General features: G+C 38.4%; 5 protein-coding genes, 1 non-coding gene and 1 pseudogene across 9 annotated transcripts; 2 read left to right on the forward strand and 5 right to left on the reverse strand.

Annotated features, from left to right (window-relative positions):
* Positions 1–6,857: 6,857 nt before the first annotated feature.
* On the reverse strand, positions 6,858–42,984 carry LOC148152835 (neurexin-3a-beta-like; annotated as a pseudogene).
* Positions 42,985–44,028: 1,044 nt separating this feature from the next.
* LOC106932067 (neurexin-3a-like) lies at positions 44,029–131,036 on the reverse strand. The gene is made up of 16 exons (XM_088002848.1): positions 130,540–131,036; positions 116,531–117,615; positions 106,951–106,971; positions 72,926–73,227; positions 72,663–72,707; positions 71,249–71,410; positions 59,448–59,741; positions 59,155–59,302; positions 57,841–58,224; positions 52,354–52,557; positions 50,836–50,862; positions 47,730–47,849; positions 47,385–47,505; positions 46,174–46,434; positions 45,809–45,999; positions 44,029–45,413 (listed from the first exon to the last, which is right to left on the reverse strand). The coding sequence occupies exons 2-16, from the start codon at positions 117,213–117,215 to the stop codon at positions 45,058–45,060; spliced, it is 3,321 nt and encodes a 1,106-aa protein (XP_087858974.1). The 5' UTR covers positions 117,216–117,615; positions 130,540–131,036; the 3' UTR covers positions 44,029–45,057.
* A 13,932-nt stretch (positions 131,037–144,968) lies between these two features.
* On the reverse strand, positions 144,969–184,840 carry adck1 (aarF domain containing kinase 1). 3 transcript variants are annotated; one of them, XM_015010642.2, is made up of 11 exons: positions 184,771–184,840; positions 183,660–183,798; positions 182,642–182,725; positions 166,026–166,229; positions 159,328–159,486; positions 158,107–158,265; positions 156,886–157,002; positions 155,710–155,859; positions 154,173–154,370; positions 146,943–147,136; positions 144,969–146,509 (listed from the first exon to the last, which is right to left on the reverse strand). In XM_015010642.2, the coding sequence occupies exons 2-11, from the start codon at positions 183,789–183,791 to the stop codon at positions 146,350–146,352; spliced, it is 1,557 nt and encodes a 518-aa protein (XP_014866128.1). In that variant the 5' UTR covers positions 183,792–183,798; positions 184,771–184,840; the 3' UTR covers positions 144,969–146,349. The 3 variants fall into 3 exon arrangements, with proteins under 3 accessions (XP_014866128.1, XP_014866113.1, XP_014866120.1); XM_015010627.2 differs by lacking the exon at positions 184,771–184,840 and adding an exon at positions 184,416–184,760; XM_015010634.2 differs by lacking the exon at positions 184,771–184,840 and adding an exon at positions 184,399–184,760.
* Positions 184,841–186,177: 1,337 nt separating this feature from the next.
* slirp (SRA stem-loop interacting RNA binding protein) lies at positions 186,178–187,944 on the reverse strand. Its single transcript, XM_015010677.2, has 4 exons — positions 187,829–187,944; positions 186,885–186,943; positions 186,612–186,719; positions 186,178–186,503 (listed from the first exon to the last, which is right to left on the reverse strand). Exons 1-4 carry the CDS (start codon positions 187,893–187,895, stop codon positions 186,435–186,437), a joined length of 303 nt encoding a protein of 100 aa, XP_014866163.1. The 5' UTR covers positions 187,896–187,944; the 3' UTR covers positions 186,178–186,434.
* A 23-nt stretch (positions 187,945–187,967) lies between these two features.
* alkbh1 (alkB homolog 1, histone H2A dioxygenase) lies at positions 187,968–191,187 on the forward strand. 2 transcript variants are annotated; one of them, XM_015010655.2, is made up of 6 exons: positions 187,968–188,111; positions 188,321–188,429; positions 188,560–188,722; positions 189,624–189,714; positions 190,010–190,203; positions 190,287–191,187. In XM_015010655.2, the coding sequence occupies exons 1-6, from the start codon at positions 187,968–187,970 to the stop codon at positions 190,726–190,728; spliced, it is 1,143 nt and encodes a 380-aa protein (XP_014866141.2). In that variant the 3' UTR covers positions 190,729–191,187. The 2 variants fall into 2 exon arrangements, with proteins under 2 accessions (XP_014866141.2, XP_014866151.2); XM_015010665.2 differs by having other exon boundaries at positions 188,050–188,182.
* An 18,796-nt stretch (positions 191,188–209,983) lies between these two features.
* Positions 209,984–218,279, forward strand: osr1 (odd-skipped related transcription factor 1). Its single transcript, XM_015010690.2, has 3 exons — positions 209,984–210,875; positions 216,256–216,963; positions 217,600–218,279. The coding sequence occupies exons 2-3, from the start codon at positions 216,284–216,286 to the stop codon at positions 217,730–217,732; spliced, it is 813 nt and encodes a 270-aa protein (XP_014866176.2). The 5' UTR covers positions 209,984–210,875; positions 216,256–216,283; the 3' UTR covers positions 217,733–218,279.
* Positions 218,280–276,452: 58,173 nt separating this feature from the next.
* Positions 276,453–276,525, reverse strand: trnae-uuc (transfer RNA glutamic acid (anticodon UUC)). Its single transcript has one exon. It is a non-coding gene; the product is annotated as a tRNA-Glu (tRNA).
* Between the last annotated feature and the right edge of the window lie 11,833 nt (positions 276,526–288,358).

Here is a 288,358-nt window from a genome sequence, read left to right on the forward strand (position 1 = left end):
GCGGTTGCTGAGCCTGAACTTTGTGACTGGTTGAAAACAAGCTGGCCTGGATGCCATCGTTCCTTGTTGCTTCATTTCTTCCAGCAAAGACATAGAATACTCCTCTGTTTCATGACACTGTGCGATGATCCAATCCAGATGCCGTCGATGCCCAGAGACGTGGACCCTGCTTCTATTTCCTCATAAAAAGTTTTACAATGAAATGACAAGTTTGGTTTGCATTATTATTTGTTTGTGCAGTCAACTGTGCAGCAGTCTAGGACCGTTTTACAATGAAATTATCTAAATGAAACTGACTTTCAGCTACCAACTGTCTGTTTGTTGACAAGCTTTACAAGAGTGGACAGATTGACCAGTGGACCACATTCTGAAGAGAGCGACAGTATGTGCAAAGGATCAATTGAATAGATTAACAAAGTATTCCAAAATAATTCTCTTGTCCATTCTAGTTCTAATAGCTGTTGACAAAAGTCGGTGCCATCAAAGGAGTCAGAGTGTTTTTGCAAACAAATATATATTGTATATTAGTCATATATTAATTCACAGTTTATGCAAATCCTGTCAGTGTGTTATTTAGAATATCTTGCAACATGTAATGCAAGAATGGATGGATATGTGTAAATGAATTTAGCAAGACACAACATGACAATCTACAGCCAATAAATATTTAAGTAAGTTTAAAAATCACTCACTGATTTATTTTTTTCCTGTTTTGCCATTTCTTCTTCTTTGCAAATGATAGCAACATGACTTTTCATAAAGTATTTAACTTCCTAAGAGGGTTTAGGGGCTAGCTTCAAAATTTATTTTCTGGTGGACCCCGGTTTGTTGTTCAGCTGAACCTTTGTTCTGATTTATTGACCAGTTAGTCTAAGACAAACAAAATAGATGAAGGACAATAAAATGTGGATGTGTATACATTTGGAAAGGCACCCTTCCTGTTCCATAATACTCCAAGCTTCTAATTTTCCATTATCTCGCCCTTCTGCTCCCCAAAGCTGTCATCCGATATTTGTGACAACGAATCCAGGTCACTACAGCCTTCCCTGGACAGTGTTTGAAAAAGAATCTTTTGTTGCAGATTCTGGGCAATCACACCCAGTGTTTAAAAGGAAACCGGCTGTCTCCTTACCCCTGAGAAGCACACAGAGTCCAGCCAGACTCCAAGTAATGTTGGAAGAGTGACAACGAAAAGAACCATTGCAAGAAAGGACACAAATTAGCAACACAATGTCAGCGGAGGTTGGAAAACATGTAAAACAGATTTCATCCATTACGGTTTTATATAAATATCTGCGCTTTTCTACTTAATAATTTAAATATTCACAATAATGTTTGGATAGATTCAAGCTGTGGGATATAAAACATGTTCATTACATTTAATACTCAAAATTATTCTCAAATATTCAGATTAGATTTCATCAGATCAGCTATGCCTGTTTTGAGCTCATTAAGGGATGTGGCGTTTTCGGGCCATGTCATTATTATGTAAATGAGCTGCTGCTGGAGACACCTCCTAACTCGGTGATTACACTCGCACCTCAGACACGTGAAAATGGCTACCAACAGATGCACAGTGACACAGCCATACAACCTTGACCCAGAAGCAGAAGAAGTGGAGCCTCCTGAACAACCATCAAGCCAATCACTAAAGGATTAACGACTGGTAAAAATAAGATAACATTTTATATCACTACTTGATGCCTTTGACAAAACATACCTTATATCAATACCTAAATATCCACAATGTTACATTATGACACTGATGAATGTTATGTTGATCAATTACAATACACACAGACGTCGTTCTTTTCACTATGTATTTCTTGTCTTACACTTAATTAATCCTTTTATTTTTATTGTCATTCTTATAAATAACAATGAAAATAAACTTTAAAAACTCTCCCTCATGAAATAATCCTGCATGTCCAAAGTATCATCTACCATTTTAATCAGTTTTCTGCAGAGCAAAGATATAGTTGTTTGCAAAAAGAGCACATCTTTTAAATTGCATTTCGTTTCCTGTAACCTGAAAAAGTCCGTTCTACAAGAGGTTTGTCAAAGAAACATGCACCCAGCTTAAAAAAAACAGAAAATGAAAAAAAAATGTTATTCACGTCATGCTGTACTCTAAAATAAATCCAATAATATAGCATAAACGTGTACTTTGAGGCCCTGCTAATATGCTTCATTTTCTACATTTTGTTTTGCTTCCTAATTCATCTTTAATTATTAGCTATTAATATTACTTTTCTAACTGCACACATTCTAATTAATCAGTTTCACTCAATGTTGAAGTGAAGCTATTAAAAAGATAATTTATCGAAAACGTGTCATTTGTAAAAGTAGTGTACAGGTTTTTTATTGAAAGCAAAGAACCAGATGACAATGAATATTTTGTCTCATCCCTTCACGTTGGAGTTTTAGGGAGGTTTAGCAAGCGACTACGTTGTTCTAATAACATCTTACTGTTTGCTTTCAACACATTCATTTTCACATTTTTCATTTCCATTTTGTACAGTGACTACCTGTATGTAAATATCTCTACATTTGATCACATGTGAACTTCAGATGTGTTTCTACAAAGGATGTCAAAATATTTTACTTTGTTTCGCCATAAACAGTGGGAGGAAAGCTGATAACTTAAGAAGCACTTGTAAAAGCTCACATTTTTCCTCTGGTATTTTTGGTGAAGAAGCTCATCTTTTTGCCTGAATCATTAATCACTATTTGGAAATCAGTGGGCCAGTCGCTGGAAACTGATCAGAAATGGGATACAGAACAACTGTCTGCCTTTCATGTTAACAAGAAACCTCCACGGCAATGAAAACAGCAAATCTTCTACAAAAACATGTCTGGATATAATAACAATAACAAAAGCTGATTACAGGACATTCATCTCCCCACTGCAAAAACAATGGACCCAACAGTTTATAAAAAGTAGGACACAGATGCAAACAATCAAAGTCACCACACGCAAATATGCAGAACATTAACATGATTTCTGCTTACTGTTCTCAGCTGAAGCTCTTAGCATGGTTTTGTCCAGTAACATCCTTTTATCTTCATCATTCTGTTTATGAGGTCTAAACTCAATTCGAGTTTAGACCTCTTAAACCTGTCTTGTGACCTCTTAAATTTGTAGCCCTGGAACTTAACATTCTTTAAAGAGCCTTTCTGAGAACAATCTGCTGTCTGAGTTTTAAAATTGTAATAGAGCTAGTTTATGCCAATGACAAAGCCTGCGTTTTACTTTCCTCTTTAGACATGTGTGGCATAGACACGTCCTTACTGAACTACTTAGAAATTACCAGTGCTTGACAAAACAAAGAAGAATTTCAGAAAATATTACTTTTAAGCTCTGTTGGGAGAAGCAGAATAAATTTAAATTGGTTTTATTTGCTCTGGAAAGATGAATAGACAAAAACCACAACGGAAAATTATACCATTTTGTTTACAGAGGAAAGTATAACTATCCAAATATAATGCCTTCCAGACGTTTTGATTTATATGGGACTGTGGAAAGTGAATAATGCTATATTACAATAAATATATAGCTTATGAAATAGTTATTTAAATGCATTATTCATTTTTTAAAAACTGGGAATAAATACATAAATAATTTGCTAAATGTTCATGTAATCATAAATGCCTGAAATGTATTGATTTCATTTGAAGAACTTGATATGATTATGTAATGGCTAATTGATTGTTTCATGTTCCTGCGCTGAAGCATATCAAGAATTGATTTAAAGTGTCAACTTCACCAATCAAACTCAGTGGGCAGGATTAGAGTAGTTTCCATAGGGACCGTTACTGTTTCAAACATCAAGTCAGGAGAAGTTCCTCCAGGTTTAACGTGTTGACAAAGTCAGTTTCGTCTTCAGCATCTCATCCATTCATTAAAATTGCCTGTTCCAGTAGATGCTTAATATTCCCTCTAGTTTATCCATTTCTGGATTTGTGTCATTAACTCTGCAAAAAAAGATGTTTGTGTGATTACCTTGAGAAAAATGGTGGTGGGCATATCCACAGCGTTCACCTCCAGACCTGAGCTGAGCATCCAGCCAGATGGCCTAAACGTACCTACTCAAACATTTTTATTTGGATGTTAATGTACCTACAGAAGAACTCATAGATCTTAAACTTTTTGTCATATTACAAGCCCAAATCTATTAGATCTATTTAAGTGATAAATCACCACGCAACAGCAAATAATTGTAAAGTGAAACCTTTTTAAAATCTTTTTTAAAAAGTGTGGTGTGTGTGCATTATGTATTTTTTCACCTGTGTAATTTAATCTCATTATGCATATATGTGTTCTGTGGAGGCCTTATCAACTGCATTGATTAAAATATGAAGCAGTATTAAGCAAATTTGGTTACAAATCAATACACCAAGATGTGAACATGTCATGGACATGATTCAATTCATCATCTGAAATTAAAAACTGCAAACACGCCAAAACACAACACTCCACCTAAACTAACAAACCAAATAGGGAGACCATTAATCAGAAAAGCAGCCAAGTGCCTCATGGCAACATTTTGCAGCAATTCACAGGTCAGATGAGAGAATCTGTCAATTGGAGAACTATTGGTTGTGGACACCACAAATCTCATATCTTATTGAAGAAAGCCATTGTTTAAAAAAAAAAAAAACAGAAAAAACAATCAGAAGTCCCATTTAAGCCACAAATTATGCACGGTGCAACTCAAAAGTGGAACATGCATCTTCTGCAGAAAAGTAACACCAGGAATAAGCCATCCTCACAAGTCTACACGATGATGGCAGCATCACCCAGTGCAGTTGCTTTTCTTTCCAGCAGGGAGAGGGAATAGCAAATCTACACAGCACAAATGGTGTCCATCCACTTTGACTGAGCTCCAGCTATTTTGTTATCAATAATGTGCAAAACCAGTTGAGACATATCCAAAAGACACAAGGCTGTTAGTCTAGCAAAAGGTGGTATTTCAAAAGTATTGACTTTTTAGAGCTTTCTCTGCCAAGAATGTTGAAAACTGAGTCTGTTTACTTTCATGAACAGCTATGCTCTTCTTTGTGTTGGTCTATTACATAAGATTCCAAATGAAGACTTACAAATTGGGACAAAGTTCAAAGGATATTAATACTTTACCTGTAGGATCCCTGTGTAGGAGTCTGATGATGACTTTGACCAGTTCTTCCTCAAGTCTCAATATGTGGCACATACATAACAATGTTAAATGGTATGGCTAATACCCACTAAAATGATGATGTACAACAATGACACGCTTTACTTGTAGGAATGATTTAAACAGACACAACAAACAGCAACAAAGGCATACAAAATCCTGGACTGCATTAATGGTCAGTGGTAAAGGCCAACATTTAAAACATATGAGGCAAAACCCTTTAGGCCACAGACTTTTAAGCTGTTGATCCTAATGTTACTTTCACAAATAGTGTTAAAAAGATTCTAGTGCTAAAGAGGATAATCTTTCAAAAAGCCAATACCTTGCAACATCTGTTGATGTTGCAACAGATGTTGGTAATGTTGGTAACCAACATTAGGGTAATGTTGGTAATTACCCTGGTAATTACCAACATTACCAGTGTTGGTAATGTTTGCCTGCTTGTAAACACCTGCTTTAAATGAATGCATAATTCACAATGCAGACACTTTGAAGGAATTATTTAATCATTTGAAGCAGGCATGAAGCAGGCTATGAACACCTAATACTTGTATAATCTGAATTCATGTGGAATCCTGAAACTGATAAAGGACAGCTGTAAAAAAAAAAGTTGATTATTTTTCCCCTCCAAAGTTGTTGCAAGGATTTCTTGAGCAGTTTGCTGCCTTTTTAGCTAACCAACATTTTATGCATGAGTGGTTCCAGTCCTCAATATCAAGAGTATTCCCAAAACATCTAAAACTTCAGGGATAATATCATGTAAGGACTGGAGAGGTCTTTGGACTTCCTAAGGAAACATAGGACACAAATAAATGAATGTCAAAGCTGTAAACTGAAATCCAACTTGAATGGCAAATCTGTTAAAGAGAGACTTTCATGGAGTTTCTTTAATTTATTCCACAACTTTACCAGTGTCAGAGAGATTTCAGTGATTTGGTATTAACAGCAAATTCTGTCAGTGGTTGGAGGTTCTGGTCCTCTTGTAGATCTTGGTGACCAACTGAGGAAATAGTTGGAGTTGGAGCAGAAAGGTCTAAAACTTGCAAGAAACTGGCTCTTGAAGAACCCACCAAAGGATGGCAGCCAGGGATCCTCAAATCCAGGCCTAGAGGGCCAATGTTCTGCAACTTTTAGATGTGTGCTTGGTTCGACGTGCTTCAGCCACCTTCTCAGTGGAGTCACGTTCTCCAGTGTGCTGCTATTGAGCTGATGATTTGACTCAGGCTTGGTTACACATAGTCGCATCTAAAATCTGCAAGACACCAGCCCTCAAGGCTTGGATTTGAGGATCCCGGGTCTATGGCCTTCTCAAAAACACAAGATAGAAACATGGATGTTATTTCAATGAAGACATAAATTCCAACTGGAATAATAACCTGCAATAAGAAGACTAAGATGGGGATCATTTGATTTATCCCACAAACATCTTGCTGAGGCAGAATAACTACGATTTGTGTTGTTAATAAAATATTTCTAGTATTCCAAATACAATGCCATGTTTCGATTGCTCATGCTTCAAGTGTGGTGGTCACATCATGATTTCTTGTCTTTGCCCTCATTTGGCTTCAGAAACGTAGGGGTGAGACCACAGATGAGGGGGAAATGTTGAAATGATGTTACAATTGGGAAAAGCATTACTACACTAATTGCTCAACTGTATTTACCCATTGATAAGAGAATAACTTCAGAAAAAAATGTTTATTTGTTATCAAATGGATGCAAAAAGAAAAAAAATAAAATAAAATAACAATTGTAACCCAAAATATGATTTCTAAGAAAACAAGTATCCACTTCTTTAATAGCAATGTCAGAAAATGCAAACATAAATGAGTGGTAAAGTTTTTCAAGATGTCAACTAATGACAAAGAAGAAATGATGTCCTCTTCAACAGTGAACCCCCCCCCCCCTTTATAGCTTTTTATTTGAGCTTTACTGTCTTCACCACGAATCGGAGCGTATGCTCTTTCTTTCTCTCTATAAAAAAGTACAAACTAAGCAAAACAGAAATCAATGTACCCCAGGACAAGAACGCCATGGTTGAGAAGAAAGGGCACCTTGTATTTGTTGGACAACTGCAAGTAGTTAAATATTCATGCAACTTTAGAAACATCTCTGTGTAGATTTCTAGGCTAACAATACATTTTTTTTTATTCTTCATGAATATCAATATGATTCTCCACAGTCTGGTTAAAGTCTTTCTCCATGTAAATTAACAGATAGATTTTTGTAATGAAATCTGTTGATAAATCATATCTTCAGTCTGTACAATAGAGGTACTAAAAATTACAACTGTCATGGTATATGTACAATTTACTACCTACAAAGTACAACAGATAGCATGTAATAAAATATGTAAACAAATTTCTCTTTTTTTTTTCTTGTTTTTTTGACACAGTTGACTGTGACAGCAGATAGAATTCACACTTTCAACATCTGGTTTATTTCTGTATACACATTGGTTAACAGTGTAGTAGTACTGCATCTGTGTTCATCCTGACACCTCCATAGAAAAAGAGAATGATAGGCAATGAACCAACACACACTTGTGCAGATAAATAAAACCACCACAGACTGTGCAGCAAGAAGAGATCTGTTTGAGGGGTTTCGAGAAGAGGTGGCGGGGGGAGTCCTGATCCTAGATGAAGAACTGCCTTTGTGTTATCCAAGCTGAACACTCTTTACTGGACTTTTACTGTACTGCACCTTACTGTGGAATCAGGATGGCATGCATTTTACAATCAGGCGCTTCTTACCAAGAGAACCGACAAATTCTTCCCACAAAGAGAGTCACTGTGTCTGTCAGACAATGAGAATAATTGTGGTGAATTAGATGCCAGAGCAAACAGATGGTATGAGGTCTGCCCTTGGCAATTGGCTCACTTGGATTCATATTATACACATAAAATAGTTTTCTTTTCTTACTGTTCTCTTTGAATCTTTTTTTTTCTTTTGCTTTAAGCAAAAATAAGTAAGACACCACACTTATATTATGTATAAACCATAAAAATCTGTAATATTTTGATTACAAGAGTCCTTTGTGTGCCTGACCCCCTCTCGTTAAGCACTACTTGTTGCTTACATGCTGGAAACGTTTAAGATAATGAGCCTTTTGTAATTAACAATTTCACAAAAATTGTTTAATGCCAAGGATCACGTAGCTCTAAAAGTCACTTAGGAGAATGATGCTGTGAAATATTTGTATACCGACAATGTCTCTGACCAGATAGAAGTGTAAGGTTTCTAAAGTTGCTATTTAACCTTGCCATTAAGCCTTTTGCTTAATAGTAAGTGTGCTTTATGTTACAGTACATATCAGTTCAACTATTCAGCACAGTATAGAATTATTCAAGTCCCATGTTATACCATCATTTGTCAAAGCTCCTCACAGGGAAACTGGTAATAAAAGTTCTCTCAGTGCCTTCTCTCTTTGTTCTGTCGTGTTGACCAAAGTCTCAGTCACACATAATACTCCTTATCCTTGTTTTTCTGTCTCTTGTTGCTGCCTTTCAGGCTCTGCTGTTTGTCCTTCATGACAGCACCATTGCTCTGCACAGCCGAGTTGGTTATGTAGTGCCGGCTCTCGTCCACCTGGTAGGAGCCTTCATCCCTGTTCCTGTACTTATACATGGCGTACAGGAGGATAAGGATACACAGCGCTGCGGCCGCCACTATTCCGATGACCATCCCGGTGGTGCTGCTAGATTCACGGACCACCTCCGAGGGCCCCGGGACTCGCCTGACGCCTGGCTCTGTGGGGAGTGCTGTGGGTATATTATGGAACATGACGGAAATTATTAATGGGCCCCTCAGCTTGCTGCTGTCTACCTCACAGGATGTGGCAATAGAAGCAACACTAGGTTGGGGCTGGGGTTTTTAGCTCGCGGTTTTTTGTTTTGCCGGAGAATTGTGGAGGGATGTGTGGAGGCAGAGGTGTTAGTGGTGCGGCTCTGGTTGGCGGTTACTGGTATGGTGGTTGTCCTACTGCATCTGAAGATGGAAGGTTTGTTTGGTATAAAAGTCCTGGGCGCCTGTGCTTTGTAGTCACCTTGAAAGTGTGATGTAGGTCTTAACAAGGAGGAGTTCGAGTGAAAATCTTCATCATCATCAGTGGGGGCAGGTAAGACTTCAACGCTTTCCCAGAGCCATACCCCGATATCACCAAGCCATCATCATCACAATCATCGCTGCCTCGGTCCGACAAGCAAGGTACCCCCGCCTCAGTGGCCTTGGACAAGGACTCTTTGGTGGTCTCAATAATGGTGAGGAGTGGGTGGTGGGTTGAGGGAGTGGGAATGAAGGGTGCACGGGGAGCTACAAAGGGGTGCTCTAATGGATCCTCAATGACTAATTCAGCTCCTGGAAGTGGAAAAAGACTTATTTTAGAACCAAACCCTGTGATTTATGAACCAAACAAAGCCAGCAAAAGCCATATATGAAAACATCTTAAAAGGCTTAAGAGCTAAAATGGGAGCCAGAAGGACAATTTAAACTTTGATTATATTTCAGTTTATTTCAGCCACTAAACCCTGGCATTAATTTTGCTTGTCATGATAAAATTAATCTAAAACATTTTTTTTTTGTTTTTGGTAAAGTTAAGATACCACCTTCATCACCTATTTTAAACACATGACAAAACTTCAGTAGCATTGTTCTATAGGACCAGAATGGCTGCTGTGTTGCCATGTTTTTTCTCGCAAAAATGCACAATAAAAATTTAGATATAAAAGGTTTTTTTAAAGACTGTTTTCTTCATTCTTTCTTCCACTTTATTGGGAAATCCTTGTCCACCAAATGATCCTCTAGTTTGTAGAACCACCTCTCTCACAATGTTGAGGAGAGAGTTTAATCCACTGACAATGTTGCCTGATTGCTGGTACAACAGACTTTAGGTCAGATGGCCACACATTTGACTTTTGGGTAGTAGAGTGGTTTGAGGTCAGCTGAATTGTACAAATTTGCCCAGATTGTTTGACTTCAGAACAAACCCATGCCATTAGGGCTCCACAGGCATCCTTGGCTTTTGCTCTGAGTTCTTTGTGTCAACCTGCTTTGTTTAATTTTCTCCAATCCTGAATTTGCATTTGCAGCTCAAGTCCAGTCCTTGAGAGCTTCCATCCTGCAACTTTCAGACGCATCCTTCCTCCAACACACCTGAATCAAACGAATGGCACATTGCCAGACCCATTCAGAGTTGAATGACTGCTTGTGAGGGAATTCTGCCATTTGATCCAGATCTGTTGAAGTAAGGATGCATCTAATAGTTGCAGGACGGTAGCTCTCGAGGACTGGACTTGAGCACCCCTGATCTAGACTTGCTTCCCATCGCTCTGAAGGACATTAAAAAAAATATTGCAGCTCATCCTGAAAGCACTGCAAATTTGCAAAAGAAAAAGAAAATAATTTCTCTAAAGACAGTGCTGATGTCTTTCCTCTGGCAAAGTATACAGATTCCTGCTTTCATACAAATCCTCTGATAATAATTTAATGTTATGTGTTGCTTTGGTTGTTGCTGCTTTCTTTTTTAAATTCTGTCAAAAGGCAAAAAGCTAAACATCATTTTACACAATAACTGTACATTTCGTATAACTTGTAGGGTTGTTGTTGTTCACATTTACTGAGTGAATGCTCAGCCAGCTCTTTCCCTAGTACTGGTCCTTGAAACGTACTTGCATGCCTTGCATGTTTCAGCTTTTCCTCTGTTTTAGGACACATGGTTTAAATTGACGCGTTAAATTACTAGCCTTCAGCAAATCTTGATATCCAGCTGCTGGGGGACTTCTAACGTGTACCCCCATCCAACACTGCAGGGCCAGGAAGTGATCCAAAGAACTGATTTTAATTATTGTGAAACCAATTGTAGTATTGCTACTCAGTGGCTCCCATTTCATCTTAAGCCTCTTTTTACTGAGAGTAACACACATAAATGTAGCAACACCTTCATAAATAGTTCTCAGATGCAGAGCTGAATCCTTCATTAGTGTTATAGAGTGAGTCTAATTTAGATTTCTAATTTAAAAGTAGCAACTGAGAAAAAAAAAGGTCAGCATTCCTTGTTTGTACATTTGCTCTGCAATTCTATTATCAAATTCCAGTAAACTGATGTTGTTAGTGAGTTATTTGCCCATTTTGCATAACAACCTGGCTAGCATAATTAGCAAGCTCTGTAGGTGGGCCTTGTTGTAACAACAAAAGCATCCTACAGGGTAGAAGAGTAGATAGTAAAAGAGGGTTTTTCACATGACCCACAATTGCATCATGTTGTCTTGAGTGTATTTTGTTGTAGAATTGTTACCAGAAGCAGCTCTGTCACCAGACAACATTTGTTTAGTTTGCATTTAAAAGCATTGCTTTTAAATGTTCACCCCTTATGAAACAGCACTCCGAATGAAAGGCATTCTTTACAATTTTGCTACGGTCTCCTTTTTTTTGTTGTTGTTTTAGAGACAAACAGGATGGGAAAGGGTGGAATCATAACCATTCCTTTAATTTACAAATTACTGCTCAAACACCAGGTAGTTTAATTTACCTTATAAATATAAATGTACCATGTAAACTTTGGAGTTTGGCTTCAAGTAATTTTGATTATTTTTATTGAGTAATGGCAGGAGGAAACAGGAAACAAATTGGTACTGCTCCATCAATGTTCAAACCCTTACCTATTGTCAAGAGAGATAGATAATACTGTAAAGAATGAGCTCCAGAATATACATTTCTAAAATTTGCATTCTGTGTAGGGTAGCCAGTCCAGTTATGCAAAGAGGTTCCTGATCCAGTTTGAGCTCTGGATACTTATCCAAATCCCAAAGAGTCAGCTGAGGTCCTTCATCTGATCAGGATACTGTCTGGACACCTACCAGTGGAAGCACTGGGCTTATCCCAGTGGAAGGAGTCCCCTAGCCAGGCCCTAAACTCACCAGAGGAGCTGTACATCCAATAGACAATTTAATAAAAAACATTTTGCCTTTTGGAATGATTGGTTATAAGGTCGACGGTGTCATTTAAGCCATGCTCAGTTGCTAATAAAAAAAAAAAAAGTATCAGGCAATGTTTTTCCAACTGATTGTTACTCCATTTTGTCGAACATATGTGAAATGTAGCCTTATTGTCCTATTCTTCGCCAACAGAAGTGGGATATTCTGCTGCTGTAGATCATCTGTTTAAAGGCTTTGACATGTTGCATGTTCAAAGATTGTATTTGACATGTTAATAAGTGGCTATTTGAACTACAGATGCCTTTGTGTCATCTTGAAACAGTCTGCTCATTCTCTTATGACACGAACAGGGCTTTTACTTCTTATCGTGGATATTTTCTCATTTTTAGAAAATTTTAATTCCAGATGTGTTTATGGGTGAAAATCCAAGCATGTCAGCAGATTCTGAAATACCCAGACCAAACCGTCTTACACCAACAACAACATCCTTGGGAAAAGGGAACTTTGGGGTTTTTCCTTTTGGCCTGGTACAGCTAAGATCCAGCTTTTGATAAGAGGAAAGAAATGGATAGACAGGCTACTTTCTTTTTATTTCCCCTAAAGAAAATCCAACAGTTTTTGGTATATTCTGGGCAATTTCCAATATTTTTCAGATTTTATAAAAATGCTGAGTGTTGCATAGCACAAAACAATATTTGGGCCATGTGCTGTTATAACTGGAGTGAACATTCAAAGCACCAACTCATTAACATGAAAGTACCCACTGTCACTTGGTATGTCTTTTGGAGTCATTCATGCAAGTTAACACTTCATACAAAACATTGCTTCACACACTTCAACTGCAAACACATCCAATTACAGACATACAACACGTGCGTAAACAAAGGCCTTCTGTAGCTTTTCGAACTTGACTGAAGATTTATCAGCTGTAACATGACCACATATCCAACAAAGATGCAGGCTGCAGGTTTTCAAGGACATATTTATCCAACTGGCGTCATCATCTGATTTTAGTAATTGATAACGGAAAGCTTTTGAAATGTGTCAGTTTACAAACTGCATCTTAAACAAGCATCACGAAAGAGAATCAGAGCATGCACATTGTGTGTCATTCACTTACATCCACAATTTGCCCGCATGATTTTTAGGCAAGAGGAAAAGAATTTACAAAGGAAAAAATGTGTAAAAATGTAGGATAGCCACTTGGTACCGTTAAAGATAATTTTTAACCACTCTAGAATGGGTTCTATCTTAAAACAATGACGGTACAGGGAGGCAACAGCACATACATCCACACCACATAACAGAAAAATAAACACCATATTTCTGCTTTTTATCCTTTGTTTCTCTTTCCTTGTAAATATTTTTTTTTACAAAAAAATCTGCTTTTTTTTTCATAGCAAGAGACTTCAGTGAGCCTAAAATCTATCCATGTTACAATTTTTGCTTAATTTGCTCTTTAGTGTAGAATGGATGGATGACTTTATATTTCAATATTTCTAAAGACAAGGGAGGAGGTGAAGAAGGGGTTGGACCTATGAACATACTACAGAGGAGATGAGGATGATGAGGGTGACAGTGTAAGTCAGTTGCCATGTCCATGTAAAGGCAGTACGAAGCGGTCGGGCGGCATTAGAGGTTTTGGCTGTAAGGAAGGGATGGGGATATACAAACAATGAGCAATATACATGCCCATCTACAGAAAAGAACAGAAGAACTCTAACACTGACATGTCTTACAAACCCTAAACTGCAACTTCTTAGCCATGCAATTCAATTTGTATTGTTCTTACAGTAAAGATACACTCCCTGACAAAAACAGTGACCCACCCTGAGAAATGGTCTGATTTGGATCTAGTTTGATTCACATGTGGACCAGTGATAAGAATGCAAATTACTCGTTTTGCAAGGAGCTAGCACATCTCAAAAAAGGCACTAGAGAGCTTGATTTATGAGATCAGGAGTGGAAGGATTCATTCAACAGTTAGTTAGAAAAGTGAGTTAATTTCACCACACAGAAAAGATAGCATTACTAGCACTTGATGGGATTTTATGGGGTAACAATGCGAATTGCATGAGGATCAAACACAACACATTTATCTGATGCTAAAACCAGAAGCGTTGTCAAGGTTCTGGTCACCCAAGACAGGAGAAAATCACTGTGCTGCACTGCAGACAAAACCAAACTCCATGGCATTTGCATCTGCCAATACTGGCAGTATTTTGCATTCATGTGTTCAAATAAAGACTTTGGTACCTCCTCATCTAGGCTACACAATCATACTAGTGAATGTATAAGCCAGATGACTCATGATACCATGATTATAAAATTCTTGACGTCATAATGAGACTAGGAGTATGAACTAAGTTTAGTTTGTTTAGGTGATGAACTATGAAACTGAATTTACTTCATTTTAACTTTGAAAACTCAGCCTACAAATAGTCCTTAATGAGAGTGACCTGGCTGAACACTGGGTAGACCTATTGGACTTTTAAAAGCCTTAGAGGTAGATTACAGGTTTACCCTCACATCTGTAGTCTGACAAAGCAGAGATCAGTAACCATAAAAAAAAATAAAGAATGAAGGACTTTCATATTTAGTGATGGACTGCAATTATTTTACGCATGTGCCCAGATATAAAGAAACAATAACCAATCCTGCCAATTCTGTCAAGAGAGACACTAGAAATCATGATGGGGGTCACAAAGTTCAAGTTATCCACAGTAGTAATTTGGAGGACATTGATGGGATAAGTCTTGGTGTCCTCTGAAGCAGTGGCATGATGCAGTCACTCACAAAAGACAATTGCTCATATGATATGTGCATTTAACAACCAACGCTGTGGCATGATGGATAGTTGTGAGATTCAATCCTCCAGTCTCTTACAAACCCTCAATGTGACAATTATCAAATGCCATCAAGTGCTAATAATGTTGCTGAAAAGCCTCTAGAAGGCATCTTCTCTATCTGCTGATCTTCATTTAGTGTTTTCATGAGCTGTTGGATATTATTGGTCCCACCACTGATGCCCTTTGATGGTCATCTCCATCCCTATCATGGGCTACATGTGGAACAAATTATGCCTAAATTGAACCATTACTTCAGGGTTAGTACATGGTGCTTGACTGCTTTGGTCAGAGTGTGTATCAAAAGGTTTTGTTTTGTCAAAGTAGGTTGTAAAAAGTCTAAAATCGTTATGTGAGAAGTAGATCAGGAACTGCATCAGATCCTAGTCTGTGTGAGTTTTATTTTATTTTTTTACGTGTTCTCAAATCTCATCCTGAAGTGGGAACACATTTTTATTAAATTTACGCTATTGCATCGGTGTTTATCTGGAAATTAAACACACAAGCTAGTTACTGAAGGAGTTCCAAATCCAAAAAAAGTCAAAATATAGGAAAAAAAAATATTTCACACTTTGATTTAGGTATTCTCTTAGGAAAAAAGAAAAATAAAGAAAACATATATGCCAAAAAACATAATCAGAACCAAAATGCCAGAATATCAAACTGGGTAAAAAATATGACCAGTTTCAAATATTAAATGAAGAAAAATGTTAAGATGAAGGAACAAAGCCATTTAAAATTTTGCACACACTACAACCAGATGCACACAATAAAAAACAGACACGGATGGGAGAGGCACTCGACTGGAGGACGGGCTCCTCTCTCATGTGCTCCCTGTAATGTTAGTCCTTAAACATGAGCCGGCCGTGCAGTCTGGGTGTACATCAGAGGGAGACGGTACTGGCTGAGAATGGGTTACCACTACTGTCATTTGGGTTTGTTTTAGTTGAACTGCAGGATGTTGATGCATGCTTAAAGTAAGTTGCATTTAGGGAAAGTAAAATAAAAGAAACAACACAGCAAACTGGCAGGACTGACCGATGTAAGAACAGGAGACGGACACTGTGTCCCAATCCCATAAAACAAACATGCAGTTAAAGTAACACTGTGTACTGGCACAAAACAATATCCTGATGCAACTTAATGAGATTTCTATTCTTGTTTTTCAATGAGCTGTGAAACAGTGAAAATGTTCTCATTATGCAAACCGATTTGCTGGGAAATAGTTTGTTAAATTTTATTGTTTTCTGTGCAGACAGCAGTATGCAATTGGGACACATGTTCACATGTAATAAGAGAAGTTGAACAAAACACACAAAACATATGTTTTCAATACACTAAATATTAAAATAAAACAGGAAATACTCTTTTTTTTTTTTTAAGTCAGAGGTAAAGCTGATTTCCAAAACATTTTAGATGTAACTCAGGATTTTAATGGACTCCCGCTTACTGAAGCAAATCTGAGTAAACTAATTTGAAATATGAAGAGTACAGAAAACGTTTGCTCACACTGGTGAGACAGTAATTGTACATCCCAGTTTGTAAGGACTCTTTGCCTTTACTTACAGTGCATCTGGAAAGTATTCGCAATGCTTCACTTTTTCCACATTTTGTTGTGTTACAGCCTTAGTTTAAATTCTAATAAGTTCATCTCTTTCCTCAAAATTATGCACACAAATACCCTATTATGGTAATGTGGAAAAAAAAGGCATTAGAGGTTGTTTTCATAATATTCATTAAAGTTTTAAAATCAATAAATCATGTTGACTAAGTATTCACAGCCTATGTCATGAAGCTCTCAGTGGAACAGTGGATCAAGGGTGACCAGTTGAACTGTTCCCACTGATCATCCTTGAGATGTTTCTACAACTTGAATGAAGATTAAAAATGTATTTAAGTTGAACACAGATTCCCTCACTTGGATAAAATTTACACCAAATAAAAAACGAATTATTCAGAGAAGAGGAAAAGGGAAACAGTGGTGTGGGAAACATCTAAGCTATTTACAATGTGTTTTCTTGTGGGTGTTTTTCCACTAACTTTTTGTTTTTATCTCGTGGTACAGGATACATGATTTGAGTGCACAAAATACAACAAGACATTTTTTTGTAATATTTTTGAAATATTACAGGGGGCCATCACATTGATGATTAGAGAGTGGGCTACACTGGGGATTCATCTTTTTCTCAATCAAATATGTTACTTTTGTGGTGCTTGTATCTATTATGTGTTACACATTGTTCTGTTAATTAGGGTTAATGTTAATGTTAATTTGTCTTACTAGACCATTAGGGCTTGGAAATCTATTAGCAATTAAAGCTATGACTATATTTATTTATTTATTTTTTTTTAACCTCCCTTCTTCTTTCAGTGACAGAAAAATATTGGACATCCTGGAGAAGACAGATGAAAAAAGCAGAACCAGTAGAGTAGAGGTGGAATATTTAACACAATTCAAGTTTCATCTGAGCCATGGTTTGGGGCAGTGAACTAATAGACTCTGACCCAATAGCAACCATTCTTTTTGGAGTGTTTTACATTATGTTGTTCCGATGTCGGAATAGATAGAAATAGCTACCGAAAGAAAATGTCAAGGAGACCAGCCTTAAATCTGCTTTCTCTTTCAACATATGTCACTATGCTCTTTAAGTCATGTTTGAAACTGATTTTAATTTCATAAGATGGCACATCTGACCATTATGTATTCATGAGCAAGGGACAAAGTTAGTCATTTGTTCTACTGTTTTCTTCTGCTATTTTTTTAAATGTGTATGTGCCATCATCAGATTTAACCTGACATGCTGGACTTTGTACGACAGTCCAAGCTGCCACATTTAATGATTGAATGGGATGAAAGTTCAAGTAATTATTTGCTGAATAAAAGACTATTCCAGTGAAGAGCAATAGAAACAAGGTGGGAACTAATTTCTGTAAAAACATTATTTTTCTTGTAAAATATTAATGCGAAATAAACTGTAGTTAAAACGGTGTGTTGACTTTCATACCTCAATGTTCCTACATGATATTTATTGATAAATATTTTCCTGTCTTTTAAATGAACTATTGTGACCTAAACATGTTGCCAAATTGTGGGAAACATGACTGATTTTTATTACCTAGTAACAGTTTGCGAGGTGTGTCTTTATCACTTAATAAAGATACATCTTTATCACTATTAATGTTCGACAAAAAATGCGTCAAAGGTCTCAGTTTATTAAACGTGTGAATGTGTAGTTCATAAATAACTGAATGACCCATTTTTGTTGCCATCTTATAAAATTAAGCAGAAAAAAGGACAGAAAGGTTTACAACAGAGAACAGAATCACTTGATGAATTCTCTAAACAAAAACTGGAAGTCCTACTCACAAATAAAAAGCGTGGGATAAAACAGGCGATTTGATGACGCTGCGACTGCAAAAATGGCTCACAAGTTCAACACAAATGCAGATAAAACAACTGAGTTAAAGGGATGAGGTGCCAGGTGTTGTGGGTCACTCAAAAAACATGCACTGAAATAATAGATTCACCCTGAACAGACTGATTTGGTTATGTAAGGACTTCTTAACAAAACATATTTCAATATGATCTTTTGTAATGTTTTTTTTTTTTTTTTTTTTAAACTAGAAACTGGGAGACAAAATAATACGAGACGTGAAAGAAGGAGTCAATGTCTCGCTGTTCAGGGTGGACAGATAAATATTGAATGAAAATGAAAATGTAATTTTATCTTCGGAAGATGAACGGCAAGACACAAAGCCACACGATACACCAAGAGGTGTGAGGAAACGGTTACAACCAACCAAAACACCATGCCACAGATGATGAGGCCAAAAGAATGCATTTTGGCACAGTTCGCGGAAAGACGGGAGTGAAATCTTGGCAACAAATCACCAGGAAATAGCATTGACTTCCCAACTGAAGGAAAAACGAAGTAAAAAAAATAATAATAATAAAAAAAAAAAAAACTAAAGCATGCAGCTTTCAATCACGCTAACATGATGTTAGGGTTAGAATGGTGTGAATTTCTGTGTAAACACATGACTGGATGACTGGGGCCCTGTCTTTGTCTTTCTTCACAAATCCCCATGGATCTCAGGCTTCACAGCACCGTTTGAATCCCCTTTTACACCACAAGATCACAGTCTGTTTGAAAACATTTGGGAATGACCCTTTGACCTTTGGTGAAGTTAACTGACATATCACTTGACTTAAATATATTTTGGCAGTCTATCTGGCAATCTGTTAAACCAAACATTTTTTTTTTTTTTTGGATTTGTCAAATATTTACTTAGCCATATAAATCTAGAAGATCCATTTCATGCCAACTTTAAATGTTTGGTAAAGTTTTAAATTTAGAACTAAACATAAAAGTATGAAACAGTGGTTCAACTACAGATTTTTCTCAAGAATTGTTCACTTATTGCAGAAAGCATGAAACCGTGCATGTGTAAATACAGTTACAAAATTAGTGCTATTCTTTAGGATATTTTTTCTTTTTTTATCTTGAACAATGTGGCTATTTGTCACACCTGAGGACTCTATAAACCATGCAGGTTACATAGTAATTTTATATTAATTTACCTGAAATTTGGGGCATATTGATGCATTTAGTTCATTTTATAAGATGGTACATGATGCAAGAGAAATGATCTTAACAATATTTTTTTCTGATTTTGAAACAGGTCCCACTCTATAGAAACCAAAGTCAGAAAGAGGACTTGCATTTTTTTCACAAATTAAGTAGAAGTTTCAAAAATTCTAAAATGAAATTTTATCTTAAATGCAGAACAATAGTGCAAGTATGACCACTCAGTTAAGCTTTACAAACTTGACTCAGTCTGAACTGGCCTAACAACTTTTTGAAATCTAACTTTTTTCTATTTATTTTTTCTATTTTTTTTTTTTTTTTTTTTAGAATTTAGTTGTCTCTATCCCAGAACTCACAGGCCATATTTATTCCAATATAGGTAACTCTTATCCTAAAACATACATTTCAGGAATACTGTATAATGATATGATTCTAGGAAACTTTTGGGAAAGTCACCTGTGATTCATTGACAGGAAACCGGTATATTCTGAGAAAGAAACCTGTAAGTTCAAGGAAAGTTGCCATAAGTTTGAGGAAGGAAATGTGTAAGGTGTTTAGAAACACACCTGTAAAATGTGCAGCAAACAACCGTTGGGTTTTGAAAAAAACACACCAACCGGCAAGATCTATAAAAATTGTAAATTCCACAAGGTTTCTGAAAAGAAATATTTGCATTTCCTGTACAGGGAATTCAAAATTTCAGGAAAGTGAATTGCAAGTTCTGAGAAAATAACCTGCAAATTCAAGAAAGGTATATTTTAAGTTCCATGAAAATAGGCCATTAGTTGCAGGATAGCTGAAGGGAATGTAAGTTATCAAACAGAAAAATGTATGTAAAAATATTAGTTGTACCATGTACTACAGATGCAAAGTACTGGTAACAAACATAGAGTTGTATGCTTTCTACAAGAAGTGTTAATGTCCACACTTATAACTGTTTCATTGCAAAGACTTTTTTTTTCATAGAGAAATTTTATTTTTATCATTTGGCATTATCACTGAAATAGGTCAAAGCTATACTTTTTAATATCAGGGAGATTCCCATTTTTTTTCAAATTGATTGATTAACTTAAGTTATCAAAATTTTTGAATCTATTTGGATACAAAAAGACAGAATAATGAGTACACCTTAGAGCAAAAGTATGACCCAAAGAAAGAAAAACCTGTACACAGAAATTCAATGATATCTGTTCTCTATCACATTTACCAGTGCAAGCTTCTAAATGTGAAAAATAAACAACAACAAAAAAACAAAAAAAAAACACAAATGAGAACAAAAAAGACTGAAATTAAATCTGGAGACATTTCTCAATTTATCAATGGACATATTTAGAAATACAGTATTTTAAATGAAAATCAGAAGAGCTGTGAACTGCAGGAGCGATGATCTAAAACAGGATGAAACACATTTAGCAGCATCAGTGCAGAGAACATGGTTCACCTCCATACAAATTTGACAGATTTCTGATGTAGATTCCACAAATGTTTTAACTCCTATTGTTCCTCTCAGCTGTCAACATTTGTATGTATTCTGGAAACCATGTTTACCACTTTAAAAGACCCCATGTGCAAGTGTAGCTCGTTATATTAGATCTAATGTCAGCTAGCATCACACTAATTTTCTTTTCCGATTTTTTTTTTTTTTTTTTTTTTTTTTTTTTTAATATTCCAGTTTTACCTGGAACATATTCCTGTTACTACACTGGATGCTTTGCAACTAAAGCTGGTAAGCGCTTAAGTTACACTTTGTATAACCATGGGGAGGTGATGCTTTGAGGATCATATGATCCTCTGCTGCAGATGAGTGTGCACAAAGAAAGCAAGCAAATGCAAACTAACCTAGCCCACCTGGATGGATTGTTTCACACTCCTCCAAGTCTTCGTCATCGCTTGAACACTCTGCAGAGGACACGATTTCCTCTGCCCCATGCTTCTTCATCAGACCATACCACAAAGCGTATCCAGAGTGAGGAGAAAGCACAGAAAAACAACAAACAGGGTGAACAGAGAAGTTTGGAGGTTTACTGACGGCCTCCTTTGTCAATAACAGATTGTAGTCATTAATAAATAACCATCAAATATTTAATAAGCGTTGCTTAACATGGAGATAAACCTATGTAGCAGAAATAATTTTGGCTTGTAGTCCTTATCTGGCATCTTTTATTGGCAAAACAAATACGCGTTTGCCGTTTAAATGTCTTTTCGACATTGTCCCCAGGTCATACAAAGTACATTCACTCCACACAACTGATGGAAAAATATAAACTGTAATGTAGAAAATGTTTTGGATAAAAATAAAAAAATAAAAAATGCTTATGATGTACGACTAATTGGTCTCAAAAATACTAATGCAGAGGAATATAAAATAATGAATTATGTATTTTTACAACTTTGAAAAGCTTTTAATGTTTACTCACTAATTCACAGTGAATGACAGGATAAAAGCTATTCACTGCACAGCACACTAACAGAAATGAAATAAGCCTGGCAAAGGTAAGCTAAGCTATGTCAAACTAATGTAAGCTAAATTAATACCATGTGTTTTTAATCAACATTTGGTTGTTCATCAGATTCTTCATTAAATATGTGTTTAAAACTGATGCTGTTTATTTATTTACTTACTTATTTCCCCCCCCATTTTTAAATAAATCAGTAAAATGTGAGTAGTACAACTGCCTCCATTTCCTGGCTCTTTAGTAATAATCACCTTGTTAGAGTTAAAATTGCTTCGTCAAATATTTGCATCAATAATTTACAGGTCAGAGTTAGAAGGCCTAAGAAAAGAAAAAGTTCCTCTGAAAACTATTATTTATATAACTGTACTAAAAATAAGTGAAAATGCATTCAAGGATACTGTATTTAAAAACTAAGAGACTTTACAAAGCCTTGAGAACTAAGAGACCACTTTGAAAGAAAGTAAAAAAAAAAAAGAAAAGAAAGACATTGACAAAGTTTTGATGACCGTCCCACCTGTACCGTGGAGGATCTGTGTTTCCGTGTGGTTGTTGTCGTGGTCGTGGTGGTCGACTCTAAAACGTTGCTGGATAACTCTGGAGTCATGGTTGTGGTCCTGGCTGAACCTGCCACACTGGATCCATTACCCACCAGCCTCACGCTGCCATTAATCTTGATGTTCACATTGGCTTCAGCTGCCATTTTCAATACTTTCAGGCCGTTGTAATACAGGCCCGCCAGCTGACCCTGAAAAGGTCGGCCTCTGTCGCTACCTCCAACTGTGATTGTTGCTTGAGTGTTGAAAATTGTAAGCTGTCGTCCTAAAAAAATGACATCCACAGGAAGAAACAATCATCAGCAAGAACTTTTCAATAATCATACGTAAGCAATAGTAGTTCAAATTTATAGTTTATGGGATAAAAATATTCTCAACTGCAGTTCAATCAGTTTGATTTTATGCACAGATTAAAAAAACTAAATGTCCAAAAATAGATCCTGTGTTATTGGCCCTTAATGCAGCTAAAATGGATGAACTTGTCACCAAGTCAATGCTATATTCCCCCAGCAAGCCATGTCACTCTTAAACTTTCGTAGAAAATAAAGGCAGGAAAAAAAGACTATGATGAGCAACTCAACAGGCCAGGATCTAAAGGTCGTTAATATATCTCATTTTCTGTATCTGGAAATCAAGCTATAAAATCACGTTAATTATGTTTCTTTCAGTTAGGCGTGTGATAGCCTAGTTGAAGGGTGGTGTACAATTGTTAGCAATACATGTTGTATTGGCTCTAAATATACATTTGCATGTTAGTTTAAAGCTTTCTTGAATTACCTTTTCTCAAAAAATATAACTTTTTTATACATACAAATATATTACGTCAACATATTTTGAAGTAATACACTTCAATATATCACTTACTTACATTCTTATATTAATTATATCTTATTTCAAGGTTATATCTTTCAGATTATAACTTAAATGAACATGTTTGTGTAACTAATACAGCTACAAACAGACCAGCTAAAGTCAACTTTCATTTCTACTAGCATATCACCATGCATTGACTTATGATCAATAACACATCACCATGCATTGACTTATGATCAATAACACATCACCATGCATTGACTTATGATCAATAACACATCATCATGCATTGACTTATGATCAATAACACATCACCATGCATTGACTTATGATCAATAACACATCACCATGCATTGACTTATGATCAATAACACATCATCATGCATTGACTTATGATCAATAACACATCACCATGCATTGACTTATGATCAATAACACATCACCATGCATTGACTTATGATCAATAACACATCACCATGCATTGACTTATGATCAATAACATATCACCATGCATTGACTTATGAAGAATAAAAACATATGTACTTCTTCCTGTCTTTTATTTAAGGCTGATTTATTTTGGTACATAAGAACAATTGGGACTATGTCAAAATCTGCAACAGAATAGCTTTAAAGCATTCTAAAAACACAATGTATGAAGTGCTGAAACAAAGACATGCTTTCAATACCACTATCTTATGCAACTAAACATCAGGACAGTGGAGACACACAGAAAGTCTTTATTTTAAATTACCTTTCTCTTGTAGCCATTCTTCTACCGGTCTGACATATTTGAAAGGAATTTTCTTATTGGCCGTTTGATAGCGTTCAATGTCGCTGTTCCCTTTAAAGTTTAAGAAGACATTTATAAAAACATTTATTGATATCAGCATTGTGAAAAACTCAAGTACATTTTACATCAGATTAAAATAATTTTAGCTGGAAGATTTATTTTAGATCTGACCCTTGTTGCATAAAAAAACCCCCAGTAAAACAGTTCTTATATGTTAGCTAGAGACTATGCTAGTAAATTCTTCGATATCCATGCAGTCTGAGACATTTGTGTGTCCACTAGCTAAATGAAAACCAATGCTCCTGAGAGCTGATCACATTATGAAGAAATGGAATATATTTGACCAAAAGGAATTGTGAACCAGGTTGACGGAAAGGGAAAGAAGATATAAAAAGCAACAAAGACCTTGGATGTCATTACTAAAATTCAAAGTTTCTTTTTTGAACATGACAATACATTGAGCCAAAACTTTAATTGCATTCATTTTTGAGGCTGTGACTCCACTGCCTCATTAGAGCTCTTTAAGCAGTCTGTTATGCAGGTGAGAATTAACTGTTATTGCTGTACCTGTAGGGAAGTGTTCATTGATTGACCAGTTATCCACCTGCAGCGTAGCATTCCCACCATTCCTGGTAAAACGAACCACATGATACTTCAAATCATTCACTGGGGTGCTGCTTTCTTGAACAGTGATGTCCTCAGTCCCAATGTTGAAGGTAACTCCAATCTTCCCTTGTTCCTGAAGTAAGGAAATACTATTGTTATTGTACTGAGATGTTGGGAGTTCTCGTTATTGATGTTCTGTTTGGTTGGGAATTATTACTGAAATTTGAAGAGTCATTACTTCTGCATGGATGATTTACATAGAATTTAGGGGAGTGGATGAATCATGATTTGGGCTTGAATTGAAGGTGATGACAGAGTAAACATTTACTGATAAAAAAATAAATAAATCATGTTTCAGTACTTCAAGAAGTAAAATGTTTCTGAAACATTTTTAACTTGATAATCATTTTTTATTTTTTTTTTTAAATCAGAACTCACTAGAAACCTTAAATTCCATATCTATATTTGGAAACATGATGTCAACAACAAGAAATATGCCAAAGGTATTCTTGTCAAAATTAAGAAAATAAATAAACATATGATCGTTGTTGTAATTTGCATGAAAATGTAGTTAAAATGCCATCTTTCAATGGACAGTTTTAGTAATGGACTGAATTAATATGCCAGATGAGAACACGGAAAGAAAGAATGGATGGATGTTTATGATTACTCACTATATGCAGCATAAGATAGTCCCCCAGACCAGGCGCGCTATCAATTCTGACCAATATGCCATCTTTCAGGGATGTACTGAAGCCAACGGTCAGCCTGTCGGTTCTGGTGCTCGGTCTCTCGTTAGCTGGCCAGTTGAATGTAATGAGGCCTCCCCCTTTGCCAAAGATGTACATGGTTCCAGCTTAGGGGAACAGAAAACAAAAACCATCAGCAATAACAAGTAGTAAACTTTCCAGTATAAGTAAAACCATATCACATCACTAAATATTTGATTTAAACACACCACTTATTTTGCCAAAAAAAATTTAAACTGAAATCAAATATGTCAGCTTGAGTAGGTCTTGCAGGGGTTCATGGCAACAGGGACCAAGATGCTGTTGTATCAAATGTGCAGACTCTAAACAGAAAATGAGCACATTTTAGATAGATCATTACCTTTTCTTATCCTAACAAAACAACCCAAATGTGTTTTGTCCACTCTTATTTCGATTAAATTATTAAAGAGTGCCCCACTGGAGGAACCTAATTGAATGTGAATGTACGTGGAAGTTTCAATAAACTATTTGGACCAGTTAGGGTTGGAGAACGAGTGCATCTGTATTCAGACAATTGCACTGCGGTTGTCTGTGAGAACACTAATTTTCTGCACCTACTGAGCAAACGAAAACTACGCAATCTGACACATGTGTGAACAAACACAGAGGCTAGCTAATGCTAATGAGCAGACTCAGGCAGAGGAGGCGATTCTTGGCTCTGGCTGATCATGCTTGTCACAAAAGCACTTTGTTGCCCGAGCCAGAATCCCCTCACCCCTTCTCTCCACAAGCTGCTTTTAGTCTGTGCAAATTAGCCACCTGATAATAACGCTGCCATTTTCTCCATGCCTGCTGAAGAATGAGAAAAACTTTTATTCACCCCCTAAAAGAATATGCTAATACAGGGGAGGACACTTCAAGTGTGTTTCCAAATAATCCCTGGCTTGTTTATTCCACTTCTAACCTAAAAGGGAGATGTAGAGATCTGTTTATCTTTATCCGTGGGGAGTCACTGAACAATGAAATATTTACTGGGAGTCGGTTGTTTTAGAGTCATGGTCAGAGTTCATATTTCAAACACAGATCAGATACCAAGCTGAGCAAAAGTAATGAAAGTGGATGCAGTTTCCTGCAAGAACTAATCCATGTGTTTGCACATCAAAGAACACTATAGAGCACATGTGTCAAACTCAAGGCCCGCGGGCCACATGTGGCCCGCCATGTCATTTTATGTGGCCTGCCCCAGCATTTTATAGGCCAATGATTGACTTAAAATAGGTTTTGAGCACGAATTGACTACAAACTACATCTCCCATAATGCATTCCGATTGTTACCAGCCAACATTACGGCTTCTCGCCACTAGAGAGCAGCAGAGTCACCTCAAGCTGCTTATTGATTTTCCCAGCGAATAAAACTGAGACATCGACAAGCTAACATCAAAACGTCCAAGAAAAGAAAAATAGATTTACAAGTAAGACTGTGAATGAAGATGTGTGTGAGTTGGTGTCGCGCTAGACTTTTTTTTGTTATCCTTATCTTGACCAACATAAAAAAACTTTTTTGTATCCTTGAAATTACAATCATATTAACATCGGTTATTTAGTCGCATTTTATGCTTTTTAGTTAATATTCACCGTGAATCCAGATCCCATCACAAATTAAGCAGATGAATGTATCTACATTTTCTCGTAGTGACAAAAAACACTGACTGAGGCCCCAATAACTTTTAATAAATTAAATTAAGCGACTTCACTTAAATTAGCATCACTTCACCTGAACGCACTTCCTCCTGGTTCCCATCTGCAGAAACGTCTGCACTAATTCATCAGTCAGTTGGATCTGTCTGATCCAAACAGATCAACTGAACTCTGTGAGTGTTTTACCCTGTGCGGTCCGGTGTGCGCTTTTACCAGGATTTTATTTTTTTTTTTTTGCGTGGTTTCGCTTATCCCAAACGGACAGATGTTATGTCTGCAGCTCCTCCAGAGAGCCGCTCTCCTGGGTAACGTGAACCCAGAAGGCTCCATTTGTTAAATCCGCTGGATGAGTTACTTCCAGCGGTTTCTTATTCTTTGCAGCGGCGGAGCCACGTCCGCAGTGGTTGAGCAGCGGACTGCGCGTGTTACAGTCTAATTAACTTTTGCATCGTCATTTATTTCCTCAAGATAAACTGCCGATTCCTCAAATGGATTAACACAGTGTTGCATTCTCTTTAGTTTTCTCTGGTCTGTAATGGAGACTTGAATTTAACGCGCCATTTCAACCAAAGGTTTGTAATGCACTTACTAACCATTTTTTATTTGTAAGTATTGATTTTATTTTTTAGCCATTTAGCCAAGACTCTGTAGAACCATTTGTCTCTGCTAATGACATCTTCAATACATTTTTTGATCCCATGCTTAGTTTATGGACTCAACAGACAGAAACATTATACATTTTGAACTGTTGATTTTATTTTTGAACCATTTTTTTAATGGTTCAAAATAAATTTTTTAATTGTAAAGTGTTGATTTTATTTTTGAAATCTTTTTAATTTTGAAGTGTTGATTTTATTTTTGAAACCTTTTTAATTTTGAAATGTTGATTTTATTTTTGAACCCTTATTTATTTTGAAGTGTTGATTTTATGTTTGAAACCATATTTATTGTAAAGTGTTGATTTTATTTTTGAACCCTTATTTATTTTGAAGTGTTGATTTTATGTTTGAAACCATATTTATTGTAAAGTGGTGATTTTATTTTTGAAACCTTATTTATTTTGAAGTGGTGATTTTATTTTTGAAACCTTATTTTTTGTAAAGTGTTGATTTTATTTTTGAAACCTTACTTATTGTGAAGTGGTAGTTTTATTTTTGAACCCTTATTTATTTTGAAGTGTTGATTGTCTGAAAGACCTTACACATGAATTGCCCCATACGGGGTTTGAACCGATGACCTCAGCATTACCAGCACCGTGCTCTAACCTGCTGAGCTAACTCACCTACCTTACAAACTGTTGAGTTTCCATGGATTTAAAAAGAACTTACATGATCTTACCACAATGAAGATTTGATAAAAGTGCTTATATTCTGATGTTTTTCAAAACAACATACATAATATTTTATTTTCCAGAGATTTTGTATTTTGAAGTGTTGATTGTATTTTTGAACCATTTTTAATTTTCAAGTGTTGGTTGTATTTCAGAGATATTTTCATTTTATTTTAATGTGTTAATTTTATTTTTGAACCATTTTTTATTTGTAAGTATTGATTTTATTTTATAGCCATTTAGCCAAGTCTCTGTAGAACCATTTGTCTCTGCTAATGACATCTTCAATACAATTTTTTGATTTCAGGCTTAGTTTATGGACTGTAATGTGAAATTAGGCACAAGTATAAGTCTGGCAGTTTGTTCACCAAGTTACTGTGCTCTCTGAGAGGATCTGTGGTATAAGTATTTGACATTCTTCCATACCCATTGTTGACATTAGTCTCTAACAAAATTTGGATCATCTACCAGGAACAGTGCAAAGAGCATGAGTTTCTGTAGTGTAGTGGTTATCAGGTTGGCTTCACATGCAAAAGGTCTCTGGTTTGAAACCAGACAGAAACAGATTTTGCATGTTATATACATCACAGGTGTTTACTAAAGGTCAACAAGGTTTCTGTGGTGGTCTGTACTCTGAATCCAGGCATCTGAGTGCAAGCCTCAGTTAAAATTTCAATGCGTTGCATCTCACATCATCAACTTTGGAACCTCAAACTGAAACAAAGCAGAGAAGTTCAGTTTCTGTAGTGTAGTGGTTATCACGTTGGCTTTACATGCAAAAGGTCTCTGGTTCAAAACCAGACAAAAACAGATTTTGCATGTTCTATACATCACAGGTGTTTACTAAAGGTCAACAAGGGTTCTGTGGTGTCATGGTCTGTACTCTGAATCCAGGCATCTGAGTGCAAGCCTCAGTTAAAATTTCCATGCGTTGCATCTCACATCATCAACTTTGGAACCTCAAACTGAAACAAAACAGAGAAGTTCAGTTTCTGTATTGTAGTGGTTATCACATTGGCTTTACACGCAAAAGGTCTCTGGTTCAAAAACAGATTTTGCATGTTCTATACATCACAGGTGTTTACTAAAGGTCAACAAGGGTTCTGTGGTGTCATGGTCTGTACTCTGAATCCAGGCATCTGAGTGCAAGCCTCAGTTAAAATTTTCATGCGTTGCATCTCACATCATCAACTTTGGAACCTCAAACTGAAACAAAGCAGAGAAGTTCAGTTTCTGTAGTGTAGTGGTTATCACGTTGGCTTTACACGCAAACGGTCTCTGGTTTGAAACCAGACAGAAACGGTTTTTGTAGGTTATGCATCTCTTGGGGTGCAGTGAAACAACAAGAGCCTTCCTCTTTTGTGATGGTTCATTTGCCAATCGACTTCAATGTAGGCTTCTTTGAAATCGAAGCTACTTTACTTCAATTACCAATTGACAGTTCTTTGGTGTAATGCACATGTGTCAAACTCAAGGCCTGCGGGCCACATGTGGCCCCCAGCATTTTATAGGCCAATGATTGACTTAAAATAGGTTTTGAGTACAAATTGACTACAAACTACATCTCCCATAATGCATTCCGATTGTTACCAGCCAACATTACGGCTTCTCGCCACTAGAGAGCAGCAGAGTCACCTCAAGCTGCTTATTGATTTTCCCAGCGAATAAAACTGAACAAAAAACGTCCAAGAAAAGAAAAATAGACTTATAAGTAAGACTGTGAATGAAGATGCGTGTGAGTTGGTGTCAGGGCGGCAGGTCACGCTAGACTTTTTTTGTTATCCGTTATCCTTATCTTGACCAACAACATAAAAAAAAAAAAAAAAAAAAAATGGGCATGTACTATTTTTATCCGTGAAATTACAATCAAATTCAACACGCTGTCAGCTCCCGGTCAGAAAGACGCATTTAGTTCAGAGTCCATGAGATGATATTCAGAAAGGATTTTTTTAATTAATTGATTTCAGCTGCCTCTGAGACTAAATCTGTTTTTATTATTTGTTTGCTTACCTTTAAACACTGATTTAAATATTGTAATTTTTAAACTGAGCAGTAATTTTACATCCATGGAAACTCAAATGTAATATTTAAAACTTCAATACATAAAATCAATTATTTAACAATATGAGGTGTTTATTGTATTTTTAACATGGCATTTTCATACATTTATGCTAGAGGTGCCCAAGTCTAGTTTTTCAGAGCTACCATCTGCAACTTTAGATGGATTACTTCTCTAACACACCTTGACCACTGACTCATTATAAGCCTCTACAGAACTGAATGAGGGAAGTCAACCTTTTGTCTGGGGTGTGTTTTAGCAGGGATGCACTCCTGATTTGTACCGTCAATGTGGCCCGTTGAGGGGGGCCACATTCACAATATGCTGAAGTGGCCCTCGGTGAAATTGAGTTTGACACCCCTGTCCTAGGGCCTAGGGCCTGCAGAAAAAAATGTTATCAGGAAGGAAACGCGTCATAAATTAACTTTGGCACACAGGCCTTGTCTCAAATAAACAGGAGGAGACATTCAAGTCATCTCCCACAGAGAAACACTAAAACCTAATGACAAACACACTAACAACACATAATACCACCAATAATCGCAATTTAATTAGTGGAATACCATTTAGTTAAAATTAACATGACTTGAAGTAGTCTAATTTGTAGTTTTATAGTAACAACTACATGCAGTCCAAGAGGATGCAGAAGTTCTGAACCACTTTGCGTACCAGGCTTCTTGTCAATGTAAAATTACTGCACTGATCTGTATTTGTAGGAATTTGCCCAGGAGGGAATAAAATAGGTTTAAGACAGGTTGGGTTTTGGTTGAACTCTGATAAAAGACTAGAGGCTTTGCTCCAACCAGGAATTAGGAGTAACATCACATTTCAAACTGGCATTAGAAGAGCTTGTTTTAATTGACCTTTGGTCTCCCTTGTCTAGATAGAGAAGCACCATAGCCCTGAAATTAAACAGGCCTCAGGAGGTAATAAAATTGCCCAAACTGTGTAATTTGAAACTAGGTCTATCTATACAAGGAGAACAACACGCCTTAATCACATAAATGCATAAATTAAAACAAAATAAAAGCCCTTTTGAGTAAAAGTATTGGCCCCAGAGGAACAAATCAGATTGTTTTTGCAAAAACGCATGAGCACTCTCCAAAGACGAGTCTTTGCCTTTTTTCCTGCCTCAGCATTTTTTCCTTATTTGTCTCAGGTAAATGAAGGTCTGTCTTCATGTGTATGAAGTCTCTGTGTTGTTGATGTGATTTTATACTTTTAAATGTTGGAATAAACTCTGAAAATGCATGATGTGGAGCTCCGATTGTTAACTCTGTGTGGCTTTTGTTCCCACGCGTGGGATCATTGAATCCGGGAGCACAAGAGAATATAACGAGCCAGAAGTTAAAGATACTGTTCTCTTACACAATCTATTTAATCCTTGAATCATCTATGCCCTTTTGGCCACCTACCTCTTAGTCCTACCTAAACAAAAATGGCTGCCTCATGAGTGAAACTCTAATATGCTTGGGATAAATATCTAGGGCTACATGTCTTCTGCTTTGGCTGGGCCCTTCTTGGAAGAGGATATGCAGTACTGATTGTCTAAAAGTATGACACTGCATTCAGGGCCATTATGTAATTCTGTAATGAGTAAGTGAGTGGCTGGTGCAGAAAAATGAGAAAGAGACTACTCACTTGTATTAGCATTGAATAAGTTAGTGACTAGCATTCTAAGGCTTGCCACCCACTGGATTGCCTATGTCCTCTGCTGTCCATTCCTCTGTATAGACTACCATTAGCAACATCAGATCAAGCATTAACATATCTACACAGTACTATATTTTACAGAGCTGAAGTTGGCTTCGGGAAAACGCTAAAGCTGTTTTTCCACCTAGTTTTTCACTATCCTTGAGCAACTTCAATCTATCCTTGTTCACAAACTTCAATATGTAGACTCTTCAAACCTGGACTAGATTATCCAACAGTAACCATTGAATATTTGAAACCCAGTACATGTCTAATAAAGCAAATAACCATCATAGTTATGGTAGCTGTTAGCCTTTCTGTCAGTCTACCTGTGCTAATGGACATCAGAGGAAGTAGTCACAGTTACTGTTTGCCATAAAATTCTGGTGTTTTCAAAAAAAAAATAAAACTAAATATTTGCTTGCACCATAATACAACTATGGCGCTATATGTATTAGTATTGTTAATGTGGTTGTGTGAAGGATGGGTTTAAAAAACACTTCCTAAAGCAGTCAATAGAACCTGTCTCAGTCAGCTTTAACTATTTCAAAGTTAAAATATTGGAGAACTTCATACATAGATTTATCATAGATGGCTTTGGCTTTTTAGCAAAACAAACTACAAGCTTTACAAAGTTTTAGACAGGCTAGTTTCAAGTGTTTCCTGATGCACACTGCTGTAAGGATGTTCCACAAAGGAAAAAAAACATTATAATTAATCAAGATCTACTTTAATTAAATAAAACAATTGAAAACAGATAAGACTGAAAGCTCATCAGCTCCCCCTACTGTAAGTCTATAAAACATGAGGAGAGGAATGCAGAATACAAGTCTTAGAGTTATAACCTAAAACATCCTTGAACAACTCTTCTTAATTTAGCAAAACCAACACTGACAAAAGTCTGCCTTGCAGCATCCCACCAGCTTGCAAGAAACAAGTTAAACAATGCAGCTATTGAGCATCTTTGTTTTTCAAAACCAAGCAATAAACCCCAAACAGACCTACCATTTTTCTACATTATTGGACCCTAGATGGATGAGAAGTTGCAAGAGTAGCATCTTGCAAGCTTTACAGATCTTGAAGTTTTACCACTTACCATGAGCAGCCTTCAGATTTGCTGGAAAGCCGTAAATGGATACAGCCTGAGAGGAGCGATGCCTCCCCACATACAGTTGTTGATCGAATGGGTCTGCTGCCACTCGATGTCTGTGGTTGTGGGATGAGCTCTGCTTTGCAGATGCAGCACTACATCCCAAAATGAGCCACCAAATCCAAGCACTGTGGCAGAGGACAGTCAGTCCAGGAAATTGACATGAACTCCTTTTCTTAAGACCCCGTGGTGGTAGAGCACCAATGGGACACATGATGATGAATATTTAAAAAGTCACACTGTGTCCCAGAATACTGCAATAAAATAATCTCATGTTGAAGCAAATAAAACTGATTAGGAGTCGATGAGCTACCAGTAATTCCAACAGTCCTGACTTTTCATGTCAGAGTTAATTAAACTTGGTCAACTAAAAGAACAGAAACATCCACCTGAGAAGAGTATATGCTGCTCTGAAACACACAATGAATGGCCCATAAAAAGTCAGGATGGATCAACACTTCATGCATCCTCCTCTGTTTGAAAGCTGTGGTTTCGCTGGTGCTCCTGACTGGATGCTCCAAAAGTGCTGCACTATTCTCACATCATCTCTCCATTCACTCCTTGAAAAACACCTTGAGGAATCCTTAGAAAGTAGGTCACAAAGTGGGCAACCCATTCGTAAACCTGAGTTCTGTAAATCCACTGGACTTTTTACTTTATCGTGTTCCTCTCGTTTCTTCCTCTTTTTAATTCCAAAGGGGTTCAAATATCTCCTAAAGCACCTTATCTCAGTGACAGTAAAACTCCTTTTCTGTTTGTCGTCCAAATCCATGTAGAGCCTTCATTTGATGTATGCGCTCAGTCTGGACACTCTGGCTGTTTAACGAAGGGAACAGAAATGAACTGGATCCCATAGCTGCCACAGGATGAAAGAGAGGGAGTGTGGAGTGCAGAGGAGAGAAGAGGAGGAGGGGTTGGACGACTGCTGAGGAGGTGCTGAGAGAAATGACAGAGGTAAAAGAAAGGTAAAAGAGCGACTTCAAGGATGAAGGAATGTGGAGACAAATCCAGGATGCAAGGATGAGAACTCGGGACAAAACAACAAAGGCAAAGTTTGTTTACTCAAAGGCAGAATTTGAAAAAAGGACGGATATGATTATCCTCAAAGAGCAAACTAGGAGGTGAAAAGAAAATTATTTTTTTCTTGTCTCTTATGGATGCATTTCAAATAATGGACTCTAAGGAATAAAATCTTTTTTTCTTAGTTGAATGGTTAAAAGAATTTCTTGCTTCTTTTGCAACATTTATAGCAATTTGTCAGGATGAGAATAAAATAAAATCCTGATTTGTTATTACCCAAAATTGCCCATCTGCAGTTGGACTTTTGAAAGCCTGGGGCAGCATTACATAAAGAGACACAAAGGACAACCAACCATGTCTGTACACACACTCGCTTAGTAATCTAAGCAGGGCAGGTTTTGAGTGACCAATCAACCTAAAAGTCATTAATTTGGACTGTGGAAGGACACATTCACAAGAACATGGAAACTCCACGCAAAAACACTTTACACCAGGATCTGAACGCATTAAGTCAACAGTGCTAACAACTGTGCCAATGTGCCACCCAAACTCTATACCAGTAACTTCAGGAATACAGCCCACGTTTAATCAATTAGATACCAAGACAAACTGCTTTACTGCTGCTGTAAAGCATTTTAACATGTCTTCACATAATGATGCTATCTTACCAGAAGTTTTACACACAATGAAGCCTACAGCAAAACTCCTAGGAATAAACGTTAAGTACACAAAACATAAAAAGTAGTTATTTGTAAAATTTTGCTTTGACAGACTGCTCAATACAAACTAAGAATATATCGACAAAATAACATTTTTAATTGAAAAACCCTTTTTGCTGCGATATTATTAAATGAATAGACATGTGCTAAACAATAAATGTATTTATTGGTTTTAATACTGCACTGTACACAAAACACATATAAAGTAGTTATTTGGAAGAACAGACCACTCAATGCAAATTAAGCTGTCATAGACATTTTTTATTCCCTGCAGAAAAACGAAATGAATGCAGATAGTATAAATTAATTTGTGTAGTCTCGTTGTTTACTACTGTCTTTAAGATATACCTCGATTACAATTTCTGTTTCAGCCTTAATTTTAAGACAGAAACAACAAACTTCTTCATAAGTGCATTTCTGTTTTAAATAAAGGAATATTCCCAAATCTAACATGTTTTTCCAGCTCGCAATAGTAGGAAAGCAATGAGATACAGATACAGTAAGATTATGCAGGTGCTGTTCTAACTCGCCGTCATGAATTATTTAATTTGTGGACTTCTGAAATGACCTTCATCTAGAGGTATGTTTGTATGATGTCTTCATCCTTGTGACACACCTCAAATTCAAATTTTGAAAGTCAACTTTGATGGCTGCAGCCAGGAAAGGCCTTTCACTGCTTTTCTGCCTGAGGGGATAAACTGGGGAAGCTGAATATCATTTTGGGAACATGAAAGGACCTATCAACCTGCTCTCCCCTCTGCATAACATTACAGACCACATACCTCCATTTGATAACACACTCACTTTAAAGCTTGCTTGTTTTTCTGCATCTGCTGCAGCAATCAAAAATGTTTGTTATGCTGTTGGAAATTGGAAATGTAAGAAAATAATAATAATAAAAATAAAAAATAAAAAACTGGTTCAAGGCCATTGCAGGATATTGCATCACTCCATTTTGCCAAAGTCAGAGTCGTTGATGCCATTTTAACTGAAGTAACTTTAATCTTGGTTTAGTTGCACAGTTTTGTGTATATGGATGTCCTAAGACTGTCTAAAAAAAAAAAAAAGACACGTGTGTGAAGCCTGGAAACTATTTTGTTGTTAAATAAGACATGTTTGAACATTTACTCACTTAATGTCTGGCTTTAGCTCTCAGTGTGTCCTCAGCTGTGCAAAGACATCACTTCCACATTTCTGAAGTCATATGCATTGGACTTTATCTTTAAAATTTTATGACCTGCGGAGACAGATAGGTTGGAGCTGTTTTCACTTTGTGTGCCTGTCTTTGTGCGTCGACCCTCTGGGTTTATGTGCCTATTTCAGAGTCAACATGATAAAATGTGGCTGCAAGACGCAAGTAAAAAAGGTTTTCTTTAGAGTTTGTCAGTCTATCAATTAAAATTATTAATCTAGTTAATCGTAAGGTTTGTTAATCGTAAGGTTTGTTAATCGTAAGGTTTGTTAATCACATTTTAATTTTCAATTGAAAAAAAACTTTTGCTGCTAAATTATTCAATAAATAGACATGGGCTCAACAATAAATATATTTAATGTTTTTAATATAAATAAAACTTTATTTAGGTTACTCAACCATCAGATTAATGTAAGCGACATGAGAGCCATTAAGTTTTGAAGTGTTGGAGGAACCCCTGATCAATCATGTAGCTTCTACTTCTTTAGGAATGTGAATGCTTACATGTCTAAGTTTAACAATGTGAGGAAATTGCTATTTTTTATCTATTCAGTCCATATTTTGTTGTATTCAACAAAAACATCCTACAATATGTTAATATTTTCCTTTTTGAAATTCAGCACATGAAAAATTTTACACTTCATGTTATGGAAAGAGGGTCAACCTTCTTGATACCAGAGAAAACTATCAACTGATCATTTGTCCATCGATAAGATGGATAAATGACAAATGATTGACACACAGTCCAAGCAATTGTTTCCCAACAACCAAGGGTCCAGACCCTGTGTGCAAAGCAAAGCGCAGAACAACTGGCTGGTTTTTGCCAGGCAGCCCATGTTTCCTATACCTCTGAAACACAAGGTAGATGAGCAACAGCGTAAAAGGGTTATGAACATAATATTTGTTAAAATAATTCACCTTTCACCAACTAGTGTGTTTAAGTTTTTTTTTATTTGCAAGATAAATTCTAAAATTATAGGATTTTTTATCACAGCTGTACTTATCTTTTCTGAGGGAATGTTTCAGTTAATTAAACCAGCAAACAAAAGCTCTTTAATTAAATAAAACTTCTTTTATTAAAAGGGTTTTATCTGCATTTCAGAGGAAATCATCAGTCATGCAAGCCTTATCAGTGCGGAGGTTTCCTACTCATTAATCATAATGTTTCAAACTAATCATAACTGTGTGCAATGTGTTTTTTAGGGGGCGAGGGGGGAAATTGCCGTTAGGATTATCTAGGCTCATGTCTTTTGCTGTTGAGACATGCAAAAAATGGATTGTAAAACTGTGAAACTGTGACACTGGGTCCAAATCTGCTAATCCTGTCCACAGTTTCTGCTAAACTTTGTGTGCCAGCGGCATCCTTCCTTTTATCTGGGGGAAATAATTAGAGGACGACCTCTGTTTCAGAAAGCAAGGTAATTCCAAAGCCGGTAAAATCTGTGAGCTGGCTGTTGAAACAAACACAAAAGTTCCATTAAAGGAAAATTAAGAGCAACAAAGACGACGCCTCAGCAGAAATATACAGCAAAGCCTGTCACATTAACATAAAGCATGGCCCTCAGAAATTATTAGCCTCTCTAATCTCCTAAACCCTTAGACGCAGCATTGCACTGTTCAAATGACCTGTCCGCTGTGATGCATGGCCGTTCCCCCCCCGCCCCCCATCAGCTGAAGAACACCAGCTCCACCTCCTCACACAACCACACATTCTTTATTTCCTGCTCTCCTTCTTTTTATTTTACCTCCTGCTCCAGATTTATGTGGGTTGGAACAGCGAAAGGGCAAAGATTAAACAAACAACGGCTGAGGAAGACCACCAAGGTGAAGGACAACATACACATTATCCTCCGCTTATCAGCAGCACATTAACGCAGCTCATTCGGTACCTGCTTCACCCGGAGATAAACCAGGACGAATCAACTTCTCCTTCATCAATCTCACATATCTGTAAAAACAAGTTAATGACATTAGGCCATATCAGCCCAACAACCAGGGGAGGAGGAGCAGCTCTGCAGCTTCGTGGATGCACTTGGTGCTGATGATTAGTCTTGAGGTTGGTAGATCAATGAAGGATCCAGCACACAGCAGAACACATATAAAGGTCAGTGAAGAGGAAAATAGACTCTCTGTCACCCTGCCAATCGCTCTGATAGACTGCCAGTCTGCTCACTTGTGACCAGTTACCCCACCTCATCCCATTCTAACGATTTCCTGCTGCAGTTGAAAATTTGTTCACAGCCTGTAAGAAATTAGCGTTTTACTGCTCAGGGTCATAAGAATAAAAAAAATAACACCCATTTTTGATTGAGAAGGTTTATGCATCAAGGCACTAAGAAAGGTCTGTTTCTCTAAGTGGAAAAAAAAAATCACTTTTAGTAGCAATAACTGTCTTCAGGTATTTTCTGTATGAATATATCAGTCTCTCATCTTTGGAGTCATTTTGATCCACTCTTCTTTCCAACATTGCTTCAGTTCATTGAGGTGTTCAGACAATTGTTTATGCACAGTTCACTTCAGGTCCCATTGCACAGTTTTGATATAACTTTGCTGTGGACTTGACAGAAACTTCATTTTTCTTTTTCACACATTCTGTTGCAGGCTTCCTGCCATGTTTCTGATTATTGTCTTAACGATTAAGCTCCTCGCGTAATCTTCGGACATGGAGATGAGGTGAGGTGGAGTCCGACCACGCTGTAGAATATAGAAAAACCTACAGAATAAAGTGGCTGAAGGCAATTCAGCCACTTCATCCAGGATCATTTTTGCCTCTGCATATAAACACAGATAACACTGAATGGTAAACCGAGTGCGTTTCTTGTTGAGCTAAACTTTTTTTCTTTACCACAACAGACCAGATCAATGTTTACATTATGGCATATAAGGATCATCACACTATCCATCTCTGGTCTGAGGTTGTGCTTTAGGATTTGTTTTGAAATCCCTGTTAGCACAGGGTGGTCTGCCCTTGAGGTAAATATCTGGGATGTTCACAACTTGAACATTGGCTGCTACCATCATAATATTCAGCATCCATTAAGAATTGAAAGTAGTAAATTTGAATGTAAATGGAAAGTTCCTGATAAACTTTAGAAACACTAAGCAGTAATGCATTGGAAAGGAAAGCTTGTTTGATTTTGAGGTAAGTGAGCCACTTCAATTCAGTTTAATCAAGCCACAACAAATCCTGTCCCAAGGAACTGTACAAGACAAACGGGTTCAATTCATATTCATAAAAATGCTCCATCCCTCCAGCCCTTTGACTCTGCTAATACACACAGCCTCCTTTCACTTTCAAAAGACCCACACAAAGACATAAATTATCTCAGTCCAATTCCACAGTCCCTTTATTTTTCCAGCATGTTATTCATCCCCATTTTTTAAGTTTATTGCCTCACTTCACAAGTTCATCTTCTAGCAGTCTCCTCACAGTTATGTGAAAGCTTTGTGATGGATATGCACTCCAGCTCCAACAGCTATCGACACCTTCTGGTCCTTACGATGGAAGGAGTAAAATTCTACCATCAGAGCTCAGAATCATTCCAGCGGATACCAAAGCTTTACTATTAACTAAGGAAGTTATATTTGTGTTGTTCTGCCTTTTTTCCATTACTCCACTGCTGGTCACCTATTTCAAGTGGGTGTTATAGTAAAAAAATAAATAAATAAAGCAGAGTTTTGTGAACGATTACATTTACAGTAGTGCAATACCATCAAACTGGAAAGTGGTATTTAGCTTATTAATTTTCAGTGTATTTTAATGTCTCTGGGAAAATATGGTGTATGAAAGATTTGTTTGCCTATCCTGGGAAATGGTTCCATCACCGCCTAAATAAGCAAAACACAATAGTTCATAATCAAATAATATTTTAAATAACTAAATCTATTTACACAAGTTTAAGTAAAAGACATAAAAACAAATAGGAAACTAAAATGTTTTACACCACCTTTACAGGTAGATAAGAAAAAGATACCTAACTTAAACTTTTAACGTAATTTTTTTATCAAAAAGCTTTCTTCTTACTAGGTCTCTCTCTATAGTTTAAAGAAAGGGTGTCACAATCTAATTGGGAATTGTAATACCTGATGGTAATTTTGCAGAAAGAAAATCTGAAAAGAACACAAATAAGGACAGGAATTAAAAGAACAAACAGTCTTTGGTTCCATCACCTTCTCACACCAGAACCACCTTGATGAAACATAGAGGGGTTGTTGTTCTATTGAACTAAAAAAACAGGTTTCTTTATACACTGCAAATATTTAATTTCATTCTGTTGCTTAGGTGCATGTACTGTCAGGGGATGCAACATCAACAGTGACTGTGACCGTTCACTGAAACGAAAAGAAGGCAAACAAGGAAATTGGAAACACATGAAACGGTAAAGTCAATTTCCAATACCGAGGCTAAGACGATGACAGGCAATGATGCAACCTCATGTCAATGTAGAGTCAGCTGCCTGTTTCGAAGGAATATTGTAGAGGGCCTAAGTGCATTCATGTTTCAGCCTGTGAAGAAAAACAGGTCCCATAAATTGTCTCTGAACACTTAAATGCTGTGTTGGTCCATCTTATAAACTCATTAAGCAAATATTTTCCCAGACACGCAAAGTTCTTGCATTCTTCTATATTTTAAACTCATAGGAACTCCCAAAACCATGAGAGGTATCTAAATGCATGACAGTGGATCTTTTTTAGGGATGTCAATCTTTGACAGAATGAGTTCTGGTAGGAAACACGACTGTCAGGTCTCTGAGTCAGCCTCTCCTCATAGTTCCTCTGACAGAAAACACATTGCAAAAATCACCAAAGGACGGATAAAAGAGCAGCGAGACTCAATCGAAATAACATAAGTTGCGCGAACATCCAAGAGCTGAAACTCAGACTCAAGTGGAAATTGATGAAAAAAAGAGCTTCAAAAAGTGTTTTGTACTATTTTGATTAGAGGAGTCCAGGCGTAGCATACACACCCTGTATGTTCATTCTGGGTTTATTCTCTACATCACTTCAAAGACAAATCATGGATGAAAAACAACCCTGACTTTTTTTTATTTTTAGTGATTTTTGTTTAAAAATAAATTGGATATTGTATAAAATGGAATTGGAAGTCACTTTTAAAAATAATTTAAGCAGAACATTGAAAACTGCTAGGAAAAAAAATAAGGTATTTGTGTAAATTCTAAAAAAAAGAAACGGTTAGCATGCTAAACGATAACATTGTCATTATATGGATATTTAGTTAGCTATGTAGTTTGTTAAAAGCATCCACTAACTTGACCATTTTTTAAAATACAAAGGTTTCTAGCAATTGTCTTACATTGTCTTTAGAAGGAGAAGATTCCCTTAAAGACCCGATGTAAAGACATTCAACATTTTTACCACACAGAAAGAGGACTTTTTTCAGAGTTTAGAGGGTCTAAGTTGTGAGACAACAAAATTAAATGTTCTGTCCTAACTAATCCCATAACTCAAAACAAGGAAAGCAGAAACAGTTCTGGGAAACTGTGAGCAAAAAACATCTGCAAAACTTTCCGTTTTGAAAATGAGTTGGAAAATTGTGGGTATTACTTTGGCATAAGAAGACCAAGGAGAGGAAAGAGAAATATGCAATGAAAACATCTACAAAAGCAAATTCAGATGCTGTGCTGAAACACATAGACCAATTCGACCAGCAGAACAAAACACTCAACAACAAGACACAAAAGAGCTAAGATTGATCGAGACAGCATCATCTATGATCTGCCGAGACAAATGGAAGCCAAGGACTAAATGTATACTACATGATATTCAAACAAGTTGGATTATTGTTATCACAACAAAAATGGCACATGCAGCTTTTCCTTCTTTGAACAGATATTGAGTGGTGTCACAGTCTCTCAGCCTGGTGTTCACCAAGACTCTGAACACTGCTATAAGATTACAACCTCTGATGAAACTCTCATTGAGGCATGTGCAACAGCCCACACCTTGCATGGTCCTCTTTAGACATGTTTTGCTGCTGCAAGAAGTTTACGATTATGCAGATTACTGTAAACGATTAATTTAAATTGGTGTTTTAAATTAGAAAGCCAAACACGGAAAACTAAGTTCTATACCACTGCACTTATTACATATTTACGACCAAAACTTCCTTTATTCCATCTTTGGCATTCCAAACAAACCTTCAGCACTTTCCAGCTTAATTCTTGGCTGCACTTTGTTTTCCATTTTGCTTTTGAGCTTTTATTTACATACTTTTTCAATTTCAGACATGAACAACCAGCATGCATAACAAGCTTGAAGGCAGGTGAATAAATTTCTTTAAATAATGTATATCCACTGATATAATGAAACCCATTTGAGGAGTTTGAAAATTATCTGGTGAGGACAACCTTGAGAGCTGGAGCTGTCGTCTGTAGTTTTGCTAAACGATGTCTTTGAGAAGAAGCTCAATAGGATGAAACTAAATTAATAGGTTGTATAACAAGCAATACTTCATATGTTGTCCAGTAAAATACTTATTGCATCACCAATGTGTTAATACAGAGAGTCGTGTGGTGCAATGCTAGACATGAGAGCACGACAAATGAACTTACGGTCACTGCACTGCGTCCCAGTGTAGGAGGTCATGGAGCAGTCGCAGGTGTAGTTCTCCCACTGTTGGATGCAGATCCCCATGTTGGCACAGGAGTCCTCCTGACAAGTCGTGCTTGGACCTGTGGGAGTCCAACAATAGCCACCAAACACACAGACAGGCCCTGCATTTAACAAGAACCATCAAATAACTAGAAATATCACATATTGAGATATTCTCCTTTGGAAAAGGTTATGTTGTTTCTGTCAAACATGAATGGGCCAAGCAATGAAGCCAAAGGAATCATTTTCTTTGATATGACTATCTGGTCTGTTGCAAACAAAACTGCTTTCATAGTTCATCACGTGCTGTTACTGCTGTGTAATGTGCATATTCAAAATGTTAAATTCATCATTCACTTTTATATTAACCTATGATGAATAAAAAAAAAAAGATGAAGACCTTCAAGATAAAGATCAATCAAAATCTTCTCCACTTCTTCCTGGTCACAACATAATTGCTCTGTAGGCGACACTCCTTTGAGATTAAACTGACTAAAAAAAAAGGAAAAATACAAAGCGTCTATGTCGTCTGTTTAATAATTTAAGAATACAGTTTAATTTTTTTCCCCCAACTTTCAAGACGTTTGGTTTTCAGAAAATGTCCAAAAACCTTTCTAGATGTTTGTCCAAAATTATTTCCAGAAGGATCAGTCAGTTTGAGAAAATGTGTGACGGCTTGATTTCTGTCCGTTAAAGAAGGATTTCTGACCAGACCTTTAAATCTAAGACTGAAAGAAAGAATGATATCTAAAATAAAGGGAATTTGTTGTTTACATTCCCTTTATTTTTGGTGGCTGATGTGAATCAGGGATTCATGTAAGATGTTCAATGGTTACCAGAAGCGCAGCAGCACCATCTAGTGACGGTAATAGAGTAGTGCCGTGGCCTCGAACTATCACTTTCAATCGGGGCTTTGAGAGATGCGAAAGAACATCAAATGAGCTTCATGTGATGGAAGCTTGAAATAATAAATAAATAAATAAATAAATAAATAAAACAAAGTTAAACGGTTAGAATGACAGTGCTGACATAAAGAAAACCAAAGCACACATACAATGATTTATTAAAATGAGATGGACACCCAGCTGTGATCGATGAGATTTTATTTGGAAAAATAAACCAATCAACAATCACTTCGCACAGTTAATACAATACAGTGCATAACATCACACAGATTGATCTTTTACAGCAACAAACACATTCATTGAGCTCTGAGTTTATGTTAAAAAATGTACCTTCGGAGTACATTATGTACAACTGATGGCAGGTGTAAGAAAAAACACAGACTTCCATGCAAACAAGAAGAGATTGTGGAGGATGGCCCAGGACCCTCAGAGGATGACAAAAACAACGAAGCAACAAAGAAAAGCGCCGAAGAATGGAAACATTTTCATCCACAGTGACCTTTGTTAGCCAGTGCAAAATGTTTCCATGTGGAGCGGTATTACACTGAAGGCATGGATAAGGCAGGAAGCAGCACAAAACATTCAAACCTTTGGCAAGTCCTGCTTTTAAAACAACAGGCATAGACTACACTCCTGACACATGTTTCATGGCCCAACCGAAACCTGCACAGCTGAATTCAGAAATTCAGGATTGAAGTATTTCATATTAAGCCTCTAAAGCTGCCCCTTTACTTAATTCACGGTAGAATTTCTCAAAAAAAAAAAAACATTTAGGTGCTATTTAGAGACCAAGAGGTCAGGCATATCTGATGTCATCTGCACATTGGAAAGATATTCTATAATAGGCAGCATATTACAGTCAAATTTACTTTTTCATCAAATGAAAACAATTAACCTGGTTTATAATAGGAGAACTGTGGGTTGATGATCATTTAACATAGCCATAAATTTAATTGACTGTGCAGGATATAAATCTACATGTTTGTTTCATATATTACGATTTAACATTTACATCAATGTAGAGAAAACAAATCTTACAAAAGAATGTTGGATAAAAAAAAAACAAAAAAAAAACAGCACCAGTAAGTAGTTTACGTTTCTGAACTGACAAAACTGCTCTGATGGTGGCTGACGGTACAGTAGATAAACAGCCAATGTGGCTGATAATGTGGTGGTGCACATGAGGAAGTACTGCATGTCTGGTATGAAGCTAGCAATGGGTAAATGAGGCAACAAACACAGTTAGTAGGATGGAGTTGGTCCCGTATGGATGCAGCGCTGAGGAGCTACTGTTTGCATTGAGTAGGAAGAAAGGGCTGCTGGAGCTGAAGTTGGAGTTGGACTTTGTGTTGTAGGAGTCTAAATCAGGCAGAGACCTTAGCGACGGTGTACCTTCACATCCGCGCTCGATCTGGCCGCTGCGGAACAAGGCATCGTTCAGAAGGTCTGGCAGGCGACCGTTGAGGTCCATGGAAGCCAAGCAGCCCTGAAAGCCTTCTCTGGAAGCCACCAGTTTGGGGAGGTTTCCATACATGCCTGGACCCAGGCCTGCGATGAACAGATCACCTGAAGAAGAAACCGTGGAGAAGAAATACTTTTATGTGGTATATACTAACAGGCTCAGATTGCAGAAAAAAAATTTCAATGCCCAAATTATTGCAGTGCAACAGCTATTCCAAATAAGGCAAAGAATGCATGAATGAACCAAAACAGTTGTCAACATCCAATTAATTAATTTAGATCAAATAAAAAAGTATCTGAACATTGTCAATAGACTGATTTCAGACATTATAATTTTAACAAAATGAAAAGAAAAAGGGGGGTTTAGCTTAATGCCTCTACATCCTGTTAATCCTTTTGAGCAAGTTGTTCATATTGCTGAGAGTAAAATGTAAAACGGTTTTCTTAAAAGGTAATTTAAATGAACAATGGACCAAAAATTAGTCACATTCTCAGCTTACCTTTCAGGTCAAGGTTCTTTGCTCCATTGATAGTCTGACTTGTGGCTGTAGCATCTACTTTCAGTGTGTGGGTATTGCTATTGTCTCGGGTGATAGCCACATTGTGCCACTGATTGTCATTTAGCGACCTTTCACTTTTGCCTTTGATGAGGTTGGGCCCATTTCCAAGATCAAAAACATAGTGGATGTATCTGCAATGAGAAATGTCTTTAGTTTCAGAGATCTGGTCAAATTCTTGTAACTTTGCACTTAAAGTTATATTTTTTTGGCTCCAACAAATTAAACAAGACACACACATTTGTTTTAAAGCTCTTCCAGAAAATCTTTGCCACAAACAAAAATAATAGACTATCCTGACTACCTACCCTTTGACCAATTCTACAGCAATAAAATCATTTCCATCCCCAGAGTTGAAGAGGATGAAGCCATCAGGGGAAGTGGTCTTGAACTGGAAGAAGAGGTGCATGGACGTGTAGGCCTGCAGAGTAGCCAGACTCAGGTAGCTGCTTTTTGTCTTGAAGGTAACCGGGTCAGCAATAATGGAGCGAACCCCGAAGCGAGCATTGAGCTCACAGTAATCAATGTCGCCGTTCTTGCACAAGTCAATGTACAGCATGCCGTTAAACCTGTGGAAAGGAAGAGAACATGCAGCTAATATTTCTACATTAAGTATACAGGTTAAAATGTCCTTCAGAATATGAAAAGCTGTGTTCTATTTTTGGCAAGCAACAATAGAACAATGAGGATTATTTTCCCCCAAAGAACCACACTGTCAGACAACAGCACTTTGAAAAGGTGGTAAACATCTCCTAAGGAGTAGATCTAAACATTTCTTGATCAAGAGTTCCCCAGAAACCTTCCCCTGAAGGTTTCTCGTCATTTACTCTTCTTCAGTCTATTACTTGAAAAGGTATTTCATTAGGCTCACATTTGTGTATTAAAGTATTTCTTATTGTTCTTATGGAATATTCCAATCTTAAATGTCATGTTTTATTTGCTAACTCTTTCATTATTTTGTCATGAGTACATATACTGTTCAGAAAGCATCAATAACCTACTTACTCTGGTCATGCAGTGCCAGTGGCTTGGTCAACATCAGATTGACATTACTGGATTCAAAATGTTTATAGATTTAGTCAACTGAGGAAGTAGCTCTTTCCACTACCACCGGTGTGATGGGCTACAAGTTTTTGTCTCCCTGTCTCCGTGATGAGACCAACTGACAGGATGTGGAAGTTGGCATCCTATTTGTAGCTTTAGTGAGGAGCTAATTCACTGCCTTTCAGTCTCTAAATTAGAAAAAAAAAATGAATTGCTATTAGGTATTGTTTTAATTTTTTAGAGGACATGAAAAAGGTTTCTTCAAATGTGTCACCCTTTCATTCTGGGACCCAGCTCCAGAGAGCCCCAGCCCAATTTAAACCTTGGCTGGCAGCTATCCTAAGTGAGACGTCATTACAAGGTCCATGTCCATGTACTGACTTCTGAAGTAGGTAGAATGCAGGATTTAGTCTGAAATGTATTTTTATATTGCCTTCCTCTGCCCATTTAAAGCAGAAATGACTGCAAAATGTACCTCAGGCTCTGGAGGTGACCGATGAAGCTGGATGGGATGGTGGAAACGAACCGGCGTTCTGTCATGATTCCCGTTTCGATGTTGTGGAACTCCAGCCGAGTGTGATCGCCCACCATTTGTCCTGCAGACGGGGAGGGTGCAGGGGATGGGTTGAAAAGAAAGACAAACAAAACGAAAAGAAAAGAGAACTCTGTCTGACACTAACACAAAAGGGCTGATTTAAGGAAAAAAATTACATTAACAGTATTAGAGGAATGCTCCATAGCTAACACACCCCAGCATGGTGATAATACACTGAAAAAAAGCAACACTGAGAACATTTCCAGTTGAAGCAGGATTAAGTACCTTCTGCTACATCATCGTCAACCGTTAGCTTGTAGGTTTTGCCCCGACGCACCACGCGCACTGTATGCCATTCATTATCATTGAGCTTTTGCCCGGCATACAGGGTCTCCGGTCCCTTGCCTGAGAACAATGGTCAGTCACAAAGTTAAGGACAAAGTGAGCCTCAAACCAAACCTTTGTCTTCCCACCAGTCAGTCTGGGCACAAACTTGTCAGGCTATGAAGAGACTTGGAAATGTATCCAAGAATGGATGTAATTTATTTGGGAAACAAAGGTTTGGTTCAATCAGTGAATTACACAATGAAAAAAAAAAAGACAAAATAGTTGACAATGCGTTCATATTATATATTAGATTTATGAAGCAGAGAGGGAAAATGCTTCTACTCATTACAGGCCCACAGAAATCTTCTTCCAACTGCATTTTGAAACTAACTGAAACACTGCTTACAAATGTAAGTTTTGGATAAATGCTTAAAGAGTTTGATATGATATCATAAAAAATGCTTAAAGAATATCCACACAATTATCCGACCTTCAATTGTATTAAAGATCAGATGAAGAAGCAGTTATTTTAACTAAATGATTGTGCTGTATATATCTTGGCAGGTTCAACGTAATCTTTTACCACCGATTCTTTAAGCTTAGCTCTAACTCACAGTACAAATCAAAGTGAAAATCATACTGGTATGATCAAAATTGGAAATATAGCTCAGTTTAACTCTAGAGCTTCCGTAAAGCCTCTAAAGGCTCTTAATGCTGCTGGGTTGACTCTTTTAAAAAGCCGATATAACTTCTATATTTCAGGATTAGTGGCTTCAGATTGGTAGACTGGGGTATTGGTCCCTTTTTAAAGGGGACAAAAGGGTGTACTTTGGATAAAAAATCCAATATTTCAGCCTACACCTGTACATACTACAGGAGAGTTCGAATGACGGTCGAACTTTGGACTCAGACGAAGTAGCCAGGTGTTTGGAGTTTTGTGGAAAGAACTTTGGAAGTATAACATTTCAAATCATTTTCCAGGTTCCATTCAGCCTCTGTACGATCAATGCAAGAGATGTTTTGTCTTTGCTGGTAATATCCCTGACTCACCATCATGTATTAGACTCTGCTGGTGTTACCCTCTATCAACAACTGCTGCTCCTTGTCTTTCCCGAGGGGGTCTTTGACATTATAGGGTGTCTGACCTCTTTCTAAGGCCCATTGAATGCCTGTACAACTCAAGATTAGCCCTTTGTTATCAGTTTTGTTCATTACTTTAATGGACAGAATTTTTTCTGATGTATCTAGGGGGCAGAAGGTGTGCAGCTTGTGAAGAGTCTTTAGATGGTATTACATCTGATAATAGCAGTGATTTGAAGCTGATTTGAGTCACAGAGCAGAAACATCTGTGATGCTGTTGACATGAATGACTGTCAACACCCTCAAGATTGAAGCCATGGTCAATAGCTCCATGCCTGGCTTTGGAAAGCACCGTCAGTCATAGAGGAAGTGGAGAAAGGGAAGGTGCTTTGGGAATCTTTGATGTCCCTGCAGTTAGTCAAAAAAGCTAAAGCGGGAAACCCAAAAGGGCTATGCTAACCAAACCCATACCATGTTCTGCTAACAGAAATTCATCCTTCTTGTGCGTGAAATGCATACACAATCAGGTCGAAGGGTCCAATGGGTTGACACCAAAGATTACAATGTGAAATATTATCCCTCTGGTACTACATTTGCATAGAATAAACATTTCTTTTGCATTGGTAAGTTTAGACTGCGGCCAACTTCCTGGATTGTTTATCGATGGTTTTGTTTAATTCGGCAGAGTTTATGAACAGTGGTCATTGCAGATCCCCGATTTAAAATACAATCGACTCTTTACTCTAACAGCTTATTGTTGTTCTAGTATATTTATATTGTAATTGTTTTGATGTGACCATCAAATCATCTCTAAGAACCCATGATAGTGGAGACACAAAAGGCTCCCTGGTTCTCCAAAATACTTAAAAATGTATAAAATTAAAATATATAACCCCTTAAAAGCAGTCTTATTTATTGGTGTTAAATTATTTTCAGAAAACTTGTGGATATCTTAACAATATAAACTTTTTTTTTAGCTGCGTTTAATGCTCAACCCATCAAGAGTTAACAATTTATTTACTTTTTAAAGACATGTCATATTCAACACGCAATCGGAATTAGGAAAGGTTGGTACAGTTTGTATAGTAACAATGATCGATATTTGAATTAAAAATATTTCATGCTTTGTTTCAGTTTAATTATCTTGGTAATGCACATCCATATGTCGTTTTAAAACAGCAATATCCATAAAAGACTGAGCCCCTTTGTAGCATAAGATCTCCAGCATGGAAAGACTGGGAGGGATTTCCATATTTCTGCTTCTATAATGCATCATTAAACCACTCCAGGAATTTGAGTGAATTTCATGGAGCGAGCGAAGGCTGGAAGTCCTTGACCTCCTATCCATCAGAAGGCACAGCATCAAGAACCAACACACATCAACAGCTGATAGATGGATCAGGAATAAATTACAAGGTCCTCGTGGTATAGTCTGATTTTTGATTTTTGCACTGCTTTTCCTACAGATTTAGTTTCAGGATCACCACTGATCACTTATTTATGTGTTAAGATTAGAAGGAATTTTAAACTTCTGTTTATATGCAGTAAGTTGGATGACATTAAGATGGTAAATTTCCTTCTTTTATAAACCTGGGGATTTAATTAACGTGCCTTTAGTTTGAGCCTTTACATTTATAAGGTTTTCATTCACTATGCCACCATTACTGAGCCTGTAAGGCATAAGTAGCAATCCCAACCTTTGGTCCTCAAATGGTCAGTGTCCTGCAACTCTTCTTTCATGAAGGTTGGTTTTGTTTGGTTATTTGTTTGTAATTATTGAACTAAATAATATCAGAATTAAGACTATAAACCCATCAGATGTCAACCAAAAGGAACATTTTCTAATCTCTTTTTTTTTACTCACAACTGACACAAACTCAACATCCACATAGTAAAGGTTGAAGTAAAGTGGAAGGCAGTGCAGAGCAGATATAAGAAGAAAAGACAACAAGTACAACAAAATGAAACTTGAGTGTTAACTTACTGGAGTTACAGTTTATCCTGATACAGTCTAGATGGGGAAGAATAAATGACAGATGAAATTGCATCCTTCAAGGTTATAGCTGCAGACATCCAAAAACAAGAAGTCCACCCTTCCGGGGACGCACACATGCAGGAGGGTAGCCATTTTATTCCCTTGGATTCTTATCTTTAATTTCATACCAATTGATCAGAAAAAAAACATAGACAGAAGAAGGTAAAGAATTAGTTTTTTTTCATAAAGTTTAAGTTTAGGCTTAACATTTTCGGTTTTATCTTTACTTTAAAATGGCCACTTATGGTACCAGCTACGAGGCTTTTCCAACCCAATGGCAAAGATTAAATGTTTGCTGCATTCTTTTGTTTCCAAGTCACAGATTTTTGTCAAGGAGGAGAAAAGCAGGTTGATTAGCTTTTCACGGAGAGAATAGAGTTAAACGATGCAACACAAAGCCTGTCCAGCTGCTGCCAGCAGCTGTGAGGACATCGTGGGTTGGTCACCACGTGGCTGGTGGGTCATGTGTCGTCAACCGCAACAGAAAAGTGGGAGCAAACAGCCTCGATCCAATCAGCACCAGCACCATACAGAGGCACCGGATCCCCAGTTGTGAAGTCTGGAACGCTACTCGGCTACTATGTTTGGTTCTAAGCTGCACCAGGAGCTCAAACTGGGAAGGTCTACACTTTTAGGAAGAAACTACAGGCTATTATGAGCAGAGAAGGAAATCTAAGGGGCTTAATAACTGATGGGAATAAATGTAATCAGTGAGAACATGATCTAAATGGGATTTATAGATCATCTAACACCTGTTAACACTATCAATCCTAAATGTTCTATAAGGCAGATATATGTATGTAGCATTTACTGTACAAATTAAAATAAGAACCTCAGTGTTTGGAGGTTCATGGGGTCGCAGCCAGCTGCAGGTTTTGCTGGGCTCTGTTCTCGGGCTGTTCGCCTGACGGGCCGCAGGCTTAAGGCCTTTGAAGGGGTGAATACCATCTTTTGACACAGCATGATGGAAGAATGAAGGTGACAGGAGAATGGAAAGAACAAGACACTGAGAAAGCACACAGTTCATTAAAGATACTGCTGTTAGCAAACAAAAGACATGATCTGGAGTTAGTGAGAAATGCAGAAAGAGTTTATTCAATTGTTCTCACTGAGACTCAGAAGCTAGGATATTCTGGGTGTTTGTGCTGCAAATGTCTCAATGGTTCTGTGAAGAAATTCTATTTCTTGTGTCAGAGATTATCTAAATTGTTTTAGCCGTAGAATAACACCTGTGTGCAGAAACTGTTTTTAATACTCATGCAAACAAGAGAGAAAATGTAAACTGTAAGTTTATTTCAAAATATATGGTCACTGGAAGAATTAAAGGGATGATAGAGGAGAGGAAACGCAGTGAATCGGAGACGTTACCCCTGGAAGGTGAAGCGTCTCATGGCGAAGATGGAGATGTGGGGGCAAATGAATGAAGAAAGAGCTGCTGGTGCTGCAGGTGTTTTGGTTATACGATACCTAGGTTGACTGTGAGTTTGACGCGGCTCCCATCCAACTCGAGCCGCAGTGTATCGGCCGAGTCCTGGGAGGTGGTGGCCATGAGGAGGCCGTAGGCCCGCTGCGAACGGAACCGCAGGGAGACATCTTCGGCCTCGGTGTGCATGACAGTTGGCATCACCACCTTCATGTACATGCTTCCATCATAGGAAAGAATGGAGGCCTCTGTGGGAGAGAGACCAGACGGATGATGAACTTGACCTTTCCCTTGCAACAGTGATCAGCATATTCAGTTCTGGAGGATTACTGCTCTGCAACTTTTCAATGCATTCCTGCTCTAACACACTTGACTCAAATAAATGGCTAATTATCAAGCATTTGAAAAACTAGCTGAAATCCCAAGGCGGTAGTTCAGTCTTACGATTCATGTGTCAGGGAGCAATAATGCGTCCACAAATGGCAGGCCACTGGCATTCAAGAACTGGAGTCAGTGACCTCTGACCTACAAGAACAGCTTTTCTTCCAGTCCCTTTAAAATGTTTGTCAGGACCATGGATCTAGTCAAAAGAATCTTATGTTTCATTAAGTAGAATCCTGAGATCTATCGTGTTTTGTTTTTTTCAGAATGTCTGTTGATCACAAAACCCTTTCTACAGAGGGGTACGGTAAGGGGTAGGATTCAAAAGCCTTTGACATTGTCCACAGATCACTATAAATAAGAGTTCCAGCATATTTTTAACGCTAAAACACCTGTCACATAAAATCCAAATAAAATGCCCACAAACACGAGAAAAGGTGAAAAATGTATACAATTTTCAAATCTTTTTTTTTTTTTTTTTTTTTGCAGATTTTGAAACCTTCTAACATAAAGAAAGAAAAAAAAACTTTTATAATCCTCTTTGGTGTTGTCCGATGTGTAGTATCTACACAAAAGATAGGCTGATATACAGTACATTTATCTAAATTAACATATTAAAATTGTATTCATCGTTTCCTGGATTTAACAAATGTGCCTTGAAAGCTCTAGTTTTTCCAGGTGCTGTTTGTCCCCAGCCGGACAGCATGGCTGGTTTCCTTTTGGGGCCTTCTGTTGAAATGAATCAGACGTGATTATTGTTCCTGTCACAATAATTTAATATGATAAATGATCTAACAATGTGCTGAAGCATTAGGTGTCCTCTAAATGTCCTTTTGTTCCCTTTTACTGCATGATCAGTTGGGTGTAGGGGTGTCAAAAGGCCACTTGGGGGAGACAAAGTCCATCTCCCGGCTTGCCATAATATATTGCCATATCCTAAATTTAAACGTTAAAAATCAAGCTTGAAATAATCATTTAAGCTGTACAAAGTGTTTTGCACAAAAATTCGGCTCCTATCAAGTTTGAATTAAAGACTCGACATGTTCTTTGTCAACATGTTTTTCTGCAGATAGGGTAGAGGAAGGCAGCTGAGACTGAGAAGGTGTCGCATTACTATTTAAGCCGTCGTTCCAGCTGCGATGTGGCCTGTCAGATTAAGTCTGACATTTCATGTTTACTTGGATGCAGCTGCTTGGGAGACAAGCAGCTGCATCCATACTAGAACAGTACTAGTATGGAGAAAAGAGGGTGTCCACACAATTAATATACTTAAAATGCACTAAGACCTCCATGCACTGAGTCTTAGTATAGGTGTATCAAACATTATTATTATTATTATTTCCATGAATGCGATTTGCATATTATACAGATTTAACAGAATAAAATTAATTCTGTTAATTTTGATGGTTGTCAAGTAATAAAACCTCAAAATTCAATTTCTCACAATTTCAAGAATATTAAACAAGGTCAGTAAAAAAATTTGGCTTGACCCAAATCATGGGAAGACTGCTAACTTGAATGTTACACTCTAGAGGCAGGACAAGAGACAACATGTTACCACTAAGGAACCTCCCAAAGCACTATATCCAAATCTACCAATGGAAAGTTAAATGGAAAGAAAGAGTTTGGTAGAAAAGGTCTCAAGAAGATGAGAGACACCAGACCCAACAGATGAACCAAAGGCTGCTGGGCTTCCTTAACAGCTCAACAGTCCCATAAGATGCTTGCCTCCATGACACACTACAAGTAGTAATTCTTGTAAAGAGGTAGCCTATCAAGTATTAAATACATATACTGTACAGTATAGCTTGATGTAAGTTTCAGGAGGCTAAAATATCTCATGTAAAATCCTTATTTTTATTGATCATATGTAGTCATATTACTAAAGTTTTCTAATGAACTGAGGTGTGGGTTTTAATCAGAAATAAATAATGGTTGTCAAAACTAATGTATTTCAAAAAATGACTCTTCTATATCGCTCTTTCTGAAATGGATTTAGATAATAATGACTCTTGGGCAAAATGGTTTCATTTCTATTGACGTGCAGAAACGAAACCAACAGTTTATCATGACTGAAGTTTTCTTTTTGCAAAAACAAGCATCACCTCATGGCCACAGTGGCTGAAAAGTAACCCTACACCTTTCGGCTCACTTTAAATGCACAGTTCTATATAAATGCAAATGGGTTCATCCATCTCCACAGTTCGCCTGGCTGCTGCAGCTCATCCTCAGCTCTACTTTAACACTTTATTACCAGAAGAGTAAATCAGCTCGACGTGACGGATCTGATTCTGAAGAAGCAGGAAAATATCCGATGCAGGAGGAAATGACATCAGGGTACCCGGTAACATGCAATACCAGCAAAAACTAAATCCTGATAATATGCTCCCTTTAGATAAACCTGGAGTTTCATAAATTATTAATAATGACAGTAGAAAAGTGCAACTAATTTCCTTTGAGAGAAAAAAAAAATATGAGGGTCAAAGTTGATTTAAGATTAATGTAATAATGATGAAAAACACACAGGAGCTGGTTTCACTCATCAAATTATGGAAGCCAAATAATATCTCCTGATAGTGAAATGAATTTTTAAAATCTTTTAGAAAATGTTTCTAATCAGATTGACCCACGATGACCTGTGTCTTCTCTCTTCCAAAGCAATCATGGTAGTCAGTGGTATTAGTATTATTCAGTAGGCTACTGGATGGGGAAAATCAGGGGGGTCGGGGGGAAACTTAATTAGGAGATATGATCAGAAAGTGGTTACAAGGAAATGTGACCAATTTGAAAGGTTAGGGATGTATTGGTTTCCATCTCTGATCAATCTTTAATAAACTGTCTCGGCACAAGAAGGAAATTAATCAGGCGTACAGGACAGTTTTCTCTGATTAACAGACTGAAGTGCAGCATGAAAATGGACATGTGGTGCTCGTACACAACATCCCCATGGCATGACGGTGCCTCCACTTTGCTTCACTGTCAGAATAGTGATAAGCGACTAGCAGTGCCTGGTTTCCTTCAAACAAGACGCCTGGCATTCACACCAAAGAGTTTCAATCTTTGTCTCATCAGACCAGAGAATTTTGTTTCTCATGGTTAGATGCCTTTTTGCCTCTCTTCCACTCCCTACGTACCTTAAGTGGAATCAGCTGTAAGATAATTAATTATGATGGAGGCATCACAGAACATAAAAATGAAACAGTTCAAACATAGGATGCAACATGCACTTTGTACAGCTTCTGTTTTGAAATATAAAATCGCTCAACAAGCTCCTTAAGTTATCACCTTAGTAGTACTCATTCAGCCGTGCTGCATGGTGGAGCAGAGTCTCAGCAAAAATGATTGATGTGCCACGAAGGCAAAGATGTAATGACAGAAAAGTGGAGGGCATTACGCAAAAAAAAAAAAAAGTAATATGATGGAAAAAGACACGATGGCGATGCAAAGTTATCTTTCAAGAAGAAGATAACCTTTCGTTAAGAGGAATGCTACAAGAAGGAAGCTGAACTGAAAACACGACTAACAACATAAAGTGTCGCGCTCACTTCTAATTGTAGACTGAGCTGACAGCAGACAGCTATATCACAGCTAGTGTCCACTTCTTGGACATGGAGTGGCAAGTAAAGTCTCCGGTCGTCCTCATAGAATGTGTTTCTGTCTCAACACAACTCTGTTCATGAGGGATTAATTGGTTCAGATATTTTGTTCTCTTTGTCATTTTTTTTTCTATTCAGCAACTTAATAGGTTATTGTTTCATTTTTTCTGGATATGTCTCAGTTTAATAATGTAAGAGAACCACAGTTTTCTGTTTATTCAGTCATTATTCAATACAACTGAAACAATAAGTTGTTAAATTACAATGATACTATGATAAATTTCACCCTCATGTTATGGAAAAAACCCTTTTGATACAAGCGGAAACTCTGGTTATCAGAAATAAATAAAATATTTGGATTTTCTATTTTTATAAATTTGCTAAACACTCAAAAACTTGTTTTCCACTTTGTCATAATGTTTGTGAGTAGAAGTTTGAGGAAAGAGATTAATTTAATAAGCAACATAAGAAAATGTGAAAAGAGATGCATTCCGGATCCACAACTGTGGCTGTTGTGCACGAAATGGTTTGTTAACTGTGAAAGTTTTTCTCCTAGTAGGTTCCTGGCCTTGGGAAGACCTTCTTTACAACCGTGTGGTGAATTCAGGAGAGACTCAATGCTGAACAGAAAAAAAAATTGTGTGTCAGCTGTAAACGGATTAGGAATTAATTTACATCTCTCTGAAGACAACGTCTGCAGTCAGCTCAGCAGTAAAGCCGGACGGTGGTGAGATTATGAAGAGGCAGAAGGATGAAGGAGAGCAGAACATTTTTACTCAGGTGAGAGTGTGTTGTAATCTACGATTCGCTTGTTTAATACATCAATAAGAAGGCTTTATACAGAGCATAGCAGCAGGATGCACACAGCCTCCAAACATTGAGAGCAAAACATGTCTATTTAGGTGGTGACTTGTTTGGCTTAAGCTTTTAGGTGACTCTCTTTACATAAAGGTAGATGTAAAAATATTTGATTTGAAATGGAAAAAGTAAAAGACAAAAATAAAAAAAAATAAAAAAATGAAGGCAATTTAACAATTAGACTATGATGAGGGACACTAATAGATACTTTGTAAACAGAGAAGTTTCATTTTCTGATTGGAGCTAATAACGTTGTTTCTAGGTTGACTTGAATTGCAGCATAAAAAAACCCTCCAAAAAACAAAAACTGGATTATCGATATCAGCTAAGCTTTTCATCTAATCTGATTTTAATGCTGGATTGCAGTTATCTTTATGTGCATTTGGATATCCTATTTTAGGAAAACCTGTCAGGATTTGTTCCTCAGCTCCTCCTCATTTCAAGTCATGTTTTAGATTCAGTCATATGACGAGTTGCTGTAATCGGGTGAGGGTATTTTTGAACTCGGTGCACGTAATTTCAATGTCACGTGTAAATTTGAATCGCAGACCGTTACTGCGGTTTAAGTAACTAACACCTTCTGCATTTTTGGCCATATTTCTTTGTTGTGTCACCACATTCCCTCTGATTTAAACTATAATTTGCTCTCATTTTCACATCAAGGCACACAAAATGCAAATCCAAACCCCAGTTTACCTCTCTCACAGGTACGTGACCAGTACCCGGTGCCAGTGCAGTCACAGATGAATCGGTTCCAACCCTCTTTGCAGACTCCCCGGTTTTTGCATGGATAGCTCTCGCACTGCTTTCCTTGCTGCTTGTTGCATGAGGGTTTGATACCGGCACCATTTTGTGCCTCTGCGATCTGACGGATGTCCTTGCTGCGACCGTCGATGAAAAGGTCACGGATGCACCCGACGTAGCCGTAGTTGAGCATTGCCGTCCAGAGCTCGGTGGGCAGGATGAGGTTGGAGCGGTCAACTGGAAGGCCTCCCAGATACATGTCTCCCTCCAGGTCCAGAATTTCACTCTCACCACTGGCTGTAAATGGTGTCCGTCTGCTGTTTACAGAGATGGTGCCTGAGGCAGTCAGGGATATGACAGGTTAACAAAAAACAACAGCTGGAGCAACACGTCAGAAAAATGTAGTGCGATGCTCTCCACACGACCATTGGTTTGACATTGTGGGTACAAAATACTTTGAGTGTTCCAAATATTAGTTCATTTGATACATGAACCATTGAATTTCAACTGTTAGTTCTGGGGCTTCAATGGAGGTGTGCAGTGCTTCTTTGGGGCTAAAAGCCAAGGCATTAAGTCTTGGACCTTATGGAGCTAAAAACTCAATTTTAGGCGTTGTGGTGCTTTGGAAGTTTTTGCTGCTAGAAAAAGTCAAGACTTTTGTCTGATAACCTCAACTAGTGGTTAAGATTAGTGAGGCCCTTGTCTTATGAGGACATTTAGAATCTGTAAAGAATATGAAGCTCTGTAGAGGTACACCGAGCTAAGTAGGAAAAAAAGATGACGATTTGAAACGTTACTGGCCATGGCTTTCCTGAAAAAGCTTTCAGTGTGTAGTTGGAGTCCAAGTCACTGACTCAAGTACACATCACTGGTCACTTTTACTTATATTTTCTTTAAATAGTGGATAAAGTCTGACCATTTTAATCTAATATGTTTAAGATTAAGTTTGAACATGTAGATGTGAATGATTTGATGTGAAGGAGCCGGGCTGACCACTACTAGCACAAGTTGACGTACGTCTTACAGGCACTTCCTCAACTATCTGACATTCAGAACAACATGAAGATCTGCAGACAGGTGATTTCTGGGACACACATTATCAATACTAAGAAAGTATGATAGGGGTCACATAGTGGGCCTGGATAAAGCTGGCAAGCATATAATACGTCAAAACTTGACAATTCCCTTTGAGTGCTTAATTATAAAGGCAGTGAGTCTAACTCATCAACATCAATTCACGTTTCTACAAACTGCTACTTTGCTTACCAGAGCGTCCATCTCTCTGAATGTCCACATGGTACCATGCCCCATCGTTCACTTTTGTCTGGGTGGCTTTCACCTTTATCGTCCCTGAGCCCATATCCAATAGTAGGTACAGGCTTCCATCTAGGAGCTCCACAGCAAAGAAATCCACCTGTGCAGGACAACCAGAATACACCAATACGGAATGTTTTTTTGGGTCTTGCAACGTCCTCCATTTGCAGACATGGTGAGAGGAACATTATAGAAATGGGAGTAAAAATGTAATAAAAAATATATTTCAGGGGTCACAAACTAACCTTAGTGTTTTTCTGGCTGCGAGCTGCATCTTTGCGCTCCTGACGCTTTCCGTGAGTGAAGAGGATGAGTCCATTGGGCTCAGTCGTGCGGAAGTCGAAAGAGATCGATCCCATCCTCTTGGTATTCCACTTGGGGAGGCTGATGTACGCCTCTGGAGTCTCAAAGGAGATTGGGTCCAACGTGGCCACATTCTCACATTTGTAGGACACCTCACCTTGGATTTTCATCTTTGGATCCAGAATCCGAGCCATCCTGGACAACTCCAGACGGATGTCATTGTTCTTGTACACCACCTGTGATGAGTAAATTATGGATTTGGGTATTCGTCTCTAAATGCAGCAATGAAGTCACCATCAGCTCAAAAGCATGACATTAAAACAATGCCACTTCAATTTATGTTTTTGCAATTAGACAAAGAATTAAAAAAAATAATAATTATCTGGGTTTTCCAGATGAATACAGTCCTCATCTGTGAAAATGATTTTCTATTCAAGCTCCTGTTAATTAACAGCATGTCTATTCAGACTATATAATGATGGACACATTCTCCATTTGAAAAAATAAATGGCTTAACCTATTATTAAGGATTCTAAATAATGATGAGAGATGTATTTTATCTCAGTGCTCATACATCGTCACAATATTTAACAATTTAAATAAAATAACCAAAGAATAAAATAACCAAAGAATAAAATAACCAAAGATGAAAATTACACAACTAAGACCAATTTAAAAGTCAGGTAATGTAGGAACATGTTTGGCTATTTTTGCTAGTTTATTTCCCCCAAACAAGCAAGCCCTGTGATAAAGCAAAATACTCAATGAGGTAAAGCTCTTCTCATCCCTCCTCACAGTGTGAAGCTAAAGCTTTTGGATGAAGATCTGCAACTTAAAGAGGTTTATGACAAACGACAAAAGATTCCAATGAAAATTATCAGAGCAAAATCTCTTAGGTCTTTCTATCAGCATAAATATTAATACCTAAATCCGTTGGTGTTGGATGTGAGAGTTAAATCCATAAAAGGGACTGACTGGGGATCTCACAACGAACAACTGCGCCTGCTGAGGGATAAAAGATTACTGATTTTTTTTTTTTTAAGACCAACTGAGCAAAAAAAAATTCTTGTGTAAACTCTCACAACTTGAAGAAGCAAATAGCATTACATGGCAAAGTTATTCAGAAAAATCCCGTGGGTTATATCCCTGTTCCACTCCCCAATAAAATGAATGAGTCATAATTTAAAATATGTTAAGCTTAACCCACTAGTGACTATGATTTGCATAGTGTTCTTTTTTTATACTCATGATGAGCATTTGGATCATGTATCTGAGGTTGTGAAAGTGTTTGTGGGTTTTGGAATGACTGTCAATATGTTAATGCTTATAACTTTACAGAAAATATACACAGGATCCAGTTTGCGCTAGATTGTGCCCATATAAGAGTAAATGAACATTGATCTATAAAATGTTTCTCACAAAAAAAATAAATAAGATTTTGTATACTTCTCCGTCCATACACTAGAACATCATCAAAGGATCTGAAGGAATTTCACAAAGCGAGACAAAAGTGGACAGCCACGATCTCCGATCCCTTAGATGGCTCTGCGTCTAAAACCAGCACTGGATCAATCGCTGATCAACAAGGAATTACCTCAGAAAACCGTAGTCAAGATCTACTTACATTCACTTAATGCTGTAGTTATAGTTTTTCACAACAGCTTTCTTAGCACCTGCAATACTAAACAAGAGACAAGAGAAGTTTATCCATTCTGCACAGAGTCTTGTTATTGATCCATTATGAAGGACAGAGAGATCATACATCCGTCTTTTTGCTCCCTCATTTTTTTCCTGCTTTGTCTCTGACAGTTTTATTATGATGATGCATCACCTGGATGAGATTACATTATGATGCATTCAGTTGAATACTTATTTGTCGGTAAAAGATGTAATTGGGGCATGCCATTAGCATTACATAGGGAAGAGCAGTGACTGCCTTGCAAAGCTTTGGAATCAAAACATGCAGCTTGGTATCAAAACATGCGGCTTGATCCCGGCATCCGGGCTATTATTTTTATTTGGGTTCTGTGTAAAAATGGCAAAGTAAAAAGTTAAAAACGAGCTAAATTTCCAACTCCCGAAACGCAGAGTGTAACTGAAACCAACTGCCGCTTTTTAGAGTGAGAAATGGAGTGGAATTTTGACCCCAAAATAATTTTGAAATCGCTCTCATGGGTGCAAAAATTGCTCTATTGGTATGACAGCAAGTCATGACATTGATACGCATGCTTGCTCCCGTAAAATGTTTTCAAAATTTCTCTAGGGCTGACGGTTTTCTGTCAAGGTGCTTCAGAGCGAAATCATGTGACAGGGTAACCTCATGCTCTCAGCCATTCATTTTCAGACTTTTCTGAAAAATTTCAGAGCTCAGGGCACACCATCTTTCTTTCATCACTGCTATCACTGTGATAGAGCTACAGATATGAATCGCGGTACTATCGGAGATGACAAATATCCCTCTCATATGCTTCAAACGGTTTTTGGATCGGCCTTACGGATCCTGAACAGGAAGCAGTTGTTCGGACTGCTTTTTTCTTCAAAACTGACTGGGTGTCTCATAAAGATAGAAATCTTTTTCCACCTTTCTGTCTCACACACGGCAGTTGACAGAGGATTAATCGCTATAACAACAGAATACAGAGAAAGGCAGAGCTGCTGCTTAGGACTACAAAGACGCCATCTTTTGGCGTAACACTTTAATACAGAGGACAGAATAGAATGTCAGAACATGGTGGAACACTCAATTATTACAGAGGAGGGCTGAGCTGGCATTCAGAACTACTTGCTGTTTTGGGCATTATATAGCTGGAAACCACTGTTAGACATTGGATTAGTGTGACCATTTAAAATTAAGCTTACTGAAAATTTCAAAATAAAAGCCTTGACATTTTTCACATCAGGTAATTGTTCTTTTGGGCTTAATGTGACTAGTTTTTAAAAAAAAAACACTGTTACACATTGAATTAGTGTGGTCATTTAAAATGAAGCTTACTGAAAGTTTCAAAATAAAAGCCTGCATATTCCTCTCATTTTAGTGCACCACCTATGGCGGTGCAATAATATTAGCCTTTTTAATGTTTTTTTTTTTTCCTCAGGATTGTGTCATTACATTTTGTAAATTTAATGACACAATTCTAATAAGCAACTTAAAGATAAACTAGTCCCATTTTTTTTATCAGTTTCTCACGGGTTTCTGCAACAAATGACTTACTTGTCAAGCTATTTCGATAACAATGGAATATGGGAATTTTGCAGTTTTGGTTTGTAACAAAGACTTTGTAAAACATGCTTCGAATGGTCCACAGTCCATATTTATGTGGATATCGTTTAACTTTTTGACACAGAAACGGTGAACACAGAAACGGGACTGAAATGCGTCAAAGTTGTTGGTCATTGTTAAGAAGGGAGTGGATAAACAAGAATACTCCACAATGCCGTGCTACTTCTGTCCTGAGACAGGCTGAAAGAAAATCTGGAATTTATTATCATTTATTCAAATCCTTTTTGAAAATTTATGATGTTTACATTCCCTTTCTTTTATTTTTTTTTGTAGATAGTCTAATCATGGTTGATTCGCCTCTGAATAATGTGTTTTGCTCAAGGCTTTAAGGTCTGTGTGCTGCATATCCATGTAGGGATGCACAGAGTCATCCTTAACGTTTATCTGAAACAGAAATTGTTTTCTTATTGATATCACATCATCCTTTGTCCTTTCTCTGCAGTGCATTCTAAGTTTACTGGTGTCAGGAGAATTGATTACCTCTGAACACAGGAAAAAAAATCCTTCTCAAATTAAAATGACTCTGTATATATTTTCTCCTTTAACATGTATATAGTTTAGCTTTGTTTTCCTTTAAAATAAATAATGTCTGTCAACATAATGGCATGTTTAGTTCTCATAACCATGGTGAAAACAGACCGTCAAGTAGAAGCATATTTTTGAAGCTAATTATGAGTTTGTATTTTAACCCAAAAACTTCTCTGTCAGTCAAGTTTTGTTCGTTTTTAACCTTACAAGATAAAACGAAGAAACATAGCAGATCTCAAATGCTGAAAGGCATCAATAAAACTGGAGCTAATTTTTATCTTCTCATCCATGGTGTTTCTGCTCCTTTGTCTAGTAAAGCATTTGGCAAAAAGGAAAACACAGATGATGGTGCAGACTTCCAGTTATTCCTAATTCATCTGTATCCCGAAGCTGCTTCCAAACACATGTGGTTTCTCCATTTGATCGAGTGATGGGGGGAAAAAATGATTGAGAAACAGTCTCTTTCATCCCAGCAGCCTAAATGTTGTCGTGAACAAAGGGAGGCTGGAGTCACGGAGGGGGATGAGTGTGGAAATTGAAATCTGTTCGAGTGGAAAATTGAAGGCCTCTTTTTTTTTCTCTCTCCTCTAATTCTCGGGACAGAGAAACACTCGGAGTCTGTCTTTGGTGGGTTCACAGACATGAACAAGACAAACAGCCTCTGCTCTGTTTGCTTTTCCTGTTTTATTTGAACATCTCAGATACCACAGCTCTGCTGGATGTGAGGATAAATTGAGGGTCTTGGCTCAGAATATTGATAATCCAGCTGCACATTTGACAGTAAATCAGATCATCCCTAAGGGAGCCGAGGGACCGCACAGAAAATAGTCCTCTCCTTTTCTCCCTCTCTTTCTGTGTTCTTTCCTTCCCCTTTGTTTAGTTTTTTTTTTCCCTCCTCTCGCTGCTCCAGTCGATATATTGGATTTTCCAACATTTCATAAAGAGCCAACTCTTTTTCTCCGAGTGAACAGCTTCAGTCTCTTCTCTCCAAAATGGAATAAAAGAAAGTATCAGTGTAGTCATTGGGAAGTGTTGGAGGACGCCGATAAGCGACACCTGCACTCAGACTGTGGAAGCTGAGGCGCAAAAAACAAAAGTCTTTCTAGAAGAGAAAGAGCAATATGAGAAACAAACCATAATTTATAGAAGGACATGGGGAAACATGTTTCTGAAGAACATATTGGCTCCATTTAACCTAATAATTTTCAATGCTATCCTAAGTGAAAAAAGAGTAATATTTTCAGCCTTTTTCCTGTTTATTTTTTTCTGGCAATGACAATCGACTGGCAGCAGCTTAACTTGTTGTCTTGTACATAATGAGTGTTGCTTTTGTCTTTGCATGTTTTACTTATATTTTACTTTACTGTTTTGTGTCAATGTTGTGAAACCTTGCTATTTTCACTCAATTGCACATACAATGAGAATCTTATAATGGTCTGGGAAGAAAAAAAATAAAACATTATTTTATGATTAAAGAACCGAAAATATTCTTGTGACTTCAGGAAAATAACTTTTTCTATTGGGTTATATTTTATTTACCGTAGACTGCTGGGTTAATCATAAAAAATAAAAAAAAAATAAAAAAATGAAGCAAACCTGCCCCAGATCAGCACTAGGGTTAGCTGTTTATCTGCTGTGCTATTGTTTCCACAGATGTAATTATACTTATAAATCATATACACAACTTCCACCCAAAAAAAAAAAAAAATCCACTTCTATCTCCTCAGTCTCAATATTTTTTTTTCAAATCTGAATGTTAACCAAAATATTTGGGGGGGGGGGATGTGTGCACGGCTTTATGGTTTTTATTAGAGCCTGGATGAGTTTATGGGTATTTTTGGCAGGCGAGTGACTACAAAGAAGGTTCACAACTATTCAGTGCTTTCTTATTATAAGACACATTCTAGTCCTGAAACCTTATAAGTTACTTAGCATCCATTTGCAGATTGATTTCTTTAATTTTGTTGAATTTCTTTAGATCACTTTAAGACAGTTTTACATTGTCAAGAAATATCTAGTTCCAGTTAGGTGATTTATTGATTCAATTAATCTAGGAGGTAATCAGGCCAGATTATGGTTCATCAGTTAAGTAAGAGGTTCACAAACTGTGGGGCTGTTATATTTTTACACAGGGTCAAGGTGGTTTGGATAGCTTTATCCTTTAATAATTTAAAGTATTTAAAAAAATTGTTTTTGTTATTCAGTCATGATACCTTTGACATTTTAATGTTTCAAGTATATAAAAAAAAAGCAGAAATATTGATAGCGAGTATATTCTGTGGTGAAAAATGCGCAGTTACTACAAAACTGAAAACTTCATGAGAGATTCCAACATCCACACTCTGCTGGTGTGGATGCAGCACACATCTGTACACTCACAAACAGAACATGTCATAAATCATTACAATTTTTTTTTCCTCCATATGGAAAGGAGGAGGGACAAACGGAGGGTATAGCTGACACTTTGACAAGTCACTTTCAGCTTTCTGCCACCTCCGAACAATATGTACAGAAAGAGCCTTTCAACATGCAGAGGGAGCTTTATCAGCACTTTGCAGATCCGGCGGCAGGTTAACATGAGAATGAAGCTTGAGGAATACCCGCCCTGAGCGAAGAAAGCATGCATGTGCACACAAACATGCATGGAAATTTGAAGACGCGTGTGTGTGTGTGAGCAGCAGAGGTGAGGGAAAATGTTCGACAATGGTCAGATGAAAGAAATCCATCACTGCATTATCTCTCTGACCAGGCGTCTAGGACACACATCATTACACACACACAGTCCCTTATCAGTGTGTGAGAACGAGCACTGTTACACAATATGACTGAGGCTTGAAATTACCTCTCTGGATTGCCGAGCAGCACAGACTCAGGTGTTATCTCCACCTGAGAAATCCTACAAAAGTCACACACTCTCTCAACCTGTGGTCCCACAAAACAGACTAAGGTTTTCCTTACAAATGTAAGAAATATGAAAAAAAACAACAAAAAACATTTTCTTCTAAGAAAAGAAATGTTCTTAGTCTTACTCTCTTTGTGAAGTAGATGTAAGATTTTTCTTGCTTAATGTGCGTTTAGCGCATAAATCTCTGCTTCAGCAGAAATATCTGCATATCCTTGTAATCCTCAAATAGACACACCTGCAGCCAACACCTTGCTGCTGGTGTTGGTCTTGTAGTATCAGTGATCACATGGTTCTGACACGAGACTCTCTGAGGAGTGTTTTGCAACATCAAATCCCTGACAGTGCGGGCTCTTGTCCACAGGGGGGCAGGGTTTGCTTTGCAGAGAATCACAAACTGAGCCAATAGCCCCCTCAGTCAGTCCAGTAAAATGATGGCACCTTTGGAAACTGACTTGTTTAATTTGATAGAGACAAGCTCTGAGTACATGGATGTGCATGGGCTATTCAGGCTGAATCTGTTAAAAAATAAATAAGAAAACCTGACCAGTGATTAAGTTCTGGGGCTAATTTAACTGCTCAAATTTTCATCTAACTATGGTTCTGCAGAATTGCTCTTCCTTTGTGTTTCTCTGAGTGCCTGCCTGAGTTTACACAGACAGGTTCAGATGCAGTTTTACCATCTTTATATAACGTTCACACTTCTACTGAGTAAAAGGTCATAGCATATTATAGGTCAAGCGTTAATGAATAGAGGATGCATACAGCTTCAGGTTTTTGTGCTTTGCGACAAAATTAATTCAATGCAAATTTGCAAACTCAGCTTTCACTGTAGTATGTAATTTTCAGTGTAGATTAGTCATATCATGAGCACAGGTGAACCTGTGAAGGACTCCACCCGAAATAATTATTTAATTCAAAATAGCAGACTGATTGGCAATGGTTGCTTACAAGCATGCAATCATCTTGGGTTTGCATTAAAATGGCCTCATGCATGCACAAAACCACTGCAATAATGTTGCAAATCAAAGTTTTTGTTCTAGATCACAAAGAACTTTAAACCAAAGAGTTCAGTTGAAGTGAAAAAGGAAGCCTCCAGACAGCTCCGGGATCATTTCCTCTGGGGGAAGTCGTTGCTGCCAACACAAAGCTTGTGAAGCACTGGCAGCAGGTAGGTGTGAATGCAGCAAAGAAGTCTCTTCTGCCCAGGAAAAATGTCAAGGACAGACTGAAACTATGGAGGAAGTGCAGGATTGGACAGCAGGAAATTGGCAAAAAGTTTTTTGGTTTTTTTTTACTCATAATTATTTACGACATCTAGAGAAGAAAAAGTGAGTTATATGTGGAGGAATGAGTGAAGCCACCATGTGTGCATCTTTGCCAAGGACTAAGTTTTATCCCAATGAATGCTGAAAATATATATCGGGATAAAAACATCCTTCATGGGGCAACTTCTTCCAACACACTAGGAATGATATGATCATTATTTGTTAAGTTAAAAAAAAAAGACATTGGAGATATTTTTCACAACACAAGCTCTTACCATGACTGTAATGCTAACATCTTAAAAAAAAAAAAAAATCAAACTTAGAGAATCTTAGCAGATCTTTTTTTTTTTGAAAAACAATTTTTACTTGTAGACCACAAAGTCGCCCGTGGATTACAACTAAGCTGAGTTCGTGACACTTTAATTCCAGCTAATATGTTCATTTTGTGACTTTTTTAATCAGCAAGGGATAGGTTCATTAACTGTAGTTGCCCCAGGTGTAATTTAGTGGAGTAAAAAAAAAAAAAAAAAAACATTTTTCCAAAGACCCCTCAGCATAGAAACGATGAATAAATGACGGCGAAATAATAATAAATCAATGTGAAGGAGGAAGAGTCATAGACAACAGCCATCATTTGTCTCTTTTCTGCTTGTACTCCCTATCCGGACCGTGAACTCCTCCTTTGTGTTTCTTTGTTGGCGACAGTATGCGCTCCACAGCCAGAGGCCTCCATACGAGTGGCTGATGGAGGTGTAATGACAACCACAATTACAGCAATTATGTGTTATTGTAGGCCATTATGTATTTTGTAGGCTCGGAGATGTAGGCTTTTTTTGTAATTGCTGGTTATGAAAGGCATAATAATCACGGGCCGGCCAGCCGAAGGAGCTACCAAGGGCAACCAGCACCTGGTGCCATGGTAACAAAACATTTATCTGTAATGCTGCACAGTGGATGGCGAGGACAAGAGCACTGGCAGCAGGGAAATTAGCCCTAATGGTGGAGAGAGGAGAACGAGGAGGTGCCGGATTGCAGACTGGGGGGAACTGGTGGATGCTGCAGATGTGTAGGTGGCTGGGTGGGGCTCCTGACTGGGAGGTGGGTGCTCAGAATAACCCATCTGTATTGGGGGGTGACCAAAAAACTGACCAAACCAGTATGGATAAATCTATAATAATTTAAGCAAGATTTATTTGCTAACCATTTTAAAGTTTTTAAAGTTGAAAAAAATGTTTATTTTTATCCAAAATTTTGTTTTCTGTTGGAGTAAAACCAGACAACTAGGCGCAAATATGCTCTAACTGATAATGTTTTAATAACTCAAACAGTTTCCCAAAACTCTAGATGCCTCCAGATGGTTTGATGGTTGGCATCAACCACACTGATTCAACAGGAAAAGTTTGTGATCACCACATATCTCTAAGTAAAGTTCCTTAGAAATGACTGAAATGCAACTTAAAGTTAAGGAAAGCCACAATATAATCCCTATATCTGATGCAACATTGAGTTGTTGCGATTGCACATCAGGTAACTTCCTGTTCAGGAAGAAAAATGTGGAATGGATATCACACTGTGACTGGAGCAACAATATGGCTCCACTACTTTTGCAGACTTGAGCTCTGTATCTAACAAAAACTGTTCAGAAATGATGTCTTATCCAATGCACATAAAGGAATAAAGTACAGATAGTAAATTTAAGCTTAGTGCAGTGAAGCTTATAGATGAGTTCTAGGTTGTTAAAAGTTTGTGGCCGGACTCGTTAAATGCAGTGAGTGTGTGCCAGAGGGATAGAAATTAGTTGAACTTGCGTAAAAAGATTAACTGTATGCATCTTAAAAGTCTGAAAAATGTAAATAAGAAACCTTAAAATAGCAGCTCATTTTCCAGAAGATTACGCCACAACATTGTGCACCCGTTTACTCTGCTTCATTGTATGTTAATGAATTTTGCTTGTGTGCACATCAAAGGAAAAACAACAAGAAAAAAAACATACTTGCCTCTTTTTCATACTGTGACACCACCTTTCATATTTGACTCTGTGGTTCATGAATCAGTGAATGCATGGCTGTGCACATCTCTAATTATATGTGCATGTGAGCGTGTGTGTGTGCGTGTGTGTGTGTGTGCGTGCACATGCATGACAGGAGTGGGAGTGGGTGGTGCAGAGAACTGAAAAAAGGCCCAGCGTGCCATAGAGCAGGAAGTAGGCCAGAGGGGGATTAAATGGCTGCTGCGCCACTTCCTCCATCGCCCTGCAGCCATATGATGCTGTACACTCAGTGTGTGCGTGTGTGCGTGTGTGTGTGTGTGTGCGTGTGTGTGCGTGTGTGTGTGTGTGTGAGATGGAGAAAGCCAAGCCCCTGCAGTCACAGTGCACTCCACTGGCTCTACTTAAGTGCAAAGATATGACATCATAAGCTTCAGGGAGAAATATATTTGTCCACACGTGGGTGCGCGTTTGTGTGTGTTGACTCTCTGAGCCAAGTTTCACGTCTTGGGTATTGGTATCAGGATGCAATAACCTTTAAAAGCCGCTTTTACAGTCTGCTGCTCAGTTGGGGTAGCACTTGGATTTAGTAGTATAAAACAAAAAATAACTGGAAAAAAAATCAGTTATGTCAATGCTTGCATACATATAATCAATTTAATCTCAAGTATATTATACATAAGGGGAACCTCTCCCTGAACTTGAAGGTTCAGTTATCGTCCCTGAACAAAATTCTCACTAACAAAACCAAATATCAGAAACACAGTAGCAGTGGGTTTAAAGCACAGCCTGTGAATCCTGACTCACTTTGTGCATTGCATACTTTACAGTGCCGTCAGGAACTCTGGGTAAAATTTTAAACCAAAATGCAACATTTATAAATAAAAGCTAAAACATAACATTCACTTAAATCTCAGTGAAAAGTTGTAGAATGTCTTTTCAAATTGACAAGACCAACTTCTTATCTTCCAGTAAGCGACACTGCGACTCACTGGATTGACAAAAAACTCAGAACAGTGGAATCCAAGGAACCCTGTGAAGCTGTGATATGGAAAAAGATGCATTTAAATAAATTGTACGATTCTGAACATCTGCAGATTCCAAGATCATCAGTTTGAAAATCTGAACAGAAGTTGCTTTTTTGCAGATGTTTTAAACAGATTTGCTGAGGCCTGAATGACGTCACCTTGAGATGAAAAGATTTTGCTTAGAAACTTCAAGAAATTTCCCTGGAAGCCACACATTGTCTCCCAGTGAGGCCAGTTTAGCAATATCAGCACCTGCTACTTGGATTGTCTGAAGATATTTCTTCAGAAGACAAAATTTAAAACCAATAAATTCAAACTTGTGTACCTTATACTTATTCCTTGTAAACTGCTGCTGTTGAATGACATATAATCTTTCCTTAGAGGCCATAAAACTGTTTACGAGTCACTAAATGAAGGATGTGTGGAAGCTGAAGAGTGGGAGTGGCACACTATGTATGTTATTTATCCATGTCTATTTTCTAATCAACTTTCACCTCTTTCAAATTTAACAACTCTTCAGTTTTGATTTGCACAATTTCTATCCATCTGCATTTTCACCTATTCCAAATTAGCATAAAGAAAAAGAAGAAAAACTCAAAGTCATGGATAGAACTGTGTCTCTATGGATCTAATAAAATGCATTTCCACGTCTGTGCAGTCAGGATTTGTAATGAAAGCTTACAAACTTCTTATGGCCTGTTTTGAAATTCAGCAGCAACACATTTTATCTCTGCGAGAATGCTACATTACCTCCTTGAGACAGCCCATGAAGTTGTTGCTAACTGGAGATCCCGGCAGGTCGGCTGTGCTGGGGCTCCCACCCACGTAGAAGAAGTCATCTGAGCCCAGCATGGTGTAGTCCTCCTGGGTATAACCCGTGGTGGTCAAAATCCCATCCACAGATATCGTCACCTGACAACCGCGTGGGCACAAAAAGAACATTTTAATATTCTACGTTTCAGATTGTAGATGCAGCTTGTTGAAGAAAATAATTAAAATGAACAACTGGCTGAATTCATTGGATTAATTTTAACTGCTGTACATTAACAAGAAAACCCAACTTAAATGGTTTGCATTGCAGAAAGTCAGAAGCAAACATGCAGGACAAAGAAGAACTGCAGCAAGAAAAATGACCACTTTATGAAAGAGAACTGCACTGCTAAACAACTGTGACCAATACAATTATAAAACATGGTATCATGATGCCTAATTTAACATTTAAACAACTTTTTTTATAGGAAGAGAAAAATCTAATATAACTAACTAGGTATTACTGATGCATTTAGTTACATTGTAATAAAAGAAAGGTTTATGAGTTTGAAACTGTGACATAATCAATAAAATACACAGCAGTTAATTTTTTTAATAGCTTTTCTGACTGGTCAGTGGGCTCTAATCTGTGTAGATCTCTCACATTTTTGCTACAGCTTTCAATACAAATCATCATCCTTTAAAATCTACATGTATTTGATTGTTTTAAATTTCTATGAAGTTTCCGAACTTATTTTTAATATTACTGGACTTAAATCTGTCCATGTACTCTAACTTTATTTCTGTTTACTGATTCAATACTAAATAAATGTTGGTAAGTTGAAAATTCAGACCTACTTTGTTAAATAATGTTCATATCACTGCCTTGCCAGTAAATTCATAACTAAAATCCATTCTCATGTTGCCAATAACTTTTAAACTGGTTAATCCACATGAGTAAAGTAGTGGAGTCAGATCCACAGAAAAATCTGTAAATTCTGAACTGCGAATAGGCAGGGGTCCATTGTAATCGGGCAATTGGGCTATCAGACAGTTACTGGAGCACCTAATGGGTGAGCTCCTCATGGGTCCAAAGTACTCCCAAATTAACTACTGTTACTGAGAATTTATTACAGGTAAAATGTTTTAGTTTGGTTAGATTCAGTTGCCTCCTGCAGTGTGTTTTGCCTTGTGCTAATCAGTATAACGATGCATGAGTCGGCCTGATTTCCACATACGTAGAGTTTGATATTGAAGTGAAACAATCGGAAAAGAAGACTCAAGAGAGTGAGGAAAAACTTCAGAGCCCAGCAGTTAGTCATTCAATTCTCAGCAAACCTTGCCAGAAATCACACAGGGGGAAGAAAAGAGAGATTGCAAACTAAGGGATGACAATGAGTTAAATGATATCTACCATACAGTGGAGTTTGTTTACCAAGTCGGGTCCAGTACCTGTAGGCTTGGCAAAAAGGTGGGTTGGGTAAGATGTGAATTTAATAAAAATTACAAATAAAAAAAAACAAGTGAAATGAATCTGAACATCTGTGCACACAAACACAAGGCAGGTTAGGGGGAGAGGCATGACATGAACAGAACTGTCATGATGGATGCAACCAGAACAAACAGGTTTCTAATCTAACTGCAGGTGAAGTAATCTTCCCCAACACTGGGCCTTACCTGTCGCAGGTTCCGGGTCACTTTCACATCATGCCATGAGTTGTCATTGAATTTCCCGTTGACCGGTTCAACGATGGCTTCAAACGCTCCGGAGCCCAAGTTGATGACCAGGGAGACTGCACCGTCCTTCAGAGCCAGGTTGACGTAGTCGGCTGACTTCCCCGTGTGCAGGATGAGGCCGTTGCGCTGCCACGTCTTGAAGGACAGCGTGATCTCGTCGCTGCTGCTCTGGATCGGGTTCTGGGAGAGGTCATAACAGAAGTACTCCGAGCCACGGAAGGTGGCAACGTTTTCTTCCCTTGCTGTGGTGGGAAGAAAATGAATCAGGGTTAGAAAGATGAGAAAGACAACATTAAGCTGTGGGATCATAAGGATTCGACAGCTTGTAAAAATATTTAGCAGGAATGTGACATATCTGTGTTTCACATTACTCCACACACGCTCTTCTTTTTTAAGTTCTTGTTCCTTTTTTAAAGTAATTAGAAAGAAAACCAGCAGAAGCCATACATTACTGCTGCAGAGGTCAGGAATCAAACCCTGTCAAAAACAAATAGCCTCCACATGACGGGTAGTAGCTCTACTGCTGTACAACACCCTGCATACATAAAAGCTCAATGCTGGCCAGATCACCCTCTTCAATATATTTGCCATGTCCATTACTACGCTTATGGTAAACTGGAAATGGTGGTTGTCATGGCTTTCTTCCAAGAAGGGTGTATTTGTTGGTGTTAGGCTAAGCTTGCAAGGAACTGTGTGCTTTATCTGAATCTAAAAGCTGTTTTGTTTTGAAACTGACAGTGCTGTAGATATAGATCAGGGAGAAGATGCAATAATCCTGTGCTAATCTTTGTAAATTTGGTCTAAAATAAGTATCACGATAAGACACCTTCAAAAATCCTCAGCACGTGACAGAAAAGAACGCTGAGAGCTACCACGTACCAACATCAAACAATAATCTTTCCAGTGAAATTGCCTGTCAGAGAGACACTGTGACGCAGTGGTCATGTTTGTGATCACACAGAGGGAAGCCGGAGACTCTGGATGTATTTATGACCTTGATCGAAGGGTAAGGGAACACACAGAAGAAGAAAGGAGTAGGGAAAAGAGGAGAGCGCAACAGCGAGCTGAGGTCTAACACAGAAAAATGGTCCACTCAGGAGTTGTTATCTGGAACATCATCTTCAATTAACTTGCTGTCTCTTCTGCAAAAATACTGGACTTTGTGTCCAGACAAAATCCAATACAAAGATACACGGATCTGTTTCTGCTGTGGAACTTTAGAAATGAAGCTACTCCCCTCTTGTTTCATGTCCAGTTTTATTTTCACACACTGACCATACCCAAATCAAGTAAAGTAATTAGAAGTTACACAAACCAACATCTGGATGCCATCATTCAGATGTTATTCAAAGGCCCAATGGCATCACTAGAACAACATTGTTGTTCCAACTATATTCTAAGTTCAATGGTTCCGGTTTAATGAACAGCATGTTTTCTCAAAAGTGTCTGAAACATGAAAATAAATAAATCTACATCCCTACAAAGCAATGTTAAATAAACCTATCCAACTATTTGTTGCAAATGAAGACTGCAGTCACTATGCAACTGCCTTAGAGACTTTAATCATTTATAATTATTAAAAAAATCTAACTATGATCTCCTCCAAATAATCCCCACCTTCATTGGATGAAGTAGTAGAGGACTGTTCACATCCTGCCAATGTCTCCTGGCCAACCAACGGCCTCAAAGTAGGGGTCAGTGGGAGTGGTTCACTGACCTTAAAGAATATCAGATGACAAAACCAAACTAACTGCCCAGACTAAACCACAAGGCCACCCTCCTGAACCAAGGAGAGGGACGTGAGCGCAGCTCGCCAGTAGCTGTGTTTCCATTATAATGTAAACAAAATAAATACATAAAAAATTCTGCAATTGCAAAGTTTCCACTGAATAAGAAATGCAATTAAAATCACTTGTGAATAACACAGACAAGTCATTAAAAACCTCACCCTCCTACGGCCTCCTGTCACTTTTTTCATCTTTTCCGCCAGTAGTAACATCCAGTTCTTGATAATATGACTGATGTGATGCAAAAAAGAAATGTGTTTCCACTGCAGTTTTGCAAAATACACTAATTTTACAGCCAAAAACGTAGCTCACTGGCAGGAGACCGTGTTGTGGATGAATAGATGGATTATACAATTTCAAAATACATCCTACTGGTCAGCATTGCTTCCCTTCAGAAAAAAAAAATCAAAGGAGTCCAAATGAGTCCACAGATGACTGTTTGCATTTACTTTCATTTAACATAAATAACAAGAACTTAAACACCATATTTCCTTACAGATGGGCACAGAATCAACTCTTCTCAAAAACACATTGAAAACTTTTCTCCTGTTTCATCACTCAAGCTCCAAGCAAGGATTTTTTGTTCACTGACTTTTAATTTAGCACTGAATCTGTAGCTACATTCTGCAAAATAACTAAATCCTGAATTAACCAAACATTTAAAAGCATTCGAGACATATGTAAATTGGGTTCAACCACTTCATTCTTCCCTGTGAGTGCTCAACAGCTTTCATCCAACTGGATTGGTTCAAAGACCGGGTCAGCAGGGGACTGAAATGTTAAAAGTGGTACTTTTCTCTTAGCAACCATGGTTCTTCCTTAACAATACCTGAGTTTTTTCAGTTGTTACAACTCTCAAGGTTTGGTTGATTAATATCACCAGAGAAATGTTATGTAAATTAAAATTAAATGTAAAACAATCTGAAAGACTTTTGGCCACTGAGCAAATGTCCAGTTGTCTTTCTCCTTGGCCTACATAAGATAATATTCTATTTTTTTTATACTTGTACTTGTGTAAAATGCAAAGTCCACACAAGAAAACCACAAGACAAACTCACTGCTGTGAGGCAACAGTACTATTACCGCCACACATTTTAGGGTTATTGAACAGACTGTAATTTTTATGCAAAGAATCAAGGCAGAAAAAAAAAACAAAGATTTTCAATGATCGCTGTAAGGAAGAAAGGGGGAAAAAAAAAGAATGTTAAACTTCCTCTGGTGCTAAATGCTTAACACAGTGGTGATATTATCTGGGTATGGACGCCCATTGTTAAGAATGAGTGAAGTTTGTCACATTTCTCTGGTATTCATTCCACTTTGCTAACATCAAATTTCTCTAAAACATTCACCGAAGCTACAATCGCTGTATTTAAGATACATCTGTTTTAATACAAGACCAGACTGTAAGAAAAATCACAGACTGGGATTAAACAACTCAAAACTTCTCGTCTTCACAAAATCCTCATAAAGTCATATGAGTAACACTGAATATCAACATAAAACTAAAGTAATGCAAAGAAAATAGGGAAAGACGATAAATACAGTGCTTTTTTTCTTAAAGTATGAGTCGTCTTCTTCTTATCTGCTGTTTTTTAAGCAGGCAAAGTCAAATTGCATCTGGTCTCCAACATAGCTCCCCCAAGGTGAGAAAGCATCCCTGTTTCTGTCTCCATCTATAGCCCACTGTGAAGAAAAATGCAGCTCAGACTGTGTGCAAGAGGAACTACGCCAGTGCATCCATAAGCAAGTTTTCCCGCAGGGACATGATAAGACTATGGTCCTTCTTTCTAAAAAATAAAAAAAATAAAAACATTAGATATAGAAAAATGAACCATAAATCTACTATGCATTCATATTCTATATTCCCTCTTTTATGGCTGTGGTGATTCAGTGAAATAAAAAAAAAAAATATACGAGATTAAACTTGTCCAGAGAGGAAGCCATAGTGCTTGAAAGATGGTATATTAATGAAGTGAGAATGAATCTGAGGTCTTTATGGCTGAAATGAGAGTGAGGTGAGGAGATTGTTATCACCCCATAATAGTTTTAATGGCATCCGTAAGCTGTTCTATTTGGAGCCTTCTTTTGATGGATGAGCTGGAATGAGTCCTGTGAGGGGTCATCCATAAAAACGTCAGAAGGAGAGATGGCAGAAGAAAAAAAAGCTATAGACACAGTAAATATTCCTAATATCCAAAGACTGTTAGCCACTCCCGGTGGCAAAGAATTTGTTTTGTTTTTTTTGCCAAATTTTTAGCATTTTATTATTGAACGAATTACTACAGAGATAAATATTTTGTGGTAACTTTAACCTACTGTTGAGTGGATGATGACGAATGACCTGAAAGCATTTATTAATGAGTAATATGGATTGTTTTGCATGAATTTTTAATGTTTTGACAGGCCTCAGTGGCACCAGGGTAATAGGTTTAGTATGAACATAAACTAGCAATAAATAAGTCATTGGCTTTTAAATAATACATTGACATTTTGATTTATGAAGTGTGGACCTTTTACTGATTCCTGCATGGCCCACCACGATAAATCATGAACTGTCTGGGATATTGGTGTCACTACGTTCAACTATGGCCAGAAAGAATAAAGATTTTGTGAAATATTTTACATTAGTTTTAACATTTCTCCCAAAGGGAACACTTACATGGGTCAGGCCTCTATCTGATAATATTACTTAAGAAAGATTCTAACCTCTCTTTACTGCTCCATCTGGGCTTTCTCCCATTAACGTTGATTCCTCCGTTGAATTTCAACCGGACCAATCAATCAGTGAACAGAAGGCAAGCTTATGAATATATTCTGCACTGCTTTATAAATAACTTCCAGTAGTTTTAGCAAGGACAGCGGAGGAGTGAACGAAACCATTATGCAAGATTGTAATCTCATATAATAGATTATACGCGGACTGAGCATGGCCAACTCTGTCCGTGCTGGCCTTGCTTTCAATTATTGACTTGACATTTACAGCCTTCTTGTTCGACTTGGCACTTCTCCCTTTCTTCTTGTTTACAGCACATGCAATTTCCGGTAAACTTCATAGCGTCGAACTCATTCACTTGCTCATACATTACATGTGTTACAGCCAAATGGTAAAGTTTAAAACTTCAAAAGTGTCCATACCTCCAGCAAACAACTGTTTCTCAAACGCCAAGGGTCCAGACCCTCTGTACAAATTGAAGAGTAGAACAATGGCTGGTTCTAAAAAAAAAAAAATTCCCTTCTCACCCTCCGCGGGTGGTCTCTTTCATCCTCTGAGCTCGGGTCCTCTACCAGAGGCCTGGGAGCTTGAGGGTTCTGCGCAGTATCTTGGCTGTGCCTAGAACTGCACATTTCTGGACTGAGATGTCTGATGTTGTTCCTGGGATCTGTTTGAGCCACTGCTCCAGTTTGGGGGTGACTGCCCCGAGGGCCCCGATGACCACAGGCACCACTGTGGTCTTCACCTTCCAGGCCTTCTCCAGTTCCTCTCTGAGGCCCTGGTATTTCTCCAGTTTCTCATGCTCCTTTTTCCTGATGTTGTGGTCACTTGGTATTGCTACATCCACCACAACGGCTTTCCTCTGTTCTTTATCCACCACCACAATGTCCGGTTGGTTCGCCATTACCATCTTGTCTGTCTGAATCTGGAAGTCCCACAGGATCTTAGCTCGGTCATTCTCCACCACCTTTGGGGGTGTTCCCCATTTTGACCTAGGGGCTTCCAGTCCATATTCGGCACAGATGTTCCTGTACACTATGCCCACCACTTGGTTATGTCGTTCCATGTATGCTTTCCCTGCCAGCATCTTGCACCCTGCTGTTATGTGCTGGACTGTCTCAGAGGCCTCCTTGCACAACCTACACCTTGGGTCTTGTCTGGTGTGGTAGACAAGACCCAAGGTCTTGTCTACCACAATTGTATACAATTGTATACCACCTATATATATATATATATATATATATATATATATATATATATATATATATATATATATATATGATACAAGTATTATCCCAGTTATACTAGTTTTACGCTTGATGAATAAGCCAGAAACAAATCACATAGAAAAATTCAAAAAGAATCAATTTAGAGCTCTGAAGACATTGTCACATTTTGCTTCAGCTTTGCCAGTCAAGTTACAATTGAACAAAATTGAACAATGAAATCAAATAATTTAAATAATACCTGGTTGTCACAACATCAGTTCTGTACCTGGACCAGTGTAAGTAGAACCTTTAAATTGGTCACAAGTAACCATAAGGAACATGTCATGGTCTAATGGTTCATATCAGAATAAGAAATTGCGAACATCTGACGTGATAAACACAACTCTAGACCACATCACATCCTTTAAACTCCAAATCACATTGTTTGAATCAAGAAAACTCCATTTACTGACACTCATCCATCTCCATTTCTGTTCATTAGGTGTTGTTCCTGCCCCACTTTGGAGACTATTTTCTCCCGGAATGCAGCCCCATCAGTCTTTTACTTAGCTAATGATGTTTTTCTATGGTCCTTGCATCTCTCTTAATCTGTTGGCTCAGCCTTCACAGGATAAAGTTCCTAGCCTCTGCCTGAATGCTTAAGACATATGATTGTCTTAATCAGGCCTCCAAATAGTGAAGTAAGGGTTACAATTAAAATTAGACGTTTTATAAATTTCAGAAACTACAAGCTTTTTAAATAATTTCCTGAATTTTCCTCATTTTTTTATTCACTTTAGTGAAAAAACAAAAAACAAAAAAACTTTTTCTATAATAACTCAAATACTTGAAAAATACTTGACCAGCTATTGTCAGACCAGGAAAAATCAAAGTGGTTTATTTTTGTTGTCTGCGAGTCACTTAGGAGGATGTGAGCCATTTCCGTTATGAACGTTATTGGGGCTTTTCTCAGCGGAGTTTCTTTTACACGTCCAAATTACAACAGAACAATTAAACACAACTTTAAAAAAATAAAATAAAATGTTATACCCATTTGTTCTTTCTTTATAAACATGGCAAAATTAAGAAAGTGTCTTCAACAATAAAATAAGACTGAAAATATTATAGTAACAAGTTAATCGTTAATAATGTATTTTTGGAACCTCAAACCCTTTTGGTCCTTGTCATTAATGGCAGTTTTAGAAACTTTATGTCTCAGATATCATAGCTGGTAAACATGCTTTTTTAAAGAAAATAGAATGCTGCACACACTCTTGCAGCCTTAAGCATGATACCCGCTTTCATCTATATTTACAGATGAACAGAAATTAAAGGTGCATATTGATTTAAGAGCCATGAAAAAAAAATAAATAAATTTTTGTTTTGTTTTGTAGAACATTTTCCAGACATGAATAAAGAATTAGGCTTTTTAAATTACAGGATCAACTATGATGTTAGAAAGCAGAAATTTCATAATGACATCCTGTTTCAGCCCAGTGATCATCTGAAGAAGCAGCTGACATTGCTGCTGTAAGGACACGTTAACCTGCAGAGAAGTACTGTTCATAAAAAAAAAGAAAAAAAAACAAAAAAAACAGACAGGCAGTGATGAAAACACACGTGACGAGTGGAGCGTAGAAGGAGCAGCAGATTGAGAGAAGCATTATCTCGGTTTGCACTGAATACGAATGTGATTGCCGGGCTCTTCCTTCCTCTCGGGGCAGAAACTGTAAATTAGAGTTGAGGGAGACTCCGTACAGCAACTGCATACCAAACGGAGCTGTGACACTAAAACTTCAAAGAAGAGGATTCATGCAAGGCCTCAACATAATAAGTGGACATGAGTCTAAAGGCACAAAATGGCTGACTTGTTCCAGCAGCTCTGGAGATACTGTTTCCACTTGTGAGAAGGGTTCAACCAGATAAACATGGAGCTTTGTGTAATATGTAAAGAACAGCAGGCCGAGTGCATTGTGTTACACCTAATTGTTCATCTGTGAAGGAAACGCCTGATTTCAGCAAAATCTGAGTTGTAGAGGAAACTTCCTCGTTTCAATAACTGTTTGTAATGTTCAATCGATGCTTACATCTTTCCTACCTTACAATGTTTTCATTCCTTCTCCCGACACTTAAAATCCGTTCTGGAATTGAAAATTCATGTCCATGAGTAGCTTTAGGTGTTTTTGAGTCCTACTCGTTTACACTCATCAAAATCTGAGTGAAAACAAATTCAAATTTAAAGCGCTTCTTAATAACAGAGCAAGGATTCCTACTCTTCCCCAATCCCTGCTGACAGTGAATAGAGATATATGTAAACCATGATGTTTGCATTAATAGCCAAGATGAGAATCTTAACTACCTGAAGCCAAATCTACTCACCAACATTATGTATTTACATGATGAATATAGTCTCCAACAGAATGAGCTGAGCTACTGGAGTTCTCTAGTCCCGTTTTTAAAATTGCATTTAGCAACAAAATTTAAAGCAAATATTTGTTCCAGGTTACATTATCTATAAAATAATAGAATGGCAAAATGCAACACATAATAGAGCTACTGAGGGTTGTAGTAGTGCTGCAGGATCTATGTGACTGTAAAACACCTAAATTTTAGCAAGAATACCAAAGGCTACACTAATTTTATCTGGCAGTAAGCCAACTCCTCTCACCGACAAAATTAGTTCAGCACCCTGAAGGTTTTAGCAGAAGCAATGGTTTCAAAAAGAGGAAGATGTTGTCCATCAGGCAGTTACCAGAGCTATTCTTAGAGCCCAGCAAAAATAAATAAAAATAAAAATCAGCTCTTTGGTTCAGGTGAGTTGGAGCACAGAGTAATCTAGAATATGCACCTGTGGTCCTGAAAAACTGGAATTGTTCAACTCTGCATTAGATCACACTATGTTAATGTGCAACACCATGACTGGCTTATAGCGTACACATGAGACCAGCATGCCCAGTCCTCCTATAAACTTTCAATGACTGCTGGTGTGAACAAGTCCCCACTGAACAGATATTACGTATACTCAAAAACCTCAAAGACTCGCTTTAAATATCTCACCAAGACCTAATTATCTATGTTTGGTCATTCAGTGCAAAGTCAACCACAGAAATGTTTTATGGCTTGTTCTAATTCAGCTACAGGCAGGTCAAATGTCCTGAGGAGAAAATAATCTCCCTGCTTAAAAAGTCTCGGCTTCAACCTAAACAAACTTACCACTTAGGATGTAATGAGAACATGCGATTTCCTCTGGCGACTTACGTTGAAAGCTACAATAATAATCCCCAAATAAGATTGCAAAGACTTCAAATTTGATCCTCTGTTATAAATATGTTTGAGGCTCTTAATTTGAGATTACACAGTAAGTAGTTCTCTAGTTAACCAGTTGAATGACATGGATGGCTAACAAAGAGTCCAGGATGAAATGGTAACAACATTTGGTTCTAAGCACATTGAAGAAGCCTTAGTCACGGTTAAATCATGTGCGGTTGAATTTGGCAGCTTGTCATCAAAATAACATGGTGGCAGAGTGACGAGTGGATACAGATAATTTGTAAACACTATTCATACGGCAACTGGAAAGTATTGTAGTGCTGGCTAACAATGCGGTCTAAGCTACCCTAAAGGTCAACTGAGTAGTTTTCAATCCAAAGTACTTTGATAAAGCATACCAGAATAATCTGTGGGATTCTCAATAATCCCACTTTAGAATTAAACTATAACCCACTTTATTTAAATAAAACAGTCTTAGATGTATTGTGTCAGAGAGACAGTGCAATAAAAATAATTACAAGTCACAGGAGTCAAAGAATGATTATCAAAATGAAAGATTTAAAACACAAAAACTTGATGATACACATGAAATACCATAACCAACCTTTAAAATATGTGATTTAAGAATGGTTTTGAAAATTCGGAGAGAATCCATTTCTAATGTGATGCAAGAGAAAGTTCCATAGGAGAGGGGCCACTTGATGGCATTCAGATAAGCACATGGTACAGTGAGGTACAGAACATGGGAGAGTGAAGATATGCAGAAGATCCAACAAACATGGAGATTTTAGATTATGAAGACTTTTAAAAGTAAGAAAAAAAATATTAAGCAATAGAAAGAGAAGTGGTAATGTCTCACTAATATCTAATATCTTGTCATGTTCTTGGCAACCCAGCATGATGAATTGTCTTGTCTCATACATTGACGATACTGTCACATCTACACTCACCATCTATAGATCTGATTGGTGGGTGTATAAGAACACCCACTGCATCTAAGCTAACGGTTGCTGTGCCCATTGTTTATCACGTGGTACTTCAGCAAACTCTGAGAAATGTGGAAATAGCCAGTTTTCAAGGCCCACCTTTTGGCCTTGTTTTACTATTTCCTTCTTTTTTCCTTTGTCTTTTTGTCAATTAAGCAAATTACGATTACATTTCAAAGCAGCTGGTGATATAATTTTAGAAACAAATAAGTCTCAGTCAGAAAAAAAAATGCTTCTAATAAAACAAATCCCCGCTATCATAATTATACTCTTGAGTAAACGTTGAGCCATACTGTACCTAATTTAGATGTGCTTTGTGAAATAAAAAAAATAAAAAACCCAGCTGTCTTTATTATTAACTGCTGTAATCAACCTAAATGGTCGCAACATGTGGAAGACATAAATACTAAGCAGGATGTGGAGAATAAAAGAGATGAAAGCAGCTGTAACAAGAGTAATCCTCCTCCCTGAACAGTGCAAAGACTGATCGGATGGCTGAGGGAAGAGCAACTCAGAAGGGGAGGGAAGACGGTGAAAGGGTGGCGATAACCATCAGTAATTTCAGCATGCTGGTGGATTTCCATTTGTTCCATTGCTTGACCAATGGTGCATTGGGATGTCTGCTGTGTGATGCTAAAACACATAGGAGCGGCAGAAGGCGGGGGAATGGAAGCACTCAGGCAAACAGCCCACAGTGGGAAAATGATGAGATGCTGCCATTTTGACTGCATTCGGACAATCGGGTCTGCAAACAAAACCATGAGTACATGAAGGCAATTAAAGTCTGATGTTATGACAAGGGATTGAGGAGGCCTCCAGCCTTAACAATAATCCACTATGCACCACCATAAAACCCATTCAAAACACAGCCAACAAATTTTGCTTTTGCAGCCATCGATGAACACCAATTTCAGATATTTTACCAGTGTGAAACCTGCGGGAAGGTCACTCTAGCAGGAATCCCACAAGGAATGAAAGCAGAGGAAAGCTCACATGGAAGGAAAGGCAGAAGGAAGCCAATAAGGAATGAAACAAGGAAGAAGACAATAAAAAAGAAGCAAAGAAAGGTAAGTAGAAAAGTCACCAGGAAAGAAGAAAGACCATGGAGGAGAATGAACACAATGAAGTATGCAAGGAAGCAACAACAGACAGAAATGGATAGATGGTTGGAAGAAAGTATCCTTTGGATGATGGGACAACAAATTCAATCTGAAATGTAAATACAAAGTCCTTCGTATGTTGGATAGACAGACTGTTCCTTAAAATTGATGTTTTCACCTTTATGGAAATTCTGTCAATTGTTAACGATAAATGATGCGGTTGTTTTTAAGCACATGTAAAGAGCAAATGTGGATCAGGAAAGGTTAAAAATGTGAAGTGTGTACATTAGGAACTCTTATGTATATCTGCAGGCCTTCACAGGTGCTCGTCTTCCCACATATATACAAAGTACGAAAGGCACACACACACACACACACACACACACACACCCCCACACACACACACACACACACACACACACACATGCGCATGCAATTCTCTGAACCATGACAGAGGTTGGCTTCATCCCTGCAGGCTTTTCATTTACTGCCCGACATAATGCCACATCCCTAAACACACACACACACACGCACTCATTGGCTATTATTTGGGCTGTCAGAGCTTGTGTTGAAAGCTAATGAAGGGCCACCGTTGCCATTTCTCAGTTGGCGGTCTCCATGGTTACAAGGAATTGGTGGGGGCTGAAGGGCCACGGAAGTCTTACAAAAAGAGAATGAAGTTGAATAAATGAGGAGGGAAGGTTGCGGAATGAAAAATTATTTGTGTTGTCCTTTGATCATAAAAACATTCTTTTGAAATCATTAAACAGAGGCTGTTTATAACCTGTGTGAAAAGCTAAGCTGGTGTTTGATGGTGTTTTTCTTTACAGCCATTTGATATTTATCCTGGGAGCCAACATAGTAAATATGGGAATCATTAGGCAAGTAGCAAACATTCAGTTAACCACAGAAGGAAACAATGCGACTATATATCGATTAATGGCATAACATTGTCAGTAGTATTTCAGTTAAATAAAAAATTTGCTCCATATTTCAAATGTTCTGTTTCTAAAATACTTTGCAATATTTGGAAGGAATCATCATTTTTGTCTTGGAGGAATTATGATTTAAAAAGCAACTAAAACTCAAATCAATTACTTTTTGCAAATACACTTTCTAAGCTTGTTCTTGAGGATTTTATGCCTATGCCTATGTTTTTGTTATTGTTGTTGTTTTGTTTTTTTACCAATTTTGACACTTTTGTGTAGATTTGTTAAATTCTACAATACCTGGCCTAAGTGCTGGCATGCTTAGGTTGAACTGTGGCTACAGCAGTCAAATTGTCATTTCCGTTACAACAGTACAGCTTGGTTGATGTCTACATCACACAGCTCTGCATTCGGGTATAAAACCACCTCACTTAAACACCTCACCCTTTGGTCAGCAGTCTGAATAACAAGTGTGGCAAGCGTCCACTTCTCAGCTTTGCACACGTGGGATTCGTCTGCAGAGCTTAGGAAGAACTAGAAGCAGCTCATGGCATCATGGCAAGTCAGAATTATTAAAATCTAAGCTATGAAGAATACAATCCTAGGCCTCCTCAAGAGTCATTAAACACCTGCCCACTCTGCAAGGGCAACAATTTGGTCCACTGTAAACCCTTGTGTAGAATTCCAAAGAGACAATTGAATGTTATCCTGTTATAGATGGAGCACACTCTCTGTGCCCATTTCTTAAAGATTAAGGTTACCATCCATCCCAGTCTACCAATCCACAGGTGTTTCCCCTTTATGAACCCCAGAGATTGGACCTCAGAGGAAAAGATGTCTTACCTACTAGAGTTATTTACACATATCAACTGCACTGAGAATCTGACACTTTTGGCATTAGCCTGCAGTTGGCTCTTTGTTGAATTAAGTTGTTAAATTAAGGAGAGATTATTTATGCTTATTTTACACTACTTGCTTTGCTTTTACTTTGATTAAACGTATTGTAATAAAAGAAAATGCCAAGCTATAGTAACAATGATTTAATAAAGGGAAACATTCAAAGAGGTCGAATGCTTCTTATAGGCATTGCAAATACTTGTTGAATTGAAAGAACATAAAAAGAGATCAATTACGCCATGACTGTTTTGCTTTCAAAGTCTTTATCTTTCCCCCACTTTTTATATTTCAGTTATGAATTTGTAACTCAACTCTTTGCCCTTTTTGCTGTGATGTTTTTCTTTTCTGTCCTGCTCTCCTCCACACCGAAGCCATTTAAACCAGAACTCCTCTTCAAGCTCCTCTGCCAGTCACCATTTCTCTCTGATTTGTAATCATGCTCCTCTGATGGACAGTTTGTCCTTTAACTCAAAAACATAATTGCATTTTGAGGGGGGACAGATGACACGGGGGACGCATTAATCACGGCACTAAAGTGATTTCTGAAGGACAGCTGTAGGGTGGTGCTTCCACACAGTGTGTCCAGACCAGAGTGGACGTCTTCCGCGATGAGATGTGGCAGGCCTAATGCTGCGTGCACGTCGCGGCCTAATGAGGAGACGCTGCAGAGGAGAAGATGAGACGCCTGTCAGAGTCTGTCGAGGTAAAGCTGGTGATGGATGAATACGACTTTTTAACAAAGCAATATGTTATAATTAGGATTATTGAAATTTAACTGAATTACTGCAGGTAAGTGATTACAAATGAGAAAATGACACAGTAAATCAAACATGTTGAAAGTTTCTCAAATACCATTACGTCACGCCCACATCCACTCTGCGGTCGATTGTCTCACTTTAACTGGCTCTTTGCTTTTGTTTCAAGTGGACGCGCGTTGGTTTTCTATAAAACTTGTATTCTACTTTTTGTTTTCCATGCTGCCCTGATTTTATTAAGTAGTAATGTTCTGCCTTTTTGTGGGGAATTTTATTCATAATCATCTCAGAATATGACACCCGAGTGATTGTAGATTGTACCATTCCTTGTTGTCCAGATGATAATAAGGTTTATGTACCCCTTAAATAGAAGGATGAATTTGCTGAAAAAGCAATGAATTGAGCAGGAGTCTGAAACTCCACTTCTTGAGTGACGATGTCCCATAACGTTTTGATGCATTCCTAGCCAACGTACCTGGCTAAAATATCTGACTACCGTATTTTCGGCACTATAAGGCGCACCTAAAAACCTTCAATTTCTTCAAAAGCCGACAGTTCGCCTTATAATCTGGTCGGCCTTATATATGGACCAATATTGAGCCACAACAGGTCTAGCAACTACGGTAAGCAGCCGCCGAGTTCATTTTCGTCCGTAGAAGAAGAAGCGCGCGGTGCATGCTGGGATAGTTGTCAGAACGCTGGTTTGTTAATAAAGTTTGACTGACCTACCGACCTTCCGACCGTCTAGAATCAGGTCGTCTGCAGGTCATTTAGCATCACGTTCTCCACGAACATGCTGTGCGCAAATGGAGAAGGGTGACCATCGTCCGCCCACGTCCCGGCCCAGTCGCGGAAGGCTCTCTTCGCCGACCGCAGTCGGACTGTTTTGTTGATATTCACTTTAGTGCAGCTACATCTAGTGGATGCATAACGTAACACCAGCCTCTACTGTTGCGTCTATTCTATGTGCCGTATGATCCGGTGCGCCTTATAGTGCAGAAAATACGGTACGTACTTTGCAGACATTTTCCTTACACAGGGCAAACTTATTTGATTCAGGACTTTTGAGGTGCATTTCAACATCATAGGGCACCAGCTGGAAAGGACTAATATTTGATCTTGAGCAACTGAACGTTGGAGTTTTCAATATTAATAAACATGAGACAGACCATGAAAACAGCTTTCTGGCAAAATCCAAAAGGCCTGGTGAGGTGAAGACTGAATTAACATTTGAAATACTAGGAAACAGTTTAATTAGCAGACTAACTCCTTCAATTTGTGGCCTTCATCACAAAACACACTTTGGGTTTATATTAAGGAAGTATAATAGAAAACATTTTAAAAATAAACCAATCAGACATTCACACACTAAAAGGCTGGCTAACTGTGATTCAGAATGGGAAATTGGTCTAAATCAAATATTTGAATTTACTTTAAAACAGTAATCTTATTGGTAAACTAAATTACTTAGTAATTGGTCAGTCAATCTTGTATATTCAGCTTGTTCCAGTATACTTTTACTCCCATTGTATCATTACTGCACTTAAGGTCAACTTTTCAAATTTTGCAGGATACTCTGGAATCCATTCAAGTGCCTGACCTGTGAGGTTTGAATTGAATAAAGGAAAAATCTTATGGATATCAATAGTTTTTTGGGGGTATGGAAGTCTATTGTCATCTTGGACTCAGTTTAAAAGTACACTTTGTATGAGAAGTCAGTGCTCTTTAACAGGAGTTGGACTGAGTACCAACAACCAAGGCTTAAGTATGTTTTTTTTTTTAGAAAAAAAAATCATGACAAATTTGTCCTTAGGATTACCGAGGGAGAAAATGCTGACTTTAAAATAGAAAGGCATTGGAGGGTGGGAACAGTCACTTCCTGAACCAGGTGACATGCAGAGACGTAAAGAGGCGCAAATTGCAGTTTAAATTGAGCTACAGGACATCTGGAATTATGAACTGAAGTCTACTTAACTTCAACCTGAAGGGAAAAAAAGGTAAGTTGGTATATTAAGTAGAGACTTGCAGCTTCAACTGTAAGATTTGGCTCTCATAAACTTGATGGGAATTCACTTTAAAAATCATAAGCACAAGCTAAAAATCTACTTTACATAACATATTTTCTTTTAAATTGGTCCACTTTACCAGGCCTTGTGTCAGTGTTCGGCTGACAAGAGACTGAAGATTTGACAAAAACATTAAGTGATTTTGGTCAGCAGGAGAGCGATAATGTTCCTCGACACACACAGACAGCTTTGAGAGGCCTTCCCCAGGCTAAGTAGCTTTAACCTCCTTTCTCTCATGGGGCCCAGACAAAAGCCCCCAAGGAGGGCTAATAATCACACAATGATCGACCCCTCCTCTCCCTAGTGAGGCTCCAGATTCAGTCCGTCTGTCAATGGCACACACTCACAGAAACTCAAAAAAACAAACATCCCCTACCATTTTCAATCTATCCACTCGATCTCTTAGATTTGATTTGACACCGCTTTTTTTTTTTTTTTTTTTTTTACATTTTATTTGATTGTCTTAGCTTACAATCATGTTTAAACAACCTGATGTGAAGGGTAATTATTCCATGAGAGCCAACAACCATATCACGCTTACAGTCGCAAAACAAACATAACTTTTCTAATCCTCAAATTAAACCATGTTCAAAATTCATAAGTCTGCACACTGACCTATAGACTTGAGCAAAAATATTTATCTCTCATCATGATACCATTAGCACTGCCCTTCACATCGAACCATTTCTGGAATTACTCTGTCAGCTTTCATCAGACTTACCAGCTCACATCCACTGAATAAAATCCAACATTCTTCATACTGAAGGAGTGTGAAGTGTAAGGGTTTACTTGAATTCTCTGCAGTCTGCTTATAATATAACTATATAACTGTATAATTATAATTCAGAAGTTACATTATCAGAAAGAGAAGCATGAAATACAGTTTAACTTAACTTGATAGGGTTTGCCAGAAAGGTGTGGAAAATAAAAACACAAAAATGGTTAATATTGATAAGTGTTTAGGATCCAAAAAGTGATTAAAAGTATTTAGCATTTGACTCTTGTCGTTTTGCTTGGGGTTTAAATTAGTTTTTGAGTTTCATTTTTTTTTTTTAAACCTGTCTTGATTTTGCTCCTTAATTTCATGGGTTACTGTTCTTCTACTGGTTTCCAAGTTCACATATAAGCCTCAAGTCAGTGGTGTCCAAAGTTTTGCACTAATCTGGGAAAAAAAAACAAAAAACATCATTACTTTTTTTTTCTATTTGGTTTCTAGATCCAAGGCATGTACAGGATACTTTGCGCTCCCACCATTACCAATGCATATATATATAATTAATAGGGCAATTTGTGATAGTCTATATGTTTTTGTTTTGTTTTTATCTTCCTCAGCTACATGAAAAATGGTCACTCTTTCTCTATCTATCACTGAACTTGTAAACCAAATATTTTACTGTCCAAGTGCCTATGCTGGTGGACCAATTTCAAATTTTAGCATACTCTTTGGGAGTCACACTAAAAAAGAATGAATGAAAGGGTAAACCTCTTTTATTCTGTCTTTTCATTGGTTTATTTTTCTGACTGCCTTCACCATAATGACTCGTAGTGTGACTAAAAAAGGCACTGATATCTCCCTCTGGTTTTTGCAGTGATTAAACTTGATTGTGTTAATTAAAGCTCGACTTTCTGAGCTTGGTTTGTACATTTTTTTCATTCTTAAAATGTATTTTAAGCTACCATATTGGATTTTAAATTAATGAACAGTTATGTCTAAATGGTTTAATTATTTGTTAAATCGGGGATTTTGAAGCAAATTTCAGTGATCCACTTCAAAAATAAATCCCACAAAAAACGGTAGTGATTTTCTGACAGATTTTCTATGAAGGACCAGTCATACCATACACTCCCAAATATGTAGAGCAGCTCTTATTTTAAACAACAAGACACTCAGAAATATAGTGCAGTCAATAAAATCAGCCACAGATTTGCACGTTATAGGGTGTTTATCACATTTATTGTGCACGTGTGTGTGTGAGGAGACTGTGTGGGTGAAACTCATACTACACATGTGGTGGAGCGTGTAAAAAACAATAGATGATGGATGAAAGTCATTGTGTGCATTGTCCTTTACTCTGTGTGTGTGTGTTTGGACTGGGGCTGAACAGCCGGGGGTTGAGGCGGTATTAAAGTGGGAGTTACTGGTGTGGAACAGACCACATGCTCCGTCTTGATTGGCTCATTTTCACCCAACAGTGTAATTTTTCCTTCCTATCCCTTATTTTCCTCTTGGAACAATCACGCACTCCTTTCCTCTAATGTTCAGTGAGGATGTGGTTCAAATAGAGTTTTAAAGTTACACAATATTCAGAAAACCTCCCGTAAGTCAAAACAACGATTCATCTTAATTTTTTTTTTTCTCCTACACCATTAAGTTCCCAGTGAGATCCACACTGCCACCCACTGGCTTCATTATGACCACCTATGTGGTCTGTCTGGTTTGCACTTGGCTCATCTCCACCTTTGTTTTAAACACCTGCCACAACAGCGCATGTGTCTGTTCGGTGTTACTCCAGTTTTAGCTCCTTAAGTCACAGAATAAAAACAACAGACCGATAATGAACAATTGTGCTAAAATGAGAACGAGGGGATAAAAGAATGCGATGCGAGGGGGGCCCGGGGAGCGGGAGGTGAGGGGAAGAGCTGGGGGGAGGTGAGGAGACGCTGCAGGATCTGGAGGCAGAGAGATAACAGCTCCCCCTCTCTCTGAGTCGTCATGTGAGCGTCGTGTCGCAGCGAGCATCTGGCTGATAAAGATAGTAGGGACCACTGCAGTAATCTGCTCGGCACACAGCAAACGCAAACACACACACACAGAAATCCGTGAAAGACACACTTTATCAATTTACAGGTTTATTCAGGTGAGGTGGTCATCTGAACCTATAAACTCAGTAAACCAACAACCAGATGGTATTAAAGAAAATAAGCTGTCCAGCTCTGTGTACAGGGACATAAAGCAAACCTTTGGTCTTTACAGGGAAACTGATGCCCACTTATGTTAACTAGACATGTGTGAGTTAACCAAAGGCCTTATTTTGACTAGAATGAAACTATTGTTTCTAATGGGGTTATATGAGCATCCCCTACCTATCTGAGTTTATCATTCTTTTGAGGGAAAAGTGAAAGACGTTTCAAACAAGCCACCAATCTTTCTGAAGCTGAGGTCCTAACAAGTCCACCTCAAAGCCCATAAATGAGAAAAAAGGAACTCAATTAGCTCCATTGAATGTTAGGACAATCAGAAAACGAATTTTCAGAAGGGTTAAATGAGAATGATTTGCATCTCATGAACCGCAAGACTTCTTGAACAATAATGACTGATAAGATCAGATTAGAACGGCACATACACATACACGTCAAACACGACTTGCCAATTACCCTGCACGATGGTGGAAGACTTATGGCTTGCTTTGCAGCCACAGCGGACATTTTGTATGCAATATTTTTGACTCAGTGACTGCAAAGTATTCTAAAGTCAAACGTGAAACAATCTGTCAGACATCTGAAGCTTTGTCCAGACTGGGGTAAAAACAAAATGATCTCACAAACACCAGCAAAATCCACAACAAATATGCTAAAAAAAAGAAAGAAAGGAAAGAAAGTAGGGACCCAGTCATAGTGCAGACCTCAATCTAATAGATTGGAACCTAAAGACAACTGAACAGAAAGAAATGTCTCCATTACATCAATGAGCTGAAGTAGTGATGGGTAGGGGTGGAAAGAGAGTGAACCAAAGTCCAGATAGAGAGAACTGGGACTAATCAGAGTGATTGCTGGTGAAGGTGGGTTCACCTGGAGCCGGATCATGAGATGGATGTTTGACATTTCTCTGTATTACATCCCAATCTGTAAAAAAAACCCGCTAAGATTTAAATATGGGAATCATTCTTTACCACATCTGAGTAAAGGCAATGATAAGATTCAGTTCCCCATTGTTGCATTTACCAATGACACCACAAGGAAAGATAACATCTAAATAGAGTTTCATTTGGTTCCCAATAGGGAAAAAGAGAGGTAATTAAATCTGACTTGGATCAATTGAATTCTTTAAAATTCACTCCACCGCAAACAGGAAGATGCATGAATAGGAGGGGCTGTGGGTGTTGGTGAAGGATGACGAGGTGAGCACTGAGGCAATTGAACTAATTTACCACATTTTTCTGCATGCATCACTCAACCTTTGCATCCCAAGCTAGCCTGCACCATGTCACCGTTTGTGCATTTAAACGCGCTTGCCTGAACCACAAGTTCATAGAAAGTGAAGACGGTGCTGCAGGACAATGACATGCAGATAATGTCTGGAGAGTGTCGACGCCTGTCATCGTTCTCTGACCGCCAGCTACAGACGATGCCTCTGATGCATGGCGCAGAGGTCTCAGTGGGGACAGAATAATGAGGGGACGATAAAGTGGGGCTATGCTGTGATGACAGTTTACACTGATATGACCAGAAAATGTTCACTCTTGAAAAGAAAAAACGAGGTAGAGGAGTTTGTCTGAATTGTTCCGATTTCAGATAAACAGCCTTGGAAGAAGAGTAGTAGTAATATTATAAACTCAGATAACTACACAGTAGAAGAACTGGGGATCAACCTCATTAATTCTGGTACAAACAGGTACAAACTCTTAACCAGTTTTGTTGGAAAATATGATTTACATTGTATCGCATGGCATAAAGGAGAGATCACATGTGTACATTTTACAACTGCCACAGTATAAGTGTGTAGTAGTTCTATAAATAACTTACTGATATACTATACTGACATATTGCCAATTTACAAGGAAAATATACAAGTAACAGCTTCCTCTCTCAGGCCATTTGTTGTCAAACCATATATAGCTCCATGTTGAAATATACATAAGCTATGTGTTTTATTCTGCTGACATAATAGATATATGTAATTGAACATATATGCACCCCTCATAAAGCTTGTATATATCTGATACACTTTAAATTATTTCATGAAGCAGCTTTTTTTTTTTTTTTGGTAATTTCTGCTTCTTTTTTCACATTTTTCACATACATTGTCTTCAATAAGTCTAGTTGATGCTTGATCACTAATCAAACATTGTAAAAGACTCAGATTAGCAAAAGCTAGACCGAAAAATTATACTCTAGAGATTCTTTAAAGCATAATTTGAAATTTATCCATTATGAGAAAGACATCAAAAAGCGTTTCTGATGTCTTTTTGGGAATTAGGAAGAGCATTACATAATGATGATGGTTTAATATACAATTCATATTATTATTATTATTATTATTATTATTATTATTATTATTACCACCTTATTATTACCTCATTTTTCTTTAATCTTTATTTCAATTGTGGAGATAGACACAAAGTTGAAGATATGATTCACATCTCTAGGAAAGAACCTTTATACCTTTATCTCTTCAGAAAGCAGATGTTTTAAAAATAAAAGTAAATTGTTAAAACTTTACTCGTTAGAAAAACAAAATATATTTAGTTTTATTTTAAACTACGATTACTGTTACACCTGTAATAATGTCAAATGTGAGGACACAAAAAATCTGAGCTTTACATTTACACGTATCCATCTGCTCATTTTTCCTGCCCTCGGTTTGACTGGCATTTTCTTCCTCTGTCTGCATTCTGACATTTTCTTTTAATTTATGACACACAGATCTAAAATTCAGATTATATTTTCTGTATACTTTTTTTAGTTTTCATTTGACTTGAACCGGTTTGCTCATTAAAATATATCTAATTGCTGATCAGTTCAAATAAACCACTATTGTCTAGACCCACTTAATTATGCGTGGCCCCCAGGACAGGTGCCTATCTCCCACAGTCACTGCGAACAGATTAGCCACTATGAATAAAGAATTGATGTGCATATAACTGAATGTTATAATTTTGAGATTCTGATTTATTCAGATTTGTTATTCCTTAAACTACAGACAAAATAATATTTCTGATATGTATTGCAAAAAATGTATTTTCTGGGGACATCAGTGAATGTAAATCTGTAGAGTTTGCATCACAGACACTGATGCCTTTTCCCACAACCTGCAGAGAACCACCAGTGGAGGTTTAGTTTGTTTTTTGCACAGTAAAACCTGCAGATATGAGTCAGTAAAAGGACGCCTTCAGCTTGATGTGGTGCCAGCAGGGAGATGCATGTGTGAAGCTTTGGAAAATGTCCCAGGCTTGGCTGGTTCCAGTTCTCATGTTCACGCTGTATTACCTCACCAAGCGTGACCTACTCCCACGGTAGAGCCGAGGCCAAAATGACACAGATTTCCACCATCCACACACATAGCAAAGAGCAAGGAGACGGCACACAAGGAGGGCAGAGGGCGCCCATGTGTGTATCGGTGTGAAAAAAAAACAAAAAAAACACGTGAAGCAAATTTCTCAATGCAGACCTGGAGTAATGGACAGCATAGTTTCCTGAGGTAAACACTATAGAGCAGAAACTGAGTGAAGAGTTTCAAGGAATGAGTTCAAGTACATTGTGTTGTTACTGAGAGATCGGAGCATGAGATGGGTAGATGAATTAGAGATTTGTCTACACTGTTGCAATAAAAACATATTGAAGCACTCTAACAAGTATAATCAAGACTGAAAGAATAAGATTCCAAATAAAAGTGATTGAAATTAGCTTCCTCTGTTGGATAACTGAGCTACACCTTGAAAACAAGGTGAGTAGAGTGTTCATTTTACAGGGAATGCAATGGATCCCTGTCTTTTTGTGGCTCAGTATAATTATAATAATACTTCACGTATTTGCACATTTTTTTGTCATGTAGCTGAAGTTATTTGTGCATAACTTTAGAAGCGGAAATAACTAGCCGCTATGCTACTTGGCAGGCTATTGGCTGGCATTCGCAAAGCAACCAACTCGTGAGTTGCATTTATTTTCCATGATGCTGATTGTCTGTACTTACCAGAGCAGAAATAAAAAAAAAGACTGTCAATGTTAGCTTCTGTAGTAGAGCTAAGATGATTTTCACTGGGGATAATAATTACATGACATTTGATGGTTGAAGTATGAAAATAGCCCGTAAGGGGTCATACGAGGTCTCAAGTACTCACGGATTTTAACTATGCAAGGAGAGTTTACCAGAAATTGTGAACGGTAAAGTGTAAGATGTACGTGTTGTTACGGTAAAGATATTCTGTGACAAAAGACTAAAAAGACCAAGACTTTTTTGCATTATTTTTGTTATATTTGGACTTTTGACAGCCATCTTGTGAATTTACCATTGAAAGGTTTGAATAAATCACTGAAAATGCTGTCTATTTTAGAGGGGAATTTGCATAACTTTGCAACAAACTGTGATCTGAAGCGACTTTGTGTTAGCCTCTGGAAAAATAAGCCTTCACAGCTTTTGTGGCATCAAAGCCAGCTGATGAGCATTCAGCATGAAACATAATGGACTTCTCTTATCTGGATATAAATGTTAAAAGCTTAGTGGGCCCTCACACAGCCCTCAGGTATATCTTATTTTCTCATAACAGCACAAATGTTTTGCATTCGACTCTCTCTGTGGGACTTTGCATTAATTTTAAAGGCTGAGGGGAATGTTTATTAGACTGAATTATGCTGACGGGAATTACATAAAATGGATCTGAGAGGGAGATCAATCAGTGATAGGCATTTACCTCTTCTGCGTGGATGTGGTGTTTATATCCGCTTAGCTTTCCTCAGCATCTGATAGCACCGACGCTTTAATTTGCTGAGCCGGAACGTTCAGGTCACCTTCAGCGCTGAAACACTGGAGTTTTTCTTCATCTGAGATAATTCCTCTCTGGGGTCGAATGCTTCTGATAGCAGGCAGTCAGAGCTACATGGCAACAATAGATCATTTCTCTCCTCAAAATGTCCACCATTTCTCTGTCACAACTTTAGGACTGCGGCAGTTATGGTCGGCTAAAGGCAATCGAACGATCACCGCAGCTCATTGAGAGCTCAGCCATGTGGAACAAAGCAAAAGCTGAAGAAGATAAGGCAGGCCCATTCTGACTGTCAAACACAGAGCAAAGAAGAAAATGTATGCAAAGCTAACTTTTGGTGCCATGCCATCGACTCAAACTGCACTGCACAGGAGCCACAGAGCAAGCGGAAAAAAAAAAAAAATTCCCTTTTCACACCAGGCTCATTCAGTGATTTCTATTCAAGGAAATGTAGCTGCAGCGATAATCACACAAAGTTCAAATTAGCGTTCTACAAATGACTGTTACATCATTCTTCACCGCTTTTTCATCAAGCCACCCAAAAAGATTAAAAAAGCAACCATAAAATCCTCAAAAAGATCTTCAGCTTCACATTCATAACAGGTATTTTATGTGACTACATAAAAATGTAAGAACCATTAGGCAGAATCCAAAAGTGTCTTGACAATCTGAAAGACTTAATCCATTAGAAAAACATGAATATATAAATAAAATAAGCAATCAGAGGACAAAGGCAGCCCACTTTACAGCGATATAAAAGTGCATCTGTGACAGATGCTGCAGGTTGTTAGCATACATTGCTAAAAGGTGGTTTGAATGAGTTTGGTTTAAAGAAAAAAGTTTGAGACCAGTAAAGCTGTCTCCTGTGAAGCTCGTCTAACATCCCGTCTATTTATTTACGCCTCATTCAGAGGTCTAATTCAGGTTGGCATCATTAACAGTGATGATATCTGGGGAATAACCAGGATTTGTGTGCATCTCTGTCAAAGTAGGAGTGCTCTGGAGCATGCAGGTGTGTGTTAATATAATGCCAATAAGGAAATACACCTGCAAGCACCTTTGAGAAGGAACAGTTGCCAAAACTCAACTGGCAAATGATAGAATATAAATCTATATTTCATGTCCTTTAATCTATAAAGACATAATTCTCAAATGGAAAACATGTTCGCTGCAAATTTTGTAAAGAAAAATCACAAAGTATCTGTTCAGAGAAATATCAAAATACTAAAACTCATCAGAATAAACTGGTCTCAGGCTGCAGGTTAAATGTTCATCGTGGCAACACTAAATACATGTCTGGCTTGGAATAGTTGAAGGACAAAGCCTCTTCTATATGAAAAGCACAATTTAAGATTGCAAAGTTGCATCAATGTAAAGCAAAAGATAGAAGCTTCATCTGCTGGTCCATCATTGACCAGTTGGATAAGGATTCATTGTAGTTCATTCCAACATGTTCTTTAAAATTAAAACCACATTCCAGTCTTTGTCTTTACACAGATATACAGATAAAAACATGCTATGGCATGTTTCATCAACCATACTGGTAATTCACCATGACTATAAAGTTCAAACATCATGTCATACATTCCACAGTTACAGGTTTTAAGGTCATGAGGTCATGAGTTGCAAAATGAATTTCCATTTCCAAAGTCAAAATCAAAATATCAAAACATAAGCATCTTTCAAGTATGAATGCAGGTCAAAAAATGCAGACCAAGGTTGGCCACAAGTGGTTATATAACAAACATAAAACATGGGCTTCTCCTGAGTCTCCTGCTCAAAAATGTGTTCATGTGGTGAAGACTTACAAGGCGATTTGTAAAGTGAGAAAAAGGAAATCAGGAGAAACATTGTTCAAATGGTAATTCTTTTAAAACCCAAACAGATCAGCACCCTAACACTGAACATGGACGCCTAATTCGGTTATAAAACGAGGGCGCAAAGTGAGTTTGGGGGGATTAACTGACACAAACCATGAAAAAATATGACAAAAAATAAAAAAATATATATAATTTTGCTCCACCACTCTTAAAATAGAGGGAGAAGTTAATCAACTTTCTCACTTGCTCAGGTTCCAGGGATTCATTGGTTAAAGTATCCCACTCACACAAAAATTGTTGGTGTACAGTAATGTGCTTCATCACAATGCTCCTGTAAAAACCTCTTCATTGTCATGGTGTAAAATACTAAATAAAGTTGTATATTACCTAAAATATATTACAAAAAAATGAAGGACGGTTTTTTTTTTTTTTCTCAAAGTGGACCAAAGAAGGTAAATCAGAGTAAAAAGCAGGAATGAAACATGGCCGAAGGAAAACAGTAAAACAAGTCAAGTGAATACAAGAGATATATCAAACATGAAAATAAAAATGAGAAGCAGAATGTTGACTTGGAAAAGATGAATGATGCGGTCTAAATGAAATGTCATTCCCAGTAATGGGAAAAAAGAACCCATGCCAGAAAGCAGGTCACTAAAATAGCAAAAGATGTATTTAAGCAGTGTTGCCTGAAGCACAGTCGTTTGACAGAACTGTTAGCATTAACTTTCAGGAATCAAAATAAATGGAAGCAGGGCAGAAGGGGCGGAAAGGGAGAAAAAGAAAAATGCTTTGGGTTTGTGTGTAGCCCGGCCGGGATCGGCACAGTAAAATAGATGCATTCATGCAATCAGGAAAGCAGACACCTTTCCAAACACTCGAGCGTATTTTTCTTTTGTTTCGCATTTGTGACTTCATTAAATTATATAGCAGCCATAAGCAGTTTGTGAGATCTCAGCTTTATTATTTAGTGCAACAAAACTCGGAGCAGTTTGTCGTCTTCAGTCGCCACATCAGTAAATTCAGCACCACGGATCAGACGGAGCCTTTGAAACACACATAATGTACACACAGCCCCTGGCACAAATCAATAGGAGGAGGATGAAATGCACTTCCATTTAATTAAGATAACCAGCACACTCCCTCATAATCTCTCCTCCTCTTCCTCCTCCTCCATCTTTCTCTCCCTCCTATGCTGCTGCCCGTGTCAATCCCCTCAGGGGGGGCGAGCTATGTTGTCGCTCGGAATCTGGATTTAATCGTTTTTCAGATCACCGCCATGTTTTTTTTTTTTTTTTTTTTCCCTTAAGATTGCTACCAACGCCCCACCCCCCGCCTGAAACGTCGTCTAGGGAGCGCTCTGCTGCTGAAATATGTTTGCTCCAGGGCAATTTGACTGTTGGGGTTGACATCTTTGACCAAATAGGTTACAATCACAACCTTGTGGGCCAGCAGAGCAACGCTGCAGAGCACTGGAGTGTTTGCAATAACCAGCAACTGGAAAAGGCTAAGGCACAAAGAAGAGAAAAGCAAGAGCAGTGCTATGACCAGAAAGGAGTTCCACTAAACCAAGATTTTAAATCCTGTTGTTTCTGTAACATTTAACCATAAACACTCTGATATTGAATGAGGATTATTTGTGAACAACAAATATGCCTCCAGACTCCAGACGCCACCTCACTGCTGTTCTTATTTGGGATGTACCACAAAGGGCATACACAACAACTTTACAAAAATAGACGTGGAGAAACAGAACGCGCCTTCGCCAGACTGGATCTGTGTTTTTATTTCAGTGGCAGAAACTATTTGTGTGGACAGCAACAGTGGCAAAAGGTGTTTTTCAAGTCTGGGACCATGGTGGCTTTGTTTCAAGCAAAGGAGTACAACATGCCATATACACTTGAAATTTAGACACGTTGAAATATTTCAGCATACACAAATCCATTTCTTGTCTATCCCCAAAAAACAGCAATGACATTATTCTGGGGCAATGAATCAGTCTTTAATTGATTCATTGCGAATAAAAATGGGCCTGTGGAGAGCTCACATTTTGTTCCGTCACTCACCCAGGTCCACCTGGGCAACTCTGCAATCATATGCAGCTCAAACTGGGTGTAATCACCACATACCAAAACAGAACTCAAATAAAAAACGTTCAGAGTGTAGCAGGTTGTGACTTCCAAACGGCTGGAGGATTGCTGCATCGATCGGCTGCTGCATGAAGTCCGAGAGGCATTTCAACACTTTACAACAGAATGTGCTTATGCTGTTGTTAATCTCACGAGGAGTCAGGAGCATTTGTAACATGGGGAGACACATTGGTTAGGGCAGGAGCGACTAAAGCACTTCTCACAAGGCTATCTCTATTTCTCAAAAAAAAAAAAATCATCTACTTTGAGAATTAGAAAATTCCACATCCGTTTGACTTCTTTCCAGCGCAGATGCTGACGCACGACTGCAATTTAATCATTTATAATGCAGTTGAAGTAACTTTCAGTTAAATATTGTGACGACAGTGGTTAGTTTAGACTGAATTAGTGTTGCACAAAAAAAAAAAAAAATGAAAAAGAGGTTGCATGTGATCACAAACGGACTTTCAATAATCCACAACCTTCCAATTGCAAGGCAACCACTGAGCCACAGTTGCCAGATTAATCAAAAGCACTCCACCTGTATCCAAGTTTGGTCTATGTTCAATCATGCAGAGTGGAATCTGTCCGAGGTGAAGTCTAAAAGCATAATTTGACATTATGCACTGATACTATTGAGTTGTCAGTCCTGCCATGTTGACGTCTGAGTGTGTTTGAGACAATTCCCAGCACTCATCATCTCCCAATTGTCAGCCTCCTCAAGGTTACCACGAACACACCCCTCTAAGGTGCAATCAAGCCTGATTAGCTGATTAGCATACTACTTGATGATCTTTTGCTGCACACTCATACCTGCTCACTTTGCACACATGTAGACACAACACCCACACATGCTACAAATATGAGGGCAAATGTTGATACATTAATTAGATGACTTATTACACAGAATTGAGAAGATTTTGTTTCATTGAAAGATCAGCCTAATTTTTAAGACGTTTCAGTGGGTAGGTGTTGAGGTTAGCAGGTTTAGGGTTAGAATATAAGAGAACGATCCAAAGAAAGAATTGGGAGTGGTGGGGCCTGAGAACTGCAGCTGGATTCTTCTACATGTTATTTAAACTTCGGTGCACACCAGCCCCACTCTGACTATACGCTGTCACCATATTCCACTTAAAACCCCAGTAAACAACCACTGAAAAACATCAAAGACCCTACAGAACCATCAACAGAGATTTTTTTTTATAAAATTGTGTGTGAGAACACTCTCTAAAGTAACTAACACTCTCTAAAGTGATGTACTGCAAGACATACAGTACATCACCATTTTCTTCCTAAAAATATTTTTCATATAATCTATAAAAATCTAACCTAGGATCTTAATGTTTCCCCAATGATCAATGGTATTTAACATTTCTACTTATTGCTGATCAGATCAAAACACAATTTTGCTATATTTTATTTAATTTTTGTGTCACGGGAAATTGAGCGGCTTCAAGACTCAATATGTCGGTTTTCAAGGTAGTAGTTGTTGTAGTACTATTGAGTGTTTTTGTTTTTTTTTTTCTATTCTGTTGTCATAGCATAGTGTTCTCCATTTTGTCTGAGTCTGTTGTTTTTGTTCTCACTGCTGTTTCTTGGCAAACCGGCTGTGCCAGCAAACACTCTGCGCGCAGTGTGGTGCCACGGAGCAGCTCGCCAAGACGGGTCAAAGTCACATGACCATGTGTGACTGTCTTTCAGTTTCTAGAGGTCTTCCATATTTTATTCAAACATTTCCATAAATATGACTTCTTCCATACAGACATCCACTGTTATTTGGCACAAACAGCAGAATACTTGGTGACAAAATAAAGGAGTTAGAATTTGTAGAAAAATTTACTTTATATTTGGAAATTATTCCAACCATTCAGAGGTCGGATCTTAAACCACTGTCCAGTTGCAGATTTTAGTATGCCGCCTCGGTTCTGTCCAGTAAACCTGTCCACCTTCCCCCTCTTCAACATCGGTGCTGGGTGATCCCAGTCTGGCTCATTTATCAACACTCAGTCAAGCGAATAGATCCCAACTGTCCAAGTGTTCTTGAACCCCAGTCAGCCACCCAGTCATGATCTCCTTAATAAATGGGTTCACTGAATTCTGCTACTGGGAGATAACTGTCTTAATCGCTGTTTTAAACACATGATCCTTTTTACTTTAATAGTTTGTCATCATTCCATGTTTCTCAGATCCTTCTTCAGGCAAAGGACCAGATTTAGTTGAGCCTTATTCACGCATTTTCACGGTGAGTGTCACGGTGCCCCTCCAGGATCAATTTCTGAAAACCTGTTAAGTTTCTTTGTTAGTTTTTGGGTATTCTCAGCTATCAAATGACAGAAATGCATTATTAATCTGTAGATCAACACTAACTGCAACAAAGCAAATCACCTTGGACTCTTTTAGTTGGAAGATAAATCTTTTTATTTTATTTTAGAGGTGATGTAAAGCACTGAATTCACAATTTTACTATGGTTATGATGCTTTTTCAAGCTGTCCCTAGTTTGATGATGAACATGCTGTACACATTTCAAGAAAAATTGCAAAGATCTAGCTACTAAATCATCTGCACATCACTGTGTTTCTGCTTGATTCCCGTGAACACTCATGCAGATGGTGTGCTTAAACCAGAGGGAGGCGATAAGACGGCGAGACTCAACTGAGAACGGAGCTAATCAAACTGAGAAGAGACAAAACTGTAACTGATTAAAGAAACTGCTGCAGGTGAAAGAGAGGCAAAGAAAGGATGAGCTAGTTAAGGCGGGAATGAGGAGGGAAAATAGAGAAGATGCAGCAGGGGATGAGAGACACTGCCAGATAAGGGGAAATGAACATTTCAAAAAACAAAAAAAGAATCAAAGAGAAATCTAAAAGTTAATATAGAGAACTTAGTTTGAGCTCATAACAGTAAATTATGACCCTTCTGAAGCAGAGGCTGTTTCTTATCTCATTTTTCCTCTGCCACTAGTACGATGGCATGCAAACAGAGCTACAATGGAGCCTCCCGTGTGCCGAACAGGCGACAACACGGATCCTGCATGTGTGCAATACCTAATAATGGCAGCCATCTCGCTGAGGGATTAGACACAGCAACAAAGACATATAAGAGCCGAGGTGAGGGAGGGGAGTGGAAATCTCTGGGAGCAGAAATCGTCAGAAGAGAGCACCGGGCTTAAGTACGGGGGAAGCCATTTTGGGTGCACAACTAATCACGCCAACAGGAAAGAGGTCTAAATGTGTTACAAACACAAGCCACCAGCCTTTGTCCTTTCTGAAACAAAGTCTGCATTTTCCACGTTATCCAGTACAATGATTTTCATGTAAAAAAGACAAAGGATTGCATCTTTAATATCACTAGATAAGGCATGGAAACATGATGACAAGCCAATCATCTAACAACAATTCTTCAAGCCATTATCCAATTTGGATTCAGTTCTATCTTAAAATTCCAGTTTTCATCATCAGACATTCAGATGTTTTCACAAATTGAGCATTTTTTTTTATTTATTTTTTTATAAATTTTCAAAGAATGTCTGGACATCAATTAGGATTTACAAAAAAATAAAATCAAATAGTTGCAGACTTGGATAGCTTGCCATTTCTACAGAGCTAGCTTCATTTTTACCTAATTAACCCAAACAAAGATTTTCTCTTAATAGTTATGGAAGTCTTTAACATCCTTGATTCAAAGGGTTAAACTCTAAAGTTAAAACCAACTAATCTTTACCGTGAAGCATTGCTGCCAGCTTTTTCCTACTCACCCTCCTGTGCATTAATATAACAGTTTGTATGTATTTGAACAATTCCAAGTAATCACACAAAAGCATCACTGCAGATCACTATGTATTTACTGAAGTGAGATGTGAATAAAAACAGGTTTATCTGCGGACTGAGACGGGGGGCAATTCCATTTCTAAGCCTCCAAGCCTTAAAAGCATACTATGATGGGAATCAACATCCAGCCTAAACCCTTCAAATATTTCCTGGAAAATTACTAATTAACTACTAACTTCTCTCTTTTGTAGTTTTTATCATTGCTGTTTACATGATGTCATAAAAACATAGAAATGCATGTCCAGTCATAGAAATGCCTCAAGTAAGCAGGATATTCTCAGACAAGTTTCTGACAGAAATAAACCGTGAGCATCTCACAAATCCTGCAGAACACAGCTGCTGAGTGGACACTTTGGTTTGCAGAAAGCAAAGCTGGAGAGGGTTTTTTTCTGAAAACTGATCTGCTGTGCGGCCTTCCTGCACACACTTAAAGCCTTTTAACAAATCATGAAACACACTCAAACACACACAGAACACACAAAAGCAAGTCTCTTTTCTCCCCCTTTCATTTGCTGCTGGCTTAATTACTCACTTAATACAAGCACCCTCAGTGAGAAAGCATTACAGAACACAGACAAGTAAACACATTAAAACATCTAACACGTTCCACTCAAACACTCACAGAGCAATCGCCGCTTTTCATACTGGTGGAAAAGGAAAGATTTTGAAAAGCCTGTACCTTTGCTTTTAGCTAGAAGAGCAGCAGCAGCAGCAACAGCAGGAGGAGGAACAGAGAGTCCACAGCCGAGACGGGCCAGGCAGGGAGGAAGAAGAGGACGGAGTGTAAGTTCATGAGGGTTAATCAGTGAACAGAGCATATCTCAAACATTTAAAACATGCAAACGCAGCAGGCAATAAGGAATCCTGGAACAGGCTATTACAGCTTGAATGAAAGCATTTGAAAATAACGTTCTGTTCAACTTGGACAGCACAGAATCAACACATGCAGGCACTCTGTTCTGCAATTACATTTAAATGACATTTACCCTCCATCTTTTGTCAACTTAAAAAAAAAATAACTAAAAGACAAAAAAAAAACAATAAAAAATTTTCTATTTTGTATTATTACAACCTGGAATTAAAATGGCAGTTCAGTGGGGGTTTCTAAATGTCCCTCATTGATATAATGAAACTAACACTTTTTGGGATCTTCCATTTAGTCAGCAGCCGTCTGAGCCTAGACCCAAGGCTTTCTTTGCTACTTTGGAACTTGGCCCATGTAGGCAGACCTCAACCTCTCTGTTTAGCTTGGTCAAAGTGTAAGAGACCAGGGGCCCAACAAAGCATTCACAGCTGTAGAGCAAACGGATCTATTGGTTTATTGAAAGCTGACCAGACCATGAGGAGCACTGAGCTAAATTAAAGGTGACCTAGTCTGGAACCTATCACTTATTTCTAATGTGGAAAAAAAGTGAGCATTTTTACAGATTTTTCAAATGCATCTTGCTGCAGGGAGAACTTTCCCCACTCGTTGGATGCCTACAACTTACAAATGAAGTCATGTTCTGCCTGAAAGATCTCAGATTTGTCTACAAGTGACTCACCTTCTGCACTTGTTGTCTCTCCGTACAGAAGCATGCACTTCCATAGATAGCACTCACCTCACCAAAACATGCAGCTTCACACCAGAATCAAACACAAAGAATATTTTGTAGAGAAGAAGTAAAGAAGGTGTACCTTGTTCTGCCATCATGTGTGCGAGGCCTTGAGAGGAAGAGAAAAGGAGATGAAAGAGAGACAGAGAACACTCTGATTCAATACTCTGCGGTATTGGGACGAAACATGCTTTCAGAAGGGAAAGCATGACATCCGAACACAATCACTTTCCAAAGCTTCCTGTGTCTGAGCAGGAGGCTTCCTGGGAAAAATTCACACTTTTAAAGAATACTTCAACTGGGAAAGCGGAACCAGAACTGACCTGGTAAAGCAACCGGTACCTCACATAACTGTAGGATTTTAGTTTTGGGAGCAAAAACAAGTTTTGAACATTGTTATTGTCTTTGAGATAGAAACTAACTAAAATATCATCACAGCTACAGCTGTTTCTAAAATATAGATGAAGATTGTTATCTATACCTGTATTTGTTTGTCTTCAGGGTAAAAGGTACATTTCTTAGTTTGAAACTACAGTGACAGTGGCGAAGCCTTCTAGAGTCATTAGTACCATTCTGTCTTTTGTTCTTGTTTCTTTAGATTTGTTGTAGCTTTATATTGTTTTAAACCATGGAAAATAATGTCTCAAATCATAAAACGTCACAGATTAACATGGCATTCAAGATCATGGTGATGGGATGGAAACTTTTGATTGCAACTGCACACACTAAACATAATTTTGGGTTCAAAAACTACAGAATAAAGAAGCAGCAGCATTTTCCCACAGTAATAATGTGGTACCACTGAGCAACAGAACTGGGACTGGTCTTCAATTTATTTATTTTTTTTATTCTCCAGGAAAAGTTTTGGAACATTTTTAGAAAATAATTTTACAAAAAGCTTTAAAACGTAAGGGATTTAAAATAAAATTATGTCTATTTTGGGCCAGAAGTTGCTGTTTGATGATGTACCTTTTAATGACAAAAACATTTAAAAACTTGATTTTTTTGAAATTCCAAAGGAATGAACTGACTTCTCATAAAAACTAAATGCCCCTGCAGTCACATGTCCCCTTTTAAGACTGTGATGTAGCTGTGAACCCTTAAGCCAAATATTGTTGTTTAAATATTTGCAACTGCACAATGTATTCTTTCTGACTGGTCGTTTCAGGTCCCATTTCAACTCACCTGGTATGGTCTTCCTGACCCCTGCAATGAAAGGAGACGGAGAGAAGAAGCAAAGAAACCAGCATTAGAAACACACTTTGCACTTGCATGATGAATGTCATGCAACTTTTAAAACACTTTACAGTCAATGCAAATGGTTGGCAGTTTGCACAATCATTTGCATCTGCTACACAGCCCAGCTTCTCAACAGTAAGGAGAGAAAGAAGCAACTTTTGATTTATGACATTTGGATAGAAGAAAAAGAAAATGACCCACTGCTGCCAGATTACTCAACTAAAGAAATTATGCATTCAGTATGAAGGAAATGTTCCCAGCAACAAGTTTGATAAAAAGCCATGCACAGTTCAGATGCTGTTGAATTTTCTGTTTTTGAACCCACAACTTAACATTCGATATCAGCATTAAACTTTTCATATCAAACATTGAGCTTTGGATGCATGTTTCATTGTTATTTAAGCCCAAAGATAGCTTTAAATTACACTATGTGGACAATTTTCATCACAAATTTGAGTTTTACTTGGGCTACAGAGGAGTTTCTATTTTATTGAGCTCCTGAGAGGCAACGTAGCTGCAGAATAAAATGAACAGTAATCGACTTGAGATGCATTAAATGTTCGGAGCATGGACTAATTGGGCATGTTATGGTGTTAATATGTGAACACAAGCAGATGGTGGTTGATTTGGTATGCATTAGATATTAATTCAGTTTCAACTGAGCAGCTCCAACATGGAAGAGGTCCAGTTACTTTGGAGAAAAGACATGTGTGATCGGAAACCGACTAATTTTGTGATTTTTATTTCAATTTTATAAACATCTCTCTGTTTGGGATTTACATGTATTGAACACCACACACAAATGTTACAGAAATAGCCAAGATAATGAACAGAATAATATTGGGATTGCTTTTTGGACATTTTCTCTTTGTTCAAGTGGAAAAACTTGACAACATTTCAGCTCATCTCACATTTTACCTCTTTGTACGGAATGATCTCCAGGCTTGCAATGCTTTGAGTTTCAGGTAAAAACAAAAGGTCCTGATTTACATCAAGACAACATTTACTGACCACACTATCAAGCTTTACTGAGTGATGCTTATCTTTAAAATCAAAATTAAAATTATGGACCTGTGGACACTTCCCAAATTTTCAGAGGACAATCTGAGAAAATTGCACAAAACTTCATTCTGGCTTGAGGTCCTTGCTGAGACTGATGAAAGAACTCGCTGCTGTTACTCTAAGCTGCCAAATGAAGGAGAGACAACAGAATGGCGGTCAACTAAACAGTCACAAATCACGAGTGTGTGTTAGAGAGGATGCACAAGAGATTAAAAGTTTGGAAAATGGTACATATAAAATAAAATGTAAGCTTTTAACACTTGCTCTTATTATCTCATGATTTTTCTGGCAATCCGAGATTTAAATTTATGAAATGCAAATCTTGCCATTTTCTCTATAACAGGGTCTTTCGCTACGACCCAGCACTTGGGCGGATTGTGTCTCTGTGATGAACAGCTGGATTCAGTCCCCTCTCTTTGCTGCTCTGTCATTTTCTTCTCCATCTTGACCTACTTCCTCCGACAATTTCCTCCCCCTTGCATTGTGCCGCTTTGTAGCATCAGATTTTGGTGAGACAGCAAGTGAGATAAAGCTAGTGAAGCCATAAATATTTAATGAAGGTAAAAGCCCAGAGAGCAGTCAAATAATCGCAGGTATTTCTAACTCGTGCCTCCAGCTGCACACTGAGAAATGCCTCCTGATTAATTTCACGCAGATCATCTCACCGTGTCTTAGACAAACTTATTTATTCATCAGTGGACATATAATCCAAGTGAATGTGCTTGATTCTCTTTTACCTCTACACCCAAAAGGTGAGGTGAGGATATCTGGGGATTAGAGCTCAGAGTGGATTACCTAAAGGATGATTCATGATGGAATTCAGAAACTGGGAAAGCGTAATTATTCAAGAGGTATTTCACCACTGTCGGATTATTAACAATGACATCTGCAGATAAATATACCAATTACTGTGAATGCTCATCACCGTCCCGAGGCTTCAGGATCTCTGATTTCACCAGCAGCCATGTTTCATGTTGATATGAACATATGGACAGCTGGAGGAACAGCAAGGAAGGCCTGCTGAAGCCATCTGGTGTCAATGGGTGTGAAACTGGACAGTTTCAGAGGACAGTTGAGACGGTGAACACTGTAAGTGTTTCACCTTCAGCTTAAACAACTCAGCAATCTGATAGCAGTAATTGTGTTTAACTGGCCACAGAAACATTGCTGATCAGAGTGGCGTACGGTCAATTAACGGTGATTTAAAGAAGACATACTGTGAACACCACTCTTTATCAGGGGGTTTGTTAAAGACAATCAGTGACCCAACAGCGTTGTGAATATCAAGGAAGAGAGCAGACGGTTCATGGAGAAAGTTCTGGAGAAGTAAGTTTGAAGCATCTTTGTATGATGAAACAATAATGCCAGTTTTGACTATATCAGACAACTCTGTTCAATCCATCACTTGAAAAGAGTATGGCACAGCTTCAAACCATGTGTGGCTTTGGTAATAATTAGATATAAAAGGGACGTCTCCCTGTCAAATTTGGAAAATATTTGTTTGGACCCCCCACATTTACACTACTTCACCTAGTGTAGCTCATGTTGTTTTGCAAAACAATTAATTCAACAAACCGCAAACTCTCCAGGTTTTCCTGGTCACCTACAACAACCCACCAAAACAAATAGCTACTCCGAGCATAAACTACAAAGGTAATCGCTAACGGCTGCTAAAAACAGGAAAAGATAATGGCAGTCGTATTGATATCTCATATTGTCTGGCTTGTGTCATGAGGTGACAGAATATTCTGTTTAGCTACACTTGTTGTTCAGTTGGAGTAACTGCAAAATATATAATTGAACTGCAGACGTGTGCAAAGCGTCTTTGCTGGAGAGAAGTTGATTATTTTTCAAAATAAAATTCTCCACAAACTACTGTTAAACCTTAAGAGACCAGTCAAGTCACAATGAGCCACACAGGAGAAACAGAGAAGTTGCATGCAAATTTAGACATTAACCACCCCTGCTTTAGTTAATGTGCCAGACTAGCACACATGGGATGTGTCAATGCCAACCAGTTGGTTTCTGGTTCAATCCCCACTCCATCCATTTCTGCCCGCAAGACACTTCATGCGCTTTGCCTGCTGGTGGTGGTCAGAGGGCACCGTGGTCCCGGTCCATGGCAGCCTCACCTCGGCCGGACTGTCCCTGGGCAACTACGTCAACAGTCCAGTAGCTTGCCACCATTAGCATGTGAATGTGTTCACAAATGGGTGAATGACTGAATATAGCTAGAAGAGCTTTGAGGCCCTCTGAATATGAGAAAGCGCTAAACGGCTCCAGGTCATTTACCATTTTAAAAATGTTATTGAGGAGAATTTGTTGAAATTGAAATTTGAACAGCAGCTCATGCCTGGAAAAACACATGTGAAACACAGAGAGGAATTACTAAGGTAAACACGCAATTAAGACTAATGGTAGTTATAGAAACTAAATATTTTTCAACTTTATATTTTGGTCTCAATCTTTCAACCAACAGTCTAAAGTAGAAATTTAGTAGTGACAAAATTCTGCTTAAAATTAGACCTTTAAAGCAGATTAATCTGATGGGCCATTTCCTTGTTACCATCACACTAGTTAAATATGTCTTACCTAAACTTTACATAGTTATTTCAAACAGTAATATTCTTATAAACACTCATGCTCCACCTCGATGCAGAGGTCTTTTGAAGTGACATGACTTACACTGCCCACCATGTTTGTGCTGACTTACATCATCTGTTGTATAAAAATGAGTCAGTACTCCCATCATCACATCAGACAGACCTCCAGTCTTCTAAATCTGCCCAGGTCATCCATGATCGGTCTGGTGTGACACCAGGGCTTCATTTGTTGTGGTCTACTGCTTCTCATCATCCCGCAGCGCTTTCTGCTAACCCTGCCAACTCTGGCCTGTGTACAGTATTCATTTTCTATGACTTTGATTTCCCTAAACTCAACATTTTACTACCTATGCCTTATAGTACACAAGAAATATATATTTTTAATGTAAGACCATCCATTAGCAAGTTAAAAGTATCTGAACTAAAAGAGGTAGTCTTCTACTCAAGTCAACCCCAATCATCAGATTTGATCTTAAAAGTATTGTGTCATACGGTGAAGGCTTAATGATGCAGGTTCTGGTATTGCTCAAAAGTGATAATAATGAACTTTTATTATTAATTCATATTTTTTATCACAGTTTTGTTCAAATAAATACTATACATAGGCTCTGTCTTGTTTATTTTGGCAGAAAACTCTTGCCTTAATATGTTCACTTTAGTTTGTGAAACGTTTACTGAATTTTTTTTTAGTTCAGCATAGCTTTCTTGCTATTTTCAGATAGATCATACTCAATAAATTATGCTGTTGTCCTTGTATCTATGTCAGACCTATTTTGATTTTAAACAATCACTCACTGGAGGACCGGTATAGAAAATGGCAGAATAATCTAACACTCGTAAATTTGGATATACTTTTCAACAGCTACAAAGATGGACAGGAAACATCTCTGCATATCTTCATTATTGAAACTGCTGCAAGTTTTCCACTTTTCAAAACATTCATAACAAGTTTATATGGAGACCTTAAACAATGACAGTTTACTCAAAGAGTAGTCCATTCTTTAAATTCTTAGTTTTTTTAATGGGCCTACCGACTACTTTCTGTATATGTGTGTACAAACACAGGGATAAAAAAGACAAATATTCAATAAAGGGCATATAACATTTTGTAAAACATAAAATCTTAAAAGTGTGAATAGACTGCTACTATACTGGTATACCAAGGAGGGATTATCTCGAGAGTATTTTGTCTCATCTTTAATCCTCTTTATGAGTAGTAATACATTGCAATGACTATTTTGGTCGAAAAAAGTTGAGAGCAGAGATTGATTACATGGAGAAAAGTGAGACCTGCACAATGAATGCATCTTTCTGTAATATTCTATTCTGGTGACAGATGTGATGAGCAATGGGAGGGTTGATGCTTGTGGGCATCAGAGTAACAATGCTGGTCAGAAAAGGGTAAAACATTACGTCTACATTTCGTCGAAATGAGAGCGGCCAGAATGTTAGCATTTTGCATAGTGTATCAGTTTGTTACATCTCCAAACTACTCCTCTCATCTATATTCACTTCCTCCTTTTTCAGTAAATGAAATACCCACTATAAATCCCCACTTTATAGGCTAATTCGAGTGGGAGTCTTTGCCATCTTCCATCGTTGCCCTGAGTGGAATTTGTGTTATGAATGGATGCCAGCTGCAAGGTCATCACACTTTTGTGGTGTTCTCAGCTGCTTTGTACTTGCTTGGGCATGGAAATGAGTAAAACCATCACAAACTACAAGCTGGAATGCAGTCAAAAAGGAAAGGCGGTAACAAAATAGAAATTTTTTCATTTAAGTTGCTGGAACCTTTAAATCTCTTGACTAATGCTCTGTGAAGTGCCTAAGTAAATGAACTCTTCCTGAAGTAAGTCAGTAACAGCAGCATGACTAGTTATAAAAGAGCACTTCCACACTGCCTACTGTATCACAGGTTGTCACCAACACAGCGCTGTGACCATTTCCCCTGCTTTAAAAGTATCAATTTGGATGTCACAATCAAAATTGTTATCTGGGATACCTCCAAACATCCTGAGGTATCCAAATAGAGAAATGGTGGTAGACAACATTCCCCGATTTGTTACTTCTTTGCAAAAAAGTTGAACTAAGGCCTGAACATTCAGCCAGCTCTCTGAAATCGTACGTAGCAGGACTGATGTCTTCAACATTTCAGAGACTGATTTGCTGCTTTGCCACATGCTATAACAAACTTTTACTCGAAACTACCTGAAAAAAAATCCCTCATTCCTAACCGTGCATCCACATAATCTTCAGCCTCTGGGCATTTCTCATGTCTCAAGTAGGAATATGTATTTTTAACATTTGTAAAACTGTGTTTTTCTGACAATCAGTTATCCCACATTACCCCTACAACAGGCACCCCACCAATCTATCTCAGTCAGCCTCATTAAAGCTGTTATTTATCCCTTAACAATCACTAATCTAAATTCTCTCAGGGCTGCTGAGGTTCCCTGCTTCCTGTCACCTATCACCACCTCGCAGGAGGCAGCCAGACGACGGAACGAGGGAGAGCCAGACATAAATCTGGAGCAGGAACAGGTTCCAACATGGAGACTGTAAATCAAGGTAGGGAAAAGCAGGCCATTATTGTACGAGGGTCAATGGTGCAGCCACTCTGAAGTGGTGCTGAGTCATGCATCATGTTCCAAGGCATGGAAAGAAGGTAGTTGTTTAGAGGGACAAACTACTGAGAGAAAAGATGTGGAGCAATAGACGTAGGAGGGAAGATCCTACAGCCAAAGATGTGCGGAGTACTCTATTCTGTAGGGAAAAAGAAAGTAAAAGGCAATCCTAGGTGAAAATGGAAGTGCCATGTAGCTAAAGGGAAATAACCAAATCAAAATCTTATTTTTTATTCAATTAAATTTTCATTAACAACATTTGTTCAGCTCTGGAAACCAACAGCTGAATATTCATGTTTTCCAGAAGCACCTGAAGATTTTAATCACACTTCTTGCATTTGCATGCAGTGCCCTCCCACTGCATTTCAGAGTCAAGGAACCCTTTTACTCCGCCAACATGAGCCGTCATACTACGCTTATCAAATGTCAGGTGAAACCAGACGCTGTTCCACACGAGGCTATGAAGGTTATGCCTTTAAATGTTCAGATTCATATAATAAACAGGCTGTTTTGTCGTGTCCTTGTTCTTTTGTTGTTTTCTGGAGTTCTGAGACTTCCAGTCATTAGTCAAAGAAAAATGTACATTGTCAAACAATTATTAAGGTGTATTTTTAAAAGTAAAATAAGAAAATATAAGAAGATGTAAATTATTTGAAAAAAAAATAGTCCATCTTTCAGGATATTTGAGAAAAACAAGACAATCAAAATGCTGTATTTTCAATATTAATATATGAAACCATCAATTGTGGCAGCTTGCTGTTCTGGAGCATAGAGTAAGTTAACTCAGCCATCCTTAATGATGGTTTAATTTCATAATTCTATAATTTAAAGATTCCTATAAATGCAGAACAACACAACAGCATCCAGTAACTAATTTGACCTTACAGTAATGACACCCCGGTGTCTATGCACAAACTCCATGAACTCAAACTCAGACTCCATAGGCGATGTTGCCACGTTAAATGTTAGAGTTCATTACAGAACAATTAAGTAATGAATGGGTATGTTTTGTTTTTTTTGGCAGTTTATAAGAGAAAGCCTATAATCTCTAAAAAGCATGTGGCAGCACAGCTTGCAACGTTGCATCTAAATGAAGCACAAGGCTTCTGGAATAATGCCCTTTGAACATATACCAAATACGTCTGGCCTTAAAGCACAGCAACATGTATGGAGAAAACCAAACAGCACAAATGCCTCATACCAACCGTCATAAAAAGTAATGGAGAGCTCATGACTTGGGGGTGTTTGCAACCACAGGAGCCGAGAAGGGAAGTCAAAGAGCAAAGATCAAACTCCTCTATAGACCAAAGTATTCCAAAGTCAAATCAGGTGAGATCTGTCCAGCCAGTCAAGCTTGGCTCAAATTAAGCCATCAAACAATCATCCAAAACAGATTGGCTGGAATAGATATCACAATGTTGCCATGGCCTTGACAAAGTACAGATCTAAACATGATGGAAATGTTGTGATGAGACCTTCACAAAGCCATCAGATGAGAAGTAAGATGGAGCAAAGGGTGCATTTTAATTTCTCACAAATATTTACATTTTTGCCTCACACATGTGAGTATGTGTGTTTTTGTGGGCATGTGGTTCAGTTGAGATCAATTTTAAAGCTAGGGAGGCAAGATATTTTTTTTCTGAGATTTTGATACACTAGAATCAAAAAATGGGTGTGATTTCTTTTGCTTGAGGCTTCTGTCAACTTAGTGTTGATGAATGTAAAAATATGCCTCTCCTTATGTTACACACATCAAAATACATCAAATTAAGAATATCTGACAAACACTTTTCCCCACAGGGTCAGTAAATTGCTACATATTTAATCAGTTGACAAATGTAACAGGAAAAACATAAATAAGATGGATTAAAAAAATATAATAATTTTTGAATTCCAGATTTGCTAGCAATATGTCTAGATGCTGAGGATTTGGAAACCACCCAAATTAGTTTAAATTTATTATTAGGAGAAAGACTTCTCAATGAGAAACAAGGAATTCAAACAAATCACATCTGATCTGAACTAATTATGGAAAAACTTTCCCATCTAAGTACTATTGATTATCTTATAAGGCTTTAGATTATTGCGTCTCCTCAGCAGCTGGAAGCCACTGATTTGGAAACTTGAAGAATGTGTATTGATTGTGAATAATTAAGTCCATGGATAGAGTTTTATTTTTACAGCGGATTAAGAAAAGGTGCCTGAATCTGTTTAATGTGGTGCCTGATTGCAATTTTACTGAATATTCTCAGCACCCGACTCATCCAGCGACAGGAAGTTTCAAAGTAAGGCAGATGAAAGTCTCTGGTATTTGGCCAGCGGGGAGGGGAAATGAGTAAAAGGCTTTGCTTTTAATAGAAATCAATTTTAGCTTGCCAGCTGCAGTGCAGAGCAAGTGAAACACGCAGAAATCTCTGCACAAAGGGATGTGATATAAAAACACCTGCCATCTCGTGATTGGGTGAAGAAAAACGGCTCAGGAGGTTTCATTCTCTCCAGAGGCGCCCTTATCACTGCCTGCAGGACCGATGCCATTAACCTGGGCCTCCCTGGCTAACTGTGCTTTGATTAGCTTTCTGATTTTACAGCACAGCTGATACAATGATACTGGGAGGAAGAGCAGAAACAGGCTACACAGAGAAAAAAAAAAACCCTAGTGATTGAAAAAAATTGAAACTTTAAAGACTTGTATGCCAACAAGCCTACACACTTGAAGGAGGAAATTTTATATAAAGCTATAATTAAAATAGGTCTCTTTGGTTCTTCAGAACAGAAAGCAACATATTGTCATTTTTTATCTTAATTTTTTAACCTTGGGGTGTCCCCACTCACCAGAACGGTGTAAATTCATTACTAACGAGAACTGCAGACCCAATGCCACTTTCATAATTTTACTGTTTTACCAGTTTTCTATTGGTTTATCCTTACAACACCATTTAAATCCATTGAGTTCTGGTGCAAAGGTTTTGAGAAAAAAGGCCTCTGTTACAGTATTCCAAGAAACACTGACAAACCTGAGGGTAAAATCAATAACTTACAATAAAAGTTAGATGTTTTATTAACAAAAAAAATGTTTTCTACTTATTTGTAGCTTATTATGTTTACTAAAATCAGTTTTAAGGTCTGATTAATTAATTTAATTAATTAGCAAAAATGAATCGAAGGGGAGTGTTTCACCATTGGAGCTATGAGATGATACAGCAAAAAAAGAGAGAAAAAACTGCAGTCTTCTCTTACCTTCATTGCAGAAGCGGCCCTTGTATTTCGTCTGGGAGCAGTCGCAGACCGGTTCTCCGTCTATCACCATGCACGTTCCACCGTTCTCACAAGGGTTGACAGTGCACCAACCCTCTGACTCCAGGGGCACCTTAAGGCTTCCCAGGAACAGGGGCTGTGAGCTGCCAAACTTGAGGTCTGTAATTGTTCCCCTGAAGGGTTGCATGGTTCGCACCGTCGGCAGTGTAAGTGCACCGTTGCGGATATCCTGAGGTACTCCACCCAGGAACAGGTCGCTGACTATTTTCATGAACTGACGCTGAGGTTTCACCTCGTCGGCTTTGGCCTGGCCGTCCAGCACCAGTACCGTGCGCAGGTTATACCTGCTCAGCGTGGCGGCGTGCCAGCTGCTGTCGTCCACCCGCCTGTCGGAAACAACCGTGGTCTCAGCGCAGTCAATGCTGAAGCGCAGCTGCAGTCGACCCTCCACCACCCCCAGCTGCAGAAAGTCACAGTATCCTCCATCATCAAAGTACAGCAGCAGTGACTCTGAGGCCTCTGTCTTGAACTGAAAGCTGAGGTCACCGCGGGTGCTGGCGTCCCAGCGGAGGTAGCGTGCCCACTGGCCTGGAGTACCTAAAAATTCCAATCCCAAACAGGAGCTGAGGAATAACTGCAGTCTGATAGAAAAGCCTACAAGATCCATAGCTGCAAAGAGTTAATCCAAGAAAATGTCCAACAGGGAGTCAAAGGGATGGAAATCTTCTAGCTGAATTTCTGGAATCCACTTTTATCCACAATATGTATTGAGATATATTCATATAGATATTTCTTATAAAAAAATATGCTTTTAAAGGGAACAAGGGGATAGGAGGATAACAGTCGTTGGCGTTAACAGTCTTAAGAGTAAGAAATTGTCCAGACGCTGCAAGGCAGTGATCATGCAGAAGAATCCTTTTCTGATTTTTATGCTTTTTTAATCTTCAGAGCATTATTTCTGGTGTAAGGTCTGATCCAATATTCTTCTCCGATTCTCATGGAAAGTGGAATTTCCTCCATGTTTTTAGATGTGAAGTGGAGGTATGAGTGGATCCACGGTTTCATCACTGTTAGGAGAAAAAAAGACCAATGGAAGATCAGCAAAGCATCATCAACATTTCATTTAATTAATATTTTTCAACATTTATCCTGAAGAAATCTCCCTAAGGCTTCTATTTATAAAGATTTCTGCATGGCCTCTTACTGAAACAAGTCAGTCAACTCAAATAGTTGAAAGTCTTATTTCATCTCTTTTCTTTTAACACACGAGCAATTTCTTCCCACAATCTTCCCAATCTCGGAAAGTCTTTCAGAATCTCTAAGACCAAGATTTAAATCCATCGTCCAATATCAAAGATTGCAGGAGGCAGCAGGTCCAGGAGGGAAATCCAGATATTGCATAGCACAGTTAGTGACACTTCTTCAGCTTCAGTTGGGAAATCCAGAGGTGTTCCCAGACCAGAAGGGATATGTATAAATAGTCACTACACCGGTTTCTAGGTTAGTGAAAGAAAGATTTGGTTCAGCTCTTTCTTCACTACGATAGTGTCCAGTCCCATGTCTTAACACCATCCTACTATAACTTGAGAACAAGATATCAAATTCAACTCCAGCTCAACTCCTCCAATTGATTGTGACAGTGACACAAAAGGTGCAATTCTGCATTTCTCATTGAGAACAACGATAAAAAAACCCACAAAAATAGTTACACCTGCATTTCTCTGAAAATACCTATATGCAGTCATATAAGAAATTCAAACTAAAGAGACCTCTTCAGTTCCACCTTTGCAAGAATTGTTGAGAACTGAAATACACACAATTGAATACAATATGAACAAAATTGAAACTGCAACTATTTAAAAAACAAAAGAGTCTATCAAAATACCAGCTTAGTCAGGTAATCCCCAATGTTTCATGACTTCTTTCAACTGAATGGTGCGCCTACTGTAAAGTGTTGCTGTGGTATGGAGCTCCAAATTTTCTCCTCAACAAATTACATTAATCTTTACGAGCTTTTAACTTGTTTTGAACCCATCAGGCATTTATTTCATGACCAAACAGATTACTACTGTTAAACCTCTGTTTCCATGTCAAGTTGAAGTCAGCACTCATTTAAAAACCACCAACTACATTTTGCATAAAGAAGTAGAGCAGAGGAGCAGGGGAAAAGCTTTTAAACCTGCTCCAACAAACATAAAAAGGGACTATGGTGCTTTACTCATCTAGTGAAAAATGTTGATTTGATGTCATCACTCGTGCCTCTGAAAGAGCCGCATTCTTCCTCCTCCAGAGGTTGTTTGGAGTTATCGGTCATCTGCTGGGTAAATTAGTCTCATTATTCTCGTGGCACAGAATGATTATGACTCAGCCAGGCATACTGCCTTTATCTGATGACCAGACTGCAGAGAAAGCTTTCTGCTGAATCCAGCTGAATAATAGGATTTGCAGGAAAAACACAACTGCATTCTGAAGCCGAATGGTATAAATGCTGCTTTGCGTGTTTCAGTATAAGTGCTAAAGATGATTAAGGTAAAACAATTTTAAGATAAATTTATTCTAATTTTCTGAAATATTACAATTTCTTTTTATTTTTGTAAAACCAAACTCATGCAAATCATAGTACGGATGCTCTAATCAGGTTTTTTGCTCCCGATAATACCGATCATCCATGAGGCCGATCTCTGCCGATCACCGATCACTCCCGTCGGCTGTTCATTTTTCGCATTAAGTAGCTATATGTTATCTGGCAAAACTGAAAAATTATCTGGCAATAAATGCATCTAATTTTACACATAATAGACATATTTTAATTCACATCTAAAATCTTTTTTTCTTGTTTTTTATTTTTTTTAAGCTACATGCTGCAGCTATACGCAGCTGTTCGGTGTCAGAGTTCACCGTTTGGTGGAGGTTGAGCGGCGCTACGTCTGTGAAATATTGCTATCAGTAGCGCGTAGTGGCGGTCCAAGAGCGAGAGCAGAACCAGAGTATTACTTGAATTATTTTTCGGATTATCGGTTCAGCTTTCTGACCGGGATGCTAAACCGGGTGAGTGTTGGTAGTTGTGCGCTACTTTACCTACTACCTGGCCGCTCCTGATGTCCTTTTGTTCCTGCATTGAGCCTCGATTTAACCAAACTCCGTCAAGTGCTTGTCTTGATGTGTTGATGCATTTTGTAGTGCTTCTCCCCCCCGAGGTAATTTTCCGCCGCAAAACCTAAACGTCCCCATTCACGCTCAGAGCGTTATAGTTCCACACGACAGTGTTTGTTGCAGCGCGCTTGCGCAGTGTGAAGGAAAGAGGAGATGAGCTGCACACGCAGGCTGCGAAGTGAATTAAATATGATCGATTTTGGTGATGGACAACAAGAGACAGTGATCGGCGACCACCGATTTCACTTTTTCACGGAAATCGGCCGATTATGATTGGTGGCCGATCGACCGGCACATCTAATTATAAGCTAATGTTTTACATTTTTATATTGGCCTAAAGATACCGATGAGGTAGAAGCCATCTTGGTTGTTCGACATTTCAGACAAAAATCATTGAATTACTAAGATTACAGTTTTGTTTTTTGTTTTTTTGTTTGTTTTTTTTTTTTTTTGTTTTTTCTTAAAAATATTGCAATGAGACAAAGAAAAAAGATGTATGTTTGGAAAATGTTGGCATATGTGATACAATCATCTTCTGCATCTATAATACAGATTTGGGTTGTTCCATGTAAGATGTTATGTTTTATAACCTACGTGCACAGTGTATGTAGGATTTCTAAAATTCAATTGATGTGTCCTCTCTGTACAGCCAGTAATATTTTCATAGAAGCCAGGCTTTTCGTCCGACAATATTTTTATTTGGTTGTCTCAGGATAAAAGTTACCCTTTTATCCCAAAAGATAGTCAAGATTTTGCAAGAAAAGAATAATGCTGTCTAGGGAAAAATGCTTTATTTTGAGCTCAACAGATGGCTAATATTTTAAATATCCATTTTGTTTTCCATTCAGCTTTATCTAAATATTGCAAGATGACAACACATATATTCTCATAATGAGTTAATATTCTTGTTATTCAGGGAAAACAGCACCCACAATTGTCCATATCAGGAAAGCTGTCCATATCTAAGCTGATCTAAACTTTATTTTTCTCTAGGTTTTGCATCTCCTAAAATAAGTTAACATGTTGCTTTTTAATCGACTCAACCAATTAAAAAAAGCTGATGAAGCCTACTTTTATATCAAACCACTCAGGAGTCTGTTAGATGAACAGGGAAAGCCATGCCGGTCCAGAAAAAACTGAAGTGCTAAAAACTGAGAAGAAACTGCAGATTAAGCTGATGCTGATAATAACCCACTAACCGGGTTAGTCCTGACTCTTCACAGGATCTTATTTATAGGGAAGAAAACACACGAGGGACGATCAGCTGACATTCTGTCTCAGAAACCTGCTCAGCAGAGGAGACAGCTCGGTTTCCTGTTTCAGCATTTCAGAGCTGAGACTTTAAGATATGACAAAAGAGTCACAGTGGAGAATGGGGTGTCGCAAAACCTAATGATGAAGTTTGGTATCCGAGCACAGTGTGCTACAGATGTATGCTTTCTTCAAACTTGAATGTTAGTGGTTATATTTCAAGCAAAAGGATTGGAGAAAGAAAAATGACACATATTTTGCTTCTGACCCATCAAATGACATGATCAATAAAACTCCATCCTGCTTGGTTATTTTTTATAAAATGTCTGTCAAGACAGACCAGAGACAGACACAAATGAGCCTAAATGTGAACTACTGTGATCTGACCTCCATATGTGATCATGAGATATGGATCATGACGGATGGAGATCCTGGATACAAGCAGCTGAAAGAGCTTCCTCAGTAGGGCGGCCATGCTCTGCCTAAAATATAAAGTAAGAAGCTTGGAGTGGAGCTGCTACTAATTCATGTTGTGGTTCAAGCATCTGAAGCGATTCCTCCATGAAATCTATATTTGGAGCTTATTCGGTCACATCCCAGCAGGAGGAGACCTTGTGGCAGACCAAGAACTCTCTGGATGGACTTCTAACCTGAGGAAACACAGCAAGTCTGCTGCTTGAGAGCTGCTGTTCTGCCACGACACATCTGATGGAAATTTAGCAGGCTCATTCAGAATCAGTTGAAACTACAAGCTATTTCAACAATCTGATTCAGACTCGGTGGAGCATAAATAGATCTAAAGTATGACCCTTGAGAAGGGGAAAAGTCCAAACCAGCTCCAGGATGGCCCTGAATGTGTTGGTTTCCCTCCTGAACGGGTTCCGACCAGAATATGGTCTCAGACAAATAGACTTTCTTAAGACTGATTACTGCACATTGATGGTTTGAAAGCAGCACAGACACTTTCTGATATGATAGAAATGTTTAACTTTACAAGCGGGAAGCTAGAAATAAAATGAGTCCAACGTGGGAACAAAACTAGGATGCTGCAGCTGGGAACAATACAGAGCGTTAGATAACAACTGAGAGTACTGACTGCACAAGGGTTCTTGAGTTCTGGATGCAGGAAATCATAAGAGAAACAGACCAATCTGCAGACCTATTTTATAATATCCAAGGAGCTCTGCATATGGCTCAGCAGAACCAGAAGGGCCTCAAACAACTGCAGCAATTAGTCTTCTCCAAATCAGCCAGCTCTGAGGAATAATGCTCCCTTGCTGTTTTTCCATCTTTAGGTTGTAGCGGGTTAAAAAGCTTTTCACCGTGCAGTTCTGCTGATCAGAGAGTCATTACTGTCATTTACCTGAGAAACACCGTGTGCAGGTGAGAAGTTACTACTGGTCACTGAGCACAGCAGTGCAAGGCTGCTTTCTTTCTAATTTGTCTTTGTAACAACCTGTACTGCTCAGACAGCAGACGGCTGTAAAGGCCATGTTACACAGGTTCAAGTTGGTGAACAAGGTTTCACTCCAACACAGATAAGGCTGAGAGTTTCTCAGTTTAATCCACAGAGCACATTGCTGAAACAGAGCAACCCAAAACTGTCAGCAGGCGGTCAGAGACGTTCCATTTTTGTCTCTATGCATTAATAGGGGAAACACGCTTATCACCAGCAGTCAGTGGGCAAGAGCTTGAGTAAAACCTGGACAGGTTGCTATGGAAACATACTAGAACAAACAACAATGTGCACACACACATACTCATACCTAATGATAGTTTAGAATGATCAGTCATATTTTTGGCATGTGGGAGGAACCCAGAGACTTAAGACCCAGAATTCAAACCCAGGACATTGTTGGTGCAGCCTAGACATGGATTGTGGCTTTTTATTCAATAATAAATAAATAAAAACATTTCTGACTCTTACGTCTGTAGATATTTATCAATTTGTTGTTTAATTTATGACTTATTCAGGTTTATTCGTTTCAGGCACAAGACAGTTCAGCTGAGGGCTACAGGATTTCAAACTCTAACCTAAAAACCACATTTTAATATCTTCTAATATTACCTACCACCTTAAATCAGGAATAATATATGGATTTCATTGGTTTTCAACTGAAAAATAAAATGTCCAAGATTGTTGTTAAAACTGTCTTTACATAACCAACAACTGCCTGGTGTTGAACTTTTTTTATTATTATTTTAGTGTGCATTTAACACTTAAGCTTTATAGTAAAGTTTTAAAACAGTGAAAAGTTTAATCTTTGAGAGTTAAAACTAATCCAGACAGCTGTGATGGTAAAACCTGTCAGGCACACTCTCACCTCGTCAAGTTTTAGTGCCACTGCATTCGGACGATATTTGGGTGTTGGAGCAAAAGGTGAATCCAACACCTGAGGACGTTTAGGTCTCATCAGATTGTGTTCATTAACTACAGAGGACGGGGGTCAGGTTCACCACAGGGATGTGTTTCGTTTCTGGGACAGTTTTCAGTTTCCAGCTAAAAACTTTTTTAAGTTGCCTTTTTCAACTACATTTTATTGCCCATTGTTTTAATGCTTTTCTGGATTATCTAATATTTTGACAAAAATGTAAAGAATAGAGAGCTTTCTTTGTATCTTTTATGTCTGAAACTGTGCCCTCTTGCTGAACTACTGCTGCATTTCAAAAGTCCTAATGTGCTTTGTTAAATGTTCCTTTTAGATTTTAACCAAACTGAAATTTGTAGGTGTGCTTTTGTTACTGGAACATTAATCAAACACTCAGAGGGATTTTCTCTTCTCCCAATTAGTACAGTTCTACGATTTCGTTTATGCAGAGGATCTGGACCCTCGGCTATTAAGAAACGATTGCTTCCTGGAGGTGTGGACTCCGCTCATGATAGGAATTCCTTTGAACAATTTAATTTGATACAGAATCAAATTTTAGCTTAATCAAAAAACTCAGATGTAAAAAAAATTGCTGAGGCTCAAAACATTTGGAAGTTGCAGATTATTTCTGAAAAGGGCAAGCAGGGAGGGAAAATGAAAATACAAAATCCCAGTGAAAATGGTGCAGAAACACTTTTTTCTTAATTTGCAATCAAGTTTTTCCAGGCCAATACTGATTTCTGGTTTCCTTTGGGTTCTGATCTTCCATTTCTCATTTTGAGATATGCAGTTGTTAATTTTTTTATTTTATTTGTTTTTCACATTTCTTTGCCCCCTGATAGTTAATTATCTAATTTTATTAAACTCAAAGGAGTGCATTAATGGACATAGCTGATAGAAATGGTGGATTTAATTTCAAATCTTTAAAACCAAAAGAAATCAGTTCACTTTTCAAGCTTTATTTTCAAAAGGGAAGCTTTCTTAAAATGTATCTATAGAGATTTTCAGTCAGATTTGAAAAAAAAAGATTATTACCCACTTATTTTCGTATCATCCAATATTGTTTAATCCTAAATGACAATCAAATGCGACTATTTTGATGGTTTTGTATCCTAAATTAAGATCAGCTTTGTTTAATATAAAGCCATACCAACTGTGAGATTGTAATTGTTCTTTTCTTATTGTCTTTTGTAGTTCAAAATACAAACATTTGCAAGACCCAACTGTCTGTTGCAGCAGATCACCCCGCCGCCCCGCAGACACACACACACACACTCTACTTGTGCACATGCAGTGTAAACTCATGTTTACCAAAGCAGACATCATTTTCAGATGGTCTCATTGTGTCCTGTTGCAGTCCGGCGAGCGTCAGGGGTTAAAAGGCTAAACGGCATGGATCATTGTTCTCTCTGAAAGGCTTCTTTTGACGAGGCCCGCAGGGACGAGTCCACATCCACTCAGTGACAAAAGGCTGCAGCACTCTGGATCCTATTAACAGCCTGACGGGTGTGTGTGCATGCGTGTGTGTGTGTGTGTGTACATATTTGTGCGCGAGTGTGTCTGTGTGTGTGTGAATGCAAATAAAAGCACCGGCAGGCCTCTTGTGCTTTAATAGGAGCCACTTGGTGGTATTTTACGGCCGCGATCAAACACTGCAGCGGTGACAAAATGTCCTCCACAGTGATAAGATCTCGGAGAGAACACGCAGCAGTTTGTCATCTCACACTGACGAGGCGTGAGGAGCTCAAATCTCACTGCCGTGGAGTCGATTTTCTGCACCATCATCTGGGCAGGACATGAGGAGGGGGAGGACAAGGAGAAGGAGGAGGAGAGACAAAACAGAAAGGGAGGGATGCTCCACCTCATCCACTCCCACTCTTCCTCACACCTCAGACACACACCTTCGGCATCCAGCCTCCATTTTAGGCTCACAGCTGTCTGTTTGTTCTCGAGGAGGTGGCCTGCATTTTTACCATCCTCCACAGTGATGCACTGGATCATTTAGTCCAATAGAAAGCCTACATATTGATCCTCTACGTGAGAAGATGGAACGAAATCTGACATAAGCCTTTGAATTTTTTCTGTAGAAAAAAAAAATGCATCAAATGTAAAAGATGACATCTGCAAAATGTTGCTTTTTCTTGGTGTGTGAGATTTCTAACTGTTTATCCCCAAACAAATCATGAAAACTAATAAAGAACCTGAACGTATGAAAATCTTTAAGGACACATCTTAGGAATTGCATTGGGTAAGTGATGGGAGCTGTGGAAGGGAGTGGGCTTGGTCTGACTGTACACTTCAGAGTGCATATTTAGACATTAGAGGTTCTCATACATTACTCACACTTACAGCCACCCACCTCACCCCATACACTCCCAAACTTACAAGTTTTGAGCCTCAAACTGCAGCCAATAATCTATTTAGAAGAAGAATGTTGGATCTGAGTAAACACAAATTAATGCATCTTGTCAGCAAAGTTTCTGAATTAAGATTAAAGTCAATCTCACCAGAAGTTAATATAATGTTAATGTGCCTAACTAACATAGGGGTCAAGAGGGTTGGAACAATCTTCTCAGAGTGAGGAGGAGTGAGGTGTATTTCCAAGCAGAACATCTAACAAGAACACAACAAAATGCAAGATATTATAGCAAATATCTGCTTATGTTTATACCCAGTCGTTTGCATTTTTGGATTGTTTTCATTTGATTTAAATCGGAGCTCTTATCCCACTTTTCTTAACAAATTTGAACTTGTGTAAAGTCAGATAACTGTTTTAATTCAATTTCTATACTTTTATGTTCAAGCATTATAGTGGTTTATTAGAAATAAAAATGGACACAAAACAACAAAAGAAAACTTTACAAAATGTTGTAGAGATTGGAGTTATTGGTTTGTGTTCATGTCAAATCAGATTTTTCTTTTCTCTTGTTCAAGGAATAAATGGAAAAACTCCACTATTTTTAGTCATTCAACCAATCAGGCAATAACATTTGTTTTGATGATTGGCGTTTAGTGAACACTAGATCATAGTTAGCAGCACATGCTTTCATGGATCATTTTGAATTTAATTCATTTGCTGTTGGACACAAAATTGCTATACTGCTTTCAAAGAACCTGCAGTAGATTTTATTTTATTTTTTTTATCTTGCATGTGTCATAGTCCTCCAGGGCAAAAATGCTCAAAATAAAATAATAAAAAAAAAATCTAAAAAATCTCTACAACTAATTCCACATTCTTGCAACAAAAAAAAAAAAAAGACTGTTGAGATGCCTGCTTATTGAATAACTTTCTCATAAGTTTAGTGAAAGATATATAATTTCACATTTATTTTTGTATGGTTTTAGAACTTTTTTAAATATTCTTTTCATTGGGTTTGATATCTGCTAAAATATCTCTTCCATTAGTAAAACATTTCAGTGCATAAACTAAACCCAAAGCAGAGAGTTCAATCCACTTTCTAGTTTAATACAAATCAAATAATGGTAAAGGCCATATGGTTCAATTCATATATTTTGGGATAACATTGTTGCTCCTTTATTTTCTGTTGTCCTTCAAACTACTAGATTTTGCTCTTTTATTGTGTTTTTTGTTGTGTTAGAAAAAATATCTGAACCAGTCAAAATTGGACTTGGCAGATGTGATTTAAAACAGAAATCGATATGACCAGTGCATCTCTAAGAATTATTGCACTTATCTTCAAAACAAAATGTTAATAGATAAGATTCACTTTCATTTTTATCTTTATCTTCCAAAATCTGTTTTTTAAAACGTATTTCTTTTTGTTATTTGGTTTTGTATTACTATGTCTGTGTTAATGTCTTTAAATAAGGGGGAAAGGCTTTCAGCTGAATCTAAAGGAACTTATCTCCTGGCTGGAGCAAGAACATGTCATTGCACACATATATTTTTTGTTTGTTTGTTTTTCATTCGCCTCTTTGTTACATAATGTGTAATTATTATGTGTGTTATGTTTTAGTGTTTTTTTTTCTTTTTTCTTCACAGCTCTCATTTTAACCAGGACATGATTGTATTTGATCATTTTATATTTGAACAGGTTTATTCTAATTAAATATTGATTGTTTTTTTTCAGCTTAGCAGAATGATTGTATCACATTCACTTTTGTTTTTAAGAAGCGTCTGTCAAATGGGGGGTTTACAACGCTGGGGGTCTGTTTTGGTGGAAGTTTATATCTAGAGGACTATAATGGTTACATTCCCCTAAAAAATATAATTTGGTAAATGTCCAGTAAATTGCTGGGATGGATATGATTTGATAGAATAATTACATAAGAATTAAAAAAAGCTCAGTTTACTGAACTCCCCACCCCCGCCACGTCCCTCCCAAAAATAAAATATCAGTCTGGTCGCAAAATTAAATACTGATTAAATACATCCAACAAAATTGCAAATTATATAAGTTGTGTTTTAATGCGTCGTTTATGTAGATTCCTGTAATGGTGGGTGAAAAATAAAATCAGCTGTTCGTTTAAAGAAAGAACAAAACTAAAACGGTCCTAATTACAGACATGCAAACGTGGAGGGGGAGGGAGTGCGTGGATGTGTGTAAGTGTGCGCGCGTGTGTACGATTGCGATGCAGCGTGGGCACCGTGCTGTTCCCCAGCTCCTCAGCAGGCAGGACACACCTTCTCCGGGCTGCAGCACCCTTCATGGCATTACATCATCACAGACACCTCGAACCCACGCGCACGAGCCTGCGTTTACAACATCTGCACGTGCACGGTCTACATGGATAATTGTCCCCACCACAACAATGACCGAACTCTTCTACAAACGACTGTGGGCGCGCAAAAACAATTTTGCACACGCACCAGTTAGATCCACGCACACGTTTCTGCTCAGCAACCTCCCACCAGCTACAGCAGCTACAGCGGTTTATGCAACATCACATGGACTTTCTCACAAATTCAGTTATTGCAAATAATTAAAATAATAATAATAACAAAAATGTATATAGCGTAAATGGAGAAGAACAGGTTCTGTTTAATTTTATTAAGATAAATCCAGAGTGGGGAACATTTAATGCACCGCAGGGCCGCGCACTTTCCCACACTCAAATCTGAGACACGGGGAGAAAGAAAAGAGCATTCTCCAAAAATCCTGCGTAGTATCAGTCTGTCCCCGCCCAGAGGAATTAGTGTTACCTTGAGAGCCCTTGGCTTTTTGCGGTTGATTTGTTTGAGCCGTTAATCAGCTGTCAAGCATGGGAAATACAATCTGAAAAGCCTAAATTATCAAAAATAAAGGGGGGGGGGGGAACGCCCGTCCTGCTACTCCACCTGACCTTAATTCTAAGACAAGCAGAGTTAAAATGGAGAAGCAGAAATCTTTTCGTACTAATTTATTTGATAAAAATCTTATATCTTTAAATCGGAATTTTGTGTTTTATGTTATTTTTTTCATTTTTATGAAGAAATACGATCATTTCAAAATTGATTCATGTAAGCCTGTGTATGTAAAAACGTTCCTGTCTCCATCAGGAGAAGGAACATCTTCAGGCCTTTAGGAAAATAAACAAATAAATAAATACATTCTGGCACACGGGTCACGCCCATTCTGTAGGCGGTTTGGAAAGAGGGAAGAAAAAACATCCCTATTAGGAATTCCCTCTGCATACATCCATCTATGCATACATAAATGCAAAGGAATAATGTTTTAATCTTATTAACTCTCTGCAGCTATGAAGGAGAGAAAAAGAAAATCCGCCTTTTTTTTTTTTTTTTTTTTTTGGTAAATCTGAACGTGAAAACGTCCGGCCTGGAGATGATTTTAGGGATGCAGACAGAAGATTCAGGCCTGTTTTTTTTTTGTTTTTGTTTTTTTGTTATTATTATTGCTATTATTATTATTATTATTATTATTATTCCTTGTTTCCTTCGTAGGGCGCATTGAATGCAGGGCCTCGCATTTAACTGCAATAAAAAAAAAAAAAAATAATAATAATAATAATAATAATAATAAAAAACGCCAAACATTCTCCCTACAAATGGGACATCTCGCCCCATCCGTCGCAGTGGAGGTGACACAGATGAAAGCTGCAGGACTTGAGCTAAAACGTTAATTCAAGATGAATAGAAGTAAAACGGGAAGCTGTCAGCTTAAGAAGGTGCAGCATGAAATGCGTTTCAGGGAAAAGCATTTCAGCGAACCCCTTCTGCAGATGCTGGGGAGCCCAAATTATCCCGATTCATCAGAATATTTCACAATTTCCCTCCTTTAAAAATGATGTCCCTGATTTTGCGTCGGGTAGCGAAAAGGATTGCTCCAATTTTGTTCGACAATTCTGAATCTGAGAGGAGCAAATTTGGGATGTTTTTACATTCAGGTTAGTCGTAAAACATCAGGTGTCTAAATTATACCTTCAAATTGTGATTATTTGTGTTAATTTGATCTGCTGAATGTGAAAAAGAAAACGTCAGCTGCGTGTTTTCTCTCTCTCTCTCCCTCTCTCTTTTTTTATCCCCCCAATAGGAGGGCGATGTAGGAATGCAACGGTCACTGCTGTCCATCTCCGCGCAAACGCAAGGTCATGCACCAAAAAAGAAAAGCTGCTCGAATTACAAGAAAATGTGCATCAATATTTAAAGAGCCCACGGGGAGCGTGCGTGACATTTCAACACGCGACTGCAGCCGAGAACAATGCGTGAAAACAATGCGTGCATGGAAACTGGACACTTAGCGCGCATATGATTTATAATTCATCAGCCTAAAACAGGGTGAAGGAAATCCTCCTTTTATCTTTTCAGTTTTTACTCCAGTCTGGCTCCAAACCTATGTTTACAACCACAGGGCCCATTTTAAGGCTTGCAGTGTTTGAGGTATGTTAATGATCAAAACAATAAAATTGATATTTTATATCGTGACCATACGGGCAGCGCAGAGGTCTGTAATTCTACTCTTGCCTGTCAAAGTGACATTAGTGGCCAACATGGCAGAAATTTTCGGTTTGAACCCCCAAAATGTCGCGATTCCTTCAAGGAGACCCACAGACATCCGCCGAGTCCGTGCGCAAAAAGCGGAAAAAAGGGAAGAAAGAAAAAAAAAACTCTTGTAAAAGTCCTGTGATACCTGTCCACCAGGAGCTGAAACTCGAGCCTTCCCTGCCTCCTCTCCCCTCCTGCTTCTGCTCCTCTAACTCTCATTCTGAAGGTGGACACTAACATGAACAGGTTGAACTTACACAGACGGCGTTACTGACCTCAGATCAGCAGACCAAAAGTATCCACCTGCTAAAATCCAGCTGCCAGTGTACACGGACCCACTTTCCCTCCCTTTTTTTTTTTCTTTTTTTTTTTTGCTTTTACAAAAATATCCAGGATCCAGTTAGAAGCAGCGCCGTCTCCGGGCTGCCTTTATCGCTCCTCGCAGGTGCGTCCAACACGGTGCATCATGCGCACAACAGCCGCTGTTTGCTCTGTGCCACTCGCGGCGGCTGCGGGCAAGAGGCGCGCACACGCTGACACGCACGCGCGCGCCAAACAGGGTCCGCCCTCCACTCAGCGCCAGCGCGCGCCCTTTAAAGGCACATGGAGAGTGCGCACAGACACGACGGCGCGTCTTGGATGCTGTGTATTCATTTAGTTTCAGTTTGTTTTGGGGGAAAAAATGCTGCTGGAGAAAACCTGCAGTGCACAATGTTCGAATGGGAACATGTGGAAGAATTTAATATGGAGAATGTAAGAAGAATAAATTAATGTAATAACATGGAGCCAGTGGAGGAAAAATTCCTATACTATACAAAGCAATACCCTCAATTAGTTACCCTAACTTGTTTCTATAGTTTACTTCAATTTAATATAAGTTATGAAATTCCAACCTAATTTCGTGAGTTGTTGGCATTGCAGTTTATGGTTATAAACCAGTTCCATGAAATGTAAATTTAAGTGTGTCAACATAACTCAACAATTTGAGTTTTAAAATGGTCTGCATGAGTTGACATGTGTTTTTTTAAAATTATTATTATTATTTTAATTTATTCTTTTTTATAGTTAATATTTAAAGAGCCCACAGGGGCTCTTTAATGTGACATAACCTCAGTGCCTTCAAAAGTATTCATATTACTTGAGCTTTTCCACATTTTTCACCTCACAACTACAAACCTCACTTTACTTTATGTAACCCATCACAAAGTAATGGAACAGATGTGGATATAATTTTTATTAGATTGTTTTCCAAGCATAAATCCCAGATTTACAGTGTATTTAGTATCTTGAATTTAATTTATTCTCAGTCTAAATCCAGCTGTTCTGTGAAGGCCTCACATGTTTGTTAGAAAACAATGAACACACAGCATCATGGAAACAAAGGAACACACTGGCTAAATCTGGGCTAGCATTAGGTTACGAATGCGTGAGAATGGGGAAAAAAGAACTGTTTCTAATTAGTTACCAATTCCATTCAGAATTCTGACACTACATAAATTCCTGATTCAGATGTTTTTTGTTTTTTTTTTGTGTTTTTTTTTAACACCATTCTTCTTTGAGTTAGATTCTTTTTATTAAGCAGAGTTCAGATTGAATTCCTAACTCTGGACAGATTCCTTACGCTGAACCGATTTCCATATTTTTAAAGATTCCAGATTCAAGAGAGATTATCATCTCTGAACAGATTTCTGACCAAAGAAAACTGAAGAAAACTAAATTTCTAAATATTTCTTAAAATGTTCTCGATTCCAAACAGATTCATGGCTCTGAACTAAGTCCTGATTCTGTCTCTTTTTGTGAACGTATTTTTAAATCAAAACTCATTACCCTTCATTTTAATTCTAACTTATCAATCATTAAGACATTTAAAAGAGGCTAAACTAAACATAAATGGGATTTGTGCCAAATTATAGAAGACAAGTTTGCAAAAAAGCAATTCTACTTAGATCTATAAAAAATATATCAACAGGATGATTAATAGAGGTGACCATGAGAAGATCTTTAATAAAAAAATAAAATAGATTCTCTCCTGCCAATTTATGCAGGCATAAGTGTTGTTCTACAAGATGGGGATATTGTCATAAATTCAGTTAACAGAACAATAACCCACATTTTGTCACACCAACAAAGACAGGCCATGAAAAAAAATAAAGGAGAAAAAGGAAGACAAAGAAATAACATCATGTCAAATGAATCAGCGTCCTTCACATAAACTGTACCTCGCAGAGGCCAAAGAACAGTCCAGGCACGAGCACATCATCACATAACCTTCCCCCAGTCAGCAATCCAGGATCACCAACAAACAACACCCACAGGCAAACCACTTAAAGATCCAAAACACTAAAACAACACAGGAACCGTCTGCGAGAATCAGACTGAAAAGCGACAAGAGAACTCCCTCTTAAAATGATCTGATAATCTACACCCATCACAGGACAGGAATCCCACAAAAGGAGAAGGAAAAAATTGCCCCTACTAACAAAGCCCCAACTTGAAATGCTAGCAGTAACACCCAACCCACACACACCATGCATGCAGCACCATTCCATGCAAGAAACCCGTACTGCACCTTACGGCATGCAGCAGCACAACATGTCCTAATGTCTTCACCTGAGATTTGAGGAGAGTCAAGGAGGCACATCAGGTTTGTACCCGCAAAACCCCGGAGGCTACTAAGAAGTAAATTTCAGCAGCATTATCCCCAGAAATTTCCCACAACACTGCACAATGGTCCTTACTAGAGACACCACAAGCCCCGTAAAACTGCATGGCAACCTCGCCACTGGAAATAATGACAAACAGAACATCAAAACAAAGACAAGAACAGCACCTGCTTCAATGGACCAACTCTTAAGCCTCCCAAAAAGCCAAAATAAGTAGGACTGGGTCATTAAAGACATAAACCAAATTTGATTTGGGGCCTCTCTTCTTGTTTAGAACATAACCATCGATTGGTTATGATTTGCTGAGATATATTTGTGGACTAATTAAGCTCAAACACAAATAACACATTAAACTTGCTGCATCAGATTGTAATTACATGAACACAATCATCAGAAAAAATGAAAATTATTCCATGCAATTTTGAAAAGGAAACTTGCAATTCTCTGAAGATTTGCAACAAATATTAAACAAATCTAAGTTACTTACTGTATCGATGATGAAACTATCAAATAAATTTTTGTAGCAGTCTCATTCCCCATAAACAAATACAAAAACATTTGCTCTATGGTCTGTGTTAGGATTCAAACATTTATGAGATGCCTCTGGTAGTTCGGAGGAGTTTAGTTTGCTTACGCTTTGCTGCTTTGCCCGGATGACACAGGTGGCCAAAAACAGAAACTAACCTACTCAAAGTAATTCAATTCATTCCCAATGGTATCATCTAAATACATCAGTTTGCTTCCCCAGATGGAGCCACATCCACCTGACCCCACAGGGACGACAAGGTAATGAGCAATCAAACAACCACAGGGTGAGAACCGAAGCCCGTCACCCGGCTGCAGCCGGCGGTGAGGAAAACATGCCCCACACACACCTGGAGCTTTTTATTTACTTTAATCTCTTATAAACGCCCCTCATCATTCATTTAATTCCATCTATTATGAACAAAAACTCCTTCCTATGAGGTACATTTGATTCATTATGCAGTTCTCTAGAAGAACTTAGTCATATTTTATAAATAAAGCCACAGACACAACAGATGATGCTGAACTGTCTTGTAGCTTCCCTTCACTCTTGCATGTTCCTAAACCTTTCCACCCTTCTCCTCTTTCACTTAACACATGTCAAAAGCGCACCTGTCATTAGGAGGGATCAAGTTACTTTGACACCTGCATAATACAAGCAGCTCAGCTTCAAAACAGAGTTGTATCCCACCCTGTGAGGACACCGAGATATCCTGCAGTTCTAGCAACATATCACAAAAATCAGGCTCCGTATAATGAGGTTAGAGGGATCTCAGTCAATGCACAGCTACTTAAGGTATTGCTTTAACTCCATCTTTTTCACCATAGCAGCGTCTGATTTGCTACTGCAAAATGCACCCATTCAATTCACCAGGTGAATAGATGTTGGGCATCTCGGATAACAATTCTGAGCAGCACTGCCAGACAGGACATGTTACAAAAAATAAGAAAATAAAGAAGTGAGAATGATAGTTAGTTCCAAGTCCATACAGATGAGAAACCAAGAAACCAAACAAAACTTCAGCAGGAACTTCAGACTTAATCAGGATGCTGTTTTTAAAATTAGTGATGCCGATTCTATTAATCCATCAGTACAGAATGAAAATATAAATGCAGTGATTCAATCAACAATATGTATTTTTTCTTTTTTTTAAGTTTTGCCTCAATTGTAATTCACAAAAGAACAGGAAATGTGTCCGCTAGTGCTTAATGGCTAATTTAAATATGGTCATTGCATTTTGTATTCATTTATGATTGTTAAAAAAAAAGAGAGATTAAGTGAAAACTCTGACAACATCCATAGCTGAAATCTTTCTCAGAATCTTTTTTCAACTTTTATTAAATGTAGTTGTCACTCAGTCACATTAAATAAAGTAAAAAAAAAAAAAAAAAAAAAAAAAAAGGTTACAATATCCATAATGGGGAGGACAAGAGAGCACAACGAATCAGAAATATTAATATTAATGTAATATGTTGGATAAAATCTGAGATATTATTCTGAGCAGCCCATCGTGTGCACACATGATTAAAAAATCCTTTCAACTCCACAGTGCTGCCATGGAAACCTGTTAATGAACGATGTTTATTACAGCTGCAGAATGATGTTCTCTCTATGCCTCTGCAGTCACCGAACCGTCCAATAAGTGATGTTAGTGTCATTAAGATTTTACTGGTTACACAAACAGCTGGAGAAAGGCACCAGCACCCCTCCTGACCCCAATGGAATAAGGGTGCAAGAAAATGGACTGATGGACGGACGGACGGATGGTTACGCAAACCACTTTGCATACTTTTACCAGCAGTTTCAGGATATACTATGTGGATTGTAGTATTGTTTTAAAAGTTTAGAAGCACAAACGTATTCATCATTTTCTTGAAACTTTATTCTTTCATGTTGTTTTTCACTTCAGGACTCTTTTTTTTTTTTGTTACAACTTCCATCCTGCAAATCTTTGCACTTTCTAACAAAAGACAGTGATATTGAACACTTGGCGTCTGTAGAGTTTGAGGGTCTTCCCTGAACCTCTTTTTACATTTCAGCGCCTAAAGACTTTCAAATTAAACCATGCCTTCCTTTGAACTTCATCTTTTGCTGTTCTGACAGTTTTCTGGTGTCCCTTGTCTGTTTCTGCAACATTAGGCCTATTTTACATTCCAGAAAACTGCTGGCTGTCAGCTAGGTGGAGGCATGTAGCACAGCCTCTTAAATAAGTTAATCTTTATGTTTTCTGAAGTTCTAAGCCTCAGCAGGTCCATTAATAAGCTTGGACCTGCTGAGGTCCAAACATCATATCCAGAGAGGTGGAAAAGTTAGTTTTCGGACCAAAGTAAAAAATTTCTCTTCAGTATCATTGAAGCTGACCGATGAAAGGTCAGCTCAGGTCAGTCAGGTCAGTCTGCAGGTAAGCATGTTTATCTGCAGACTTTCCCCTTCAATACAAATCAAGTAAGACCGTTTCTAAAGATCTACAAACCCCTTTAACTTTAGATTTCAAACACACTTTCATAGAATGGTGTAAAGTTAGATTTTAAATCTTTTAAGACTCACTTCCCCTAGACATTTGTTTCAGCTTCTTGTGTCACACCTGTTCACTTTTCAACTTCATTAAAGTAAATGATTTGATTATTTAGCAGTGACACTCATATGCAGGAATCACTGAGATGAGAGAGAGGATGAAGTTTAACAGTTAATTGAAAACACAGATTGAAAATGTACAGACAATGGGTTCCAGGGTCTCCGTCAGCACACTAAACAGAAACGTAAAGGATTTTGACATCTAGACTATGGTAGGCATATTGTAGATGAGGTTTGAGATAGCTTCAGGTTGCAATTATACTCTTTCTTCAGTGTGACAGGGCAGAGCATCAGCCCCACTGCTACAGATGAAACCCTGATCCTGAACCCAATGATTGTCATTGTTTTTAAAGGAAATGCTTTCTAATAGTCTTTAACTGTTAGCTGCACTGTGTTATGGTCCTCCTGGTACCTTTATAGAGCAGGGAAGATGAAGTGAAGGTGGTTTATGGTGTGTAAAAATTGACTTTTTGTTTCCTTCCTCCTCTATGACTTCAGCAGCAAAGCTCTGAACCTTCAGTCAGTCATGTTGAAGTTTGCATTTCAAAGCAAAACATTTGACCAAATAATGCTTCCACACAAAGCTAAAAAGTAAGCAAAGAGCTGTGAAAGAATGTCGTCTCCAGATTTCCAAGTTGGGATAAATCTGCATATCTGTAAAAGTTTTTTTTTTTTTTTTTTTTTTTTAATTATGATTTTTTTATTTCATTTTAGAAATGAATTTAAAAAATTGAAATCTCTCTATAATGCAGATTTATCGCATACTATTTGCTTTATATGTTTCGGCCTTGTTCCCAGTCAACCATATGAATGTTCATTACAGAGCTCTACAAAAACTTCAAGTGTCAGTTAACATGACTATCAATATGGACATAATGACTTAAAATGTTTATTCAAACAGGAGAGTAAGCATTGAAATGGGTCCAAACTCCAACACAGTCTTTTTTCCAAACCAATCTAAATTCCTAATCTAATCCAAGCTCAGAGCTTCAAGTGATGCAGAGCTTCTTGACGTGATGTACGATGACCCTGGAGCAATGAATCATGGGTAGAAATCATTCTGCAGGAGTGTAAACATCATTGAGTTTCATGACATTAAAACATCACAAGATAGAGGCGGATACATTAAGGGTGGGACAAGCGCCGATAACTCCTGCCAGGAACAATGTGCGTGATGTGGGAATCATTTTTATTCTGAAGCATTATCATAACCTGTAGTGATCCCCTCTTCCAAGGCAGACCGTCAGCTATCCCTCAAAGCCGTTTTTCTTGTCATCTTCAGAGAAACGATGAAACTTGGATGTTGTATAATTTCTGCAGAAAAATGTATCAATAATTCTGAATGAAACAACCCCTGAAGGCTAAGGGTATGTGTTCAATTAGAGAAGAAAAAAAAATCAAAAGAGACAAAATGATGGGAATGCTGTTTGCTACATCCAACACAATGTAGAATAATGTTTTTGTCTGAGTCCTGTAAAAGGCCTGACAGGCTGTGCTGTGTTTTACATAACTCATGAATAAAAATAAGCCACCAGCAAAACTCGCGGAGTGATTGATGGGATTGAGTCCTCCGTCTAAAAGCTGCCATTCTGTGAAAGTTTCAAATTCATTCAATCTATTGCAGTGAAATGTCTTCATACGGACGATCAGTGCTCCCATGATGCGTCCGCAGCCACAAACTGAGCCGTGACACGGAGCGGGAGCTCCGAGGCGATCTTTGGGAGGATGATGGTGTCTTTGTCGTCTCTCTGAGAGACATATATTTTACGTCAGGGAATGGAGCTGTGAGCGACAGAGATGGGGATGAAGATAAGGTGAAATAAACAGAGAGAAAGTGAGTCCTCCGGGCTTTTACTGCCCTCTAACAGCATATATCCTGAGGGCGCAGGGACAGGGAGTGGTTGCCACTAAAAAGCTATTGATCACATCACTGTGTTATCTCCTCCACTTCAGAGTGCATAAGTCACGTCTTCCCGCAGGGTGGGTACGTGTGTTACGATGAGTCTCTGCTGTCTGCGTGAGCGGTGGCTGGAACATATATTGACAGGAGCAGCTTGACATGCCAATGACCTGCAGTGTCAGTTTATTGAACTGCTCCATAATGCAGAGTGATTACACGGGAGTGTTAATTCACTCCAATACAAACAGTCCACCTTAAGACAACGACACTAGAATGACCTCAGAAGCAGAGCCCCCGCAGGGATTTTGCTTTAGTTTTACTACTGACAATCTATTGGTATGTTGGGGAGATGAAGAGGCTCCCCAAGTGGGGGTTTCTTTGCAACAGCACCTGCACCATTCAGGGTCCACGGTAATTGAATAAGGAGAGGCCAAGCCGGAAGGTTAAAACTTTGAATTTACCCATTGATCTACGTCTTATTTCTCTGTGAGAGTCAAAGCCTCAGAGTGTATGAATTTAAATCAATAAGTTGTGAGAACAAGAGGGTAAAATAAGCTCCTTCTACAAAATGTCAACGCTCAACCTTACCAGTCTCAGAGGTCTTGCTGAGTATTACCAAAGGTAGAAGGATCGATGTTCTGGGGTGTTCTTTCGGTAATCAAAAGCAACACTCTGGGTCAAAACAGTTTATAAATTAAAAGAAGGACATAAAACAACAAGAAAGAAAAACATCCTTCTATGAAAGAGTGGATACCAGTGATGACCTTGTAAACTAAATGGCATATTAATAAAAATGTTAACTTTGTAGGAATTTTCAGGCTAAAAATAACATTCAATCTTTGGCCAATAAGATCTCATTGGCTTTCTTCTCTTATCTTTAAACGAAATAGACTGTTTATTATATTTCGGTAAAAACGGTTTTAAAATGTTGAGTGATGATGTATATACTTACAAACAGTGCTACTCAAAGAAAATAGTCAAAATCAAGCTAACCTAGTAGACCTGAAACCAGCCAGATATATGTAACATATTTTAGTATTGACTGTCTCATTGTCAGCAGAGATGGACTTTAAGAGGAGGAGAAAAGAACAGAGAACAAAGAGTTTCACATTCAGAGGTGGATCGTTTTTTTTTTTTCTTTGTTGTATCTCTCCATCAGGCTCTGTAACAAAGACTGGCGTCTCACAGTATTGATTAAAATGTGTCGGTTGTTTGGGGAAGGTATAGAGAATGCATCTTAGAGGTCACAGGAATGAACACCTTCATGACCAAACAAGGTTTTTTAAAGAGGTGCATTTTGGTTTAGTTTTTATTAAATAAATACTGAGATTGTGACAAATACGTGTTCACGATGGAGTCGCTAAGGCAGTGGCCCCGACAGAAACACTGCCTCTATAGTTCTTCTTGGAGTTAATTAGTTAATGATATGGTTTCACTTTTAATTTAAGTCATCTGCCACCTCAAGTAATGGCTGTCTGATATGATTTATTCTTTGATTGTTGTTGCTTCTACTTTGTATTTTCCACACTCTTTGAGATCCCAGCTGTCCTTCGTCCTTTTTTTACTCTTGTTTCTTTGCTGTTTTGTCTGGCATGATTCTGTGTTTAATGATAATTGTAGCTCCTCTGCTGTTGTTTGTCTTTATTTTTTGAAGGTTGAATCTTAGTTTTCATTCTTTTTCTTTTCCCTGATAGTTTTTTTTTTTTACTTTTCAGTTCTTTCCACTTTGCTTGTTCACCACAAGTTCCTTGATATCCAGTTTTCTTGCCCTTTAGTTAGGCAGGAAGACCATCATTCCTTCAGTTAACCTGCTTTGCTTATAGGTTACAACCGATTGGAGTATTTATATAAAACTGTAAAACTCCCAGGAGCTGATGGATCCCACAGTACCTAACTACAAATGGTCCTTGTAGTTACCTGAATGAAAAATGTATGTATATAATTTTATGCTAAATGTAACTTTAAGGAAAAGAGTTGACATTCAAAAAATTGTCCAGAAGCAATGGCGCCTCCTAGAGTCGCAATTATACAGAGGTTGCAGAATTAAAAGCCTATCAATGATGGGCTTTTAATCCACCATATGTAAATATGGTTAATTTCCAGGTTCTCTTTCTAAGAGATTCCATCTGTTATTTTAAAAATGAAAAGCAAATCTAATCAGCTTTTCAAGTTTTCAAGTTTTCTGCCTTCTGCCTTGAATTTGAATTGCCTTGTTGCTGAAAATAAAATTACATTACCTTACCTTGACTATATTTTAATGTAATGTGGATTTTAATCAAATAATCTAGTTAGTTCAGGGATGTGTATAAACAGGTAAAGAAAATCTATTTATATCCAATCTTTTAGCTCTGGGTGGACGTTGCCATTTATTTTTCAAACCCATGCTGACTATTGGTTTATTTATTTAGTCTGCTACACAGTGCTTAGTAAAGGTTCAACTTTGGTTTTCAGTTATTTTTAATATCCAGAAACACACTTTCTGAGTGGCAAAAGTCACACCAACAGTATATTAAACTTTTATCCGCAGGACTTCAGCCAAATTTAAACGTTCGTAGACAAACGAACGTGACAGAGAGTTACCATGCCAGCTGCTGGCCTGAGGATGACTGTTTTCATATCTGCTGGAGCGTCCAGCAGGCTGCTTCAGATGAAGCCTGCTGGCAATCTGAGAGTGGCCCACATGGTAATAAGCACATGCTTACCCACACACAAACAGGCTGACACACACTTCAGTCGCTACAGTTTGTGAGCTTGTGTGTTCGCCAACTGTCAGCTGTGAAATTAGATCAGCCACCCTCTACAGATGTGACGGCTAACAGGAAATGCAGTGAGGCACTGAGACAGAAGCTCCGTCACACTGGGATAAAATGTGTAGGAATCCCTATTTGTTACCCAACTGATTTTTGGACTGCAATTTTCATAAGTTTTGTTCATAATACCAACAATGAGTGCAAGAGGGACGTTAGTTCAGGGAACTTTTCAGCGAATGCTGTACTGGTATGTCATGGTAAGAAGAAGAAAGTTTTGGGCAATTGATGAAAGAATAAACTCAATACTACAAGTTGAAATGAGATTCTGCAAGGAGGCAAGACTCATTCTTTAGGATACGAGGCAATGAGATGAGAGTAGTCTGATTTTCTGCTTTAAAATGAGCAAGTTCAGGTGGTTTGGATGTCTGAAGGGCAAACCCAGCATTTACTGGAGAGATTTTATCTCGTCACTAGCTTTAGAAAGATGAGCTGGAGGAGGTAGCTGGGGACCTCTACTGAAGCTACTTACTCTATGACTGGATCAAAGATGACAGTCTAAGATGGATGGATGACTTTAAATGTTTAAATTTCTAACTTTTGGTGTGTTTAGCCCTCGATCAGTGCTGACAAAGATATCTCTGCAGATCATATTTACATGATTATTCCTTTTTGAGCTCAAAATTCAGACAAAAGTATAAAGGTGAAGCCTTCAGGATTAAGTTTGGATCATTACTTTTTGAGTAATTTTGAGTCATTACTGGATTCAAAATTAGTGTGAGACTAAAAAAGCAATTAATTTAAAGTAGATGTATCTTTGTGTAGACGATTGTCTCATACTATTGGTTTCCATGAGACATGTTTGTGAGGAGAATGGGACAAAAAGCGCCTCTAGACTTCTCAATGCTGGAATGAGCTGAAATGATTTTCTGGAATCAATCCAAACAGCTTTCCTGAGAGGTAGAAATAGTCATAATGATTAATTGTACTGTAAATCTGAAATCAAACTGAATCGCATCCATCATGTTGGAGGTGGAGAGCAGCAAAAGGCATATTGGATTTTTAATCAGAAGAAAATGTCAACCTCAGTCTAAATAAGAAGACATTACGACAGCAGGCCCGAGTGAGTGAAATCACTGTCAGGAGAATAAAAAGGCAGGACAGAAGGAGGGATGTATTGGAGAATTGAAACACTTACTGTTTACTTACCTCAACGGCCACTGTGTGGTGAACAGCGTGGGCCAATTCCCAGTGACACCTCATTTATTACGCCGAACACCCTGGAACAGAGGTACAATGACACTGCTGCCACCCACACTGCACAGAAGGGCAGCAGCATGTTTCTTCAACTCAAATGACAAAACCAGATTCACCTAACCTAACTCGGGACTAGGATTAGGGCTTAAACATTGTTTTGTACGGTAGCCTTTGGCTCAGTGGACTTCAGCTTATGACAACACTGTTTCCAGAAAAAGCTGATGAAAAGAAAATGCTGCAAGCAGATGCGGGAAGATGATGGGGAATTTGATGTCATCGTCCACTTGACATTGATTGAAATGTTGACTTGTTGATTTTAATTTCAGTCTTTAGCACAAGATTTGCTTTGTTGTATTTCCTAGTTGGGTTTCATTCCAGAGATGATGTCCTCTAAAAAGATGTGGCTGATTGATGTAGGCTGTGTCCTTTGTCTACTCTGAATACAAGAAGTGAGCCACTATGAAATTGGATGGTTCAGATGTATCTGAAGTTATAATTGTATATTTTGTATTTGACTGTTCGGTACAATTTCTCAGTAAACCACAGGAATAATAATAATAAAAAAATAAAAAAAAATAGTGTGGAAATGGATGTCGGACTGGTGGCAAGACTGCTGCTTCTTTGGACAAGTCTTTGTGGATAGTGAATTTAGTAAACAATATTTTGGTGGCATTGGAACTCTTTGTACCTTTTGTTGCGAGGATCCAGCATTTTTTGCTTCTTTTTATTCAGCTCTGTTCTCATAAAACTGTCTCAAAAGATGTTTGTTGGTATAAGCTCATGTTTGTGCAACTTGCACATTAAGTGAGCCAACCCTACATGCCAGTAGTGTTTTTGTGTACAATACTGTATTGAGTTAAAAAAAAAAAAAAAAGAACATCCACAGAATTTGTCACCATCACAATTTTAAATGCGTATCTGATCATTTTGTGACCTTCTGTACCACTCCAGGTCTGTTCCATAGAGGGAGGAAAGAGAGAACTGCCCTTATTAACAGTGGCAGGCCTGGGTGGCTCTGGGTGATAAAGATGGATGATCCAACTCTCCAACACACACACACACACACAGAGCGATACATCTACTGCAGCTATACCACTCCGGCAAACAGTGGAAGCTAATGAAGAGGAAAATGTGTGGTTTTTGTGTGCATATTACCTCCTTTATGAATTCAATAGTAGCAGCAGAAAAGCTGTTCCTGATATGGAGGCCATAAGAACAGTCCCCAAGCTAATTTTAATTCCTGAAACTTCAAAAAATAAGCACATCCAGCATGCTGTTATAGCAACATTTACACTGGATTAGATGTCCAAAGTGCAACAGAGAAATTATTTTCCCCTTTTGGACATTTTTTTGCAATTACGCATTTTTGCTGATGAACTGCAGAGAGAAGCAAATTATCAGCCGACTTGGTGAGTGTGTCTCTGAGATTGGCTGCTGGAGGGATTATGGAAATGGAAATGAGAAGTTGATATTCTGAGTCCAGGCTGAATCTCGGGACAAAATGAAAGCTGTTCATTTTTGTCCAGACATTTGGTGTTTGCAGCATTGGGTTGTCCCCGAGGTCCTTTTGTTGTAGGCACGCTACCCTCACTGTGAGCTGATAAACTCTGCTTATTCCTTTCATTTCTAAGCTTTTTATCACCATTTAGATTAAATAAATCCAGTTTGACTTCAGCCTTAAAAATAACATCCACTTGAGAAAACCTCTTACCTGCTGCACAGAAGAATGTTACAGCCATTCTGAGTATTGTGACATGCCTGCTGACATTAGCTTTCAACTCGAAACCCTGCTGTGCTTAAGTATTTTCCTCACAGCGTGGTTGTACTCTTAATCTGGATTTTCTGAGGTAATTACGGCCTTCCAGCGGTGGATAAATGTACGACCTTAGATATTCGTCAGGACAACAGTACAGTCGGTGTTCTGGAGCTGCTGTGACTTTTCCAATAACTTTCCACTGTGACTGATGTCAGCAATATGAAGAAAAAAAAACATTTTTTTTGTGTCTCAGATACTCAAAGATTATATGAGGAATGGTTTGAAAAATCCCATAAATCCCTGCATTTTTTATCAGACATTCAAGGTGTACTCTTTGCATTCTGTCAGAAACTTGAAGTCACTAGTCTGAACTGGAACAATCTGCGTCAGCGGGTGAGGGCATTACTCTCATCTGTCATAGGGAAGAAGGAGCCAAGCTGAAAGATGAAGGTCTCGATATACTATCTCCCAAACCTCACCTACGGCCATGATTGGGGTGGGAAATTATATAATTTTGCTACTTTGAAAAACAAATTGTGATAATAAATAGTCAGGGTGGTAGCAAACAAGCTAACTGAAGTTTGCAAACCCCCACAAAACTGAAAGTATAAGAGAGATTATTACTTTAACTAAACTCTCTCCCCCCCTACTGTACCTTGAAATGAGTACAAGCTGCATTTGCATCTCAAAGTATGATTCAGTGTTTGCTGTTTTCTAGTAAAGTTGTTCTACCGAATACAAGAGTTGTGGTAAAATTTCAATTTTGATGATTAGCAAGTTTACTTTTAAAGTTGTACTTCTCTTTGTGAGGCTCTGAATGCATGTAGGGAGAGACTAACATTAAACAAAAAAAAGGCGATTAGTTTGTAAATACATAGTTCATCTATAGTCATGATGTATAGATAATGACTGGAAAAGCGAGATCCGGCGTACAGTGAGATGGAATGAGTTTCCTATGTGAGGTGGCCAGACTGTACTTTAGATATAAGGTCAGGATCTCTGTTATCTGGGGAATGGTTGGGATAGAGTCATTGCTGAGGTGGTTCATCAGATCAGGACAATTTGCAGGTTTCCAAAACCCCTCCTACTTGGTAGAAACTGTTACAGACTCAAAACTGTCTTTATATCCAATCTAGCCCGGGAACACCTTGACCCAACTCTGAATTGATGGATGAACAGATCTGAGATGGCACTACATCAAGACTATTGAGTGAAAAAGAACCAAACCAGGTTTTTATCCTCGAGAAGAAAGCAGAAATAAGTCACACTGTACGTGGTCACTGTTGATTTATGCTTCATTTTAATTAATCTTCTCCCTAAAGATGCAGGGTCAACCATTTAGGCTCAAACAACTGAACTTAGATCCGCCATCAGATGACATAGATAAAATAAAAGAGAATAAAAATGTTAAAACTAAATGAAATGAAATAAACTATCACATTTTTAAAGTTCATTTGGCAAATGAAATTATTAAGAAACACCACAAAACTCTTGACCTTCACCAGTAGAGATTATTTTTATTTTACCTCTCTGAAAATAACTAGTGGTTTTCTCCCTCAGCTGCGATGTGGAACAACAGGTTAGTTTATTCTTCTGAAAGCACCATAAAATAATATTAAAGGATGTGTATTATGGTTCTGATAGCAAATACAGAGTGAATTCAAATGGAAAATCAACATTTTTCACATGTTTTTGTTGTAGTTGTGGCACACAAGCACTTTGCTCACAAAACGTTTGATTTCTTCTTTTTTCCTTTGTGATGAGGTGATTCCAGTAAGTTTAATACAAATAACACAAACTGGGATATTAATGTTTTCCATATGTTTGAAAAACATTGAATTGGAGCTTTAAATTTTTTTTTTTTTTTTTTTTTTCCCAGATTCCCAAAAGCAATCTTCACAAGGTCCAACAAAAAGTCAGAGAAACGTTCTGGAAATAAAAAGGCAACAATCTGTAGACGTTCAGAGCTGTCCCAGTCATTCCCACATTGACAGACTGAAAATCATCCGAGGTGACGTTGAGTCCGGGGAGAAATGCAAACTCTTGGTGCAAGGATGAAGGAATACGATGTGACCAAAAAAACAGCAGTAAACATAATCTGTCGGTCTGAAGAAGCCAGGTGGAAAACTGAGATGCGACGGATGTTTTGAGGTATTCTGTTGAGAAGCAGGAATGGAGCACGCAAGCAGGGAACCTCGGAGTGAAACCGCACAGATTCAAGATAAAACTACAAACATCAGGTCAGCAGCTGCTCATGTCCCACACCTCGGTGGGATTTGAAGATGGGACTGATGATTCTCTTTTTCCAACATTTTGATGGTGTTTCAGCTGCCTGTCTGCCATTCAGGTTAAGACAATTTTCTGTTTTCATTCGGTCAGTCGTAGATTAAGTAACCTGACGAGCAATGACTTACAACTACATTATTTTCGATAATGTGACACCTCATATGATAGTTTAAATAAATAAAATTAAACTAGTTTTCACCTTACCACATGAGAATCGTACATTTTTTCCAAGGTTGCGGTGTGATAAAAGTAAAAAGCACGGTTATGTTTCAGTACGAAAAGTTATGCATCAAACATGCTTTGTCGGACATATCAGCCAGAATGTTTCAGTGTCTCTACCCGAAGATGACAACGATGTCTCCATTTCAGATTTGCCTCAGTGCAGAAACGCCAGCAAAGCAGAGAGCCAGCGGGTCATCATAGATCCTTTGACCCACAGCAGAAGTTCATACACTGAGAGTTTCCACAGACTCAAAGACTCAGCCAGCGTAATCTGCAGACGCCGTCTCCTGGACTGAGTCTTGCTCCTCTTGTGCCTGTTAGAGCAACAGAGGAAGAGGAGGTGAAGAGTCACATTTAAGGGTTTACTTACATCTAACTAAAGGAATCAGATGGGGAAGCAGTGAATGGAAAAAAAAAAAAAAGGCGATCCTTATTGCTTGAACAGACTTACACACTCAGGTTTATATTAACAACTCCAGGATGGAAAGACATAATGAGTCTTTCTACAGTGAAATTTCCAGTGTGTAAAACAACTAGGACATTTCTTAATCTTTATATGAATATTTACCACTTAGAAGTAGCACAAACAACTCTGACTGGTCTGACTGTCTGGGCTTGGTTTGCAACCAGAAGAACTAAGTACCATGCATTACCACAAGTCTACCACAAGCTTCTTTGTTTGATAACTTTGCATGTCAAAGTGATCTAATTTTTTCAGGTTTAAAACAACAGAATCAAGGAGCTCACCTGGCAACAGCACGTACGCAACAGCGGGACATGTTGATGAAGGATGATGACGAGGCTCTGGTTTGTAACGTGGTCTCGATGCCCCTCAGCAGGTCGTTGGTCTTCAGCAGTAACAGCATCTGTCGGGGAACTCGGTTCAGCAGGTCGCTGATCTGAGGCAGGTAGAGAGCGGCGTTGGTCCGAATTTCAACGTCCTGCAGAAAGACGAAGAACACGGATCACCTCTTGGTGAGCCTATCGGTTAAAACCCAACAGCTGTGCACCAAACCGTGGACTGACCTGAGATGCAGCCACAAAACTGGAGATATGGGGTATTTTTTTTTTCACACTTTAGTTCTAAAAGTAGCATTTGTTGGTCCATTTATTAACAGACAATGAGCGCATCATATCAAGCGTTCAGTGAGATGAAGGAAACAAGGTTTTCACACGACTGCAACTACAGACTTCCACAAAAAAATCCAACCTGGAGGATAAGGGTAAGGAAACAAGAACAAAAGAGCAGAGGACGTATAAAAGATGCAGGAAGAAAGAAAGCAGCGTTTACCTCTATGGAAACCATTTGTTCTCTTTGATGTTGCTGCTTGAGCACCACTGTCTTCCTCTACTCCACTTCAAAGGTTCTGCCTGCTGCACATCAGCCGGCCTAAATTACACTATTAGTCATGGAGGAGAGTGGACTGCAGGCTTACAATCCTTTAGACACTCAGCAGTCTTTAGGCAGAGAGGAAAACCAGGACATGAACAATCTGCACCAGGACGTGACGTTTCAACAAGAAGCTCAACTGCTGTGAAATTACGAGCTGATTGAAAGTTAAACAGACAATTCTAATTCTAAGCACAAAGAAGTGAGTTTATTTGATGTGTTTTATTAACCTGTATCTGCACACACTTAAACTGCAATGAGGAGACGCAGCTCAGTTATTTTCTACAGCTAATCGCCGAAGATGAAGAAAACATTTACACCAGTAAGTTTCTGTGTGAGCATCCTGTTATTTAGGTAAAACTTAGCATAAAAGAAGCATAAAACAAAAAGACAATTTTCAGCCGTGTTCAATGTGTTTGACAAAAACAAAACAAAAACTGATAGTTCTGACCTTTAGGTGTGCTTCAACACTTACTTTTTCCCTCTTTGTAAAGTATTTCCTGAATGTCTGACATTTATTCTTTGGTAATAAATAATGTCTTTTAGAGACGGAGTTAGTCTGTGAATTTTAGTCACCAATCCTCAAATATTCTAATATTCACTACAGTCTACACATTTCAATACTGTAATTTAAATTTTTTTTTTTTTAAATGATTCAATTTGTTTTCCAAACAGACTGGTCGTAATTCATTGCTGCAACCACGTGGAATGAATGAATGAATTAGTTAGCAGAACAGAAGAAGAGCATTTGAACAGAAGGATATTAGCAGTGAAGCTCTGGGTGTGCTGTGATCTGAAACACCAACGGTTTCTTGAATGGCAGAAACATCCACCCATGTTGTTTTCATGGTCATGGAGGACATGGTTCCCATCTCCAGCAGCCATTGGGTGAAAGGCGGGGTACACCTCGGACAGATCGCCAGTCCAACACAGACACTAAGAACAAACTGTTTCCACTGAATCTTCCATGTTTTTTTTTGTTTTTTTTTGCTTTTTATTTTTTTAAAGATTTACGGAGTACAAATTATTTTTAAATATTTCTACATTTCTATACTAAACAAAATCAAACAACTACATTTAGAAAATCTATGATTTTGTCTTGTCTTATGAGAAATTGTTCATATCACCCTAACAATCACAACAAGCAGTGTTGAGTAAATTCTCCTTTCGATACCAATCCAAACAATAATTCTTGAGTGTGTACTACATTATGAAATCACTGGAATTACCATGAGTTTTTTAAAATGAAAAACAAAAAAATAGCGTTATTTTCAGAACAGTTCGACACAGAACTCTTAATCTAAACTTTTAAAAGTGACAAACTTCGTCAGATCAATTGCCACCTTCACTTACTTGTATTCACTGTATTTTCATTTCTTGCAGCAAATACACTTCAGGGTCCAGATCTGTGTAAGCATAAGTGTAACATCATGATTGTCAGAGCTGTCGGACTAGATAAAGAGAGATTTGAGACGCACAGAGGGAGACGGACAGCCAGTCAACAATATGACATGGATAAACCCTGCGTCTGTCTCTGATGCCCACAGGAAGTGCTGAGAAGTGACAACCTCCGTGCAGCAAACATGCACAACCATAATATCCTGCACACATATAACAGAGCATGAGCGGCTTGGCAGAGTAATGTTAAACAGGATGTGTTATCATCATGACATTAAGCATGTTTCCTCACAGAATTATGTCACTCGTTACCTTTAGAGTAAAAAAAAAAGGAAACTGCCTCTGTGAACACAGAACGCCTCGCTCATTTCCCCTAAAACCTGCCCAGTTTATTTGTCCAAACGACTTAAGTTAAATTCTACGCAACACAAGCGGTCCAACCAAAGTAAAACCACATAACACTTTGCTCCTGGCAGTGCCACTCTGCTTCACAGGAACATTTTTAGATGGAAGGTTGGGTGTTTAAACGGGGTTTTACAAAATATAACCCACCCAACAGAACAAGGTGAATAAATACTGAAAAAAAAAAATAACTGTGACGTGTAACAATAACTAGAGTCAGCATCATGAGTGATTTATGATCTGCGGTTGACTTGATCCAAGTATCTATGACACATAAATTAAAATAATCTGACCTGTACAGAATCAGAGGCAAATCCGATAGGTTTATTTTCAAGATAGTTTTCAAATTTTAAGCTGGATTTGCTGCACAACATTTTTTTTATAGCTGTAGAATGGATGCACTTTCTCTAGAAAATAGACTTGCATTCAGATCAGCTTGATTTTTAATCAAGATTAGATAAAGAAATGTAAGTATATTAACTTAACACTGTTATAGTGTAGAAACAAATGGACAGATGTACACTGAAGGTGTTCTCGTGTGGGTTTATCATTCCAACCTTTTGGTCTGGTTATCTAAAATCCATCTTTATTCTGCCTCAAAATATGCAAAATACATGCGTTGAGCTGAAGGACCATTAAATACAAAAAAAAAAAGTCCTTAAATATTTTAAATAACTGGCATGTATATCAGGTGCCAGTATCTCAGACGCCGTATCTTCAGAGTCCTCTTGCTAGTGACTATTGATCTTTCTCAAACTATCTGGACTCTGTGGTTGCAGGTTTCTTTAAAGTATTCAGCTTTAACAATGAATCCCTCTCCGACTCGTTTTCCTTGAAGAACTGTGACCCATCCCCTTTACTGTCTCAACCGTCACCTCTTCATTTCCTCTACTTACATGACAATCTAAACCCAGAATTACCAAGCTGAAGACATCGACATTCAACACAAACCCGCGCCTCGCCCCCCTCCAGCCCAAATAACAGGGTCTTCAGGAGTGCTCCGCTAAGTCCTGCCTTGGGAATAACAATTAGTAGCAATTATCGGAGGCTGGGAGGCCGGCCTCACAGCTGCCAGCAGGACACAGAGAAGGTGACGGCGCTCTCATTTGCATCTGAATGCTTCAATAAGGACATATTGTATTGCGAGTGGCACAATAATGGGCTGTGCAAAAGGCAAAGGAAATTCATTTGGGAAAGGGAGGGGATCAGGCTGGTGATTTTTCTTTTTCTACAGCATATTCAGAGTCAGAAAGCAGACAGTCGGATATAATACTCAGACATTTGGGCAGAAAAAGACGATCAGGACTGTGTTGCTTGCTTTTATTAAAGCATTTTTTTTTAATAACTAGGAAGGGAAAATGCAGCTAATGCAGTAAAAGGGGTGCTGGAAGACAAATTAATTTACATTCTGGTGTCTAGAATGATGTAATACACAACGATTCCATTTCTCATCTTCTCAGGTCACAATGAAGACTCACCAGATCCTCAACTACATTAAAAAGTTCACAGCGCCTGCAAACAACTGGTTAATTTAAATAGAAGCTTTAGTTTATTTCCTTGATTAGGCCAAAAAAAGCCTGTTGTCATATCTAAGATGCATCACTAATCTCTTAAATCATGTCCAATAAATACACAAACAGAGGGACGTTGTCCAACCCATCTTTATGTTTTGTTGAGTGGAAGAATGCTTATGAATATGTACTTTACTATGCTTTGTGAAGATACCTTGAATGTTGGAAGTCTGATTGAGTGCAACTCGACAGAGAGAGCAGAATGTATGTATATATGGATGAACATTAAAATAAGTCATGCAGATATTTGCTATATCTTGATAACTTGAAAACAAATCCAAAAGTCAGTTATTTACATGAAGGAGTAAACCTGCTTATGCAAAATGTATTAGGATTTTTTATTTCTTATTTTTTTATAAACTCAAATCTACATAAAAAAAACAATTTGTAACTCGGAGAAACAGCCTTTTTTTCTGTCACAAATTGCAAAGCGGTTTATGATGACTCAGTCTTGTCACAAACATCATAATCCCATCAGCACAATAACAATAAACTGCAGTCAGACTAATATTCACACACAGTTCAGCCTCTGCGCCACAAAACTCCACCATTTCTCAAGATGAAAAATACTTTAAATTAAGAGCCACGTTGCTTTAAATCTAATAAAAAAAAAAAAGCATATGGATGAATTACTGCATGGATTAGAAAATAGAAAAATGTGACCAAAGTATTGACACTGAACTGCTCCACACGCCCAGGAAAAGCGGCACAATAAAAGACGCAGCAGAATATGCTTGGCTCGTTCCAACAGTTTTGTTTTGGCTGCGTTTGGTAGAGACACATTCATTAAGGAGCTAAAATATTCCTGCCTGCGAAAGAAAAGGCAGCAAAAAGCCACAGCTCTAAAAGCACTCAACACTGGCTGCGTGCACGTGATTGCATTAACACTAATGGAATGCATCATCGGCTGTTAGGAGCAGAGCGTCAAAATGATCCATGAACAAGAGAGAAAAAAAAAAAAAACGGAAGAGGAAAGGACTGTAAAAATTGAAGGGAACCAAAAACGAGACAATGCAAGTGAGTGGATGTGAACAGGGCAACGTCTTCACATTTAAAATCTAGAATAAATATGGTGTCAGAGTAACGCCATAGAGTAAAAAGCAGCAGGTGAGCAACATGTTTCAGACTGGCATGAGACAAAAGGGATGCAGATGCAGGCACAACAGATAATATGTGGGGAAAACAAATAAAAGTTCCTGCACATCAAAAACAGTAAATCAACTGGTTCAACGCGGATATTACAGAGCTAAAATGGTTCAGGAAAAAAACTGAATTTAAGGTAAAAATAAATACTATTAGAAATCATTCTTCTACACATACTTTCCATTTACTTTATGATTTATTCTTATGATTTTTTTTCCCCTTATCCTCGAGAACGTTTATTATTGAAAGCATGAAGGCCGACACTTGACAATGTCAGAAATTACCAGACATGTATTTAGGTGTGTAAAAAGAAGCATAAATAGGATTTTAAACAATGATGTCCACACTAAAAATCTGGCAAATACTAGCAAGACGTAAAAAAAAAAAAGACTTTTTTTTTAGATTTTGTTTTTGTATTACTGATGCCTAAAAGTGGGATGGTGTGAGGTTCAAATGCCATCCCCTCCCAGTGACCATCTTGAAGTTTACATAATCTACAGGTATATAAAAAAATAACTGAGCATTACTTCAGGAAGGTAAAATCCCTTGTTTGCTCATGCTAAATTGTGTTTCCTGTCATGATGAACAAGTCTAGGAAAAGTTTAAATCATTATTTTTGCTTTTACGCCTCACCAATGCTACATATCTGGTTAATAAGGACAAAGATTTCCTTTTTCCCCTCAGAGTTATTTATGTTATGGCCCCACCATGTGTGAGGGGGTGGCACACTGTAGCAGACCGTTGTGCCGTACTTCTGCCAGCTTCAACGCATTGCATAAGAGAGATATAAATAACCTCTCTTGAGGACAGATGGTGTTGTAGAACACCTGAGGGTTTGATGAGACCTGGTCCAGGATGGAGTCTGAAACTCATCTTAAGAAAAAAAAAAAAAAACTTTCTGACAATTAAGTCACTCTGAATCCACAGCTTTCAGCACCAAATCCCCCTGTTAGAGGGTTAAACCACCCCTAAATGACTGTGTGTGGAAATAAGCTGCCAACAGGGAGGAGCTGTGATTATGGAAGCTCAAACTGTACAACTGCAGGTAGCGGAGGATCAGAACAATGAGTGAAATGTATCCCAACCTTCCTGCTGGAGCTTTACGGGCTAAAGTATTAATTTTTACGCTCCTCTCTTAGTCCATGTTGATTTTAAACTAGCTCAGTGTTGCTTTTTATATTCCTTTTTTTCTGGGCGATTTTCTTCTGCTCAGTCTTTTGAACAAATGTAATTTGGATCTCCAACTGTTTAAACCACCGTTTGTAATGTATAGAAGATAATCCACCAGCTGTAGTCAATCATGATTATTATCCAGAAGTTAATAGACCGTGATCATTTCTAGTAAAAAAAAACAAAAAAAAAACAAAAACAAAACAAAAAAAAAAACTATACACTATCAGACCTTCAGCAGCATTTCAAAAAAATATTGAGGTGAATGTATGTATTTGAGACTAAGTATGATATAATTTCAGCCACATGTGGGTCAGAAAAATATAAATAAAATCCAATTTACAATAAGTGTAAGCTACTTAAAAAAAATAAAAAATAAAAATAAAAATCACTTATGACATTTATTCCTATGAGTTTGAAATATATTACTTGTTATGTCAACCAGGTTTGGCCACAATCTCCCTAATGATGCAGAAACCAAAGATGGCTTCTCCCCACGCCTCACTTTTTACAGAGATTCCTGCTAGCTTTCTCAACTCACACTGGTGCCGTCTCAGGCTCGTCTGTCTCTACTTCTCTGTTGGCTTCTGTGCGTGTGTGTGCACAGGCATAAAAACAGCAAAACAATCCTATTAACAACAATCACTTTATTACTATTAAAACACATGCAAGCAAAGCTGCACCGTTTAAAAACAAGAACCAAACCTCAAAATTGCTTTGGATTTGATTTTTCTCCATTATCCCTGAAAATGGCATTTGAAAACTAATTTTTGTATTTACTCACGGTATATTTGTGTTATATTTAAATTTCCTCGGTGACCTGAAATTAATAAAAAACCAAGGGGGCAAATATTTTACTTGACATTACATGTATCTGTATGAGTGAACAGCAGGATGCCATACCTCTGCTTGTGTCACAGGAACAGAACTGATTCCAGCAGTGACGGCATTCCAGGAGCGAGCAGTAAGCACACAAGCAAAGAGGGGGTAGAGATCTCCAGCTCCCAGTCTGCGGCTGTAACGCTCCACTCCGGACAAATCGCCTTTAATGAGAGACATCCACAGTCGACAGTAGTCCATCCTGAAATCTGGCTGCAAAACCTGAAACAGGACGTTAGTACAAAGCTGTGTTAATGTTTATGTTATTTATTTCTGCTTAACAAATCAAGGTCAACCTGAAATAAGAGATGCTTTTAGTCTTCAGGTCTGATGCTAGCACATGGCAGGTTATCCTTTTCATATGAAATCACAACAAGCTGTGGAGTCTCATGTCACATTTCTTGACTCTCTGCCACAGGGATTGCTTCATCTGCAGTGTTAAGGGCTTTGGTCTGGTCTGGTCTGTCCTGGTGCAGATCAGAAAGGTCAAACTCTGGATTTACTGGTACATCCATAGTTCTGCCTAACCAGTGGTCATGAAAAATGGACCAGGATTGAACAAGGTATCGCATAATTCAGGTAAATCTTTTGTCGGGATCTTTACTTATCGATAGTTATTTATACCGTCTGCTGATTGGGCAAAGCTTGGGGTTGATGTCTCACACCGAAAACCAGGTGAGATTTTTCTCATCTTTAATTCCCAACCAGAAAAAGAGCAACTGAAGGAAACAGGCCCTGTGTACAATTCTGGGCTGTTTTCTGTAATTTTCTGATTATTTATGCAACATGTTAAAATAAATAATGTTTGTTTATGCAGAAAGATCCGGCTAAATTTTTTAACAAATTCAAGTCTCTCAATCTATACCAGCAAAAAGACATACATCAAGCTTTATCCTACTGATTATGACAGTGAAAATGCCATGTTTCTTTTTTCTTCTGTGTGTGTGTGTGTTTGTGTGAGAACGCTGGATTAATATTCTATTCCAAAATGACATCTAAAATCACAAGTCATTAGGAATAAATTGGACCCATTATGGTCCAAGGAAAGCAAGTGCGTTCATGTGTGTGCATGTGTCTGGTTTGCATAAGAGTGTGTGTGTGTGGCACATTTTGTTCCAGATGATGTAGTTGCATATGTATGATTAAAGTCTCCCATGAATATGGCAACAAGCAGCAAACAAAGTCATGTCAGAGCTCTGTGCATCAGCCTGTGGGTGTTTGTAGGCGCAACAGTGTCTGTGTGTGCATGTGTATGTGTGTGTGTGTGTGTGTGTGTGTCGACAGGAGCGCGCGTGTGCGCCCCTGTGTGATTAGGCTGCAGTGCATTCAAACCCAGCACACGGCACTCTGCTAAGAACAACATCAAATGAGTTGTTTATCAAAAAGCTTTTATCCTGCTGTACTCTAATAAAAGTGTGTCTGTCTCCGAGAGTGTGCGTCATCCCCGTGTTTGCTGCTCCACCAATTTAGCCAAAGCCTCGGTCGGCAGCATGAAAAATGGGTTGCAATATTACAGCAAACGGCGTTTTGTTTGTGTGCAGGCAGCCTGCAGATTTCCTACCTGATACAGGCCGTGATCGAGCAGAACGATCTCCGTCTTTTGGCTCCGGGGACACTTGCGGACCAAAACGTTTCCTGGGTGGGGATCGCAGTGGACGAAGCCGTGGACGAAGATCATTTCGCTGTACATCTTACCCAGGTTTTCTGAGATCTGACGGAAACCATGAAGGAGGAATGTGAAAAATTAAGAGGGAAAAAAAACAACAACAAAGGATTGCCTCTATCTGATCAAATCGAGCAGGAAACTTCAGTAGAAATTCCATTTGGTTCTTCATAAATCATATGACTCCACATACACAGACACCAACATGCAACCTAATAATGCAATCCATCCAAGAAGCATCAGTGAAGTATTCTCTTTATTACCCATTACGTATATGTTCTTTATAACTTCTGCTTATTGGATGGTACATGTTTTCTTTGGATTTTGGATTTTCCTACATAAAAAGCTCCTGTCCTTCAACCATTAAGGTATTCATCAACAAATTGTCAAACAGCTCAGTCATTCATTTATTCATCATATCAAATATCCATCCACTAGGAATCGATTCATCTATTCAGACATCCATTATGCATTCATTAGTCCAACAGTTCATATCAATGCATTGGTGGATGCATCCAAGTACTCAGGTATTTTTCCACTGAGGCATCTGCCAGTGTTAATCAATTATTTATCATCCATCCATTCATAATCCACCCATCCTTCTTTCCATGTACACATTCTGTACACTCACATAAACCAGTTGGACAAATTATGAGGAATTCAACTTTCTTTGAATTCTCAGAGGGGTAAATAATGAACCTCAGATAAGGGTCCAAAGTACCCACATAAGATCAAGACAGAAAAAGTCATGAGTCTTTGCCAAATAAAAACAAAACAAAACAAATGAAAACTGCTTCTGCAAACACTATTGTTTCCTTCAAAATACTTTATAGGAAATAGTTGTGCCATTGTTCCACAACTAGGAGAAAACTTTTAAAATCAAGCAGACTTGTAAACTTGACGAGTGAAATTTTTAATTGGTTGAGTTAAGTCTATAAAACCTTAATTGCCTATGAAGCCAAATTAGACAGTAAGACTGCAACCGTAGTTTTACGTGTTTGATGGTGTCTAAAGTTACAATTATGAAAATACTTCCATATTCTGACTTTTAACTATTATCCACAGAATCAGGACCTCATTGACGTTGATGTAATGTTTCTTCATGTATTCTCTGTCGTTGACTTGTCCTCCTTCTAAAAACTCCATTGTCAGGATTCTCTTTGTGGACAAATCCCAATAAATCATGGGAACCTAAAAAAAAGCAAAACATGGGAAATGAGATGTGATGATGCACTTCTTTGACAGCAGAAAAGTCAGACATTGCTTTCATTAATGCATGTTTTCCAGCGATGTCCATGAAAAACTTTCCAGACGGTGGAAAACCATATTCTACATAAATGGCAAACGTTCGACTGATTATGGGTGTAATTTTGAATTCACACCATGGTTCGCTCGACTGTATTCGCACCTGCACAAAACGTCTGGACCAAAGGAGGAAACCAAACCAACAGTGATGTGTGAATACATCCTAAGAAGACAGTATAGGATCGACTTGCCTAGAATTTAGAAAAATGCAGAAACTTTCCTAAATCGTAAATGGGATGATGACAGCCTTGTTATTTTAGAAACCTTAAGACATGTTTGCAGGAGGAATCCTCCACAAACTCTCTATAGCTTAGTATTATCCATATCAGAATCCCACAGTGCGAGCAGAAGGTCTGGGAACATTACAATGTATGAAACCTCTCTCACTGAACAAACTGTTCTGGAATTTGTTGCAACTTGAAATAAAACTTGCTCAATAATTACAGATTCCTTTCAACAGTTATTTCAGTCTTATTTATAGACAGACGCACACAATTACATTTCATTCTGCAAGGGTAATGTCTTTATCAAAGGCCAAGTCACACAATTGAAACCTGCAGAATAAGAATCACTAACTGGCCAAAAACAGATGTTTTAATATTTTGAATAATAACAAAAAGTAAAAACACAAAAACCCAGCAGAGCATGAAGAACTTAATTCACATTCAGAAAGCTAATAAAAATTCTCAAACCAACATATTAAAAGAAAAAGGACACAGGAAATTAAACGGTAATGACATGAAGTCCAACTCTATCTAGTAATGGAAATATGATTCTTCAAATGCAGCTTTGCTTGAACGTAGAGGAGCTGACGGGCAACACAAAGAAAGATCTCTGACACAAAGGAAGACTCTGACCTCTATTAACGACAGAAAGGAGCAACTTTAATTAGAGACAGACAGCAGTGGAATAAAAGAAGTGTGCTCTAGGTTTACTAAATTCAGGCTGTAAAACAAGCTATGGAGGTAAATAATATTAAAATGTGTGTACCTTGAGAAAAGGGAAGTGGGACAGCATTTTGGCCACCTTCTCAGCATTGTGACCCTCGTTTAGGAAGTCCAGCTCCAGCGGCATGTTCTTCTTGGCTTCCTCCACCAACCACATGAAGGTAAAGTCTGGAAAGAGCCAGTTCACTGCCTTTACCAGCACCTTCAATGTAAAGCAAAGACACAGAAACCTTTTACATCAAAAATTTGGTTTTTAGAAATGTTGACCATTTATGTAGACGACACAAAGCTACATAATGTAGCTTTTGTACAGAGCCACATCTCTGTAGGCAGAGATGTGGCTCTGTACAGCCACATATTTGATTACAGTCTGAAAGTAAAGTCAAATCTATTCTAAGAGGAAGCTCGTTAAAATCCCTGGATTTTTATTAGTTGTATCCTGGAAAGCATCAGCACCACACGAAGCAAAGGGAGCATATCTGCTTCTTTCAAACTGCATTGTTTAACAAAACTCCAGCTTTGGGAGTTGTAGTTGTGCTTTTTTGTATCTTAGAATATAAACACTAAAATATTCTAATTTCCCTAGTCTGAGTTCCTAAAAGGAGCTTTGAAAACATAAAATTTTCAGTTAAATATTTTCACACAGGTCAGGTGATTTTACTATTATTTTTCAGAATAAACAGCATAAAACACTGTGACATGGTTCCCAAGTGGCTGGGTTAGAATGTCGTGTCTTCAAGCAAAATTAAAATGACCCCTGTTGTATAACTTAAGGTTAAAAACTGGAGTATTTCAAACTGGGACATCACAGAAAAAGTCTGAGGATAATCAACCAGCAGGAAGAAACACACCTATCATTGCTCTGTACATTTACTACAGTCTGAAGTTGGTGTGGTCACACAATGCATAGCTTGGTCTTGTCCAGGTTCCCCATCTTCTTCCCACAGTCCATAAACTTGCATGACAGACAAAGAGAGGGAGATTGCCCATAGGTGTGTCTGCGTGTGTGTGTGTGTGTGTGTGTGTGTGTGGGGGTGTGTGTGCGTGTGTGTGTGTGTGTGTGTGTGTATGCGTGTGTGCGTGTACATGTGATGGATGACTATTTTACCCGTTGTGGTCCTGTGTTGATATGGACTTGAGCCTCCATTGATTCCAGCCCTTTCTAATATGAACCTAGACACGATGGAGCTGATCCAGATAGAGGATGTATGGCTCTACGGTTCAAATAGTGACCAAACAGAAAATCCCACCAACTCAGACTCACCTCAATCACCATTATATCCTTGGAGCTTTGTCGTTGGACTTTGGGGTGCTGGACCTTGACAGCTACCGTCCTCCCATCGTGCAGGACAGCTTTGTGGACCTGTGCTAAAGAGGCGGCGCCCTGAGGATTCTCCTCGAATGAAACGAATAACTCAGACAGCTGCGGGAGAACAGACAAAGAGAGGGAGAAAACTGCAACTCATCGTCTGGTCATATGTCAGATGTAAAAAGCTACAAATGCAGGTAAAAATCAAATTTACATTGCTAACTTATGCACCTTAGATTTTTCTCCTTGTGTATTTACAACTGGGTGACGGGGATAAAACAAGATTAACTACACGTGTCTTGTATATACCCCGATAACAATGTGTCCCATCCATCCCTTTGTTTTCTACTGATATAGTTAATGGTTACAAACAGGTGTATTTCATGTTGCAACACTTCTTTTGATAAAAAAAACATCAACCATATGAATATCCGGAGAGGGAACCATGAGTGCACAGATCCAAGCCTGCAGCCTGATCTCCTCAGCCCACCAGCACGTCTCTATCACAGCATTCAGCCCCCAGTTTGTCCTCAGAGCATAGGTGGTCCCTCATTAGCTGCCACTGCTCTCCGTGGACTCCCAGAACACACAGAGTAATTAGTGTGTGGGTTTGAAGGTTAAACAGACTTCCCGAGGGACCTTCAGTTATTAGAAACGACTTATTGTGTACTTGGGAATCTAAGAATCGCCCTGAGGCTGCCCTGCTTCACGGAGACAAATCTGTTCAGTTAACAAAGGAAAAAAGCAACATACAGCCTCGAGAAAATACTTTTCCCTCAGCGCTGCAGCAGCTCCTTACTGACATTGTTGTTATACACAACAACGTTAAGAGTGAAATGCATCCTGAAGACATATTTAGACAAACACTTGAACTTTGAAACAGCATTTCAAATTCTAAGCAGCAGATTATCTTCTCCTAGGTTTGAACTGGAGGAACTCTGAATCCTCATGTTTTTTGCTTTTTCAGAATTAGCTTGCAGGGCCATCATTAGCTTCTACCTTTGACAGAATCAGTGAAGTCACAAAAAAACGTATAAAATGCATTGTTAGTTATTTTAAGAGAAAGCTGAATGTGTCAAAGCAAATTTAATGTCAAAGCAAATCACTGTTCTCCAAACCAATAAATTCCCAAACTCAAACCATTTCTTACATAATTGTGATTTCTATGTTAACAGAAATAACTGACTATTTTCCCCCATACTTGAGTATGTAGGAAAAAAAGAAAAATAATTAGTACCTTTTTTTTTTTAAACACCAGGAATAGTTACAACTCCAGAAGCCATCAAATTAACCGTTATGCGACATAGAAGGTTATTCATTCAGGTCTCATTCCTCTCCATCTCCTCCAGCAACCTGTGTTGTATTCTTAGAACAACCATCTATTTTATTGTCCCCATCTCAAACCAGTCCGTAAGTGGAGAAACACTCCCCTGCTGTTTGTGCATCGTGAAAAGAGGCTAATTTGAACATGATGTTGGCCCATCAGGTGCAGGCAGAACATGAGCCCTGCAGAAGATGCCACCAGATATTAAATTATACATCCAGCATGAGCTGCTGTGCGGCCTCAGCTGAGCTATTCATTATGCAAATATGCTAAATGGAATGAAATTGTCTGCACCCACCAGTGTCTACACAGGACGACAACAACAATCCAGTGGGATCTGACATGCCAAAAGTACTTTCATGGGTTAAGGAAACGTGTAATTTCTCAGATGAGACCATCAATTTAAGCAGCAGCCTGAGCTCAGAAATCCCAACAAGATCCAAAAAGGAACTCGGATCAACGTGACCTAAGAGAGGAGGGAATATTATGAATGTTTGGAGCTCTCTGCCATGCAGTCACTGCTCATGTTCAATTCGGCTGTGGAGTTAATAAACATGGTAATGCATGCGATTGGGCGCTGCTCCCACAGGGCAGACCCTCAGTGACATACGTTCCCTGAAATGAGTTATGGCACAAATAAAATGGCCCCCGAGGCCCTGCAGTTGGATGGAAACACATCGGTGTCTGTGTCACAGAGGAAAGGTGGCCAGTTTGGCTGCTGGCAGTGAGCCACAGCCCCAGCTGGCTGAAAATACATAAATCATTACAGAGTGGAGAGAAGAAAAAGAAAGAAGCAGGAAAGAGAGATTGCTTTGCAGAAGTTGGAAAACTAACGGCCCTTTCAAGGGATCTTAATGCAAACCTCAAAGCCATGTGAAAAAATATATACACACATCCCTTTCTTGGCCTGCACTGGATATATATAGAAAAAAACAGCCAAATTATCTAATAAATGTAAAAATGTTGCATATTAAACATTAAAGAAAGCTTCTAAAATGCAATGTTCAGAAAAAAAAAAAAAAAAAAAAAAAAAGCTCAATTTCAGGCATGTCATGACAGGACAATAAAAAAGGGACCAACCAGGTTGTTTTGAAAAGTTATAGGAGAATATCTCTTATGTCTACAAAAAGTATAACCACACTTATTCCTCCAAATAGTTATTATTGTTTCCACTTCCAAAGTGATCGGCATCCATCCATACTGAACCAGAGTTTATCCCCCTGGAGTCAGAAGCCTGGATGCTTTACTTTCCACCACATTTCATCAGTCACTGAACTCATCACAATGTTGGCGTCTTCCATCTGCAGCCTCCATCTTCTTGCTCCCACAGGGGGAAGAAAACCTGGCAATCCTCTTCAAAAGAGGACCCTTTTCTGACCATTGCAGGTGCTTGTCATTAAAAAAAAAAAAAAGATTTTGGTGACCCGATTAATAAAGATCACTTTAGTCCAAATATCATTTCATCTATCAGCTATATTTGCTTAGTGCAGAACTTTTCTACTTAAACAATACTGTATGTCTCCTCTCTGTGCTTACCCTGCAAGGATTCATTAAGATTACCATACCTTTCTTTAATTAGAAGTATCTGTTGGTAATATGTTTTAGACTAAACATTTTCTCTATCTATCCACCCATACTAAAGCGTCTAAAAATAATCTGAGATCAGTTCTGGGGTTAGCTTTGCTTCTGTCTTGGATAGGATCACAGATAGAAGTTTAGTGGCCGGTTACACTTTCTTAAAGAAAGTGACTGACATATCTACTGCTGTAATAAGTTGTTTTTGTTCTCAGCTTTTCTTTTCACCACACACATACCTGGCCCAGGGCTTCTGTGTATAGCTGTGGCTTTTTCCTGGACTATTATCCACTGCCCTTAGCTTGTCTTCCTTCTCTTTTATTTACATCAACAGTGGCGAAGATGGATTGTTGGGAAGTAACAGAGAAAACTGCTTGAACTTGTTTAGAATGGGCAATTAATCAGTTCAATCAGACTGTTCTGAATCGTTCTGTATTAAATTGGGCAGCATGTTACTAAATCTACATTTGAGTTTAAATTTAGGTTGAATTGGAATTAACTGGATAGATCTGAATTACTGGATGGTATATGTGAACTGGATTGTTTTTCTATGATTTCATTTGTCCTGATTTGGCACCAACTCAACGCATTGAGTTTTACAATACAGCTCTGTGATACATCATGCTTTTTTGCTTAATGCTTTGATTTGTCGATCTCATCCAAATAACACCACATAAACAATTATAAACACTGATAGCAAAACAGGGTTTTCCAGCACGACCAGTGTGCCTCCACAATAATCCGCCCCCTCATTTTTTTTTTTTTTTGTTTAAATTCTTTGGCTCATTTGGGATTTTATCAGCTTGGGAACGACATTCCACTTCCTGAAAGAGCCACGTCCACAGATGTCCCCACACCCACACTGCCCAACCTGAACAGCCATGTTGCCATCATGTTCTCCCGAGTCACGCCTTTAGTACCAGCTAAGTGTGACATTCGTCCTGGACTCAGTTTGGTAAAACGACATATTGTGCAGAGCGGGCTTTTCAGCAGATTCGCTGCAGCCAGATCTGCGCACAGTGGGAATGCATATGTCGCCACAAACGGTGCTGGAAACAGCACGGCAGCTCTACGCTCCACTCAATCCTTCTACATGACAAAAAGGCCATGTTGTAAAAAAGAAGCATGCGCGGTGAAACGGAAATGATGCTGGAGCGGCGGCCGCTTCAGCTCCGGAGCCGCCTGGTACAGCTCATCAGCGTCGCTTCTTTCCCAGCCACTTCAGGAGGGAGGAGGGCTGATTCATCCCATTCCCCCTGCTTTCCACATACAAGAGTTGTATCATTGCCTTTTCAGGGATAATGACGCCCCACGCAGAAAGCAGGAGAAATCAAACCCAATGAGCACCTTTTGTAAAACGCCTGAGAAAAATATTATGTATTGGTTGTACATTAGAGGACGACTCTGAATAACTGTACAGATATAAAATATAAGATGAAACTTATAATTTGTGCCCCTCCCCCTAAAGGCTTTACAAAAGTTCCTGTGAATGTTGGAGATGCTGCAGGTGCACTGCTGTAAACACAGTTTGAAAATCAAGTGGTACTAATAATTAGCCTGCAAGTTGGAGCTGCTTCCTGCCCTGTAAAAAAATAAAAATCTCAAATAGTCTGTTTTTTAATTAACTGGATGCGAGTGCAGTCGCCATAGAGAACAACTGCATAAAAGTGAAAATATATAAAACTTACATGTATAAACCAGGCCATCAAGTTTAACAAAAATATTTTTTAAAATTTTATTTTTCCCCATTTAAACCTGTTCACTCAAAGTATTTGTTTTAGGAGATTGCACTGCCCTGAAAAATCAAGCATGACGTTGTTTTGAGACTGGAAAAAAAGTTTCTTCTGGATATTTTTTTCCAAATGACACAGATGACTTTGTAATCTAAAAAAAATAACTATATATGTTCTTACATATGTCAATGTAAAAATTCAAACCAGCTTTGTGAAGCTGAAGTGACAGACTGCTGCATCGTAGGTGCACAACGGTATAAATCATAGATCCTTCCTCCCAGCAGCTGTCAGAGTCTGTAACTGCATCACTGCTTCCAACTTACTCAGTAAGTGTTTGCATACATGCTGGTATTTGGAGTTATTTGTAGTTATTTTGCAGTTATATTCTCATTTTATATAAAATTTCTTCTGGTATCTGCACATCTTGGTTGTTGCACAGTTTTTATCGTCACTTATTGCAATAGTCTGTTGTTGTTTTATGCTCAAATAGAAATTTTGCTTGGATATGAGAATGCTATTTTTAATAACTGCACAGTATTTATGTTGTAACTTTGCCCTCATGTGACTCTACAATAAGGGGTATTTCTATTCTACTCTAACACCCTTCGATGGAAACAGTAGCCACTCTCGGCAGTGAAATGTGTTTTGCTTCATCTATTCCAAAACCCACTTGAATAGTTGTCCTCCTGAAACACCCAGCAGTGTGAAAGTTCATACCAAAAGTGATCCAACAACAAAAATCTAAAAAGTGAAGATATGATCAACATGTGCAGGCTGAGCTGTGTTCTTCTGACCTTTTTTCCTGCAGAACCTATACCTTCCGATCCAATGGAAAAGATTGAAATAACTGAGTGAAATATACATTTTACTAGATATATTTAGCAACAGATTAAAGTTCAGTCCAAACTTGATGGTTTTATGCAACTTGACTGAGGCTGCAGATTTAATGCATCTAAACAATGGGAACAATAAGTCCACTTCTTTACCACACAGCAGAGGGGAGTGTGTGTGTTAGCAGAGGACCTGTGTATCTGAGTATAACAGAATAATTGCCTGGCCTCCTGCAGGCCCTAAAAGGCTGTCATAACAACCAGTTTGAGAGCAAACATCGCACTCTGTGCCAACAGCTGTAACAGCTTTTTCAGCTTATAAAACCAAACAAGGACACAATGTCAGCCTGGTCCAGTTCTGGTTTATTTGCCCTCTCTTTTCCCACAATCCACAAAGTGCACACGTGCAGACAAGTGCAGATTTAACATCAAATCAGAGCTCGTCACGAAGGAGCCTCACGTGCCAAAAAGTGCAGATGTAAGTGCATTAAGGGAAAATTGGGAGCTCAAAGACATACGTTCCTTTCACAGAGAATAAAGTGCTCTTTGTACTCTTTTGTTAAGGCAAATCTCACTTTGCTTCAACTGCTGTTATTTGTATTTGAACCTGTAGTTTCTACAATAAACTGTAAATCCAAGCTGCTTTCACAATGAGAAAATTCCCGTATTTTACAATAAAATAACAAACTGGATTGGTATACAGCAATGTATACAGGCTCCTGAACGCCGCATAAAAATCCAAGATTTCCGTAAAATGTTCAACGTCTTCTCCACATCAATATACACCACTAGTACAGATGCAATGTTCACGAAAACATCTTTCTTTCTCTAACCTTGCAAATACAAAGCTATTGAGCAAAAGTTAAACACTGGGATGGCTGTACAGTTCAACAAATATGTTGCATTTGCTCTGAAAAACTGTGTGTGACAAATTATTTTGCTAATGTTAAAGGTGTCTGACAACTCTGACCAAACGCTGCAGTAGTTGTGTCTCCCTCAGAGCAGACTTTAGGTGACAGATAGGAGTTGAATCATTCAGGATTCAAATCTGTTTAATTAGTACAGCTTTCATCAAAAGGTCTGTATGTCAATTGGCTGCAGGACTTCACATCACGCCAGACTTTGCGCTGCATCCAAACTGAACCGACTGTGGTGCAGAGGTGGGAACAATTAATGTCAAACCACATGTACCTCCTTTCCAAGATCTTCTCTGATGACCTGCTGAATCTCCTCCATGGTGCTCTGAGGAGCTCTGCTGTGGAGCACCTTCAGGGTGGAGGTGTACTCCTCGGGCAGAAGATAGTCCAAAGCACCAAGGTGTTGGCCTACTTTGATGAAGGTGCCCCGGTTGGCGCAACACAAGTCTCGGAGGCGCTCTGCTGATCGTCGATGCACCTACAGGAGATGGAGTATCAGGATAAAATCAGATTATTGTGCAAAGCACATGATAATATTTTCTAATCGGTCTGAAAAAGATGCAAGCAGTTATGAAAGGCTCAAGATCGGATGAAATCTGAGAATCTGCAGTACGAAGGTTGAAAATGGTGTCTAAAACCTTCCCATTTCATTTTCCTCCACAAATAGGAAAATGATAATAGTTTCTTAATGTATCCAGCTTTGAGCTGGAAGGCATCGTCACACTGAGACAGAAGAGGGACAAACACAGAGACTGTGTGCTGGTCTCGTTTCGTCTGTCCCATTTGAACCAGCTGGAAGTGATAATGCTTATAGAGAGTTTGTCTCCGGAGACCCGTGCAAATAAAAAGGCGTGAAATTAGCTCCCCTTAACCCTGGTAACCCCCACCCCACACACTCGCACACACAGCTGACTCCCACAGGAGCGTTTGACACCAGTGTCATCTGGCCGATGATGACAGCGCAATGACAGAAACAAGTCACCAGAGATTACCAGATGAGCCTTTTCTGCTCAGAAATGCATTTTGCTACAGCAGCGCCACCTTTTCACACTGGGGTGTACGGCCCACTCCTTCAACACCAACAATAGAGGCTGGAATAAATAAAGTTTCTAAAAAGACACAAATGAGGTATTCAAAACTTCAACCAGTTTTTACCTCAAGACATTAAAAAAAATACAAATACATCTCAGATGCATCTTTTGAAAGTAATTTTTTATTTCAGAAGAAAAAAAATATTCTGAATTTATGGTTGCAAAAGATTGCACACTTGATTTGTTTTATATTTTATATTCTGAATAAAATCTCATTGCAAACTTTGGCAGTAAATGATTCAGTTTTGATACTAAAGAAACTTAAACGACTAAAATATAATATGATAATTAGAACAGAAAACTTCCTACAATGACTCTGAAGGATGGAAAAATGTTCTTATTTATCTTCATTTTATGAAAAATACATAATGTGTTTCAAACCCTGCTTAATCACTTAATCATCTTTCCTTTACAACAATCTGGTAAGGCCCTCCATCATTTAAATACTGATTGCTAACTAACTTGTATCTGTGCTCCTGCTTTTGCTTTGTAGAATATTATTATTGCCCATTACAATAATACACGACTGATTTCACATTTCATGTTAGAAACTTTCATTTTACTCCAGGTTTGTGTTAAATCAATATTTCATAAACTGTGATGTGTCTCCCTTTTTGTTATGTCCTTAGAGTCAGGTCTCAAAAACTGTAAAAACTGCAAAATTGATCAAGGGAAAACAATAAACTGAATTTGTTAAGTTTTAGATTAGAAATAAACAAACTGTCCCGCTATTACCATCAACAAAAATGACTTAAACATGCATTTATACTTTATATTTTTAACAGGAAAAATGGCAAAACAAACAAATACAAATAATATTTATAAAGATTTAAAAGTAAAGTAAAAAGTGCACTTAATGGACTTAAGATAAAAAAAAATGAAATAAAAATCCTATGGGCTTTGTTCTTCATTAATCTGCATAAGGGCCTCTATCAGAAGGCCTTTTGATTCTGGAACCATATTGTGAGCAGAGCTTTCAGTTAAATCTTTACCGCAGCTCTGGAAAATGTTGCATTCAGATGAGATTAAATTAAACTGTATGAACCTTGCAGCTTGTTATCATGATTACTTGTTCACAGAAGATTATGTCATCATCGTGTCAGTCTGATCAGCAGCCTTGAAGGGGCGAACTTTAAAAGCTTGTGACTGAAAACGCGTCCTGGAAGCTGATCAGACCCAAAGTGACGTCGACTCGTGGTTCGATCATCAGATCGATCGCTGCTCTTCCTCTTCTCTCCTCTCCTCCAGTAATCAGTCGGCTTTGTTGGATGAAGGCGGGCGCTCGGCTTGAGGATGACATCACCATGGCGATGCAGCTCCCTGAAAGCCAGAGGGGGAACGCTGCTTGGGGATAGGCTGGCACCCGCCGCCGCCCACCACCTCAACACATGCGCAATCGAATAAAATGGACTATTAGCGATTGAGACACGAGGGTTAATTTGTGAGAGACACGGGTTGGTGCAGAATGCCTCACAGTGTTTCCACACTCATTCTCCGCACTCAGATGGTGATTTGAAGGAAAGAAACAGCTGCAGGAGTCTGATGGCGGGATGGATACAAGGCTGAGGCAAAAGACAGGATGAAAAACAAAGAATGAAATCCCCAAAAACTGGTACCTTTAAAAGCCTCAAATACTTTAAATCAAAGCATCATTTTGATTATAAGCAATAAACAAAAAATCTCTAGAGCAGGAAGTCTGCAACTGCTTGATTAATTGGTATCCATGGGATTCAGCTCTTCAGCTGCCAAGGAAAAATAGTTTTAACTCTTCTCCTGATTCATCTGCAGATTCATAAAACGTGATAGTTTAAAGAAGACTGGATCTTTTTTTTTTGTCTGTGTGTTTATTCTGTTTCTGTTCAAACATGGGGACCTCGAGGCCAGCTCCCTGTGGAGCCTGACGGTGGATGGTCTTCAGCTGCCATTAAGCACAGATGGCAAATTGTTTTCTAGGAGTGCACCCCACCTCCTCCTTGTTTTGTGCACTTTGATAGTGTTGAAGGGTAAAGTCAAGAGACGGAACACACTGGGCAAATCAGTTCCAAACAGATCCTCACTACAGCGATGTGTTCGATGATCTAAACTCATCTTAACGATAAAATAAACCTCAAATTAGTCTAAATATTAAAGGTTAGATAGAAAAAATAGGTACCTGATATTATCAGAAGTAAGAAGCAAAAATACAACAACATGAATTTACTATATAACAAATAAATCTGGAAACACGTTAAGAATGCAACTCTTTGTCTCAAGAGTCAGAGGGGTGGACATGTGTGCAGCTGGAAAGCAGAGAGCAAGCTCCAGCTGCAGTAATTGATTTCTGCAGCCTCACCACGACTAAATGACTGGGATTAGTGGACTATGAACAAGACCTATTTATTACTGGGATGCTCATGATTAGCTCGTTACTCAGTTCACTGGGGCTCATCTCTCCGCCTGTCACTGGGGAGGGGAGAGGCTGTGCAGTGTTTGTGCTGAGATTTAAGCCTGTACGGTCAATAAGGCCTTGGCTACAAGTATTATCCAGGCAAAGCAACTCTCAAAGAGTCCTCCTGCGGTTAATGCACATGCTCTGCTGCTCCAGATGATATTAAAAATGCATTTATTCTAACAAAGCCCGCCAGAAACATGGCAAATCGAAAAAAGTTTTAAAGCCATTTGTTATGTCTCCGAGCCGTCGCAGTGTTGCTATGATGCAGCTTTCTCGTCGTAATATCCTGAGAACAGCCAGGATGTGGGATTCAGGGGAAACTGTCTGGGAAGCAAAGAAGCGAGAGGGCACAGAAAGATGGAGGGTGCTGATTTTTCTAACAGCAGGCACAGTTAATTTCATGCTCTGCATTTTATCGTCATGCCCGAGTGGTGGTGCCTGGTGCTGGAAGAACGGCAGAAAGACTCTCTGCCATGAGGCGGTGGACGCTACGGATCAGTAAAAACCAACCAAGCTTCCAACAAATACAGAATACACTCCAGAAAGCCACCGTTACTGGTTAGTACAAATGCTTCCTCACCACGAGAAATATTTGGAATTGGTGGAACTAAATTATACTCTCAACCCTCATTATTAGGTCCACCAAATACTGAGGCAGTTTCTTTTTCACTTCACCAGGCTTGCTCACATCTTAGCAGGGATTTTGGTCCATACCTTTGTACCAAAATAAGCTTTGCTTTAAAGGTTTAAAGTCTCCTTCTTGGCAAGTTAAAGATTAAGTTCTCTCAAAGGATAGAGCTTCGTCACACAGAGGTAAAGGCTTTACGCTTGTATTTTTTAGTTTTAATGATTATGGCTACAGGTACGGAAAAGCCAAAAATTAGAAAATTAGAATATCACATTAGACCAACTAAAATTGATGTTTTAAGCACAAATATCAGGCTTCTGAAAAGTGTTTACATTTCTATGCACTCAGTACTTGGTTGGGCCTCCTCTTCTATAAATTACTGCATCAATGTACCATGGCATAAGGGATATTGACTTGTGTCAGTACTAAGGTACAATGAAAGCCTAGACTGCTTTGATAGCTTCAGGTTATCTGTCTTGTTGGGTCTGGTGTCTCTCATCTTCCTTTTGACAATACACCATAGATTCGCCATGGGGTTCAAGTTCCGTTTAATGAACAATCAAAAACAGGAACACCATGGTTATTGAACCAGCACCTTTAGCAGTGTGAGCAAGGTTCAAGTCCATCTACTCTAGAATTTTCTGGTAGATGGCTGCATTGACTGTGGACTTCAGAAAACACAGTCGGCCAACACCAACAGTTGACATGGCATCCCAAAGCATCACTGACTGGAAACCTCACACTGAACTTCAGGTAATGTAAATTTCATGCCTTTCCACTAGTCCTACAGAGCCTGGAACCTTGATTTCCAAATGAAATGCAGAATTTGCTTTCATCTGAAAGCAGGGCTCCAGACCATTGCACAACAGTCTACTTCCTTTCTCCTCATCACAGGTAAAACACCTCTGACACCGACTCTGGTGCAGGAGAAGCTTGATAAGGGGAATGCCACATTTGTAGCAGATGTCAAGATTTTGTCTGTGTGCGGTCTCTCGTCTGGAATGGATTTTACTAGACAATCCTCTCAAGGCTGTGGTTGTCCCCGTGGTTGGTGCATCTTTTCCTACCGCACTTCTGCCTTCCACTCAATTTTCTATTAATTTGCTTGGAACTCTGTGAAGAGCCGTCTTCTTCAGCAATGACATTTTGGTGCATACCCTCATTGAGAGTGGTGTGGATGGCTGTCTTCTGAACATCTGTCGAGTTAGAAGTCTTCTCCATGATTGTGTGATCTAACACACATGAAAATGTGTCTCTCCATTTAACACAATGGCAGGGAATGATTAGAAGTTTAGAGAGCCACCTAAACTGTTTAAGCATATTAGTAACTGACCTGAAAAAAGAAAAGGTTTTGTCTTATTAAATGTAGGACAGAATTTTGTGTGCTCAGAAATGGTGCAAATATCCATGGATGTAATTTATTTAGTGAGATATGCCTTGCAGTCTTTCTTGGGCAGAATGACATCTCTATAATTGATTTTATTATAGAAGATTTTATGAGAATAATATGAGAGTTTTATCAGATGTTTGCAATGTAGCTGTCCAGTGACCTTTTGTTTCCAGCTGTGTTTGATGTCTGTGAAATGAGCGCTATGATTAGTTGAATGTGTTGTGAGCAGGAACTGCGTGTGCTTCTGCAAATCTCCCCAGAGAACAGTTTGTTAAGGTTGCAACTCTCAGACAATACATGTCTGTGATGTCAGAAACAAATAAAAGAGACAAAGGCAATTATTTTGTTTCCCCTTGCTAAGTTGCACTGACATGTTTTCAATTTATTTGCCTCCACAAACTAAATAATTTCCTTATTGGCTGTTCTATGTTTAGAATATTGCCGTTGTCTTAATTTGCTCCATCACAACAACATTTTCACACCACTGCTGAACTAAGGTTGAACCTTTAAGCTTTAAATCATGAGGGTCAGAGTAAGAATCCTCTTTTTTTGTTACAGTTAGAGTAAGAATTATATTTTTATTATGTTGCAGACAACATCCTGGATTCCTTTACAAATGGTATTTTGAATACAAATCATATACATACGAATTCCAGTAACTCTTGAAATGCGAAACCTCAGGCAGCAGCTTGTTTTGTTACCCATTTAAAACAATTTCCTGTAAACCCCAATCATCAGGCTGAGATTTAACTCCTCCTTCAGTTTCTCCTCATTTTTATTCACAGCAGTAAACAGGGATCATCACTGCTGTGGCTGTCTGGCTTTAAACACATTCATGAAGCAAACACAAAAAAGAAATTATTGCTTAGAAACAAAAAACAGGATTAAATTGGTCTAGGCTTCACCTAAAAACAGCAATGACAGAGACAAATTGTAAACACAACATCTCTAAAGAATAGCCAACTTTAGTGACTTTTTTTAGGTCACCATGGAAACAAGCATGTCCAAACAATGTATCTCACCTCAATGTACTTGATCAAACCATTTTTTTAATGATCTTAAACATTTCAGCTTCATCAACACATTTCTTGATATGTAATCCAACAGTGAGGTGTTCAGGTTTAAGGGAGTGGGGAATTTGCCTAATTAAATTATCCTGCACATCATGTTGCAGTGCAGTGGCCACTCCTTTAAAAACACAACATGGTGTGATTTCTGCGGCACCCTGCCAGATGCCGCGGGGCTCGTCTTCTCTGGTTGGCACACAGCAAAACAAAAAAAGAAAAAAAAAAAGGAAAAACGAAAAAAAACAAAAAAAAAACAGCGACAGTGAAATGGAGTATTTACGCCGCTGTTACTGCTGGAGAGCAGCTTGTCAGCCATGATGTAACCACAGCAGGCAGTCGGGAAGCAAATGTTAAACGCTCCCTCCTCTCAATCATCCCTCAAGGATTTTTCTGCCTCGGACTTGTTTGGCTGATAAGCTGCTGCCATGAGCACGTCAAGGTCAGCAGTTATCTGGCCCCACCCCGTATTTACATAGCTTGCCCCTCACTAGAGCTAGAGCTCCAGGAGTGGTGGTGGACCCTTATCAGGGCTGAGCACAGCCCCTTTCCCCGTCATAATGACCTGACTGATGCAGTCACTGCTGACATCTGCTGGTGGAAACATCTGAGTGCAACACCACAAGAGATTTGCACTGTAACGTCACTCTTTTTAAACTAAAGGATCGAAACGCTAAATCCAAGTCTTAAAAAAAAAAAAAACAGTCTGAAGAAGAGTTGCACAACATCAGTATAACAATTTACAATTGACATTATTTAATAAAAAATAACATTTTCGTGACTTCTTTTTTTTCCTTCATCCCAATGTCCCACATGTGTCTCCTAGTGAGCACTGGGACCTCAGCTACTAAAACATATACAAGTTGTGGGCATCAAGAGAATTTACATTGACAAATAGAGATGGCTATAATACAAAAATATAAGTAAATCATCTTGATATGTCAACTTTCAACATCAGAATTTTCACAATAGAATTTTTTTTTTTTTAAAAACATTATTTCTGACCAAATATTTTCATATGTTTTGTTATTAATTTATTTCTAACGTTGCGTCATTCCTGATCCCGTTTCTAACCTTAGTTGATATTTCATTGCCGATAACTGTTTGCATCAGCCTACAGGTCGCTCCAAAGCAGAAAGGCAGTCAGTTCTGGCCCAAACCATTGGAAGACTGGGTGATTCTGATTCTTTACACTGAGACGACAACTTTAATAAGGCAAGCGGAAAACCTTGTTAGATCATTTACAGCATGAATTTAATTATTCTCAATTTTGTGTATTAAAGGGGAGGTGGATATTATGTAAAATCTACATTTCTGAGCTTGAAATCATGTTAGAATGTTTTTTCCTCATTAAACACATAACCAAAGTGTTGCTTGGGTATTAAAAAGATTTCTCTGTTTGAGAAATCTTTTAATTTCCCTTGAAAGCCTTTCAGGGGTCCCTAAGCCCCTGCTCCTACAAAACAACGCCTATTTCCTCCTTAGTGCTTCAGTCCCCAGCTGAGATCCCGCCCCACTGAGAATCCCCTCCTCACACCTCCTCCACACAGGTCCACCAGACTAGTGGCAGCAGCAGATAACAAACACCTGGTAGAACTGCACGTCTGCTGAACCTTTCATACAAAGTACTTATTTATCCGATGCTCCTAACATCTATAAATGACACAATGGAGAAGCACTGTTGTGATGGCATATCGGAAAGAGTAAGAGTTTCTCAAAGAGACAGCCAATGTCAACGTATTATAGATGGTTATGTTGTGAAGTCAAATTTATTTTAATTTACTTTTTATATATACACAGCATTTTAATAATAACTAAAGATAACAAATACTTATCTGTGCTATAAAAATGGCAATATGTGCATGTAAAACATGCACATATTGCACTGATTGGTTGGTTCTGATACCAACCAATCAGAAATGGAATTGGGGTCACATTCAGCAAACCAAAGCAAATCTAATCACAAGCCGCAACCAAAACATGACCGTTTTCACTTTGCTAGTTTTCTAAAACTCTTAATCGTCCCACTGAATGAAAGAGATTCAAGGTTTGTCCCCATCGATTGATAATGAAAATGAATTGTATAGGTTGCAAAGCTTTCTAAGTTTTAAAATTACAGAGATTAATTAATGATGAATTTGACATAAACTGATATTTAAAAAATGCTTAAGCATAACCTAAAAAGGCCACGAGCTTCTCATCTTTTGGAGATCCCAATGTTGGACTTACATTTTACTAACAGACAGAAAGAACTGCACCTCCCAGCATGGATGACACACCACCAATGTTAAGTCACAAAAGCTATAAAAGACAGAAACCCCCCCTCACATCACTGGCCAATTCCTGGGGATAAAGACCGTAATAGGGGCACAACACAATGTGGACAACTTTTCTTATAACCTAAAGCAAACTAAAGGAACAAGCAAGATTACTGACAGCATTGATATTTTAACAAATAAAACATACAGTAAAGGCGCTCACTATTGAAACATCTCTTAAACTTGTTTATCGGCACAATGGCCAATGCTCAGACTTGACATACCACTGAAAAACATTACTACGAGTTCTTGAAAAAGAACATCATGTTAAAGCAAATGAAAACTACATGAAAGAGAAAGGGTAGAGGTTTAAACATTCCAATTCAAAGATCTCCCAAGGACCAGGTCTGTGTCTTTCTTTCATTGTTATTGATTTCTCTGCAAGTGCTTCTAATTGATTTCCAGCCATTCAGTATTCAAATGCATTTACATTAAAAAATAAACATCAGCTTAAATCTGAAATTCTGCCTTCTAATACTGCAATTTTGCATATAATAATGTTAAACAAAAAACTAACAAACAGTCCTGATCTGGACTGACTGGTTATATAAACGACCACTGATTAGATGATCTTGTGCGGATGATTGCAGAGCCCTGCAGCAATTTGTAATCGTGTCTGTATTTTGTGGATAAGAGACTAAATCACATATGCAAAATATATAAAAAAAAAAAGAAAACAGTAGAGCTCAGTATCAGAAAAGCTGCTGATACAGAGCGTGATTTGTTGTTCTCTGGTGAAGTCACTAATCAGCATCAGCCGAGGCTCTGATTTCCTTCCCCTCGGTGGTTCTTTCATATCACAGTGACAACCTCAGACATATTCAGTGTAACGGGGGCAAAAAGCAGCGCTTTATCTTTAACCTTTGGGTGGTGCTCAGACAGAGGCTGCATAATGCTGTGCAGATGTGTCGAGTGAATCAGCGTTTTTGTTCTTTTCATCTCAGCCATGAAAAGCCACCTTCAAAATGGCTGCTTGCCTGAAGCTGCTCTGCCTCCTGCAGCTGAGGAGGCAAAGAGATCATTAGACGTCACTATCACCAGTTTATCGCATCTCGCTCCGTGCTTTGCCTTTCTCTCCATCAGATAAAATGAATTTAAACACCTGCAGTGTATCTTCATCTCCTTACGCCTTTAGTTTGTTTCAGTAATCTAATCCAAAGTCTCTCTCTTTGTATGCCATCACAGCATTTAGAGTTCATACTAGTTCATCATGGAAACAAGAAAACAATATTTTCTCCAACATCTGACGTACCAGTATTCTTCAATCTATTTTGACCAAGAATCACTATTATTACAGATGTAAGTTTAACCCAGAGGGATATTCCTTTCACCTGGAAAAAACTTCAACAAAAAATATTGTATCCACATTTTTAGTCAATGCCAGTAATTGAATTTAAAGAATTTATTTTACCATCCAATGTTATCTGAAGAAATTTAGACATCACATAAAAGTAAAACACTTGGAGGATGTTGGGTAAACTAAGATCTTATAGAAAATTAATCAGAAATCTGATTCCTACAGACCCTAAATGTGATGGAGAAGCTAAAGGTTTCAAGAGTGAATCGTTTAAAAGGAAATAAGAAAAATGGTACAGTCAAACCTGACAAGATGTGGTGCAAAAGATTTCAAAGTCAAATTGTGATAATTATGTAATAAGAAGTGTACAATCCCACCTTTGCTGCCTTTGTTTTTTTTGTTTTTTTTCTAGCGGTTAAAATCAATCAAAGATTGTCTAAAGAAATAAAGCAGACAATCATAATGTGATGTTAAGAAGCTCCAACCAGACTACACTCAGTTTTTCAACTAATTGAAATACCATCTCTGACAAATTCTTAAATAAGTAGCCTGCAATGCAAGGTCACAAGAACTTACTAATATATTAATAAAAAAAGCATACTTTCATATTTGCTTCAGACAAAGGTTTAGACATTGCAAGTGGGACATTGTTAGGATGAAGCCATTAGATCCTGTTTTGCAGTTGCAGAGCAGCTGCAACGTAGAGTGGGACCATTTATCTGAGGTTAAACATGAAAGAGGAACCACCGAGGGCACATTACACCATCTGAAATTAGTATCTGCTGCTGACTAACAAGGAAAAATGATCAGTATGAAAGTCAGGCCCCTTTTAGTCAAAAATTGGCAAATTGGTAATATTTTGGTGTGCTACAGGGGAAAGCTTGTGGCTTTGCTGGATGTGCAAATTCAACAATGAGTAAGATTTTGCTGAATGACTCGTATGCACTCACTTGCCAGAAAAAGAAGAGCATCCAGAAGGAATGGTCTGATTGGGATGTAGTTTGGTTGCCCTGCAGACATGCAGTAAGTATATAATTCCTTTGGGAAGGACTTGGCATTTAACAAAGTAGACAGATTAGACAGAATCCGCAACACCTACTGCAGTATGATAGAAGTTGTAATCTCTGCTGTGGTGTTTATGGTGAACCCATCCTCTAGCAAGCGTGGCTGTTGCTGATCAGAAATAAAAAGCTTTAGGAGCTGAAGGTTAAACACACGAAGATCCAGCTTTTAGCAAAACACATTCTGCTAATAGGACCAGCAGTAAAGAAGCAACACAAGGCAACATCAGGGTTTTGATTTGCAATTAGATGGCTTCTGTTGAAAATGGACAGTAGAGAGAACTAACAAGCAGCTTTATCTTTAAAACAAGGCGCCGTTCAATTACTGTATTTTCAAATCTCTATATTCAAGGCGAACGACCCCTCCCAACCTCGCCCGCAGGCCTCAGTCGTCAGTCATGCATTATTCATTTGTATTAAGTAAGCTACATTTAATTTCCCAATCATGTGTTGGCATGACTTGTAATGAGATGCTAATAGAAGCCTGTACAGCTGGAGAGCGAGAGAGTAGGAGAGAGACAACAGTGAAAGAGGACCAGGAGAGGGTTGCATAATCAGTGCAGAGATAAAGACCTATCTCCATCGCACAGCACTCTGTGACATTAATGGTGCTTCTGATGTGCATTTTAATCTGTCTGATTGTTTTGTCTTTGATTTGACTCACTGGCATGAAGAGCTGAAGGGCAGGTGGAATGACAAAAGAATAAAGGAAGGAGTGCAACCTGAGGATACCGCTGTAAACAAAATAAGAAATAATAAAATAGAAATAAAACAGGAAAACAAAATTAAGCTCACTTTTGTTGTTCTAGACCAGTTGGGATGTTTTACTTTGGAAGGCATTAAAAAAAAAAAAAAAAAACACTTTTACCCACCAAAATTCTTTGCACAGCATTGAGAAGTTCAAAGAAGAAAATATCAAGTTTGCAAAAATATAAGCGACACTAATTGAAATTATTTCAGTTGTTAGAGTAGACTATTAATAGTGGCTAAAAAGACAATCGGAAAAAAACCATTACCAATTTGAAATCTTTTACAGTTTTGTCTTTTCGCTATTTTACATTCACACTAGTGTTTCTAAAAAAGCTGGTTGACTTTTTATGTGATTCTATTATTCATCAAGCCCCTATAAATTTAATTTCTTTGTCTTAAAACTGCTAAAATTCAAACCAAATATAATATTTTGGCCAATATCCATTCAGGGACAGATTATGTAGTTAGGATATGAACACAAATGGGTTTTTTCACAGGACAGCGATACCAAAGACTTATCCAAATTGGCATTAGATTGAACACAGCAGGATAACGTTAACCCTCTGAAATTGCATTTCCAAACCCCTGACTTTTTAACAATTTAAAATCTATTGATTACACTGAAAGAGCACATCACCCCAATTCTAAAGTCCTTAATGGCTCCCGGTAGCCATACTTTTGCTAGTTTATAAATCACTGGACAGCTTACCACCAGAAAACATTAAAGATCTGCTGCTGTTGAATCAGCCTTCCAGACAACTCACATCTTCTGGGCAAAATTTATTCTGGATCCTCAGAATCAGAACCAAACATGGAGATGCAGCATTCAGCTTTCATGCTCCAATAACCTGGAACAAACCTTCAGTCAATGTAAAACAGCCGTAACGCTGAGTTATTTTTAATGAACACTAAAAACCCATTTGTTTACAGCTCCCTCTGACTGTTCTATTCATGATATTAATTGAAACATTTTAGTCCGTAGTCCAACTTTTCTTTATGTCGCTGCAATGCAAATTGTTTATGTTATCATGTAAAACACTTTGAAACATGGTATGCAAAAAACTTGGCTTGTCTTACTCAATTTTGAGGACCTTTTCAATAACTAACCAAAGGGTGTTTGAATCCAACTTTTGTCATCTCAGAAGAAGTTTTAATAGGGTTAGGAATGATTTTAAACTATATTTGACTAAGTCATTTAGTCAGCAGACTCTGATGAGATTCTATAGGCATGTTCCAGCTCTCATTTGGCAGACTTCAGAGTGTTCGCATGCTTGTTCTGTGATGCTCTCTAATTGGCTGTGAATGGCCCCTCGGGTTGCGCAGGGAAGCCTTTGATGAGGCTCTGAGACTGGCTGCTCAAGTGGCTTTTGAATCAAGCTCTTCAGGAGAGGCTGAAAGCAGCTGGCTGCATCGCCGAGCGATGAACATGCAGCCAGGATGACGAGGAAGAAGTGGAGGAGCACTTACAGCAGCTCATTAACCATGCAGTCAAACAAGTCAGAAAGAGGAAAATAATTTTAGAAGTCAGTGGGTGCTGACATAATGACTTCATCTGACACACAGGATTTACATGGTTTTAACCTGCTTTTTGATATTGACTGCCTGGACTATAGTAGATGATTTCATGAAGGATTAGGGATTCCGCAGGTCGTGTTTCTTTTTCTTTTTTTTCTTTGAACAAAACTACAAGACTTTCAGATGCAGTGCATCTACTGGACACCTAATTTTATGCCTAGTGATCTTTTTTTTTTTTACTTGGTTGACTTTGATCACATTTCTAAGTAAATAATGTCCAGTGTGTAACTGTGGAGAAATGCACAAACAATTAGATCTACAAGACAACTCTGCCGGAGGGCCGAACAAAAATGGTGTAAAACTCAACTTCACGTTTATTATGATATCTATAAAGAAAGACTATGTAACTATCACTCAACACTAAACATGCAAAGGAAGCTATTTTTGCAGATGTCATAAACAAAAACATGAACAAGCTCAAGCTTTGTTTACGACGGTTGACAGGCTCACAAACCCTCCTATGACGTTACCACCTGAATTTCAATCTAATGCTGTAAAACTGCAACAAGTTTTCCAGCTTCTTTTCAGGGGAAATTTAAAAAAAAAAATCAAAGGATTAATCTGCAGATCCACTCTAAAGCCAGTGCCAATGCTGTGTCCAAACAAAACAAATGCAGGAAAAATTACCTAATTTCAACAAGTTCATTATAAAACCCTTGAATAAATTATAAGTCAATTAAGCTCAAGTTCCTGCTGTCTGGATGTCCTACCCTCACATTTCTTTAAGAAAGTCCTGCCTGTTGTTGCTAATTATCTGATCCAAATAGTAAACCCATCGCTCTCTTCAGGTGTTTTCCCCCAGACTTTGAAAACAGCACTAATCAAACCACTGATAAAAAAAAAAAAAGAACAATCTGGACAAATCACTACTGCAGAATTACAGGCTGATCTCTGACCTTCCGTTCATCAGCAAAGTCACTGAAAAGCTGTTTAAACAATTAAATAACTTCCTAACAATAACCAACCGCTGTGACTCCTTCCAGTCTGGTTTCCGGTCTCACCACAGCATGGAGACTGGCCTAGTCAAAGTGTTTAATGATATCCATATAAATACAGACTGTGGGAGAACCACAGTGCTAGTTCTGTTGGACCTTAGTGCAGCTTTTGACACTGTTGACCACGACATTTTACTGAATCGACTGGAGACTTAGGTCGGACTCTCCGGTCCAGTGCTCAACTGGTTTGAATCTTACATAAAGAACGGGGATTTCTTTGTTTCAATCGGAAACTTCTCATCAGAGAGGTCAAAGGTCATATATGGGGTACCCCAAAGTTCAATCCTAGGACCCCTTCTTTTCAATATTTATATGCTCCCACTGGCTCAGGTTATAACAGGAAATAAGATTAGCTAACATAACTATGCGGATGATACACAGCTCTACATGATGATGTCACCAGGTGACTCTGAACCCATCCAATCACTGAACAGATGCTTAGAACAGATAAATGTGTGGATGTGCCAAAACTTTCTCCAGCTGAACAGAAACAAAACTGAAGTTATTATCTTTGGTTCCTAAAGAGGAGCGAACTAGAATCAATGCACAGCTTCAGTTATTACAACTGAAAACCAGCGATCAGGCCCGAAACCTGGGAGTAGTGATGGACTCTGACCTGAACCTCCAGAGCCACATTAAGACAGTCACAAAGTCGGCCTTCTATCACCTGAAGAACATCTCCAGGATTAGAGGACTTATGTCTCAGCGTGATCTAGAGAAACTCATCCATGTGTTTACCTTTAGTTGCATTGATTACTGCAACAGCTTCTTCACAGGTCTGACTAATGAATCAATCAAACAGCTGCGACTGATCCAGAACGCTGCTGCTCGCGTTCTCACTAAAACCAGGAAGATAGAGCACATAACACCAGTTTTAAAGTCCCAACACTGGCTCCCTGTAGCTCAAAGAATAGACTTTACAATACTGTTGTTAGTTTATAAATCACTGAACGGCTTAACATCACAATACATTAAAGATCTGCTGCTGTTGTCCCAAACTTCCAGACCCCTCAGGTCTTCTGGCTCTGATCTGCTCTGCATCCCCAGAACCAGAACCAAACGAGGAGAAGCAGCATTCAGCTTCTATGTACCACAAATCTGGAACAAACTTCCAGAAAACTGTAAAACAGCTGAAACACTGACTTCCTTTAAATCTTGACTAAAAACCCACCTCTTTAGATTTGTATTTGAAACCTAATCAATTACAAATTTAACAAGGGCACTTGACTTAATGTAATGTTTTGATTGTTGATTCTATGTTGCATGACTTTGTGTTTTTGTGTTTGTTATGATGTAAATCACTTTGAAATGCCTTGCCGCTGAAATGTGCTATACAAATAAAATTTGATTGAAATAGTTGATTTGTAAAGGGTTTTTTCCCCCCAAAAAAATAAGACAAGCTTGTGTTTTCTTTTTTACAGGATGAAGCAGACTTTATTAAGTCATTGACCTATTATCTCTACCTGTGGTCCTTTGAGTCTGCTGCAGAAAAACTCAAGAATGAGCTGCAGCTCTGAAGCCTCACCTCTTTGACTTCAGGATAATTAGGAGCTGAGCCTCCTCCCTGGAATAAATCAGCAACATGCATTAATTCTAATCAGCGTGTTCAGTCGGGCTTGACCGGCGCAGCCCGAGGGGCAGGAGCACTTGTCTGAGTGTTTGAGTCCCATCCATGTGGCCAGCCATGCTGAACCATGCTCTTCAAGGTTCACTGCAGAGTTCCTGCACCATCACCAGCAGTAGCAGAGCAGGTTGTTTCTGCAGAGCTCACCTGAATAACCCTAGCTGACCTTTTTGACAAACACTTGCAGGAATGATGCATCTCATCAGGAGACGGTTAAACTCACCATGCAAACTGCTGATGAACAAATATATATATATATATATATATACTTTTTTTTTGAGAAACACTGATGTAGGAGCAAGTTCAGTTCTAGATTGTTATAAAAAATGTAACATTGATGTGGGTTATTAATGGTAGATGTTGCAATGACAATATCACAATACATAAATACATTCATTCCAAATGTCTCTGTGGCCTTTAGCATCTTGGATACAGTAAGAGTCATCACAGACGTCATAGTCCAGAGCAGAAAATCATAAAAATACACCAATCAGGGATGATTGCCACTCTTATCCAGAAGATGGCTCTACATGTTTTATTCCTTTTTTCTTGAGTGCTATGGCAGAAAATAAGTAGGCAGAGAGACCATCTAAAGGACTCCACACCAAAGTAGATTATTTCACTTATTTTATAAGCTAATCAATTTCTAGAAAAACTAATTCTTACCTTGGACTTGAGAGTCCAGTAATCCTCTGTGCCGTACTCCACATGTCTGAACGCTGTCAGATAGTCGTAGCTGATCACTGCTGTCTGCAAACACAAGCAGAAAGGGGTGAGGAAATTCTATGCAGCTTTTTTTGCGACATTAAACCAGAAGGTCTTCTAGATTAGGTGAACATGTGTTTAAGACTTTAAAAATATCTGTGTTGAGTTAAAGTAGTTTTGCATCGCTAAAAGCAGGTTTATGTTCCAAGCAAACAGTCCAATTTCAAAGCTACATCTCATCAGAGCTGTTTGATCCTTTTACAAATATTTAGTCCCAATGAGAAGATCTTAAAGACAATAATGTGTAATGCAATGCCTTACCTATACACTAGTGGCTTATACCGTCACATACACTAATCATTTTTCTGCTAAAAATCATATCACACGTTGGAGTTGTGAATGCATGTTGTAGTCCAGATCTCAGCTTAAAGACTGCTTCTTATTCTCAGTATGTCCCAACTGAAAGTGCAAACATTCACCTTGACCTTTATAACCCCAGAAAAGCCCTGAAATCACCCAGCTATATGTTCTTAGTGCAGTCAAAGGAATCAACCCAGAGGGAATCAGGCTTTTGCAGAGGCAAGCCCTAGACTCTGGAATAACCTGCCTCCTGATATGCTGCAGCATCTATACAATCTATTAAAAAGTAAAAAAAAAAAAAAAAGACATTTGTTTTTCAAATTTGGTTTCAGTCCAATGGGGTCTTTTATGACGTTTCTCCTTGTTTTAGCATGTTTATACACACATTTAAAAAAGTGATTTATGCTCTTTTCTGCTTGTTTTAAATAGTTACATATCTAAAAAGAAACTATGTTATGACTGTTGTTCCATAAAGCTGGTTCACAGAGCTCATCCAACCTACAAACAAAAAATTAACAAATGAGCAATAACCTTTTCTGCCTACAGTCACTGTCTCTCAGAAGATGTGATCAAACTCAAATCAGACATACATGTGAGAACATTTAAGATGTGAACTTACGGCGGATGCTGCTCGTCCGAAGCGGATCACACTCAGGTCATTGAGGTCGAGCTGCCTGTTGTAGAGGTAGAACCCCGAGGAGGCGAACACTACTGTGGCCAGAGATGAGACTTTTAGGAGCCGGCCCGCCATTGGAGACCTGTAGAAGAAGAGGTCCAATTAGTTCACGTTTAAAGACATAAAAAAAGAAAACTGTATCTTTTTTGTAAAGATAACAGAGAAAGAATTAATGAAAATTGAAGATGCCAATAAAAGTCAGACATCAGTTTCTTTTTTGCACCACCACTCTGATCTTAAAGCACTTACACCACATGAAAATGTCACTCCTAAAAACTAATATTTTATGAAATTCTGCAAGACTTGGATTTTATAAGGAACTGAAACATGTGGTTTAGCTGCTGGTCATTTAATTTCATAATTTCACAAATATAGACAAGTAAAACATGTCCTCTGCGTATTGCGTATTAGATCTAAATGTGAGTTTTAGTTTTTGAACAAAAACTATTGGAAAATTAATAATAATAATAATAATAATGGAGGGGGAAAAAACGCAGATGCTTCCCGAATGGAATGTACCATGAATACGTCCTCCTTATTAAGGAACTAATTCCAGACTGTTTTAATACATTCACTGCATCCCATTCAAAGAGTTACTCATTTAAAGGATTTGTGTTTTTACGCATGCTGTCAGCTGAGCTTATATGATAAATGACAGATTGTACTCATGAGTGAAACCTACTCTTCTCTTCGGCACACCCCAAGTCGGAAGAGAGAGGCTCAGGTGTAAAATCCCACTCCTGATAAAAGCTCCTCCACTGCCGTCTAGCAGCGGGTCTCAAACACCATCTTTAAGTTGTGTTCTTCACGAAAGTACCATATTTAAAATGACACAAATAAGTTTCAGTCCGCTGGCAGTGTTGACTTGAACGCCTCTTGAACATCTGAGTTATGCAACAACTGTTTGGTGAGTGCTGTGAGAGTCGGAGCGAGCTAACAAAAACAGAAATCTGTCATACAAACAGACACGCACAGACACTTAGCTATCTGAACTTAGAATATCAACTTGGCTGAAAAATCAACCACAGCCTGCGCATCGCTCTCCTTCACTTACCGGTTTGATTTGCGACCTCTTAGCCGGGTTTTCGAACGAAAAGGAACTCTGGGTAATGTAGTTTCAAATAAAAAGGTAAGGAATTAATTCAGATTTATCATTAAGTCATAATAGCACCCTGAGGCATTAAGACTATACTCAAACTACAAAAATATTTTCCAAAGGTATTTATGTTAGTACAGTAGATTTTTACGTTTTCTTTTACGATGATTACGGCAGTTTTAAACTACATTTCTGGTGACCTTAGTGACGTATTAATATGCGTCTCGGTCAACAAAACGTATTCGCTACACCAGTGATAGATTCACATGAAGCTCGGAAACCCAAAGTGTCATTAAAATAAAACAAAACTGCTTTAGATAATACTAAAAATATCAACATATACGTAAAATGTATGCCTTATTTGGAAACACAAAATAATTTCGAATAACAAATAAAACATAAGATGTTCAATTTTGTTAAGAAGTGTTAGAAATATTCCTTGAAATGTTCTTATCAAATATGTTTTTTTAGATTAGGAGGGCAATTTATTACTTCCACACAAAAATGTAAAAAAAATAAAATAAAAAATAGGTGAGGAAACATGTTCTTACTTAATTCAAATTAGACAGGTGTTTGTTGTTTTCACATTTGTTCAGAAATGCAACAAATATTTATTTATTGTAAAAGAAAAACAAAATGCTTGATTTTGTTACAAGACAAATAAAAAATGTATTTCAAAACTGAAACTGAAACTAATGGACAAATATTAGTATTTGTCCATTCCTCTCAAAACAAATATTTTAAATAAAACATGGCATTTTGACAGCGTGAATGTTTTATTGTTGGGTTCACAAATGAATACATATTATCAAATGCAAAAAAGAAAAGAAAATTAAGTTCAAAATTCACTTAAAATATTAAAATGTTTGTGAAACGTGAGGGAGATACAGTGATTTAACGTAAAAAATTAAATACTGCATTCACTTCATGCAACATCCAAATTTTCACTTACCTGAGAATTTTGCAACAAAGGTCGAGTTAAGTATTTTATTTTTCTTTAAAAATATGTTAATAAAATTTCTCCAATATTAAGGTCAATTTATATAGTTTTCATGATACTTAGTTATCTTAGCTTGTACTTAGAAGGAAATAATAAAATTTTCCATATGCATAGTAATTTTTTCCCCTGGATTTAAAAAAAAATAAATAAATAAAATATGACAACATATGCACATGGGTTGCAGTGTCCAAGTGTACTTCATTGACCATTGGAGATTGACACCAGCACGCCTCACATCCCCAAAAGGAATATATTTTTTGTCAAATGATCGTGATTAAATGTAGATTTAATGTAAACTTTTCTGCCCCAGGAAAATGTATGCATCCATTACATGGAGAAACACTGACAATGAAAGAAAATCCAAGTAAAATAGCAATAAACATTTTTATTGATTAAAAACAACTGACAGTATGTGATGGAGAGCAATCTTTCTCACAATAAATACAGAATTTATTAGTCAAGCGAGTCTGAAAAATGAAATCTTTCCTGTCGTTGGATTCCATGCAGACACATTGAGCATGCTTCTGTCCGAATGGTTTATTCAGATGTAAAGCAGGAGGAATGAAGTATCCCAACAAAGAAAACATTTTTGGTCTCATCTGCTCAGCAGAACCACCAAGCTTCAGACAAAGTCTCCATCTTTGTTGGGCTTCTGTCCTTCAAAGGGACGTCTGTTCCTCTGAACAAAAAGCTGGAACCAAAGAATAGCATTGGTTAAATAAAGTGGGCTGGACTTTTTCTTTTCCATACTGAGACTAAAACCATTCATATTGGCTGTAAATCATGTCTAATAGTTTACCTTTGCTCCTTCCAGAATATGTGGGTCCTTCTGCAGCGCGTTGTTTAGTCCCTCCTCTGTGGAGAATAAAACCCAGCAGAACCCTTTATGGAAGCCGGTGTCTTTGTCCTGATCAAACACAAACATCACAGTCAAATAAAACCATAAAAGCAATGGCACATTTTTACAAAAAAAAAAAAAAAAAAAATTCTATCTTCATCATCTCAAAATGCACAAAGTTTAACATCTTGTTTTTAACCGTACTGAACTAAAAGCAAAGGAGTGAAAACTTACAAATGGAAGGGTGCACCTCTTCACTGCACCAAACTGTCCAAAATACTCCTTCATCTCCTCTGAAATATAAACAGATTGGTTGAGAATTCAGGACTCATCCTTTAACATCCTGAAGTTTACCAGACTTCAAGTTCATCTTAAACAGTAATATTGTCTGAAGTCTTTCAAGCCTGGCTTGGGTACAATCTTAAAATTATCCCAAATTTAAATGGGTTTTTAAAATTCATGGACTGGTCAAATCTAAACTGACTTTTTTATTTATTTATTTATTTTTTATTTTTTTATTATTACGTAGTGTTCAGTTTGAAGACAGACGTTTCCTCTCCGATTTTACAAAAGAAAATAAGTGTTAAAAGATAATGTGTTTAAAGGATGAGACGCCACTTAATGGGATGTCTATTATATAGCCAATGCCATTAAAGTTGGCAGCTGTTGATTATTAAGTATATTAAGTATGGGGCTGGAATTGTGAGTAAACTACCTGCAGTCAGACTTAGTTATAGAGTTTGAATGATGTGAAATACTCTATAACTCATTGATCTTAGGATCAATCTTCGAGCGATAGACTAATGTATCCCTCTTTTCCTCTTGGGTGGCAGATGTGAGGGTTTGATGTCAAGTTCTGCACTTGGCTTTCTTTCTAAATTGACAAGTGCTCACTTTGTTTTATATATGTATACAATTTGTTTTCGGACGTGGAAATTGATACAAGTACCCTGAACTACTAGTAAGAACATAGCTACAGAGGAAAAAAAATAAAAACAATTTATTGCAAAGTCCGACACATTAAAACCAGTCAACCACAGGCTGAGTTGACCGATCTGTCCTCACGTGTTACATCACAGGCAATTAAAAGCAACCAGAAAGAGATTTTTTTTTCTCCATTTACAATTTTCATAAAAATGCTACAAGTCGGCAAAATTGATAACAGGAAGAAGACTCACTGCCAGCTACAGTCCAGGGGATTTTAGTCACAAACACCTCCAACACTTTCTTAGCCGAGGCTGCCATCTTGTCTCCTTCTCCTGCAACTATGACCCCTGACGTATACAGGCACGTGATCCAACATGACTCAGTTACGTCATGGCCAAGATGGCAGCCTCCATGGTGGCAGAAAGCGGAGAGGATGTTTTCAGGAAAATGTTTAAGTTTTATAAAAGAAGAGATCCGCCTCCAGACTTAAGGGAAGTGACGGACTTCAGCAGCGGAGCAGCATCGGGAGGAAAGGTCTCTTGCAGGATCTATCTGCAAATATGTTTGAGTGAACTGACTAAACCTGAATTCTGATGGCCTTACAGGTTAAAAAAACTGTTCCAAAGTGATGCTGCTAAGTTTGAATACCTTAAAACAGAAAACAGAGTTCGAAGGATTGGGTGCTGAGAGAACAGTGGTAGTAATTTTGATATGTCTTGATATTTTTGTGTTAAAACGGCCAGATTGTTCCAGTAAAACTGGATCCAGCTGCTGTGAGTGATGAAGAGGCTGCCTGTGTCGGTTTGCAGCCCATCAGAGACTGGAGAGCTTTCGGACTGCAGGGATACCCAGGTACATGAAAACACTGTGGCTCTGAAGGAGGAGTTTCTTCTGGACTCCTGCCTTACAGTGGACCAGAAGCTCTGCATCGAGCCAATGCACAAGGTCAACTAACTTTAATAGTCCTCTGTGTCTTTTGTAGGCTTTATTTTCATCTCCAATCCTTTCCTGCGGGGCTCCCAGGCTTTCTGGGTTAGGCAATGTTTGAAGACATACCCTCAGAAACCGAACGTGTGCAACCTGGACATGCACATGTCACCCTCTGACACGCAGGACATCTGGGCCAGGAGTGTGCAAGCTCTGAGGTGGGAAAAGCTCAGACAGTAGTTTCATTATTTCACTAAATATTGTTAAGTAATGGGTGCTAGAATTTTGCTGCTGATAGTGTCAGCTTGTTATGTTAGTTCTGAGTTTTATTTTTATTATTTTTGTAGACTTTTATTCATAAGTGATTTTGATTGAGATGTTGCATGTTTGGACATTCATCCCTTACTTTCAGACAGATGATGTGTAACTGTGGTTACAAGGTATTGTTTGTACAACTGAGAGCAGCTGATTAGCATTTCAAAATTTCAGATAACACCTGAGCAGCGACTCCAAATCCCCCAGGAGTTGAAATGGAGGTTTCATGGATGCAGAGGGATCAGAATGGGCTCGGATCCCATTCCTGACTCCAACATATCTCTGTCAGTTTTCTGACAATGCGACCAGGCAGGTTTAAAGAGGCGCAGCAAAAGCAAATCGGGCGGATTAGCAGTGCTTGCCAACAACTGACGGTGTCGTTCAGGACATGTTACAGTGAAATATCGCTTCTGCTACCTGGAAATTGAGCTGTTATCGTTGTATGACAGCCATTGGATCTGTCATACAGCAACAATGTTTTCAGTCAGAGGTCTCTTTAGATTTGCTGAAATACCAACTAGTACTAAAGATCCTTCAATAACTCTTTGAAGATCGTTAGATGAGTTCCAACAATTATCCCCACTGGGATAAGTAAAATATTTTTTATTTGAATTTTCCCACCAGCAGATGGTGCTATAGTGAAAGAGAAAGCCCATGCTTGAAGAATCCCATTTTGGATGGATGGAAAGTCTGACAAAGCAATTTCCAGATTTTTTTAGAGTTCGCTCTAAAAAGTTGGTCTAAAGCAACTCATCCCTAAGCAGCCAGCATGCACTGACCTGAGTATATAAATCTTCTCCACAGGACTCCCGCTTCTGTAAAGAGACAACCAAAATCTCTACTAGAGAGGCTGCGCTGGGTAACCCTGGGATACCACTACAACTGGGACACTAAGGTGAGGTTGCAATGTACCTGCACATGACAGAGAAACATTTTTATCAGTAAAATTGTACATACATAAAATAGTGTCAGTGTTTGATCAAATGTTTTTTTGTTTTTTTTCTGATGGCTTAACCTTTAATAGTGTAATATTATCTATTTGCATTCCCATATTTAAGGTTGTCCAAATTGCCTCTACTTTTAGTTTACTTTAGAAGATCTGGCAGGAAATCTCAGAAATCATACATTAAAATAAAATTCCCTTAAATTTCCAGGAGCTTAACATATTCCCACTGTTTATGTGTTCCAAGACTTACTGTGCCAAAAGTTTCACGCCATTCCCGGCTGATCTGCACATGCTCTCCGAGCGGATAACAGCTGCCTGTGGCTTCCCGGGATTCAACTCAGAGGCAGCCATCCTGAACTACTACCGATCAGATTCCTCACTGGGAATCCATGTGGACGAGTCAGAGCTGGATCACTCTCGTCCTTTGCTGTCGCTCAGGTGAGAGGAAGAAACATAAACTGCCTCAAAGGTTCTGCAGGATTGTGGGAATGTTCTCAGTGACATGGTTTTGTTCCCCGCAGTTTCGGACAGTCGTCCATCTTCCTCCTGGGCGGCCCCCACAGACGAGACCCCCCCACTGCTATGTTCATGCACAGCGGAGACGTGATGTTGATGTCAGGACCGAGCCGGCTGCTGTATCATGCCGTCCCGCGGATTCTTCCGGCTCCGCCGCAGCGTGCGGCGCTTTTAGAAGAGCTCAGCTGTGCCTCGGGCCTGCAGACGGGCAGCGTCCTGGAGCCGGTGTCTCAAGAGGATTGGGATGTGTGTTCCAGGTATATTCAAAGCTCCAGAGTGAACATGACTGTCAGACAGGTGTTGGGATCTGGACAGAGCTTCCCAAAGGAGCCAATGTCCGCACTCCAAACGGGCGACGAGGGCCGGATGGTCGGGTGTCATGACGATGGAAACAGTGGGAAAAGGAAGTGGACATGCAGTGACCCTGTGGGGACGGTAGAGACGTGAAACACACACAGAGCTTTTTACATCTAAAGAAAGCCACTTCTGAAATGTAAATTTTCAGGCAATAAAATTAAAAGGTGTTTTAGAGTTCTCAAAAAGGTTCAGAAATTTAATTCCCAACCTATGAAAACTGTCTGCATCCTGCACAAAGCAGCTTAAAGGGATATTTATTTTTTTAATGTGTCTTTAAATATTTTAAAGTTACAGAAAGCCAAGTTTATTGCTACAGAATCAGTCAATCAATGACTGAAACGCTTCTCTGGTGCTGTTCAGCTCACCTCCATGGTGGACAAGTTTACACTACTAACTTGTGAAAGAGAAGTCTTGAAGGAAGAACTTGGAGAAATCAATAGGTTTATTTGTGTAATCAAATGTTTAATGTAGACTGTAGTAAAACTGAGTGACTATGAGTTGTGTGTGTGTGTGTGCTTCAATAAACGAGAAGCTTTGAGATGGATTAAAGCACGGCGTTGGCTTATATTCAGATTTAAAATTCCTCCCTCCCTTTTGCAGCTGCAGTAACTTATTTTCCACTAGGTGCCAGCAAATCACCAAAATAAAACCAGTAGTGGAGCAGCGCTTTGATTCGCAGTAAACCATGCAAAACCAAATATGAACTTATTTAATGTCTTGCTTATATAAATAAGTCTTCCATATGTCTAAACTGTGCATGTTTTTCATCTGTATTTACTTCTTTCTTGATTAGAATCAACTGAACAATGAATGTCTGTGGTTTCATCCAGTTTGACCAACAAAATGTGTAGAAAAAAAACATTCTCTAAGACAATCATCCTCAGATGATATTGCCATGTAGCTTTCCTTCTTGAATAACTGTATATAGGTTATATAAATATTTCTGACATGCTAAAGACTTAAAAATCGACTAAAAATGTTTACAAAAGTTTCTCTTTAATCAATACCAGAACATCTGCGTCAGTCCTTTAAATCTTAGCTCCTGTGCAAGCTCTGTTTTTTTTCCAAAGATTGTTCTGTTCATGTAATGAAAAGGGCTTTACTGTCAATGTCTGTTTTGCAGCCTGGACCTACACAAAGATGTGCTATATAAACTTCAACGATTTAGGTTGCATTTTTGTTGTATTTCAGGCGAAACGAGCATAAAACCCATGCAGGCATGCAAGGACATGTTCAGACCCCAAAGAGAGAGACCCCAGCAAAGTTTTAAGTGGGGGAATGTGCTAGTTGCAAACTACCACTTTGAAATAAAGCCTTCACTACCATGAGGGCGTCATGGCAAGGAAATGTATCCTTTCTCTATAGTCTCTCTACAGGTGTTCCCCACAGCGCTGTGCAGGGACGCCTCTTTGTTATGAACTCCAACTCTTCCTTTAAAACAAATCTCTGCTCCTTGTTTTTATTATGCCAATGCTATTGCAATGATGCCAGTTCTTATTCCAACTGGATGGCCACAAGGTTTCTGCTCAAATCTCAGCAAAGATAAAGATAAAGACCACCATTAATAATGACTTTTGGTGACCCCTTTTTTTATTTTAATCAAGCATGCATCTAAGACAATATCAGTGCTGTATCTATTCATCATCAGTGAAATCTGGTAACATTTGTCTCAAGTACGCCCACAAACTCTTGGAACAGGCTATAATCACATCAAAGGTTAACAACTATAGATTTCCTGTTCTCCGATGACTCACTTCTGGAAACACCTCTAAGATCTTAAGACTGAACTTTTAGCTGTAAATCTGAAAACTAACAAAAGGTGGCATAGAACTACTGACTGTCTCTTGATAAGGATCAACCTCAGATCTCCATGGGTGACGTTTTGATTTGAGCTCCATTGTGCTTGTTTGTATGTTAGTCTTGAGTCAGACTCATTAAAACAGGACCAGCAGTGTTTAGTTTGAACAAAGCAGGTGAAATAGGGTTAATCAGTGTCTTTAAGCTGCAGCTGTGAGCCTGCAGTTTCCACCATCAGTATTATTAAACTTCCATCTGACATTCTTCTCCTCCACCTTCAACTCCGCTGCCTACTAATGAACAACATTCATGCACATCATTATAAATCCCATAAAACACGTCTGTGGTGGGATGACTGTGGATGCTGTGGTCATGCAGTTACTGTGATCATGTTTTCTGATTAAAACCTGAAGACTTCAAGAAGAATCTTCTATCTAGCTGATAGAGCAGAGGATAAAATCCCAAAGCCCTCTTTCTATCCACTGGTTGTGAACAGAAAGTCTTCAGAAGAACTCCAAACTATCACAGAAAGACAAAAAAAAAGTTTTATTGGCGACGGTGGCTAAAGAGATACCCATTTGTCCTGTAACCAGATCAAACTCTGGCTCTGACTGTTTCACTTCACCCACCTGGCCTGCTGGTGGCTCTATCGGTGGTGGCACTGATTTTATTGCGACCTCGTTTGTGTCAGTCTGCCCCAAGGCAGCTGTGGTTACAGGGTAGCTTATCACCATCAGTGTATGAATGGGTGAATGACTGAATGTAGTGTGAAGAACTTTAGAGTCCACTGGACTAGTCAAGGCATTGTGCAAGTATAGGCAATTTGCAATTGAGTGAGCCCTGACGACTGCCAAACGCCCCCCAGTTTTATGGAGCTCAGAAAAAAAATTCAGAAAGTCAACTTGACTTTCGTAAATCATGACAATTGTTTGAAGCTGTGAAGCATGAACTCAAAGAAGAGAAGAAGGTACACAGTAAAATGTGGAAGAAGCAGTGTGCATGCACAAAATAATGTCACCACAATCAAGAGCGTTCAAAAATGTAGCCTAAACAAGCTTTTTCCTGGCTGATAATTTAAGACTCTTTGAGTAAATCAAATCCCAGTTTAATTCTCTGACTTTTTATTACTAAATGCTCAATATGCATTTTTAAAGAAAATGCATCTAATCAGATAATCAGATTGCAGGATGATACTAACTCAATAAGTTTTATTTTTTATTTAATTTTTATTTATTTTTTTTTTTCCTGAGAGTATAAACATTTACTTTATTTGAGATTTAAGATTTGGTTCTGGAAAACATAAACTCAGATCTTTAAGTCGCACAATTAACCCTGTGAAAGCTGAAAAGTATTTTGAAGCTCTATTTACCTGCATCAGAAAAAAACACCAAGTGAGTAAACCATGGAGTCATCTGCATAAGGATGCAATTTAAGTGTAGAATTGTTCTTCCCAGTCTCTTTAATTCCAATGGAAAGCCAAATGGGGCGCTAAAGGTGAACCTTGGTTGAGTAACTTTAAAGCTGAACATAACTCTTGTTTGTGAAAATAGTGGAGAATGGTGTTTGTTTCCATCGATTTGTTTCTAATGGGAGGGAAATCAAAAGGTGATATCACACCTTCATCCACTGGGAAAATACTACTTACTGGTTTGCCACTTTTTTGCCACATGCTTCAAAGCACCTTCTTGATCCCAAAGAAATGTCTGGTTGTGATTTAAACAGTCTGGCTGAGGTCTTGACTTTGATTGGACAATTGCAACACCTTCACTTTGTTGTAGACTTGCTGCTGTGTTTAAGATTGTTGTCCTTTTGATAATTCAGTTTGAGCCAAGTTTCTATGAGATAGATGGGTTTACAATTTGGATATTTTCAACTCAATAATAGTGCAAGGTGCCTCGGTCCTGCAGCTGCAAGGCAAATCCTTATCCCTAGACCTATGTGCTTGACAGCATGGGCTGTGTCTGCACCGCATTAGGATTTCCTTTATTGCTTTTAATAATGGCTTAAAATGTCTTGAAAGACAGTAAGTGTATATAGAGAACTCATTGACATTTACTTCATATGAATGATTAATAGCATGATAAAATTTGCATCATATCTACTCTAACTCCACTCCAGTAAAACACTCATCGGTTAAAGCCTATAAAATACTTCATGTTGCCATTACAGACCCGTTGAGCCCATTTTCCTTTTTTTCTTCCAAGTTTACAGTTAAAGTTGTTTATGCATTGGGTATGTTTTTGAGTTTATAATTTGCCATCTGCTCATTTTTACCAAGGTTTGTTCTTACATTTCATTGTAGCTGTCATTAATTTAGCCAAGCCGAAGGCGTTTCAAAGATTATGACAAAGAACAAGTGTTTTATTCTGACTGTAAAACAACCCTTTTGGTGACATCATGCTCACTGGTGTTGTTTGGATAGCTGACTGTTGAGTTAATGGGAGTTAATGATGGGCACATATGCATGGTCCTCTGAAACCTTGTGTTTGTGTTTACAACTGCAGGTTTGCAGTAAGTGATTCAGTATGTGACACTTTTCTTTGTCTGAGCTCATCGTTTGATACACCGAAGGCCTTGGCTTGTGGTCCTGCTGCTGTTTGTCTCCGTGGGGGGATTTTATGGCATCACACCTGTCTGTTTGTATAAGCTATGACTCATTTACCTCTGTGTTGCATTTTTATAGGTTGCCGTTAGTCATCTTGTTTTAATTTGTTGAAGTTCATCATGACACTCTGAGGAGTAATGATCTATATGCTTGTTCTTTGTATTGTTTTATTCCCATCAGAACACCTTAATTGTCAGAAATTCAGATTTTAGACTCTGTTACAGTAACACTGGTTAGAGGGAGTTGAGTGTTTTCCAATAGCACACAGTTTTGGTTAGGGGTAAAGTGACCCCAACCTTTACTTTTTCACCTGAATATAAGCTCTAGTAAGTAGGTAAGAAGCAGAGTGGGAAGCCTCTTTTCACTTACACCAAGCTCCTGCCATGTGACTGAGCTCCAGATCTGAAATTTTGAGCGTTTCAAAGATATTGAAGTAGGGAGATCACAATGAATGGTGTACTTCCCCTGGAACATGGAGAGCAGGATGCCCACCCAGTCATCCCCCAGGATGCTCTGAGAGATGATCAGTCGTGCTGTGAGGGATTTACCCCCTCCTTAACAGGTGCTGTTTTTTGTGTACTTTATATATTCTAATTTATTTGGATAAATGTATTGTGTTTGGGGAATGTAACTTGATTTATTTACTTGTTTTAATCATCTCTTCTCTTTGAGGTCACCGGGTCATGTGTTGCCATGGAAGCGGGCCCATGAAGCAGTGCTGACAAGGACTTGGTGTTTTCAATCAGCCTCATTGGGAAAATCCATTGTCTGAGAGGGAGGAGAGGTGTATTTTTGATTTTGTTTGGATCCAGATTGTTTTTGTTTCCAGCTTTGTTTGAGTTAATTATAATTGTGTAAAAAAATTTTTAGGAATACAGTTTAGTACAAATGTTTGTTCTTTCTTTCTGGAAATGTGAATGTCTCCACCCCTCTAAATTAGTCCTGGTGGAAGCCAATTCCTTAAAAGCCAGGTGGTGCAGATTCTCCCTCTTCTTGTTTTGACTGACATGATATGCTGTAATCTGAACTGAAGTGTGTGAAGCTGAAGATAAAAGAAAAAATATTGAGAACTCTAAAACTGCTGGTTCCAGTCTGGTTTCTTTTTGATGGCAAACTAACAGGTGCAAAATAGATGGTTGAGTAATGACTCTTAAGGTTTGACCTGAAAATTTCAAACCTGACTTCCCACTTCCGCTGGAGGGAAGCAAGAATACGAAGCCTGCATGCCTGTTTCCAAACATCACAATTCATTTAAATTAATGTAAATTCTGACACTCCTTGAAAATAAATTGAGCAAATTTTGCAAAAAAATCCCAGATTGTAGAAATTACTTCAGAATTCAATTGCTATCAAACGTTTAGTACATCTGTATTTTTTTCCATCCATCTGTCTGCCCACCCATTTGCCCATAAAGAATCACAATATACTAAATTATTTTGTAGATACTGTTCTCAACAAAGACTGCTGTTGCATAAGTTTCACTGAGCCTTCTGGTCTTTCTTGCATTGTCTTTTGAACTTTAAATTTTTAAGGAAATTTCATCTTCCTCACTGCTCGCATGGGGGGTTCCATGAAATGCCCCATAGTCCGTTGCTCCTTCAGAAAATGCTGCGGATACCTGCTGACCGCATCAGAGATCAGGCTGTGGGCCGTCTCCAGGCGTCTGTTTCCAGGAAACATTTAGAAAACTCACAACTGAGTTGTGTCGTTTTGATGTTCATAGTTGTTCCGGAACTTCATTGAAGGAGGTTGAATACCGGAGTAATTATGTAACAGCAGTCACTTCCTCAACATGTTGATTAGCAGATGACAGTCTTAAGCCCCAAATAAAAATGTCCACCTGCCCTGATGGAGAGTTGTCACGTCTGCTTGTTGACATCATGGTTGTAAAATTAGGAACCAGGTTTCATCAGTCTCCCAGATGTGGAAGCTTGAAAATTGCATTCCGGGGCCTGTGCCACATTTCATCAGTGAATTTTCCCCCTTGTCGGTGTCCAAAAAGGGGGCTTGGCTGCACACAGTTCTGGTAACACCCACCTACCCTCGTTACTCTCGGCGTGCAGAGTGAAGTTTCACCTCCGCAGAGATTGGATGGAGGCACAGCTGCTTTAGAAGCAGATAAAAAAAGTCAAGCTGTTCATAATCTGGGCTGTGTACTGGCTGCATTAAATGGAACACAGACATATGGACGAAATTACAGAAACTGTCAAAGATCCTTCTTTGTTTCTAAAATATCTGATTAACCTTTAGGAATTTCGTCAAGGGGTGGAAGAAACCATCAGCGTATAAGCACAGTTTTGCAGATGTGCACTATAAGGGAAAAGTAATGCACATGTATCCTCTAACATTTATGTGCAAATGAATCCTCGGGTAAAACAGTCCACATGAAAATGTTCTAAAACTCAAAGGAGTGATTGATATATAAAAAGCTTGGAAGTGCCTCTGATCACCAGTGTCAATCGTTGCATGTCTGAAAGAGTTGCCTGAAGAGCTGTTTCCATTAGCAAGGAGACTGAAGAGATACTCAGTGTGTAATATCATAGTAAGATTAATGAGAAAAATAAATATATTTAGGGATTTTTAGGCAAAACATTTCAGTATTTGGTTTGTGTTTTTGCCACAGTCCATGTGGAAAAAGGTGCTTTGATGTGTTCAGATAAGAAGAAAATTGGATTTGGTTTTCATTCAAAACACAATGTGTACTGGAAAACAAAGACTCCATGTCATTTTGAACACAACATCCCCACACTTAATCATGGTGTGTGGACACACTGTCAGATCAATCTGATGAAAAGATGGTTATGGGGAAAGGATAATGTATGACTCTACTTTCCCTTACGAATTGTGAACTAATTTTTGTTTGTCTATCACTTAAAATCCCAACAAAACAACTAAAGAGCTGCGGTTGTACCAGGATTAAATGTGAAATAGTTCACGTGGTTTTACATTTTAAGGGCAATGTATCTGTGAACTAATTAGTTTGTTTTGGTGAAGAACTGAAATATGTGAACATGGCTAATAATGAATACACTCCACCTCAGTACTGGCACTAAAAAGACCCTAACCTGTTCAGAATCAGTGTGACGATGAGTTTTCATCACCTAAACTCCACCAAACCTTGAAGATCACGGATCGGGAAACTCTTCTCCCCCCCTCGGAGTGTTTTTGGCAAAAGTCTGCTGCTGCTCTCCAGTTTCCAGTGCGGAGCTGTCGGATCCCCAGGCAGAGCCCACACCTGTGGTTGATAGGCTTGTTCTGGAGTACAAAGGCTCTGATTTACAGCCCCGATGGGCTGCAAGCCCGGCAACAGCTGCAGAACGGCAGGAAAAGGAAGCTGTTCATCACACAGCAATAGACGATGGACTGCCTGTGCAGAACCAGAGCTTGGTCTTCACCTCAGCGACAGGTAGCTCAACTGTGTGGCATTATTTTTTAACATTTGAGATGATATTAGAGGAATTCAAAGGTTAATGGCATTTGTTTTCTTTTCAACTGTCAGCAGCCCATTTGAAGGGTGAATAAGGCTAAGAGGAGGCGATTCAGCTGCTAATTTGCCTGAGTCACACAGACAAATTAAAGTTTATATCCTCCCACTAAATGACTGACCCAAACACTAAACTGGATACTTTCCTGCAGCCCGTCTGATGGATCCCAGAAACAAAACTGAACACATCCCGGAAATGAAGAATGACTTTGACTGTCAAGTGTTTGGAGTCTCTTTGGAAAAATATTTTCACTGAGAAGAATGTGATGAAATGTTGAGTTCTTATGCACATGTGAGTACAGTGTGTTAATATGATGCATGCAGAGTGGAACTAATGTATTTGGTTAAGCTCTTTAAAATGATTTCCAAACAGTATGCTGTCACGATAAAATAATAAATCTCTTATGTGCATTGGGAAGAGAAAAATGAACTCAAAAGAATTTTTCTATCATTGTGAGAGCAATAGTTTTCAGTTTGGTTCTTCATGTCTGAGGACTAGCAGAAGCAAAAAAAAAAAAAAAGCAGGTATAAAGAAAAACACCTAAAAGAATCAAACAACTAAGGAACAACTGCATTTTTCCCAGGAAATTCTGATTTGATACAAAAGAGGAAAAATTTGGTGTTTGAATCCACAGCGGCCGTCTGCAGATCCAGAATCAGTGACTTGAGGCAGAAGGAGGCCATGCTGTTAGCTCAGGCTGTGAACCTTGGCACAGCGATCCCAGACACAGCTGTCTTGGACCCCGCTCACTTGTTTGTGTACCCGTTCACACATGCACGCTTTGGAGTTTTATTTGCAGATCCCTGAGCATCGCAGCTATGTTCCCCGAGCCAGGCCACCTGCAACAATTAAAAATGCCTCTGCAGCTTGCTGGCTCAGCAGGGCTCAGATCAACACTGCATTACATTATAAAGAGGGGTTGTTTTGCAAGTGGCTGTAAAAGAGGATCTGGTTTCAGCCCCCTGAGAGCATGTTTGCTCCATCATTTTCTCCACTTTGTTCCCACTCTGAACAAGGGGAGTAAACTATGGAACAATGTGCACATCCCGCAGCCTCAAACTAATGTTTTACCTCTTTGGGCTTAAAGCTGGAGGTAACCTGTGTCTGTTACTAATTAATGTGGTACATAGTCAAAGAGGAATGGAAGCCCAAGGAAAAAAGCCTAGAAATTTAATGAAAAGCTGGTCTCTAATAAACATTTATGGAAGTGCATAGATTCTGGGCCATGATGCACAGGTGGGAAATTTTCATTACTGCACCTAGCAAACCAACACAACATAGAAACTAATGGTGAAGTTCAAGTGTCAAGGATTAAAATGGACTTTGGGCAGCAAAGGGTTAACATGATCATATATCAGCCACACCATTATACCAAGCTACATTCATTCATTAATTGGAAATGATTTCAGGCTTGCAAGACCACACAGTCATGTGTCTGTACTATTCTACAGGGGGCTACAGTAAGTACTGTTCCACTAATGCTTTTGTGAATGTACCACCTATTTGCAGTATTGTATTCATGGATTCACCCATTTACAGATTTTTCCGTATGTACCTCAAAATTATTCACAGAAAATCAATCTATTCCCAGAGAAAGTACTAGTTGGCATGATGAAATACCTAGGCGCTTTGTCATTGGCTGTTGCTTGCAATAGCAGCCAATCCAGGAGCAGCATTCATTTTGTTTGGTGGTGATTGGCTGTACAAGTAAGAGAGGAGAAGATGGTTTTCAATGTGTACATTAAGTCATCTTAAATGTATTTGGTGCCTAAACTATTAAAATAGGAAATTACACGCTTTTTTTAGAGGGGATTCCAAGTATTCGATTTCAACTACTCATGGGTGCCTGTGGTCATTGGACCATTGCTAAAATGTAATATTGGGGGTCCACTGTACTCTGGAACTTGTTAATAAGAATCCACCACTGTCTGCAGAGAAACTAACATCCTTGCCTGCTTAGAATATGTCAGCTATCAGCAGGTAAAGACAGAAACATGAAATCCCTTCAGGATTTCAAGTACCTGTGCAAATCCCTAAAATCAGGAACATAGCTGAGCTGCATACGACACCAGAACTTCCTTATAGGACTAATGCAAGCAAACTAATGCAAGTTTGCTTGCATATTTAGAGATATGTACTCTAAATATGCTTAGAGTGCATATCTACTCTAAGCATATTTATTTGGTTTATTTGTTTTTGAGTCATTGATTAGTGGAAAACCATCTTAAGGAAATTTGAAGGAATAATCGAACATTAACTTTGATTTTAGTTGTTAATCTCACAACACATGGACACATTTTATATTTCCTGTGAGAACTGAATCTGATCCATGAGTTTGGACATGGTGAGGGGAGGATAAACTCACTCCAGGATGAGCTGATCTGTCCAGAGAACAGTAGTAAGGCTGTGACAGACATTCCTGTAAAAATGAGCCGGACAGGGAGCAATATTTCCCTTTTTCCCCCCCAACAGAAGCCAAAGCTTAACGCTGTTTTTTTCTCCAAAGTCTCACAGAGGACAGAAGAAAGTATAAATCAAATCATGTAATGCTTCTTTTCCCATGTCAAGAAAAGAACAACATTCACAAAACTAGGCCTTGGAGAGGCGTTACAGTCTGTAAAACATTTAAACACTTCATGGAAAAATAAAAAGAGATGATAAAGGTCAGATATTTGACTTGCATGTCGGAGGGACCTTTACACTGACCAGGCCTGGACTTCTGAACATTTTCAACGCTTTTTGAAATTCTTTCTTGAAACGATCAGCCGTATCGCATCAGAAATGCTCTTGATAAGTTCTCCAGAATTTTCTCAAGATGTTATATTCTAGCTTTTAGGTGATTTTTCTGACTGTTTGCTAAACAAATCATCTGCAGAGAACTGTATACATATGTTTAGCACATCTGGAGAGGGCTAACAGCTGTACCCTCTAGCTCGGTTTGTAGGGAATATGGGGGCGCTGTGGCCGCTTTTACAGGATAGTCATTTCTTCACATACCCAAACCAAGATCTGTGTCTGCATTCTCAAAACCAAACTTGTTCCCAATACAAGTTCAACTCCTCCAGGGTTTGCATCTGGGGCGTTGCACATTCAATCAGCAGTAGATATTAAAAGGCTACTGTTTATATTATCTACAGAGACTGCGCTATCCTTCGAGGAACATGAAAATGATAACTATTTCAAAAGTGCAGTATTTATTATGTGTTAAGTGCATTGAGTTTGTAGTGCCAGCACATTAAGCAGCAGCTAAAATAAACACTGTGATACCACAAAGGTTCTCAAGTGATGACAGATGACTTTAAGTATGCACAGAGACGTTCTCGGTTTGCACAGCTGCCCAAGAGGACCATATTAAGGCTGAACACATTCCAGAGCTGCGATGCATCCATGTATAAAACGAATGTACCCAGAGGAAATTTCACCTACGCACCAGTTTTCAGAATGGATATGACTTGAAATTGTCTGTAACTGTTCATGCTATTTTTTTTTTTTTATCCAAATGTTTTTGGTTGGTCATAAAACCACAGATGAGACTGAACCCATAGCAGCCATCTGTCACTAGTTTAGATGATCATAGTGTTTTTAAATAATTCATCCATGCAGAGATGAAAAATTAGTCCATTAAAGGCTATATTTATTAGTAACATCATCTGTGAATGCTGGGGAAATGTTTTGACTAATGAACACAGTTTATCATGAGTTGTTTTTTTATTTTTTTAAATAATCTCATTCAGCCACTTTTTGGTACTCGCTAAGAGGACAGGAATTCATTATGAGCCGAGACGTCTAGAATTCCTCTGGCTCTCCCAGATAAGCCTTGAGACATGATCTCTCCACTGATTGTTGAACCTACATCTTGCAGACATCTGAGGTCAACATTTATGGTTCTCTGACCAAACTCAACAGGTCACTTTTCAGACACAGGAGCAGTGAATCTACACTGATCCTAGCATGAATGACCCAACTTCCTCATCCCATTCCAAAATATAACACCAGCATGTTCACTGAAGAAAATCTTATGTTTTAAATCTTATTCTTATGATGACTTCCTGTGGTTTTTAATTGTGAAGATTTGAATCAACAGGTACGCTCACAATCCTAAACGTGCCAGAGCTCACGCTTCACATCCTACATGTTGGAATGGACACATTTTTGCAGGCACAGCTCTAATTAACTCCCCAGTCTTCATATCTTCCCTCACTGATTAATAAGAAGAGGATAATTAGACTTGCTTTAGTCCCAAAGCCCAACCTAAGGTCATTTCCTATGTTTTCTGACTTTGAAATGTTGAGTTGTCGTTCTGGTTTCTTTACACAAAAGCGCCTTCTCTGCTCAGCTTTAACAACAACTGAATGACTTCTAGCAAAGATGGGCATAATTCCAAACATCCTCCAGTGTTACTGTGAGGCTGAAGCACTGGTCAACATCAGCAAGATATGGGCATGCATTGCATTATTTCTTCTACCCAACTCGTGTATCCAGCTTAGACAGGCAGGGGAAATATTTACTTGTAACTATGGCACAAAAACTGGTCTTACTTTGATGAGGGCCATCATAATCATAAGCCTCTGCAGGATATTCCAACTACCTCCAGAAATGGTAAAGCTCATCCACCATATTTTTGCCACACAAAACCCAACCTGCTTTCAATTCAGTAATTGTTTAAGCCATGTTTCTTCAAATCTGGCAGGGCCTTAGGTGCTGAAGGATTCATTCTAGACTAACAGCAACATGGGACCAACCCTGCCACCTTAGGTTTGTACTTTCTCAGGTAACAGCAGCTTGTTTTGACTGTTCTCACCCAGATCCCGTTGGCAGAACTCCAACCACCATGCTACTGCCAACAAACGTCTCTGGCAAGACCTGGTTGGGCTAACAAGTTTTTCTTCACTCTGTCAAAGTTAATTTGTCAAAGTTAATTTGATGTTTGTATATTGTCATCTTGAATGGTTACAGCAAATATGTTTTTGTTTGTAGTTTAATCTTGAATATGTTTAACGTTTCTGATCCATTGGGAAAGAAGGCATTGTTTCAGTCTGTGTTCTTTTCAGGATATTTTCTATACTTCAACGGTGCAAAAAACACAGATTTTGTCAAAATCACATCATACGTTGATGCAAATCTACTCTAAAAGACTGAATAAAATGGTTGGCAACTATTTTCATTTGTCAACTGAAATATTATGGCTGTGTAATTTTGCTTAGAATGTCATAATTGTGAGTAGCATCAAGTTCAAATTTAATGCTTTACAAGCTATTGACAATAATTTATGAGAAAGTCTAATCAGGTATTTCCTGGTTACCCAATCCTTTGAACTGGGACTAATCCCCAAAATGGAGCTAATTCCCTCTATTTAGGACCATGTTTGATCTGTTGGCTTGAGAACCATGTTTCCTACAGGTCAGTCTGATTGTTCTCAATCTGCATCATGATTCAATCTGAATTTCTGAACACACTGAGGGAAAGAGATGTTTTGGATTTACTGTGTGCATCCAAGGGAACATCAGTGTTCCGAGAATCTGTTTCATGCAGTGATTAAAAGGAAGCAAGGAGGGAGAAGAAATGTTCACTGTGTTATTCAAGTATCTACAGCTGCTTCTTGCAGTCTGCAGTAGCTTCTCCATGTGGAACCCATTACTGTGCTGGAAGTATGACTATGATCCACAGGTAGGACATATCCTCCATCAAAGCCAAGTCTTCTCTTTGGAATATTATCCTCAGAGCATCCATGTCTGGCACAGAAAGGCATCAGTAACCTCCTGCATCAGATCAAGGACAATAGCTGAAGATGGAAGAGCAGCTTCTGGCCGCCATGATCCTTGCTTTCATCTTTTGGTAACAAGACACGGTAGTTCATGGATTTTTGATTTATACTCCCTGCACCAGCCAGCACTGATCATTTATTATTTTTCCTGTATACAACAAATTCAAACCGCCTGGCTTACATTGTTTCAGTCATTCTTCTGCTGCCAAAATATCTCTGGGGGTGTCGGGTGCTGGAGTCTTCGTCTACTTTTCAGACATACATAATACTTGACTGGTGGATTGCTTTTAGTGTAGCAGTGTTATTAATTTAATGAAATGATCATTAAACTAATGCAGCTTCTGCACAAAAATTTGTGTACTTTTCTTAAAGTTTGTGTTAAGCTTGGTCTGCACACTCAGTGTGGCAGTCATCCAGAAAACTTGATCTATTGGTCCACATTGTCGCAATATTGAGCTAAATTATTTAATGTTTTCAAATACATAAGCCATAACCTATCAAAGTCAATCTCTTTATGAATTACAGAGAAAAGCACATCATTAGGTCCAAAATTTGCCTTTTTCCTACTTATAGAAGCAAATGGAAATCTGTATGTGAGTCATTTCAAACCTGCTGTTCATATCAGCCAGAAACAGACGGGATATCAGTTTTGGTACAGGTTGTTCAAATCCTGGGTGCTTTAGATTTGGAAATAGAGAAGAAACATGCATGAAGAAAGTATGCTACACTGTGCAATCACAAGCACGTAGACATGATGTTGAAGAAAGAAACAAAGCAAAAATCCTGTGTTGCAAAAGAAGAGGAAAATGAAGAGCACCTTACAAATCAAACAAACAAAGAATAAAACTTAGTGCAACTGGACCTCAAAAGTTTGCACAATCCATTCTGAGTAAATTGTGCAAGACCTCCTTGGAAGAAGGCGTCATAAAGGATTGATCAAAATATCAGAAGTGAACACTACAGATGTTAGGGGAACAATAAGAAACTGATTCTGTTTTTACTTTTGCAAAGCATTTTGAATGAGATAGATTTAAATTTTTAAAAGTCGTGAATATCTCATAACTGAGTTTTTCTTTTCACGACTCTTTTTTTAAAACATGTAATTCTTAGTTTTAGAAACTAACAATTGAAAGTTACAGGTAATTATGAATTATTTTAAAGCTTCCTGGTCTTTAAATTGACAAAAAAAATTGTCCTTTTATGATCACAGGAATGACACCTGCAGGGTTATTTTAAAATTTGGTGAGGCTATTGTTAAGTGACCTGGAGAAAAGCACAGCTCTTGTTGATGAAAGTGTTTATCTGAGGGTTTTGATTCATGAAGGTATTTCAACTCTTATCCAAAAGACTGTTTAAAGGAGCAGTATTATGCAAAATCAGCTTTTTGAGCTTTACTTTATAATGTCATTTTCTCATCAAAAACCTATATGAAGTGGAGAGACTCTCCCATTCATCTCCTAAAGACTAGCAAAGAGCAATTAGCAAACATCTGATGGAGCTGTGCATCTGCTGCGCTCATTATGCAAACTACTTCTCAGTGCTACACTGGAAAAAAGCCTGCTAAGGGGACAGACCTTGTGATTACTATGTTAAAAAGACCAAGCATTTCTTAAAGAGACAGCGGCCCAATTTGAAGGCTTGAAATTAGGAAGAATGTTGGTAAATACAGCATTTTTTAACAACTGGAAGTAACATAGTTACTTGATTGTGCTATCAGATGACACTGTGTGGTTAGAAAACCTTTAAGTTCAGAACTGGAGAAGCCTTTGGGGTGTCTTAAGTTAAACTGATTTCTATTTAATAATTTAGGATTGTCAGATCGACGATGACTGAGAATCTAGACCTGTGTAACATCTAGAACTGCCACCAGAGGGCATAGTTGTGGTTAGAGACAATGACTGGATGGTCAGTCAGTAAGAATAGAGTGAAGGTCATCAGACACATACTTCGTGCTCATTAAACATCATTACCGACACTTGATGGAGCTTCATATGAGTCAAACTCTGTGTTTGCATGAGGCCTGGTTGGTTGGATTGTGCAATCTTTTCAGCATGGGCTTAAAATTGGAACCAGTGGTTTTGAGGGCTTCCCACACACCTCGTAAAGGTCGCGGTTGCCATAGTCACCAACAGAGGATTGTGATGTGGTGGAACGGGAGATTCACACAACAGATGTCCAGCCAAGAAAGTTGTTGCAGCAATTAGGTCAAAATCTCAGAGGAATGTTTCTCACACCTTGTCAAAACGCAGATAATTTCCCATTCCAATGAACCATTTATAAATGTGAGATGCCACCTTTACTGTCACAAATCGACACTTTGGTCATCAAACCTACTTCAGGTAACAATGTACATTTGACTTGGAATTGCTTGTGTTCCGTTTATCTTACCATTTACTTTTCCATTTCTCGGGTTTCTTAGGATGCTGTAAACCAGCTCACCTCTTGCCATCACCTTTAATAATGCTCCCCCATCAAAAAACACCCACAGCAAACACATGATGGTCTTGGCAGCTACTTGCACATTATAGTGCAGCGCTCCAGCGCACATATAGAACTCCTCAAATTAAACCTCCACATTGTGATCCTGAGAACAGTGTAAAATAGTTCTAAAGCAATAAAAACCTGCTCTCCAGCAGCAGCGGTTACTGCAGGAATGCTGAAATCATAGAGGAATAAACCCTGAGCCCGCGGTAGTGTGCCGTCTTTAAGTACGTGTTGAACACACACACTTGTATGCACAAAAGAGCACCTGCACGCAGGCCTAATTTTGTCTAAATCAAAAGCAGCTCCAATCCCAAATAGTTGCAGCGTGAGTCAACAGTGTTTTGGTTTCTACGAACAACCACCCTCTGTGGTTTCATGTGATCATAAAATTACACGTTCTCATAGTGCACTGGCCTGGACTCAAACACAAGAACCGAAGCAAGTCAGGTAAGCTGTGGCACTGAGAGGAGCAGAGCACTCATCAGAGGGAGACCGTCTCTGGTAGTTTGTTCAGCTGTCACGTCGTCTTTCAGTCTGAGTTCAGATAGGATAATGGTGATGGGCAACAAGCTTGTAGCTGAGCTTCCTTCATCTAACTCTGAGCAACTGCTTCTTAAGGGGCTGATTGTTGAGCAACAATATGAAGTTACACCAGCTGTTTTATCTCATTGTTGTGAAATGATCAGAAGCTTCAGATTCATCAGAATGCTTCCAACCAGCCATCATGAACACTGTGTTTATTGGACTAAATTTATTTTTTCTTTTAAATCTCTCAGAAAAAAAGAAAGTTCAACAGAAATGAGTATGATAGAAACCTGCAGCTCTAAACAGACTCAGTAGCAGGGACAAGTGAGGATGAGAGAAACTAGATTATGCACTTTGAAAACTAAAAACCAATGAGTCTGCTGAGGGACAATTATCAGACGGTAATGTGTAGACGGGACATAACTGAAGGAGAAATAGGAGTTTGGAGGTAAATATGGACAGGCTGGATGATTTGATTCACAGTTGATTTCATAATGTAGCAAAAAGCTGCAGACTGGACAGAATCAATAAAAGTTTTAACGGGTATAACAGAATTTTACTTAATGAAAATCACATTTCAGTTCAACCAGGTCAATAGCAGACTAAAGCTGGTGTAGTAAAACTCCTCCACCAGGTGGCATGATCTTCACTCAATTATCTCACCTGCCTTTGTTAAACGTTCCAATATTGTGACTTCCATAATATTTTAAAGCTTTATTTTCCAGCTTGGGCATTCCAATACACCTGATCATCTTATCCAAGATTCCAAGAAGGTCCCTGTGTTTCATTTTCCTGCAACATTTAAAACAGTTTATCTCTCAGCATCGTTGCAGCGCCACTTTGCGCAAACATTTCAGAACTTTCATCTGTTCTAAATAAAATATATAGGTGCCTCGTGTTTCTTTCCAAGAATTCGCTGCCTGGGTTACATGGTTTCTACATCGTAACTAAGTGAAACCATCAGAGTGAAAAAGAGCTTTTCTTAGCGTCACATCAGCGCTGTGCTGGAGGTTTTCCAAACAGAACCTTAAAAAGTGGATCAAAGTTGGATAACAAATGGGAGAGTCATTTTACCATTGGGTAAAGCCATTATCCCAAAAGCTCTCTGTCGAATGCATTATAAAATTACAAAAATATTTTATAATGCAGAATTGTTTAAAGTGTGATTTTCCTCTGAAATTGGCCTGGATTTTGGATTTTGTCTTTTTAACAGAAATTACTTTGAATTATGTTAAACTGCTTACTACCTACTTTAAGCTGTAAAATGAATCAGAAGATGTTTTCATTAATTAAATTTTTAATCTGAAGTTTATTTTGAGCTCAATATAGGTTTCCAAAACTGCCATAAAAATGTTTAGCTGCATGGCAATTTATGATAGTCATAGTAGTAGTAATAATAGTTTATTTTTGTAATTCAGTTCCATAAGATAAAATGTAATAAAGATTCGTTGCACACAAAAGGATATGTTTCGGATGCTAACTTCTGATAATTTTATTGATTTGGCTCCCACCTAATGAAAGAGAGAAATTAATTTTTCAATTTTATGCAGAAATATTGCGTTGTGGTCTGCAAAATCATGGGGAAGAGTGATGTCTTGACTATTGTACAGCAGTCATTGACATACACTGCAAAAAATAAAAATAAAAATAAGTCATTAAATGTCATTGCTGATGTTTGGTATTCAAAAAGTGCTGTACTCAACTTTCTACCAAGAGTAGAAAGTTGAGTACTAGTAGAGTTTCTACTCTTTTTCTACCAAGAGTAGAAAGTTGAGTGAAAGGAAAAACTGTGGTAGAAATATGGCAACTGTAACCTTGAGACACTGAGGGAAGTTTCTATATAGTAAGTGATTATTTGAGCTATGCCATCTAATGGTGTGACTGTGCTATATTGTATTAATTAAGTGAAGTCGTCTACGAGGATGTTTCAGAGCACTTCATGGTTACCTCTGTTGACAAACTGTATGGAAATGTTTGTCATTTTCCATTGGGAGTGTAGGCTAACCCACACTCCCAACAACACCAATAACTATTTTAATGACTGCGATATCACTGTGTCTGATTGAGGAGCAAACTGGTCTGACTGGAACTCCACAGTGAATCTATTGAGTATTGTCAAGAGGAAGCTGAGAGACACAGAGTCAATAATAGAGTTAAGTTATAATATTCACATATTAAAACTGAATTCTTGCTATTACTTGATTGTAGGTCACTGCCCTACAACTTTTAGATGTGGCTCTGCTGCACCACACCTGAATAGAATAATTAGGTTATTAGCAAGGCGCTGGAGGACTTATCTACACAAGAAGGAGGTAATTAAGCCATTTCATTCCAGCGTTTTGTACCTGTGACACATCTAAAACTGGAGGACAGTGGCCCTTGAGGGCTGGAGTTTGACATCCCTGGAATAGACTATTGAAACATATAACTCTGTGTCTGGTACATCTATACCAGTTTGCCTCTTTCATTTAAATTATTGAAATAAATCTAATTTTCAATTATATTCTAATTTGTTCCGATGAGCCTGCAGAACTGTTTCAGATTGAGAGCCTTGCTTTATTACAATAAATTTGAAAGGTGATGAATTATTTTTACTTGACTCTGTTTTGAATTTCTTTGTTGTTTGCAGATAGAGTGTTGATTGACTGTAACAACTATTATTATTAAGTGTGTGTCTGAGTGTTTCAGATCAAATACTGATGAAATTTTGGACTGACTACATCAAGAGTGCTGCACTAATGAGCAGTTAAAGATATTGCCTTGCTAAAGTTAGCTTAAGGCTTGATTTTTTTAAAATGATAATACAGAGAGTCAAATTCATTAATTTGGCCATCCTTCCTAATGAAGCTTCTTTGAAAGAATCAAAATTAAATATTTTTTTATTTTTTATTTTTTTATCTGCAGAGTCCTGCTGTAGTAACATGTGAGGCCTACAGGGGTCGTTATTCTCAAACATTTTTGCTTGTGGAGACCTGGACGTGCGCTGTGCTGATGTAAGTACAAGTGATTAAAATGACCAGAACATTATAAATGCATATGGACACACGTGGTATGAGCTGCAGTGGGACAAGCAGAGATATAAAAACTTATTAATAAAAAAAAAAAAAAAGCCTTAAGACGCTAAGTATTTATCAGTTACCCCAAGTTTCCATCAGTCACTTTGGATGAGTCCAGAAGCGTGTGCGCACCCTGATGGCCGAATAAAGAACCACCCCATCACATAGGGCCACATCTTCTCATTGTCCAGCTGTGCATGCTCTCCAGAGCGGTGCTGCGGTTATGGGCTGGCTGGCTGTGTGACGTGCCAGGAGGTGTCGGACTGTGGGCTGAGATAAAGAGGCGGCTGAGAAGAGAAGAGCGCGCAGAACAGTGCGGCGGAGCGCAGAGACGTGAACACCACAGTGCCTGAACATCTGAGCCCAGATCAGACCAGAGCAGAACAGATTAAGGCAGCCGGAACATGCTGCTGCCCCAGCCGACACATTAACGCCTCCGTCCCGGTTCAGACTGCTACGCAGCGGGCTTTCACGTTCAGAGCGTCCGGCGGGAGAAAACCTATAAAACTCAAATTTTATTGGTAAGTTTTTATATAATTTTTATTATTATTTTAATAATGTTAAGTAACTGTTTTTGGTCGCAAGTTTTATTATTAGAATTTTATTTATTTATTTTTTTTAACATAGTTATTTCCTTATTGACTTGAAGCGCAACAGGTGTTTCGCCTTCTTGTGACTGCATAGCTTTTACTGATGCTCAAAATAGTTTCTTTTTCATTTTTTAAAGCGTCTGAATTCTTTATTTTTATATGAAATGTGTTAATTTCACTTGCGATATCATTTATTCCCAACACATTTTAATAGCAATTGTCAATTTAACGTATATGTTTGCAAAAACCGGATACAACGCGCTGTTTTAAATTGATGAAATCCTTGTTTAATGAAGTCCAAAAGCAAAAGAAAATAAAAGATGCTCCTTCTCTGAATAAACATTTCTGTAGATACTTTCTGACACCTTCACTCCGTCCGGCCTCATCAACAGATTAATCACGCTGCTCCACCAAACCACACATGGGGTCTAATTAAGTTTAGATGCATGTAAAGCTGTCTTTGCGGGGAGAAATCTCACGGCTCCAACGACCAAACTGTGATTTATCTCAAGTTAAAAGCTCCTAACCTAACTCAGAATCAGCCACTACTTTGGTAGAAGTCACGCTTCCTGCACTCAGTTTGCTCTCCCTTAGAAGGCTCTTTTAAAAACTTTTTTTTAACAGTGAAACTCGGTATTTGTAATAACAAATGTGCCATATGGTGTTTTGTAACATTAAGCTGTTCATTTAAAGTCTCAGTACCAACATCCCAGATCAGTGCATTGTAATAAAAGTCAAATCAAAATTCCACTTCAGACAAATAATTCAATTCAGAATATATAAAGAAATTTGCTATGAAAATGTTCAGAACTGAGTAATTCACTCTGTTTTTGCTTCCTTTCTATTCTCTTATATTGGTTTCATTGTCAAATTTGCAACTATTCTACTTATGTTTGAAGTTTATCAGCTTTTTTTTTTTCACAAATCAGATCTTTACCAAGTAAAGTTCTTCTGTGTAGTTTTTTTTTATTGTTGTTGTCGTTGTTGTCCAAAGTACAGTAAGTAAATCTTAACCTAGAATTTCAGAAATTCTGGTTTTAACATTTCACTGAATCTAAAGTTCATGAGAGAGGTCTGGGTTTACAGTTTCCTGCTGACAGGTGTTTATTCTTCAGAGTGCAGTAAAGAAATTGTGCTCTTACCGAGTGCATGAGGACGCCGCGTTCTCCAAACACGCAGCCATTCATCATCTGTGATATAACGTCCACAACTTTTATAAATCATTGCTGCAGCTTCATAGGCATCAGAGCTCCTCTGCAAAGTTAATGCATTGTTACGGCAGAAAAAAATAAAAATAAAAAAGACAGACTTTCACAGACTTTCTGGGCTCACCTCCGAGTCTACTTTTTTCCATCTAGCTGAGAGAACAAACTCCAACAGGCCTTGAAGTGGAACCCTCATTTAATTTCGGATGTTATCCTCATGCAGGGTGCTTTAAAAATGTTTAGTGTTTCACGCTTGTACATAAAACTTTATAATTCCCACATAAACTGAAAGGAATAAAGAGAACGAGACATTAGAGAAAACTGCTCATTCTTAGCTGTAAATTTACGTGCCTTTGGGTTTAATCAAACATTTAAAGAGACAGGCAAAACCCGTACATGGTTTCTTTTTACCCCTTTGGTTTTCACTTTTTTGTTTTCCTAAATGTGTTAAAATGTAAATTATTGCAGCAGAGTGAAACAAATCCATCAGCAGGAGGAGTCCTGCGGGTCTTCTCCTCTTGGTGTGTTGAGGTGAAGGTGAGAAGCAGCATCCCACTGCAAAGCCCTCTAAGGCGCTGAATCTCACAGTCCGGACCGAACAGAGGGGGGGCCGTTCGACACCTTGGGGGCCCCTGCAGACGCAGAAGGGTTAACAGGAGCAGGGGACTTATCTCCTCTAATGACCTCCAGCATAAAAGTCAATTACTTCTGCATGGTGATCAGAAAGGAGGAGCCGGCGGGGGGCTGTTTGAGCACCTCTTCTCCTCATTAGCAACCTTTGCTGCAGTTTCAGGAGGGGCCTCCTTCAGTTCAGCTCTTTCAAATATCTGCGACGTCTGGCTAATTCTGGAAGATTCTCATTGTTTTTGTTTCCACTTTTTTTTTTTTAAATCACATACACATTTTTTTTTATGAATTAAATTATATGCCCCCAGATTTCAAATATAAAAATATATTCATTTAATAATAAAACTCATGATAGTTCTAACCCAATAAGGTGGAATTAATTGTTTCATGTGCTTTTTATTTTGACAAATATTCTGAGGAGTAGCCTTAACAAATTCCCATATTTTTTATTTATTTTACTTTTTAGAAATTCAGCTTTTTATATTTATAAATACTGAAGGAACCATATTTTTTTTAAACACCAGAACTTCTTCTATCAGCTTGACATGGTCAGCAACTTTTAGGGTTTAGTAATAGAAGTCATTGACTGAAATTAGATTGTCTTCCTTTATCCGACACCTGCTTTGTAAAATGATCTTTAGTTTCTGTATCAGTAGAATTGGAGCAAGAAAAAAAAGGAACTAACTGTATGAAACTGTTCAAGAAAATATGTTTAACATAAAATATGTCTAATTAGAAAATATTTTTTTCAAACATTTTATTTCAGTTTTGAAATATGCATTTCATCCCTAATGAATCTGTTCTGGATCATCAAAATTTATAATGTTATTTGAGTAGCAATATAAATATATATCCAACATTCTGATGAAAGCGTGATAATTTCGTCTCTAAGGCGTTTTAGACAAAGTCCCTAACTTATGTTCTCTAAAAACACACACGTGATGCAAAATAATAGCTTTCCTTCTTTGTGTATGTGATGAAAATTCCCTGCATTCAGTTCTTCCCCGTGAACAATACAGAAAACTGTTATTTTTTTAATTATTTACCTAATTGCACATTTAACAAGTTATTTACCTTTTTTATTGACTTATTTATGTTTAGTTATTTAAGCACTTTGAATTGCCTTGTTGCTGAAAATGTGCTATATAAATAAAATTACCTTACTTTACTTAATGACATAATGACATTACTTGTTATTTATTTCACTATTTAGCTACCTATAAAACTGGGTAGCTGACCTATTTATTTATTAGGGACTTAATTGATTACTATTTATTTCCTCATTTAAATTTACTTTTGACTAATGTATTTTACTGATTTCTCAATTACCTTCTGTGCCATTTTAAGTTTTATTTGCTTGCTTATTAAGCTACAGGCTGATGTATTTATTTTTTTTACTGAAATACACTATAGCTTAGATATGTATATTATTATTAGCTCTTTATTTCACTTTCTGATCTACTGACTTGCTTTTCCATGTACTAAATTAGTTAAATCATAGTTTAGATTTTAAAAAGCTGCTTTTCATTAAAGTGTCACCAAAATACTGATGTCATAACATGAAGAAAATAAATAAAAGGGCCTAAAAGTATAAAACTACTTTTTTTTTTTTTTTTTAAGAAAATGTTTTCACTTTTGTAATAAAATATCTTCTATATATGATTTTACAAAAAGTTTGCTGGAGTAGGTGGTTCCATAGGAGCTGACACTGCCAAGTTTAGCTACAGATGACAAAGAGCAAGCCTCTTGTGATATTTACTGTCATTAAGAGGACTTCAGAAAGGACATAAAAAACACGATTTTACAGACATTTTGTTTATTTTGCTGACAGACTAGAAGCCAATAAGAAATAACAGATTTTGTAACTTTCAAGAAATGAAGCAAGTATGCTCACAGACATTTATTATATCTCTGTTATTAGAGATAATTTCTCAATCGTGACACTCATGAATTTCACTCTGAATAAAACAGGAAATAAAGGCTAAAGAAAACAAAAAAATAAAAGCAAATAGCAGTTTATATACAAGCAATACAGGGATTTTTTTTTTTTTGGTAATTATATAAATAGTGAAGTCTTTTCTAAGGTGCCTCATCCTTATAGCTTTTCTCGTCTACGTTTATGGATAACTAGAACTTTCACAAACATTAAAACTAGCACCACCTTTGTGTGAGACATTGGCGATAGTAAGCATGTATTTGTGAACGCAGAATCGCTTTAAAACGTGCAAAACGACAGTAGCATTTAAAACTGTACTGTAACACGGTATAACCACAGATTTTCAACATTCAGATTGTAAAATCATGGAAAACTTTATGCGTTCATCCAGATATCTTTCTTTGAATTTCATTCACATAAAAGTCGACCTGTCCTTCCTTCAGTCAGGACACTTTCACAAACTCAGAACAGCAGCCGCATGTCTGTAAGCGGGTTTGATGTGAGCGACGTTGGGCCAAGGTGTGGCTCGTGCCCTAAAAACCTGAAGCTGCTGCTGCTGGGCGGCTCACGTCCATCATCATCTGCCTCAGACAAAGCAACATTATTGTCTATTGTTACTCTAGCTTATCAAACCTGATGTAACAGCTCGCAGGTATTTCTGTGGCTGAATGCTGTCATTCTCTCTCTCTGCCCTCAACAGCCCTGGGCATGTTTCTGGGACCAGGAAACACCCACACATACCTTCGGGAGTATGCACAAACGTTGGCAGTGGTTCTATATTTTCATTCACAGAGACGTTGGTCTCGAATATTCCATTAAAAAAATGAAGCGTATTCACAGTCAAGGTGATAAATCTTGGTTTACGCATTTATTATTATTCTTCACTGTTAAGACCAAAGTTTATCTTCACACAAATTTTAGAGTTTCAGGAACTTTTTTTTTTTTTCTGATACATGCCAATCAACCATAAACCTCTCTGGATGCCAAAGTATTCTAGTGTCAAATGTGACATAATGTGTCCCACTGCTGAAGCTTGGACCCAACAGAGAAAACAATCTCATAAAAATTAAATAATTTGAGGCAGTGCAATGGCCCAGTTAAAGTCCTGACCAAAAAACAGGATAAAATGCTGCTTTGAGTGATTAAAAACTACAAACATTAATGAACTGAAGCAACACTGGAAAGAAGAGCAGGTCCAAATTCCTCTGTAAAGATGTAACAGAAAGATAAAGTCATACAGAAAACCACTACTTTATTGCTACTGATTGTGTTCCTACAAGCCAAGAATTTTTATTCCCATAAATAATGGATGTTGGACACAGGATAAAATGCAGCTGTGGGGTGTCGGTTATTGTGTCCGTGGGCTTATCAGACAGAGTGGGTCCTCCAGAGGTCTAAGGATTCAGCTAGACCAAGGCCTGATAGCTGATCTACTTTCAAAGATCTGTCAGTGAAAATGATGTTTTGTTGGTTTATTGTTTGGACTCGGTTGTAATGAGCAACATGTTTATTTATTTTCATTCTGGTTCTCTGTGTTTATCAGACTGCCTGCGGGATTTGCAGTAGCAGCCATGGGCAGCAAGACTCTACCAGCTCCCGTCCCTCTTCACCCATCCCTTCAGCTGGCCAACTGCTCCCTCATCCAGACGTCCTCGGGTCTCCAGCTGCCAGCCGATCATTTTCAGAGCATCTACAGCTTCAGTGCTCTTCACGCCATCCATCTTCACCAGTGGACCCTCGGTTATCAACCTCTGGCCTTCCCCCGCTGCACATTCTCCAAGCTGCCTCCTCAGTTCTCCTCCATGGCCTCCATCCCCATATTTCCCCACCTCCTGCAGCCAAAGCTGGACACAGCAGGATTGCTGCAAAGCTCCAAGAGCAAACCACGCTTTGACTTTGCCAACCTGGCAGCAGCAGCGACGCAAGAGGACCATCTGAAGGTGGAGGACCTGAGCATGACGGGTGCTGCTGCTGCTGCTGCTGCAGCGCAGGTATCATCTCAACACCAGACCTCGGCCAGCCTGGGCTGCCTGCTGGATGTGACCAAACTGTCCTCACCTGAGCGCAAGTCCAGCCGAGGCAGACTGCCCTCTAAGACCAAGAAGGAATTCGTCTGCAAGTTTTGTGGCCGACATTTTACGAAATCCTACAACCTCTTGATCCACGAGAGGACGCACACAGACGAGAGGCCGTACACCTGCGACATCTGCCACAAGGCCTTCAGAAGACAGGACCACCTCAGGGACCACAGGTTAGAAAAATGCTTTATCGATGAAACACCTTGTTCTCATTCCAAAGGGACTGCGGCTTTTACAAAAATGTGAGCCAGTCAAATCCAGTATTTTTTTTTTCTCAGTCTTGTTGAAAGAGTGATGACTTGCAGGTATGGGGTTAAAAATAAGCCATTAAATCATCCTCGCTTTTGACAGCAGAGAGACAAAAACAAGACACTTCCTGCAATGATTAGAAGATTTATAGCATAAGTTGAACTTGTACACGGAAAACTACACGTACAAAACATTCAAAGTGTCGTCCATAAAAAACCTAAATTAACCTCGTCTCAACTCTACCAACGACATTTCTATTCAAAGTGCAGTCCTAACAGTTTCTTTGTCTGTTTTTTTCAATCCAAATTAAACGCTTTCTAAATATGGCTGCTGGCCACGTGAAGAGAAATATTTGATGACACGTCTACAAAGGCATCTGTGAATGTAGGTCACCCGTGGTAGCTGCCATGAATGAACTGCTGCTTGTGTAGATGCTACATCATATAAATGTATGTCTTTGACTTTATGGTGAAATGTTAAAAAAAAAAGAAAAAAAAGACTGACTTTGCTTGGAAGCCTTCCTGTAGCATAATATTGTGCCTTGTTGTTTCCCGCTGCAGATACATCCATTCCAAAGAAAAGCCCTTCAAATGTCAAGAGTGCGGAAAAGGATTCTGTCAGTCCAGGACGTTGGCTGTCCACAAAACATTACACATGCAAGTCAAGGAACTGAAGCCAGCCAAGATGAAGTGATTCACTGCAGCAGCAGGGAAAGGGACCGGGAACACTGGAAAAACAACACAACCAAAGACAACCGCCAAAGATATTTTCTCTCTTTTCTCATCTCAGCCGTTGGAGGTGCAGCTTTCAGTGTGAACATTCCTCAAGGAAGAAATGTTCCAGCAGCTGATTCTCCGTAGAAATAATGCAGAAATAAGCCTTAATAAAGACTGTGCGTTGGGCTATCCGTGCCTGATTTGGCAGCGAACTCAGTGGATGTGTGGAATGTGAAATGGACCTCAAAATAAAATAACAAACCTCCTGAGGCTGCTCAGCACAAATGTTTTGTTCCGAAGCTTATAACCTAAAGATGGACTCTGCATGTATGCAAGATATGTTTCTAGAAGCCATGTTAACGACACACAGATATCACATTCCAATGTTATTTTTGTACAGATGCATTATATCAAATTGTATTTTTGCACTTTAACCTGATTATTAATTATTGACATATATCACTGGATTTCCTAAACTTATTTTTTAAATGAATAATCATTTCTAAATAAAATATTTTACTGTATCAGGTTGGCTGTGTTCATCATTTAAATGATCTTAGATAGCCACTCCATGTAAAGGTCCAGTATTAATGCTCACAATAGCATGTTTTATTTGATGATGTTGAACCTTTAACCAGATGTTAGCATCTTCCGTTAGAGGAGAGAGATGCATCTTCTGGAGCCTCAGCAACCCCACCTCGGAAAACAAAGCGCAAAAGTGATAACTTGTATAATAACCATTTTTGATCACAATCACTTTGTAAATAATCCAAGCTTTATATAATATGTTGGTAAAAGAAAATAATACAAAATAACAACAAAACTACATTTATGTAGCTTCTCCAAGATGTAAATCACAGAAAGGCCATACATTTTTAAAATTCTCATCATGTTAATGAAGCAAAAAAGTTCATATATATATATATATATATATATATATATATATATATATATATATATATATATAGAGAGAGAGAGAGAGAGAGAGAGAGAGAGAGTTAAAGTTACTGAAACGTAATCATAGAGTTCTACTTTGTGCTGTAGTTCAGAAATACATTAAGGGGTTTAACAACTGCTTCCTTGTCATTTTTTAGAACAAAGCATTCTCATATTTCCCATTTTAAAATAAAAAATCTTCCTTGTAAAACTGCTTCAGTTGAACTCAACACCAAAATACATCTCATAATGTAACATGAAATCTGCAAACAGTAAAATGATATTTACTCCATCAGAGCACATGATTGACCCTTTTATGTGTGGCTCACCTCTTCACCCGTCCCTCCTCCGCCTCCATTTGCAGCTTTGACTCCTTGTGTTTATCACATGTATCTTTCCACATGAAATCAGTTTTGTGCTGACAAAATGTATAGAAAAGTTATCCTGCAGTTTAATAAAACAAATCTAAGATTTTTTTTTTCTCTTTAGCTTTTTTTTTTTTTTAGCTTTTTTTAAAATTAGTATTGTAGAATCAATTCACGCTGAAGTCAAGTGCTATAACCTGGGGTCTGTCCATGGGGAACAGTTCAAACCAGTAGAAGTTTTATGTAATGTATCTTTACATTACATACCTGTAATGTAAAGATACATTACAGGTATCTTTGATACCTGTAATGTTATTTTACCTTTATTTGCAAATACAATAGTCACAGAGAAAGATAAAATGGCACATTTCTACAACTATAAATAACATGGTTCTCCAGTGGGCATCCAAAACCAGGCATGCATGCACTAATGAACAAAGGCACACTATTGGTTGGGTTACGGTTTATATAATAATCTCAAAGTGTTTGAAAAAAATGTTTGCATGGTAATATTGCATTTGCAAAATAACTTGTTTACCTCCACAGATATGCTTAACAGTTTGACCATTGGGCAAAAAGGAGGAAACCAGATTGTGCCTATCCTTTTTCTCTATACAGGCCTGCATGGGACCCCAAGCTGAGATACGAGCACAGGATCATCTTATAGTAAGTCAAGAATGCCAATAATCACACTGTGTTGCTGCTTCCAGGAGCAAAAACTTAACTTTCATATCTATAAATTCATATGAGTTGTTATTTTATAAAGAGAAAATTACTTGAACTTACAGCAGTGAGTTGCACACAATTCAGGTTACTCCAAAAAGAAACACTGTCAAGTTCAAACATCCAGAAAATATTGACACCACTCATGCAGTGTACCATTTGAAGCTCCTTCCTTTGGATTTAATAAATATTTCCATGCTAAAAACTCAACCTAAAAACCTGTTAGCAAAATATGGATCTGCACTAACCTAGAACTCCATACCCAGAAACACAAGTTTGACTGTAAAATGTAAATGATATGACAATGCAACAATATGCAAAACATTTAAATCCTGTATTCAAATAAATGTTGCAGAAACAATACGAAGCACAAAAGGTAATGTATGTTCTAAAGGGCATGGACAAGAGAGGAAAATTTGAAATACAATAATTCTTTTATTTGACTTATTTTTGCAGAGTGCTTGATCTTGTGTTCTGTTTCGGAAAACATACTGAAAGCACAGAAAGTATCTAGAACTACTGCTGATGTGTCTAATTCTATCATGTTTATGTTAATGCTCTAAAAAGTTCTCAGTTTTCATGCTACTACTATGATTGTCTATTTGCAAAAGAGCGCAGTATAAGATGACAACAAATGATTTATTTCAATGCAATAACAAGCAGCTTGGAAAATAGTAGAGACAACATTCACTAACAAACAGTTCAATAGACCGATAAAAGTCCAAATTCAAATCTGATTTGGTCTCATGCAAATGACAAATGGAAATGAAACTCATAGGGTGTAAAATTATTTTCAAATATATAGAAGCAGGCACATTATCACACCAGTCCTACATTCGTAGCCTGGTTTATCTGCATTTTGGACCTTTATTGTGACATATCTTCCTCTTCAAGAAGTCCCACCATACCCAGAAAATGAATCCACAGGACTTTTTTATTCAGCCGTTTGGTTCCACTATTAAAAGAAGAGGGATGCAACACCTTTCCTCTCCTGGTGTCCAGCTTCAGACCTTCTTTCTCCTGTTTCCAATTCTCAAACAATATTTTTTGAACTATTGCAAGCCTTTTGTTGTTTTCCTGAAAAGAGATCACTGAACTGTTTTCAGAAGTTCAGCCATCTCTCTGTTAACTTTCACCAGGAAAATGAACTTGAAGGACCTTTTGGGTAGCTTGACTTGGGGAAACAAAGACCGACCTGAACAAGATAAACTTGAAGTTAACTCTTCAAGGGCAAAGGTTAACGAGAGGCCGTATCCCTCAGCCTTGGAGGGTGTGATCAGACAGATGACCCAACCAGATCTGCACATCATCTACCATCTTTGACCTCGTTTCACTCAGCGTTCATAGTAATTGAATGCAATGTGTGTCTTTGTGCGCTCAACGTGTTTAGTGCGTCATGCAGGAAGAAAGCTGCTTGTTGAGGGGAAGGAGAAGAGCTGAACGGATGGCCGACCCACACACCGTTTCTCTTGTAGTCAGGAACTCATCAGTCTGTCATCGAGTCCCTGAGTAGCCAGAGACACAAACACAAGTGGACAGCTGAAGCCAGCAGAGGGTTGTGGACGTGACTTGTTGGTGGTTGTTGATTTGGGTACTACTGAAGGGACTTCTTCTTTGTCCACTTGTGCTACTGCTGCCAAAGCTGCAGACTTTTAAGTACCGAGACGGCTGGGAACAAAGAGCATTGTTGAGAGAAACACGTTGCCTTTTGATGGTCTTGTCTTTGTAAATGTAGTGATTATCCACATAGCCGGGCAGCCTATTTAAGAGGCCCTGGAAAGCGGTACTAAAATGCTTTAAATGCAAGCCATCAGCCCTGTTACAATGGAAAACTGTTCTTGTACGTGTCTAGAAATCATAAATCAGTTCAAACTGCCCTTTTCAACAGCATGGCAGTATACGCTGTCGAGCTCAAACATAAGTTTTATCAGTGTGAAGGGAAGCAGCCTAAATATAGATTTGGAAACTTTCAAAGGTGACATAGCTCAGCTTAGCATGAGTCTTAGTTGGTCCAAAAATAGGAGGATGACAGTTGCAGAATAAGTTCATATTTAATTGTGTCAAATTTCACCTTGTTTGTTTATTTTTTTCCCCCTCTATAATTTTCTTTCAAACTCTCAGTTTGGTGGCAGTTGATCTTACACCCCTATGTTTAGGCTTAAAACCAGTTGGATCCATTTTAGGTCACAAGTTCATCATTGAGATGAGAACCATGGAAAACAACCATCACACCTTTCAATCAATCAGCCCAGAGTAAGCAACCCACGATTCATACATGTGGTCTTACTGTTGGAGTAAATTCACATATGCATAGGGATCGACAGGCAAACTCCACATTGGAAGGTCAAGATTTGAACATGGTATCTGTTGTGCATGATTGTTTTGTTTGTTTTTGTTGTGAAAGTCACAGAAACTGCATTTAGACAGGAAGCTTAGTTCACATGCAGAGAACAGTGGTAAGTAGGAAGACATTTTCAAAATATTTGCTATACTACAGAAGTACAGGAAGGAAATTATTTAATCTATGTCCCATCTTAGGTGTACAGGTGGGCACTGACAGGACAACTGCTAGATATCATGAGAGACACAGATCAAATATCTACTTTTTAAAATATTGAACATTTTCTTCATGAATTCTAATTTTTAACCTTTTTAAGAGTTCTGATCACTGGAATTATTCTGCATCGGATCTTCTGTGCAGCCGGTTAGCTCACCAAATTTTGACAAAGTGCTCGTAACACAGTTTATTACTTCAATTCCTGATTTATGTGTCGAGCTTGGCCACATGGTTGCATTTAAAACTTGATTTGCAGGAATGTATGAAATTTTTACTTTTAGACCACATTTTGTTTAGCTACAGATGGTGCAGATTTTGGTTACATATATCTTCAAGAATGCTCAGTGGCTAAAGGAATTTAAAAACAACCATGAAAATGCAGGTGTGCTTTGAAAAAAAAAAACAAAACAAAAAAACAAAAAATAGACCTTAAAAAAATCTCACCTAAACATCCAAACTCAGTACAAAGTTATAGGCTTTGGGAGCTGATATGTCTGGTGCATCTATAAAAGGCATCAGGGAGCACAAGTTGTGAAGAATCAAAGTAAATCAAAATAGCGAGTGAAGGTCAGTAAATACAGATGATGCCAAATAGCTGCAGATGAATGATTTGCCAGGACTAAATGGAGTTTCTAAAAACATTCTGGCTTCACCGTTTGTTTCTCTTTGGCTTGCTTTGGTCCTTATTTCATAATATATCTAAATCATCCAGTTGTTACAGCTTGGATTTTTTTATTTTATTTTTTTTTTTTGCATAACACATAAAAATAACTGAAAGCTGTCAGACTCTACGTTTACTGCCTGTGTTGTATGACAATAGAGGGAACGGCTTTCCCGCTGGCCTTGAATTTACCTCTGTGTCCTCTGGGCTTGGGGGAAATGTCATTCACTGCTACTGTCCTCACCAGGGGATTTAGGAAGGGCTGGAAGCCTCCGCAGCGCTCTGAAGGTGGTGCTGTACACAGTAGATGTCACTCTGGTTCACTGACACTTTTATGGCTTCCACCCGGCAGTTGAGTTGGAAGGTGGCAGGATGAACGCACCGTGAACTGACAGATATAGAGCTGAACTGAACTGGCCTCCCTGGCTACCTCCAGTGAGGGAGGAAAGAGGAAAGAAGCCCCCCCTCCCCTCTGCTCCCCATCTCCATTACAGTTGTTTTACAGCAGCATCAGAGCAGACCAGGAAGGTGAAAGCAGGTCTTGATGAAAATCATTTCCACATGGCCACTGGCCTCCTCACCCACAGTTATACAGGGATAATGGCACAGGGCGCGTAGTGACTCTCGCCACTGCTGGGGTCTCGTAATGACACAACAACCTGCAGCTGCGTTGCATTAAAGCAAGGCGGTGGCTGCTGAGATCTTTACAAGCTAAAAAGCCAACTGTTATCCTGAGATCAGGGGATAATATTTGGCTTTTGACAATTCATCCACAAAAAGGTATAAACACAGCAGTTTCAAAAATAAGCCTTTCAACCATCTGCAAAGGTCTACTTATATTTTTTTCTCAAACTGAAGTCAGCTTGTATCTCAAAGATTGTACGCGACATACTTTGGAAGACCAATTTGATGTCAAGTGCTCAATTTTCATCACTTCTCAAACATATGGATTATCAACGTGCCAAATATCCCGATCTGTATGCTTTCCAGCTCTAACATTGGACAAATTTTCAAATATATCCTAAAAAAAAGTTGGGTAAATTCTACAGCGGAATTATTTTGTGTTATTTAGCTTGTTATAAATCGTCTCAGACCTTTAACAGCAGCCTTCCGTTTGAGGATTTTCATGCTCCTTTGTAGCTTCCCCTACATTGTGGAGATTTTTAATTTCATAATACTGTATAAATGATGACATTCGAGAAATATTTACACCAAGCCTTCCGTGGGACAAGTATCTGACATGCATACACATTCAGGCCATGAGTGTGTTTGAATGAGAATCATTTGATTAAATTGGCCATGTTGAGCAAGTAACAGATTCTACATCATGGCGCCAAGATGGAAAACAGCCATAGGATTTGGACCGTCTCTCTCCATTAAACAAAGACTCTCAAGACATTCTGTCAGGAACAGGGAGCAACAGAAAATTCCAGTAGTGAGCGAGAGCAGAAGCTTGATTACTGACAAGGAACAGGTAGCCGATTGGTAATCGGGTGCAGGTGTGAGAGAGGACCAGCTCTGCAGGCTGAGGGAGAGAGATGGCACATTTGATGGAGAAGTAAACAAACACGCAAAACATTATTCTAATTGGACAAAGAATGGTTAAATGCAAGAAGTGAACAGATTTAGCCTAAACAACAAAAGAAAAGACAGATCTAAAGAAGAAACAAAAACTGCGGCTTATCACTTCTAAAGAAAGTAAAAATGCAAACACAGAAAAACTAAAACAACCCAAACACCACGAGGATAAGACAAATATTGTTTAGAACACAAATTCAGGTGAAGTGCAGAGTCTGTATTTGGGTTGGAAAGGCATATCTGTAAAGTGAACACTGAACATTTGTTTAATTAATGTGCTGATGGTCAATAGTTCATTTTGCTAATTCAAGCTAGTTTTGCTTCAAATGAGTTAAAAAGACAACCTGAAAGACATTTAATCTTGGATGGAGATAATTTTCCTCACCTTAAGGAAAAAATAAAGGCAGAATGATGGCTTGACCTGGAAGACTGATAAGTAGATGTGTATGCCGGAGTGCAGGACAAAAAGGACGTTGTCCAGCGAATAGAGCGTCCCCAACCTTTCCAGGAAACGGCAGCTCTGCAGAGAAATGACAAAACAAAAAAGCAAGATAGAACCTTGACATGTTCTGCATCAATGCTGTCATCATAGAAGTGGAAATGGGCTTTCCACTCATGGAACCCATCATCACTGATCCTGGCTGTGGAACTTGTTGCTGACAACAAGCTGGATGCTCCTTTTCCTCTTTAATCCATTTCATCCAACTAAAATATGGAACACTGGTTCATTCCCAGAACGCTCCCATCCAACTCAGATGCCTCAGAGCCACAAGCAGTGAATGCCACCAAAAGACATGGTAGACCTTTTCTATTTTTTTTTCAGGCAGGACATTATTGTTGCAATTTATTTATTGACGTTCATTTCTAAACTGAAACTGTGAACCCAGACTGCTTTGCAGTTTCAGGTGTTTGAGCTTAAAAAGTGACTATAAATCATTTCTTAGATGAGTTGATTGCAAACTCTAGTAAATACTCAGGCATAAACTGTTCAATGTAACTGAGTAAATATTTTTCAACGTCAAGCAACTAAGTTAAATACTGTAGTCAAAGGTAATGGATCTTTAATGTAGGCGCTGGGCATGGGAATACTGTAAAAGGGATGCAGATAGGAACATTTTGAAGGAATGTTTGAAATTAGTGTTTGCATTAAAATACAGCCTGCATTTACCTTTTAACCTCTGAAATACCAGTGAGGCATTTAGGCATCCCAGAGGTAACATTACTGCTTTCTGCAGTGGGCCACTCCATAAAATGGGCAGTAATAAAGATCAAAAGCAAACTCTTTGGATGAAATAGTTTTGTCAGGATCCTAAATGCATTATTCTCCCCACCATATCGTATATATTTAGGTCATAAAACAAAGTTAAAGCCATGTTTTTTTATAGAAGATTTTAGGCCCCAAAGCTTCAAATTTTTCCACTATTAACTCAATAGCTGAGGATAACAGGGAGGCATCTTCAAAAAAACTGTGAAATTTCTTCAGACCGGGAGAAATTCTTTTTGAACAAGAAATTCTGGTGCTCCACTACTTGAACTACAAGTTAACAGGCAACTTATTTATACCTAAAATAATGCATATAATTGTACATCCTTTTTTCGAACAATTAATGAGTACAATCTCTTTGAAAATTGAATGAAATTCAAACATTTTGTTATAATGAGTGCATTTGGTATTTTATCTAGATGTGAAGTTAAAGACGTGCAACAAAACTTTAAGCACTCTTAAAGTTTTGTGGTTGTGTTTCATTGTGGTCCCCTGCATTTTAACTAGATTTTTGCTTACATAAGTACCCCTGAAGCTTTTTGATTAAATTAATTTTTTTTTTCCTAGCTCAGCAAAGGGTTGCTAAGAGGTGGTTTTAGGTGGCTGAGTTGTTGCTGTGCAGTGAAAACAGAAAAAAATTGGAAGGGGTTTGACATCCTTTAGTTTGCTTCTCCTGGGCCCTTTGGGTGTTTCATATTTGTTCATTAAATTAAAAAAAAGTGTTTTACACCAAGTTTAAGAGTTTTAATGTGCATATTGTGTGATATGTGTCACAGTATGTGGGTGTGAAGTAACTATGGCTGGTACATAGATTTGGTGGCATTTAAATGATATGACTTGGTGAATGTAGATGAAGAGGTGAGAACCTCTGAATCTGAGAAAATGGTTCCCAGTTAAAACAAGGGGCATACTACCTCTTGGTCAGGGCAGGTCTCTGATTAGGTAGGACAAGTTAAAGTATCTTGGTATTCAATTAGTCAATGGTGGTGGGTTATACAGACTGAGCAGGGCAGGTCAGGATCCAATATGGGCAGCTGAGGAGAACGTCTGGCTGGAGGGACCTCTGGGTTCTTTTGTGACACTAATATTTGAGGCATAGACATTCTGTATGAATGCAAACCCGTCAACCATGTTAGAAAGAGAGGATGGCCAGTCTGGCACCATAAAGTGCAGCCGTGGAGAGGTGGAGAGACGTGGATGCTTTGTCCTCTTTTACAAATTAAAGTTTTTGTCCAAGTCCAACGATATCCATTTTAAAATGAATCAAAACAGGAAAATTAGTTAGGGATACTTTCCTTGTTGGATGATTTTCAAAAACATGCCATGTAGTCTTCCAGCCTATGCAGCCAATTCAAATGCAAACAAGTGAGCAGTACCTGTATTTTCCATAAGCCAATTTTTCTTTGTAATATTAGCCAATGCCAGAAAACATGAACTACAGAAACAGCTCTAATGCTGTTTAGGAAAGGACCTAGTCTCAGCAGCTGTATTTTTTCTGCTGGTGGTAAAATTTTCCTCCAACTGTTCATGTTTCCATTTGTTCTCCATTTGGAGCTAAACAAACATGAATTGAAAAACTTTCTTTGTTCAACAGAAAATCAAGAGCTGCTTAAAGGCCAGTGGTACAAAAAGGCAACACTCAGCGAATTAAGTGTTGACTTGCTAAACGCTCAAACAAGCAGGCTGACATTCTACCTTCAGAACACAATGTGCTCTTTTCTTTTTGAAAAACAACTGTAAGTGAGTAAATTCAATTTACTGATTCATACCTGACAAATTAAACACAGTGAGAGCTGTGACGCTGCTAAGCCCTTTATGTTTGAAGTATCGGAATTGGGAAGGCATTCGTTTTCCTTCCAGTACTGGAGCTTTCCACTTCAACATGACATGTGGACATTTGGAAGTTTCCTCCAAGGGCTCAATCACACGGATTAACATGCACATAATGGATGTGTTTTAGGAACATCACATCCTTGGACTCAAGTGCATAACCCTAAATGCAAACATGGAAATTTCCAACAGTAATTTAATAATTTTATGTTTTTTTTTTTTGTTTTTGTTTTTTTTTATGTAGCGGGAGCCTAAGTAGATGTTTACACATTCTGTATTAGATGTACTTGCTACAAACTGTGTTTATGGGAACACATGCATGAAAACAGAGCGTTCTGCAGTCTGTTATACTACTGAACATTATGATCAGTGTTTCACGGATTGACTCTGATCTCCCTTCAGGGAAAGGTTCACAGCGCCCAGCTGGGAGTAGAACATGCAGGTGGAGAGAAGAGGTCATTCTGATTTAAAACACATGATTTAGAAATAAGAGGGTTTGTCCAAAGGTTTTGTGAGTTACTGTGTAGTAAATTTAAGGTTCTGAGCTTATCAGGATCATGATTAATTTGAACAGTATCTACAAGGAGAAAATTATCACCACAAAGGAGCGTAGCCCTACCTGTAATCTGTAAAATAACAAACAAATCTCCTTCTGACCATTCTAGTGTAACTGAGTAAGTTATGTTGAGCCACACAAAGGACACACTGAAGCAGTTTTTAAATCCTAATTCTCTACACTAAATTTTATAACATAATTCTTGAAGCAAATAGCGGCTAAATGCAAAAATGAAGAACCACTCAAACAGACTTTAGTTTTCAAAGCATGTGGGTCGTCCAGGGCGCAGACTCATGCTCTCAGAGTAACTTTTATTAGAAGAGGATTAGAAGCCGCTGCCTCGTCTTTCCATTTTGCAAGACCCTAAAAGAGTCTATTAAAGAGGGCACAAGAAGATGTTTCAACCTTTGCATTTTATGTCACGTTAACTGACTCCTTGTGTGATTTCATGGTGAGACGAGATATCTTAATCGTCAAATGCACCGCAAAAGCCTTTCAGAAAATATACTTCCAATTTATTATCTATTAAATAATCCTTGTGACATGTTGGGTTTCTGTAATACCTCCAAACGGGCAACAACTGCAGACACAGTCGAAAGGTTTAAACAATTTACAGATGTGAGAAGTCGGCATGCATATTCGTCCAGGTTTTGTAGGGAGTTCCAGATCAGCACTGAGTAGAAGAGGAAGGTGTTTATGGAAGGTGGCATTTTATGATTAGATAAATGACCAATATGATGAAAGAGGAGATCTTACTGCTACTCAGATGGTGGAGTTTCCAGGAGGAGGTGAACATACCCACTGAGGCTGAGACTGAGCGGTGGTGAAGACTGGTGTTTGTCGCTAAAGAGTTTCTTCTTCACACACACCAACCAGTACATAGCTCTGTGGACATGACGCCACGATGGCCATGTCTGGTTCTTTTAATAAAAGCTTGTAGTCTGATCTGTTTTGATTCACTTGAGAAATGATCCTTACAAAGGTTTTAAAAGGGCCAATTAGTGTGCAAGTACAGTGTGTGCTAGCATTGCAATTGCTCTCCATACGTGTGTCCTCTCTTCTGACAACAGAAAGTTATTATCATTCATAAACTACAGATCACTTTATTTTTTTTTTCTCTTTTTCAATTATTCTCTCTAAACCCAAGAGACAACGATGCCACGTTCAAAGTCATCTAAATCCCCTTTTCATCTGCGCAGTAATCCCAGGTTTAAAGTTTAGCAAATAATCTTCATCATGTCTGCGTGCCAAACACTGAGTTGCTATCGGGCCTCTAGCCATGAAGGACTGAACTACAAGAAACAAGGAGACTGGCATGAGAGCAAATATTCCCATGATGCATTGCATTAACCACTTTCAGATTAGCAGAAAGAGGAGGAGGTTTATTGTGTGAATATGTGACAACGTTAATAAAGACGAGCCACCAAATGAAGTTGCTCTCCATTTCACTCATCATCTGCGAAGGTCACATCAGGAAGACAAAGGGCCACAACCTCCCTTCATTTATCAAAAGGAGAACTGCTTCTTACCAGAACCCCAGGAGTCAGTAAAGTCTACTGTCTGTGCATCCGGTGTCTGTATTCCAGCCAAAGGAAGAAACCTTGACCTTGGATTATTCATAATTTTACTGAAGGAAACTTTGAAGTATAGATTCCCCAAAAGAGACATTGTCTCTGATTCAGACACCTGTCAAAGGTGGGTGGATACCCACTCAATTGCCTGAAGTACACCAAAATGCTCCAACCAAATTCTGGCTATTGTTTTATGCAGTCCTTATCCAGATTGACTGCACTCTAACTGAAATACAGGGTTATGTCTTAAAACTGCATGGAGAACTACAAGCAGCCATGACTGGGATGGCTTTTCTAAATCAACAAGTGATGCAGGTGATGTGTGGTTCAAACTTGGACAGTTCCAGGTGCAAGCCACACATTTGTAGAGGTTTGGTTATTAGATGCATAACTTGCATTTTGCTGTGATGTAAATCAAGTCTCATCTTAAAATTCTTTTTTTTACCAATCTCAGCTCAAGAGTAAAGAAACACGGTCATGTCGACAACGTCAAAGCCTGTTTGCGTGGTTTATCCATCCCAGCTATGCTTTTTTTTACTTTTCAAAGTAAAATAAAAGATTTTAGGTTTTTGGTTGATACTCACTAATGAAAACATTTAATTAGTATTATATTCCATGTTTATTCAAAGATCTAAACCCTTTTCACCGGTTCTTGATGTACTGCATCAATTTGAAGCATAACAAGAAGAAGAGAGTTCCATACTTAGCTCATGAGAAAGCTGATTCTAATAAGTGTGTTAGCATGACACTCCCATTATTTCATTCTTGTGTATTTTGTAATGCCCCGTGGGCTTACTCTACCCCATCAAAGCCTTTGCCTGGTCCAGCAGTTCACCGGTCCAACTGGCAGGCCGCCCAGATGAAGGGGAAGTGCCTGCCTACATCAGATCCTGATGTGGGACAGCTGCCAGACGGCGCTGCAGGACTCTCAACGTGGAACCCCTTTGAGACTTCTGGCAGTCATGTTTATTAGTTTGATACTAGTTTGTTCGCAATTGTTGTTCAGACAAAGAACATATAACTGAAACGAAGCAAAGATAAAATCTACTAAAGTGAAACAGAATGCTATTTGATGCTTATTTATCATGTTTGATACGGGAGATCAAACATGATAGCATGTGGTTCATATTTTGGTTGTAATTGGTCCTACTTAATATAAGAAATTCCACATTTCATTCTGCAGTGTGCAGCTGCAGAGTCAAAATCAAATCAGCACAAACTAATTCAAGTGTGAAATTATATGCAAAGATAGTAAGGAGATAAAACAGGAACGCAAAGGCGCCTCTGAATAAAGCCAGATTTTCTCAAAAGATACATAAAAATCTAAGACAAGTAAGGCTGTTTTATTTCTTCTCACATACTCATGTCTCAAATCCTGACTTTCAGTGTTGTGTTGGGCTAATCTTACACAAGTCAGTACCAGTCATACGGGTCCATGAGCTAAATGAAAAAACAAAGGCTGCAACAGCACCGTATCACATAACTATTTGACAAAAGGCAGTGCTGCAGTCATGTGACTAAAACAAAACTACAATTCCTGTCTTATATGAGGTTTAATGTACCAGGATGTAATCTGATCGGTTAGCAAAATGAGGGGTAAAAATAAAAATAAAAGAACCAAACAGTCACATCACACTTTGCCACTTAACAAAGAGAAGCACCAGACATGGGTAGTAGAACAACCTTAAGCAGCATTAACTTTTAGTTCTTATCTCACTGTTTTTAGTGTCTTGAATCAATGTGGAGGATTTTTTGCCCTCTCTTCTTTCCAAAGGGACTTCAGGTCAAGGAAGTTTTCAGACATTTATTTTTACACTGCTACCTGAAATATGCTGTACAGACAAGGTTCCACCACTGCATTTTAATCCGGTTGGTGTGAAAACTTTGACTAGGTCACTGCAACTACATGAGTATTTTTATTTTCAACAATTTTGCTGCACATTTGCAACAAGGTTTGGAATATTTTTCCCACTTAGACACAAGAAAACTGTAGTGTTCTTAGAAGAGTTTATGGTGAACTCTGCTGCTGCTGCAAAAGAAGCAAAAAATCATCAACCTTCCACCACAGTGCTTCACAGCGGGTGTGAGGTTTTCTGCAAAAAGGAAGTTCTGTCTTATCAACAAACATTGGTTTCATCTATAAGATATTTTTCCGATCTCCTTTGATTCATTCAAATGTGACTTTGCAGACTTAACGAACTCTGTTTAGTGAGAAATTGCTTTCTCCTCGTCTAGATGTAGTCTTTTTCAAAGTATGCTATTCTTATTATTAATATTTTACATGCTAAGTGCAGCCTGCAGAGACTTTTGTGTCATTTATCTGAGCAAATTTGTGGGTGGGAGAGCCATGCATGTTGCATGTTATAAAACTATGGACTGCATTTAGCTTAAGAAAAACTGAAATATTAGGTGCTATCTCAGATTGTAAGCAAAGAAAATATATATTTAAATGTTTGCAGGACAGACAATTAAACTCCTGCTGCAGGTAAGGAGCCTATACAAACTGAGCAAGCAATGGAAGTCTGTCCTAAAACACAACCGAAAACACCACAGTTTGACCAAATGCACTTGTGAAACAGAGAAGTTAATACCAAACATAGTGTGTGGATTATTTGTTCGTTAGTTTGTTTGCTGACTCTGTATTTCCTCCTGTGCGGCCATCAGCTCACATTCCCTTCCAGCAGAGGATCATCCTGTGCTGCCCTGAAAGCAGTCGGAATGCTTGCTGTAATCTTCCTAACAGAAGTCTGAACATCCACTGAACTCCAGGTAGGAGTGGGAGACCACAGGGTCAAAGGGGCATGCACTATGCATACTGTAGGGGAAGAATACAGCGTGGGGGTGGCTGAACCCCCCTGTGGCTACAGAGGCAGTGCTGTTAGTATGAGCCAGGATGAAGCAGAGTTCACCAACTGAAGATAGGCCCCTGAGAAAAAACTCCCACAATGAAGTGTTTTCTCTGAAAACTTCTGGGACTCTTGAGATAAGTTTTCACCCAGAGATGCATCACAATGTCTTCCCTGTGCTTCCTCGTCGTTGGCCCAGCGAGCAGTGGCTCAACAGAACTCCGCGACCTGAGGAGATGGTGGGTGGTGGACAGTGGAGGTGCTGCAACGCGCAGGAAAAGCATCCCCAGAATCCTTTGGTGGCTGCCAAAGTTAACATACATCAGGGGATTCGGTATCAAAGTTTCCAATATTTGGCTCCACAAACACAATAGCCACTACAAAAACACAAGCGGAGGAGTTCCCTGCTGCCTGTTCAAATAGAAAACGTTTAATTATGAACATTTGGGAAATCTAGCTGCTGTGCTCCGGGTACTCAGCACAGTGCTCCCTCCTGGGCTCAAAAGCATTGCTCAAAGTCTTCCACCAACAACCAAACTCTTCTTGTTCTCCCTGTTGTCATCTCCTGCTCCTTGAAGTGTTTCCCCATCGCAGCTTCATTTATGTGGTTAAGAGAAGAAGAGCCACATTGTATAAAGTTGATATGTTATTTCTCCTGTGCAGAGCAAATGTTTCCACAGCATAAAAAAAGACCTGAGGTAATCTCAGCCAATCAGGGCAGGGTGAATGATAACATCGAAGCCTAAGTGTCATGTAAGAGAGTGTTTTTCACTTCACTCTAATGATGTTTTTTTGATCCCTTCTGGATGCAACATGAGCTGAAGTTCACAGCCATTATTCTGAAATGTGTGTGTTTTTTTTGTGTGTTTTTTTTATCTTTCCACATTTTATGCATTTCCTGGTGGATCACTTGTGATTCCTCCAAAATCAAGTAATTTGTATTTTATTTTCATAGCATCTTGCTGGTCTTCATGGGAAGTAACTGGACATTTTCTTTCCCTGTTGGCAAATATTAGATTTAGGATTCAGAATCAGCTTGTTGACCTCATTGATTGAAATCGATCAATGTGGTTTTCAACAATTACACACATCTTTAGTTTATGCAGACTGCCCCTCGACTTTGTTGGGTGAGTTTGATAGTTTAAATTATTTAGTTCAACAACATCCAATCAACATTAGCCCTCTGATGAGTGAGTGACTGACCATAGACCCAAAGAAGGCACTCTGTACTTTTCTGCCTCATTTATTTATGCATTTATTTCTATAGCTATGATTTTTTATTTTATTTATTGAGATGATAAAAGAAAGAACCTTGAACACATTGATCAGCAGGTTTTGCATGTCAACACATTCTCTCTCTCTCTTGGTTTTCTCATCCAGAGTGTCAGACACACACAGAGACACACACAGACACGCACACACAAATAATAAAGATGCACAATAAAGTATAGGTGGTAATGTTAGCTAGTTGGTTAGTTAACTAGTGTTGGCTAACTTTGAAGAAGGCTAATATGTTGATTTCTGACATTAACGCTGTCACAGTACTCATGATTGACACACACAAACACATTTGTGAGGTAAAAAATAAAGACAATTCTTGCTTTGTAAAATAATATTATTCAGGGGTGACACTTAGGTCTCAGTGTGTTTGGTTCACAAAAAAAGTTTTCCTGACAGTCACAGTTGGTAAGAAACAAAGATTTCTATTAAATTCCATAAGAAATGAATGCGGGTCATTTTGGACCCACTCACGGAAGAATGGGGTAGTGACATAAAACATGCTATTTCTTAAAATGTACAAAAGGTAAATTAAAAATTTGAGTTGCATGACATCAGTAACATGTTTCTTGAGGAATACCTGGAATATGAAGTGATGAAAACTTTTCATTACAAAGATATTGCAAAAAGATGACCTCCCCGGGTCAAAAAGGACCCACTTGCGCATCAGAGGGTTAGTACAATGTAATATCTTTGTTCTTACCAGTAGAGCTCTATGTCTAAATCCATGTGTCATCAATATGTACTTGAGGAACCCAGAAAAGCAAAGCCTCTGGAACTTTCTCACAACAAACTTAAAATATGTAGACTGTCTGTTTTAAGATACTTTTAAGTAGTAGTAGTAATAAATAATGATTCTATGTACTGACTTGCAATGTTTCTCCATTCCCAATTTTCTGACATACAGGAATTTAAAAATTCATGTATTGAAAGGTTACAAAATTTATTAGTTGTAAATAAAGCTACGAGTTTATTTAATTTCAAAGTTGTACTGAACTTCACAGGTTTATGAAGCTCCAAAGCAGGCTGATTGATAATCATTAAAGCATGTACATTTGAAACTGTTCTATAAATAAAAATAGGGGTCATTCTTGATTAACCAGGTATTGCGTTACATTCAATTTTACTTGAACACCTCACTAGTTTTTCCTCTGTCCTGCTCCGCATCCTCCCACCTCCACGTCGGGTGGCCGGGCAGCTCCCGCGCAGCAGCCACAGGTGGCTCCTGCTTGCCCTGCAGCTTCAAGCTCTCTGCAGCCAAACACAACAGCACTCGGGCCCGTGAGGCTCATGTCAAATAGCTTCTTTAGAGAGTGCACTGAGGTCTGATGGATCGTTTTCCTCTTTTCATCTGAAAGTCTCACTGTTGAGAATTTGGCTCCTGAGGACTACACAAGCACATTCCGCTCTCCTGCGGCTGTAGGTCTCATTGTCATGCTATCATAACATGTCAGTAAAATGAAGGAATGATAGTCAAATTGGTGAAATCCTTGAGATGACATCAGTTTGGACCAAAACTATCCATTTATGGCAAGGTGAATGACAAAATCAAATATTTTCCAATTATTTCTTGAGATTTATCATGTCCTTTATTTCTCACATTGATGACTCAGACATTTTATTTCACAGTTTCTCCCTACATTTGCCTCTTTAAATTAATTTTTTTTATAGTAAACTTAATTCATATCATCAGGTCATTACCAGGTTTGAATAAAAGGTCAGATAAAAAGCTACTCTTGCTGTTCTACTTTATAGTACTATGCAGCTGCCCACGTTTGTTATTGTGACTGTATACAAAATAGACCAGGTGTTTTGTTCCCATTTTTTAAAGGTTTTATTGGCCTTTATTTGATAGTTAATTGACAGGAGGAGGGTAATGAGAGAAGAGGGGAGACATGTAGCAAGGATCACCAGGCCAGGACTTGAACCTGCGACAGCCACATTGGGGACTAGAGTCTCCATGTGTGGGTTGTGCTTAACCCCTGTGCCACCACAGCACCCCATGGTTTTTGTTCCTAATAAAATATAACTCATTTATTGTGAGGGAGCACGATGTCTGTTCCCAAGGATTGCAATACTCCTCTGAGTTAAAGCAAAAGAAAGAAAAAAAAAATCCTTAATGTCCCCTAGGGCAGTGGTCCCCAACCTTTTTATTACCACAGACCGGTCAAGACTTGGAAAATTTTGCTGCGGCCCGGGGGGCAAGGGGGGGGGGAACCGTCGGATAAGGCTTCTGCATGTTGGTGTTCCCGCTAAGTCCTGAATATACCCAGTTTGGGTTGTCTTCGCCTTTTTATCGCATCCTGTGGGGTTTTCCCTGACTGGGAACGAGAATAAAACCTGCTGAATGTGACAGGTAGCGAATCATAAAGCGTGGTGACGTCAGAACAGAGGGGAATCCCAAACAGCTGACATATCGCGCAACTGTGAGTCCGGTGGATATCAGAGATGATATGTGGAAATGTTTATTATTGTAAAGGTCGTTATTATATATGTTTCTGTTTATTCAGTTAAAAATGTTAACTATCACATAACTCACCTCCAAATCATAGTGCAGCAAATAGAGCGGCTGCTCCCGCTGTCTTTTATCCACCGCCTTTTCTTTTTCTTTCTTTTATCTCTTAAAACTGTCACTATTGCTTCTACATCGTCATCCGTGTTTGGTTGTTCTAAATTCCCGTATGCTATGTTGGGGGTTTTGTGGATTTTCTTCTGGAATCGCGATGTTTGTGACTGGAATCGGTTCGTGTGGTGTGTTGCTCCTGCCGTGAGACACGAACCGATCGAACCTGTTGTTCTTTTATCAGCTCTGTGGTCACAGAGGTTTGGAGAATCGGCCGACAATCGTTAAATCTTGCCGTCTAAACCAGACTTAAGACTCACAAGCTCTACTCATCTCCTCTCGACCACTGCCCAAACGCCCTGACTCTGGTCGCTATGGTAACGTTTAAATATCCCTTCAAAATAAGATACAGATGCGCCACAAAAACGAGCATTTTACTTTCGTTAAAATTTTAACTCACGATAAAGACTAACGGGAGCCCTGAGCTTGTTTCTCTGCAACGACGGTCCCATCTGGGAGTGATGAGAGACAATAATACCCGAGGTGTTGCTTATATCCACAGCCTGCTGTGTCTCTACGTGGCGAACCAGTTTGAAGCTTCATTGCCTCATTAGCAGCCGGTCGCCGCATGTTACGCAGAGCAGCTTGTAATGTTTGACTCGCCTACCGGTCCGGGATAAATCGATTCTCCTGTCTCTTCTCTGGGCCTTTTCCCCTTTGCAAAGAAAATTTCCAAAGACATCTGATCTGTTTCTTACTCATTTTGCTGCTTGTGGGCTCAGTGTTTGCGCGCAAATAACTGAGAGAATTTTCAAAATAAAAGATCCTCCAGACTCAAACAATACATAAAACGGAAATATTTAATTATTTCTTGCGCGGCCCGGTACCAATTGGTCCACGGACCGGGGGTTAGGGACCACTGCCCTAGGGGACTCTGTAATAGTATGGAGCACTCATTGCCATCAAGAATGATGAGTTGCTGATGTCTTCTTAGGCCAGTGACTTCTGGGAGATCCCAAAGCTTTAAAAATGTCCTTGTGACCTTTCCCTACTGACAGATACTTGACCTGGTTTCTTGTCTGTTCTTGAATTTTTGTATAATTGGTTTATTTGACATCTCTTAGCCTACTTAATGCTTCCAGACAGGTTCGATTTAAGTCTAATAGGAAAGTGTGGTTATTCTAAATACCAAAAAACTGTGGCTAATTATAGTTAATTCATTATTCAATAGGTAGGGCAATTACTTTTTTCAGGTAGGGTTGGGTTAGTTTGAAAGGTCCTTTTCTGTTAATAAATAAAACCATGATCAAAAGACTTACTTTATTTACTCTGGTTATCCTTGGCTGCTATTACAATAGAAACAGTGCATATGGAAGATTACAATAGTACATGTTGTAATTGTATTTTTGTTATATTTTATTTCTCTTTCACACTTTCTACATTATTAAACCTGTGGACAAAGAGCAATGGTCTTCAGAGTCTTGATGGAAGAAAAGTGTTGAACCTTGCTGCCAGTCCTGTTCTGCATAGTGCAAAGTGGGAAAGAAAAATAACAAACAAACAATAAAACAGAGGCACATCTTTCAGTAAACAGTGACTTGCTCAGGGGCAATATGGCTAAGGGTGTTAAACTCACAAATGCAAAAAAAGGCTTGAAGTCAAGGTCCAATGTTATTGAATAATCAGTAAAGGTGGACATTGATCATTGAGCTCCAACCTTTTTTTTTTTGCATCTAAAAACAGAAAAATTACTTAAGGAGGAAAATACTTTTTCACTATACCAATTGACTTGTGTGGACATGTCATTGAGGTCAAAAAATCAAAAGTTATCCAATGCAACTGCTTTGTTTTTGTTTGTTTTTTTCCCTCTGGCTTGGTTGCTTTTTGACATTCTGAATTGCTCCACAGATTGTCTTTTTTGTCTTTCAGGGTAACTGAGCATTTGTTACCAAAGACAAGAAGCTAACAAAATAGTTTCCATGGGAGCCCCCACAAAGGGCAACATCCCTTCAAGTACTCCCTGCTCCTCTTCTTAGAGCTGAGCTGCAGAAAGAAAGACTTAGATGATGTAACAGCCAGTAGGTAGATGGGTAAACACTGTTGTAATTCTTTCATTGTTTCAGCGTTGAATCATAGCCTTGACTGTACAGAGAACGCATATTACTCAACTAAAAATACCCAACAAAGGAAGATTTGTTCTTGCTGTTGGGCAAAATTACAATAAAATCCCACAAAAAACAACAAGCTGTCATGATCTGCAAGACGAGTTTAACCAACATTCTACGTTCTAGTTCAGAGCCATTCCTTCGATTTAAAAATGTGACTTCAGTCAAAGATTTGTTTGGCATTTAGTTTTGTTCAGATGTTGCTCCCACTTATCCTCCCTCAGTTTGTTCTCCAATACAAGTGTCACCGACTCAGTTAACTGGACTGACCTGTTAGTTGTTATTAGGACAAATAGCAGGTGATTGAATACTTTGAAGCCTTCTGGTCGATCATCGTGCATGTCGTGTTCCTTCAAAGGGTTAAGACAGAATTCACTTGCTTTCTCAGGATCGTTTTCTTCTTCTTTTATATTTTTCAATACATCTAATAATCTTCCTGAAGTAGAAGTAGCAGAAATACCATCATATGCACTGGTAGAAGCCTAAATAAACCTCAGCACAGCGAGGGCACTGCTTCCTCCTTTGCTTGGATATTCTCACCTTCTCTCTATCATTGATATCGTATGCTGTAAAACCCAGCTGGATGCACAGAGCTCAGCGAGGGTGTCAGGATGCTTTTACACAGTTTCTGGGAAAGAAAGAAAATCTTTACAGAGGTAGATATAGTTGGCAGCTTTAAAGAATGTAAATATGATCAGACATCATGGACAGCATTGATGTGATGGGCCATAGGGCAGACTTTTTTTTGTCAGTTTTATAGATTTTCCTGCATAAATAACTGTAATCCAGCGTTGACCTTCATCAACAGGTGTTATGTTGTCTGGTGTGTTAATGGAGTCAAATCTAAGACTCATCTACATCCACACACTTGAATTTAATTCATTCACCCTATCTATGACGTTCTGTGAACAGGAGTCCTTTTCATGTCCTAATGTAAACAGAGAGCAGCTCCAACATGGTGCATGAAAGGAGGCTGAAGAGCACAAATCAAGTTTGAATGAAATCTACATAGATTCTTCACACATAGTAGGGTGTATTTCAAACTTTTCTTTGATGATCCTGTTTTACAACTTGTAAAAATCTATAAACATGACAAAAGTGTGACATGGCCAATAGCTGTCACATTCCTTGCAGAAAGCCACTCCTGAACAGGAGGCAACATCAGAAGTATCCAACCTGGGTTAAGGGGAAATTACACTGGATTGCTGCGTAGTGGTTCACAGTCGTCTTTGCAGCTCAATGTGTGTTTTGTATTCCATTAGGAAGTCAAGTTCTAGAGTCTAGCAAAGTGGACAGATATAAAATCCAAGTTTCCTGAGGTCTAGTGTGAAGCTTCAAAGTCGGTGAGGATTTGAGGGTTCATCTGATGCTGTTGGTTCATTGTTTTATGTTTTATTTTTTTTGGGGGGGGGGGGGTTATGAAGTCCAAAGTCGGCACATCCATCTACCAGGAGATTTTGGGACATTTCATGTTTCCTCCTCCAGAAAAGCTTTGTGGACGTAGGTTTTATTTTACAGCAAGGCTTAGCAACTGCTCACACAAAACGTACCAAAACCGTATCAATACCTGTCACTTCATTTACAGGACCTCATGTAATCAAGCTAAGGTCTAAATAAGAAAAGTGCTTGGACTGGTTTGAACATTTTTACTTAAGAGATGCAGATTTTTTTTCCAAGACCTATTTCAAAGGAATCATTAACATATGATGGTTATTGAGGGTCTGTAGCCCTAAGGCTTCATCACTGCTGTCATCGAATGACGTGATACAACATTAAAACTGTTATTTCAGTAAATGTGGCAGTTAGAAAGAAGCCCTGAACCTAGTGCTGGACTGACCCAGGAGTAGGAGTTTATCTAAAAGTCCAAGCATAACACGGCCAGCAGGGATGAAGCATGACGATGAAGGGCCTCTTCAAGGTCTGATCTCTTTCCAAAAGCAACTTGGGAAACCTTAGCCAAACAACCCACCCTCATGTACTTGTATGTACTTTATCCCTTCCAGAGTGTGCGGCTGAAACCACTGTTTTCTGTGGACTTCTAGACAAAACAATTGTCATGGGGATGTTGTAACAGATCATGTGGAAATGTTGGCTTAGAGAGGTTAAGCTTTTGACACAACTGTAACCTTGCTGGCACCTATGAAGAGTCGACAGCTTGGAGCGATTACAGGCTTGAAATTGCATTTCCAATCAGCATGTCAAACCATTACCTATGAGTCTAATTCCCCATGAAAATCAAATGATAGAACTTTAACACTGTGCCAGTTTTAATGGGTGGTGTACACCTGTTTTATCATTGATGCAGTAAGCAGGCCAACATTTGTTTTTAGAAATGCATGTAAATAAACAAGGTAGGATTTTACTTGATGTCGCACTAGAAATAATGATATTTCACCACATGAATTGATGTTTGTCGTCCACTTAATCCTGTTTATAAAAGCAAGCTGTGAGTAGCTGGAAAATAAAAAGGAAAAAAAGGATAAACACTCAGGCTGGGACGAGCTAAATAGCTGTGTAACATTTGTACCTAAACAAGGGAGAACTTTAGAAATGTGTCCAATTCCCAAAACCCTCTCAAAGACGCATTTGCCCCTCAGATTTTGCAGCCAAGAAAACATGGTTTTCTGCAATGACAGACCATTGAATAAGTAAACATCAGGAAGAAAGGAGGTCAATATTTCAAGCATCAGTACTGCCTGCTGCAACTTAAAATTTTTAAAAAGTTGGGATACGAAAAAAATATGAAAACTTATATTCCAACAGGATCTACTTCACATATTTAAGCTTACAAGTTTGTCTGCAAAACCTATCTCATTGAGATTCCTGCCTAAAGTGTAGTTGCAAAAAAAAAAGCAGTCTAATGAAAAGAATGCAAACTTCTTATCCCTTTTCAGCTTGATGATGTGTTTGCAGTACTTTAACTCTATTTGCTTTGTAAATCTGGAGCGAGAGCAAAACAAACCCGCAAAACAACTGATTATTCAGTATTAAGTCTCCTTTTTCAAACTACAATGTTTTTGTTTAATTTGAGTAATCTAATTGTAGAATAAATAATTTTAAAATTCGAATGAAACAGCTATGTAATTTAACAAAAAAATTCATAATTTATTAAATTTAATGCAAAAATTTTTACTGTTAGATTTGATTTTTGTCCGTAGTCCCATTTTTGAATCAAATGCAGCAGTACATGCTTTCATCTGTGGCTCCTGTGCTTCCTACATGCTAAGTTGAGCCCATTATCAACCGATTGTGATTCTTTTTTTTTTTTTTTTTTATAAGTCTAATGTTTATCAGACCAACATTTGTGTTGGAAGGAGACCACATGTGTCCTGAAGTGTCAGCTTTAGTTTCAACCTCCTGTTTGGATTAATCAAGTGTTCATTCCTTGACAGAAGCATTTTGGACATTTGAGACAAAGCAAATATACTCCAACTAAGACTGGACAGTAGGACTAGTCCATGGGAATCTCTTAAAAATAATTCAAACTCCAACATCCTGAGTGAATCTTCTGTTTTAAATGGAGAATGAAGCTGTTTATTATCTGCTCACAAGCCAGTGGTTTTACAATCATTTCCCGTTTCTTGACCATTCTTGTCCTGGCCTTGTGATAGTATTTTATTTAGGACTGAAAGTCCATAAAGGATTTTATTCCAGCCTGGAAATCGCCTCTTAATGTAGGATCTAACACCTCCTAGTAATGAACATGTTATTCAGATGTACTGAAGCAGACACACAAGTAAAAGTTGCTGAATAGATCCTCACAGGTTGAGTTTGGAGACCCTTTGGCCACAAGGGAGTGCCAGAATAAAGATGCACACTCTTCCAAAAACCTGAACTTTGAACTTCAATGATCTTTTAAAATGTGCCTATTAAAATATGTCAAATGAAAGCCATACCAAGTACTACACTTTACACGATAGGATGTTTTACTGTATTTACTCCTTCAGCTGCTTACTCAACTTTTCACCACCGAGCTCAGCACATTGTCACTGCAAATATTTACAATGTTTTCAAAGATTTCCAACACTGCAGAAAACTTGTGAGATATATAGATAACTTCAGGGAAGCCTCGGTGAGCTCTGAGCTCTTTTTGACAGTACAGAGCTCTGAGTGTGGGATGGTGACAGATAAATAACCAGCAAGCAGCAGCAGGCTGCTCCTCCCTTCAAAGGGGTGCTGATGGTCAAGGCGTCGCTCTTTTGAGGTGTTTTTACTCTACAAACGGGAATGAGGATGATTCATCTTCCAGGATATTCACTCCTAATCCCCTCTGATCCTTCAGTTTCTGAAACCTCTCAGCAGTGTTTGTGGTCAGATCAGTTCAGCAGAGTTACTGGAGCAGTTTGCTGAAAACCTCTGCAACTCCCCCCCCCCCCCCCACTGAAGCAGTTTTTATCCTCTAAGACCGCCTGAATTTGTTGATGTCAAAGTTCAGTTTTCCTGCAACGATTCCGAGACGTTTTTGTAATCTTGCAATGAGATGCTGACCAGAACTTCCTTCAAAACATCATTGAAATGTTTTTTTTTTTTAAACTGGACTCACCATTGCTCATTTTGATGTTATTTTAGTAGACACTGCAAAGGAAGATTATTTTCACCTATTATTCTGTCCTGTTTATGACCAATTGGTTCTCCATATTTACATTATGTTATGGCAGATAAATAATTTTATTTACATTTGTGATCCAAAGATTCCAATGAATAAAATATGTTTGCTGCCTCATGGGGATGCCATATAAATCAATATTATTACACAATGCCACCAGAGACCTTTAGGTCCTGGTTTCTTGCTTGGCTAAAAAAAAAATAATAATAAAAAATTATTGCTTGAAAAAACTAAAGAATAATTCAAGGAAGATACTCAATTACAGTTTAACAATTCCAAAACCCATTAGGGCGCGACGCTTGAATGAGGCTGGACCACAATAGAAGTAGATTGTAGTTAAAAAAATCCAACAAAACACTGGGTAACATGGAACAAGCTGTTGAATAACGGGAGGAACCGACGAGGAGTGAGTGAAAGAGAAGTGGACAAATGCTGTGAGAGTGAATGAATGCTGTGATAATAGACTGAGGCTGATTGGCTAACAGGTTGCAGGCGTGAGGGGAGAGAGGAGAGAGAGAGAGAGAGTGGCACAAGAGGGCGAGGGAGAGTAAACAAACAGGGGAACTTGGAAAACAAACCTAATTGTAACCAAGATTAACTAAACATATAATACATAATAAACAAAATCTAACTAAGAACAGGCTGAACTAAGTAAAACAGAACAAGGTTGATCAAATCAAAATAAGAATAATTAAGGCAAACACATAACAAATAAACAAAAACTACAAAACAAGAATAACCCGAAACAACCCAAGATCCTGACAGCACAGCAGGACTGAGTTAAAATTTCAAACTCATAGTTCTGAAGGTTTAAGGGGACGAAGCATCTGGTCCCAAACTCTCCTTCCACCCAACAGAAACCTACAGGGAGGAGCTTCAAGAGGCCACCTTACCGTTTAATATGGAGGAGTTCTTCTCTTCGATTGCCATGACACTGAGGATGTCCTTATAGAGAAACATGTAATGACCACAGAGTTGGAGTGTAGATATACAGTCCAGTAGATTCAAGGATATGGAACACTGGTCCCCAAAGTCGATCCTCGAGGGCCGGCATCCTGCACGTTTTAGTTCTCTTCCTGGTGGTAGCAACAACCTTTTCAGCATGTCAATGTTCTTCTTAGGCCTCTAATGAGCCATCATTTGATCCAGGTGCGTTAAACCAGGGAGAGAACTAAAACATGCAGGATGCCGGCCCTCGAGGACCGACTTTGATCTAGAACTTCACCTTCCACCTTCACCACAACAGAGAAGAGGGATTTTATCATTACTGTGGACAAAACCCTGATCCATCTTTCCATCTACCTTTTCAGCCTTTCAACATTCACATCATGATAATTTTCTGAGTAAAATTCTCAAAGGCAATAAAACTTTCTGCACCTGTAATAAGTCAGAATAAGACATAGTGATACTGATTACTATGGTAATAATGGTGTTAAGTGTAAATAAACACATTTGTTTGTTGCTACATTCCAGATTCAGATTTTAATGCTAGCTGCTTCTCCCAGCTAGCATTCGCTTCCCTGGATTAAACTACAAAACTCAGACTCCAATGTTAGAGGTTTGACTGTTTGTTGTTATTTTTCCAGCAGCTTTCTGGAGCTCTGCTTTGTTGTTGATCTGGGCTGAGAGAGGCTCAATGTGAAAAAAAGTTCATTAATGAAGCAAACTAGCGACAGGGATTTCCTTCAGTAGTAACAGCTGGCCATATGTCAAAATCCTTCAACAAGACTGACAGTCATTAAATAGTCTTCATCGTCACATATCTTTGTAATGCTTCCCATGCATAACAAATTTTTCCTCAGCTGCCTGCAGCTAAAGTTCCTCTCTATTACATGTTGCAGGCTGCTCCCACACCGTCATTATCAACCTTATCTGTAGTTTAGGGCAGGTGTGCTCCTGAGAAATCTTCCCAAACACCTGAGAAGCAGACGGATGGAGCAAATGCAAGTGTGTGGTCTGAACAGACTACCTCAGGCTCTGCTGTGATTGGCTGATGTTCAAGAATCAAGCTCAACACTTTTTATTCAAGCTGTGTCAAAAAGTGAATGAATCATATCCAACAACCATATAAGAAGCCATACATTTATGGTGGGAACATAAAGACATAACATCCCAGTTGGAGCAACTTTTAAGAACTGGAGTTGTCCTGCGCCAGTGTAGCTCGTCAAAAACGTAAAGCAAAACAGGCAACTGTGACTTGATTCCCTTGATGGCACTAAACGGGTAATGGTGCAGGATTATGACAACCTGTCTGCCAATAAATACGTTAACATGCTCATCTGTCCTTCATTCACATTTGGGCTAAAAGTAAAAATAACTTGTTTTTACTATCAGACATGCTAAATGAGGACAAAAAGCTGAAAAAAAAGATTGATTTGTTGATTGAAATCCAATGTGTGCATCAGATTTGCTTCTAATTATTGCAACTTTATTTTTTTCAAAATGGAAACTGATCTGTGCTTCAGTCTAAGCATGTGGCACTGGTCACATCTTTTCATTTTGTGTACAAGTTAAGCTGACGTAATCATTTTTATACTCGAGAAAAATGCATCAAGAGTCAGCACCCAGCTTCAACTGTTACCTCTAGACACGACTGATTAGTCCCAAAATTTTGGGTGTAATGACTGACTCCGACTTGAATCTCCACAGACAAATAAAGACAATTACAAAGTCAGCCTTCTATCACCTGAAGAACATTTCTAAGAATAAAGGATCAATGTCCCAGCAAGATCTAGAGAAACTGATCCATGAGTTTATCTGTAGTCCTACAGACATGAAGATGCAACAGCATCTTCAGAACCAAACATAGTGACTTTTTTTTTTTTTTAGCTTCTCTGGAACAAGCTTCCAGAAAAATGCTGGAACACTGAGTTCTTTTAAATCAAGGCAAAAACCCATTTGTTTAGAGTTTCCTCTGATTAATAATGACCACAATAACATAATAATTGTAGCGTGTACTCCAACTGTTCATCACTTTCCTTTATTTTGCCACAGAAATGTAATGTTTCTTGCTTGGTGGTTGTTTTATGTATTTGTCATTTTGAATTTTGCCCCATTGCTAGTATGTACTATACAAATAAACTTGCCTTGCCTTCAATATCTTGGTGGTTTAAAGACAATTATTTAGTATATAAACAACATTTAACTGAACCCTATCAAATGAATAAATATTTAAAATATTTAATTTTGTGGGAATTTATTATTAGTTTTGGAAATCTTTTAAACGTAACTGACAGAGGTTCATAGAGCTAAGATCCAAATTATTCATCCCCCTGGCAGATTAAGATTCAAAGTAATGGGAATTTTATTATTTTTTTTTTCTTCTGACTGGAGAGCTCAAGCCAGAGTGGTGACTTGAATCTGATCAAATGTGTCTGAAAGGACGCAAACATTAGAGTGTCAGCGAGGAGGCATTCCAACCTAAAAGACATGGAGCTTATTGGGAAAACTAAATCAACAAAATACCTGTACAAACCTGCAAAAGTTGATTGTTAATCATTAGAGAGGCTTGATTGATATATGGGAGAAAAAAAACATGGTTCTACAACCTCCTTGGTTGAATAAAAATATTTTTTTGACAAAATCTGCCAGAAGTATGAATAGTTTTGGACTCTAACCCCTATGTTAATATCTTTAAAACAAGGGATGATAAAAGGGCAAAACAATCTTAAGTTAATAGTTTTACATATATTGATTTATTAGTCTAACTTCTTGGTAGTCAGTTATAAATTTCATGAGAAATGAAATGATCATGTTGTAAATTTCACACCTAAGTTTTGATGAAGTGTAGCCCCAGCTTCTTAGTACGGGCATATCTGCGACTTCAGGGAGATTAAACAGAGGAGACTGCTCAGTATCAGGAGACTGAGTTAGAATCTGCAGTTTGTAACACGCCGCAGCATGCAGTCGTATGTTGGTGCATGACCCAAGCGGTCTAAAACACATAAAGAAAAACATATATTAAACTTGATGTTCTAACAAACTGTTGGTTATGGAGGTGACCTACAGGCGGGCTTTCTGTTGGTCTGGCTGTATGGATGTCATCTCATAAACGATTTATTAGTTTAATAACGACTTGAGCTGGAGGTCAGGTGTTGGTGACAAGAAGAAAGAATGTTTTGTAAGGAAGAATCTTTCGCAACTTCCAGCTGCCAATTTTCAAACAATGCATATTTGTCAAAGACACGCTGCTGGAAAACACCTTTCAGTCTTTTGGCACATGTCAGGGTAACAGGTTGCCAAAATTGGACACAATATGATTTTTGTCTGGCTGTCTGCTTCCCTATGGCTTAGATAGGTGAAAGATAAAACACAGACTTAGTGGAAATATATGCTAAACGTATGTTACTAAACTACTGGCTGTTGTCTGGCAGGAACACAGGCTGAATGAGGAAAGATGCAGTTCTTCTCTGAGTGAACCATCTGGGTGATCAATATTTACCACAAAGATAGAAATGCACTAACATCTGACTGTAATGTCCAAAAATCCTCATCTTACCTTATTGTTTTGAATTTCTTTTAAAGGCAAAGCCTACAGATGTGGATGGATTCAGTAAATGGGCAGGAAAAAGTCACCTGGGATGAAGTGCTTTCGTTTCTGTAAAACACGTAGTGACAGTGGCATTCAAGGAAGCAATCGCTCTTGAATGTGACAGAAAAAAGTTGCAGCTACTTCCTCCTTGTGTTAGATTAGATATTAGATAAAAATAAAAAACAGGTCAATAAATGTTTGTTTAACAACATTTTTTTTAATTACTGCCTGTCAATGAGCAATTCAACTTAGTCGTGAATAGCTTATTCAAAAGCCTGCAGCTTTGCAGATACTCATCCTTTAGTCTAAAATTTAACAAATCTGCCTAGTACCTGGTTTTAAAGACCTCTACCTTTCATCATGATGTGCAACAAGCCTTAACAAAATGTCAAATGTGACTAACTGGTGATTTTGTATGCCTGAAAGGTTTTACAAATGTGGTGTTTGTGTCTGCAACAGGATTCAGTAAAAAAATGTTTTGGTCCTGGAGCTTCTTCACTGCAACTGATGCTCTGACGTTTTAATTAGTAAAATGATGAGTTGTTCCCATTTTTTAAATGTTCCCATTAAAAGAAATGGGAACAAATTTTGTCTTTCTGTCTGGATGCCGATTCAAATAATAAACTGCGTATTCTGGCCCACCACTTAAATACAGTCTTCCCAAACTTAAAATCCTCTGGCCTAGGTCTTGCCTTCATTGACAGTGTGTCATGCTCAACCAAAGGTGAATGGAAATGACTGAATGACCTTTAGGACTCATGTGAGCTATTGATCAAGGTTGAACAAAAAAATACTTTGCATTTTCCAAGGGGTTTGGGAAAGAGACTCACACCTCAAGTGTTCTTTGAAAAAGAAAAACAACATAGATTACAAACACTACACATCGCAAGTGTGATAATTCATCCAGGCATGTAAAATAAATAAATGGAATCAACAAACACAACGATTCCAAACAACATAAACCGTGAGCATTTGATTTTATTCGCTTCCTGCATCTGCTGCACATATAGAAGTCTGTGGCCTGTTCTCCATGTTGCACCTGGTGGGAGGGGTCAATGTGTTCAGTCATGCATACATCTCTCAGAGTTTGAAGCGGGATTAAAAACAGGTTTCTGACATTGCACCACTTTGAGAAAAAAAACATACAGATGTTTGTTATTCTAAGACTTAGCATGGTCAGACAGCTCCTCCGATTCCTGCCTTAAATCTTTCACTGTATGTGTGCTTGTCTTCCTGCCAGACGTTTGGAAGTACAAAACATTTTCTCACACTGACTCAGTTCTGGCTGCAGGAGCCGATGTGTGGTTGATACTTTGGCGATCTGATCCTCTTGATCAGGACGAGAAGGGTGCAGAAATAAGCAGTATAGGCAGAAGGCTTTGATAAGTGAATTTTATCTAGGCTACAGTGATTCACTGCAAGTAAGAACCACTTTATAGTTTTGTCATATGTTTATTCAGTTTCACTTCGGGAGCTCAGAATGCAGAATATTGCTAAATAAATACTCAAAACCCAAGTTATTGTTCCTCCTGGATTCTGTATAGAGTAAACTGTGAATTTCCAAAAAGCTTACTTGACGTCGAGGTCTCTCAGCAAACAGGTCAACTATTCTGTGCAGAACCTATGTGTTTTCTTAAATCTGATTTTAATCACATTTTGGATATGATTTGTGAAACTAAAACTTTGCTTTGACACATGATCCTTTTGAACATTCAATGACGAAGCCGCACATCTCAGACTGTTTTACGTTGCAGTGTCATATTTTCCTTTTTATATGTTCTGCAACGAAATGTCATTTTCCAGTGAGATTATGGAAAAAATGATGGAAGAACAGACGATCGGAGCTATTTTTGACTTCTCAAACAGACCATGAGACAAGAGAGTAAATGTTTACAAAGACTCGATTCTTTGGAGCATTTTGGAAATATGTTGTTTTGGATTTCAGGGCAGCCTCTGGGGATATCAAGGTTGCATTTAACTGTGATGCACAGCTACCATCAGTGGAGCTCCTCACTGTACAAAAGACACTTATGAGTCAGTTGTGTCATTAAGCTGTGAGCCATGAAAAAACACTGACTAAACGTGCAAACCAGCAAGTTTCGCTGCTAACTGTAGAATTAATAAGCCCTTGTCATGTGGATTTTGGCATCCTTCTCCTCATGCTGGTTTTCATATCTGCAGCTATTTTGTATACGCTTGTATAAACAATAACAGTGCGTCAGTCGGTAGGAGGATTCGCCTGCAGTGGTTCAGCCTCCCTGACAGACAGACAGCACTAACCTCCTTTGTTTCATCTTGAGAACAGAAGTTGTATTGTGGTTTTGCTGTTTCACTTCATTGGAATGTGCTGTTCGGAGAAGCCAATCGAAAATACACACCCAACTGTTTTGCCTTCAGATAGCATCGCTGGTGTCATAATGACGGCTGCTAATTTTCTTGGATGCCCAGAGATGAAGATTTACGATTTATTTACGGTAGAATCAATAAAAAAACATTCCCAGCGCGAAACAAACAGGAGTCTGTCTGTGAGATTCAGTTTTACTGTCATTATGATGTGTGCTAGTTATAGAGCTCCACCTCCAGACCAGCAGAAAAAGCACAATTTTAAAGTCGAATTGTATAAAACCTGCAACTTTTCACTACTTTCAGGAAACCTGTTTGGAAAAACAGCAGCAGAACCCCTGATTTACACTGTCAAATGCTTTTCTGGTTCATTATACTGACCTCAGAGCTTTGTATAGTGTCTGTCTTACCACTTCCTTGGTGGTGAAGACCACCAGTTATAGTGTTTGCTGCCTGGGTGATGAGTAAAATGGGCCCTGTTGGTCTAAATTTCACCACCTTGTCTCCAGACTCTGTTCTCTGTAGCACAACAAGGCAACTTTACGCAACAGCTTACTCCAGATTCCTTTCACTGATCATCTGTAAACATTCCAGTTTTGTGGGAAAAAAAAAAGACAAAAAAAACATTAAAGAAGCAGTCGACTTTTCAGTTTTCAGCCATAATGAACACAGTTCAGACATCAGATAAGCAAGAATGCACATTTCTGCTGCTCTGGGACATGAAGGCATGCGCTTCCACAATGCCAAGAAAGAAAGGCATTTAAATATTTAAGACAGATGCCAATCCTCCCAGGAGTGGACAGCCCAGAATGCTCTGAGAAATCATAAAACAAACCCCAAAAGCTCCATGTCAGGCTCTATGGGCTTCGGTTTGCATGTTTAATGTCAAAGGCCATAAATAGAAAATGACTAAACAAGTGCAGATTGTTTGCACGAGTGGAAAGAGAAAGACTCTTCTTCCTTAAAAAAAAATAGTGTAGCCCAACTTAGGTTTGCAAGACCTGAAAAAACATCCTTTAAAAACATGAAAGCAAAGTAGAGCTGTTCAACCAAGAACAAAGAACATCAACACTAACACCTCATCCTTACTTTCAACCACAGTGGCAGATGGGTGATGATTTGTAGCTGTTTTACATCCATAGGACCTTTCCACCTTGCAATCACTGATACTGTAGTATTCTAGTTTCAAATAGAAAACTATTGTGACAGCGGAAGTTTGGCCAAAACTGGGTCATCAACAAGATCCCAAGTAATGTAGCACATTCACAACAGAATGGATAAAGAAGGAAAATAATCAAATTATTTCAATGGTCCAGTCAAACTCCAGATCACAGCTTTGCTGAAATGCTGTGGTTGGACCTTAAGGCAGCTGTGCAGAACAAATATCTCCAAATCTCGTTGAACCACAGCAACATAGTTCAATATTCCGTGTCATTCATCCAGGGTTTTATTTTTGTAATATTAATGACAGTAATGATGAAGTGATGCACACACTGACATACATCCATTATCATAGTGTTCAGCATTCATCTTAGGACTTTTTTGTTGATGGCCACACACACACACACACACGCACACACACACACACACACCCACACACGCACCCCCCCCCCCCACACACACACACACACATGCACAGAAAACTCTCAGTGGGTCTGTGGTTCTTCAGCTGACTCTAATCCATCTCCCAAGCTACCCTATAGAGACAGAGTAGGAATTGTTAAAACAGACTTTCTCCTGTAACATCCTGCACATTTTTACCCTTCAGCTTAAAATCAACTAGAGTCATGCAACATCTAAGTGTTTGGAGGAACTGACTGGAAGCAGGACAGGAGCTCAATGACTGAACTTGTGTTAAAGTTTCTGTATGTTGTCAGAAACTGTTCCCTCTAGAGGAAACATGAAGATGTTCTATGCCGTCTCAAGCCACAGACTATGTCAAGCTGTCCTTATAATAAATGTTAGAGGAGAGGCTATGTCTGGGTACCAGATAGTTGAAGCTCAGATTGAAGGGGGACGCTACAGTTATTTGTCATAGTTGTGGAATGATTTTTTATTGTATTGTACTCAAAGTACTTGAAAGTGCATTGGAGAGCAGTCTGACAGTAAAGAGAAACCGAGAATGGAAAGCAAACCTTTGGTGTACGCTGTGATCTATGTTTCAACCCTCACCTGTGGTCATGGACAGGGGCTAAAACCTGAAAGAAGGTTTCAGCATCTCACCAGATAAGCTGGAGGTAGTGAAGGAGAGAGGTCTTATAGTAACGCTTGCCTGTAGAAACCAGGGGTCTTTTCTGGTCCTCTGGGGCCAGTGTCCTGAAACTCTTACATAGGTCTCTGCTTTAAAACCCCAGTATCACACAATTATGTTAACAGAACATTCTAGGACTCGATTAGATGCTGAGGAGGGAGTTTATCAATTTTATCAAGGTGTGAACCATGGCAGGAGTGTCTAAAATGTGGCTCTTGGGCACTTTGCAGCCCTCAGGAGGACATTGAGTGGTCCTCACTCACCATTCGAGAAAGTTTGGCCCACCTGCACAGGCAACTAATGTTGAAGGACACTTTAAATGCAGAGGAAGATTTTCACTGATGCAAGGCTTTTGATAAAATCTGAAAAAAGTAAAACTCTTAAATAGAAAAGGTAGAGGGCAACATGTTTGTCCTTTGTTAACTACATTTTATGCCTCAGTGTTGTAATAGTTAATTACATAAGCCTAACCCTTGTGTACAAGGATAAATATGAAATTGATTAGAAAATTACTTACTTTATAGATAGTGTAGAAAACATAGTCATGTTGTACATGTAGACTGAGAATAAAAGTAGCATTTTATTAAACGTTTGATCCATCCAACTCTCTTTATTAATAGAAATGAATGAATTTAATTTCTAATCTAATTTTCTATATTGTTTATTCTGAGTTTTTTAAGTTTTCTTCCTCTCACATTCATTGTTTTTATGTTTGAAATAAAGATTTAATTTATTTTTTATTTTTTAATCCATTGTGTTGTAAAAGGGTAATCAAACATCCAGTGATCTTCATTCAAAAACAATAGGTTGCAAAGAAAACACAAATAAAATTTTTAGGTTTAAAAATTTTAAACAGTGAACCCAAACAAGTTTCATTTGATAAAGCACATGTATATCTAAAATGTATTAATACCATTTTCTGCAAGAATCACACTAATTTTGACATTTAGTTTGAAAAAAAAAAACACTAGACGTTTTGTGGATCATAAGTGCTTTCAACTTCACAATTTTGGCCCATGTGGCAGGAAGACTCTTTAATGCAAGGCTATAACATCTTGACTGTTGTTTTTGCTTCTCTGCTTACTACTCCTATTTCTCAATTAAATAATAAAAAAAGAACAAAAACAACTGACTCAGGAATCGGAAGAACATCAAGTAGCATTTTTTAACAATTTATCCTAAAAATCTGAGAGCATCAAATCAATCTTTACACTATGACCTGACCTGAATTTTACTTACTCAGAAAGTAAATCATGCCATCATTGTTGATCACTGAGAACCTCAATTGATCACTGAGATTTTATTTAAATTTAACATCATTTAAAGTTTCTCTTTGAAAAGTAATGTCTGGTTTGGGGACCCAGAATAAATGTTGCTCTGGAGAATAACAGAAAATACAGTAAATGACTCTCCAGTCACAGACGTTTTACTGCAGAGGGAAGCTAGAGGGTGCAGTAGTGTTTGACTCAAGGCACATAGCCAAATGACACAAAATACTTTTTTGTCTTTAAGTGCTTTTTGTTGTTAGTTACTGTTTTAAACAGTTTTATATTTTTGTCCTCACAATTTTAACCTCTTACTTTCACTTTTAGTTCAGCTTTACCGAACCTTTACCTCAATTAGTTGAGAGCCTTTAGAGCTTTACGTTATAAGTTGTTGCTCATGTGGGAAACATTTCATCAGCTTTTTCTATTCCTGTAATGGTGAGGCCCAGTTTTGCCCACATCAGTGATTTGTAAAACAACATTTAAGAAAAATTAATTTTGCAATACTTTTTTTTTTCTTTTTACTTGTGGGCCCATTTTCCAGTTGTACCATTCCATCTGGCAATAACAGTTAATGTGCACAAGTTATGACTGGAGATTAACAAAGCCGCACATTTCTGCTCTTAGTTGAAAAGGGAATATTACATCAACCTTCAAGTCAGAAATGTTATTTTCAGACTTTGATGTTGCAAAAAGCATGGTCATGCAGATTATTTTTGCAGCTCTCTTCAGGCAACAAACTTTACTCTTTAAAACAAGGAAAACTTAGACTCAAATAAATATACCCTTAAATACAAAAGGTGGTTAGTGAAAGACTCACAAGTTGTGAATCGTCTCAGTTTTCTTTCTTGCTGAAAATCCAGAAACAGTTTGGAGGCACAAACAATCAACTGAAACAATTAACATGTTAATATAAAAAATAAAAGTTACATAGTTTGTTTCCATTTTTTTTCCCTTCAGCTGTTTCACATCTTATTGTACATTTCTCCTTTTTTTCTCCGTACCTGGGAACAGATCAGTACAGTCTGACGTGACAGCGGGTAGCTTTAGCTGCAGCACACAAATAGCTCATCAGCTTTGCAAAGTACAGAGCATAAAGCCTGATTCCTCTGCAGAAACAGGCCTGCTTTAGATCTGACACACACGGCTTCTGGCAGTGGGATGACACTTGAAGAACATCCGGTATTTTCCCTTCTCCGAAACCCTTCTGTTTTGACAAGAAATTCCTGCAGTGAGCCACTGTTTGAAATGTGGGAGAGTGTACACAGTCTGAATGGCTGCTCCTCTCCGCTGCTGACACAAGGCTTGATTGTGTTTGTCAGTCGTCAGGTGGTTCCTGTTTGTGTAAAAACCACTGCGAGTCATTTTAATTCTTCTGATTAATACCGAGCGATATGAGTGGTTGTTGAGTGAAAAAAGTAGTTTGTTTCTCTGCTGTGTGTGTATGGGTTTGACAAAACACACAAGGAAGAAATGTAGTCCACTCACTGAGAGAAAAAAACAAAACAAAACACATAATTTAAAACAAAACTCCACAGCTTTCAGTAATTGAATTGCACAAATCTTTTTAATCAGAAACATTTAGAACATGTGGTTTGCTAATCTTACATTTTTGTTGGACTCGGCTAAAGGATACATAACAGGGTGTTTCTTAATTTTTATAGCACACCTCATAAATCGGAACCAAACTCAGCAAATCACATTGGGCAGCTGCTCCAGGAGCCGAAGAAAGTCTGATGGACTTTCTAAGTGCAGCAAAACAGCTTAGTAGATGGGACTGTCTCTAGTTATTTTAGAGCGCAGCACAGTGAGAACAGAACAAAAACATGTGACAGGTATTAAAAAGAGGGATGACTTCTGTCAATCCCATGGACAAGCGATCAACATGACATCTGGGCACCATTTGTGCTCGTTTCCTGCACGTAAATATACCTGCCTTATTCTATTATGTTGTCTGTGCACTTCTCCACTCTAGGGCAGTTCTGGGTTAGCTTCTGAAATCATAGATAAGTTTCAGAAAGTATCCAACATGGCAACTGGTTAATTCAAAAGAGACATGGCCTCTGAATACATTGTAGCATTTCCATAGAGAATATCTGCCAGTTGTTTCATTGTCTTCTTCAATATTCAAGGGTGGTCATGTTGTTGCATAGCTACACATTTATAATTTCGCTAAAGTCTAGAGGATCTAGATCTAAATTCTTAAACTTCAACTCAAATCATCGGCTAGATGGCTACAATGTGAAGTTCAAATGGTCGTCCAGCCTATTGGATTGATATTGATACCAAACAGACATGAAAAACAAATTCTGAAGGCACAAAGCTGAGTTTCATCGTACCTCTGGAGTAATCCTGACCCCAACTTTGTTTAAAATAGCTCAAGAGTCAGGTCTGTGGTAGACAATCTGAAATTTAAATGAAGTGACTCTGCCGAGAATAAACAGTCAAATGCCAAGCCAAAACAATCACAGAAGCTTTGTGTGCGGTTGAGTTGCAATTTCCAAATGAACAGTTTGTACACATAGAGTCTAATTTACACATATACAGTAACTTGCAAACATATTCACATGCTATTTAACCTTTTCACATTATGTCATTTTACAAGAAACAATTTTATCAGGATTTTATGTGACCAAAAAAAAAAGAAAAGTAGAGAAAAATCCTGACATGGAAGGGAAAAAAAGACAAGACATGGTTTTCAAAATATTTTACCAATATAAATAGCTCCATTCGTCTTCCCACCAACTCTGACCAGGTTCCCTGTTTCTGTTAAAGAAAAAATTACCCCACACAATGACTGTACAACCACTGTTTTTTTTATACAGCTGGACTAGTGTTTTATGCTGTAAGTGTGGTATGTGTGAGGTGAACACACTCACCTCACCACACACATTCAATTTTGGACCGCAGTGCCTTCTTTCATATGTTTACTCTCCCCCCCACGGAATTGTGAAAATGACTTTTTATAGGTTTTGCAGTCTATAACAGATGATGATCTCTCGGTTGCTTCTCTGTGTGACACTCCTCTTGTCTCACCTGTCGGTTCAGGTAGTCAACAATGTCTTGGTAGGGAGAGGAGGTGAGACTTTAATTCAGCAAAATAATGCCTTCAGTCAGACTCTTTATCACAATTTCTGCAACACAGACCACTACAGGAGATCCTTCCTGCTCATAGCCATTGTCATCTAGTGACTCCTTGAAGAAACCTTGATAGGTTGAATCACAATAGCATTTAATTTCGATGTTTTGGGATTATTAACATGCTCAAAAACATTTAGAAACAATGTTTCTTCTACTTCTCAATTGTGGACTACAGTGTGGTTTTTTTTAATTGCACAAAATATTTATTAATATCCAAAGCTCCAAAGTTTGAGACTGTAATGCAACAAAGTATGAAAAGTGGTTCAAGGGTTATAAAAACTTTTATAGGGCACAGTAATTCTGAAGCCTTGGTCATACAAGAAAAATCACAGAAAAATTCACTGCAAAAAAAATAATAATTGCATTTATTTTTTTTAATAATAGTTGTATAACAGTTACACTGTAGGGAAAAGAATAAAAAATAAACATTTGAAAAGAAATCATTAAACAACCTAAAATACACAACATTCATATCTGGTGAGTGGTTGGATTAAAAAACAAAGGAAGATAGTGAAATCTCGGAACAGTTTTGGAATGACCTCAAGACTAAACGAAGACACAGTCACCCACTTCCTTGAAATCACGGCAATGGATGTTGGGTAATGAAACAGTGATTAGGACGAAGAAAAAACATCTGCACACCAAAGCAGGTCCTGTTTGATATTTGCTGCATGATGATGTTTGTCAGTGGCCGTATTAGTCAGTTTTCCCATTTCCTCTAAGCTCCCGTCCAGTTTTACTGGAAAAACTTTTATGTTACATTTTTCTTAAACTACATTTGGGTGTTGTTGAAGCTCTAAATCCATTCACTTACTTTTTGAGTGTGTTTTCATCTGTTCAGAGTAAAGAAAAAAAAAAGGAACCAGTCGGCGGGGACAAAGGTGGACCACCAACTTTGAGCACTGACAGAGTCGGTCATCCCCAGTGTATGTCCCAGCCCTTTTTTTGCCAGCATCAGTGATGTATGGTTTCTAAAGGACCTGGCACACACCCTGGCTCCTTGAAGTGTTGACCTCTTAAGTCCTACTTGTGGAATTCCTTTCGGCGTCACTATTTGAGGGACTTATTCCCAGCTGAGTCACTTGGGGTGGGGGGGGTCATAATGGGAAGGCGTCAGAGGGGTGTGGACATACGCTCATGCCCCATGTTTGAGTTTCAGTGCGGGAAGGTTAACATGTATGAATAGAAGTTTACCGAACCATCAAAAACAATTAATGGCGGCTTTGATCTCAAGTTCAAAAGCAGCTCTCTGGAAAAAATCAAAACGGTTAGTTTAATTTGACCTACAGCAGTGGTTGTAGCTGAAAGGCTGCACAAACACGCTGACGTCTGAAGGCTGCTGAAACAGAGGGCATGATAACGATCGTAAATCGACGATTACAACGTGTTTCAAACCTTGATTTGCTTACGGTGAATATCTGATAAAACGGCGATCAAGTTTTCAGCTTGAGTTGTTTTAAATAGAGAAAAAAATCATGGTCTTTACAGACACTTTTCTTCAAATCTTGCAAGAAGATACTTGTCTAACGCAGAAAAAGTAAATATTACTGATAACTTCACAGAAGCTTATTACAAAAAAAAAAAAAAACAGTATCTCTAAAGTGAACCCACAATTCAGCTATTCAGCTATTTGGGGGATTTTTCTGTGGAATGTGAATCCAAATTATTCATGGAAAATTTGTCTAATAGCTGATTATTTCATAGAGCATATTTAGAATTTTCAAAACAAAATGCACATTGAGAAGTTGAAAGCTGCTTGACATGTTACTGACTGGTGTTTGTAAAGCAACCAACCCAGGAGAGCCATTTATTTTCCTTGGTGCTGACTGGTTGCATCCCTGACAGCTGAGATAAGGAAAACCGTAGATCGTATGTCTTACAGTGCTAAGATATTATCATCCATCCATCCATTTTCCATGATGGATGGATGGATGGATGGATGGATGGATGGATGGATGGATGGATGGATGGATGGATGGATGGATGGATGGATGGATGGATGGATGGATGGATGGATGGATGGATGGGAGCTTGCAGTGGGCCATAACCATGAAGACCAAAGACCCATTGCAAAAAAACAAAAAAACAAAAACAAACCAACCTCTTCAGTTGTAATTTTTTGCAGTTTGCCATTAATGTTCAGCTCTCTAAAAGTTTTTGTCTCAACATCTTCTATTTGTCACTGCTTGTAAATCATGAAGCTTTCCCAACCATTGTTGGAAGAAATTAGGTGTGGCCCCCTAGCTAATGATGTTGGACAGAATCATAACGTAATGGTGAGCACTGTTCATGACTTCTGATGCCAGTTAAACTCTCAGCACATTTCTCGGGAATCAAAGTTTGCTTTAATTGGTCTGTGAGTCACTTTTTTAAGGATTAAATCGAACCTGCAACCAAAAGGAGTCGAATGACTGATTGCATAAACCCGTGACTAATGATATGACATCATGTTTATGGTTATTGTAGCTGACTGATGTTTGGCAGATGTTTCTTCGGGATTATGTTGTGCTCATGCAGACCTGTTTTCATGGCCTGTGGGTGTCAACAGAAACACATGGACTTTTATGTGCCCAATTTGTGTCCGTACCCGCTGTTTAAGGCTTAAAATTGAGCTGCACGCCACGGGACTTTATTTGCAGAGTTTGCCTCAGTGCACTGGCAAATAATCATATGGCTTTGTGGGTAACAAAACCCCAAAAAACTGTAGTGGATGAAGCAGCTGCTCATAAATTTTACCTCACAAATGTAAGATTATGATGTTTGAGTCGGTCGCCCTGTTTTTGTCCACCAATTGTAAACGTTTAGCATGAAAAGCTTTTCGAAACATACACATCATTTTGAACATATGTACTAATACAGTCATGCTGCAACAATATGCAGAAAGATTTGACAGTAAGCAGGTAAAATCAGGGGGATCATAGAGGAGATATCTGGATTTATAGAGAAGAGAAAGATGGCACTGGTTTGAGCTGACTCAGTAAAACAGGTTTTGCTCCTGTTAGTTGAAAAAAAAAAAAAACACGAGTCTAGAAGTTGGCAGATAAATGAAACCTGGACTGATTATTTTAAGCTGCAGGTGGCTAACGGGAAGTTTGAATCCCTGGACCTCCAATGGGATGATGAGGTGAGTTTTTGGACCAACTCTTGGCCCCGAACAATCAGTAAATATCCGCCTTTAGCTACACTCTCTGCAGCATTCCAGGTCAGCCAGCTCAATCATTGCTGGGACTTCCAGATGTCTACAGATGGCTGATGATTTTTCATTCAAACATTTTGATACAAATTAATTTTCCCCATGGTAGTTACGGCACACAATAATCAAGGCATATGCTGAGCAATTCCAAAATATGAACATCCATGTTCAAGCAATCGATCAGCTTCTTAGAATGTGGTCTGTTAATGTGATTGTGCCAATCTTTACCTATTATTTTGACTCACTGTCGCACATTCCTACAACTACTGAATGACACGTTGTCTGCCCTCTAGTGGCCACTGTCATTTGTACTGTTACACATGCAGATGAAGTCCAATTTGGACCACAGGCTTTGGTCACTAAATTTAGTTCAACGCAAACTCTTCTTTTCCAAAGAAGGAAAAAAATCAATATACAATATGTATTGTTTAAAGTCAGTAAAGCATCCATAATCTGCTTTATGAGGAAGACTCAGCTCTCAACAGGCCCGCCCGAGTTGTATTTTAATCAAGCTGTTTCTTGAAGGAAAACCGACCCCAGCATCTGGCAGGCTGACCGGACTGTTTTCTTTACAACTCTTACGGAGATAGTGTAATAAAGAGCCATTTGGAGATTTTTAGCATTCCCTCGCCCTGTTAGAGCGCATGAACAAGCCCCGCTCACAACACTGAGCCTATTATAAAGTATCCTATCCGTTTTTCTTGGCTGCTGTCCAGCTGGCAGCTCATCCAGCCACATTTTTCCTTTGTGTCTACATCCATCTGTTTAGATGTGTTTACTACTGCCTTCTTTTGGTGCACCGTGACAACTTTCTGCTTGGTTAGAGTTTGTTGTCAGCATGCAGTAAAAGAAGTAAATGTGGAATCTTAAAATTATTTGAAAAAAATCAGTGTTGATTGAAAGATTGCAATCCAACAGAGATGTCTTGTACTTTATGTTTTTGTAAATAAATTTTATTTATTATATCTATTTTAAACAAGAGACAAAACAGTTTAACAAAAACTTGGGGCTCTCCCAGTGCATATAATAAAAATCGGATTTGTCCTTTGGTACTTTTCTTCATGGTATCTGACCTGGTCCCTTGAAGATAGGAAGTAAATTTCTGTTTTTTTCAGCTTTATATCAACTCTGGGTTATTGTTTTAGTCCAAGGATAGTCAGGGAAATCGTTCTGGAACTCTCTATTCCTTTCAGAGATATTTTATGTTTAAAAAACAGATTCTCCCAGGTCATTGCTAATGTCTCTCGGTCTTTGCCTTGTGCTAAAACACACTTGTAAGCTCAAGTGAAGAAAATTGATAAAACCCCTGCTTCTAGAGGGGTGGTCACACAGATGATAATCAGTTAATGAGCCAATTGGATCAGCAGCACCTGGTTAGTTTCTCTCTTAAGTCCTGTAGGACCAGCAAAAGAGAACTGGGCCAAAATTCCTTTCCAACGATGTCAGAGACAGATAAAGTTGTACAGAAGCGTACTAAGAGTTATTACCGCTAAAGGTGGCTCTGCAAGCAGTTGGATGGGTCAGACCTTTGGCTTTGTCTTTGCTTGGTAAGTAATGACAGTGTGAAATCTGTCGTGTGTCATTGTAAACTTGTACACTTTATTAATTTTACAACCTGGTAAAGAGCAGATGCTTCTTTTCTTTATCTTTATCAGTTAAAATGTCTTCTTTCTTTTTAAATATCGCTGTAAATCTTTCCCTTTATATTGCAGGTTTAGTGCAGCTTGAGTCCTAGTAGCGTGTGAATAGCGTGTGGTTGCAGGGTAAAAATATACTTTTACAAAACCTTAGCAGCTGAAGCATACAGGAGCCAAATAACAGGAAGACTCTGAGAGCGAAACAGTGTACTAAAAAGTCTAACGAAAAGCTTTGCATTGGCAAAGCTGAAAGAACAACGACAGGACAATATAATGACCTGACCAACCCGAGTCCATAGATATGTAGACAAATATTGACAATGTGGATCAAATTTGAGGTTTACAAAAAACCGGCGTGACAAGATGCAGAAGGAAGAGAAGGTCATACAAGCCGCCTTTAGAAATATGACCATAAATCAGCAGATTGGAAATGAAACGTCTGTTCCTCTTCCTGATCAGGGGATGCACCTCGCCAACCGAGCTGACATTATAAATCTTACTTATGAAGCTTGACTGTTAGTACAAAAAAAATATATACATGGTTACCCAAATTAGATGTTTAACGCTGATGTCAGAGGAAGTACGAAAACTTTGAAGAGATTTCATGGAAAAGGACATCAGCTGTTCATTAAGACTGCAAAAACAAAATGTCAGACAGTGAAAGGTGTTTTACCACTTTGGCAATTCCACTTCCATTTGTCATAAAATGTTCTGGATTTGAAAGTGTTGGAAGTCTTTTGGACATTTAAGTAAAGGGTTTACTAACTCGCCAACACTGATCCTTTGAGTTTTGTCTTTGTGTTTTTATGACGTTGAAATGCTGATTGACTCACTCTTGGTCACTCTGTGACATCACGTTTTTTGTTAAGCATATGAACAATACTAATCACATTCAAGGACGGCACAACCAGTCCTTTATGTTCGAGGGAGTAACTGCTTTTTTTATATCAGGCCGGGTAAGTTTGAGAATTTCCCACCGCCTTAACAAATTAAATCATCATTTGAAATTTGGATATCTCTCTTTTTTGTTTGTTTCTAAATGAGCTAAAGTATGTGCAGCTCAATCGCTCCAGACCCGAATGTTTCACAGAATCAAAGCCACGTTGTGAAGTTGATCGTCACACTGGCAGCCCCAGCAGTAATCATGTAGGAGATGAAATCTCGCCAGGCTAAACACAAAGACTCAATCCAGCTTTATTAAAGCCACTTGTTACTCTACACATCTGCCTGTTCGGCTCTGAAAGCTTTGCGAATGAAGACTAAGTTATTTTATAAACCCCTCTGCATGTTTTCATCTGTGAAGAGCTGTCATCATCAGAAAGCTGCAATGAGTCGCAGGCCATTTTTCAGGTGCTCACCTCAAACACAGAACCTCTTCATTTTCCTGTGACATGTCTCTCCTCCCTATGGAAAGGTTCCGAGCTCCAGCTCATGTCATTTTACAGCCTCTCGGTGATAAATGAGAGAGATAATGTGTATTAAGAATATCCAGTTCCTCAGAAAGCTCTCCGCGAGGAACGTTGTGGGATAAAACAAAGTTCTGCTCTTCATCAAAGTTATTCCCCTTAGCCCTGTCAGAGAGGCCTTTCCATGCCGTCTCTGTCCTACTGCTCCTTCCTCCTTTTCAACATCTAAAATGCATTTTCTTTCAGCAACATGCCAAAATGGAGGATTTGCTTGGATGGGATTAAGTTACTAAATTTGTTTACGGGGAATAAATGTGATCCAGGCATGTCTTTTGGGAGCATTTATCTCTTTAATTCTTAAATTCAGAGATGAATGAAATTACACATGGAAAACGGGGACCAAATCCTGGATTGCCAAAAGACTTTGTTTCATCCACCAGGGCATTATATTTCTCCGCCCTTCTGGGAAAGGTTACTTTTGAGTTTCAGGGAGGAGACTTCAATCAACTGAGGCACCTTAAATTCAGGAGGAGCAGTGTGTGTTTTTGTCAGCAGAAGAGTGAACTCATCTTTACCATGACAGAGTTGCTATAAAGGAGTTCAAGGGGATTTGATTATCCAGTGCACATGTTTTGTGAATTTGGAGAAGGCTTATAAATAAGTCTTTGGAGGCTTTCTGTGGTGGGTGCTGCAGGAATACAGGGTCCCTGGGTTGCACTTACTGGCTCTCCGGTCTCAACAAAGCAAGAGCAGTATTGCCCTTCATGATCTCATTTTTGCTTCTTGGAGATGATGTGGTTTTATTGGTGTTTTTTAGCCATGAACTTCAGTGTGCACTGCAGTTGTTGACAGCCAGGATGAAAGTCAGCCCCTTTAAGTCTGAGGTTATGGTTCTTCATGGAAAAAGAAGAATTGCTTCTTCAGATTAGAAATGAGACTCTGACTCAAGAGGAGGAGTTCGACTTAATGTTTGGCAGGATGGTGTTGGGGACAGATAGACAAATCAGAGCTTTATCTGCAGAAAATGAGGGTATTTATGTGGGAACTGGTGGTGGAGAAAGAGCTGAACAGAAAGCTGGAGCTATGGATTTATTGATTCATCGACTTTGCAACTGCGACCTATCTTTATGAGATACGGGAACAAAATCCTGGATACAACAGCTAATCTTTATGTGTAGAACTGCTGGGTTTTGAGTTTCTAAAATAAGGAAAGGGGCGCCATTATCCAGGAAAAGAGATGATGTTGCTCTGCATGGTAGGAGCCAGGTGAGGTGGTTCATCTCTTCAGGATTTTTCCCCGACGTTGTCCACTGAGAAGAAGCATCAGCAAATAGGGTAGGAAAATACGTATCGAAAAACTCTCTTCTAAACAAGAAAAACTGAGGGAGACATTTACTACCACAGCATTAATTTGAAATAACTGGTTTAAGGTGAAGGTTAAAGAACAGGCAGAGACATGGTGATCCAGAGATGAGGTAACTGAGGAGATCTGAAGAATATGATGAGAAACAGAAAAATAGAAACATCGACAGAAACAGAAACCAAAAACCTGATTACAAAGCCGAAAACAAAATGTTAGCTAAACAAAAGAACCGAATCAGAACTTCAGCGAGTGAAAATGCATGAATATAAAAACTCTAAAGTATGACATTTTTTCCAGCTTAATGGATTTTTTTTTAAACTGTATCAGTCCACAAGCAGAATCATTTTCTTCTAATCAAAGTAAACATTGGATAGAGAAACTGCGTTTCCTTATGCAGCAAGTATGTGCACTAAAAAAATCCTTTAATCTATCCTAATTTGTTGGCTGAGTATTCCAGAATGAACACAGCTGGAATCTGTCTGAAAGAAAAGTCACCAACGTGGAATGTAAAAGTCCTTCCAGGCTACAAAAAGCCCCAAATTTTAATAAAACATTGATGACATGATGTCAGAGCTCCTCCTGAGCTTGTTCTCTCCGGGTCCAAACGGGATCTTAAGACCTCCCCACCTAAAGGTCACACAGCGGAAACTTAGCACAATTTTGGTCTTTATGGGCAGTGTGTGTGTGGACAAGAAAACAGAATTAATGACAAGTGTGGTAAAAGAGAAAAGCTTGCGTTTGAGTAGAGGACTCTGCACAGTGACGACGGTTTACTAGTTCATTAAGGTGATTTCAATTTCAAAAAGTCGCTTGAAGTTTCACTGCATTTTTGCCATTTGTTTTCGGTAAACAGCCTGGAGAAGTCAAGGTCATCTGAGCAAAACTGTGGGCTGAGAACGGAGAGCAGCTCCTGTGTTTCTCTCCCAGCTACGTTATTTTACAGACTTGGTCACAGATGATTGTGGAGTTGTTTCATAAGTTCATCTGAGTAGTTTTAACAGACATAATATGAGGGAGGAAGCGGTGCACTCTGTTTATTAGCGCACAGAGATTTTAGTTGGTACAACAGCACCGTGGTAAAACAGCTGACACACAGCTTGCACAACTATATAAGCCGAAGCCACGTTGTGATGCATAAAGGTGACAGTATTCCATATAGAGTTTGCATGAGTAATTTTAATAACATGGAGGCCACAGTTGGTTCAATATACAAATAAAATGATAAAAATGAATTTAATAGCCAACAGAAAAAATGCCTTTTCCAAACAGCATCGTCTCATCAGGTGATCATAAATTCCTGATAGGTAAGAGCTGGCCAGGTGCTGCTTAAAGTTGGAGTCAGGTCAGGTCAGTAGGTGGTCCCTGAGTCGCAGGACGGATAGCTCTCACACTGTCAAACTAATGTGGACACAAGCGTCTCGGACCGTCTCTGAATGTCGTGTTCACAAACATCTCCTGCAAAGAGTGGGCCAGCTGCCTTTATGCCTTTAATTAAAAGCACACATCACCTCTGCATGGAGGTCAACTTTGGAGGGAAGCTCGCAGTTGTGGGCAGTCAGCATTAAAACACTGTGACCAATGTTGCTGATATCCATTTACTTTTAAGGAACAAGTGGAAAATATGTTTTGGCTCAGTGAGCTGCATATTCAGTTCTGCTTGGTTTTCTTTTAAGAGACTAATACTGTTGATTAGGAGCATATCTAACAAAGGAAGGTGCCCTGGGATGCCTTGAGGTACAAAGTGTTCCCTAAGCCCTTAACTGTTCTCACATGCACAACCTACTCCTCACATCAACAGTGTGAAAGCAACAGTCATTCTAACACAGAGGTCTCAAAATGCAATCCTCCAGGTCCGGAGTCCTGCAACTTTTAGATGTCCCTTGTCCCTTGGATTACATGGTGAAACTGCCTCACTAGCATCCAGTCAAGCTCAAGTCAGAGCTCTGCTAATGAGTTCATATTGGAGCCAGGTGTGCTGAAACAGAAAGACATTTAAAAGTTGCAGGACTCTGACCGTTGAGGAATGCAGTTTGAGACCACTGTTGTAATAAAAAAAAACAAAAAAAAAACAGTCAGCTTTTGGACAGAAGGACACAACAGTAACACTAACCATCAGAAGACTGATAAGAGTTTACATTAATATTATACAGACAAACTGCATCAGTGTGCAGTACTGAGCCAGCACCACCGAAGTCTAAGAGTGTGTTCACAGGGAGTGTTTTCAAAAATGGTGTAGATACTTTCTGCATTTGGAGTGTAAAGAGAGTGTGTAGCTATTTAATCAGGAACAGAACATAAAACAGGGTTATATTACAGAAAGAGTAACCTTCATTCCAAACGATTAACACGCTCACCAAAAGTCAACTTGCAGACACAAGTTAAAAAAGGAAATCTAAATCTAAATCCTACAGAGGAGTGAACGTGTGAAACACTTCCCATTTAAAATAAAGGCTTTTAATTCACCTTCTTAAATAAAACCTCATCACATGCGTTGGGTCAACACAAGGCTATCTTAAAGCTGTTTATTGGAGTGATGCAAAAGAGACGGTATGTTGGAAATGTTTTCACTAACACACACACACACACAATATGAACCATGTTCATCCTGCCATAACAACAGGAAGTGTATTCCTATGGATGGTTTTGTGTAGCCTTAATTCCACAAAAAAAAGTATTCTTTGTTGGAAATTTGAACATTTTTAAATCATGTATCCAGGTCACAAACGTGCGTGCATGAACTAAAACGAAGAACGAAAGCAGCCAGGTTTGAAAAATAATTCCTGCAGAGACTTTGTATTTTCTTTAGGGAACAAACGGAAAATACAAATGCAATACTTAATACAAACCATAAACACCACTTGTAGATTTAAAACAGTCTAATTTTCTTCTTTCTTCACTGTTTTGAGAAACATCCAGAGTATGCATCTAGTCTTCCCTTGTTTGTGTTCTTAAAGGTGCAAAAATCCAAAATTAATAATTTAAGAGGCATCACACCACAGCCATTTCCATTACAGCGGTGGAGAATTTGCATCGTTTGTCGAAGGGGAAGAAGATGAAATCATGAAAGACGCTGTGAACAACAATGACCGCCTGACTTGAGGTGTGGGCCTCAACTTGATGTTCTGCTTCTCACAGATAGAAAGAGCCAGATTTCCCAGATGGAGACCCCTTATTACTGGATTTATTAGAAGAGCATGTGTGAAGCATGCTGCTAATTAGCAAATCAAATCCACCCACACACATACATCTTCGGTTCAGATAAATGGGTCGCCTCTATTTATTACGTATAACAGGAGAATATGTCGACAGAGAGCGATTTTGTTTTTTGTGGGAAGAAAAAAAAACCCTCTGGAGCTTCTTCAGGTGACGTGAAACGGGCGCGGTCCCGACGCCGCGACGTGTATGGACTCCTTCCTGCCAATCACGTGCTCAGAAGAAGCTTACTAGAGGTGGTTAAACAGAAGGAAAATTAATGTGCTATGCTGGAGATCTTCCAGCACACCTGTGTTTTCCTGGGACCTAAACGTACTCCCTGTGAGCTCATCACTGTAAACAGAACTGCTCTTTAAATATACAAAACCATTGTTTCATTAATCTAAGATAATATCATCAGCCATGTCTGTGAATGGCGATGAAGGCTGAAGGATGTGCAGATTAGCCCAGTGTAGATTTTGTCACCCTATTACAAACCACTTCTCTCATGTTTTAGTTGAGTTTTATGGCGACTGCAAAGACATTCAACAGAGATTCCCAAGTATTAAAACTTTCCACCACGGTACATTGCGAAAACATACACATTTGATAATGACTTAATCAGTTAGCTCCTGGATACCAACATTAGACCTTCAGCCAGGAGATGGCCACAGGACAATTACTCTACATGTCTTTGGATGTTTCCTAGGAGCTTTGAGTCATGACGTGAAGAAAATTCATATTTTAGTCACTCAGACTAAAAGTACAAATGCAACACAGAAACTATATCCATAAAGACAAAGTCTGTTTAATGTTTGCACAACCAGAACCCGATCCACAGAAGTCCGTGTTGCTCGGTGGGCTGTACTTTTCCACAGGTTTGATAAGAAAACCTCCAGCGACGGTTTGTTGATTTCTCTACTCTAACTTGTTCTCCACCTTCAAAAGGGAGCACAATTGCTCTACATGAATGAAAACTGCATGTTTGATATGCAAACAGAATAAAAATGTGTCATTAATTTAGCTTGAAAGCTCCGAAGAGCTTCAGAGCATTCCAGTTAATCAGTAATAAGATCTGAAGTGACAAGAAACCTTTGAGGCAGCTTCAGTCTGAGTAAATGTTTGGTTTCTCACCTTTATTGTTAGACACTTTTACACATGTTGATCGGGTGACTCCACAGAAAGTGCTTTTTATACAGGTGAAAGTTCGGCAACAAGTCAAATAAGTGTAACATGTTATTGGAGAAAAAAAAAATGTGGGACCAGAATTCAAAAGATAACGTACTTGAGGCCAAATTTTGTAGCAGACTGAGCCACTAAGAGAGGATAGGCAACAAAGGTGAGAGGCACCATGACTGAAAATCAGGAATATCTCTCTTGAAACTGACGAAACCATGCAGACAGAATACTGGAAGGAGTCATTACTAACTAGAAACAAGTGGCAAAATTTAGGATGTACATAAATGTCTTAATCTAGATGGTAAAGGAAGTAATCAATAAATTAGTTCATCCATCCATCCTTCCATACCCGCTCCTCATTGCAGTCTGCTGAGAGAATGATTTTGATAATTAATTAATCAATTATCTGTAATTGATTCAAGTGTAAAACTCACCTACCCATGTTTTTTGCTTCACTTAATTGGCATAAAATAAATAAAAAATATATATTATTTTTTTAATATTTATTAAACATTTTCTTCTAAGAACTATCCCATTGTACGTATGCATAAGTTGTGAGTAAAATAGTTTTGAAAATGCCAAATGCTCAAAAATGTAGCAGTACCACAAGCTAGAGGTTTCCAAATGAGCAAAACCCTGATTAGTTCCAGTAGATTATATAACCAGATCTTGGTGAAAAATGTTCTTGTTCGAGCAAAATAATTTGGCACAACTAAAGAATTGGGGGGCAGGAATGCGGCCTTGTGCAAAGCCCTGGCCTTAGAAAGCATCTGGATTGATTTCTCAGCAGGAATAAGTCACTGAGGATACATTTTCGAAGAGAACGCAGATCGATTACAGTATGTTTGGACAAAATGCATTCTCAGTACTCAGAGCAGCTCGTCTGGAAACCACCGTCACGTCACGCTCAAACGTTATGAGATCATATTCTGTTGCCATTCAGATGCTTAATATGAACTCGAACTGAAGCTCCTGACCCATATCTGCATGATTTCATGCATTGCACATGATCGGCTGATTGGATAATTGCACGGATAAGTCGAGCTGCAGGTGTTCCTAATAAAATCTCTGGTTTGTGTGAGAAAGATTATTAACCTTCCCATCACGGTGTTGTTTAGAGGACCCCTGAGGAGTAAATATCACCTGGAGGTGATTGAAGGTTAATACCTCTATAAGTAAACACAGGTTAAAGTCGTTGCTGTTGCTGGGGCTAAGCCAGCCTGTGAGGCCTTATCTCTGCTGCGGACCGTCACCCCGACCCACGAGCTCGCCCCGACATTTCAACATGTGCTCCATCACTGTCTCTGTGTTTGCTTTCCTGAGAAGAACGGCCGACCAGAGATGATGACATGGCTTATTTGTGTCCACAGTGGTGTAGCTTGGCTGACACGCGGAGGTACGCTGATGGATTTTGAATACTGTGAATTTTTAACCACCCTTAAGACCCACTTTGAAGAGCTGCTGTTTAAGACTTCAATTATCATCAGTGGGTTCTCGAGGATCAATGTTTTTTTATGGTTAAAATCTGCACTCAAATAGTTGGACGCAAGTCAGTTGCCGGGAGGAAAGAAGCACAAAGCCATTCAGGACAAATTAAAGCAACATTTTCCTCCATTTTAAACTCACCGACAAGGCTTTGCTTTGCCATCCAAGTCGCATTTTCTAAAAAATGCCAGTTTCTTTGCCATTTTGTTGTAATTTAGCTGGATTTGTGGATAACACATCCTGTTGCCACAAATCAGCTTTCACACGTGTGTGCCACTAAAACATTTCAGTACGTGTTAGCGATAACGAGATCTGTAGCAAACTCTGTAACAGAATAATGCCCTCAAAGTATGACCGCTTTACTTTGTGTTTTTATTCATAGTTGTTCAGCTTTAATCATGTGCACCGCATGGCCACAGGAAAACCTCTGAGCTGTATAGAACACTGCACAGGTTTCCAGATAACGTGGCAACAAGAAACACAGACGGATGGGGTTCAAAAAGAGGAGCGGGGTAGAAAGGGATAGTCAGACATACTTTCAGGCACTAACTACATATTTTGCTGCATGAGAGCTACACAACTGAGGCAGCATCTGCCACAGCTGCCAAGAGAAATCAGCTAGAAGATTTACTGTCTAGCAGAACCAGTTAGTTCCACCATGCCATGTGATTTCTGACACTTCGATAAGTGTTGTTTGAGGAGAAGATAATATTCAGAATGCAGCAACAAATTCAGTTCTGCCTGAGTTACAATATTAAAGGTTCTTTATGTAAGATGCATTGTGCTTAAAAGGTTTAGAACTGCATTCTCCCATCCATTTAAGATGGTCCTTTGGCTTGATTTTTCTTGTATTGTTTGCTTGTCTTGCTCACAGGAAAAAAAGTCTATCAGACTGCAAAACTGAAAATGCTTAAACATTTTCATGTTGGGATCTGTTAGAAGACGCTCATCCAACATTATTCTTCTAAGTCCAACCAATTACCCCAAATCTACCTTTTTGTATATGATGTTTAAAATCACATCAACCTACTGTTTTATAATTATACTGGAACAGTTACTGAAAAGCAAATGCATTGCCATTTGCTTTAAATAAATCAACTCAGCTGAGACCAAAAAAATGTTAGTTAAGTTGTTATTGGCTACGTTACTCCTTGGAGTCTTTCAGTTACATGTGAAATACACTCATCGGGAAAAAATGTTTTGATTTGGTTGTAATTTGGTCCACATGCAGACCAACAGTGGGTATGAGTCCTTTTTTTATTTCTTCACTGTTCTGGAATAAAATCACCTGATTTTGTTCTGGGAAGCTGCAGAGATGGGTTCATTCAATCAGAGGGATCTTTTAAAAACTTCTTGAGATGTTCAAGAAGCAGCTGCCATTAAGGCATGACCTCAGGAAACATCCAGATAAATGCTATCTGACCACATGTTTCCTGGCAGCAAACTGCAGAATAATAAAGTTATCCGTTTCACTGAATGTTTGGTAAGAACGATCATCCATGTCTCAACGCTGAGTTTAAGACTGAAATTTGTCTCCCACAGGGGACATTGGGGTTTATTTCCTGTTTATGACCAATGTTTCCATTGTTATTACTGGTTTGGTTTTGTAATTTTATAGTTTATCGCACAAAATTATCACATTGTTTAGCAAGATGAAAACAGATTGGTTTCCGAGTTTCAAACATAAAGAACATATAAAAAAAAGTCTATTTTTATTTGCTAAAAAAAAAAAAAGTACCGCAACAATCTACAGGGGTAGCTTTACTCTGCAGTATTTTTCAACAATAGCGAGGTTATAAGTAACCAATAAATGGGAGCAGGAACTACTTGGTGATTTTGCTTCGGTTTAAATCCTGAAAAACCTGATGGAGGATTTGGTTTATTTACTCAGTCGATTTGGGTCAAAGGTCTGTGGAAGACCAATCACCTCAAGTGTTAATGTCGCAAGAATCATGCCCAAATCTGCGCACAAGTGGACAAGAAAGCAAAGGCTCGGTGACTAATGACAGCTCTGTGGGACTATTGGAAGTTCAGTCCTGCAGCTACCACTCCCAAATGGGAAAGCTGGATTTCTGTGCACACACTGCAAACTTATCATATCCAACATACACTGACTTCAGGCCTGGAACAGCTTTTCACATCAAAAAGGTGAATAATTTCTCTCATTTAGATCACAGTAACTATGAGTCAAATGATAAGAAGTAGTTTATGTTCTCTTATCAGTACCTCACTCTGTCAGATAACTATTAAAACCACAGGATTTTTTTCTTCTAAACAAGGACTAATCAAAAACTCCCAGATACATGAACAATTTTAAGAACACTATGATTCTGTTTAATTATTTTTGAGATCTAGTAAAAGAAAAACAGAGAACACAACTAAATCTGTAGTGAAAAAAAAAACAAAAACTATAGAAAGTACAAACCAAGGGGAAAATGAACAACACTTAAAACAAAGTGCACTGAGGAAGGAACATGGGAAATAACTAAAAAACTCAACCCACAGGAAATAGCCTAATATGGAAATGAGAAAAACAAGCCAGTGAATCGTGACAACCTTTGTGTCGAGGTCTCACTCTCTTGTATTTTTGAAGATATGTGCCTGTTTCATACACATTTTAAATAACTTTGTCACAGATGGGCTTCTGAAAAACTTGATATGGCGAGAAATTAGAGCAGTCATTGGAAACAGGTGTGATCAAGGACACACGTGACGCATCCAGGGCAGTGGGGACTAAGTTCAGGATCCACTGGTGCAGGGAACATGGCAAATGATCATATACAACACAAAGTCATACCAATAATGACAACAAATCTTGAGTAAATCTATTGAACTGTTGATCAAGACCACTTTAAAGGACTTCAGAAAATGCTTGATCAAGAATATTCCAAAAGGAGCTGAATATTATAGCTACCTCTTCATAAAAGGATACGTAAGAATAACATTTAGAAAATCTAATTCTGTTTCATTCTGAGAGCAACATCTTTAGGAGCATTTAATTGTTGCTGGGGGAATTCTAATTAAATCAAATGTCCAGCTCCCATTTCTCTGATAACATTGGTGTATGCACTTTTAAAATCAAGGATTTTACTTTTCTAATTGTTTTTTTTTGAAGTTCTAAGCTTTTCATTTTGCTTAAGAGACATATTTTACTTCATGCATAACTTCCACTAGGGCTTTTAGAGTTCAAGTTTGAAATCATTTAACTTTTGCATCTTAATTTAAGAACGAAGCTGCACCGCTTTTGCACGCACCATTCAGTTTCATTGTCATAAACATTGTGTCACAGAGCAAATCCTTATTCAGAAATGTTTTGCTTTAAGTTTCAAAAGAGAAGCCCTCCAAATAAATAAAATGTTTCATACTTGATCACCTGAAGAATCAACCAGGGAGTGTGGATTTTAATTTGTGTTTTTCCACAACTAAGCATTTACATTCACCTGAAGGTCCACTCAAATTACTCAAAATCTGCTGAAACAGTTTGTTGTTTTCTTGCAGGCTGCCTCTGGAGGTGTTTAATGGTCTTATGATGACCTCCTGACCAGGCTAATTGTGTGCGGCAAAGGTTTGGTCTAAGACAAACATTACCCCCTGAGGAGTTTCCAGCTTTGACAAGCACAACTGGCCACATGTGCGGCATTTATTTCAATTTTCACTTATTGTTAATTCAGCCAAGAAATGTGAACAATTTGAAGAGCAACATTCCCAAGCTCCGATTTGGCAGAGACCTTGAAAGTGTGGAAATCAGCCTCCCCGAACATGTGGGCTCAGACTAGCCAGAAGAGTGTTTTTGTAACAATTTCTTCACTTAGCAACGTCTAGGACTTGGCCGATCCACGTCTTGAAGCACACTCACAGATGCAGAAAGGGAAGCTTCCCGGTCCATCATCAATCATGCTGCTCTGCGAAAAACAATTATGAGCGAGCGTGCACGGTTCAAACATGAAACAACAGTGAGAAGAACAGATGGACTGACCACTGGCCCTGTGGATGTTATCAGATCCTTTCACAAGAAACTAAAATGGAAGATGACAAGTCAGGGATCAAAAAGAACTCGTTTAAAGATCAAACACAATTACTGATAATTATTGACTTTTTTTCTTTTTTTTTTTCAAATTTCTCCAGTTCCATTACCTTCCTGTGCCATTAGTAATGCAAACATTCGTCTCTGAGGAATCGCCGACATTTAAGCTAAATTAAACATGCAAAAGTGAAGCACATTTGTAGGAAAAGAAAATACATCACCGGCAGTAAAATACTGTTTTCCCAAAGTTTGAGGCATTATATGTGCAGCAGCTAACCTGAAACCTGTTAACTCATGCAGTAATCACTACTGGATCCTTCAGAATGGCTCTTTATGGACATGTGCAGTACTTGTTGCACAGTACTTCAGTACTGCAGAATCAAAACTATGACATTTGGTTTAGGCTGTGAAGAATCCAGGGTAGGCTCTGTTTTCCTTAATGGGGATAAAACTTTGCAACTAAACCTGTCACAGCCTGTGTTGCTCAAATATCTGAAGATAAACATCAAACTTGCAACTTAAACTGCAATAAATGGAATGTCAATCATGAAACCAAGGAGAACAATACACACTTTCATTTGCATTTCAGAAATAAATCACATCATATTGACATTCTCTTTCTTTCTTTGGAAAATACACATCAGTGAACTTCATTAGTGACTTATATGTTTGTATCTAGTATGGTAGGAATGAATATTTGTTCAACAGGTTATAAAGTAATGAATAAAGGTGTGGAACTCTGACATGAGAATGTTGTCACACCCAAAGACTAATGCATTCATGTCAGTATTAACTTGTGTTCAGTCAGTAGGCTAACTGCTGTTAGCAAAAACTATACTTTCTGTTTTTATTTTTGCAGTCAAACATTGTAACAATATCTTCAGGTGTTTACGGTACTTTGTCCGTGTGTACAGTTGATTTAATGAAACAAAACGTCAGAAATGCTAATAAATAGACTTTGACTGGAGCTACCTTCACATTTACACCAAAAGCAGCCATGTCATATTTCAAAGTCGAAGCTGGTGAGAAAACCATTTTCAAAACTGTAGCAACCGGGAACTTACAACTGGAATTAGGAGTGCAGTGTGGTGCAATATTTCAAGCTGACGGTAGTCCTAATTCAGCTGCAGTAGGTCTCCACTTGTATGAACAAATGAAGGCAACTGTGGTCCATGTACAGGTTCTGATGAGAAGGCAACAGTACATTCACTCATCATGGCCATGAGTCCTCAACTATGCTTTTAACCGACTCGTTTTAACCTTTTTTTAGGGTGAAATGATACAACAAACGACTGCAATATGTTTCCAACAACTGAACAAGTTTGAATTTGAGTTTACTCTGGATTTTGTCTTAGTGGCTCAAATAAATGCTCCTCCATAAATGTTTGGGTAAATGTCCCTCAACAAGCTGCTTGCCACACAATTTTAGCACCCACCAGCAAACCACTAGTATAATTTCTTGCTGGATATTTGAACACACTTCTTGTCAGAATTGGTAATGATTTCAATTGGTTGATTTCCTAGCAATAATCCTCAAATGAAAAGGAACTGGAAAGATGCTCAGGAACAATCAATTCATCCAGAACAAGAAACTGTTTTAAAAAGACCAAAATATTAACACTTTTGTGTTCATAGTGAGTGGATTGAAAGCTCTAGTGCAGGGGTGTCAAACTCAATTTCACTGAGGGCCACTTCAGCATATTGGCCCCCCTCAACGGGCTACATTGACGGTACAGATCAGGAGTGCATCCCTGCTAAAACACACCCCAGACAAAAGGTTGACTTCCCTCATTCAGTTCTGTAAAGGCTTATAATGAGTCAATGGTCCAGGTGTGTTAGAGAAGGAATCCATCTAAAGTTGCAGATGGTAGCTCTGGAAAACTAGACTTGGGCACCCGTAGCATAAATGTATAAAAAATACAATGTTAAAAATAAATTAAACACCACCTCATATTGTTAAATAACAGATTTTATGTATTGAAGTTTTAAATATTGCATTTGAGTTTCCATGGCCTATAAAATGCTGGGGGGCTACGAGTTTGACACATGTGCATTACGCCATAGAACTGCCAATTGGTAATTGAAGTAAAGTAGCTTCGATTTCAAAGAAGCCGACATTGAACCATCACAAAAGAGGAAGGCTCTTGTTGTCTCACTGCACCCCAAGAGATGCATAACCTACAAAAACCATTTCTGTCTGGTTTCGAACCAGAGACCTTTTGCTTGAAAAGCAAATGTGATAACCACTACACTACAGGAACTGAACTTCTCTGCTTCGTTTCAGTTTGAGGTTCCAGCGCTGATGATGTGAGATGCAACATGAAAATTTCAACTGAGGCTTGCACTCAGATGCCTGGATTCAGAGTACAGACCATGACACCACAGAACCCTTGTTGACCTTTAGTAAACACCTGTGATGTATAGAACAAACTAAATCTGTTTCTGTCTGGTTTCGAACCAGAGACCTTTAGCATGTAAAGCCAACCTGATAACCACTACACTACAGAAACTCATGCTCTTTGCAGTGTTCCTGGTAGATGATCCACATTTTGTTAGAGACTGATGTCAACGATGGACATGGAACAATGTCAAATACTTATACCACAGATCCTCTCAGAGAGCACAGTAACTTGGTGAACAAACTGTCAGACTTATAATTGTGCCTGATTTAACATTAAAGTCCATAAACTAAGCCTGAAATCAAAAAATTGTATTGAAGATGCCATTAGCAGAGACAAATGGTTCTACAGAGACTTGGCTAAATGACTATAAAATAAAATCAGTACTTACAAATAAAAGATGGTTCAAAAATAAAATTAACATATTAAAATAAAAAATATCTGTGAAATACAATCAACACTTGAAAATTAAAAATGGTTCAAAAATAATATCAACACTTAAAAATACAAAATCTCTGGAAAATAAAATATTATGTATGTTGTTTTGGAAAACATTAGAATATAAGCACTTTTATCAAATCTTCAATGTGGTAAGATCATGTAAGTTCTTCGTAAATCCATGGAAACTCAACAGTTTGTAAGGTAGGTGAGTTAGCTCAGCAGGTTAGAGCACCGTGCTGGTAATGCTGAGGTCATCGGTTCAAACCCCATATGGGGCAATTCATGCACGTAAGGTCTTTCAGACAATCAACACTTCAAAATAAATAAGGGTTCAAAAATAAAACTACCACTTCACAATCAATAAGGTTTCAAAAATAAAATCAACACTTTACAATAAATAAGGTTTCAAAAATAAAATCTACACTTCAAAATTAAAAAGGTTTCAAAAATAAAATCACCACTTCAAAATAAATAAGGGTTCAAAAATAAAATCAACACTTTACAATTAAACAATGGTTCAAAAATAAAATCAACACTTCAAAATTAAAAATGGTTCAAAAATAAAATCAACACTTCAAAATGTATAATGGTAACTGTTTCTGTCTGTTCAGTCCATAAAATCAATACTTACAAATAAAAAATGGCTAGGGAGTGCATTACAAACCTTTTGTTGAAATGGCACATTAAATTCAAGTCTCCATTACAGACCAGAGAAAACTAAAGAGAATGTTGCATTTATCTTGAGGAAATAAATGACGATGCCAAAGTTAAATAGACTGTAACATGCGAAGTCCGCTGCTCAACCACTGCGGAATTAGAAAGAAACCGCTGGAAGTAACTCATCCAGCGGATTTAACAAATGGAGCCTTCTTGGTGCACCTTACCAAGGAGAGCGGCGCTCTGGAGGAGCTGCAGACGTAACATCTGTCCGTTTCGGAGAAGCGAAACCACACAAAAATAAAAAATAAAAAATAAATCCTGGTAGAAGCGCACACCGGACCGCACAGGGTAAAACACTCAGAGTTCAGTTGATCTGTTTGGACCAGACAGATCCAACTGACTGATGAATTAGCGCAGATTTTTCTGCAGATGGGAACCAGGAGGAAGTGCGTTCAGACCCCAGCGGGTGAAGTGATGCTAATTTAAGTGAAGTCGCTTAATTTAATTTATTAAAAGTTATTGGGGCCTCAGTCAGTGGTTTATATCACTACGAGAAAAATGTAGATACATGTATCTGCTTAATCTGTGATGGGATCTGGATTCACGGCGAATATTAACTAAACCGCATAAAATGCGACTAAATAGCCGATGTTAATATGATTGTAATTTCACGGATAAAAATAGTTCATGACCGATTTTTTTTTTTTTTTATGTTGTCGGTCAAGATAACAGAAAACAAAAAAAGTCTAGCGCGACCTGCCGCCCTGACACCAACTCACACACATCTTCATTCACAGTCTTACTTGTAAATCTATTTTTCTTTTCTTGGACGTTTTGATGTTAGCTTGTCGATGTCTCAGTTTTATTCGCTGGGAAAATCAATAAGCAGCTTGAGGTGACTCTGCTGCTCTCTAGTGGCGAGAAGCCGTAATGTTGGCTGGTAACAATCGGAATGCATTGTGGGAGATGTAGTTTGTAGTCAATTCGTGCTCAAACCTATTTTAAGTCAATCATCGGCCTATAAAATGCTGGGGTGGGCCACATAAAATGACATGGCGGGCCACATGTGGCCCACGGGCCTTGAGTTTGACACATGTGCTCTAGTGGTTCTGGTCTACGTTTTTTTTTTTTTTGTTTTTTTGTATAAAAATGCTCTTTCAATTCCATGATAATGGTTTTCCTGGGAGTGCTCATATTCTCCTCAGGACTAAGTCTCTAAAAAATTTGCAGGATCAACTACTCCTGGTTTTCTTCTTTGCCTTGCTGGAATGTTATATGGACAGTGGTTGAAACGTCCAGCATTGATGTTTGTTCACATCCTGTGACCTATGTGTCAGCTTACCAAAGAATAACTGAAACAATATTTGTAGCAACAGAAGAGAAGTTATACAGGGTACAACAGCAGTTAACCATCTGTGTCTGCTATCTTATAAAATTTTATGGAGTGAAGCTTATATGCCCTTAAAACTTCAGGACATCATCATAACCTTTCCCACATCCATTCTGCATGCATAATTGAAAGGAAACTTAATTCTAACCAAAATCAAAGTCTTACACTACGCAAATATTGGTCGCAGTCAATGTGTAATTATTGTATCACTATGTGAATAAACTTTTCAGAGACAGATATTTACAATGTGAACACAGTTTACCGAGTCCTTCCTCTATATGTGTGTTTTAACAGGGCAATGCTTTCAATAAGGCAATGGAGAAACGTAAAATGTCTCAAAGCAGTTTTTAAATTAACCATTGGTTACACTACATCTCTATAACAGATTAAATCTGCAATGTGGGGAAGCGAGGACAGAAACGTTACAACACATGTAAATACCACCAAGTGTTTGTATCGTCAATTTAAAGTTACTTTTACAGACACAGGTTGAGAGACAACCGTGTTCTGGAATAAATTGTGTTGGTAATGAGACAAAACATGCTGCTTATATTACCTGTACAGTGTCTGATTCTAGTTTCCATAGCTACACCACCACCTAAAACAGTTCCCCTGCCCCACCCAGGCCCAAACACTCTGGTTCTGTCGCACATAGGAGGTGGGAGGGTGGATGATGCAGAGCGGGAATCACTTCCCATCTAAGACTGTAATAAATCACAGACTACAAACTTTCTAAGTATCCCGCGTCAGGTTGGGGCGTGTCCAGTTTGGATTCTTCTCTACTGGCTCTGGCACTTTTTGTTGATACGTTACAAACTATATAACCCAGACTCGCACTTCTAAATGAAACCAAGCTGTCACCTTCCCTCATCGATTTTGCAGCATGAGGGAAATCTTTTTGAGGGGGCTTCCATTTGTGTCCCTCAGGAGATGCTACCAGCTCTCTGCCTTTTAGACGACAGCATCTTGAAATCTTTGCCTGTAATTCACTGTTTGACAGTTTTTGCTAATTTCGTACATGTGGGAAGTACAAAGAAAACAAGATGTCATTGATGTTGCCTGCCTTTCATTAGAGATCTGTTCCAGCAGCAGAAGCAAACGGTTCTGCTCTAAAGAAAACCGTCTAAATTACGAACATCCGTCAAAGTGTCATTTACGCCGTTAATGTCAGTTAATGACGGGAGCTGTGTGCTAAGAAAAGCTCTCCTTGTCTGCTCAGCTAAGACTCTGCTGAGTAATGACAAGTTATGCAGCCGTGCTCCGGTGTGTGTGCTCAACGAGCTCAACGACGAATAAAACGCTCGACAATTAGGGGGACTGATTGCAGCCGCAGACCTTGCCAAGCAGTAATTTCCATTGTTAATAACCAAAAGAAAACATTTATGTCTGATGCTGAAAATTGTTTTGCTTTTAGCTGCAGTGGCTGTCAGCCCATGTGAGGCATTTCATCATAATTAGCTGGAAAAACATCATATTTACAGAGCAGAGGTACGCACAACTGCAGTGACATATTTTTTCAATTAGGTAGCGTTTTATGACCCCCTTAGAAAAATATAAATCCTTGTAGCAAACCCAAACACATTCCACGTCAAACTGCAAACATATAGGACCAAATTCCAACTGTTGACATATTAGTGCACATACAGCCAGTCACACAGAACAGCAGAACACTGAACCTCATCGTCTCTTAATGTTCTTGAGAAACTACAGACGCTGTGGTGTTTTTCTTTAATTAGTCTTAGTCCGAATCTTTTCCATTCAGGTGCTGGTTCCCAGAGTTTCAACGATTTACAGTTAAGCCCAAAAGTATTCATATGTTCATTAAACCAAGAAGTTTGTCTATGATAAGAAGTGACACAGCAGGTTATTGTAAAACGAGGACATTCCTTCAAAGATTCTCAGAAGAAAGTAGGGCGCCTGGCTCGTCCGTGCAAGAATGATTTTACTTAGTCATTGGAAACATGGAGACTTGCAAGCATGGAAGGATCTGCAAGGACTATAACAAACACAGAAACACTTTAAAAAATACAACGTAAAGGTGGACGAGTTTGAGAGCCTGGGATAAAGAGAATGAGTGAGCAATTCACAAGATACAGTACAAAAGGGATGTAGGTGCAGGCAAAGGAAGAGGGCATATCTGACTGAAAGGCAACTACAAGAGTGAAAAAGTGGGTTTCCAAGTTAAGATCAGCCTTTCTCTGCAAAGACTAAATTGCAATGATTGTATCTCACTAAATTGTGACGAATCTCTGAAAACCTCTCTGAAACCAACCAAGTCAATTTATGTTTTAGCTGATTTTTTTTTTCTTTCAAGTTTACATCATTTATGTTAAGGCCCACTCTTAAAGACTGATTTTGGTTTCCAACGGTCAAATTATTATTAAGAGGGAATTATCATGTGCTCACCTGCTAACTGATTGTCCTATATTTCTTGACTCCATGTGGTGGGGCCAGGTGAAGGTGGCCTCGTTTTGCCTTTGGGAGAAGAACACTGAGATGTGAACAGGCTGATGGAGACATCCTCCTATCAATAAAATAGAAGAGCTTTTCTTGCAAATTGAGGTGCAATTTTCATGCTGAACTGTGACTTTTTCCATTTTCAGATGGCTCCTAACTCACTGTAGTTAACTGAACTAATTTTAACGTGGCAGCAAATGACAGCGGTGCTAAGAGGTTAAGCTTGCACGTGACGGACAAATTACGCTGACCTAATCTGTCACCTTTGAACTTTGTTCAAATGGTTACAGGTTCAGGATGTCAGGGCCCAGTCGAGGTCCCCCACCTGCACACAAGGACAGGATATCCTGCAGTGCAGCCATTAGCTGCGGCAGGCATCGTCACACGAGCAACATGACAGATGGTTTACTGAAACAGTATGAGTACCAATAACACAGAGTTGTGGCCTACAAACATTACACTTGTGTGTTATTATCCATTTACTGGTATTCTTTCTTATCTTAACTTCTTCAGAAGATTAATTTGAAGCCTGATAAGTCATTTTGCAACCTGAAGTGAAACGACTTCAATAACTTGCACAAATAGCTTGTAAAGACTTTCATGCTTCTTTTTCTCTTATTTGAATAATCTGCTTCAGTGGGAAAAATACAACTTCAATGTGAACGAACAGATATAGCTACCCACCTAAACGCAGCTTTGTACATAATGACTATCAGGATGTGTTCAGAGCAACGGTTTTTTATGATGATGATGAATACTTGGAAATAAAGATCATTGGAGGTGGGGTTTTTTTTTCCATATGAAAATAAATAAACAGTAAATTTTGTACAGGCTTTTTGATGTCATGCATTTTTCCTGATCATTACCTCTGAATATGACCTTTCTCCTTAACTCGTTCATAATCAGTTTCATTTTTACATTTCCACAATTTTAATTAACAGAAATTCAGTCTTTAATTCTCCAAATTTCTCCTTTGTCCCTCCTGCAATCCACACCTTCATCAAACAAAATAAATAAAAATTGTGTTGAGCGAGAGGAAAACACGCCACTGATGAGGTTCCACTTGAAGTTGCTTTTTTATCCTTATTCTGAGTCGCTCAGAACATCCTGATGCTAAGTCTTTTTGGCCTCAACCACTAGCAGCTGCCTTCTCCCTGTATCTCCCACAGGATCTGCAGCTTTCTTATTTCTATGAAATCATTCCAACAGGGTAGCTTTTAAAATATGTCATTTCACATTTTCCCTGTCGTCTGGGGTCAGATTGCACTCAGATGTTGATAATGGGTAAAAGAGGAGGGGATGTTAATATGCTGCCCCCTGCTGTTTGAGTTTAAAACTACTCGATAGATAAACACAGAGCTGGTAGCAATGCTGTCGAGTTGTTGGTGCTGACATTTTCTGATAAAGGTGATCAGCTAAAATGAGACTTTAGTGGTTTTCCTCTTAAATTCCTATTCCTTAAGAACTTTATGGTAAAGAAAGTCAAAGATTGAAGGTGTGGGTGAAGCTTTAACGATTTACTCAAGAAATGCACAGTACAAACATTGAGTTTGGTCTCTGAAGTTCTTCAATCTTTCCACTGTGATAGCCTTCAATCTGTGGTAAAGGCTGCCCTCAGCTGTTGAATTTGCACTTTCTGGATTTGCCTCACAGTCATCAATCTATCATCTTCTGCAGAAAGGGTGTATTTTTAGAGTAACTTAAAAAAAGAATCAGTCAGTACTTTTGTGTATTAAAAAATATATAATAAATACATTATAAATAAACATCTTCCTTTTTGCCTTGACGTGACCCTGATCAAAGCCATTTTCTTTCTCATCACATCAACAATGGAGTTTCTTTGCATCACTTATGGAAGATGCAGCACTAGGATGCAATCTTCAAAGGAAATGTTAGATACTAGATCCTAAACATTGTTGCAAACCAAATTAAAGCTCTTTTTGATATTTCCAGAGGTAAAGAACTCTTTCAGCAATTACTCCCTGCCAAGTTACAGACATGACCTTAAGTCTACTTTCCTTGGACCTCAATCATCTCTAGCATCTGTGGGAAGCTGGGAAAATGGCTAAAATATCAGAAATAATGTAAAGACGACAATTCAGCATGGGAAATAACTGGCTTACTTGTCGAATTTGTGGGAAAAAAATTAAGACGGCATAATGATGGACACCTCAAGAGATTAATTTTCTATTGTGACTTTCAGAAAGTACATATAGGATTAATGCCAGAGACCCAATGAGTTTAATAAAGTGTAACATGAACACTTTTGACTTATGTGAAGACAATGTTGTATTTGAAACATAATATTTCTTGGAGACCTGCATCGTTGACGCTCTGCAAATTGCACCTTTTTTCCATTTGACGGTAAATCTTAATGCGCTGACAACAAATTGCAGCAATGAATGAAGCATAAACGTCTCGGCTCTCAGCAGCTTGTACGTGTGCAACACAGCATCTGAGGAGAGATGTTGGTTGCCGAAGCCTCTCCATGTAGCCTTCAGGAACAAACAGAGTTAAAACACAGCTGTGGACGTTCACCCCTTCGACGGGCCACATCGCCACGATGGAGGCTGCAGCATCCGTCTGCCTGAGGGGTCCAAACCCCGCGCCGTGTCCCCGCCTCATGCCGTGCACTTTATTTACTCTCTGGTCACATGTTCCCTGCTCAGACGGAGGCTCTGGCAGAAGCAGTTGGCTTCCCTCCGCGTCCTCTCTGTCCATGTGCAGATGTTGCAGATGTTTATTTGTATTTAGAGGGCCTTTGTTTTCCTCAGTTGCATCAGTAAGCTGCTCCTTGACCGGCAGGGTCACATGCCTTCGTGCCGGTCTCTTTCCAGCAGTCAGACAGCTGAGACTTCATATGCTCAGACTCTGAACTCATCAGTGTACAAAGCATCTACATTTTTTTATGTGTCTACTCCTTGTTGTTCTGTAATGAAGTTGAACCACTGTATGACTTTAAATGTTTCCTAAAGTGAAACTAGTTAAACAGTAAATATGGTAAAACAGACATTGCTGAATGTCTGTGTTCTTCGAATAAGTCTTTGGTTACCATAATATAAACCTGGACTTTTTATAATAAGCTTGACAGAACAACTTTTACTGTTATTTACTATTTAATTCTCATCACTTGATGTGAATGATAACATAGCTACAACATGTGTGGTGGTTTCAAACTATTGTATCTGCTCTAGTGTTATGGAAATATCTCCTGCTAACACAACTTGATGTCCCTCATGGGTTTTCTGGACAGTCAACACATCTGAAATAAAGTCCAACTTTGTGTAATAAAGAAGTGTAATTGTTATTTTTTTTTATCATGAAAGTTTAGCCATATTGATCCTTGTACTAATTTTATTTTTCACAAATAGGTTTTGGTGAAACTGGAGCCACTCTGAAAGAACTTCAAATTCAGAATCAGTCGATTTTCTCAAAAATAATATGTTGATACTCTTGTTGGGGGGCATTCCCATGTATCCCCTCCTTCCCAAGTTTCAGGTTGTTAGGCATGACTGTACTCAGTTTAGAGTAATCAAGATTACATTTGTCATGGCATGTGATGTTGAATAGACTCAATGGGAGATGGGCACAATCATGCAAAGTAGGAACATTTATAAACAAATCCAGAAATTGAGAACTTATTGACTGCAAACGTTGGGATCAGGTCGGGGTCTGGAAGATGAATCCAGCACTCAAAGGCTTAAAATATGAACATTGATTGCTGGTGGAAGAAACAGGTCAGTATGCTTACTCAAATGTATAAAAGCTGTGTGACTATCTGGAGCTGAAACCCTGGCAGCAAAGGAACTGAATAAACAACAGACATACGGTAAAGGTAACCAAACACTGATGAGATAGTTAAAGATTGAGGCTCTGAATGTGTAATGAGAGAAACACAGACTTTAAGTACTGAAGACTGTAATTACTGAGTGTGAACAGGTGTTCTGATTGGAGATGAGAGAAATGTTTGGAAAGGTAAAGGTTGAAATAAATAAGGAGATGGCCAACTCTGTGACTAAAAATGCTTAAAACACAGAGAAAAGAAGCAGAAATTTAAAAAATAATAATGTATTCAACAAGATGTCAATGTTTCCCTCCCAACTGAACTCACAAATCAGCTGAAATCTAATATCTGCATTGCCTTACAGATAATGAAATCCCCAAATTGTGTGTCATGGAACATTTTAATATTGTCAAAAGTTTGTAGTATAATTCATGAAAAATTGAGTGGAAGGAAAAGGTGTGGCAGATGAAGGTGCACCAGCAGCAGGAATAACCACGGCCTTGAGAGGCCTTGTCAAAAATAATCTATTCAATAATTTTGGGAAGCTTCACAGGGAGCAGACTGAGGCTGCAGTTAGCAAAGAAAGAGCCAAGAAATTTTGAACATTTTCCAAATATTCACATTACTGAGTTGTATTTGTAAATATGTTACATTTCAAATGCTTCTTAAAAGTAGAAATGTCCAAGTTCATAGTCTAATCCACAAAATATGATATTCCAACTCAGTAAGTTTGTGGTTTCTCACCAATTCCAGCCAAAAAAATATCCAATATGCCTCAGGTATAACGTGATACTTATACACTTTACTGTCCTCTGCTTGTTTGAGGATCATCAATAATAAGAAAAACATGCTGCTACAGTCTGTAAATGCATAAAGAGATCCGTCAGTTTGTGATGCCACAGTAGTTAGCCTCTCTGCACAACGTGCAGTTGTTGTTTATGTTTATTTTTCTGTTTTCAGGCCTGATATTGCTGCCAAAAATCTTAATTGCTGACCCCAAATGATGAACTGTTAAATGCAAGATACGCAGACACTGTTCAAAATCTTCTAACGTGGTATCCTGAGCTTTTCATTTGAAACCTCAACGCCACCTACTGGTTTGGAATGGTCCTTGTGCAATTTCTACGGTCTGTTAATGCCGGCGTTGTTTTTCCTTCTGTGATTCTTCGAGGGGAAAAAAAGTCTGTTTAAAAACTTGATGATATTTATTGTGATGTTTTTGCATCTGGTGGTTTTCTTTAAAAAATGTGTTGTAATGAAGTTGAAATTTGTACTTTTGGAGTCAAAGAAAACGTGCGTTTGAAGATGGCGATACCACAGCAGCAGTGTTTTCTCTCACCCTGCTTTCTGTTTTTAGCAGCTTAAAACCTATTTTTATGAAAACATGATGACTCAGAAAATCCCTCAGTGACTGTACAATGTACTAGAGACACTTTTATACATCATCAAAGACATGTTGGACAGTGACCCAAGAGACCATAAGCGTTGTATCTAACAGGAAACATACACAAATACCGAGGTCTCCCTTCCCCCATACCTCTGTGGGGCACCATGTCACTTCCTCCTGGGAGCTGGAAATCGTTGAATCTGTATAAGTTATTCCACCTGCTCCTCTGCCTCTGGTGTGAAGACGGCTGCAGCACACCGACGGGAGTCAAAAGCCTGCTTGTTGTTTCAGCTTCCTCTCATCCAAAGCATTCCCGATGGAGCAGATCCTGTGAGAGACAGGAGGTGGGAGGGGTGGACATGTCCTGGAGTGATCCACATGACGTGGAAGATATGGTTAAGAAAAAGGTTGAGAGGAAAACGTTCAGGAAAACACACACAAACTTTGAAGTCTGCCATTTCCTGGGCTGTAAGCAGCCATTCACAATTTAAGGAAATAAAGACATACTGCAGTTAATGTTCAGTGGTGTGGCGTTAGGCAACTTTAGTCAAGTAATCAGTAAAAATCAAAGTCCATGTTACTCAAGTCTGAGCCAAAGCTTTAAGCGTTCCAGACCAGCAGTAATTTTGTTATTTTGGATCCCAACATTTATACATTAAGCATTTTTTTCCAACTTGACAAAGAAAATGTGTGAAATTGTTTTAAAAAATAATGCAAATGGTTGTATTTGTCTTTTCTAAGATGATATAACACTAAAGGATGCTGGATGGTTGAGTCGAAGTGCTGAAGTCGGTTCTTATGGTTGCCGTCGCATGATGAAAATTGTGTTATTTTGTTTGCAGCCTCATGTCTTCCATGCAGTGTTGTCACAACCCCACAGGTTGATTTTTTGACCTTCAGCATCTCAACTCTCTGCACCCCCCATCTGTCTCCTGTCTGCCTGTTAACTCACCTGTGTAATAACTGTGACCAGTGTAAATACTCCTTGGTTTTTCCTCATCCCATTACTCCTACCAGCCTGGCGGGAATATTTGAGATGCATTACTTTGTATTCCTGTCTGGACCTCATTATGTACAATTTTGAATTCCATTTTTTTGTTAGTCAAATTGTTTATTTTCGTTTGCCTGTCTCTTCCCCGCATGTGGGTCCTGTTCTTTGCCATTTTAGGACACCCAGAGAGTGCTGCAGTGTTCAAGGAGACACTTTTTTTATTTTATTTTGCCAACTGCATTTGGAAAACAGAAAAGAAAGAAAAAAGACCTTGGAAGTGTCTATCTGCCTGCAATCATATGTATATCACTTCAGTGTGTGGAAATCTGATTGCTTTAACAAAGTCAGCATGTGATTTTGGAAAAGAAAACGCCTTTAAAAAGAAAAAAGAAGCATGTCGTGACCTGGAGGTCATATGCTGAAGATGATATGCTCTTGACAAATTACCTGGTCCTCTGCTGAAGCTGAGCAAAAGTCCTATTCTTGAGACTGGACATAGAACATATTGGTTTTATCTGTTGTGTGTGTATGTGTGTATTTGTTTTTTTTAAAATCCCTGTTTATGTCATGGAGTCCAGGTGAACA

This window comes from Poecilia mexicana, unplaced genomic scaffold, assembly GCF_051168715.1.
Source record: "Poecilia mexicana isolate PSO_F unplaced genomic scaffold, ASM5116871v1 scaffold_22, whole genome shotgun sequence".
Taxonomy (NCBI): Eukaryota; Metazoa; Chordata; class Actinopteri; order Cyprinodontiformes; family Poeciliidae; genus Poecilia; species Poecilia mexicana.

Coding starts and splice junctions, on each gene's coding strand:
- LOC106932067 (XM_088002848.1), bottom strand. CDS start 117,215: ATGGATCTTGTAGGCTTTTCTATCAGACTGCAGTTATTCCTCAGCTCC. Junction 59,303..59,447: donor GCAGCCAGAAAAACACTAAG/GTTAGTTTGTGA, acceptor TGTCCTGCACAG/GTGGATTTCTTTGCTGTGGA. Junction 58,225..59,154: donor TCAGAGAGATGGACGCTCTG/GTAAGCAAAGTA, acceptor TGACTGCCTCAG/GCACCATCTCTGTAAACAGC.
- slirp (XM_015010677.2), bottom strand. CDS start 187,895: ATGGCAGCCTCGGCTAAGAAAGTGTTGGAGGTGTTTGTGACTAAAATC. Junction 186,944..187,828: donor CCCCTGGACTGTAGCTGGCA/GTGAGTCTTCTT, acceptor TTTATATTTCAG/AGGAGATGAAGGAGTATTTT. Junction 186,504..186,611: donor ATATTCTGGAAGGAGCAAAG/GTAAACTATTAG, acceptor CTTTGGTTCCAG/CTTTTTGTTCAGAGGAACAG.
- adck1 (XM_015010642.2), bottom strand. CDS start 183,791: ATGGCGGGCCGGCTCCTAAAAGTCTCATCTCTGGCCACAGTAGTGTTC. Junction 157,003..158,106: donor CCCACTTCCCTTTTCTCAAG/GTACACACATTT, acceptor GCTTTTTTTTAG/GTTCCCATGATTTATTGGGA. Junction 147,137..154,172: donor TTCCTGTGACACAAGCAGAG/GTATGGCATCCT, acceptor GTCTTTCTGCAG/GACGTTGAAATTCGGACCAA.
- alkbh1 (XM_015010655.2), top strand. CDS start 187,968: ATGGCCAAGATGGCAGCCTCCATGGTGGCAGAAAGCGGAGAGGATGTT. Junction 188,723..189,623: donor AGGAGTGTGCAAGCTCTGAG/GTGGGAAAAGCT, acceptor TCTTCTCCACAG/GACTCCCGCTTCTGTAAAGA. Junction 189,715..190,009: donor ACTACAACTGGGACACTAAG/GTGAGGTTGCAA, acceptor ATGTGTTCCAAG/ACTTACTGTGCCAAAAGTTT.
- osr1 (XM_015010690.2), top strand. CDS start 216,284: ATGGGCAGCAAGACTCTACCAGCTCCCGTCCCTCTTCACCCATCCCTT. Junction 216,964..217,599: donor GACCACCTCAGGGACCACAG/GTTAGAAAAATG, acceptor TTCCCGCTGCAG/ATACATCCATTCCAAAGAAA.